The sequence below is a fragment of the Bos indicus x Bos taurus genome, chromosome 18 (genome assembly GCF_003369695.1).
Source record: "Bos indicus x Bos taurus breed Angus x Brahman F1 hybrid chromosome 18, Bos_hybrid_MaternalHap_v2.0, whole genome shotgun sequence".
Taxonomy (NCBI): Eukaryota; Metazoa; Chordata; class Mammalia; order Artiodactyla; family Bovidae; genus Bos; species Bos indicus x Bos taurus.
In genome coordinates, this window is record NC_040093.1 from 24,169,234 (window position 1) to 24,457,591 (window position 288,358).

The window sequence follows — 288,358 nt, forward strand, 5'->3', positions numbered from 1 at the left end:
GCTGTGATTGGATCCATGTCCACATCTCAATGCTGGGTGGAAGAGGGAAAGGAAAATCCTTCCCAAATATACGGACTGACCACAGGTAAGAGGTGGGCCCCACTTGAAAATGGATGCAATCTCTCCGAAAGAAAGCAGATGAATGCTGGATGGGTGGAAAACAGCAGACATCCCTGACAGATGCTTTTGTGAAATGAAACAGGATGCACAGGCAGTCAGAGGCTGAAATTAGACACCATCCAAAGTTTATCAGAGCAGACAGGAGGGCTCCAAGCATGCAGACTTCATTTGGTTGCTCCTGAAACAGAACAGACTGAGAGCTAACATTCTGAGAAGCTGCAGTGGCCTTCGGACTTTTGAATATGATATCCCCCACAACATCAAAGGAAATCTAGGGCCCCCCTCAGGTGGCCAGTGGTTCCCGTTGTTAAGTAAATTACAGACTACAGGGAAAGTAGAACACAGCCTCTTGTCTGATAGTAGCCACCATCTCACAGCAGAAAGAGCATTTCCACACCCCAGAATAAAGGGTGGCCCATTATAAGGAATGACGGTTGGTGATGGTCATCCTTTTTGTTCCCCAGGAAGCTGGCTCGGAGATAAGGGTTTTTGTGTAGAATGTTTACAAAGGAATCCTCTTGGACTCAAAGTCTGTGGGGAAAGGAAGAGGCGGGGTGGGCTGAGAGAGAAGCTGGGCTGTAGTGAAATTTTAACAAGGTCTCAGCCTAATTGCAGAAGCTTTGGAGCTGGAATAGCCTTCAGGGTTGTCTTGAGGTGGGGCCCCAGGGCAGGCTTTAATACACCTGCCAACGAGTCCTCACATGGAGCTGCTCCAGGAAACTAGGTATGACCTGGGCTGGGCAGCTCCTTCCAGGCAGGGGGATTCCTAAACAGGGCTTCTAATGAAAGACTATCAGCCAGCAACCCTCCCAGCAGGTAGGGGACGTCCTTCATTTCTAAAGGGGCTGCACCACACAACCTCTGGAATAACAACTGAACTCCAACTAACTGTGTACATAATGTTAAGTTTACACACACACACACACACACACACACACACACACACACACACCTGCCTTTATGTTTCTTCTTTTACTTAGGCCAAGGGGTTTGCCAGCGTTTGTTAACTCTTTGGGTTAACCTCTTGTCCTTTGGGAACCCACATTTCCCTCACCTCACTCTAGTTGGTTGGGTGCACCTGTCCCAAGCTCCTGTCACCCAAGCAGGGCTAGTTAGAGCATCCCCCCTCCTCCACCTGGCACCACCTCAGCCACAGAACAGACTCAGATGTAGGCATGTGACCAAATGTGCCAAGGAAAGTCACTTTCTGGGATACCTGGAGAAGAGGCTCTGTGAGCCTGGTGGGGGTCAGCCTGGAGTCATCCACGGCCACCTTGCCACCACACAAGGATCTCCCACCAGCAGTGAAGCAGAACAGAGATACGGAGACACAGAGTTTCTCTCTTCCCATTTTAGGATTGTTCTTGAAATATTTTTATTGTGGTGTAATTTACATATGGGAACATGCACAAGTCTTAATTGTGCAGCTCAGTGCAATTTTGCATAGTTATACACCTGTGAACCAGCACCCAGATTGAGACAGAGAACATTCCCTCTCCCCAGAAGGTTCCCTTGTGTCTCCTTCCACTCAGAACACTCCCAAGGATAACTGCTTTATTTGAACTTCATAGAAATAAAGCCGCTCTCACAAGGCAAGCACTATCTGTGCCTAGATTCTTCACTCACACCTTGTGCCACGAGGTCATTCATGCTGTGTGTTAGTTTCTTTTGTGTAGTATTTCCTTATATGAATCTATTCCACCTTATCTGCCTAATGGACATTTGGATTGTCTTTAGGCTTTGACTGTTACGATGAATAAAACTACCATGGACACTCCTGTATGTCTGGGCTGGTAGACATAAGCCTTCATTTCAGACCTAAAATTTCCTTGAGCAGATCATGCATTTGCTCAGCTTCTGTAAGTCTTGCCCAGGAATTTTGCAAAGGATTGTGCCAGGTTCTGACCCTCTAGCGACATGTGAGAATCCCTTTGGCTCCACACCCTGTACACCCTTGGTTCTGCTAGTAAAACATGGCTTAAGGATGATATTGCTTGAGTGCCTGGATCAACTTGTATTTGAAACTAAATGACCCCTGGATATTTTCAGTTAGGTGAGCCAGTACATCCCTTTTCCCCATCAAGCCAGATTGCATTGGGTTTCTATATCTTAAAATTGCAAGTGTCCTCATTAACCCAACTGATGAAATTTTTGATAGAGATTGGCCCAGTTCTGCTGTTTGAGACTCCCTGGTGCAGAGGAGAATGACTTTTTAGTGGAGTCAGAAAGAGATTCTCATGGGTGGGATGGTGGGAGATGGGGAATCTTGGGAAGGTCACCCCAGGTCTCCAGATATGTGGCTGTTTAAAGCACCAGAAGGCCTGAAAAACCAAATGGAAGCTTTTCATCAAGGCATATGTGGATGCTCCTCTGGGTAAGCAGACAGCAGTCTTGGTCGGGTGCCAGACATGCAAGGGAAGAAAGGATAAGCTGGTTTTCTGACAGGTGCTCTCTCTCCTGTCTGGTCTACCAGCAGGCTCCCCTGGAGGAATGTCTCCCAAGGCTTGTGGAGCAGGGCGTGGACAGGCTGCTGCAGTGGATTTGTCCCCACGGAGCCATGTACAGAACCTGGTGGGGCTCGTGCTGGTTGACATGGACGGGGTGAGAAAAGACAGCCCAGGAGACCACAGCAGACCTCTCCAGCCATGGGGGCCCAAGACAACCAGGAAGATAAGCAGTATTTGATTGACTCCATTGAGGGATTCAGGTCTCAGCTTGCAGCGGGCTGGGGCTCCGCTCCACCTTCTCCCATGGGACAGAAAACTGCCGTTGGCAGAGCACTTCCTTCCTCAGGTATCACCTTTGGGGATCCTCAAGGCAATCACGTGAGTCAAGCCAGGCAGGCATTGTGTTTCCCAGCTTATAGATGAGGAAACTGAGACTCAGAAAGAAAAAGTAAAGTCTTCTGAGTCAAAGTCCAGAACACCATCCTCCACCAGGTAAAACTGCTGTCTTTAGGGGACTAGACTCGCATGGCCGTCCTGTGCTGGGACTTTTAGACTAGTCACCAAGTAGGGGCCAGAGCCCTGGGTGAAGGGGAGATTCTTAGGGTTGTCAGAAGTGCTTTCTGGTGGCTCTGAAGACTGAAGATAAACCAGGTAGACCAAGGAGCTGGACTCATGAGCCCTGGGCAGGACCTGAGGTGTTGGGGAAAGCGAGGCTTCAGAGCAGACAGGTCAGCAGTGTCCACCCCCCTCCAAGGTCTGCTCCTTAAGAGACAGGGCAGGGTGTCCCCCAGGCCATGTGGAGGCCCCTTCCATAGTTGGGAGCTGACTGAAGATGCAAAGCATAGGAAGGTCCTGAGTCACTCAGGGGTGGTCTGACTCTGAGCTGAGGCTGGAGCTGCCTGGAAAGCTACAGCTGTGCTGGACACCCAGTGATTGACAGCTTGAGGATAGGAGCCCTGTAGGGGCAAAAGGAACCATTTGCTCAAAGATTCCCTGGATTCTCTGAAGGACTGGTGAAGGCAAGCAGGAAGGAGTGACAGTATTGGTGAGGAATGAAATCGCAGCGGCTGTGTGATGCTATAAATATTTGGTTTGAAACAGCAGAGACGTTTGAGATAAAAGTTAAATAGAAATAAAAGCAGTCAGATGTTTATTATATGTTGCCATAAAATTCAAGAGCAGCCTAAAAAGGCAGATCAAGATTTGTTTAACAAATAAGAGGGGGGAATGAAAGAGGTAGAAGTTTGATGGTGAAAGGATGTATTTGCTCTGATTTGGACAGTGATGGAAGCGAAGAGGGAGTGACTCAGCCCACAGACCCAGGGGATGGCTGTCGTCAGGTGGCTGAGAACCCAGTAGACTTCCCCCAAGTCTCATGGCCTTGCAGACACCAGCAAGTCCCCTGGTTCTCTGCATCCCCTGTCTGCTGGAGAGGGGCAGGCCCAGGGGAGAACAGGGAAGGATCAGCCAGGGCACAGACATCATGGAAGATAGCATACACAGGGGCTGGCAAGGAGGCGGTGACACTAACATAAGGAGTCTGATGGCACATTTTTAAAGTTTCTCTTTAAAGTTCCTCTTCCATGGCTGATCCTTCAAATTGACATCAGGTATAGGAATTGCAGAAAAATATAGCTGGAAGGGAACTTAGCTGACCCCACACTAGTCCAGAGGTGACAAAGTGTGTCTATAAACTCCAGGGAGTAAATATTTTCAGCTTTGTAGACCATTCTGCCTCTCTCACAACTACTCTGTCATTGTATGAAAGCAGCCATAGATAATCCATAAACGAAGGTGCATGGCTGTGCTCAATAAAGCTTTATTTACATAAACAGGTTGCAGGCTAGATCCAAAGTTTGAGCTGTAGTTTGCCAACCCCTGTTCCAATCTAATCTTTATTTTCTAGATAGGGAGACTGAAGTTCAGAAAAGCAAAAACACTTTTCCAAAGTCTCCCAGCCTACTCGTGATGGAGCTGGGAGACAAACGTAGGATTCTAGGCACTACGTCAGTATCACCTCCATTGCATCTGGGCAGCCTTGCCTCCAATGTCTTTAGCTAAACTTCAACCTTAATTCAAAATGGTACCTGGATAACAGGTTAAAGGTTGGAAAGGATGGAGTGGACACGTATATGAATTGACAGTGTTTGTCCATTTTTTACATTAAAATTGGAAGCTTCTTTCTTTCTGATCTGCTGTGTTGTTCTCTGCTGTAGTTTTGGTGAAAACCCATGCAAAAGGAAGCTCCTGATCATATTCTAAATGTGACAAAGAGGGTTGAGAGAATCTACGTTTGTGGTATAGTGATCAGGGAGGCCTGGCGTGCTGCGATTCATGGGGTCACAAAGAGTCGGGCACAACTGAGTGACTGAGCTGAACTGATCACAACATCATTTGCATTTTGGTGCCTGGCAACTTGCTGTGGGCCACAATCATGGTTTCCCTCCTGGAATCTGGTCACTGATTGGCGACTTTGGGGGAAATACTTCTAAAATAAATTATTAATACATAAAAGGAATTGTAGTGGGTTGACTTGCGCTCCCCTCCTCCAAATATATGTCTATAGCCCAGAATCTATGGATGTGACTTTGTTTGGGAAAAGGTATTTGCAGGTGTTAAGGATCTTGTGATAAAGTCATCTTAGAGTATCTAGATGGGCCTGGCTTAACATTGTACTCATTCATCACACATGTTTATGAAACCCATTTATCCCAGCTCTCTCTTGGGCCGGGAGGACAGAAATAGGTAAGAAACCTTAAGTCCACTGCCCTCAAGGAGCTTTTAGAAACAAAATTTTCAAAATCGATACTTTCATCTATTGCAGCAAATGTGATGAAAAAAGTGTAGCAGAATGTGGCAGGGGATGGGGCTTGGGGGCTAGGGACAGTGTTGTGGAGGAAGTAGAATGTACTATCGGAGAAGGCAATGTCACCCCACTCCAGTACTTTGCCTGGAAAGTCCCACGGACAGAGGAGCCTGGTAGGCTGCGGTCCATGGGGTCGCACACGACTGAGTGACTTCACTTTCATTTTTCACTTTCATGCATTGGAGAAGGAAATGGAAACCCACTCCAGTGTTCTTGCCTGGAGAATCCCAGGGACGGGGGAGCCTGGTGGCTGCCGTCTATGGGGTCACACAGAGTCGGACACAACTGAAGTGACTTAGCAGCAGCAGCAGCAGCAGCAGCAGCAGAATGTACTTTGCGGTCCACAGTTGAGGAAAGGACTGACTTGTGGGTTTTGGGATAAGGGATCCTCTGGGCAGATGCAAAGCAGGTGCAAAGCCTGGAAGATGAAAACTCTCGTTGGGTTCTAGGACCAGCAGGACACTGACAGTTGCAGCCCTGCGACCTGGACAGCAGGATGAGATGAGGCCAGAGTCAGAGAGCCAACCACAGCTGTGCAAACTGGCTGCATTCACCCAGAAAGAGAGAGCGAGATAGTCATACACTGGAAGGGTGAGGTGGGATGTAATGTGATCTGCTTTGCATCTGACCCTGACTGCTATGAGAGGCAGGAGACCCCAAGGCCAATAAGGACACTGTGGAAGCCACCAAATGAATGGGCTGGGTTAGGGTGGTGGCCATGATCTGGGAGAGAACGGATTTAGGATACACATTAGTGGGTTGCTTTTCATAAGCTCCTTCTGAGCAGGCCAGTTGGGACAATGTACCCCCTCCTTCCATCCCACATCTGCCAATGGCTGCACCTCTTATGATCCTTTGCCCTCCTCGAAAGGAAGGCAGTGGTTTTCCTCTCCTAACTGGGACACTCTTCCAGCCAGGAGCCATCCCCAGGAGACCTTTCCCTGGAGAGGTCGGGGCCCCGGCTCCAAAGCTGGCATCTCCCGTTGACACAACCTCCTTGGCCTTTCCTGCAAGGGCCGTCCCCTGGGTGTTTGTAGAATTCTGAACGTGAATGAAACAGATGTCTACACGTTTGGCAAATATTTATTAAGCACATATGTGACAGTGAAATGCTGAGCACCACAGAGCAATGGGGAGAGAATGGACCACCAAGCCCAGGTTCAAGTCCTGGGTTTGGTGCTAATTGTTGTTGAAGTATAGTCACTGAGTCATGTCCAACTCATTGAGACCCCATGGACTGTAGCCCCCGAAGCTTCTCTGTCCATGGCATTTCTCGGCAAGAATACTAGAGTTGGTTGCCATTTCCTACTCCAGAGGATCTTCAGACCCAGGGGCTGAACCCACATCTCCTGCATTGGTAGGCAGGTTTTTACCATTGCGCCATCAGGGAAGCCCTTTTGCAGCTAGCAGTAGTAGCAGTGGTATATGTTTGGGAAAATTGTTTGAACTTCTCCACCCTCAATGTCTTTATATACCAAATGGGCACAGAAATAACCAATTTACAACAAGGTCCTTGTAACAATTCAAGGTGGAAACACATATGATTGTACCAATTAGAAATAATAATAGCAGCTTAGGCAGCAGCTGCTATGGCCAGACTCTGGTCTCAGTGCTCTGGATATTTATTCATTTCGTTTTCACTGCTAGCCAAGGAGGTGGTGCTGAGTGATGAAGTTTCTTGTCCAGGATCACTGGGCCAGTACATGGCAGAGCTGGGGTTTGAGGCCTCTGGTGCTGGCACCTATGTTCCCAACCACTATGGCAGCTGCCTCTTAATCAAAGCATGCACTCAGAGCCCAGCAAATACTCTGAAATCTGAATCCAGGAGATTTTAGTGGGTGTACACTGAGCCAACAAAGAGGATCTTCTATCTTGGGAAATGTATCCTTGTGTACAATGAAGATAAGGCATGTCCCCCTGCATGATCTATACTTAAGCTGATAAACAGAGAGATAAACTTGCATGGAGGAGGACTTCCCTGGTGGTCCAATGGTTAAAACCCCATGCTTTCACTGTAGGTGGCATAAATTCTATTCCTGGTCTGGATCCAAGATCCCACTTGCAGCTTGGCATGGTGGGAAAAAAAAAGTGTTTGGATGCAGGTGGGGAGGAGAGAGAGAAGGGGAGAGAAGAAAGGAGCTGTAACCCCAACTTCCAACCAGGAGCTATTGGTGGCGGCCACGGGGTCTAGCTGAATGACAAAAGCCCTGGGCTGGATTCACCTTTTTGCTGTCTGCCTGGAGGATGCTTTGGAGCCCTGTGTTCTCTGAATGCTGCAGTGGTGAGCGTAAAGGAATCACAGAGCTGTCACCAAGAAATGTCTGTGGTCTGGGGTCAGGAAAGTGAAGAGAGGCCTGGGCCTTGAAGGGTGACTGACAGGAGACATGGCCAGGGATGGAGACTGGTGTTCAGGGCCTAGGGGGGCAGGGCAGAGGAGGACAGTATGGGTGGGGAGCCTGGGGGAGGGCAATGGGAGGGAGGGAGGGAGGGAGGGAGGCAGGGAGGAGAGCTGTGGGCACAGAGGTGGGCGCAGCTCTGGGAGGTGCAGCAGGAGAGGGGGCTGGCTGGAGAAGACCTTGATTGTGGGAGCAATCCCTGCACAGCCCACAGCCCCGTCCTCTAACAGCACTGCCCAGAGATGAGGCAGGCAGCCACGTGCTGTCCTGCAGCACACCTCGGGCGGGCGGGGCAGCTGCCATCCCATCAGAGGAATGTTAAAGACATACTTTGAACAGTCATTTTAGATTTCCTCTGCCATAGCACTGCTCAGAAACAGATGTGGGGACTTGTGTCTAATGATAAGGAACACCCCAGTCCAAATGTGTCACTGGCAAAGCTTGGATACCCTTCTTCGGCTGTTGGGTCACCCTGAGTGTGAGAAGTTTTCCATTTAATCAAAAGATGTTTTTGTCCATGTAGAAAACACCCATGACACAGCCCTGACATTTAAGCCAAAAACACCTTTTTTTCTTTGGTTGATGAATGGACTCAGACGAGGTGTTTCGATGCAAGCATCTATAAGAGATTGCTCATAAGTCAGACTTTTCAGGGAGCTTGTGCTGTTGGAGTGGATGCACACCCCTCTCTAGGCAGCTCTGAAGGACGCCAGGGTATATCCAGGTCAAGTTCAAGACCAGCCCTTGGCACCCTCCCAGCTGGAGGCTCTCCAGTTCCCTGCACGCTCATCACTGCTCACCTGCCTTTAATCAGAAGGCAGCCCCCTCCTCTCTTCCCCAGGCTCTCTGTACAGAAACATCCGAAATGAGACTCTAAATCCACAGGGCTGGCGAGGTTCACGGTCGCTAGATTCTCAGGCTGACCACGTCTCCATAGACCTCTTTGGAGCCACTGTGGACCGCAGACTGGCTTCTGCTCAGTTTGCAGGACCTCGCGGGGTCAGAACCTGCTTGCGGGGTCAGAGCCTGCTTGTTCAATCGAGGATGGTGGGGCAGCCTCGCTGGGTTCCCAGGAGGACAGAGGTGGAGTGGAGAACAGGAGGGCCCCAGGGAGAGTGCTTCGCTACTCGCTTCTTCTCTCAGCCCCAGCTGCTTTGGAAACAGGTTTGTTTCATGATCCTTGAACAGACAATTCTGCTCTTTCTTCAAGGGTACCAGCTGAAATTTGGGTGATGTCACTGGCTGCTTTGGAGAGCAATACTTTTAATTATTTCTCACAGGCTAAACAAAAAGACCATATTCTACTAACCAACAACCACAGCCTTAAACTCCAGCTCAAAGTCATGTCAGATTAAAGCCTACATGGAATTTAATAAAATTTGTTGGTAGTGAACTTTTTTATTGAGATATAATTGACAGATTACATTATAGTAGTTTCAGGTATATATTGATATTTATGCTTATTGGGAAATTATCACGATAAATCTAGTTAACATCCACCACCACACACAATTACAAATTTTTTTCTTGTGATGAGGACTTTTAAGATCCACTCTCTTAGTAGCTTTAAAACATGCAATAACCGTATTACTAACTATTGTAGCCATGCCTCACGTTCCATCCCCATTGACTCATTCAATTTATAACTGGAAATTTATAGTTTTGACCCTATTCACATATTTCGCCCGTCCCTAAAACCCTGCCTCTGGCAATCATCAATCCGTTGTCTGTACCTATGAACTCATTTGTTTGTTTGTTTGCTTGTTTGTTTGTTTTGGTTTTTAGATTCCTCATATAAGTGAGATCATACAGTATTTGTCTTTCTCCACTGGATTTGTTTACCTTGGCATGATACCTTCAAGCTCTATCCATGTTGTCACAAATAGCAAGATTCCACTCCCTTTTATAGCTGGAAAATACTCCAGTTTCTTTCTATCTATCTATCTATCATCTATTTACCACATTTGTTTTATCCATTAAAAGACCAGGTTGTTTCCACAACTTGGTTATTATAAGCAATGACGCAATGAACATGGGGGTGAAGTGAACGTCTTTATATAGCTCCTTCTTAAGCAAGAGCCGTCTCTTAGTGGTCAGCTATGACTTCCTCTGGCCAGTACCTCCCGCTCTGAGATCACTGGAGCTCCCCACCATCTGTATGCTGCCCACAGAAGCTGCTACATTAGCTGTACGTGATACACATTCCGGCATGGTTTATTGGGTCAGCAAGGGACATATGACCAAGCTGGGCTAATCACAAGCTTTCTTGAGAATCTTAGAAATAAAACAGAGAAAAAGAGGACAGTATTTACTTTCTAATAAAGTTTTGGGCTGTACAATTTGAACTTTAAGGACTGCTGGTTGTTTGTTTGCTTTAATCACAAGGAAAAATTAAGAGGCAAAGGTAGGGAGGAGGGCTGGGAAGAACACTGACAGAAGTGAGCAGTGCGAAGAGACAGAGGCTACTGGTAGTGTTTGAATCTCAGCTGGACTGTGCTGAATGGGTTCACTGAGATACTGAAATTCTTATGCAGCAACCCTCCTTTCTTACCTGCATCTCAGCTGGGTTTTTGTCACTTGTAGCCAAAATAGCTCTGATCCCTGAAAAGGATCAGTCAGATGGCCTGGCCACCTTGTCTTAAGCTGGGGTTTGCTCCTCCCCGACTCCCAGCTGCACACTGATTTCTGGAGCGTGTCAGAACCAGAGGGAGGAAAGTGGAACTCTCTGGGACCAGATACTTCAATGCCACAAGGTGTCTCTGGTATCACTTTTAAATAATGAGGCAGCTTTAAATGGAGCTCATGCTTCCTAGATGCTGTCTTAGCATTGTCCTTCTGCCAGGCAAAGTGTAAGCTAGAGGGGCCCCTAGCGCTGAGAGGCTTGGCCGAAGAGGCAGTGAGAGGTCCCAGCACAAGAAAGCCCATAAGACTTGGTCTTTAGTCATGTCTGACTCTTTGTGACTCTATGGACTGTAGCCCGCTCCTCTGTCCACAGGATTCTGCAGGCAAGAATACTGGATAATGGGTTGCCATGCACCTTCTCAAGGGAATCTTCCCAACCCAGGGATTGAACCTGAATCTCCTGTGGCTCCTGCATTGCAGGCAGATTCTTCACTGCTGAACCACAAGGGAAGCCCCAAGGAATGAGAGATACTTCTGCCTACTTTGAGGGTCCTGAACTTCGTGTGGTTTGTTGGAGTGTTTCCTGCACCTTAAACTATATAATGGAAAGGTATGTGAGAACAGGAAAAAGCTGCATGCTGTCCTGAAACTGCAGAACAGACAAGACTGCAATCCCCTATGAGAGGTCATCTCTTAGCCTCTCCCCATGTGGACCAGTGGTCTGGTCTCAGAGCCAGCTGGACTGTGCCTCCCAAATGCAGCAGCTCACAGTGCCTGCGTTCCATAAGCCCTCCCTGCAGTCCCTGACATAGCCATCGGTCCCGAGATTTGCATCAGTTCTCAAGTCACCGACTGGAAGAAAACAAAAGCCTCATTTGAAGTTTCTCCTGCCTGTTTGTCTTCGGAAGCTGTCCCCCAACGCCTCCATGAAGGCTGGCAGTTGAGTTGACTAGCCCCTGCCGGACAACTGTCAGGTTGGTTGAAGGATATTAGAGGGAAGTTGATCATGTGTCAACGCTCCTTGGCGCCCACTCACATCAGGGAAGTGATACAGCTGTCACTGTGGCCGGCGAGACGGCTGGCAGGACAGGCCACGTTCACCAGCCCAGACGTCCAATTAGATGCAAGGGCCCGACCCTCAGGTGTGCACGAGGCAGGGAATCAGGGCCGAGGAGGGCACCACTGTGACTGCCTCATGGCCCTCTGAGGTGCTGGGACAGCCTCCGAGCCTGCCACGAGTGCCGGATCCATCAGGGAAAGCCGTCTTTTCCGCATTCGCTCTTCCTTCCTCCTGGCTCCCTCTCTCCTTCCCTTCCCTCCCTCCCCTGCTGGATTATGTGAGGAAAACATCTGAAGAGTACCTAGAAATCACTTTGGCAGACAGTAGGAAGTATATGAGGTTTGATTAGACACTGAAATAAAAGCCAAACGACGGTAAAGAATTCTTTAGTGCTTTGTTTTAAACGCTTTCAAGAACACTAGTGTGTTTGATTAAGTAACATCATCAATTTGGAAACAGTGCTGAGTGTAATAATACGGGAGAGTGTTAAAAACACTGCTTTCTGATTGAGATGATGAGGTCTTTCTCTCAAAAAAAACACATAAAGGCGTGTGTTTTCTTTGATTCAGAAGCTGAGCTGTGTCTTCAGGGGCCTTGTGGAAATAACAGCATTTCCTCAGGAGGTGAGTCCACGATGGGGATGGGGGTTTCTCTGGAACTTACCTCTGAGGGCTCTTGCAAAGGCCCAGCTTTGTTCTCTAAGACCAGGTAGACTCGTGGATACGGCGTGCTGGGTAACCAGTGCTGAGGGACCTTCCTTTCTCTTTGTTGAGAGGACCCTTGAAATACACAGAAGGATGCATCATGCTTTGAGTTTGCTAAAGACTTTCTGGCCCCATAACTCCTTTTGCTCCTCACCAGCACCTTGTAGGGAGGTTGCTATCCCCACCTTTTCTAGGAAAGAGAATGAAGTCCCAAAGGTATGCTCCCTTTCCAAGTGTGTGCAGCCCGTGCGTGGTAGAGGCTGGACTTGAACTCAGAGCTCTTGATTCCCAGCTTACTCGGTTTGATTACATTAAGCGATATTAAAGAAGGGCTCTAGCTCCCACCCATTTCTTTGATTTTCTTGTAGCTGTACATCTGGGAGTAGGTAAAGTCCCCCAAAGTAATAGTCCCTACAGAACTCTCCCTGAGAGCCTGCCCTGGGACCTGGGGTAGGGATGGGGAAGAGGTTTTCCTAATCTAGTCCTTATAGATGCATATTGTGGGATCTTGTTTCAGGTTTTCCAGTAAGATACGCTGTCCTTTTGTTTGCGTACATGCTAAGTCGCTTCAATCATCTCCGACTCTTGCAACCCTATGGACTGTAGCTCACTAGGCTCCTCTGTTTATGGGATTCTCCAGGCAAGATTACTGGACTGGGTTGCCATTTCCTCCTCCAGGGGATCTTCCTGACCCAGGGATCGAACCCGTGTCTCTTACGTGTCCTGCACTGGCAGGCGGGTTCTTTACCACTCGTGCCACCTGGGAAGCCCGTTCTTTTGCTTAGGAAATTCTAAATCTCCACCACAATGCTGGACTATGCCTGTCCATTCTCAGCTGCACCAGGGCTTATCCTGGGGATTCTGCACTAACTATCCAAACACTGCTCTGTAAGAATGCAGTGCTTAGCATCAGTTTCTTCACGTTGCATGTTGCAAACCTATCATTTAGCTGGATTTACATTCCCATTAGATAATGACCAAGCCTTCAGCTTATGACTCTCCTGTATACACCCCTCTCCAGCCAAATGGGTCCTTCTTGCTTTGCTCTTTTTTTTTTTCCTCTAGGACTTTACTCCCCCAGCTATGCTCCCTGTTGTCCCATCTATGGCACCTTCCTCCAGGTGGAAGTCACCTCTTTCTTCTGAATTTCCATAACACTTAACTGCTGCTTCCCTTCTGGTAATTTCCACTTTTTTCTCTTAAGAGTCCCTGGAGGACAAATCCTGTTTTTGACTCTTAAAGGTGAATTACATCAACTTTTCGGTACCAAGTGCTACTTACTAGTAACCCATTAGGAAGGAAGGCCAATGTAGTTAAGAATTCACAAATGGGGATTGGGACTGTACTCGTGTCTGCCTCACCTACTGAGTCTGTCTGTGGATCTATGCACCCACCTCTATGTAGAGCCCTGATGTTTCTTTGACATTCCAGAGGGACACTCCATGACCAATCTCTTGAGTGGATCATAAGATTCAAAGGCTGCCAATCTTGCTTCTTTAATTTATAAATTGCATTAAAGTTTGCTTTATTATTAGTTTGCTGTTGGCCATTGCTCTACTCTACCTCATAATGATGAAAAGTGAAAGCGTTAGTGGTTCAGTTGTATCTGACTCTTTGTGACCCCGTGAACTGTAGCCCACCAGGCTCCTCTGTCCATGGGATTCTCCAGGCAAGAATACTGGAGTGGGTTGCCATGCCCTCTTACGGGGGATCTTCCCAATCCAAGGATCGGACCTGGATCTCCTGCACTGCAGGCAGATTCTTTACCGTCTGAGACACCAGAGAAGCATTGTATGGGAGTACACCTTTCCAGGAATAGCGATATTGACCTCCAAGTTAAGCATTTTTAAGTAAAAGACACGTTTGCATTGTGGCTTGAATGTGAATCATCCTTACCCCTAATACTAAAACCGATTTATACATTATCCCCAAACCGTTTTGCTTGTATAGTCATACTTCACAGGCGATGGTCTGCCAGTGAATTTGTTCTGTTTAAATGGCTTGCAACATATTATCAAGGTAAATGTAATAAAATTGCTGGGCTGGTGTTCAGTTTATGAAGCATTGTTTTATAAAATAAAACCAAGTGCATATATGCTCATATTCGTTGCTCGTAGAGTAAACAGTATGCAATTTATGTGCATTGCTAGCTATACTTGCTTATTTTGTGACTTTCCCATTGTTTGTTATCATCAGGTCTTTTCTTCAGAAAAATGGGAGTGGCTGGGGTGACTGTAAGGCTGAGTTTACATGGGGAACCATCAAAAAAATGTGAGAAACCTGATTTTGCATGGCTTCTCCTCCTGCTTGGCAGTGACCTCCTGGCCCCCTTAGCAAAGTGACTGGTGGAGCCATCGCCTCACCTCGGTGATCACTCCAAAGCTTCATCAGTTGGCAAATCTCAATGTCATGATCAGAAGCTGAGTGAATAGGCCATTTGCTCTAAGACCACCCACAATGTTAACATAAAAAGAGTCATAAATGTAACTTGCATTTATCTTGCACCTTTTCTTCCTGAGAATGTCCAGAAATGCTTTCATTTCTTTATCTCACTTCACCTCACTAAACCTCTATCTGGGAGATCAAATATGGAGTCTTCTGCATTTGTTGTGGCTTGTGCCTTTAAAAAGTCCTCCCCCAGCCACCCTCTGCCCCCTTTTTAGAGCCAGGACCCCCTAAGACAGGACAAACTTCCTGCTCTTGGACAGCTGGGCTCCCACCCTCACCAGGACCAGTACATGCAGTCCCTCTTAACACAGAAACGCAGGTGAAAATCAAGGGTGTGAATTCAAAAAAGAAAAAAAAAAAGATATTCTGTCTTGAAAACAAGAGCTCTTGGAAGAAAGAAAAAAAAATCCTAAGCATTAAGAATGCTTAATTGGCTTAATTTACTTGCTGTAACTCTAAAATATGCTTGTTCTGGCCTTGACACTGCTTCTTGATGTCCCGCCTGGACCCTGCATCAAACGCAGCTCGTAAACAGGGGGCTGTATTTTAAAGTGATGGCTTGAAAAATTAACTGTTCTCCTTTTGCCCTTTCAACTCCCAGATGGAAAATCCCACCCTGATTAGCCAATTGATTTACTCAAAATAAAAACATGAACTTCCACTCTTCTCGCCCCTGTTCTCAACTTTTGCAGAGGGGAGTGAGCAGGTAGACCCGGAACCCAGGATTCCCTTCTCCCCTTGGGGTGTCTAACTGGGTGAAGGAGGTGCTTTGCTGCCAGAGGGCAGCATCCTTTGGGATGCTCGATACTAAACCAGGAGAGCACCCTGGGGTTTCTGTAACAACTGGACCTGTGTGTCTGCTTTCCCCTCCTCCCAGGAGTTGTCGTTTAGTCTAGCAGATACCTGGGTCTGGGGAGCTGTGCTGAGCAGACAGGGGTATGCAGGTGGCTGGCAGCAGCTGAGAAATGAGGTGGAGGGGGGGACATCTAAATTCGCACCAGTGTTTAGGAGGTGAGTCAGGCTGTGAAGGACTAGGTATTTGATGGCTAAGGAGGTCCTTTGGTCTAAATGTTCTAGGCACCCTCCATGTTAGTACCTGGTTTATGAGCTCTGATGTTCTTTGTTCCACTGGGATCTAGAATTAATGCACTGATTTAAGAAGACAAACAAATGAAACCAAACCCTTGGCCTCAGAGGTGGTGGGAAGAGCCCAGAAGGGGCTGGAGCCCTGGTTCTTGTCAGTCTCAGCTGTCCGTGGACTTGTTCTGTGGCCTCTGATGGCACAGACCTGGCTGGGCTCCAGTGAGCTTGTCCTGTGAGATGGGGCGCTCGTCTGGTCCATCTCCCCTTCCTCCAGGCACCACCCCCGCACACACATCCTACCCCCACAGGATTGCTTGTCCCAGAAGCAAAAGGAGGACAGGCACCCCAACGAGACAGTGTTAGGGGAGCAGAGACACCAGGAAAACTCCTTTTCTCTTGCAGGGAGCCCTCTGCTCCTCCCTATTTTCCTGATGAGATAGTCATTGTCTTTGTTTTAAAAAGTGTGTGTATGTGCAATGTTATCATTTTTGTTTAAAATGTATATGTGAATAATGTTATATTATTTTTGGCTTGTACACAAATACACACAGCAGACAGCCCAGTGATGTGTGGGTGCATACACAATACACGCGTATTTCGGTTTTCTGTGATTTAGGCGTCAGGAGGCCTGATGGATCTGTCAGCTGGAAGATGTGGCCTCCTGAAAAGTGTGGGCTCCAACCCTTTTTGCTTCAGCAAAGGTGAGAGGGGAACGTTCAGGCAGGGCCAGCACAGAGTGAGGCTGTGAGGTGCCAGGGAACAAAGCTGAAGAAAGCCTGGCTGAGCCCCACGTCATGTCCCCCGAGGGTGAGGCCACTTTAGCTCCCACACTTGTGTGCCCTGTGCCTCTTCTAGTCCTGGCCCTGAGCTGGGGTGGGGGGATATGCATTCCCCAAGTCCGCAAAGAGGGCCCTGGGCTTCCCCTGCCCCTTAGCACCCTCTGTGGGATTGAAGATGTGAATCTCTTTGTCCTTACCTGGTGAATGTCTCCGGCTTCCCCCTGGCCCATGAGCTCCAGGAAGCCTGAGGTCAGATGCCTTCTGAGCCATACACACTGCGTAGCCCCACACAGACTTTCAAGAACAAAACAAGGTTGGACAAGATGCTGGAGAAGGCAAGGGGTCACCGGGTTGTCAGGGAGCATGGGTAGTTCATGGGGGCCAGAGGCTGCTTCTAAGGGGCTCTCTGAATAGCCTTATGCAAGAACAGTCAGAATGGGCCGTGTCCCAGGCCTGAGGTAGCAAAGCCAAGACCATGAGAGGACAGTGCGGGCGGGCCTGCTCCCCATCAAGGGTGGAGGGTAGAGAAGCTGAGTCACCCCACTGGCTGCAGGGCCGTTCAGGGCATCCAGAGTCCATGCCTGACTCTGAGGGCCCCCTGCCATCAGCACCCCCAAGGCACCCTGATTCATCACTGCTCTTCCATGAGCAGACATAATCATGCTGGCTTTTTAAAGCTCCAGATCCCCCCACCCGCCATCAACCGCTTGGACATGAAGAGCAAATGGCGTTCCCACAGCTCCCCACAAGCCAGCTGGTGTGTCCACTGCTTGCCTGACCGTTTGCCAGCCCTACGGCTTAGCCCGCACTGCTCCCCCTGACTCGTCTGCATTGTGTTTATTTTCTGGGTGGCAATAAATATTAGAATAAAATAAACCGAAGATGGCTGGCGAGGGCTCTGTTAGCTGTCTTCCTGGTTTCCACAGCAGCTGAGTGACAGCTCAGCCGGGGAATCGGCCATCTCTCCCCACCAAGTCAATTCAGCCTTGGGAAAGATGAACATCAGCCGACTCCTGGGCTGTGATGGTCGGTGCCAGTCAGTAAATCAGTCAGATTTTAATTACTAGACGGATGACAGGATGCAGTGACAGGTTGCCGTCCACGGGAGAGCATTTCTTCAAAGCCACTTTAAAAACCGAGAGCACTTCAAGAGGAAAAAGCCAAGTGAGCATGATGGGGCCGGCTCCTGCCGAGGGAGGGTCCCCCTCACATCCCTTCGCCCACCTCCCGCCTGGACATGGGGCAGAGCCAGGGAGCTGGCACTGACCTGTGCGGGGAAGTTTCCTTCCTCCACCCTCTCTCTTTTAAAGCTCCCCTTTCCCCTTCTTGCCTTTTCAGGCCTGTGAGTTTTAATAGGTTCCTACAGCTCTCTGCCTAAGCAGCTGTTCCGTGCCAAGAAAGCCACGACAGATTTGTAAAGTGGCAAACCCTGCTAATTAGTTAGATGAAGTTGCCTTTCTGACAGTGGCCCTGGCGTTGAAGAAGGCGACATACCTTAAAGTGACTGCACCGGGAGGCCTCTCCCACTGTTCTCGTGGAGCGCTTCCATCCTTATTACTGATTCCGTGATAATCACCCTTCCTGGGAAATCCCACCCTGAAGCTGTTCCTTCCAGGGCTGGATCCTGGCATAAAGTTTCCCGTCTGTTATGAATGGCCCTATAACATTCATATGACGTTCTTCTCTGGGGATGCTATGGCCCCAGCATCAGGGAGATGGCAGGAGAAGAATTCAGGATGTGTGTGCCCAGGCTGATGTGGGAGTTGGGCACTTTGTGGCAACTCTGGGGGCACTGGGACTGGCTGCCTCTGGGTGGCCTTGGGTCCTGCCTGCTTACAAAGCAACCTTTGACCTCCAGTGGACTGCAAGCTGCAGGAGGGCCTGGACCATTTCCTGGTGAACATGATGGAAATCATCCCTCCTGGAGGCTAGATGATGCTCTTATCTCTTCCTCTGCAGAAGCATACAAGACATCAAGGGACCATCTCCTAAAGCTTCCTCACCTTGTCAGTAAGAAAATAGACCTCAGAGGAGGGCAGGCACTCATCCAAGGTCACCGAATGAGGTGAGGCAGAACGATGGGCTCCCTGCTTCTTGTTTCACTAACTTCTGTCCAGTCCTGTTTTAGTCTTCCTTTACAGTTATGCTTCGTAACAAAAAACCCTCAAATCCCAAAGGTTTACAACAGCAAACGTGCATTTCTCACCCTGGGACCATAGGCTGTATGTGGTGACTTTGCTCCAGACTGCAGGTCAGATCTGGGTCTGCATCATGTGCCCCTCCTTCCAGGGCTCAGGTTGAAGGCCCAGTGACTTCCTAGGGCAAGTGTCTCTTACAGCAGATGGCAGGAAGGGGAGAGGGCAAGCCTAATGAGGCAAACACGTATGAAGCCTGTGGTCACATCATGTGCATTCCGCATTCACAGGCTAAAGCAATCACACGGCCAGGTCCAAAGACAATAAGCTGCCTACTCTCCTGGGAAGCATGGCAAAATCACACAAAAGTTGTAAATTTACAATCGCATCCCAGGGAGGGAAAAAGCATGAAAGGACCATCCAAGCTATCACATGTTTACCTTCCCCATCTGAAGTGAGTGAGCTTTCTAAAAGGCGTATTGGATAAAAAGACTTCTTTGGAAAAATTATCAGTAGCTCCCAGGATAATCTCTTAAATGACTTAGTTCAAGGCCCCATCAGTTGATGTCTGCTTGTATTTTTCAGCCTTGCCTAGCCATTCCCTGCGTGAGCATGTGTTTAGTCACTTCAGTCGTATCCGACTGTTTGTGACCTGATGGACTGCAGCCCTCCATGCTCTTCTGTCCATTGGATTCTCCAGGCAAGAATACCGACGTGGGCTGCCATGCCCTCCTCCAGGGGATCTCCCTGAACCAGGAATTGAACCTGCATCTCCTGCATTGCAGCTGGATTCTTTACCCACTGAGCCACCTGGGGGGCCCCAACTATTCCTGAATACCTCTTAAACGGTACCCAGTCTGACCCAGAAAGCCCTTGACCTCTTCACCAACTCAGAGATAGCCACAGCTGGCATTCCTTCTGGAAGTGGCACTAACAGAGGCCCACAGCATCCTGAGTGCCCAAGCCTGGGGGCCCGTGGACTGAACGAAATGCTTATCAGGACTCAGATGAGTTTGTTCTCAAACCTACTGCACCTGGTTTTCTTTCAATTGTCTTCACACAGTTTAATAAATTGTGCAAATTGATTAAATGAGAATGAGAAAAATAGATTTTTTTTTCCCTACAAAAATGAAGTTGAATGCTTTGGAGAGATTCAACAGCAATGGATTACTGATAAAAATTCCTGTTAGAGGGGTGACAATATTTGTTTGAGGAAAGAACTCGTGAAGATAGAGATTCTGTACCCTGGGAGCTGTGTTTGTGCTTCTCCACTTTACAGTCCGGGGAACTGGAGTGTCAGGAGGACAGATGGCCCAGAAGTTATCCCTCCTAGACTCTGTGTCAAAATATTGGAGCCTTCCATGGCTACATCCTTCTACACCAATGTGGTCCATCTTCTGTTCCAGCTCAGAGAGAGAATTGCTGGCCGCACTAGCAATGGAGAAGGGGACCCGTGGCATTAATGGGGAAGCCCAATAGATTCCATTCATTGCCCTCCAAGTGCTGTGCATGGGAGAGGCCCTACAGGACCCAGAAATGGTTAGTTCCACCTTGGCTGCAGGATGTGTTCACCTGGCCCATGACTTGCCTTTTCCCCTCCAGCGGTGGTCCTGGCTTACCTGGCCATCCCCAATCCATCCACCACAGATGGGCCCTGCTTCTGAGGATGCCTCTGCTACCCAGAAGGCAGGGCCAGAAATCACACCTCAGCCTTGGGGAGGTTCCTCTGTGATACACTGGGTAGGATGCCCATAGCCCTGCATTAGAACTGAGATGTGATAAACACCTTTTCTATCTCCTTTTCAGGGACACTACCCCACATCTGCAAAAGAATTCCTCCTCCCGGGGGAACCCAGAAATGCACTTGAACTCTGATTTGTTTTTAGCACTTTATACTCAGCTTCAAAAATAATCTAAACTTCTGTTGGCAGAACGTTGTAATGGAAATACAGTATTTTCCAAGGATTAAACAAAACAACCTAGAGTGAATGGAGGGGTCTCCCTGGTCTCCACACAATTGTAAATATAATTTTTCATGAAATAAGGTATAATACAAATGATTATTTATGCCTCTTTCCCCTATTCCAAGTAGAGAAAAACCTACCCAGTGTTTCTGCTTTTCTCATTTCCTAATTCCTAAAGTAATTTAACAAAAACAAACAAATAAACTGAAGGGGAATGGTAAAATAATCGGTAACTCTCGAAAGAGAACAGCAGTTTCTCAGCTTTTAGATGAATTCATTTTGTTCAATGCAGATGTGTTAAATCTATTCATATCCACATATTCAAGATGAGTTATTTTACTACATTGTTGTACTGTATAAAATGAGTTATTTTGGTGAATTAAATGCTGGGGTGTAATTTTCAAAGGAAACAGAGATTTGTAAATGTGGCACAATTTATGTCAGTGTTTCAATGTGATTATTAAATATTATAGGAAATACATCTCATAATCTTTACCTTTCTCCTTTTGTCTTTTTTCTATGTGTATTCAAGTGGCGGTGCAAATGGATGTGGCAACTCAAAAAGCGTCAAAGAAAAGGCAACCGCCGCCATTCACGTTATTATATTTCCCCTCAGAGGATGCGTATACCCTCTTTTGCTGATCATCGACAGAGGGTAACTCAAACAACTGAGTCAGCTCTAGCATCTCAGAGCCCTTTACAAACCACAGTGAGAATGGGCGAGGGAGGGAAGTGGTTAAGTCCCATGGAAAGAACAGTTCCCATGGAGTATTCAATTTGCCAACATGGTGACTCGGAGAAAGCTAAATTAGTTGATGAATGTATTCGATAGGGATTTATTGAGTGTTTCTTGACTTCTGAAAGGCTTTGCTTACGATTGAAAAATGAACTTCGAGATTCTGGGCCCAGGAAGGAAATATGTGGAGACATTTCTTCTCTGTAGGGTTCATGGCCAATGTCATTGTCCCAGCAAAAGCAACCTTTCCTGCTCAGCTCTGCAGAATCACAGCCCCTCCCAACCCAGCAGCCCAGAACACTATGACCAATTCATCTCAGTTGTCATGCATATTGAAATCTTTTTGCCTGCCCTAAGACCAATTGATGCTCACTCTCCAGTGCAAAGACAGCTTCTTACCTCCGGTCTTAGAAACCCTTCAGTTCCCACCCTGGCTTAGGACATGTGAGCTTCCTGCTGGGTCCATTGCTGAGTTAAGAAACAGCATCCCATCCTGCTTCTTGACACACAGACCGTGGCTGGTTCCCCTACCATCAAGGAAGAGCAAAACCACAAATACAGACCAATGAATGAAGGGAGCCCAAGCCCAAACTCTGTACCAGGAAGGAAGCTTTGGGTACTGCATGTCGGCTCCTGGGCTGTTTTCCCCTGGGACAGGGGACCTTGTCCATGAGTGAGAGAGTCCAAATACTGATGAGGTTTTTAAACCAAATATGCCTGGTGCTGTATAAATGTCTTCTCACATTTCAGGTCAGGAAAAATGCTTAAAATATTCCACTAAAAATATATGTATATATATTTTTAAAAGCCCTTGAGTTTCCTGTTTTCTTCTGCATTTGACTCCAGATTGAATGCAACAAGGAACAGAGGGCTAGAGTGAGAACAGAGGAGGTGAGAGAAGGAAGATCAGGGGAGAAAAGAGAACGTGTATTTATTCCCAAGAAAATTGCCCCTGACTCCCATGCCAAACAGACAAATGAAAATGAAACGTAGGAGGTAAGAGAGCAAAAGAGAAATTGGTACCCCAAATATAAAAATCTCCTTGGCAGAAAAGAGTGATCTGAGACCCAAAAGCTCTGAGTGCTGGCGGGAGTTCTCCCCTCTCCCTGGCCTCCGTCTTTATCCCTTATCCTTCTGTGGATTCAACAGGAAGCCGGAATCCAGGCCGCCTCAGAGAGTCCCTCTTTCCCCCACCATTTAAGTAGGAGCTTGAGTGATTTGGCGGCAGGATCTGGGAAGCTGCCTGCCAGATTCCACCTGCTAAAGGGACTTCCTCCAGCTGTTTGCGAGAGCTCCTCTCCTGCAAAGGTTTATCAGGGAAAAGAGAGCTAATAAAAAAACATGATGAATCAGGAGGCTGAGGAGAGCCGAGTAGCCGCTGCAATGAGTCTCCTCTCCCCTCTCCCCAGCCCCGGCGAGCCCACATTGGCTCTGCTCAGAGCTCACCTGGATGTGAGCTCAGGGAGGCTCCAGAAGCAGCAGGACGGGACTTGCACGCCCCCCACTCGGGTCATTCACGTGGACGGACTTGAGCCTCTGCTGTCTCCTCAGTCCTCTCGGGGAGCCGTGGGGGACTCCATGGGACAGCGACAGCAACACGAACAGTGTGGGCAACGTGGCTGCTTCTGTTGGCCGGGGTTGGCATAAGGTGGGTGGTGTGACTCTGGGATCAGATCCTCAGTAACTCTCCTTTCCCCTCCAGTGCATGAACCTCTCACCACCCGCTTCAATTTGGCCGTCCAGACCACTATTCCCAAGAGCGTGATTTTACAAGTGAAAGGCATGTATTTTTTATTTTATTGAAGTGCAGTTGATTTACAATGCTGTGTTAATTTCTTCTGTACAGCAAAGTGACTCAGTTACACATGTAGATATATTCTTTTTAAATTCTTTTCCATTACGGGATAGCACAGGGAAAGACATTTATTTTTATACCGCATGACTCCTCAAGTCAGGTTAACTGCCTCACTGGCTGCCCCATCCCCAGGCAGCATTGTATTCCAACACTGGAGGGGAAAGTGGTGTGTTAACTGATGGAGAGGCCTCTGTAGTCTCCAACAGGATGCCATTCCAAGGGATTTACAAGGATGATTTTGGTGTAAAGTGATTTTAACCTCTCCTGCTACCTTCAGACTGTACTTGGGTTCAGAAGCTTTGGAGGACACTCTCTGGCCCCTTGATCTGTCATAACACAAGACTGGGGCTCCAGGGCTTAGGCCCCAAGCCCACCCACTGATTTGTTTGCAAACGTGTAGTAGGCATTGACTATATGAGTCAGACTTGTGCCAGATATTATGCTCAAGATGATAAAAAGATAGACCTGCCCTCAAGATACTAGTATTCCGCTGACAGAGAAATAAAAGAAGATGAAGGTAAGAAGTAACTTCCCATTACATTAGTCCCCAAATCCAAGTCTTGCAACACATTCCCTTTAATAACCTCATCATAGCCTTGATTAATATGTACACTTTATAACAGACTCCACACTCTGCAAACCTAATTCCTGGGACTAGAGGCATCAGGGACCCAGTTCTGAATAATGGTATGTAAGAACTGGAAAGAAAAACCTCTGCTGTCTGCACAGCATATTGCCAAGACTCACTCATTTATTCATTCAACAATTGTTTGTATGCGCTCAGTCGCTCCATCGTGTCATGTCTGACTCTTTGTGACTCTGGACTGTAGCCCACCAGGCTCCTCTGTCCATGGGATTTTCCAGGCGAGAATATTGGAAGGGGTTGCCATTTCCTCCTCCAGGGGATCTTCCCGACCCAGGGATTGAACCTGTGTCTCCTGCATTGGCAGGCGGGTTCTTTACCACTGAACCTACTGAGCACTATTTGATCCAGTGCCGTGCTTGATCTGGGGGATGACAAGATGCAGATGGTCTATCCTGTCCTTAAAAGATTCAGATTCGGAGCAGGAGATAGACATAAAAATCATCATTAGGAAACAGTGTTTGGTGGCTTGCTAAGGGTCACACAGGAAAGAGGGATGGGAATACAGCCTGAGGGGTCGAGGGAGGCTTCCAGTGGGTTCCAGCCCTTCATACCAAATCCATGCAGAAATGTGAGGAAGGGAGATGTCTGCAGGGGGTGGGATGAAGGACATTTCAGCTAAAAATTGTGTAGGAAAATATATACAAGTAGAAGCTCACAGACAGAAGAAATGAATTTGCTTCAGCTAGAGGTGGGGAGGGCACTTGGGGATCAGGAGTGGATGCTAGTGCCCCAAGCAGACACCCTGGGTTTGTTCAGCGGCAGGATGTTGTCTCAGATCTCTTTGGCTCTGCACACTGGATAGTTTCACCCAGGTCAACCAACTCTCAGGAGAGCTCCTCCTGGCCCATCCCCACTTCTCCCAGAGACATTTGCGGTGTAAGTCATGTCTGAACAGAAGGCATTGCACCTGTCCTTTCCAAGGACCAAGGATGCGACACGTTTCCGAAGGAGGTGTGGGCTTCTCTCAAGCTGACTCCCAGGCTTCCACACTCACCTGCTTGTTTGTTTTGCTCTCCGTCTCCTTCTCTGAGCACATTTCCCTCGTCTGAAACACACCTCGAGGAGGGATTTTTGGAAAACAAGATGGAGCTTCCCATCACCCCATCCGTCAGTGCCCACCTTCCCTACAAGCCTGGGGCAGACTTCCTGGGCCTGCCCAGCCTTGCCCCCTCCACCTGTCTTGGCAGATTTTGAGATTTTCAAACACAAGTAAAACAGGTATCTCCCAAGACAGCTCCTACATATGTGGCAGGGATCTCTTTTTAATAAGGACTTTCAAAAGCAAACTTCTGCTTCTGTGCTTTGCAAAATGCTGCTCTATAAAAAGTTAGTGAGCCTCCTTGCAGCAAGGCTCGTTACCTCCCTGTGCAATCCGCTTCCTGTTAATTCCATGATTAAACATTTTGCCCCCATCTATACAAGACAGGAGACGAGAATGAAGCAATTCTGCAGGCAACTGTGGATATTCAGAAAGAGGATTTTTTTTTCTTTTCCTCTTCTTTCTCCTCACAAATAGGAGATTTAAAGTAATTAATGCCATTTAGTTTAATCTATAAATGTTTGAGGAAGCGATGCTATTTGTTTTAAGTACACTCTCAGTGAGAAAATGCAGAGTCCCCTCCAATTTCTGACTTCATGCTCAAGAGCTAATGAACTGAACTCTTCGTAAACATTGGCAAAAGATGCAAATGAACAGATAGAGACTCCAAATGCAGAGGGACACATGAGAAGGAGCTAATTTTACACAATTGACTCGGTAACCTTTTTGGATCAGTGGAATTAGAGACTGATTAATCAGCCATGATTAGCATTTATTGGAGCTTTTGACACTGGTGCATTGTTTGTTGCTGTGTGTGTTTTCTCTTTTTCTTTTTCTTCTTTTCTGCTTTTATTTTCCTCCTGTTTTGTCTCCTGGGGTTAACAGTTTCTAATCCATTTAGCTGCCAGTCTATCATCCTGGATAGGTCAGAGCTAGTCTTTATGGACTTTTAAAATTAATACTAGACAGTTCTCCTGTGACATGCCCTTGCTTCTTGCTGCCGCACTTGGCTGTTTAATTGTAGAGGTGGCCTCTTGTGGCCGCATGCTCCCAATGTTTAGCAAGGGTTGGAAATATGGATGTTAGGAGAAAAACTGGCAGATGGCTGACAAGGCATTTTTACTCATAACACACCAGTAAAACTTTAACTCAGAAGATTTAGTGCGAGAGCGTTCCAGCCAGCAAGCTGCAGCCATATGCAGATTTTTTTTTCAAACTTCTAAACTGATGGTTTTGCAAAGTGTGCATAAGCAGCCTTTATTGATTATGATGTTAAAAATTGAAAGCGTCAGTATCATTTAGCTCGAGACAGTTTTAAAGGAAAAATGAACATTCGTTTTCATTATGAACTACGAAAAGGCCAGGGGCTGGTGAGGTCCACATTCATTATTTCTTCAATTCCAGAGAGGAATTCTCTCAACTTGGTGTCTCTTCCAAAAAAAAAAAAATGTATGCACTTGAAGGATATGAATCAAACCACAGTTCACTTATTCAAGGTGAGGTTACAAGCAGCTCACAAGAGCGACTTGTTGGCTAATTTTTGGGGCACAGACCCTGGGCTGCTTCTTGGCACATTGGGGATCATATTTACATTGGGCTCAATGAGTATTGATCTTACCCAAAACTATGCTAAATAACTCTAAGGTCTGGCAGGAAACCACAAAAAGAGGGCAGGCCAGCTCACGGCCTCTGGCACCGACCCTAATTCATCCACAGACAAGGTCAGCTCACCTGGAGAAGCCAGTCAGCCTTAACCTCCAAGACATCTTTTCCCTTTTTGTCAAGGAGGAAGCTGTGTTTGGAGCTGGGCACACCAACAACTTGGAGATGCATCTCTCTGAGGACAGTTTCAGCACCAGGCAATGTAACATTCCAGACTCTCTTGGTCTAATGTTTAAAATGCTCAAAGTTATCTGTTTCTATTATAGCTTAATGGCTGAATTATTTGTTGCTTAACATGGGATACACTTTGCTATGTCAGAGAGCAAAATGACAATGATAATAAGAGAATAAGACTCATGGAAGCCAGACTCCTGTGCCCAAGCTATTGAGGGAAGGTCTACCTAAACATCTACCTAAGCACCACCCCCTTTCTACCCACAGATACTGGAGAAATCAGGGCCTGGGAGGAGGACTTGGAAGAAAAAGAAACTCCATGTTGCAGAGAGGATGAAAGAGGCTCAGAAACTTGACTAATGTGGGCGGAACGGTGCAGGAACCACTGTTCCCAGTGGAGACACTAACACGCAGCTTGATAAGATGCTCCTGAATTCTAATATTGTTCCAGCTCAGTCTTTGTGTTGGGAGCTGTGATGAGTTGTGTTACTTCATCTTTGCAGCCAGCTCAGTATCTCCATTTTGCAGATGGAACAATTTGTTTTTATGAGCACTGAGCTAATGGATGGCTTTTGGGCAAGTAACTTGTCCGAAGACTCCCAGTGAGGAAGGGGGAGAGATGGTCCCGAGTGCTGCCCTCCGTCTGGGAAGACGGCGTGGGGGACAGCCACACGGGGTGGCAGACATGCCTGTTTCTGTTACCAACCTCCCACGCACTCCTTAAAGGCACAAGCGTGCCTGCTTCTTTGTTCTCTCTCCTCAGGCCTGAGGTTAAAGGACTTGTCTTTGCCAGAGACACTGAAGATATAAGGTGTGTGGGTTTAGGTGTCATGTCGTCAGTCTGGAGGTCAGAGTTCTCTAAGTGCCGAGAGATTAAACAGAGGCCCTTTTCAGGATAAGCAGGGTCGCATCTGCTCTGAAGAAAAATGATGCTGGCTTATGAGTTTTCGGAAACCGCTGGATAAGTACTAAATATTTGGGTAATTGAAACAGAAAGAGTCATGGTAACGGCTGGAACAATTCTTTGCCTATCACAGGACAATTCCCTCCTGGGCAGCCATCTCAGGTAAATCCATTACTCCAAAGCTAGGGAGCATCGTAGGGACATTTTACAAGTTTAATTACCAGAGAGCTTAATAGAGAGTCCTCACCCAGTGCCCTGACGAGTGATGAAGTAACTGGGCCAGGATGGGTAGGATTTTCTTTTCTGTAGGATGGTCGGGACTATTTGATGCCTGGTGAGTGAGGGCTGCTGAGAAACTGGCTCCATTCCTGGCCAGGGGCACTAAGGCAGGACAAACATTTGCACAATCACCAAGGCAGAGCACTGAAATCTCTTGTAGAAAATTATTTTGGAGAGTAGAGAGGCTTATGTGTCCTGGTATGAGCAGCATTTTGTTTTACCTTCCTGGGTCCCTTGCAGCTCCGGTGGGGCCGGGTTTCTTACTGAAACATGATTCTAATGTCAACATCTGCCAGGGCTGAGCTAGTGGTATCAGGAGGCAAAAGTTTGACTTCTCTGGGCTCCAAACACTGAATTGTGACCATTCTCATTTATGTCCAGTTTGGGATCCAGAAAGGTCTCCAGCTTGAGGGCTGGCAGGAGAACCAGGAGGAACGAGAAGGACCATGCGGTATCAACATGTCCCTTAACTCCAAGACAGCTCCAGGCGACTCTAGAATGGGATGGCACAACTGTACTGGTCCAAAGTCTGCATTAACTAATGCTCATTGGATGGTGAATTATAACAGAAACTCTGTTAATGTGTGGGAGAGCCACATGAATATCAAACAAATTCATTATGATCAGTGCTATTACAGTGAATACCAAATGAGTTCATAATGATGGAACAATGAAAGTGTTACCGATAGATTTTATTTCTGTAACAAATCCTCCATGTAAAAGCCCCTCCTATAGTGTTAATTCTAATATAAGTTTGCATTTGAATATTAGCCTCATCAAGTAAATTATGTTTTTCAATAGCACACACAATAACACTCAGGGTAGCGTTTTGTTCTGTTTTGGCTTTCTTGTCATAGGGACAAGCCCCTCAACCCACAATTTCCAATCTGCCTATCGAGTTTGATGACTGCTCTAAAGGGGTCACATTTTCCTTGGAGTGTCCAATCATTAGAAATTCATTTAACATCTCATATAATAGCACTAATGCAATAGGACAGGATGAGTACAAAATTCATCTTGTGTTCATCTAGATGTGATATGTACTTCTGAAAGAGTTCCACTCTGATTCAGCTTGAGTGTAACCCTGGTTAATGGACACTTTTAAAAATAAAGCATTACTAGTAGATGACGGCTCCATTTCTCTTGATGGACATTGGAATTTTGTGGAGTCACAGTCATAATGTCAAAAGGGTTTTTCCTAGCTCAGTCTAAAGCCGTTCAGACTGGGGACACCAGGGCTCCTGTGGGCCCAGGCTTGGGAGGGAGATGCAATTGATCTGAAATGTGTTGACGGTATGAAGGGAAGCTGATGTGTATGGAGAGTTTGCTGTGCTCCTGATTCCACGCTAAATGCCCAGGTAGGCTATCACTCTGTCAGGCAGGTAGTCCCATTCATAGCCTGGTTCACAGCTATGAAGTTTCAGTAACTTGTCTGGTGTCTTGCAGGCAGCATACGACAGAGCCAAGAGTCAATCCTGTGGTCCTACCTGCTCTCCAGAGCTGCCTCTTAGAGCTGTAGCTTTCCTCCCAAAGCCCAGCCAAGTTTAGGCTCTCAATAAGTATTTGAATGAATGTACCTTTGAAAGATTCCCTCTTGGCCAAAGCAATGGGGAAATTCTGTAGAGAGTTAAGTAATATTTCAGGCTCAGGCTCGTGTATTGTATTAGCTATTGCCTGGGATTAAATATTGGAGTCTGGAAAACAACATGGTTTGTATTTCCCTGCAGCCTCCTGCATCCCAGCCTCCTGTGTCACTTGCTCACCCTCACTTACAGGTAAAGAAGAAACTCCAGTGCTCCAGAGCAGGGCACCAGGCGATCCTGCCAGACCTTTTGCACCGGGCCTCCCTTTCCACTAAGTGGTCAACACAGAAAACAACCCCAGTCATTTCCTGTTGTTTCTGGGAAAACACACCCAAATGCTTTATGAAAGACTGAGCATCTTCTCAGCAAAATCTTCATTAAAATGCACTTAGATCCCCTTCGATAGAAACATGCAGCATGTTTAGCCGCACCCTCAAAGCCTTCTGAATGGAGCACACATGCACGCACATGCATGCACACACACATGCATGCACACACATACACACCCATGCACACACACACACACACACACACACACCATCTTAAACTGCAACTCAAACTGGCTGATTCCCAGGCTTACAGTTAGTTCCCTATCAAGAATTAATGCAATATCATGCACACACCATTACTGAAAAATTCTACGCTGTTTTTTGCCAAGTGTTCCTATATAACAGTTTTATCACAAGTCTGACAGCCTCCATAAAAATTCCAGGCATTCTATATCAACAGCCCTCTTTGTACTAAGTTATTAAACATTAAATTTTTATTCGTCATTTGTATTCTGTTATGCAAAATAAGCTCCTTGATAAGATGTGTCTTCTTAATTGGGCCCTTGATGCTTCTTGGATCGGAGTTGTCAGATTAGCTGGAAGAAGAGGCGCTGCGTTGAGCCAGCTCGCTACCAGGAGACCAATAGCTTTGTAACAACGATATTAAGTTAGAGAGGCCAAATGGAGGGCAGCGCCAGGCTCAGGTGAGGGTTTGCATCTGTGCATGTCTTATGCTCAGGCACTTTTCTCCTGGCATCAGCAGGGCTGATGGAAATAGATTTGTTTGTTGTTTACAGCATGCAGCTGTGGGCAATGCTGCATGGGAGTTGTATAAGATTGAAGCAAATTTGTACTGAGACTAAAATATTGAGCTTTGCTCCCGTCAGCAGTCTCTGGAATCTTATTGTTGAAAACTTTATCTAGTTGTAACCTTCCCCAGGGTGATTTTCATTTGCAGCTGCCCTGTTCTGTCTCTCATCTCCTGTCCCCCACCGCCACCACGGCATTAGCGCTTAGCGGGAGCCAGCCAGGCCGGCCGGAGCGTGGCTCCTTCCTGACAGGGCCACATGCGAGGGCCTCTAACGGGGCGGCCATTTTCTCTGCCCGGCCCTGCTGCTGGCTTTTCGGCCCCGCCGGCCACCAGCCTCTGCTGCCACTCTGTTCATGGGCTCTGGGGACCGGGCTCGCAGGCTTCCCTGCCTGCCGTGGACAGCCCGAAACCCAGCAGATCTTTGAACGGGGGCAGAGCAGTGGATGGCGAATGATTTGTTTTGTTTGTGAGTCTATTAATGTACTTTTCCTGAGATACTTCTAATTTTACCACGTGAGGCCTGTTTCAGTTACCATAAGTTTCTGTTTGTGCTTAAACACCACTGAGAGGAAGGAAAAAAATGAAAAGAAAAAAACTTTCTGAGGACTCTGGGATAACATCAGTTACTCAGTGGGGATACATGTGTGGTTAGGATCGCTTGACCCAGTGGGGTAGCTGAATTGAATGAATTTGTCCTGATCCCTTTTGTGTCTTTCAAAAGTAGTGTGTATGTGTGTGTCTGTGTGTTTGTGTCACTGTGCCTGTGTGTTTGTGTCCGTGTGTCTGTGTGACTGTGTCTGTGTATCTTGTGTGTATATGTGTCTGGTCTGTGTGTGTGTGTGTCTGTCTGTGTATCTCTGTATCTATGTGTCTGTAGGTGTATCTATGTGTATCTTTGTCTATGTGCTTGTGTATCTATGTGTACGTGTATCTGTCTGTGTGCCTGTGTCTGTGTGTCTGTGTGTTTGTGTATGTGTGGGTATGTCTGTGTATCTGTGTGTCTGTGTGTGTGTCTGTGTATCCATGTGTCTGTGTGTGTGTGTTTCTGTGTATGTGTTTGTGTGTGCATTTGTGTCTATGTGTGTTAGTGTGTGTGTGTTTGTTTATCTACGTGTGTGTCTTTGTATCTGTGTGTCTGTGTACCTCTGTGTGTGTCTCAGTGTGTGTCTGTATATCTGTGTGTCTGTGTGTGTATGTGTGTTTGTTCCTGTGTATCTGCATGTACCTGTGTGTGTGCACCTGTGTGTGCCCGTGTGTCTGTGTATGTCTATCTATCTGTCTGTGTCTAGGGCTCTCAATGTGAGGAAAGACTTTGGGTTTTGGAGCACAGGATAAAACTCTCCAGTCTTTTGTGGCTGCTGACCATCATATTCACGATGCATTTGACTATTGGTATAAGGTTGGGGGAGGGGGCACGGTAAATCCTCTCTGACCTACTCCAAACCTCCTTGGCCTGACAAGAAAGAACCCCTCTGGGCCACATATGCCTCCTGGTTGCAGACCCTCAGCCATTTCTGCTTCCTCCCAGTAGACACAAACCCTCCAGGATGGAATAGGACGTGGGCCCCCAGGCCAGGGTCCCCTGGAGTGGATCTCCTCCCCAGGGAGGCTCCATCTTCTAGGTCATCCCATGCTGATGTGTCCATGGGGCCTGGAGCACTAGTGGGATTCTGATCTCTTCGACCAAGTGGCCTCACCTGGAGCACTTGGTCTGGTTTTCTGCTTTGGCAGTCCTTGGTTTTGGTCTCCTGGGGGGCCTTCTCTGGTGAACAGGGGTAGATCCACACTGTGGGGCCTAGGAATGTGTCTTTACTCTTGTCAGTTGGTGCATGGGGACTTAGAGAGTGACCATGCAAGAGGAGAGGTGGTTAGGCTGGAAAGATGTGCAGGTGTAGCCTTCACCTCTTTGAACAGAACTTCATCCCAATATCATTTTATCTGATGGAGTAACCAGTGGGTCACCATCAAAATCTCCAAGATAAGAACAGAATTATTAGTCATGCCAGTGTTTGCCATTATATAAGTCATGCTTCTCTGAGGCTTCAAGAGACAGAATTTCAATTCAAACTTGTTTGAACTGACAAATAAATAAAAACATATCCCTGCCAGTGTAATATCTAGGAGTGGGGGCTCCAGCTACAAGCATGCCTGAAGGCAGGTGCCCAATCATGTCATTAAAACCCTTTATCCAACTCTTGGATCTTTGTACCCCTGTGCTGATGTCATTCATAGGCAGGCTGTCTACAAGCAGTGCTGATATGACCAACAGCTTCTATTTAATCTGCCTAGAAATCCTAGTGGAAACAGCATACCTCATTCCTGAAAGCATCAACCAGAATCACAAGGCTAATTCCCATTGGCCCAATTAGATTAATGGTCCATCCTGAACCCACCACTATGAGTAGGGGATGGAGCACTCTCCAACGTGGCCGTTAACTAGACTTGCCCTGGTGACATTTTCAGTGTATACAAATATCAAAGCATTACGTTGGATGCCTGAAACTAATGCAATATCCTATGTCAAGTATATCTCAGAAATGTTTTTAAGTGGCCAGCACTGACTTGTGTGTCTGTCCTTAGAACTCAGGTGAACTGAGGGTAGGGAAGGACTGGGTCACCAACATAATGAGAAGGAGGGAGGAGGAGAAGCGTAGGAAGAAATGGCACTACCAGCTTTGGGGAAAGCTCTAGCCCTTCTGGCTGTGGTCCAAGCCTCCCTAGCCAAGCTGGCTATTGTGTTCAGACACTATGAGGCAGGCCCAGCACAGCACTTGCTGGCCCCTGAATGTGCTGTGTGCCTCCGGGTCCTTGTTTGTGCAGATCCATCTGTAAGTGATGTTTCTATGTTCATCATGATGTCACTCTCAGCCCAGTGTTTTCCACTGTCCACTGCAGATCTCCTTGACAATATCCTATTGACAATATCCCCTTGACAATATCCTATGTCGCCTGACATGGTGAGTGTGCAGACCAACAGTTCAGGGGCAAAGAGCTGAGTTCCAAACACCCAGGGCTGAGAGCTATAAGTTCACAGCAGAAGTGGAGGGGAGACAGAAGAAAATAGACTCATAAAATATCAAAATTCCAATTTAAAATCAAGTGCCTCCACTTTTAGCCTCTAGGATAATATAATAGGGTATAAGTAGTTTTAACTGTATAGCACTGGAAACTCTACGCAATATTCTGTAATGACATGTGTGGGAAAAGAATCTTAAAAAGAGCGGATATATCTATGTGTATAACTGATTCACTTTGCTGAATGGCAGAAACTAACACACCATTGTATCAACTGTACTCCAATGAAAATTAATTTAAAAAAAGATCTAAAAAGTTATATTATCTACAGCATTAAGGCCCCTAATCACCACTAAGGACAATGAGGTTTGATGGCCTGGTTTAGCCTCCAAACAGATCCAGATTCACTGGGGAAATGCTGAGGCCTCCCGCCCTCTTGTCTCCCTACACACAGGCTATGAGAATGATGAAAGACGGACATTATCTACATTCTAAATACATATAGGTTAATGAAAAGATCACTATTTTCTGGTAATCCATAATTCTCCTGAGATAAAGGACTCCTTCCTGGACAGTCAAGAGCCAATAGCCACTTGGACTAGAGTGGCCTTGGTTTCAGCTCCTGGCTGTGTTTTGACATTTCAAATTTGTAGAGGTCATGTGTGCAGCAGGAATGGCTGGCTAGAACACTGATGATAATATTCCTGGCAGGCTCAGGCGCTGGAAATTCCGGTTTCAAGATATCTCATTATCTGCAGGTGCCATAATGGGAAGCTGAAGGCAGAGCTGTCAATCACAGAGGAACATTTGGAAATGCAGCCGCCCCATAAAAGCTTTCCCTGACTTATCCCCTCTGCTCAACAAAGGGGGGAAGGAAGCTCAAAGACATGGTGTTGCAAGCAGCCCAGCAGCATCAAGCAAAACACCGGTGGGCTTGGCCATCTGATGTATATGGTGTCTGTGAACCACAGGCCATGGTAAGAGCCCCGCAGAGTGCCTGCTTTTCTCCAGAGCTGAGCCTCAGGAAGGCATCTCTACCTGCAGAGATGGTGCTGGGTCCGCTGCCTCCTGGACTTCAGAGTCTCACAGTAAGGCCACACTATGGGGGTATAGCCATACCCTGCCAACACACCTAGAGGCTGCTCAGGGATCTCTGCAGTAGCAAAAATGGGTCCTGGCGGAGCTTTGCGTGTGAGGGTCGGAGGCATGGGGAAACTTAGAAGATTTCATTATACACATGGCACTTTCCTTGTTGTAGGAATTTGCTTCACGCTTGGGTCTAGCCTTGAAAAAGTCTCAACAGTTCTCAAAACAAAATTGAATTTGTTGTGCTATGATGTGTTTACCAGTAAAACTTCCCTAAAAGTAAACATTCAAGAATGGATCTGATAAGTGAGGTTTAGTTAACAAGGTTTTACTAACTTCCATGTCACTGGCCTCTGCTGCTGGTGACTCCCAGGCACCCTAAGGACAAGACACAGAATGGAGGGGTTTTAGAGCTGGAGCTTCCTATAAGAATCCATGACCCAAAATGAATGAAGGAGCTTGTCTCACTTTTGCTCAGTGTTAAGAGAATGGCCACAGTGCAGACCCCTCCAGGAACAGATGGGAACTACACAGAGTGTAGTTGGGAGGGAGGGCAGGTGGGCCCCCTTCTAAAGCTGTAGCTTCTATTCAGCTCTGGCCAAACTTTGCCATGAAGAAATGGTTAACCAAGTCTTCTGGCTTTTGCAAAGAATTTGGAAATTCAAATTTTACTTTCTTATTTCCAATTCTGGCAACTGATTCAGATCAGATATTAAGAACAAAAAAAAAGAAAAGAAAATATTTTGGACCATTTACTGTGGTCCCATTTACAGCCTCATTAATCAGAACTAAAAGATAGTTTCCAGCAAATGATAGAAACTAGATAATCTCTATAATTGGTCAATAATTATATCTCCAACCCTTTATATTTTCCCTAAGAGGAAATATAAAGGAGAGACATCACTTTGCTGACAACGGTTCCTATAGTCAAAGCTATGGTTTTTTCAGTAGTTATGTATGGATGTGAGAGTTGGACCATAAAGAAGGCTGAGCACTGAAGAATTGATGCTTTTGAGTTGTGGTGCTGGAGAAGACACTTGAGAGCCCCTTGGATAGCAAGGAGATCAAACTAGTCAATCCTAAAGGAAATCAACCCTGAATATTCATTGGAAACAATGATGCTTAAACTGAATCTCCAATACTTTGGCCACCTGATGGGAAGAGCCGACTCATTGGAAAAGACCCTGATGCTGGGGAAGATTGAGGGCAGGAGGAGAAAGGGGAGACAAAGGATGAGATGGATGGATGGCATCATTGACTAAATGGACATGAGTTTGAGTAAGCTCTGAGAGATAATGAAGGACAGGGAAACTTGACATGCTGCAGTTAATGGAGTCACGAAGAGTTGGACACGACAGAGTGACTGAACCACAAAGAGGAAATAATTTCAGTTGTCGGAATGGCCCTCCTTTCATATCAGTTACATAATTTTCATCCTAATTGAATGAATCATTTATTCATTCAACAAAGAATTGTTGAGCTTTAGCTGTGTACCTTAGCCATAGTAGATGTTGCTAGAACAAAGATGGATAAATCCTCCCTTAAGGACCTCGGAGTCCAGTTGTCAAGACAGCATGGACATGGGAGGATATTTGATAGATGAAGTCTCTGTGCTGAAGGCCATGCCACAGGCCTGGTGGGGTGTGGTTGAGAACTGCCACTCGGGGAAGGTTCCTGCTACTTCTGTATGGTAGTGTAGATAGGAGGTAACCACCATGCAAAGTGCACAAGTGGTATTTGTTTATACAAACCATGATGTTCACGGAAGGTCACCTACCTTGTGTTTAAGAAAGAGTGACTGAGCTTCTGAAATGAGATCTTTAGCTTGGAAAAGATGAGGCTTTGGGAAGGCTAGGCGGGTGATGGAATGGGAGAGCTGACCACTTCTTCCTATGGGGCTGCCATGGTGTGATGATCAATTTTTATGTGCTTCTGGGCTAAGGGTTGCCTAGAAAAGTGGTCAAATATTATTTCTGGGTGTGCTTGTGAGGATGACTCTAGAAGAGATTAGCATTTGAAACAGCAGAGAGGGGAAAAGATCACCCTCAACAGTATGGGTAGGTATCATCCAAATCACTGAGGGTTCAGAAAAACAAAAAAGGCGGAGAAAGAGCCAGTCTGCTCCCTTTGCTGCAGCTGAGACATCCTTCTTCTGGCCTAGGACATGGATACCCATCTCTCAGGCTTTTAGTCTCAGACAAAGACTTACACCATTGGTCCCCTAATTCTTAGCCTTCAGACTAGAAATGAATTACATCTGGCTTTCCTGCCTCTCAAGGTTACAGATGGCAGACCAGGGGACTTCTTGGTCTTCATAACCATCTGAGCCAATTCCTAGAATAAATCTCTTTGTGTATACGTGTGTGGGTGTGTATTGGTCTGTGTGTAGCAGTATATGTGTGTTCATATATGCATGCATGCGTGTTAAGTCACTTCAGTCATGTCTGACTCTGTGAGACCCTGTAGACTGGAGCCTGCTAGGCTGCTATGTCCAGGGGATTCTCCAGGCAAGAATACTGGAGTGGGTAGACCATTCCCTCCTCCAGGGGATCTCCCTGAACCAAGGATTGAACCTGTGCCTCTTATGTCTCCTGAATTGGCAGGCAGGTTCTTTACCAGTAGAGCCACCTGGGAAGCCCATGTATATGTATATGTATATTTCTATTGTAAATGTATATGTATATACATGTTCTATTTCTCTGGAGAAGCCTGACTAATACACATGGAGAGAGGAATTAGTTTTACTCCATAAGGAGGACCGATAAATGGATACAGGCTCAAGATCAGGGATCAGGAGTAAGAATCCAGGGATCAAGACCTAGGGTCAGATCTCCAAGCCGCTTAACGTCTGTGTGATCTTCAGCAAGTTGTCTCCGAGCCCCAGTTTCCTCCTCTGTAAAATAACCCCTGCCTCACAGGCCTGTTGCTATAATTGAAAGAGATAATATTGTGGAGGGCTAAGCTCAGTAACCGGGATGTCCAAAGAACTCAGGAATGTTCTAGGCAAACAGAAAGTTCATCTTTATGTGAAGTCAAAATTTAACTGTCAGCGGTCTAAACAGGAAATGAGCCATCTCTGGAAGTAGTATGTTCTTCATTACAAGAAGTGATTAAGCAGACACTTGGTGGCTAATTGTCAGGAATCCCTTTCTTTATACGGGGTTTGAAGGATGTTTATATAACTGTAAGTTTCTTTTCAGTTCTGAGCCTCCAGATTGCTTAGCAAAGGACCAGGTACTGTATAGTCTGTGTGTGTGTGTGTGTGTGCACGCACGCATCTACATGTGCATTGACACATGAAATAATCAATGAGATTTCTAGCCATTATGAACATTTTTCAACCAATAAAGTAAAACAGTAAATGATTTAAATAATTTTAATTCACTTCAGTTTTAAATTTAAATATTATAGGTATTTGGTTGTCCTTGCTCCTCCCCCCAAAAGAAAACAGACATTGTGTCACATCCCCATGAGATCAAAAGAGAGGCAACAAGCAGCTGTGCAGGCTTAGTTAGAATCTCTTGGACACCTCAGCAGAGTTGGAGGACAGGTGCCATTCCCAAGGGAAGCAGCCTGATGGGAGAGGAGGACTTGTCTGGGGCTTCCTTGTTACTCTGTATAGAACAATTTTCCTATATGTCAGTCCCTGGAAACAACTTGCCTAGGAGCTAAATTGGATTGTCTCATGATAAGCTGTAAAGAACATAATTTTATTTTATTTTTTTAATTAAGAAAAGAGAGGAGGATGCAGGTCAGTTTTTGGTTCTCCCAGTCCCCACTTCTGGAGCCCATGACGTCACGGACTTCTCCTTCTCTTTTCTCTCCTCTTGAAGCCTCCTCTCCTACTTTGAGAAACTCACTGACACTTGTGGGTGATTGGTTACTGAGGGTGTCTGCAGAAGTGAAACTCTGAGGCCGAAGTCAATTCCAGTGGTTTAACTTCAGGTTGGCAGGGGCAGTATTTAGGAGAGCCCTCTAGGCTAGGGAAACAGAACAGGATACTCTCAAAGGCCCTTGAAATCTCCCCAGGCGGGCAGCTGTCTGGTTAGCTAACCTGTCAGGATTTGAGATCCCATGAGACCGATATAAGAAGAAACCACTTAATATCTTTTCACTCCATTGGTTGGGTTTTATTCTGAAGTTTCAAGAAATTGTCCTTTTACCTCAAACTATAATTTGGGCTTGGATTTATTAACTTTCACCCAAGAAGGGCTGTTCTAGAGATTTCTTAACCACTGACCTGGGTGAGAAGACCACTAGCCAAATCCATAGCCATCACACCCCATCTACCCGCTCTCAGTCTATCTTCTCCTCTGGTTACACCCTCACCTTCCTCCCCTAAACTTGCTTTTAGGACTGATCTGTTCTGCCCCCTTATATCTGAAACACACCCCATGCTAAAGAGAGTGTTTCCACTTTGATTTGAGGATCTTTGTTTCTTCCTTTTTGCCCCTTTAAAAAATGTAATAAAGTAAGTCAGAGTGGGCTCTGAGGATGCTTTGGGCCTAGCTGCATGTTGTTAGCAAGTTATATAATGTCTCTGAAGAGCAAATATGAAGATAACAGTAACTAGCCTGGAAGTCCATGCCGAAAATCTAGTTCGAAAAGGCCCACGATGTCATCAAAATGCAAATAATGAAAATCCCTCCTGTCCTTCCTGCTTGCCATTCATTTTTCCTTTCTCCCTTTCTTCCTTCTTTCAAAGAGGAATCAACAGAAGAAACCCCCATGCCAGCCAGAAATGAGGACCACATGATCATTTTGCACCATGACCCATGAAGGACCTGAACCACTGTCATTCCTTCCTAGGAATGTGAGGCATGCAGCAGCTGGAGCGACACAGTCCATCCTCATAAAACCTCAGCATCTCCCCCAACCCCCCCTTTTTCCTCCCTCCCCGCCTTCTCCCCCTTCTCCCCCTCCTCCCCAGGAGCAGCTGGGCCGCAAGCACATGACCAGGAGGGAACACCCTGCATTATGAGAGCCCCACTGTAGACACTGGCGCACATTTTACTTTTAAATGTTTAAACTGATTGATTCTTTCTGACAACATTTTCTTAAAGGCTTTTTTACCCTCCTAATGAGTTTGAGCCTTTTTGAAAGGCATGTGATTGACGGAGCCACAGACTGACAGCTTCAAGTTTCTCCAAACACTTGGGGTTTACAGCATCCTGTTTGCACCCAGGTGAGCAAGTGAGAGAAGGGAGGCAAGGATCCAGGACTTTCATTTCAGAATAGAGCCTCGACTGGCAACGTGCTTGAGGAGTAGAACCTTTTCCAGCTTACGTTGCCTGAATAATTGCTTCAGTTTTGTGATAAGTTCACAAACATTTCTTGAGTCTCCAGGATGTGCATGCTGGATAATGACAAGATGCAAAAGTACTGGTCTTTATCCTCCAGATGCTCAGTGTCACTAGGAAACTAAACAAGAGGACACCGGCAGCAGAGAATGGTCCTCCTGCAGGTGATGCCTGGGCTGGGACCAAACAAATACAGACTGTGAATGGGAGCTGAGCCCAGAGAGAACAAGATGAGGAGCGGACAGGGAAATGCACTTCCTCTCATCCATGTCTTTGGCTGGGTGGGTCCCTCAAACTCAAGTAGTGTAGCTCCTTCATGGTGACTTCTATTACAACTGTGTCAGGTCTGCGGAGGGATTCGGTAACCTCAGGACTCAAACATTACCAGGCTGGGGGATCAAGAAAGTCCTAGAAGGACATATTAAAATCCGTGGGACTTATCCTACAACCAGCGGAGAGTCAGTAAGCTCTTCCAAGGAAGAGGGTGGTATATGCCAGCCCATATTTAGAACACCATCTCTGTTGTAGTGTGGAGGGCCAATTGGAGAGGAGATAAACTAAAGGAAAGACTGCAGAAGGTCCCATGAGCATCCTGGCTGCTCTGTGAATTTGCTGTTTACTCCTCTTATCAACGAGGTCAGCAGCCAATGAGTTTGGTCATGACATGTCGACTCAAGTGTTGAAGGAGCACCCAAGAGAACACATCCCAAAGAAATTGGAATATAGCATTTAAGATCAGGGCTGAAGATGCTTCAGGGTCTATTAAATAATGAGGTGTGTCTGCATGTTTTGGGTTAAATCAGTTATTCAAAATGGAAATACACTAATTCACATCAAGCACACCCATTCAGACTGGTGTGTGATAACCTATGTTTAGACTCTAGACTCATAACACTCCACTCCCACCTCGGTCTTCCATTCAGTTGTTTGATCAAGCTGACCAGTCATTCATATCTGAGAAGGGTGATTCTTTGCTTGGGAGGTGACTGTCTGCAGCATATGGGTTTCCTATCTGCACTCCCCCGCCCCCAGAACACACAGGTATGGGGACCAAGGAGTTGTCCCAGCTCCAGTGGTTTGCAGGCAGCCTGTCAGGCACTGGATATGAACACACCCCCTCAATGAGAAGTCTGTGATATTCACCTATGGAAGGATCTTCTGCTTTCCCCATGTTTTCGGAGGACTTGTTTGATCAGATGTAATCAGACAGTCCAGTGTCAGTTTTTAATTAATGATATTTAATTATGCATTTTATTTACAGCAATGAAAATAAACAATAACCACACTCTGCCTTAGGTTAGCTCAGGTGACTGAATTGGTAATAAAAAATAAAAAGTAAAATGGGACTGGCCGTCACCTTGTCTGTAAGTCCTCCAGCAAATACCAAAGCCTTTTTGGAGTCAGCTCTGCTCACTCCTGCCACTCCCCAGGCGTCTCTTCCTTCCTGATTGTTAAAGGCTCCTGCCACCTTATCATGGTTTAAAATAGGATGGGGCGAACAGCATCCCCCGCTCCACACTTTGTGCCTTCATGGGATTTCACCCAGAAATACAAGCATTAAAAAAACAGAAAACAGGAAGGTGCCAAAGACCCCTTCCACTTCCCCAGCAGAAATCCGAAGCCAGAAGAAATGGGTGGGAAGGTCCCCACCAAAGTAACCTGATGGGAAAGTGGCCTTCAAAGGACCCCAAAGAAAACTCTGCCAAGATCCTGGGTAGGTCATAGCCTGTCTCCCAGGCAATACTTCAGAGAGTGACATGACGGAGCCAGTAAATTACAGATTCTTCCAGGAATGGTGCCAGAGAACTTGACATTTCACATTCAGTCACACATTGGCAGCTGTCACCGTGGGTAACAAAATGCAGGCACCACCTACAGCTCAATAGGTAGCCAGTCCCCCAGAATTTAGAAGCACCCATCTCCATCCCTGACAGCCCAGTGGCCAGGGATGTGACTCCAGATGCAATTCTGATGAAACATTACTGCATGCATATAACAGGAATAGTGTTCTCTGAATGTGTAAGTTGGGTTTAGCATAGAAACCAGAAACAGACGGCTTTGGACTGCCTAGGTTTGGCTTCAGATATTTTTGCATTCTTCTGTGTGAGTTTTCTTATTGCTAAAATAGGGCATTGTCATTGAGGATAATGTAGAAAATTCAGATGAAACAGACAAAGAAAAATTTGAAAACATCTATAACTGGTAACCCAAATATAATTACTATTTTTTGTTTTAAATCTTTTGATCTATATACATATAGATTAAATATACATGCATATTAAGAGATAATATAATATAATGAATAAATATACATTTGGACTGTAGCCCGCTAGGCTCCTCTGTCCATGGAATTTTTCAGGCAAGAATACTGGAGTGGGTTGCATGTCCTTCTCCAGGGGATTTTCCTGACCCAGGGATCAAACTCACATCTTCTGCATCTCCTGAATTGCAGGCAAATTCTTTATCCACTGAGCTATCCAGGAAGACCACAGTAAGAGATAATAGAGTAAATATATACAATGTAGTATAATATTTTATCGGAGAAGGCAATGGCACCCCACTCCAGTACTCTTGCCTGGAAAATCCCATGGACGGAGGAGCCTGGTAGGCTGCAGTCCATGGGGTTGCTAGGAGTCGGACACAACTGAGCGACTTCACTTTCACTTTTCACTTTCATGCATTGGAGAAGGAAATGGCAACCTACTCCAGTGTTCTTGCCTGGAGAATCCCAGGGACGGGGGAGCCTGGTGGGCTACCGTCTATGGGGTCGCACAGAGTCGTACACGACTGAAGTGACTTAGCATAGCATAGCATAGCGTAATATTTTATATGCACACGCACACATCTTCTCCCCTAAGTTTAATAACACCGTCAGAAGAAACACCATCAGTTCAGTTCAGTTCAGTCACTCATTTGTGTCTGACTCTTTGAGACCCCATGGACTGCAGCATGCCACGCTTCCCTGTCCATCACCATATCCCAGAGCTTGCTCAAACTCATGTCCACCGAGTTGGTGATGCCATCCAACCATCTCATCTGCTGTCGTCCCCTTCTCCTCCTGCCGTCAACCTTCCCATCATCAGGGTCTTTTCTAGTGAGTCAGTTCTTCACATCAAGTGGCCAAAGTATTGGAGTTTCAGCATCAGTCTTTCCAATAAATATTCCGGACTGATTTCCTTTAGGATTGACTGGTTTGATCTCCTTGCAGTCCAAGGGCCTCTCTTCTTCTTTTTTTTTTAATTTGTTTATCTTCTTTTACTTCTGGCTGCTCTAGATCTCTGTCATTGTGCATGGGCTTTCTCTATGGCGGTGTGCAGTCTTATTGTAGCGGCTTCTCTTGCTGCAGAGCACAGTCTCTAGGTGTATGAGCTTCAGTAGCTGTGGCACAGGGCCTTAGCTGCCCTGCAGCATATGCGATCTTCCCTGACCAGGGATCAAACCAGTGTCCCTTGCACTGCAAGGTGAATTCTTAACCACTGGACCACCATGAAAGCCCATATAGCTTCTTTATTTGGAAAGGGAGGTGCTATGTTAAATGTTTTGACTCAGAAATAAGACTTTCATTTATCCATTCCATTTCATTCTGGTTTGTTCTTTTAAATCACAAAGTTATCAAAATTTGACTGCTCTCTTTTTAAAAATTTTTCTTGGAGTATGGTTGATTTACAGTGTTGTTAGCCTCAGATGTACAGCAAAGCGGATCAGCTATCCGTATCCATATATATCTTGAATCTGTGCTTTCTTCAGGTTCAATTACTCTTGGCCATAAGGGGTAACACCCCACTTCATGGAGTGCTGCTTTTTCAAAACCCACATTGGTGATCTTGATTTTGATATCTTCAAACACTTTTATGATTGACAGTCTAACTTTGAAGCACATCAAAGAACATTAGGGCTCGGTCTGCATTTCCTATTCGATTAAACTTTTAAGTAAACTTCCCTCCTACCCTTTTCAGACGTGTATTCTTTAAATTCCTCACAGGCAGGTCTGGCTTAACCTCTTGTGGGGTCACTGCTCCTTTCTTCCGGGTCCGGGTGTGGACAAGGCTTTGTTTGTGCCCTCCAAGAGTCTCTTTTCCCAGTTCTGTAAAAGATCTGTAGTCAAATACCACCGGCCTTCAAAGTCGAATTTCCTGGGGCTTCTCAGTCCCTTTGGCGGATACCCAGGTTGGGGAACCTATTGTGGGCCCTAGAACTTTTGCAACAGTACGAGAACTTCTTTGGTATAATTGTTCTCCAGTGTGTGGGTCGTCTGCTTGGTGGTTCTATGGTGGGGCTAATGGTGACCTCCTCCAAGAGGATTTATGCCACATGTTGTGCTTCCCAGGCCTGCTGCAGCGCCCCTGTCCCCGTGGCAGACCACTGCTGACCCATGCCTCTGCATGAGACACTCAAACATTCGAAGGCAGGTCTGGCTCAGTCCCTGTGGGATCTCTGGGCCCTGGTGTGCACAAGGTTTCATTTGAGCACTTCAAGCATCTCTGGTAGGTATGGGGCTTGATTCTAAACATGATTTTGCCCCTCCTACCATCTTGCTGGGGCTTCTCCTTTGCCTTTGGATGTGGGGCATCTGTTTTTGGTGGGATCCAACATTCACCTGTCAATGGTTGTTCAGCAGCAAGTTGCAATTTTGGAGTTCTCACAGAAGATGAGCACACGTCCTTCTACTCTGCCATCTTGAACCACCTTTATGAATGAGCCTCTTGAGGAAAGTGAAAGAGGAAAGTGGAAAAGCTGGCTTAAAACTCAACATTCAAAAAACTAAGATCATGGCATCCAGTCCCATCACTTGATGGCAAATAGGTGGGGAAACAATGGAAACCATGACAGACTTTATTTTCTTGGGCTTCAAAATCACTGCAGGTGGTGACTGCAGCCATGAAATTAGAAGACACTTACTCCTTAAAAGAAAAGCCATGACCAACCTAGACAGCATATTAAAAAGCAGAGATATTCCTTTGTGGACAAAGGTCAGTCTAGTCAAAGCTATGGTTTTTCCAGTAGTCATGTATGGATGTGAGAGTTGGACCGTAAAGAAAGCTGAGTGCTGAAGAATTAATGCTTTTGAACTGTGGTGTTGGAGGAGACTCTTGGAGTCAGATAAGAGTGAGGAGTCCCTTGAACTGCAAGGAGATCAAACCAGTCAATCATAAAGGAGATCAGTCCTGAATATTCATTGGAAGGACTGATGCTGAAGCTGAAGCTCCAATACTTTGGCCACCTGATATGAAAAACTGATTCATTGGAAAAGACCCTGATGCTGGGAAAGATTGAAGGCAGGAGGAGAAGGGGATGACAGAGGATGAGATGGTTGGATGGCATCACTGACTCAATGGACATGAGTTTGAGCAAGCTCTGGGAGTTAGTGATGGACAGGGAAGCCTGGCGTGCTGCAGTCCATGGGATTGCAGAGAGTCAGACACAACTGAGTGACTGAACTGATCCTTTGAAGACAAGGGTGTTCTGTGCAAAGTCAGTTGGAAGCTTTTAGAATATAAATGTTTGGTACTAAAAGAAAGTCCTCCCTGAGTTAGACACCCAGATGTCTCCTAACTGTGAAATTCCTTCCTCTGTCTCTAAGGACCTGGGGCTTTCCACCACCTGTAATCGTTTCATCAGGCATGTGATGGTCAGTCTTCTTCGTCCACATTAAAACATTGGTTTCATTCTGATTCACGGCAGCACCTTTCTAAAGAAATTTTGAGAGAAAACCAGAGGTCCAACTCTAAGTTACTCTTCTCTCTTCATGATGTTCCAGTGCTAATGACTCAGCAGAGGTGAGATTTGGGCAAACAGGTACAGTTTTATCCAAGCTGAGTTTGCCTGTGCACACCTAATGACAACCACGTCTCAAGGGACTGACCAGATTTGCTCTCAGCACTGACTGTGAACAGTAGAAAGCCCATGTTTGAATCCTGGCTGACCACTCGCGGGTCTGAGACCTTTAGCTACTTTCGACACCAGTTTATGGAGACCCTGTGAAAAACAGTCAGGACAGTTTAGCCTTGAGCCTGGTGCCTCACAAAGAACCAGCAAGCACTTTCTCCAGCAGCAGCAATGGTTATTTTGTGGTGGACCTGCCCTGTGCTGGTCTTTGTTCCAAATGCTTTACCTGTATTAACTCATTAAATCCTCACTCCTATCTGACAAGGAAGGGGCTGATACTACCTACATTCCCAGAAGAGAGGACCAGGGCATGGTAGAGTTAAATAATTTACCCCATATTACATAGCTAGTAAGTAGTGAAGCCAGGATTTCACCAGCTGGTTTGGCTCTAGAGCCCTAAGTACTATGCATACTTTACCTATGTAGAATGTGTGCATTTACATAAATCTGCATTATATATGTGTATGTATTACGCACCCTCTTCCATCTCCCCATATCTCCACAAGTTCCTAAAGCACATTCTTTGTCACGGCAGCAGTGCAGCCTGCTGTATGCAAAGAGAGGATCATTCTTAGCTGCTTCTTTATTATTGAACATTGAACTCATTTGCAAGGTTTCGATATTATAAATCATGCTCTGGCAAAAGCTTAGTAGCTAAATTTTGACACACATCTATGGTTATTTTCTTAGAGCTAATTGTTAGATGGAATCGCTGGGTAGGGTGACCATCCTGTCTGGTCTGACTAGGACCAAGGGGTTTTCTGGGAAGTGGGACTTCCATTCCTAAACCAGGACAGTCTTGGACAAGTCAGGATGGCTGGGTCACATGACATTTCTACACCTGTTATTTGCTAAAATGTTCTGATGATTGTAACCCCTTAAACATAAGGTTGATATAAAATTAAGGGAGGAAAAGAAAAGGGTCTATCCAGATGACAGTTGGTATTACCACTGTGAGTTTGCATGGATTATATTCTGAAGGCATTGACTGGGGTGTGAGGAGGGGATGCAGTGAAAGTCACAGAGACCAGTGAATACAAAGAAGATTTTTACACAAAGAAACAGAGTCTCAGAAGAATCAGAACCAGAAGAGGGCAGGTTCTGGTTTCTGCTACTTCATGAAGCCAGAGCCGAGGTGGCCAAAATAGGGAAGCATGTCTGAGCTGATTTCAAGACTTGTGTCAATTTTTTAAGTAACTAAGTGTACTTACCCATGCTAGTCTCAATTTTTCATCAGTTCATTTCAGCAAATATTTACTGGATGCCTCCTCTATGCCTGGCACTTTGCTGGTTGCTGAAAGTAGAGAGGAAAATAAGTGTCTCTGAGAAGGTACTTTTCAGAGTCTGCGGTGCCTTCCTTGCCAGACATCCAGATCCTCATGCAATCTTCACTTATTCATTCATTAGGCAAATATTTTTCTGGTACCAGGTATATAACAGCCTTCATGGGATTTATAGCCTTCCTCTTTTCCCTGCTAAAAAACTTTTTAGAAGAAAATCTGCTTTCAGTTTTGGTGAAGAAACCCTTTCAAACCTAAGATCATATGCAACTATCTCAACTTAAAAGACTCCTTTCCTTGCTAAGACGTTTTCAAAGTCAAGGAGCAGGTAGGGAAGGCTTGGGGGGATGCGAGCCCTCCTATGCAAACTGGGACCCCACGCAAAGCTCAGCCCCTCTGCGGGAATAGCCAAACAGCCTCATGGTAAGAAAACACATGTCTGCTCCTTTCCAGGTCTAAGCAAGGGAGGGAGAATGCCAGATGCAGAGAGATGTCAAGGTTGCCAGGTCTGGGGAGCAGTGAGCAGCTAGTAAAGGGCCAGGCTCTGATTCCCCTCAGTGTTCTGCCCCATCAGCGCCCTCCCTAACAAATGCAGTCAAAGATCCTACCAACGACATGATTTTCAAAGTGCAAATTTCTGACCCCACAGTTGCAGGAGTTTTATTCTGTTAAAGGTAGTATTTATTGAACATCCATCAAGAACCTGATTGTTTGTTCCAGAAAAGCAATTGAACAGACACACCTGATTTCATTAAGATCTGCAAAATAAGTGTTAATATGTCAATTTCTAAAAAGTAGGGTTAAAGACCACTTCCCCTCACTTGGACTCCCACCATACAGCAATTGTGATTCAGTCTTAAGAGGCTGGCTCCGTTTTGCATATGGCCCTCCCAACTTCCCTCTTACCCTGAGACCAGGGGCCTCTAGCTGCCATCTTTCCTTTGGCCACCAGGAACCAGTCCGATGGTCCATCTCATCCTGGCTTCAAACAAGCAGAGCTCTTTCCTTCTTACAACTTGTCTACTGCATGACAGATTGCTTGAGGCTAGGGAGAGACTCAGGGAGACCTAGATTCTCCTATCTTCCTGGCATGGACTCTACCCTATTGAGGATATTGAGCATTCAGTCAGGTGAGTGCTCCATTACCGTCTATTACATAATCAAGAGTGGCTCACAGGATCTATATGCAGACACTCCCAGGAGAGTTGGGTGCACATTGCATCACACCCGTTGGCATTCTTAACACCCCCACACCTAGACTCCAAGGTTGCTATGAGCCCCACCTGTGCTGGGTGCTGAATGAGCCCTCTGCAGAGTGTTGCCCACATGTGCCTGCCCTCAGGCACATTTTGCGGTCAGAATGCCAAGGGTGGCAGCATCTTTCAAAGCCATAGCAGTTGCTGGAGACCTGAATCAAGATGTGGTGCTGAGAGCTCCTGACCTGCTTGGAGCAGAGAGGTAGTAACCATGCCCCTGCGGTCCAGTGTCAGCTGATAGGCTGTCCTGAGAAACCTGGAAATAATGTCAACCCATAATTATGGAAGGGCTTCCCAGGTGGCGCTAGTGGTAAAGAACCCGCCTGCCAACGCAGGAGAGGTAAGAGATGCAGGTTCGATCCCTGGGTCGGGAAGATCCCCTGGAAGAGGGCATGGCAACCCACTCCAGTATTCTTGCCTGGAGAATCCCATGGAGAGAGAAGCCTGGCAGGCTACAGTCCATAGGGTCACACAGAGTCAGACACGACCGAAGCAACTTAGCATGCAAGCGTGCATAATCATGGGCATTTGTTGAAAACTTCATATAGGCCACATTCTGTTTGGGATTGCATATCCACCCTAAGTGGTAGGAAGCAACAACATTCTATCCTGACAAGGCAGGGGGCCGAGGCTTGTGGAGGGGAAGTCACTTGATCAAGGTCTCGGGGCTAATCAGGGACAGATCTGGAATGCCAAACTGGGGGTGTGAACACTGTGGGATCCTGCCTTTTCTGAACTTCATGGGAGGCCCTCAAAGCCCAGCTAATGGCAGAGATCTCGAATCACTTAATTTTGTGTGTTTTAGAATGAACTATAAATGGCTGGCATTTGAAAATCAAAATCGACATCATCAGAAGTATAAAAATAATGAGGTGGGTGGGAACCGGCACACGGCGTGTATGAGCCATTTGTACAACGAAAGGAGGGGCCATTTAGAGCCAACAAAGAAATGGCTTTTCTCCAGTCGCAGATAAAAAGCCTTCTTCAGTGTTAGGGGAAGGCAGCGTTTAAGTAGTCACACTCACTGTAAGCTTCCTTTTGATTATGGCAAATAAGTTTTCCTTTAACGAGAGATTTTCTTATAAAAGGGAGGAAGGGTGAGCACAGTGAGCTCAGCATTCTGGAGCACAAGATCTTTTCAGGGAGCCCATCCCCAGCCCAGGGCCCGTCCTCAGCATCTGTACATCCTCCCTGTGTTTCATGGGGCCTTTTATGGAGCGGGGTCTCCCAGGCTGACCATCGAGGCAGCTTATTATCTCCCAGAAGCACATAATGTGTTGCAGCGACTGACTGCATTACGGCAAGCCCCTAAATTGTATTTGGACAAAGAATAATTGAACACTGGACAGAATAACAAATGCCCCGGTCAAGTTTGCTTCATGGGTTTATCGTGTTGTATTAACATGATAGAAATATGAATACTTAAATCTTATCTCAGGTATAGTTTATAACTGCATTAATCATTTACTGTATTATATATTTTTCATGTCAGTAAGATTGTGAGGAAAAGATTCAATTTTCACAGCACAGTCAGAGAGTGTGTTTTAGATAAGTAGGAGGCCAGGATTAAACCACTGCAACATGGCTTTCAATTGCAGACCCTATAAAGGGAAGGTTAGCATATATCAAGCAATATTAAGCAAGATCCTTCAGGCTTTGGGAAAATAAATCACCAAGGCATTCGATGCCATCACCATGTTTGCCTGAATCAGATAAACACTTACAGACTTTTTACTTATATGTGATCTATCCAACTGGGCTGGCAAAACTGCTGTTTATCCAGGCCTGATGCTCTGTACTATGCAGAGTGGATGCTGACTGCTGACTTCCTGGATCTGTCTAGGCAGTGGAGGCAATGACCTTTGTGGCTTAGCACCATCACTTGAGACATGCTCTCCTTTTTTAAAAATTAATTTATTCATTTATTTTATATTTTGGTTCTGCCATGCGGCATGTGGGACCTTAGTTCCCTGACCAGAGATGGAACCCGTACCCCCTTCCAAGACTCCATTGGAAGCATGGACCACCAGGGAAGTCCTGAGATGTACTCTCCTTTTTAAAGGCAGCTCTAGCAAGCCCTCTGGGGGCCCAGTGCCCCCAGAACCTTAGAATATGTTTTCTAAAATAGCTGGGAGGAGGGGAGACTGCCCCCTCCCAATGATAGATGATGAATGAGGCATTGCTTCCTACCTGGCTAAGTCCTCAAGAATCATGTCAGCATCATATTAAATCTCAACAGACATTCTTAAGGGAGGATGTACAGTTTTTTCAGATCACCAGCTTCAATCCACGCTGGTGAGAGGTTAAGATGGGAGAACTTTGTTTTTTTAATAAAAACTTTTTGAAATTTCAGTTCACCCCAGCTCCCCAGCAATGTCTTTCTGAAAAACATATCAGAGGTTTGTCATATTTACTTGTGTCCTTCACGCCCTTATGTTTGTCCAGCAAAGGGAAGCGGAGGTCATGACACGGAGTAACTTATTTCTCAAAGTTTAGGAGAAAATCAAAACAGCAGGCCATAGAATAGAAAGGTGAGATGCAAAGACACAAATCACTTCCCAGTCACAAAAATTGCCAAAAAATAGCAGCTTGCAGCTGTGCACAGCAGGGACAGAAAACATTAAACACATGTTAAATAACAAATAGGAGACTTAAATATAGCTAAAAATGGACCTTATTCTGAATAAATCATGCAAGCTGCATCTTAACCGTCCTGAGAAATGTAATGGATCATGTGAAATCTGCCAAATTTGTATTTAAAAAAAAAATCAATAGCGTGTGCTTCTGCTTTTAAAACGACATGCTGTTGGGTTCAGGGAAGATGTTCTGTGCTTCCATCGTCCCCCCTGCCCCCCACGCTCTCCCGCCGCCCATAAGACTACAGCTGGATTTAAGAAATTTCACTTTAGTTAAAGACAAGCAAGACATGCATTTGAATAAGTCTATTTTTTTTTTTTTTGGTGGATAAAAACTATTTAACATTCACTTTGCACTGCCTTAGCATTTCACAAAATTGTTCCCTCTTTCTTTTGAACATGTAAAGGAGTTGGCTCATCTATTCTGAACCGTTTTTTGAAAACCACAGAAGTTCATTTCTCTGATACTTCTCATCCATTTTTAGCCTCTACTAAGACATAGCCATTGCCACTCGGGCAACGAGGTTTTATCCTCTCTCCTTCACTATCTAGGGATGAGGGGGGCATTTGCCTTTTATGACAAGAAGGCCAAATAAATCTCCAGGCAGAGTATTCAAATCAATCCTGCTGGCAAGTCTCCTTCTCTTGAAATGTTTGCTGCCTCTATATTTCTGTCTTCATATTATTTTCAAGTCCTTTGGCTTGCCTTCAGCGTGGAGGGCCATATTCTGGTTTATCCACGTGTGTCTCTCCTTGGAGATCAGTGTACCTTTAATCACATGAGAGAGGCCTTTGATGAGGGACTTCTTAACTCTGCCTTAATTTTGTCACAATAGCACATTTTCAGCTCCAACTGCCACATACACACACACACACACTCACGTGCACATGCCTGGGTCTGTGTCTTGAAGGGAAGGTAGCCCATAGTCATGCACTTCCAGAGGCAGTGGAATTCCATTGCTATATGTATTTTTTGAGTCATCAATAATCAGTGGCCAGGAATGTAGTGTGAGGGCCGGGCTGTGCTGTGGAAGAGAGCATCACGACGAAGCAGGCACTCATCTGCCTGCCCCCCTGTGAACCAGGGACTGCCCGCGCTGACACCAGTCTTTGTGCCTGGCTCTTTCTCCCAGAGTTCTATTTTCATTCAGAATATTCATAATACTCTCTTAGCATGAACAGCAAACCCATGGCTTTGAGGGCAAAAATATATATGTGTGTAAAGAAGAGAAGCAGAGAGAAAAAAAAAAAATTAAGAAACAGGAAGCAAGCAGAGTGTTGCTGGGGAGCATGGAATGACATGATGAGAATACTCCCCGGCGACTCTGCCCCAAGCCGTCCTTTCTCAGCTCGTACGGGGAGTGTTTCCACCGAGCTGTGCTCAGACGGGGGCTCTCCGAAGTCAGTAATGCTCTGATGTACTGAGAAGTCATAAATATGGAATACAGCACCGCTGCTCTATTTCCTGTATTTCAAGGATATGGGTGGAATTACAGATGGTGGTATAAGTAGTGATGAAAAAAGGGAGAAAGAAATGTAAAATGGAAGGAAGAAAGGAATTCTGGTAAAAAAAAATAAAAGAAGGAAAAGAAACAAACAAAAGCAGAAAGAGGAAAGGCAGGGAACGGAAAATAAAGGAAGGATGGGAGAGACGGGGGAGGAAGAAAGAATTTGATGTTTAGCTTAGAACTCATGTAGCATCTAGTTGCCCCAGAAATTTTATTTCCAGGAGAGGAGCCAATGGACAAGTACCGTCTTCTCGTTGACAATAGGAGGGGGAGGAGATGGGTTTACTTAGGCAGTGATGGCCGCTGCTTAGAGAAAGGTCTGGTCCTCTACAGCTGTGGGAAATCAATCGGGTTTGCTCTTTTGCCCTCCCACCGTCGACCACAAAGAAAATTCCCAAGCTGCCAGTCACCCCTCAGTATTCCCCAAAGACAAATTATTTTTGAATTTTCCAGTGGGGAATTAACACAAAAGGAAGCAGCAGAAAACTATTATTTGCAAGGTTGGTGGCCCACCTCAGTGTGGCCCTATTTTGAGACCATCTTTTTTTAAAAAAAGGAAAAGGAGTGTTTTTGCAGCAGAAAGCCCCAAGCAAATCTTACTAGGTTAATAAAGTAACATCTAAAATGCCCCTTTATTAAGACTCTATTTCTGACCCCCTTCCCATTTGGAATTCTCACTAACGCGTGTATGCTCTCATTTAGTTTTAATGGTCCAGGAGATGTGGGGTTCATCTTTGGCTTTGCGTGCCTTTTTTAATTTGTTCCTTTCTCTTATAATATTCCTCCTCTAACTTGCCTGATGTGATTCATTTCTTTAAGATCTTGTTTTATTTTTAAGTCATCAATTACTCAAACTTCGTGGGCCTATCTATCCTCAGCCATCTGGACCCCATACCTTATTTTAAAGCATGTTCAAATAATGACAACCTTCTTTTCTCAATTAATTTATGGGCTGTGGGGACCATTTTTCATTTGTTATCATGCACTTCCATTTGATCTCGCCTATCTTTCTTCTGCATCTGCAACCATGGAGTATAAATCTTCCCCTCCAGCACTGTCATGGTGTCTAAGATATATAGGTATAACTCCCTATTAGTTCCACAAAACTGACCTTAATTTCTAAAAATGGTATCAGATGTGAATAAAGTTTGGTAAGATGATTTGTTTTGATTTACTTTGTACCACTTATCTTTGAGTTTTCTTCCTAGTTTTCTTTTATCTAATTTAGACAGTAGAGTCTTGCAAGCTGGGTTACAGTTTATCCATTACCTTTCTGCCAATGCTGCTCCTTAGAGAGATAGGGCTGGGAGATTTTAGGCTGTGGATAATAATAATGTGGCCCGTGGCATGCTTGAGGTTGGTTTGCGTTGTTTTCTATTTTATTCAAGCTGACCTCCAAGCTTCAATCTCTTTGCTATTTTGGAAATGTGAATATTTTCCTACGGCATGACTATATCAAGTTATTTGATATTGGATCTGAGACTTGCACAATAAAATTAAGCATGCAGATCCAAATATCTCTTCTCTTCTGATGCTCAGTTGACAAATAGGAGTATTGGAAAGACCCAAATCTCTCAGCAACCATTAGGGATGGCTGCTTTTGGAAGTCTGAGGGGCTGTGACTTATAAAGCAGAATCTGTGTGTGTGTGTGTGTGTGTGTGTGTGTTTTGTTTTACATAAACAGACTTCCGTCCAAACTAAGGAATGCTAATTAAGCAAAAACCACGGCCAGATGTTTATTAACACTTCTCAGGTTCATGGGATTTGGAGAGTGTGCAGTTTTCGTGGACTAATTTTAAAAGGGAAACACCTTTATTGGAATAATGGCCAATTATAATTGCCGACTTTGCCTATTCCTTTTTGCACCGGTGGAGCTGACGGGGGCGGTGATTACCTCTTGGTGGAGAGATGAAGTGTCTGGTGTCTCCTGGCGCAGATCGCCCCAGCAGCACCTCGACTTTGGGTGTGGCTTTTGAGCCACACAACAGGCACAGCATGGAGCCGTGAAGGAGCACGCAGACACAAAATGAACCCGGCAGTTTGTTATGCAGAGGGAGTTTTCATTTCTTTTTGCTTTTTTAATCACATTAAGACCTGGTGATCGCCTGCATGGGCACCTCTTGGTATGGGAACAATCGGAGGGAACCCTTTGCCAAACAGTGGAGCATCTCTGGAATGCCAGTGAGCAGGGAGACAGGACGAAGGGTTGTCAGGCCTCAGCATGGTGACTTCACTCGGGGCCCAGATTCAAACTGTGGAGTAATAAAACTGAATAGCACCATATAAAACTCTGCGTTTCATAAGACAAATATTGCTCTATGCATTCATGTCCCTTGCACTATGTTAACTGTAGGAAGAAATGGAAACAGTTTTAGTGACCCCCTGGGACCTATAAAGGCTATTTCTGAGTCTGAATCTTGCTGTTTAATTTAATCATTTATTATATTAATATTCAAATGGGCTGCATCTTATTAGCTACTGCAAAGATGTTAGTCTGTCTGAAATAAATACCTAATTATGCTTTTGAAGAGAGGGGTTCTAAAGACTTTGGTATGTTTGTGCTAATAGAACAGTTCATTTGCAGATTTTTCTGCAGAAATCAGCAGTTTGAAGCTTTTTTCTCCCTCTCTTTTAAGAAAATAAAAACAAGGATTACATATACACCAAGAGGTCTCAATAGCAGTTCCTGGTTCCATGCAGCCTGGAAATTAGGGGTTTTTGTTCTCTGTGTCGGGGCGAGGGTCCATCTTGGAATGACCAGCGCTCTCAGCTCAGTGATACATTTGTACAATTAACTGTTTTAATCAAATGACCATGACATTAAATATGTTCCTGTTCAAAGGAAAAAAAATACAGATATCCTCTAGAAAATTTGTATTTCGAGTTCAATATGCTTTTATTTTTTAACATGTTTCATTATTTTCTATCTGTGCTTCAGTCTCTTTCTCTCTCAGTTCCCAGTGTAAAATCAAAATCTTATGTAGGTCATTGATTTTTACATCCACAGACAATGGACACCAGCAACTTGCAGAAATCAGACGGTGCCATTTGGAGACACTGCGCAAAACCTGAAGCCACGCGCACCCTGGGGGAGGGGCGGGGAGCGCACACCCGCGGTGTCTCCTCGGGGTGTGTTTGAGGCCAGAGGCTGGCAGGATCCATACGGAGTCCATTTTCCTAATGCCGAGCATTAGCTTCATGAGGATGGATTATGCTGCTGGCGTAATATACACAAACGGTGATGATAAATTCTAAACTAAATGTATACACTGCATTTGGCGCAGTGGAGAAATTAGTGGTAAGTGCAAAAGTTACAGTCTCAGAAACTGGGAATTACACGTTACTATCTTTCTAAAGTAACTGCCTCTGAATTTGCAATCACTCTTTTTTTTATTTTCTAAGATTACTGAAATGGTATGTCTGCTAATATCCAATTATCTGCTTCACATTTTTTCCCCCCCAGATGAATATTAGAACCAAAGGTTAAAGGCCTGCGCGAGTGACCAGAGAACCCCTCCCTAGTCGGGGACAGTCTCGGTTCCCTCTCGCTGACCTCCATTTAACCTTTAAATTGACCTAGAACGAGTTTATTTTCCTTCTCCTCACATGGATGGCTGTCCCAGGAGAGGGGACCCCTCTTTTCCTGGGTGGATAATTACATTGTGGCTGAAATTTGCTTTCAACTGCACAGGGCTCAGTGTCATCCCCTGCTGTGTTGACAAGTCTCCTCCAGGTTCCTTTGCACACAGCCTGTGTTGTCACTGCCCCCAAACCACAGTTCCCCTTGTCCCCACCACCCATCCCTTCCTTTCTATCTGCATACCTGCTGCATATCCGGCCCTGGCCGGCTGGTGGCGCTGTGTATGCAATCCACTGCGAATCTCTGTTGGCCCCAAGGCTCTGCCCACAGGAAGCTTTCTTCTGGATGGTCACAATGGTTGAATTTTGATCTGGGGTGAACTTTATGCTCTGTCTTCCCTGTAAGGAGGCCAGGCTGCAGCCAGGTTGGTAGGAGGAGGGGTCAGGGAACAGGGCTTCGAGCTGCCAATCAATGGGCTCCATGCTCCACACCCCTCCACAAACCCAGAGAAAGCACCTGCCCCAGGTGAAAAAATTCACACTTAGGGATCTCTGGAGGCCACAGTGAAAGCTGAGGGACCACAGGGTCTGGGGCTGGAGACCTAAGTAGATGAGCACTGCTCTGAGACTGGTCTTTCTGCAACCCTCAGGCCAACACACCACATCATCTACATCAAAAAGCCCCAAGGGACATCCCCAGGAGCTGAGATGCCTAGTGGCGGCAAGTCTTTAAAGTTCTCTGTGGGATCCCCTGCATTTCCCATGGAGGCTTGCTAAGGCAAATAAATAATGGGGATCCAAGAACAAGAGGACCCAGGGGGCCCACTCCCCAGGCTGCCAGGGTAGGAGGAGGAGGAGGAGGGGTTGCTCCCTGTGTGCTGATGGCTGGGAGAGGAGGTGACAGGAACTCCCTTCCTGACCTCCCGATTTTCCTTCCTGGCTCAGAGAGGGGCAAAGTCCCAAACCCCAACACATCCCAAACAATGAATGAATGAGCAGGTGTCTGTGCGTGCCATGGCACTAACTGCCTTATCTCAGTAATGGGGTTAACTGGTGTAACTCCTCCTACACTAACTGCCTTATTTCAGTAATGGGGTTAACTGGTGTATCTCCTCCTACAGGTCCTTGGCCTCCCACCACATATGGTTTCCCTCATCCCAGACTCCCTGGATCCCCCAGTCTGAGGTAGCTCCTCTTCCAGCTCTCTATCTCATCACTTATAACACCTTAAATTCCTTGTTCATTTGTTTACTTGTTTGCTTCTTCTTCCCTGCACAGAATTGCAAACCCTTCAAAAAAGGGATCAGGACTGTTATGATTTCACAAAATAAAAGTGCAGGGCCCCTTGCTTAAAAATTAAGAATTTCAAGATGGTGGCATTAGAGTGTTAAATCAGTGAGGGACCCTTCTGAGTAGGAGTCCTGTATGACAATATAGGTCACAGGCCCTTGAAACTACCTTCGATGGGACACTGCCCAGCCCTGACTAGTTCACAGCTGGGCCCAGAACACTGCCTGGCACACGGCAGAAGCTCCATGCATACGGCATCACCAACCCCACCAGTGACACCCTTGCCTTCCTCATTAACTGACAGGACAGGCAGAGAAGCCTGGATTAAAGAATAAACTCATGGGATAGATGCTTCATGAGAGCAGAATTCAGGTCTCTCCCAACACCATTGGATCTCCCAAGTTGAGGCAGAGTGCATTCTATTAGATTCTAGCTGCATGAATGAATGAATCAATGAACAGGTGAGTGTCTACAGTACCCAAAGCACTGTGGGGCTCAGAGAAGGGAGAGGTTACTTCCACTGTGGGAGATGAGGCAGGACTCCTGAGTGGACTGGAGTGGGAGAGAGCGGGCATTCCAGAGAGGTGGGACCCCAGCTGTGCTCAGGGAGCAGAGGGAGCATCCTGGCGGGGAATGTGGTGGGGATGCCCTTGTGTTCCAAGCCAGCCCCTCCTTTCCTCTCCAGGCAGTGTTGAGGCTCCCTGGGAGGATTTCCCTCAATAGCAGTGTGAGGCAGGTTCAATCCAGGGGTGGAACCAGGTTGCTCTGATAAAGCCAGCAGACCAGATGCTGAGCTCCAGAAGCCTGCTGGGTGTGAATGGGTCCTTGGCCTCCTGGGAACCAACACCCAGCTGGGCACTATTGGAGGTTAGAGGCCCCAGATGCCCTGGCCTGTCTAGAAAGCTGGGTGTCTGAGGAGGGTGGTTAAGGGGAAGTAGGAGAGAAATGAGCTGGAGGTGAGGGCACCACTGGGGGCAAGTTGCAACATCTCTGACTTTCCCAGAGGCATTTGAAGATAGGAAGGCCCTGTGCACTCTGCATGAAGTCCTGGGTAGTAAAGCGAGACATTTCAAAACTAACCTTGTGGGTCCACTCATTCGCAGGAAGGACAGAAGCTTCAGAGTTCTAATTATGTTCTTAGGTATCCGAGGGGTGGGAGCAGGCTGTAGCTTTGATTTATTCTCGGGTTTATATTTGAAATAACATCTCTGAGGACGTGATCCTCTGTGAATGAGTCTGAGTCCCCAGGACATAGGGCCCCTTCAAAAGTCCCTCTCTGCCTATTCCCTGGACATCGTCTTCTACTTTTCTGGGGATTCTCATGTGGCAACAAGAGCTGAAGCCAGAGGGGGGCAGAGTTGGAACTCGGCAAGAGGAAGCTGATCATCCATGGCCCCAGGACTCTGTCTCATTGTCTGTAAGAGCCTGGGGCCTCAGTGTGCCATGCTGCCAGCTGAGCTTGGTAATAAGACCTCATCACTCATTTATTCACTACTCATGGGGGTGGGTGAGTTATGATGAAGCCTGCTTTCTGTGCAAGATCCTATGATGGCTCCAAAAAAAAGGAAATATAGTGACCTTACAACTGAGGCTTCCCTGGTGGCTCAGAGGGTGAAAACATCGGCCTGCAATGTGGGAGACCTGGGTTCTATCCCTGAATTGGGAAAATCCCCTGGAGAAGGCAATGGCAACCACTCCAGTATTCTTGCCTGGAAAATCCCATGGATGGAGGAGCCTGGTAGGCTACAGTCCATGGGGTTGCAAAGAGTTGGACACGACTGAGCATCTTCACTTTACAACTGAGGAGGCCACAGTGGACCGGGATGGGTGTCTCTTATAAGCACAGCAAGGAACAAGCAGCATAGGAGTGAGATGCTGATGGCAGGCTGCAGGGGTGGGGAGTGAGGCCTGGAGGTGGCAGTCAGGGAGAGCTTCCAGATGTGTCAGCTGAAAAGGCTTCTGAGATCCATGGATCCAGGTCCATGATGGGCTCTGTGTCCGAGCCAGAGGCATCTGTGCCTGGTTCCCCTGTCCTCCTGATCCAGTCCGGGGGTCCAGCATACCGTTTCCATATAAGTCCTTCTCCCCAAGGATGGGTCCCAGCAGCAAAGCACTGCCTTTGGGGGAAATATCAGACACTGGCAGAGCAAGTGATGAGATGGCTCATGTGGCGGGAGGGAGCCTGACAGAGGTGGGGCATCGAAAACGCTGCCCCCGGACCGAATGAGCCTTTGACCCAACAGAAATTAGTTCTGATTTCTCCCGGCTTCTGTGGCCAGATTCTTTACATTTAGGTTCATTACTGCAGCCTGTCTTTCTACTGACCGCCCCTCTCTTCTTCTGCAGACTAGATTAGATTCTCATCAAAAGTCGGGGGGTGGGGCAGAGCGTTTATGCAGATGAGTCTATGTTAGGGCACCCACGGTTAACCCGGTAATATACACTTCCATCACCCTCCGTGGAACCCTCCGAGGATCAATGTAAGGGTTTAACTACCACACAACGAAAAAACATATATTCCTGCTGCCTTGGAGCAGCCATCGGGAGGCTGTGTATATGTTTCCCTCATTATTTGGATGTGCCGTTTGAATGTTGTGATCAGTGATTCAGTGCACATGATTCATCAGGAAGACATTTGCTCGGCAGACATGTGAGGAGCTGTCTGCCTCTTCAATCTCACTGACAGGGCAAAAATGCTGATTTATAGTAAATCATTAAAATCTGCTTATTATGGCACGGCTTGTTCCTCTTCCCCACTTCAAGCCCGTAACTTGATCTGCATCGTGTCTCTTACAATTTTATACTACTAGCAAGCAGTTATTTAAACACGAGGGGAATGATCCTTAGTCTTTATTAGTGCATATGAAAGGATATTTTGTTTAAAGAAGACTAATTAAGAATTCAGACGATTTTCTCGCTCAGTATAAGGGGGCAAAAAATAAAGATTTAAAACGTCTAAGCGGAACAAAGAATGACTGTACTCAAACAATACTTAAAAATGATGATTTGGTACATATTTTAAATCATCATAAACTATCAGTTCACATGCTGCCAAAATTATTGGGAAAGCAGGGGCCGGGGGCTGGTGGCCTCGGAGTTTGAATTGGAGGGAGGCCATGTGGATCTCTCTAAAAATTAGTACCAGGAAGAGGATAATGGTATGACTGTGCCCAGCTCAAATATTGTGAGAACGGCTCCATTGCTTTAAAAATCATTTGGAAAGTTCCGCTCTATAAAAGGAGAGATTTAAGATTTGGTGGAAACATAACATGCGAATGTGTTGCTTGCTAGGTAAACAAAGAAATAACACAAAGAAGTCTATATTTCGTATGTGTTACTTACAGTAAAAAAAAAAAATTTAATTTGATGCCTGGGGACAAAAATCCTTGCCACTGAATTACAAAGAAGTGAATAAACTGACTCAAAATTAATCCATACAGATCTGTCCCCTTAATAAGACTAATTCCAGAGAACAAAGCAGAGCATAATGCATTTTAAATTAAGTTGGAAAATGCATAATTTATATTTGTTTTATTTCTTCATATTTTAACACAGGTGCGTTCCAGAATGCTAAGAACCAGAGAAGAAGGGCATGCTTCTGTCCGTGGCTTTATTTATTTATTTTTTTTCACTTTTTAAACTGAACTAATATTTCTCCCCTTGTTCAGGAAGTGAGAGCAGACAGAAGCAGACGGAAAACATGAACACAATGACAATGGAGAAAGTGAGTATATTTGGCTAAATTTAATTTTAAGAGCTCCTAATTCCTAATACAACATTCAGAAACAGAAAAAAAGGCTGTTGCATTAATCTGAATGAAAATCGTGTTTTCTTTTGTCTCCGTGTCAGTTTCAGGAGAACCTGGGGAGGGCAGGGGAGCTCAATTGAAGAAAGGACGAGGGGTCACCAATGGGAGGGGTCCATGGAAGCCCCTCTTTCTGCCCCACCTGCCCAGGAGGCTGTGGGGGGAGGGGAAGCATTGAAAAATGCCCAGAGAGATGGGCACAGTCCCTTGCGTCATTTTGGCTGTATCGAGGGGCAGCTTTCTCTTCTTTTCCAACCAGTATTCCCTTCTCTTCTGTATATCTGTGGGTCTTCCCAGGTGGGGCTAGTGGTAAAGGATCTACCTGCCAATGCAGAAGACACGAGAGACATGGGTTTGATCTCTGGGTCGGGAAGATCCCCTGGAGTAGGAAGTGGCAACTCACTCCAGTATTCTTGCCTGGAAAATTCCGTGGACAGAGGAACCTGGTGGGATACAGTCCATGGGGTTGCAAAAGAATTGGACACCACTGAGCACACACACTCTGTATAATCTACTCTACCCTCACTCCAACTGATCTCAATTTGGATCCCTCCCATTAGTCTGAGGGCATACAAAATTTATCAAGTGAGTTGCTTTAAGCTTAGTTTAACTCATTTTAGCTCTTTTTTACAATTATGGTTTTTGTTATTTTTTTTTTAAATTGCAAACTAGACAGACATGAATACTAAAATCAGATTTAACGCTTTACTATTATTCTTTAAAATCAATGGTTAAAAGAGACCTTTGCTAATGATTAAATTGTAAGGAAAATGTAGGTGAAAATAGAACAAATGCTGCTTAGTTACTGAGCACCTACCAGGTAGCTAGGTAAAAGCAGAACAGACATTTGTCACAGGGCGTGGCCATTTCCTTTTAGACAGGAAACCACCATGCAGGCTTTTTGTGAGTCTGGCTTTAGGGGCTTGACTCTGACTCCCTGGAACAGCTCAGTACTTCTTTGACTTATATCCAGAGAAGGACTGTCAGAGACAGTGACTTCTGCCTTGCTAAAGCTGCACGCCTTGCTTCTGGAAGGTTGAATGGCATACTACTTGAGATAGAATATTCCAACAGGATAAATTTAAGGTTTGGATATATGAGAAGAAGTGTTCATCATTCAGTCATGTCCAACTCTTTGAGACCCCATGTACTGTAACCTGCCAGGCTCCTCTGTCCATGGGATTCTTGAGGCAAGAATACTGGAATGGGTATCCATTCCCATCTTAAGGGGATCTTTCCAACCCAGAGATCAACACCATGTCTCCTGCATTGTAGGCAGTTTCTTTACTATCTGAACCATCAGGGAACGAGTATATGAGAGTGAATTACAAACTGGATGAATTTTTATTTATGTCAAATGTTGGTATTTGATAGATTACCAAATAATCTCCACAGACTCCTTGTCCAGAGGGGTCCCGTTCTCATGTGGCTGATGGAAGTGCCTCCCAGGGTCCTTAATATATTTGACTAACATGCCAAGTGTCCATGTCTGTTGAAACTTTCCTTCTTTCATCCATGGAAATTTTCAGGAATATTTCAAGAGAGGTGAGGGGAGTCAGGTATAACCCACGAATGTCCATTTCAACCTGAGGATGCCTCATGCATGCCTTCACTGTTTTAATTCTGATGACAGTTCTGAGATAGTTATCACAATTGTCCCCCACCAATATCATCTATTCTGTCTAGTCAAAGCTATGGTTTTTCCAGTAATCATGTATGGATGTGAGCATTGGACCATAAAGAAAGCTGAGTGCTGAAGAATTGATGCTTTTGAACTGCGGTGTTGGAGAAAGCTCTTGAGAGTCCCTTGGACTGTAAGGAGATCAAACCACCCTGTCCTAAAGGAAATCAGTCTTGAATATTCATCGGAAGGACTGATGCTGAAGCTGAAACTCCAATACTTTGGTCACCTGATATGAAGAAATTACTCATTAGAAAAGACCCTGATGCTGGGAAAAATTGAAGGCAGGAAGAGAAGGGGATGACAGAGGATGAGATGGTTGGATGACATCACCAACTCGATGGACACAAGTTTGAGCAAGCTCCAGGAGTTGGTGATGGACAGGGAAGCCCAGTGTGCTGCAGTCCATTGGGTCACAAAATTTGGACGTGACTGAGTGACTGAACTGAATATCATCTATAAGGAAGGGGCTTTTGGTAGCTACTGTATTAGGATTTGACCAAAACAGACCCCCAGACAAGGCATTGGGACATGATCCTAGGGAGGAAAAGAAGGGAAGGAGCCACACAAGGGAAGGAATCAAAAAAGGTGTTAAGGAAATGTTACCATCGGGACAGCTGGGAACATTGCTGTGGACCCACCTCAGAGAGGTACAGGAGAACCTGTTAGAAATACAAATCTTGCTCCCTTCTCCCCACCAAATCCATTAAATCAGAGTCTCTGGAGGGGGCCCAGGAATCTGAGTTTTAATGGGCTAACCTCTGACACACTGCACCTATGCTCTCTCCATCCCAGTACTTTTGGTCTGCTCTATGCAGGAGCCAGGCAGTGCCCCAGGCCAGAGCATAGCTCAGGCAAAGAGATACAGAAATCCACATGTCTGAATGGGAGGTGCAAACAGCACCCAACTTGTGGGTGGGCCTAGACAATATTGGGAGTGCTGACAAAGTCTCAAGAGGCAGGTCAGGTGGTCTGGTATTCCCATCTCTTTCAGAATTTTCCACACTTTATTGTGATCCACACAGTCAAAGGCTTTGGCATAGTCGATAAAGCAGAAACAGATGTTTTTCTGGAACTCTCTTGCTTTTTTGATGATCCAACGGAGTTGGCAATTTGATATCTGGTTCCTCTGCCTTTTCTAAAACCAGCTTGAAAGTCTGGAAGTTCACGGTTCACATATTGCTGAAGTCTGGCTTGGAGAATTTTGAGCATTACTTTACTAGTATGTGAGATGAGTGCAATTGTGCAGTAGTTTGAGCATTCTTTGGCATTGCCTTTCTTTGGGATTGTAATGAAAACTGACCTTTTCCAGTCCTGTGGCCACTGCTGAGTTTTCCAAGCAGGTCAGGAAGCAACAGTTAGAACTGGACATGGAACAACAGACTGGTTCCAAATAGGAAAAGGAGTACGTCAAGGCTGTATATTGTCACCCTGCTTATTTAACTTATATGCAGAGTACATCATGAGAAATGCTGGGCTGGAAGAAGCACAAGCTGGAATCAAGATTGCTGGGAGAAATATCAATAACCTCAGATATGCAGATGACACCACCCTTATGGCAGAAAGTGAAGAGGAACTAAAGAGCCTCTTGATGAAAGTGAAAGAGGAGAGTGAAAAAGTTGGCTTAAAGCTCAACATTCAGAAAACTAAGATCATGGCATCTGGTCCCATCACTTCATGGCAAATAGATGGGGAAACAGTGGAAACAGTGTCAGACTTTATTTTGGGGGGCTCCAAAATCACTGCAGATGGTGATTGCAGCCATGAAATTAAAAGATGCTTACTCCTTGGAAGGAAAGTTATGACCAACCTAGATAGCATATTCAAAAGCAGAGACATTACTCTGCCAACAAAGCTCCATCTAGTCAAGGCTATGGTTTTTCCAGTGGTCATGTATGGATGTGAGAGTTGGACTGTGAAGAAAGCTGAATGCTGAAGAATTGATGCTTTTGAACTGTGGTGTTGGAGAAGACTCTTGAGAGTCCCTTGGACTGCAAAGAGATCCAACCAGTCCATCCTAAAGGAGATCAGTCCTGGGTGTTCTTTGGAAGGAATGATGCTAAAGCTGAAACTCCAGTACTTTGGCCACCTCATGCAAAGAGTTGACTCATTGGAAAAGACCCTGATGCTGGGAAGGATTGGGGGAAGGAGGAAAAGGGGACGACAGAGGATGAGATGGCTGGATGGCATCACCGACTCGATGGACATGAGTTTGAGTGAACTCCAGGAGTTGGTGATGGACAGGGAGGCCTGGCGTGCTGCGATTCGTGGGGTTGCAAAGAGTTGGACATGACTGAGTGACTGAACTGAACTGAACTGAACTGACAAGGTCTGCTTCAGAACCCCTTGTCTAGGTTATGGTAACTGCCAAGTGGAGGTCTCTCCTCAATTCCCAGTTCTGGATACTTACCCCTGGATGTCCCATCCACACAACCCAAACTACTCTTGTTCTTCCCACTCCATTTTGTTCCTCATCACATCAGTAAGGTGCCACCCATCACTCCATTATTATAGCTCAGACCTCACCTTCTCAACCAGACCAGCCATCGAGTGCTGCCCATTTCATCACCTTCTTAATATCTGTTCGATCCTTTAATTTCTCTCCCTCTTCACCTTGACTTGGAGCCCTCATCACTTCTGTATGTTTCTCACTTGGCCTCCTTGCCACCATTCTGATGCACATTGATCCTTTTCCTTGCCTCCAAGATTTCCTTTAAGCTCACATCTGATCATGTGGCTCTCCTGCTGGAATCTCTTCCTGGCTCCCCTTGTGCAAGGATGAAGGCATTAACCTTGACCCGCTGGCAGCATCTAATGGTACCCACACTGAACCCGACAATTCCTGAGGAAGTCAGATTCCCTGACACTCCAGGCCTTCTTCCTCTGCCAGGCTCACCGTCCCCCACCCCGCCCCATCTCATGCTCACTTTCTTCCTCTGCCAGGCTCATCCCCCCCCTCCTCCATCTCACACTCACTTTCTTTCCTAGCATCTCATGTCCTGCTGTAGGGTGCCCTTCCTGTCACCCCTGCCCCCATCTTGGCAGGACTCAGACTCCTCTTGGGGTGTTCCAGAGAAATTTGTGGGGTATCCTCTCTTGCTAAGTCGCTTTAGTCGTGTCCAACTCTGTGTGACCCCATAGACGGCAGCCCACCAGGCTCCCATCCCTGGGATTCTCCAAGCAAGAACACTGGAGTGGGTTGCCATTTCCTTCTCCAATGCATGAAAGTGAAAAGTGAAAGTGAAGTCGATCAGTCGTGTCTGACTCTTAGCGACCCCATGGACTGCAGCCTACCAGGCTCCTCCGTCCTTGGGATTTTCCAGGCAAGGGTACTGGAGTGGGGTGCCATTGCCTTCTCCAGGGGTATCCTCTCTTAGCATATATCTAAATGGGATGTCATTCCCTGGCTACCTGTCTGCCTTCTACACTGGACTATAATCTCCCCTAAGGAACAGACCAAATCACACTGACTTTTCAATTGGCAGCACCAAGAACAGTGCAGGCATGTAGTAGGAACTCAATAATTCACTCAAATGAATGAATAAATGAGTGAATAAAATGTGGTTCAGTAAATATTCAACCAAAGTTAGTTTCTTCCTCCTTAAAGTCTCTGCTCTTGCCACATTAGGCAAATACCTAGTCTATCTTTGGGAAGTCTGGTTAATACTAGGCCATACTATACTGTGGGATGGTCTCTGGTCACAATACTCCATTTTGCCCTTCAATTTCTATCTCAACAGGCCTTTATGGTACACATTTGCATCTTAAATCTTGTTTCAATTTATTTCAAAGTTCATATTTCTCATACTTATTTCTGAGAAATAACTATTGTTTATCATGATTAAAATTAAATTTTGGCATTTCCCTTTGACTATGTCTGTTTATCAAGATGGTCTCCTCCCAGGTTCATGGAACGTAGGAACAAGTTGGGCATCTTTGCTCTGTGACTTCAGGGGAGCCACTGCTGCTGCTGCTGCTGCTGCTAAGTCACTTCAGTCATGTCTGACTCTGTGAGACCCCATAGATGGCAGCTCACCAGACTCCGCTGTCCCTGGATTCTCCAGGCAAGAACACTGGAATCGGTTGCCATTTCCTTCTCCAATGCATGAAAGTGGAAAGTGAAAGTGAAGTTGCTCAGTTGAGACCCCATGGACTACAGCCCACCAGGGTCCTCCATCCATGGGATTTTCCAGGCAAGAGTGCTGGAGTGGGGTGCCATTGCCTTCTCCCTAGACATCACTAATAACACCATTTCCTTCTCTGTTAAGGAAGTCATGAAATCTAGCTTGATGATGTCTTTAAGAGCAGACAAAGGAAGATGTACCCACTTATTGCATTGTAATATACATGACCAGTGACTGCCAATTGAAAAGTCTGCAATGCTTCTGCCTAGGCCAATATTGGCATATCTTCTCATTCTAAAAAGAAACACCTCCACAAAGATGTATCTAAATTAATGCAATGAACCCCAAGCTGCTTATTTCCACATTTCCAGTGAGTGGTTAGAGTCTGCATCTGAATTAAGCAAAGTTAATCAAAATAATCTATAAAAGACTCCTTTTTGTGTCTAGGTTAAAAAGTACTGAAGAGTTCTGGTTTCAGCTTCAATATGAAAAGCTCTTGGAAGCTATTGTTCCTGTCCTAACAATAGCAAAAGTTGGAGTAAAAACTAAAAATAAACAACTTTTCTTGGATCAGAGAAATGAAGCCATAAGACAGAGCCACTCTGAAGTCTTGAGAGACAGGTGCATCCAGAGAGATACAGCAACAGAAACCTGCTTAACTGCAGCTGAAGCCACTGGAGCTATAAACTGGTAAAAACCCTAAGTGACAACTTTGCTGGAGACTGAGGGTGGACTGATACGAGAGTGAGAAATATCTGAGGCTGAAGTCTTAGGGAGGCCACCACAGCTTTATGAGCTTTATCTCCAGGGACCCTGCCAGGTTCTCATGGTGAGTGGGAATAGAGAAAATCCCCTCATGGCTCTGGCAGTAGGAAGGGGGATCCTAATCCATGTGTAATACTCCCAAAGTCTTCTCCATATCAAAGGACTACTTTCCAGGAGAAAGTACTTGGCCAGAGCACAATTCTGAAACTTTTACTGCAGCTGAAGGAAGGGCATTTCTCTCCACTCAAGGCCCCACCAGCCTTGGACAGGCTTCAAGGAAATTTCTTGGGAATGCTACAACCAGAGAAGCAATTTAGGCAGCAGAGGAGAAAAACTATGCCACCCAAGAAATACTTGTGAAGGTCACAACACTGAGAAACACTGCAGTCCTGAGATTTTATCAGAAGATTATAGAATGATCCTCTTCCCCATACCCTACACCACCACCACCACCACGTACTAACACAGTTAACACAGTAACGGTGGATTACAGCTTTCTAAGCCGCAAGAGCAGACTCTATCTGAGGAGGATTACATAGGGAAGCCCAAAGTTGAGAAGGGAGACACAAACAAGAACACTGGAAGAATGTGAAGCTTCTGGTATTTACATCTAGAACAAACACTAACCACAGCCTAGGAGAAGGCAATGGCACCCCACTCCAGTACTCTTGCCTGGAAAATCCCATGGACGGAGGAGCCTGGTAGGCTGCAGTCCATGAGGTCGCTAAGAGTCGGACACGACTGAGCGACTTCACTTTCACTTTTCACTTTCATGCATTGGAGAAGGAAATGGCAACCCACTCCAGTGTTCTTGCCTGGAGAATCCCAGGGATGGGGGAGCCTGGTGGGCAGCCGTCTATGGGGTCGCACAGAGTCGGACATAACTAAAGCAACTGAGCAGCAGCAGCAGCAGCAGGTGCTAGCTAGAGAAACAAATTCTCACACTGAAGGCCAAGTTACATCAGCTTCTACTGCCCGTTACATGCCTGACTTTTAACAAATCATTGCAAGGCACACTAAAAAGCAAGATGAAACACAATCTGAAGAGACGAAACAAGATTTAGAAAGAGGCTCAGTTATGACACAGAGTTTGGAATTATCAGAAAAGGAATTTACAAGTATGAAGTCAGATCTAGTTATGTTTTCAAATACTTAGCACCATACTTCAATCCTTGTTTTTCTAATTTTAGAAAATTACTACTAGAATTAATGTCTTCATGTACACATTTAAAATAACAAAAAGGCACTAAAATAATATATAATCCAGAAAGCAGAAAATGAAAGAACTTGTGAGGCAAGAGTACATCATCAAGCAAGTTGACTGAATGAAGATCCTTTAATTCAGTAACCAAAAATTGACAGTAAAATTTCATTTATTTGTATTTTCTATTAAAGACAATATTTGTTTTCTTTGCTTAAAATCTCTACTTAAAAAACTAAAGCTTAAAATTTGATAAGCAAAGACCACCACTACAAAGATAGTTCCCATTCTATGCACTCTACAAGCATGGACCTACCTGTCTTTTGCTTGAGGGAGTAGTTCGACCACTGTGGGGATTACACTGGCTGTCAGCCCAAAGGTAAGAAATCTGTGTTTCCTGTGAAAATACAGAAAACTACTCTTTATCCTGGAGTCTTTCCTCCCCCTGCCAGACTGGCAGCCTTGTTTCCTCTGTATTTCTTGCTTCTGGCCTATTTGTCACCCTGTCAGGCATCCACAAGTTTATGAGTAAGTCCTTTCCATGTTTCAAGGAGTATTCCATTTCCATGGCATCTGAATCATTTCTGACCTCAGAAAATGAGAGTAGATTGTGATTGTGGGATGTCTTGGATTATGAGATGTCAGCTCGGCTCTGCGGCTTTTGTTTGAGGTTGGGACAAGAATCTCCCAGAACAGCCTGGGAAGGAAGAAGAGGTTGAGATAGGCAAAGTGACAGACTGATGCAGAGCTGCTCAGTGGGTGGGGGGAACCAGGATGTCTTCCCTCTACCCTCATTCTACACCTAGCTTATCTTCCCACAGCACCCAAAAGACCACCGTACCTCTTGGCTACATGCATGCAGAGGCACAGTTTCCCAGAAAGAGCTCTTTCAAGACTTCTCAATGAGCTCCCCATGCAGCATCGCATGGGCTCTGCCACACCTGTGGCCACATACTCTACATACCTACGGGTTGTTGTTGTTGTTCAGTCGCTAAGTTGTGTCCGACTCTTGTGACCGTACGCACTGAAGCCCACCAGCCTCCTTTCTCCATGGGATTTCCCAGGCAAGAATACTGGAGTGGATTGCCATTTCCTTCTCCAGGGGATCTTCCCAACCCAAGGATAGAATTCATGTGTCCTGCATTGGTAGGCAGATTCTTTACTGTTGAGCCACCAGGGAAGCCCAGTTCAGTTCAGTCACTCAGTCGTGTCTGACTCTTTGCGACCTCATGAATTGCAGCACGCCAGGCCTCCCTGTCCATCACCAGCTCCCGCAGCTCACTCAAACTCATGTCCATTGAGTCGGTGATGCCATCCAGCAACCTCATCCTCTGTTGTACCCTTCTCCTCCTGACCCCAATCCCTCCCAGCATCAGGGTCTTTTTCAATGAGTCAATTCTTCGCATGAGGTGGCCAAAGTACTGGAGTTTCAGCTTTAGCGTCAGTCCTTCCAAAGAACACCCAGGACTGATCTCCTTTAGGATGGACTGGTTGGATCTCCCTGCAGTCCAAGGGACTCTCAAGAGTCTTCTCCAACACCACAGTTCAAAAGCATCAGTTCTTCAGCATTCAGCTTTCTTCACAGTCCAACTCTCACATCCATACATGACTACTGGAAAAACCATAGACTTGACTAGACGGACATTTGTTGGCAAAGTAATGTCTCTGCTTTTGAATATGCTATCTAGGTTGGTCATAACTTTCCTTCCAAGGAGTAAGCATCTTTTAATTTCATGGCTGCAATCACCATCTGCAGTGATTTTGGAGCCCAAGCTAGGGCTAATTATGGCCTTTCAGATTTTCCCACAAGCCCTAATCCGTACAGCCAGCCAACCAGGCTGAAGAGGTCAGCAATGGTTTCTATAATCCTCCAACTTTCCCCACACTTCACCCTTCACTTCCCCTGATCCTCTACTATCCATATAACTTTTCATTTTTTCTTAATAACTATGGTAGTCCTGTTTTCCTCACTGAGCCCTGAAAGATACCATAGATTTCTGAATGTGTTTCACAATGTTATCCTCACTTTTTGTTATCAAACCCAACAAGGATGGCCAAGAATCTATGGGTCAATCTTCTATTTGAGTATGAGAATAAAAAATATAATGAAACTACCAGTGAAATATAATGAGCAGCATTTTAAATGAATTATAAATTATGACCAAACAGGATTTATTCCAGGAAATGCAAAGTGGTTTAACAGGTAAAGATTATATTAACATATTAATATAATTAATCATATTAATTAGCCATCTATTAATATGGTTAATTTTATTAATATGTTAATATAATCTTTACAAGTTAACCATTAGCCATTATTGAAAAATCAATGAAAATTCTGTTCATTATATTATGTGCAGTATCAGTAAATAAAATATTAATATTAGTGACATAGTAAATAGTAAAACAATGACATTAATAGATAAAAATAACAAATATATGATTGTCGTAGGCTGAATTCTAAGGTAATCCCCAATAAACTTGTATAATTCCTATACCCTGACAATGGGTGGGAATGGCAACTTGCTTTTAATCGATGGGAAGTGAGGAGCTTCCAGCAAGAAGGTAACTTGCTTCTAGTCAACAGATTATGGCAAAGATAAAGGGGTTTGGCAGGTGTAATTGGAATTCCTAATAAGTTGATGCTAAGTTAATCAAAAAAAATTATGCTGGGTGGACCTGACCTAATCAGGTAAGCCCTTTATAAAAGAAGAGACTCTTTCTCCCCACTCCCCACCCTTTTTTGCTGGCCCTGAAGAATGAACCTTCCTTTTTGTGAGACATGGCTCCCTGGAAAGGGACACATAACAAGGAACTGAAGGTGATCCCTAGGAGCTGAGAGTGGTCCCTGACCTGTGTCTAGGCTCCACCCTAAAGTTTAGAGCCAGGTCTGTTCACCTATCTCTCTTTCTCTTTGTAGTAGACGATTGCTCTGGAAGATGCTGTTCTTGTGATAATATCAGAAGTACAAGATGGAACATTCTCCACACATGTACATCTTGAACTTCTCATGCTTATTCAACCAGCATCCAGTTGGCCAAAGAAAGTCACAGGTCTGGGCCCAGTGACAAGGGGCAAGGAAACCTACTCTTCCTCTAGTTGGAGAAATTGCAAAGGTGTGAATACAAGACAAGCTGGAGAAATGGGAGGAGTGGTGCATCCCACCCAGATGGTGTTTACTGGAATTAACACTGATGAGCCTTCTTGCCTGGAAAATTCCATGGACAGGGAAAGCCTGGCAGGCTTCTGTCCATGCAGTCACAAAGAGTCAGATAGGACTGAGCATGCAGACGACAACAACAACAACTGATTTTAAGGGGGAAAAATAAAACAGAAATAAAGGTAATATCCTAACCAGGCAAAGATGATCTATCTTAAATTAACATTTAACATTTTCCCAAAAGGTAAAACCTTGGAAAAAATAAATCGCTAATCAGGTTTCATGGACTTTGGTGGTTTGTGAAAATCTATGGGGGCTGGGAGAATTTTGAAAGCTTAGACACTTGGAGTCTGGGTGTGGGTGCACATTTACTTTTATCTAGAGGACAGAATGCACATTTTTCAGCAGATTTTCAAAAGGGCCACGACCTTCCCCACACTCAAGAAAAATTAGGTAATTAAAAACCACTGCACTAGAAGCCTTCTCATTAAAATCAAGAACAATATCACTAATATTAGCCAGTAAAATAGCACATATGAGAGAAATAAGAGGGGAAACTAGGAGAACAGATGATACTATCATTATATGCCAATAATATGATTGTTCTGCTTATAAAATCTAAATTCCTTCATTTGCAAATGTAGGACTTTTTAAACATCAAAATGCATTTTTTAATAAACAGTGTATTCATTTAACATGGCAGTGTTTCTTCGATTTTCTTGAAGAATTGATATTTAAAACTTTGATCAATCTAAAAGGTGACGGTTTTTAAAAATCATGAAAATATAGTTTGAAAAAGATTAAGAAAGTTCAGAAAGGTGTCTAGTTACAAAATCAAAATACAAAAAAATCGGCTTTCTTGTATGCCAAAAATAGCCAAGTAGAAAATTAATGAAAACAAAAATCTATTCTGAGTAGCACTAAAATATATAATAACTAGAAAAATGTTATTAACCAGAACTATGAGAAACTTATATGAATAAAATGTTAATGATACAAAATATGTAAGTCTTTAATAAAATACATTGAGTCTTGATTAGGAAATATATTAGTTTTAAAATATTGTAAAGGTATCAGTTCTTCCTATATTCATCCATAGGGTTAATAAAGATCCAATAAAGATCCCAGCAAAGCTTTTTCTTAAATTTTAGATTATTTACTTATTGATATGGATGATGTGTGATAACTTGAAGCATTAATTGTAACATTAATTTGGAATGAAAAAAATAAGAACATTTTTAGAAAGAATGACTAATAAGGAAGAAATTGTTCTACTATATATTAAAATAAAAAACATTTCAAAGCACCATTATACTAGTACAAAGTAAAACAAACTAGATAATTCAGAAACTGGGCCCAAGATTATGCTACATGTTATGTATGAAATACCATACTTCCTGGACTCTAAGATGCATTATTGATTGTAAGACACATCATTTCTTTATGTACCAATAACAGGAAAAATACCCAAAGGTGAATCTAATAGGGGAACTCCTCTGACACTGAGGGCTACATCTTCTGTAAATGCCCACCAGAAGGAAAGAAAGAAACCCATTGTGCAGAATGGAACAAGAAAGAAATATTTGTGCATCTTAACCTTGGCACTGGGCAGAGGAGGAAAATATTCCTCCCCTGAGACTAAGACCTGGAGCCAATATCCATCTGATGATGCAGAATGAAGCCTAAGAGAACTCCAGGCTGCAACCTGAAGTGGTCTTGGCCCCATGGTGCCCCCAGGTAATATCAAGACCAGTGCAAACCTCTGGAAGAACCAGCCTTCGAGCTGAGTCAGCAAAGACCTCAGACACTAGTAACTGTAAGGTCCTCCAGGTATTGGTGATGCCAACATTGGGAAAATCGGCATTTTAGGAGCAGTAGGGTATGGTGCTGTGCTGTCGTTAGTCACTCAGTCATGTCTGATGCTTTGTGACCCCATGGACTGTACTGCACCAGGCTCCTCTGTCCATGGGGGTTTTAATGCCTATCAAATATCCCATGATGTCTGACTCTGTGATTCCATGAACTGTAACCCGCCAAGCTCCTCTGTCCATGGAATTCTCCAAGCAAGAATAGTAGTGTGGGTAGCCATGCCCTTCTCCAGGGAATCTTGTCAATCCAGGCAGATTCTCTACTGTCTGAACCACCAGGGAAGCCCTTTTCACTGTCAGGGTATAGTAATGGCTATCAAATGCACAAATTAAGAATCATACAATAGATGGTGAGAGAAACACTGCTGAGTAATGTTTAATTAACTGGGAAGTTAAACACCAGGTAGACTAAAGATAAAATGGAAAACACAAACTCTCAAAAGAACTAGAAGGAAACACAAACCTGAGGGTGGGAATTTGCTTTTCCAGTCATGGAAGGAAAGACGTGATGGAGCAGCATTGATCTGTTGGACTAAAACAAAATGTAAGATTTCTATCTATCAAAAATGAACAACAAAAAAAGACCTTGAATAAATTAACATCAAACAAAACTGAAAAAATATTTTCAAGTTTTATGGCAAAAAAAAGAGATAGTAACCTTATAACATCCTAACACTTCAATATGTACGAGAATTTTCTCCTTGGCAATTTTTATTCTGGTGAAAAGATTAGAAACAATTAAAAGGGGGCAAGTGAATAAATTATGACTCATCTATACTAGAAAACATGTTTTTGAAGAAAATTTATTGGCATAGGAAAATTCTGTTAAAATGTTAAGTGAAACAACGTAGGATATAAATTATAGCCAATGTAACTAAGGTACTTATATTTCTCTTTCTCTCACTCACTTTCTGGATACATAGAGGAAAAGCTTAAAACAAAATGCCTATCTGTTCATAGTGGGTGTCCTTGAGTGGTATTGTGGGTGATACTTTAGACTCTGCATTTTCTAAATTTTTCTCAGGCATTTAGCATATTAGGTTTCTACTGCTGCTGAACAAACTACTACAGACCTAGGGGCTTAAGTAACACATAATTATCTTATAGTTCTACAGGTCTGAAGGGGCTATGATCAAGGTCTGGACAGGGCTCTGCTCCTTCCAGAGGCTCTGAGGAAGCAACCTTTTCCTTGCCTTTGTCAGCTCCTAGTGACCCAGCGTTTCTTGGCTGTCTTGGCCCCTTCCTTCTTCTTCAGAGTTAGCCACAGAGGGTTGAATCCTTCTTACCCCCAAATCTCTTGGACTAGGCTGGAAAGTGCTCCACTTTTAAGGACTCATATGATTTGATGGGATCCACCCAGATAACCCAGGGTCATCTTCCATCTCAAGGTCATGCTTCTGCTAAGTCACTTCAGTCATGTCCGACTCTGTGCAATCCCATAGACAGCAGCCCACCAGGCTCCCCCATCCCTGGGATTCTCCAGGCAAGAACACTGGAGTGGGTTGCCATTTCTTTCTCCAATGCATGAATGTGAAAAGTGAAAGTGAAGTCACTCAGTCGTGTCTGACTCCTAGCGATCCCATGGACTGCAGCCTACCAGGCTCCTCCGTCCATGGGATTTTCCAGGCAAGAGTACTGGAGTGGGTCGCCATTAACCATACTCATACCTCTAATGTCTCCTTTGGCATGTTTTAGGTAACATGGTCACAGGCTCTGAGGATTAGGACATGGGCATCTATGGAAGCAGGTGGCATTATTCTGCTGAACACAGTTAAAGTTAATAATTTTAACATTGGAGGAATATGCACAAACATCTGATATAAAAGGAAGAAAAGATGTATGTGTTATCTTCATCACCATTATCATCTGAATTTGTATCACCTTTATCAAAGTCTCTAATGAAGCCTTTCAGAACACAGTTTATTTAAACCAGGAATCTGCAAACTATAGCCCATAGGACAAATCCAACCCACTATCCTGCTGGTACATAATGTTTTCTTGGAAAATAGCTAGTCCAATTTATTTGTTCATTGTCTGTATCTGTTGTGTGTGTTCAGGAGCGAGCCTGAATAATTCCAATAGAGACAATCTGAGCCACAGAGTCTAACATTTGCTACTTGATCCTTTACAATAAAAGCTTGCTGTCCTTTGCTTTAGATCATTGCTTCACAATCTCCATTACAACTGAATGTAGGCCCAGAGGATGCGTTTTGCCTTGGAGAAATGGAAAGGTCTTCAGGACTATCTGCCAGTCCCTCCTTTCACAGAACAGACTTTTGAGATGCAGACAGGTGAAGGGGGTCCCCAGGGCTCTTCCAAGGTCATGAACACCCTCCAGAAAGGCACTTGATTGAAACTTCCTGAGCCTCATCTACCACCTTCTGCTTTAGCATTTTCTTAGCAGGTGCTAAATCCCAGAAATGTACTGAAGTTGTATCAAATTAAAAATAAATAAGCAAATAAATAAAGACAAATCAGTTCAGTCACTCAGCTGTGTCCAATTCTTTGTGACCCAATGGACTGCAGCACACCAGGCCTCCCTGTCCAACACCAACTCCCAGAGCTTGCTCAAACTCACGTCCATTGAGTCAGTGATGCCATTCAACCATCTCATTGTCTGTCGTCCCCTTCTCCTCCTGCCTTCAATCCTTCCCAGCATCAGGGTCTTTTCCAATGAGTCAGTTCTTCACATCAGGTGGCCAATGTATTGGAGCTTCAGCATCTGTCCTTCCAATGAATATTCAGGACTAATTTCCTTCAGGATCGACTGATTTGAACTCCTTGCTGTCCAAGGGACTCTCAAGAGTCTCTCCAATACCACAGTTCAAAAGCATCAATTCTTCAGCACTCAGCTTTCTTTATAGTCCAACTTTCACATCCATACATGACTACTGGAAAAACCATAGGTTTGACTAGATGGACCTTCATCAGCAAAGTGATGTCTCTGGTTTTTAATATGCTGTCTAGGTTGGTCATGACTTTTCTTCCAAGGAGCAAGCATCTTTTAATTTCATGGCTGCAGTCACCATCTGCAGTGATTTTTGGAGACCAAAAAAATAAATTCTGCCACTGTTTCCACTATTTGCCCATATATTTGCCATGAAGTGATGGGATCAAATGCCATGATCTTAGTTTTCTGACTGTTGAGCTTTAAGCCAACTTTTTCACTCTCCTCTTTCACTTTCATCAAGAGGCTCTTTAGTTCTTCTTCACTTTCTGCCATAAGGATGGTGTCATCTGTATATCTGAGGTTATTAATATTTCTCCCGGCAATCTTGATTCTAGCTTGTGCTTCATCCAGCCCAGCATTTCTCATGATGTACTCTGCATATAAGTTAAATAATCAGGGTGACAATATGGGTGACGTACTCCTTTTCCTATTTGGAACCAGTCTGTTGTTCCACGTCCAGTTCTAACTGTTGCATCCTGACCTTCATACAGGTTTCTCAAAAGGCAGGTCAGGTGGTCTGGTATTCCCATCTCTTTCAGAATTTTCCACAGTTTATTGTGATCCACACAGTCAAAGGCTTTGGAATAGTCAATAAAGCAGAAATAGATGTCTTTCTGGAACTTCTTGCTTTTTCGATGATCCAGCAGACGTTGACAATTTGATCTCTGGTTCCTCTGCATTTTCTAAACCTAGCTTCAACATCTTGAAGTTCTTGGTTTACATACTGTTGAAGTCTAGCTTGGAGAATTTTGAGTGTTACTTTGCTAGCATGTGAGATGAGTGCAATTGTGTGGTGGTTTGAACATTCTTTGGCATTGCCTTTCCCTGGTAACTCAGCTGGTAAAGAATCCACCTACAATGCAGGAGATCTCAGTTCAATTCCTGGGTTGGGCAGATCCACTGGAGAAGGGATAGGCTATCCGCTCCAGTATTCTTGGGCTTCCTTAGTGGCTCAGATGGTAAAGAATCTGCCTGCAATGTGGGAGACGTGGGTTCGATCCTTGGGTTGGGAAGGTCCCCTGGAGGAGGGCATGGCAACCCACTCCAGTATTCAATAAAGACAAACAAAAATTACAGAATTTCTATGCACATGATAGGTATTGTGATGATTATTTTTATGTGTCAGTTTGGCTGGACTCCAGGTGCCCAGATATTTGATAAAACATTGTTTTGAGTGTTTCGTGAGGATGTTTTGGATGAAAGTAACATTTAAACTGGTAGACTGAACAAAGCAAATTGCTTTCCTCAATGATGGTGAAAGTGAAAGTATTAGTCACATAGTCATGTCGAACTCTTTGTGACCCTGTGGACTGTAGCCCACCAGAGTCCTCTGTCCATGGAATTTTTCAGGCAAGAATACTGGAGTGGGCTGCCATTTCTTCTCCAGGGGATCTTCCCAACCCAGGGATCAAACCCAGGTCTCCTCCATTACAGGCAGATTGTTTTAATGATCTGAGCCACCAGGGAAGCCCCCAGTGAGGTTTGGGACTCATCCAATCAGTTGAAGACCCACATAGGACAAAAAGACTGATTCTACCCCTAAGTAAGGGGAAATTCTTCCTATCTGACTACCTTTGAACTTGAACTTGATCAGCTCTTTCTGGGGCTTTGGCTTGCTGGCCTTTCAATGGGAGCTTACACTATTGACTCACCTGATTCTCAGGCCTTTGAACTCAGCCTTAAACTGTCAGCTTCTCTGGGTCTCCAGTTTACCAACTCACCCTGCAGATCTTGGAATTTGCCCATCACTTCCATAATCAAGTTAACCAGTGCCTTATGATACATGTCTCTCTCCCTGTCTCTCTCCATCTCTTCTTCTTTGAAGAAATAGAACTCTAGCTAATATACCTGTGACTGCATTATACCTGTGAATGGTCCTGATGCAAGGGTTTAATGTGGACCATGGTCCCTGTGGACCATTGGGGTTTGTGACACCAGATGGTAGTCATGCAGGGAGAAGAACACAGACAGACTTAGAGGCACAACTTAGAAGACCCACTTTTCTAGCCAGTCTGTGAGCTCCAACAGATGAGCATCATGACATGACATGAGTGTCCAGTTCATCAATCACTGAGCAGAGCACTGCATAGAGAAGGGCCTCAATCGTTATCTGCCCTTAGTTTCAGCAATCCTATTACTCCATTGTCCTCTTCTGAGCTGTGGCTCTAGTCAGAGGAGGTTTAATTAAATGCATATTTCAGTTTTATTATAAAAGTTATTAATAATAATTTTTAAAATACTAATTTTAAAAAAATACAAAGAAAACAAGACTTTTTTTTTTTTGAAAGTCGCTCAGTCGTGTCCGACTCTTTGCAACCCCATAGACTGTATCCATGGAATTCTCCAGGCCAGAATACTGGCGTGGGTAACCTTTCCCTTCTCATAGTTCCCTTCAGATGGACTCAGGGACACTGCACTCCTTCTGTCCACTTACCCGTGCGTGAGTGCTAAGTCGCTTCAGTTGTGTCTGACTCTTTGCGACCTCCATGGACTGTAGCCCACCAGGCTCCTCTGTTCATGGGATTCTTCAAACAAGAATACTGGAGTGGGTTACCATGCCCTTCTCCATGGTATCTTCCTGACCCAGGGATCAAACCTGTGTCTCCTGTAGCTCCTGCATTGCAGACAGATCCTTTACCACTGAGCCACTGGATCTCCCACATTGCAGGAGGATTTTTTACCAACTGAGCCACAAGGGAAGCCCAGTCCGCTTACCCACCCATCTGCTTATCCATTCAGTAACTCACACACCTAGTCCATCAACTCAACCACCCATCTTTCTACATTCATTTATCTAACCAGCCTGCCACTTATTAAATCACTAACTTTAAATCACTCCGTCTTTCCATCCATCCATCCCTCCATGCCTCCATTCATCTATCCCTCATCCATCCATCCTCTGTTTATCTATACACCTTCATCTATCACTTATCTGACTATCTACCTATCCATCCATTCCTCCTTTAATTCAACAAACTTATATTTTTAATTCTTGGTTCCAGGTTGAAATCCAGGGTAACAGAATGAATCAAGCTCAACTCCTGCTATGGAGGGACTCACAATCCAATGGAAGAGTTGGCCACGTAAAGAGTCAATTACATTAGAGGTGCTCAAAATAGTAGAAGGTTCTCAATAAAATATTTGTAGACTAAATGATTAAACAATGCTAGCGAGGAAGTAGCAAAGGAATGCCTTGAGTGTTCAGAGATGGCAGCTACTGATGTGGCCCAAAAGGACAGGAAGAACTTCACAGAGGAAGGGGCAATTTGAGCTGGTATTTGAGCTGGTTTTTAATTAATCAGAAATGAATCAGATAAGGAAGTGGAGGAGAGTGTCAGCCCATGGAGAAGGAATAGCTGTATACAAAAGGAAGAGGTATGAAAAATTGTCATCTTTCTAGTAAATGGAAATCTATGGCATTATGTATTATTTCAAATAGGAGGGCTTTTGTGTGTATATTGTTACACTCACTTAGGTACAGATGGGTTGTTTCCAAAATTTCATTATTAAAAGCATTAATGGATGTCATTGTGCCCATATATTTGCACCCTTTAGCAATTATCTCCTTAGAATAAATTCCTAAATGTACGGATTGCTGGCTCGAAGATGTGTTTCTTTAATAAAAACAAAAAGTTGACCTCAGTCGACAAACTCCAGAAAAGAATACCAATTTGCAAGAGAATCTCAATTTTCTCACATTTCCTGCTATTTTGGGGTTTTACCAACTTTTTACTCCTTTACAATATGATGAGCGAAAAAGCATGAGTCATTTTTACTTTTATTAACACTTTTGATTACTAATGGAAAGAACACCCAGTGATATGTATTGGCAATTTATACATTTTATTTTTTCATTTGTCTCTTTGTATTTACTACTGGATTTTTGACTGAATATTTTCTTCCTTTTGGTTTATAAGCTTATTTTTTTTTTGGCAAATTAGGGTTATTAACTTTTTCTCAGTAACGTGTGTGGCAACTTTATCTTTGTCACTTTTTACAAAGTGTACTTTGTCACTTTTATTTGTGTGTTTTTTCAGATCATAAATTAGGTTCACTTTTATGCAATCAAATCTATCAAATTTTTGTTTACTCAAGTTTCTGGCTTTCTTGGAAAGTCTAAATGGGCTTACCCTGCCGCATTATAGATTAGTCACCCTTATTTCTTTTTTGGTTTCTGTTGAAAGAAGTAAACTCAAGATGCAACTTAATCACCATCGGTTGACCAATTGAGCCATATCCTCGATAATCTCTCCTCCAGTGTTTTGAGACGCCCCTTTATAATGTACTAAATTCCTCCACGCACTTGGAACTGTCTCAGTACTATTTTCTCCATGATTCTCAAGCTTTGGTGTATGTGGTGTACCTTGCTTTCAATACAACCCTCTCCTCAGGGATCTTGAACCTGTGACCTCAAATCCAGAGATGCACATTTCTAACAAGCCCCCCAGATGATTCTGTTTGGACCATTCTCAACCACTAGATGCTCATTAGAATCACCTCAAGAAGCACTTACAAACTGGGAAGCCCAGGTCACACCCCATCTAGAACAATAACATCAGCATCTCTTGGGCAGGAGGTGAGAGCTGGACATCTGTTTCTTTTTTCCTAAACTTCAAAATGGTTCCAGTGAACAGATAAAATCACTATATTTGCTTATGAAATACATCCTTGTACTAGTGTGACCCTATTTTAGTTACTGTAGCTTTATTGTGTATTTTGTTAGTGAGAGAGCAAGCTTCCCATCACTTTTTTTTGTTTGTTCCATCATTATATTATTACATGTTTGACTAATTCTATAATCATAATTGCAGATCTTTATTTTTATACATTTGATTGATTTCAAAATCATCATTGTAGCCTTTATGTTTATTCTTGCAAATAGCACTTACAACTATCTTATCGGTTTCCAAAAAATAAAATCTTGTTTGGATTACACTGAATTTATACATTGAAGTATAGCTTTCTGGCTTAAGCAGCTTTCCTAAACTCCTTCAGCTTCAGCATCTGTTAATTGGTGGTTTAGTCACTAAGTCGTGTTTGACTCTTGTGGACCCATGGACTGTAGCCCACCAGACTTCTCTGTTCATGGGATTTCCAAGGCAGGAATACTGGAGTGGGTTGACATTTCCTTCTCCAATCTATTAATTATGGAATATTAATATTAGGTACTTAGCCCCAACCTTAGATTGGTCATTGCCCCTGGGCCACAGTGAGCTGCCAGGAAGCCACAGTGAGCTGCCAGGAAGAGACCCTACTTTTGGGGAGAGATTCTGTACCCTCCTCAGCCCATATGACATTACCTTGGAGAAGGCATGTGCTGAAATTCTCTAGTTTGATAGGAGGGAAATTTAGTCTGGAAACAACGCTCCCTCCATCACAGAAGTAGGCACTTGTGGTAGAGGTTGGCTGAGCCTAGAGTGAAAACTGGGGAGTTTTGGAAGCTTCCAAATGAACCCTTATTTGGGAATGTACATTTACATAAAGGACCTTACAACAGAAAGAAGGCAGTAATATACCATGTAGATAGATGATAGATAAACAGATAGGTAGATAGATAATTTGTATGATATAATGACTGCACACACCAGAGTGGATTTGTGCTGGAGGAAATCTCCTCAGCCATGTTCTCAGGCTCTGACTTGCGGCTCATCTGTTCCAGTCTCCCTCAGGGAGCAGGTGAGCTGGGCTGCGGATCAGAGCATACTTGGCACTCGTGCCTGCACTTTGAGCAGAGAGGTGTGCTCCTCCCAGGATAGATCCCAACCTCCTCACCAACCTCTCTCACCTGCTTTTTCCCTTGATCCCTCAGTAGAGAAAGCAGACAAAGAATACACCCATTCTGTGAAGCCCACTTTGATATTTGCCCCACAACCCTTTTCCTGAGCCAGGCACTTGCTGGGACTTTCTACTTTTCTGGGTTACCTGAGAGCTTGAAGTTTTTCCTAGATGTAATGTCCTGAGACATCGGGACTGATCTTGAATGTGGATGACAGGTGACCCAGAAATAAAGAATCTACCTGCCAATGCTAGAGACGCAAGAGACATAGGTTTGAACCCTGGGTTGGGAAGATTTCCTGGAGTAGGAAATGGCACCCCACTCCAGTATTCTTGCCTGAGAAATCCCATGGATGGAGGAGCCTGGTGGACTACAGTGCATGGGGTTGCAAAGAGTCAGACACGACTGAGCGACTTAGCACGCCACACACACATGCATGAGTCACTATCAGCTTCCTTGGCTCTTCACTACTAGCCTAAGAAGCCCAAACCACACCCCAGACTTTGGGAGTCCTTGGGTTTTTTTCCAAGAGGGGATATGATCTGGACTGAGCTGAAAGCAGACAGCAGTGGAGGCTGGGACAGAGCTGGGCAAAGCTGGAGGTGGGAAGGAGGATGATGCAGTGGGGAAGCCTGCGAGGACAAGGGCATTGATCCAGGTAAGTGATCTTGAGGTCTGGGTGAGGAGGGACAGCAGTGCAGAGATGGAGGCAGAGGCTGACCCTTCCCTCAGCTCAGCTGTGCCCATACCCCTGTTGCTCTGCACCCCTTCGCACTCTGTACCCCACGTCAGAACAGTGAGAACGGGGGCTTTGATCACCCATCAGACTAGGTCTTACGTCCTGGCCACACTGCGTGCTCTCCTCAGGGCACCCAGGTCTTCTTTGTTGCTCCTACTATATAAGTTTGCAAACCTCAGTGCATGTCTGTCAGCCTCTAGTCCGTGCATGTATTCCTGGGTAACATCCTTGGATGCTTTCAGGGGCCAGGCAGTGAGTCTTGATGAGCTGGGAAGCGAGTGTTCTGAGGAAGAGGCTCGGCTGCTCATGGTCCAGTCACTAGGAAGCTGAGGCCACGTGATAAGGACTCAGATTCATAAAATAGCAACAGCAAAACACTTAAGAAAAGCTTAGGTGTTATGTGAGATCTTCTGATTTTTAAGTTTTGTCTCATGCTTTTGGTTTCTTTTTTTTTTTTAAGTGAGGATGTACGTACACACACACACACACACACACATTTTCACAGCAGGTGCAACTCTGCTCCAGAAGGATCCCTTGAGGACTCCTCAGTTCAGGGCCTGCAGACTCCAGTGCAAAAGTACTGAGGCCTGGCCTGGCCTGGCCTTTCCCTAGTGTGCCTGAAGAGCAGCCATCACATTGCTTCAAGGGTCAGGGAAGTAGGCTGGGCATCAGTTTCAGTCCAGTCATCCTTCCTGGCCTGTGTCACTCCTCCTGGCTCAACCCCAGCACTCTCTCTCCAGATCGCTGTCCTTCCTATGCAACCCACACCCCCGCCACCAACCTTGAAGGGACCAACCCTTGCCTTTGCAAATGATTGGTAGGAACTGCTGTCCTCTGTTCTCTTTCTAGGGGCAGTTGTCACACAGAAGGAAGGTGTAATGATTCATCCTCTTGGGAGCACAGCAAGACTCAGCCATCCAGGGATTTCTCTATCAGACAAGACAGTCTTAAAGTCACTTCTGTCCTCTACTGGGGTGAGCCAGGCCCTGGTTCTGCGTGAACTGCCTGGGAAACCACCATCCCATCCCATCCCACCCATGCTCTGTGGCCCCCAAGGCTGCGACTTGGGGAGTCCTATTAGGAGGCCCACTGTGGCTGTGCAGCTAAACCACGTTCTCTCCCACAGCTGTATCATCAGTGTCCTAATGCTTTGCCCAGAAGCCCTATAATGGGTTCAGCACTCAGTCAGTAGCCAATCTGCTCATGGCTCCAAGAAGCACCCTTCTCAAGAGAACTGCCCTCAGAGTTGCCTGGCCTGGAGTTTCTGGAGCTGCATACTTTTTTGGGTGGGTAGGAGTGGGAGATGGGCTGTCTCCAGTCAGCCACCGACATTGCAGGTATAAAGCCTGTGTCAGCTCCTGTATAACAAGGTCCGGGTGCTTTCTCTCTGTTGCACTGAGTGGGATTCCCTGAGTTTTACCCTAAAGCCATTTCATCAGAGCCCAAAGCCAGGGGTGGGAAGTCATGGGGTCAGAGCAGGACAACTCTGGAGAGCTGAGGAGCCCGAGTTACCCTAGAGCTTCCTGTGTGCTCAAGCTGAGTCCAGGTTCTTAGCTAAAACCAGATCTTTGCCTGATTATGTCCCCTTCCCTAAGCTGTGTTCCTCATCCCTCACTGGTCCCCGCCGAGAGCACTTCCCCAGGAAGTCATTAGCACCAGAATCCCCACCTCAGCATCTGCTTCCAGGAAACCTGACCTAACACAACGAGTAGAGCTTATGGTTCCATCCTTCTCTGACCTCTGCATTTCCTGGTTCAGGACTTGAACTTATGTCTTCATAAACCTGACTACTCAGATAACCCAGGCAGACTTTGACTACTCCCTAGTGATGCCGGGGAGTCGGGGTGGAAAATGAGTTCTTTTCTCTGGCTGATTACGGGGCATCTTGTCTGGGCATCCATACTGTGAGCAGAGAGTCTGAATACATGAGCAGCGCTGCTCTGTTCAGGGATCTGACCCCATGACTTCCCACCCCTGGCTTTGGGCTCTGATGAAATGGTTTTAGGGCAAAGCTCAGGGAATTCCACCTAGTGCAGCAGAGAGAAAGCACCTGGAGCTTGTTCTATAGGAGATGGCACAAGCTGGGCATCTCTGCAGGCTCAGAAGGTTTATGGAAAATCCCCAGTTTGAGGATGTTTACAAAAGTTGTGGTCCAGATGAGCCATCATGTTCCCCCCCAAGAGGGCTCCTGGGGTCTCCAAGGAAGCCAGGCTGCTGGGCTGTAGCAGCTATAAGCAGTGACATTCTAGACCCCACCAAGGAGCCTGATGAAAAGAGTGGTGGTTGACCAACCTGGGTCAAGGGTAATTTTAAGATAATGAATGAGTCTTCTTCTGCATTCACATCCAGCCTTAACTACAAAATCATTTTTTTCTGCAGGCTCCAAGGACTGGCCTTAAGAGTTTTTCTCTGCACAGTTGACTTGACAGCCTTATTTCATTTTGTGGTAACTTGTTGAAGTCAAAGAGGCTCTGAGAAACACAAAACTCTAGACTTAATGATGAGGAAAATGTCAGACCAAGAGGATATACCCACACACACATGCATCTTTTTTTTTTTTTAATACACCTTTGTTTTTGTATTGAGAAGAAGCAGGTCACCTTGGCAAGGACGCTCCAGAATCTCTCCAAGAGAATGGACTGCTTTTTTTATGAGCATGTTTCTTTGGCTATTCCAATTTGCATATTTGAAAAAACTGAAAAAGCAATTAATTCAAATCGAAATAACTTCCATGCTCAGAATTATGTTTATGGTCTTCCAGCAGACAAATTTATGGGGACGTCTGGAGACCAGGCCTCTGACACAGAATAAGCATCAATCTCTCTTGGAGACTGGTCGCAGGTTTATTTCTCAAACTTGTGCAGAATGAAGGAGCAAATCTAGAGTGTTTAAGACTTGATGATAATCACACACTTTAACACATTTAAATCATGCTGTTGCAGGAGGCAGCAACCTTGGCTTTTCTTAGAGTTCTAAGCAGGGCTGTTCCCAGAGGACAATCTTTCTTCAGAGAAAATAAGACACTGAGTTGGTTACAATCCCAAGGAGGATTTCTGCACTGGAAGGATTTTTTTTTTAAATACAATTTACACAGAAGGGGCTGACTGCCAACGTGATAATTGAGAAACACCTGGTGAAAATGTCTATTAATTGACAATGGTTTTCTCCTCCCCAGTCCTCCTCCCTCAGAAAGAAAAAAAAAAGTATGCAAGAAAAAAATGTTTTTTAAGGCAAAGAAAGAGACAAAAAAAAAAAAAAGAGCAATAAAGTGAGCTTGAGATGAGACATACAATGTTTAAGGCCCAAAGGAAATGAGGTGGGAGGTTGATGGGAAATACGGCCCTGTTAGACTAACAGGAGTCGTTCTCATGATAGCACCCCCACTCCGAGAATGACTTCTTTGGTGAAAGAGGAAAAGGCGAGAGAGTTCCAGAAGCACCACTTTTAAAACCAATGTTCTGAATTTATGATAGCCTTTCTAGGCAAACTTGAGACTCCAGAAAACGGATGGTGGTTCTTCCTGGAAGAAGAGATGAGTAAGCATCCTTAATCCCAAATTCCACTTTGGTCACCAGTGTGAAAGTCCCCAGGGGCCTGTGGCCACTTCCCAACAGCTGCCCAGATGCATTGTTTTCACAGCGACTCCTAGGAATGCAGGCCCCTTCGCTGAGCACTTTGCCAATGATAACCTGAGTGCATCGTGTCCAGTGCAGATTGGAACAGGGGGTGGCTTTCAGCAGGTGGAATTTCTGTATTATAGCTGCTATAGTAAAAGATGTACGTGTGATATCAGCATGAACTCACTCCTGGAAAAGATAAATAAATAGTACGTGAACTTCATTCCTCAAAAGAAACTACTTAGAGTACCAGATTTGTGACTTTTTAATGTATCACTCCAATAGCTAGCTTAATGTCATGTAGCTAGTTGATTCTCAAAAAATATTTAGAAGATGAAAGAGACGCATGGAAAATAATCAACTCTCTTTGTAAAAAAAAAATTTTCCTTCCTTACATAATTCTGGTTAAAGTCTTAGAGTTGAGATTATAGAACTCTCTGACCTTGGAAATCCATGTCCCCTCTGGCTCTCATTTTCCCTACTCCAATGGATGGGAAGGATTTCCAGCCCGAGTATCTAGGGAAGCTTAGGGGTTCCTCAGAGGCATGTCAGCTCAAGAGGAAGGCACTTGCATAGACCTGCCTCCGCTACCCGTGTCCTGACTTAACTAGTATATCTATCTGCTTTATTATGATGATTATTACTAGTCTTAGGACAAGCCTACCTTTCACATTTATATTCTGCTCACTTCCCTGTACTCATTTTATTTTTTGACTGAATATTTGGATGATAGTCAAAAAGGGACTCAGGAATACTTGGCACTAATATTGATGAAGCGAGATCACCCAGTACCTAGTCTACCCCTCCCCACAAAGATGGCTGGCAGACGAGCCAGCCAGTGTTCGTCGCTTAGTTGCTCAGTCATGTCTCTTTGCAACTCCATGGGCTGTAGCCCTCCAGGCTCCTCTGTCCATGGGATTTGCCAAGCAAGAATACTGGACTGGGTTGCTATTTCCTACTCCAGGGGATCTTCCTAACCCAGGGATCAAACCCACGTCTCCTGCATCTTCTGCATTGGCAGGCAAATTCTTTACAACTGTGCCATTTGGGAAGCCTGAGGAGGCCAATAGGAGCCTCTTAACAGGGATGGAAAATGAAAGAAAATTGCAATTTCTCTGCCTGTTCCATCCATCCGCTGCTAAAACCTACTTCCCTCTCTTCAGGCTTCCTTCCCTGTTTCTGATGTTTAATGCTCAGGCCCCACTGCTCTCTCTACTCATCCTTCTCATTCTCTAGCTTTATTTATTTATTCTCTAGCTTTATCTATTTATTCTCTAGCTTTATCTAATTCTGCTTTCTCATTCAATATTTAATCTTCCTCTCACTTATTTTGGCCCCTCTCTTGAAAACCATTCATTACTTCATTACTCATTGAAAGTCTTTTTTCCATCTTATTATTTTAATCTTATATACTTATATTTTAATCTTATATACTTATTATTTAATCTTATATACTGAGTATAATTTAGATACAATAAAATTCACCAATTCCTAGTGCATAGTTTGAACATTTTGACAAATACATATGATTGAAACTACCATCACGATCAAGATGTAGAATATTTCCATCATTCTAAAAAGTTTTCTCAGGCTTCTTTACAATAAGTGTCTTTTACCAATCTGGCCCCAGAAAGTAATCACTTCAACCAGTTTTCTTTTTTTTCTGGAATCACAATATAAACAGAAATATATAATATGCAGTTTTATATGGCTAACTTAGCTCATTTGGCATAATACTTTTGAGATTCCTCCATATTGTTGGATAATCCCTGTTTTATCCTGGGTAATATCCCTTCATATGGACATACCACTGTTTTTTACTCACCGGTGGATGAGCACTTGGGTTGTTCTCAGTTTGGAGCTATTATGAATAAAGCTGTTATGAATATACATGAAAAAGCCTTTGTGTGGACATATATGTTAATTTATTTTATTTAAATAAATTTGTTTATTTTATATTTAATTTATTTTAATTTAATTTATTCTTCTAATACCTAGAAGAATTTCTCAGGTATTAGAAACTGTTTGCCAGTATAAGAAACTGGCAAACTGTTTTCTCGAAGTAGCTGTGTCATTTTGCATTGTCAACAGTAATGTAGGAGAATTCTATTAACTCCAGATCTTAGTCAACACTTGGTATTTACAAGTTTTTAAAAATTTTATTGATTTATCTTTAATAACTAATTTTAATTGGAGGATAATTAATTTACAATATTGTGATGGGTCAACATTTTTTTTTTTAATTTTAGCCATTCTATAGGCATGCTGTCGTATCTTATTGTGTTTTGAATAGCATTTCTCCAGATGGTAGAATGGTGCTTGCCAGGGATTAGAAGTGAGGGATATGAAGAGATACTGGTCAAAGGGCAAAACCTTCAGTTATAAGATGAATAAGTTCTGGAGATCTAAGGTACAGTGTGGTGGCTGTAGTTAATAATACTATTTTATATAAGTAAAATTTTCTCAGAGAGTAGGTCTGAGGAGTTCTCACCATATACACTCTACTTAAGATGATACACGTGTTAATTAGCTTGATTAAAGTACACACATATATATCAAACCATTAAATTATATATTTTAAGAATATTATTTATAATTGTGCATTAATAAATAGCATTATTTATACATTTATAAATAAAATTCTGTATAATTATACCTTAATAAAGCTGGAGAAATAAATTGCATTTTTCTAATGACTAAAAAGGTCAAATAATTTGCATGTGATTGTTTGCTGTTTGTGCATCTTCTTTGCTAAATATCCTTGAGCTCAGGCATAAAGGACCTTCCTATATGACTAAAAACTAAAACTGGGAAGGGACAAGAGAGAAACCTGAATTTACCCACTGCTTGCTTAGCAAGCACAAAAGTCAAACAACAGTAATCTACCACTGGAGAAGTGAAAGCATGGAAAGAAACCTCTGTGGTGTAAGTGAGCAAAGATAGCTGAAAATTTGAAGGTGAAGGAGTAGTAATTCTAAGAAATAGCTTCTGGCCCCTCAGCCTTACCCGAGTGTAAAACTATAACAGCTCATTGCTAATGGAAATTTAACACTATGGTGTACTGAGAGTAAATCATGGAAGCAATAAAACCTAAGCCCAACTCAGTATCTACCGGTCAACATACAATCTCAGTATTTAATGAAAAATGACAAGACATGCAAGAAAGCAATACAACTTACTCTCTCAATTAAAAAAAAAAGTCTAAAACAAAAACACAATTCATGGCCAGATTAATAAATGACTCTAACATTGAAATCATCAAACAACAATTTAAACATAAAACTGTAACTAATAATTAAATGATCTAATAGAAAAGATAAACTTCATGCATGATCAGGTGAGGAAATTTAGCAAAAAGAAGACATTTATAAGAAAAAGTCTAATGAATATGTTGGACTGTTTTAAAGTGTGTAATGTGAGAGATGAATAATTCCTTCAGTGATCCCATCAGTAGATTCAAAACAGCAGGGGAAAGAGAATTAGTGAACTTGAAGATTGTTCAATGGAATTATGACAGTTGAAGCACAAAGAGAAAAAAAAAACATGAAAAATAACACAGGGCGAAGCATTCAAGAGCTGTGTTGTTTAGTCACTCAGTCATGTCTGACTCCATGGACAGTAGTGCACCAAGCTTCCCTGTCCTTCACTATCTCCCAGAGTTTGCTCAAACTCATCTCCACTGAGTCCACGATGCTCTCTAACCATCTCACTCCTTGTCGCCCCCTCCTCCTCTTGCCCTCAATCTTTCCCAGCATCAGGGTCTTTTTCCAATGAGTCAGTTCTTGTGACCAATGTATTGGAGCTCCAGCTTCAGTATCAGTCCTTCCACTGAATATTCAGAGTTGATTTCCTTTAGGATTGACTAGTTTGATCTCCTTGCTGTCCAAGGGACTCTCAAGAGTCTTCTCCATCACCATAATTTGAAAGCATCAATTCTTCGATGCTCAGCCTTCTTTATGGTCCAGCTCTCACATCCATACATGACTACTGGAAAAACAATCGCTTTGACTATGCAGACCTTTGTGGGCAAAGTGATGTCTCTGGTTTTTAATATGCTGTCTGGGTTTGTCAGAGCTTTCCTTCCAAAGAGCAAGCATCTTTTAATTTCATGGCCACAGTCACCACCCTCAGTGATTTTGGAGCCCAAGAAAGTAAAATATGTCACTGTTTCCACTTCTTCCCCTTCTGTTGGCCATGAAGTGATGGGACTGGATGCTATGATCTTAGTTTTTTGAATGTCAAGCTTTAAGCCAGCTTTTTAATTCTCCTCTTTCACCCTCATCAAGAATCTCCTTAGTTTCTCTTCATGTTCTGCCATTAGAATGGTACCATCTGCTTATCTGAGATTGTTGATATTTCTCTCAGCAATCTTGATTTCAGCTTGTGAGTCAACCAGCTTGGTATTTCATATGATGTATTCTGCATATAAGTTAAATAAGCAGCATGACAATATGTAGCTCTGACATACTCTTTTCCCAATTTCAAACCAGTAGGTTTTTTCATGTCCGGTTCTAACTGTTGCTCCTTGAACCACATCCAGGTTTCTCAAGAGACCAAACAAGGAAGTCTTGAATTCCTACCTCTTGAAGAATTTTCCACAGTTTGTTGTGTTCCACACACAGTCCAAAGCTTTAGCATGCTCAGTGAGGCAGAAGTAGACTTTTTTCTGGAGTTCCCTTGCTTTCTCTATGATCCAACAATTGTTGGCATTTTGACCTTTGGTTCCTCTGCCTTTTCAAAACCCAGCTTGTATATCTGAAAGTTCTCAGTTCATGTAACACTGAAGCCCAGCTTGAAGGATTTTGAGCATTACCTTCTAGCATGTGAAATGAGCCCAATTGTGTGGTAGTTTGAACATTCTTGGGCATTTCCCTTCTTTGGGAGCTGTGGGGCAATATCAAATCAAATACATACATACATACACACACACACACACACACACACACACACACACATATATATATGTATGTAAATGGACTTCCAGAGAGTGAAGAGAGAATGGGACACAGAAAATTTTTAGAGAGAGAATGATTAAGATTCTTTAAAAATATACACCAAGTGATATACACCAAATCAAAGATCTAAGAATCTCAGAGAACACAAATCAAGATAAATTCCAAAAGGAAGAACAAAAATGCCCTCTGTATATCATTGTGAAACTGCAGGAAAAAGTGAAAAAGAGAAAATGTTGAAGGCCATAAGGAAAAATAGAAATTTACTAAAGCAGTATTCTTGTCAATAACTATGGAAGCCAGAAGGCAGTAGAATGCCATCTTTAAAATACTGGAGAAAACACTATTAACTCACAATTCTATATCCAGCTAGGATAACTTACCAAAATTAGAGTGAAACAAAGGATTTTTAGGGGGAAAAATGAGATAATTCACTGTTTATCAACTGGAGCTACAAGAAATACTAAAATCCTACAGGCAGAAGGAGTATAATATCAGACTGAAATTTCAGTCTACATAAAGAAATGAAGCTCTCTAGAAACAGCAAAAAAAAAATTAAAATGTCATTTTCCTTATTTTTAATCACTCTAAAATATACCTGACTGAGTTGGAACTTAACATAAAAAGGAAACTATTAATAACAATTAGCACAAAAGAAGGGAGGGAGGAATTGTAAGGATACTAATGTAAACTTCTTACTTTATACATGAAGCAGAATAAAATAATTTGAGTGTGATTAACTAAAGATAATCCCAGGGACTGGGGAGCCTGGTGGGCTGCCGTCTATGGGGTTGCACAGAGTTGGACACGACTGAAGCAACTTAGCAGCAGCAGCAACAGCAGCAGCAGCAATTAAAGATATTGAAACCATAGAGAAACCACTAGAAAATTTAACAATAGTGGAGTTATAAAAGTACCCAGTCTGGACTTCCCTTGTGGTCCAGTGGTTAAGAATTCTCCTGCCAATGCAGAGGACATGGCTTTGATACCTGGTCTGGGAAGATTCCACATGCCATGGGGCAATCAACCCCACTCATCACAACTACAGCATCCTGCACACTCTAGAACCTGTGCACCAAAACTACTCAGCCCGTGTGCCACAACAGCTGAAGGGGTGCACCCTAGAGCCTGTGTCCTCCAACAAGAGCAGCCACCACAATGAGAAAGCTGTACACTGCAACTACAGAGTATCCCCCACTTGCTGCAACTAGAGAAAGCCTGTGTACAGCAATGAAGGCTCAGCACAGCCGTGCATGAAGCTATCGCTTCAGTCGTGTCCAACTCTTTTCGACCCTCTGGACTGTAGCCTGCCAGGCTCCTCTGTCCATGGGGATTCCCCAGGCAAGAATACAGGAGTGGGTTACCATGTCCTCCTTCAGGGATCTTCCCAACGCAGGGGCTGAACCTGTGTTTCCTGTAGCTCCTCCTTTGCAGGTGGATTCTTTACCACTGAACCACTGGGGAAGTCCTAGCCCAGCCATAAATAAATAAATATCTTTTTAAAAAGTATTCAATCTATAAGTACCCATAATGAGGTAAAAAGGATAAAATAGCAGATGAAACAGAAAGAGTACAACTTGGAAAATGAGACACTTAAATCCAACAATATCTGTAACTGCATTAAATATAATTTATCTTAATTCCCCCATTTAAGTGGCAAAAAAATTATCAGATTAGGTAAAAAGCAAGATGTTGTCTTCAAGAAATCTGCTTTAAGTATAAAGATTATAGATAGGTTAAAAACAAATGGATAGAAAAAAAATTCAATATGCCTATACTAATTCTAAGAAAAGTAGAGTGGAGAAGGAAATGGCAACCCACTCCAGTGTTCTTGCCTGGAGAGTCCCAGCGACGGGGGAGCCTGGTGGGCTGCCGTCTATGGGGTCGCACAGAGTTGGACATGACTGAAGCGACTTAGCAGCAGCAGCAGCAGAATGGTTATATTAATGAACTTTAAATCAAAAAATATTGTGAGTGATAAAGGAAGACATTACAAAGTGGTAAAGGAAGACATTACAAAATTCTTGGAGAATTTACCAAGAAGACATAGCAATTCTGAATGTCTATGTACGTAATGACAGAGCTTCGAAATAGACAATGGAGAAGCAAAAACTAGACATGTACATACATGACAAATTGACTTTTTTACAATGGTACTGAGATGATTCGATGGAAAGAAGAAGAATATTCTCCAAGATGATAGTCTTTCAAGAGAAACACTACAACAATTGGATATCTATATGGAAAAAACAAAATAAACAAAAAATGTAACCCTTTTCTCACACCACACACTCAAAATAGATCATTTATCTAAATGTAAGAGGTAAAACTAAGCCTAGAAAAAAATATGAGTAAAAAGCTTTGTAACTTCAAATTATGTAAAGTTTTATTAGATATGATGCAAAAATCATAAAATAAAGACTGAAAGAGGGTAAATTCGATTTAATCAAGATTACAATATATTGCTCTTACACGAAGACATAGTTAAGAATGTGGGGGGAAAAGAAGATGAATTCCTGGTGAGCCTGTGCTTCAACAGTTCATCCTAAAATCTACACCAGAGTTTTTCACAACTAAGAATATTGGCCATACAAAAAATATGTTGTGTGTGTATAATAAAATGTGGTTACATGAGGTACAAACTGGAAAATCATAACTATCAGCTGTATGCATAAACATTTTTTTCTTATGTTCAGCTTTAATTAAACCAAAACTTTAGGGACTTTAGTCATTCACTGGCAGAAAACATTTACAAAACATATTTTTATCCTAAATATATAAAAAACTCTTATTAGTGAATATTAAGTAAAGCAAATATATTGTAAAAGGATACAAGATGCTTTGAAAAAGATGTTTTACTAACAGAGGATATGCACATGGCAAGTAAGTACATGAAAAGGCAATAACCTCACATGTTAATAACCTCACATTGTATTTCTTCACATGTCTTTGAAGAAATGCAATTTAAAATCACAGAGATATTACTGCACTCATTAGAATGGCTGAAATTAAAAGGCATGGAATTACTGAATTCCAAAGACGTGGAAAGACTGTAACCATCATGCATTGGCAGTAGGGATGCAGAAAGGTATACCCATGTTGGAAAAAAAATGCTGTTTCTTATTATGCTAAACATATATCTACTATATAAACCTACCACTCATCTTCTATGTATTTTTGCAAGAGAAAGAAAAACATATGTATACACAAAATTCCTATAACCATATATATTGTTATAGCACTTTTTTTCATAATAGCCCCAAGTGGAAACAACAAAAACGTCTATCAGCTGGTGAATAAATAAACAAATTGTGTTTGATTTACACCATGGAACACTACTCAGTAATGAAAAAGGATAAGCTACTGATAAATGCAATAATATGGGTAAATTTCAAAAACGTTATGCCAAGCAAAAGAAGCTAGACATAAAGATTGTACACTATGTAATTTTATTTATATGATATTTTATATAATCAAACCTATAGGTAGAGAAAACTGATGAGTGGTTGCCAGGGACTGGAGAAGGCTGACTGAAAAAGGCAGGAAAAATTGGGGGATTGAATAAAAATGTTCTATATCTTGATTGTACAGTGATTACCCAGCTGTACACATAATGTGTTACAATGAACTGTACACTTAAAAATGATGACTTTCATTGAATGTGAATTACACCTCAATAAAAATCAAAAGGAAAATATATGTAAATGTAAAAGCCAGTGAGTTTCAATAACAATTTATATAACAACATAACAGTTGTGATCAATATTTTTCAGTGCAGTCCTGAAATGACTATATGAAACAATTCCTTAGTTCAACTTTCCAGTTCCCCAAATATGTCATAGTACATGACAGGTGTTAGACATCTGTTGAATTCGTCCTGAATATTCACTGGAAGGACTGATGCTGAAGCTGAAGCTCCAATACTTTGACCACCTGATGTGAAGAACTGACTCACTGAAAAAGACCCTGATGCTGGGTAAGATTGAAGGTGGAGAAGGGGATGACAGAGGATGAGATGGTTGGATGGCATCACCAACTTGATGGACATGAGTTTGAGCAAGCTCTGGGAGATGGTGATGGACAGGGAAGCCTGTGTGCTGCCGTCCATGGGGTCACAAAGAGTCAGACACGACTGACCGATTGAACTGAACTGAACTGAGACATCCGTTGAATGAATAAATGAATGAATGAATGAATAATCACTAAATAAAAAGGGAAACCAAGACTATGAAAACACACAGAATTTGTGCTACATAATAGTACCCACCATGAGGCATCCACATTAATAGAGGTGATGATGACTTAGGTTATTGCATTTAAATCACTACAGAAGTATGTGGATGAGCAGTCAGGCTCCATGCAGTTCTGATGGCTGTCTTTCTTGTTGTCATAGAAAGAATCAGCTTGGAGATTCACTGATAGATAAGGCGTACTTTTCATATTGCTGTTCTACTTCATTACTTTTTATTATCTTGTTTTTTACTTTTTTAGAATTTATTTTTTCTGTTATTTGTTATGTCTTTTGCTTGCTTGTTTGTTTTAATGTAAGATTTTTTGTTTTGTCTTTTTAAAATACATTTATGGCTATAGTTTTCGTCTGAGTTCTACTTTGGTCATGTTCACCATTTTGAAGTGTAGAGTATTTATTGGTGTTCATTTATAACTTGTTCATGATTTGGGGTCTGTTTTCTTTAAATCAAGAATTGAAAAAAATTTCTTTCAGGTGAATCATTGCTTCTCCTCCCTCCTGATCACCATTCTGCATTCTTGTTCTCTTTTGATATTAATTTCTCAATTTTTTTATGGCCAGAGAAAAATGGCTTTAAAGATTTATGCTTTTTGTAACTTACATTAAAAATTTTATTTAATACATTGCACAACTCTGTAAGTATTCCTTGAGTGCTAAAAATTGGGGGATGAGGAAGAGTATGTTAATTCATGACTAAGGCATGTTATTTGTGTTAATCACACTCTCCGTATCCTTGCGTATTTTGGTTGATTTGATCTGTATTTGGTTGACTTGATCTGTATTGTAGTTTGAGCAAGCTCCGGGAGTTGGTGATGGACAGGAAAGCCTGGCGTGTTTCAGTCAATGGGGTCGCAGAGTCAGACATGACTGAGCAACTGAACTGAACTTATCTGTATTTCTCAGAAAGTTGTGTTAAAGTCTCTATCTGTAATCAAGGATTTGTCCATTTCTCATTTGTTTAAATACCAGTTTGACTGCATCTGTTTTCTGTTTAATATCCTTAGCTAAATTTCTTTATTTTGTGAATATCTACCTCATGCACTTCTTCCGACCCCTTACTTTCAGACTTTCTGTTCTATTTCGTGAAGTTCTATCTCTGAGGACACCTACATACTGCATCTTATTTGATAACTAAATCTGGGAACTCTGTCTTCTGATAGATCAGTTGAATCTGCCAGGAAACAAAAAAAAGACAGTAACCTGCACCATGTTTATTGGGGGAGTGCAGGTCAAGATAAAAGTGTCATACGCAGGAAAAGGCAAGGACAAACTTTCTCTAGCAAAACAGATCTGCCCCATATGGAAGCAGAGGGGAAGCAAGAAGAACACAGGGAAAAGAGTCTGACTCAGTCCACAACCTGAAATTTCCAACCTGGTTAATACGAGACTGCAGCCCAAGCTGCCCCTAACAGGGCTCAGTGTTCTGTAGAAGTGGTTTGTGTGAGTATCCTTGGCAATTTCCCAGGGCTAGGTCAGCCTTGGGGGGAATGTGGTGGTGGATTTGGAGAGGGCAAGAGGGGTTAGTCAGCCATTATGTTCCTCATTACAGGAACTCTGAGCAAGTCCCATAACATTGTTATTTAAATGCTTTGATTAATTCCTCTCATCTTATTTTATGTTTTCCAATTTTTGTTTGTATTTCTTTCTTGCATTCTATTGGATTAACTTTTCCTTATTCAGTTTCATCACAAAGGTGATTTAGAAGATAGACATTTATGTTATTCACCCGGACATATTGTTTGACGCATGTAATTAAAAAAAATTATGATTGGAGCATAGTTGATTTACAATGTCGTGTTAGTTTCAGGTATACAGCAAAGTGAATCAGTTATACATGTACATGTATCTACTCTTTTTAGATTCTTCTCCCATATAGGTCATTACAGAGTAGTGAGTAGAGTTATCTCTACTCAGCAGTGTGATACAGCTGGTCCTTATTAGCTATCTATTTTATACTTCAGTTCAGTTCAATTCAGTCGCTCAGTCGTGTCCTACTCTTTGTGACTCCATGGACTGCAGCAGGCCAGGCTTCCCTGTCCATCACCAACACCCAGAGCTTATTCAAACTCATGCCCATTGACTCGGTGATGCAATCCAACCATCTCAGCCTCTGTCATCGCCTTCTCCTCCTGTCTTCAATCTTTCCCAGCATCAGGGTCTTTTCAGTTCTTTGCATCAGGTGGCCAAGGAGTCAGTTCTTTGCATCAGGTGGCCAAAGTATTGGAGTTTCAGCTTCAACATCAGTCCTTCCAATTAATATTCGGGACTGTTATCCTTTAGGATGGCCTGGTTGGATCTCCTTGCAGTCCAAGGGACTCTCAAGAGTCTTCTCCAACACCACAGTTCAAAAGCATCAATTCTTTGGCACTCAGCTTTCTTTATGGTCCAACTCTCACATCCATACATGACTACTGGAAAAACCATAGGTTTGACTAGATGGACCTTTGTTGGCAAAATGATGTCTCTAGTTTTTTATATGCTGTCTAATTTGGTCATAACTCTTCTTCCAAGGAACAAGCATCTTTCAGTTTCATGGCTGCAGTCACCATCTGCAGTGATTTTGGAGCCCCCCAAAATAAAATCTGTCACTGTTTTAGTACTGTGTGTATGTCAGTTCCCATCTCCAAAATTATCCCTCCCCACTCTTACCCCCAGGCTTCCCAGATAACAGGAAGTGGTAAAAACAAACAAACAAACAAATCCTGCCTGCCAATGCAGGAGACATAAGAGATGTGGGTTCAATCCCTGGGTCAGGAAGATCCCCTGGAGGAGAGCATGGCAACCCACTCCAGTTATCTTGCCTGGGGAATTCCCATGAACAGAGGAGCTCAATGGGCTACAGTCCTTAGGACTGCAAAGAGTCGGATATGACTGAAGTGACTTAGCACGCACACATGCACAACCCCAAGAAACCACACGTTTGTCTTGTAGATCTATGACTCTACTTCTGTTTTGTAAATAGGCTCATTTGCACCCTTTTAAAAATATTCTACATATATTTAATATCATATGATATTTGTCTTTCTTTGACTTACTTTTGAAAAACAGATTATCACAATAATGCATGAATCTGGCTGAAGAATCAAATGGTTCAGAAGCCCCTACTCTTGTAAACAAGAAGTTCAGCTCCTATACTTCCAAATCCCAGCCTGTCTTTCCAGAAGTAAACCCTTTAATCTCTTTAAATCTTCTTATTTCTACTTCTAGAAATTTAATTCACCATTTTGACTTGTTAGCTATAGATATTGTCTAATAACGTTTTGCCGTGTTTTAATGATGCTTTTGTGCAATTACATGACATCTAATAATATCTCTATCCTTCAAAAAATATTTTTCACTTTTATTAATTTCTTTATTGTTCATCTCTGAGTTTGTAGCAAGTGTGTATGTAACACTATGTGCTATACACTATTCTAAGTATTTTAGATAGATTCATTCATTTAACCTGGTTATGATTGATACCCTCATTTTACAGATGGGGCTGGAGAAGGCAGTGGCACCCCACTCCAGTACTCTTGCCTGGAAACTCCCATGGACAGAGGAGCCTGGTGGGCTACAGTCCATGGGGTTGCGAAGAGTCAGACATGACTGAAGCGACTTAGCTTTCACTTTTCACTTTCAAGCATTGGAGAAGGAAATGGCAACCCACTCCAGCATTCTTGCCTGGAGAATCCCAAGGATGGAGGAGAACCTGGTAGGCTGCCGTCTACGGGGTTGCACAGAGTCGGACACGACTGAAGTGACTTAGCAGCAGTAGCACAGATGGGGCAACTGAAGTACAGAAAGATTATGTAATGTGTCCAAGATCACACAACTAATAAATGACAGAGATGGGATTCAAACCTGGAGACACCCTGCTCTTAGCCACTGTTCTATCTTGTCTCTATTTCTTAGTTAATCAATGATAGGTTCAATCTCTGAATTAAATCTTTTGAATTTTAACTTTTAAAGTGAAGATATTTCCACCTCCCAACCTCTTTCAAATGAACTTTTACTTTTATTTGGCCAAGATTTATAATATTTGCAGTATAATCAAAGTTGGATCTTCTGTGTTTCATTTATGGGGAGAGTCTGCAAGTCAAAGGCTAATAAATGATGCTGATTTTATTATGATTATATGAATATTTCTGACAAAAGAACAAAGTAACAGGATACATTTCTTTCACCAGGAGACCAACCTCTTGACCACAAAGCCACTTGAAGAAAAATGTACTCAAAGTCAAGTTTAAGTTCATTCTTAAAAATCTAACATCACCAGTTGTCTTCAGCAAGCCCCCCCACCCCCCCACCCCCACCCCATTGCTTACTCCATAGTGTCTGACACTTTGCGCCCCCAGGGACTATAGCCCGCCAGGCTCCTCTGTCCATGGGATTTCCCAGGCAAGAATATCGGAGTGGGCTGCCATTTCCTCCTCCAGGGGACCTTCCCCACCCAGGGACAGAACTCACTTCTCTTGAGTCTCCTGCATCAGAAGATGGGTTCTTTACCACCTGGGAAGTTCTAATCATTCTACACAATCCTCCAACTGTCCTTTTATTCTGGAGTCACCTTCCCACCCTGGTCTGGACTTACTGGTCTCTGTGCTTGGTGCTTGCAAGGATTCTGAAATAGGACATCATTATTTCTCAGTTTTGAGACACTGTTTTCTGGATCCCATATTTTTCTCTTTTTTGCTTCTTGGTTTACTCTGTTTTGCTAGAGTCATCAAATAATTCCCAAGGAAAAAGTGTGTTTGAGGTAAGTTTCCAGGTCTGTGCAGTCTGAAAATATCTTTATTCTTCCCTTTCACTTATCTCATAGCTTGCTTGGCTATACACTTCCAATTTGAAAGTCAATTCCCAAGTCACCCTAAGAACTTTGAAGGTTTTTTTCCATTTTTATTTCTAGTGTCCAGTAGAGAGAGTTAGACACGTGATGCCCGGTTAATGCTTCCTCCTTTGTAGAGGATGTCTTATTTCTGTGAATATACTGATATGGAAAATGAAATGATATTTTCATTTATTGTGGAGTACTTCAAACTGAAGATTCTGTTGTGGGAAATCTATTATATTTTCAATATGATTTTTTCCCTCTGTTTTCTCAGTTCTCTATTTCTGGAATTCTTATTTGTCTAAAGGCATGATTTCAGGTTGAATCCACTATGCCTATCGTTTCTTTTCTTTTCTTCTTTCTTTCCTTTCCTTTTCGAAATTAATTTAGAGTAAAACTGATGTTTGTGCACATTTCCAAAAAATTTGACGCATACATCAGATCAGATCAGATCAGTCGCTCAATCATGTCCGACTCTTTGCGACCCCATGAATCGCAGCACGCCAGGCCTCCCTGTCCATCACCAACTCCCAGAGTTCACTCAGATTCACGTCCATTGAGTCAGTGATGCCATCCAGCCATCTCATCCTCTGTCATCCCCTTCTCCTCCTGCCTCCAATCCCTCCCAGCATCAGAGTCCTTTCCAGTGAGTCAACTCTTCGCATGAGGTGGCCAAAGTACTGGAGTTTCAGCTTTAGCATCATTCCTTCCAAAGAAATCCCAGGGCTGATCTCCTAGATTCATACAATAACTCCCACTTGTAATAGAAGAATTCCATCACACAAAACCCTCCCTTGTTGTTATCTCTTAATAGTCACATCCACTCCCCACATCCTAATCCCTGACTACTGCGATTTCTTCTCCATCACTATCGTTTTGACTTCTCAAGAATATCATTTAAAAGGAATCATATAATATGTAACCTTTGATTTTTTTACTCAGCATAATGCCTTTGAAAGCCATACACATTTTTACATGAATTAATAGTTTATTCTTGTTTATTGCTGAAGAGTATTTCACTGCATGGAGGTACTTCTATTTGTTTATCCACTTACACTTTGGATAGCATTTGACTTGTTTCCAGCTTTTAGCAATTATGAACAAAAGTTGCTATAAACATCTATTTATAGGTATATCAGATGACAACATTTTCATTGTTCCCTCACAATAATGTTAGTTGATTGGATATAGATTTCTAGGTTTAAAATTACTTTCTTACAGTCTCTGGACCTTGCTCCACTGAAAATTTATCTGCAAATTTTCTGATTATTTGGGTTCTCCTGGGCAACAGTATAAAGAGGATTCTACTGAACGCAGTTCCCTCCTGCCTCAACAACCTAATCCATGCTACCAGCCTCTCCTAACCACAGACCTTCTGGAATCTACAGGACTTGGCTTAGTGGCATGAGTCTTTGGAAACTAATGGCCCTTGCAGGGAGCATAGGTGGTGAATAAGTGACCCAAGAGCAGTGATGCAGCTCAGGAGCAGGGTAGGAGTGCAATGTGACCTGGGGAGAGTTGTCTAGGGACATTCTTGAAGGTCAAGGAGTAAAATGAAGGGGTAAACTGAGGCTTTCCTGATCCTGGTGCTCAACATCCTGTGTTGGGACATCAATGAGCAAGAGATATCTCCAGGTGCCTTAATAGCAGGTGACAATTGCCTTTACTTTTCAGGCTCTTGGGGCCAGGAACTACCACATTTTTTTCATCATCCATACAACCCCTGCTGTTCAGGAAAAAAAAAAAAATAGCAGCTGTAGCTAACTGAACTACATAAATCCAGAAAGAATAATATTCTAATTAAAAGAGCCCAGAGACCTTAATGAGAAGGATCAGGAAGAACTCTTAGTATGCAAACCTAGTTAAAAAAAAAATACTGCTGGAGGAGGCTGTGAATATCTGGATAAAAAAAGAAGCATAAGATGTAAGAAAATTAATTTTCATAATAAAATAAAGTGAAAAAATGGTAAATAAATCAAATGAAAGATTTATCACTGTTAAGATTAAATTAATACTGTCACAAGTCAAGAGCAAGAGATACTTGAAAGAACAGAAAAATATGCAAAAAGATTATGAACTTGATAGAATAGGTAAAAGGATTAAGGGATAAATCCTAGAGATCTAACATGTGAGTGACAGAAATTATGGGAAAAGAAGCAGCTGATATACAAGAGATATTATTAAACTTTAACAAATGTATACATTCCATGAATTGAGAAAAGTCTGCAGATTTAAAGTGCTTAAACAAATTGAAATAAATTAATGAAGAAACACATATACACACAAACACATGTCTAGACCCACTTGGTGAAATTCTTGAATTTTACAGAAAAATTGAAATTGTACTTGCTTCCAAGTAAACAGCACAAGTTAACAACATCAGACTTTTCATCTGCCCTACTAAATGCTGGAAGACAATAGAATTGTTTCTATAGATGAATAAAGAAAGACCTATAATGAGAAATTTCTATGCCTGGTGACATAGCACAAATCTAGTAGTGTGAAATAAATGTGCTAAAAAAGTTAGAAAGTATATCACCCAAATATCCTATCTGAGCAGAATACTTGTAAAATGACTTTAATGAAAAAAATAAAGATGAGGGAAGATGAAGATAAAAAGAAAATGCAGTGAACAATAAACCTGGCTAATATATAGATATCAAATATTCAACATAAATGCATGCATATACATAGAAAGTTTAATTATTATTTTTATAAAGACACAGAATAAAAGGAACACTGTAGCTAAACCATTTAAATAAAATCTACAAGTGAGAGTGATAGGGAGAGAAGAGGGAGGAAAAAATATCAAAGTTCACATACTAAATAAAAGGAAGGCTTGGGAATAGTTGGGGTAAGTGAAATTATTTTATGCCTCTCATTGAGAAATTCTGAGATGGGGTAATTAAGGCTTCATGAGGGAAGAACATAGGAAATAAATGGTAACTAACTTTTGAATTTGGAAGGAAAGTTATGACCAACCTAGATAGCATATTCAAAAGCAGAGACATTGCCAAACAAAGGTTCGTCTAGTCAAGGCTATGGTTTTTCCTGTGGTCATGGATGGATGTGAGAGTTGGACTGTGAAGAAGGCTGAGCACAGAAGAATTGATGCTTTTGAAGTGTGGTGTTGGAGAAGACTCTTGAGAGTCCCTTGGACTGCGAGGAGATCCAACCAGTCCATTCTGAAGGAGATCAGCCCTGGGATTTCTTTGGAAGGAATGATGCTAAAGCTAAAACTCCAGTACTTTGGCCACCTCATTCGAAGGCTTGACTCATTGGAAAAGACTCTGATGCTGGGAGGGATTGGGAGGCAGGAGGAGAAGGGGACGACAGAGGATGAGATGGCTGGATGGCATCACTGACTCGATGGACATGAGTCTGAGTGAACTCTGGGAGTTGATGATAGACAGGGAGGCCTGGCATGCTGCAGTTCATGAGGTCGCAAAGAGTCAGACACGACTGAGCAACTGATCTGATCTGAACTTTTGAATAATGGTGAAGTAATATATATTTGAATCAAAGAGCAGGGGAAGGGAAGTTAGCAATAAGTGTAAAAGAAAAGTGCAATAGATCTTTATAGCAGAGGCAAAAGTGGAATGAATAGCAACATGATCAAACTGGTAAAATAAAGAAAAGGAAAAAGAACACTGCAGTGTGCAACAGGCATAAACAGAAAGTTAGATAGAGGAAGCTAAATTTATTCATGACTCCTCTAAATGTAAACAGCTGCACTCCAGCAGTTGCTGGAGTAGCTGGAATGGTCAGCAACTCTCAGGATTAACAAACAAAATCTGACAGTCTGCTTGTTAAGTCATACTTAAAAAAGTAATAAAAGCTGAACAAAAGGATAGTGCTTGAACTCAATATGTTTAAAATATCATTTTCCCTCAAATTGATCTTGTGGATTTTAACAAGCTGATTTGAAAGTGTATGGAAAAATAGAATGCTGAGTATAGCCAAGGCACTCTTGAAAAGGAAGAACATGGTGAGAAGACTCAATGTATTTATCCATCTGTGGCCAGCATCACGTTAGTTTTATAACAAGTGTTTGATATCCAGATGAACACAATAGAATGGGAAAATCCACAAGCAGAGATATTACTATAGAGCAATGGGGGAAGACATCTACATTTAAGTAAATGATTCTAGAAACATATAGTATTTTTATGGAAATGAAAATTGGAATTAGATCCCTACCTCACACCATTCACAAAAGTCAACTTTGGATGTATTATGAAGCTAAATATGAAAAGCAAAACTTATAAAACTTTTAGAAAATTTATTAATAATATGGGAGCATATGTTTAAGACCTTTGGTATTGGAAAATGCTTCTTAAACAGGCACAAAATGTACTAAAGACAAAGAAAAGAGATTGGTATACCATATCAGAATTAGAAAATTGAATATACCATATACAGCTTAGAAGTCACAAAGTGGGAGATTGTATTTGTAACACACAAAACTAGCAAATTATTTCTATACAGAATATGTGAAGAACTTTTTTCATAGATAGATAGATGACAACCCAACAGAAAATAAACAGAATAATTGAACGAAATTTTGTAGAAAAATTAACCTCCTCTGCTCCTTCCATGAGTCCTTATTAACACTTTACCAGGATGTTTTCTTCCCAATAGAAGGCATTTCTCAGATTCAGCTGAGAGGTGTGTAGAGTAGGGGATAGGTGTTGAAGAGGAAATTTCTTGGTGGCTGCTCTAAATGGCATCTTCTAATTCAGTTCCCATAATACATTCTTTGCAACTGGCCTCTTCTGAGAAATGGGTCATAATTTTCCATTCATCTGGTGAGTTCAGTTCAGTTCAGTTCAGTTGCTCAGTTATGTCTGACTCTTTGCAACCCCATGGACTGCAGCACACAAGGCTTCCCCGTCCATCACCAACTCCTGAAGCTTGCTCAAACTCATGTCCATTGAGTCGGTGATGCCATCCTCTGCTGTCCCCTTCTCCTCCTGCCTTCAATCTTTCCCAGCATCAGGGTCTTTTCCAAGGAGTCAGTTCTTTGCATCAGTGGGCCAAAGTGTTGGAGTTTCAGCTTTAGCACCAGTCCTTCTAATGAATATTCAGGACTGATTTCCTTTAGGATTGACTGGTTGGATCTCCTTGCAGTCCAAGGGACTCTCAAGAGTCTTCTCCAACACCACAGTTGAAAAGCATAATTTCTTCGGCACTCAGCTTTCTTTATAGTCCAACTCTCACATCCATACATGACTATTGGAAAAACCATAACCTTGACTAGACGGACCTTTGTTGGCAAAGTAATGTCTCTGATTTTTAATATGCTGTCTAGGTTGGTCCATTAGAAAAAAAAAAATCTAGGTTAGTCAGGGTTTCCCCTGTGGCTCTGAGGTTAAAGCGTTTGCCTGCAATGCAGGAGTCCTGGGTTTGATCCCTGGATCGGGAAGATCCCCTGGAGAAGGAAATGGCAACCCACTCCAGTATTCTTGCCTGGAGAATCCCATGGATGGAGAAGCCTGGTGGGCTACAGTCCACAGGATCACAAAGAGTCAGACAAGACTTTCACTTGCACTTTCTAGGTTGGTCATAGCTTTTCTTCCAAGGAGCAAGCGTGTTTTAATTTCATGGCTCCAGTCACCATCTGCAGTGATTTTGGAGCCCAAGAAAATAAAGTCTGTCACTGTCTCCATTATTTCCCCGTCTATTTCCCATGAAGTGATGGGACTAGATGACATGGTCTTAGTTTTCCGAATGTTGAGTTTTAAGCCAACTTTTTCACTCTCCTCTTTCACTTTCATCAAGAGGCTCTTTAGTTCTTCTTTGCTTTCTGCCATAAGGGTGGTGTCATTTGCATATCTGAGGTTATTGATATTTCTCCCAGTAATCTTGATTCCAGCTTGTGTTTCATCCAGCCCAGCATTTCACAGGATATACTCTACATATAAGTTAAATAAGCAGGGTGACAATACACAGCCTTGATGTACTCCTTTCCCTATCTGGAACCAGTCTGTTGTTCCATGTCCAGTTCTTCCAGTTCTAACGGTTGCTTCTTGACCTGCATATAGATTTCTCAGGAGGCAGGTAAAGTGATCTGGTATTCCCACCTCTTTAAGAATTTTAGTTTGTTGTGAGCCACATAGTCAAAGGCCTTCGTGCAATCAATAAAGCAGAAGTCGATGTTCTTCTGGAACTCTCTTGTTTTTACGATGCAAGATTTAGGTACAAAACTTAGGTGCAAAACTTTTGATGCAAAACTTTGAGGGAAAGTACCAGAATATTGACTTCAGCTCTAGATCCAAGCTATTTACCCCAATAATTTAGCTGTTATCTAGTTTTCACATTGAAACGTTCATCTGATTCTCAATTGACTCAAAACTTACAGGCAAGAAGGGTATGATGCAGTTCTCCCTGCATAGTCCAAGAGTGCCCTAAAGCATGCTATGGCTAGTGAACCTGGGCACCCGTGATGCCTGAAATGCACACCCAAGTTGTTCCCAGTTCCACGCAGTTGTCACCTTCCATTATCTCCAGAACTGTATAGAAACAGGTCCCTTTAGCAAAACTTTCTTTGGAAATAAGTGAAGAGAGGAGAAATGTCCATGAAAGGTGGTGGGAAAGAGGGCAGCACAAGAGGTGCCTGGGATGATGGGGGAAGACGCAATGGGAAGGGCTGACTACAGCCACAGCCATGAGAAGAGTCCAGGTGCCTCTCTCCCATCTAGAAATCCACAGGAAGGCATTGACCTGACTTCTTGTGGAAAACTGGATACCTTAGAAAAATTTTGTTTTAGTTAAAGGAAACATAACTTTAGAAAGTCAAAAGACTTGGAGCATCTAGGATGCATGTTAAAAAAAATACATTATATCAAATTAAATAAAAAATAACTAATCAAAATTATCCATGTGATGTGTTATGTCATTGGAAAACAGTAAAATAATAAAGAAGATAAACATTAAAATTATTTAAATGAGTGAATGAATTAATGCTATGCACAGAAGTACCAAAAAAGAAAAAAAAAAAAAACAAATCAGCATATCAAAAGGGTAAATGTGGCTTTTAGTGTTACTCATGGAGAAGAACTCAAGAAGCCACTGGAAACATGAGTGATGGTGGCTGCTGTGGAGGGATTGATTGCCAGAATGGTGTAGGCCATTACAATCATTGGATATGAGGGGAGCCAAAGATGTATATCCTGTAATACATATGACAGTCTCCAGCCAGGTAGTCTCACAGTACTAGGAATACTCTTGGTGAAAAGTACAGTTTGGGTGTTTATTTCCTACTTGTCTATATTTGTCAACTTATTTGCACAAATCTATTCCCTTTATTAGCAAACATTAAAATGCACCTATTATATAATTCAAAAATGCAAAAAAAAAAAAAAAAGAATAAACTACAGATGAAGCAAAGATAAAAAGAATCACCTATATTCTTATTGCCAAAAGATAACACTTCCCAGGTGGCGCTTGTTGTAAAGACTCTACCTGCCAATGCAGGAGCACAGGAGATACAGTTTCAATCCCTGGGTCAGGAAGATTCCCTCAAGTAGGAAATGGCACCCCACTCCAGTATTCTTGCCTGGAAAATTTCATGGGCAGAGGAGCCTGATGGGCTATAGTCCGTGGGGTCACAAAATCAGACATGACTGAACGACTGAGCACATTCACTAGTATGTACTCAGTCACTGAGCACATATGCAGTGTGCTCAAGGAGTACTCAATAATTGTGCTCAATAATGCTAGCTTGGCTAGTATTATTTTAGAATTTGTGATAGGTGAATTAAGGGTCCAGTTCCTCTCTCCTTCCTATCTCCTCTCTCCTTGCGCTCTGCCATGTGACTTCGGAATTCTTTTCAGGGATCAGAATGCATTTCTCTACCCCTTGTGACCAGCTTTGGCCAAAGCCCAAGATAGAAGTGGTGGCCGGTCCATTCTGAGCGAGGCCTCAGGAGGCCTGACATACTTTGGCCTCTGCCTCCATCATGGAAACAAGCCTGGGCTCTTCTGATAGAGGAAGAGAAGTATGTGGAGGAGAGGAAGTTATCCCAGTACTCCTGTTCCAGGGAACGTAAGGCTGAAAGGGGTGCTTTGTAACTGTTTCCCAAAAACTGAAAGGTTGTGGGGATAACCTATAGGAGAGAGTTTATGATAGCCCATCACAAAATCAATAGAAAGGAGACTTCTTGGAAATGGGCTTCCGGTCAGGAAGAAGAGTTCCCAGAGTCAGCTTCTTCCCAAGCCTCTTTGTGGTTTGTCTAGGTTCCTGCTTATTGTCCTGGGGTATGCAGTGAGGGGCATCCAGCCTCTGTTCTTCTGGAGCCAGCAGTCTGCAATCTATGCCCATATCCAAGTATCTGAAACCACATGGAGAGGAGAATCTTACATATGGTTGAGCAGAAGCTTAGGGGGTGCCTGCCATAGCCTTGACATGGTAGCTTTGCATATTATGATGTAACTTTGTAACAAATAAGAGAAAAATGTCTTTAGGAAGAGCTCCTTTTCCTGATCTGTACATGAGTGACACCTAGACTGGCAGTGGGCACAGTAATAGTTTTGGCCAATGGTGCTATTTGCTCCCATGAGCTGAAGCCTCAGTCCAGACACATCAAAAGATGACTGATCTTAGCATGACTGAGTCCTTTATGCATGGTCTGATGTGGTAGCCATTAGCTAAGTCCCTTCAGTCGTGTCCAACTCTTTGTGACCCTATGGACCATAGCCCACCAGAGGACTGTAGATCCTCTGTCTATGGGATTCTCCAGGCAAGAATACTGGAGTGGGTTGCTGTGCCCTACTCCAGGGCATCTTCCTGACCCAGGGATTGAACCTACCCTTCTTACATCTCCTGCATTGGCAAGCAGGTTCTTTACCACTAGCGCCACTTGGATATTATAATTAAAATTGAAATTAAAAAAATTTAAATACAAGAAAAACTCAGTTCTTCAGTCCCATTGACCATATTTCAAGTACTCAATAACCACATGGGGTTTGAAGCAGCACCATCCTATAATCAAAGGAACAGTGCAAAGACATAATTGACCATTTCTATCATGGCAGAAAGTTCTACTGGACAGTGTTGCTGATAAATAGCCAGGCAAGACCCCCTTCCTGCCTGAATGCAAGGAGATGAACTGGAGGGGCCCCTGCTGCTCTGGGCTCTGAAGCAACAAAAGCAAGGGAACGCCCTCTCCAATGTGGTGCCCCAGGCAGAAACAGATGCCCAGAAAGCTCCTCACACCCAAGTGCCTTCACCTACATTATTTCACACAAGCACTCCACTGGGCTCTGCTGTTATTGCATGTCACCTACCTAAATCCAGAGCGAATGTCTTGCTATTCGGGAAAATTACACGAGTGAGAGCCCCAGATGCATGTGCAAGGCTTTTGTGAAGTGAAATCCAGTCTTAGTACATTGCCTTTAATCCAAATGCATTTTGAAAACAGTGGTTTCAATTGTTGCAAACTACAGAACACATGGAGAATCCCTGGAGAAACAGATGTTAGATCTTCTGATAGCAGTAAAACATCCCCCCGCTCCAAAATCTTGTAAATATGAGCAAACTTGACTAATAGAGTATTTGGCAGTTAAAGAGATAGGAATGCACGGTGGATGTCATTTGGTTTTATAAAAAGTGGCATGAGTGTCATTAAAAAAGAAATATTCTTTTAAATGTCTGTTATTTAGTTTTAAAATGAAAAATATTGAATAGTTAAACTTTATTAAGTGTAAAATTGGTTTTCAGACTGCTCTGGAGTGTTAGCAACCAGGAAGCAAAACTTGAAAAGTCATTGGAAGCAGCTGCTATTTAAACAACAACAACAACAACAACAATTCAAAAAGCTAATTTTCAGGATCAAGTCCAAGGTGAAGCCTCTGGGTCAATAGAAAAGGCTGTTGTGGGTTTAGGTCTCGCATCCCAGGAAACTCTACAAACATATCTACATATATACACTATAAATAAATATATATATATATATACATACATGCTGCTGCTAAGTCACTTCAGTCGTGTCCGACTCTGTGCAACCCCATAGACGGCAGCCCACCAGGCTCCTCCATCCCTGGGATTCTCCAGGCAAGAACACTGGAGTGGGTTGCCATTTCCTTCTCCAATGCGTGAAAGTGAAAAATGAAAGTGAAGTTGCTCAGTCGTGTCTGACTCTTAATGACACCATGGACTGCAGCCCACCAGGCTCCTCAGTCCATGGGATTTTCCAGGCAAGAGTGCTGGAGTGGGGTGCCATTGCCTTCTCCATATACATATATACATATGCACAAATAGAAGTGTCTATATATATAAACTTTGAAAATGTAAGAAAGTTGAGAGACTTGAGTTTTAATTCAGAAACTTACAGGACAAAGCATTCATTTCTACTAGACTCAAGAGTAAATGTCTGTAAACAAGGGTTCACAACTGGACTGAAAGTGATACAATCATTTTAACGTCCTTCTCTTTGGTCTCCACCTGTATGTACCTGCACTCACTGCACTTAGTAAATCAATGTCAAAATGGAGACTGAATGAGATCCAACTTATGGTATAGAACCTCCAGATCTTTATGGGCCTTGGGCTTCCCTGGTGGCTCAGATGGTAAAGAATCTTGCCTGTAATGTAAGAGACCTGGGTTCAATCCCTTGATTTGTAAGATCTCCTGGAGGAGGGCATGGCAACCCACTCCAGGATTCTGGTCTGGAGAATCCCCATGGACAGAACAGCCTGGTGGGCTACAGCCCATGGGGTTGCAAAGAGTCAGACATGACTGAGCGACTAAGCACAGCAGCACAGCTGCCTTTGCTCATCTGAGGGGATAGGTTCAGACTCCGTTGTCATCCTTGACACTTTCCAATATGAAGGTCCCTTATCCCTAAGCCCTGGGTCCCTGGAGGACAGGGCTGTATGTTGTTTTTCTTTGGCTCCTTACCACGCCGTGTGCTACCCTCCTGCAGTAGACTCCATCAGAATCCGTGAATGAATGAATGAGCCAACAAATGAATGAATGAAGGGATTGTGGGTATAAGCACATTTTTCCTAGGCTACAGGGCCCGGACATGGGAGCTCTTATTCAGTCAGCTTGGAGGATTTTCTTATGAGACACTGAAGTTATTTACCTTTGGTCCTTTAAAGTGCTTTTTAAAATGATCCTACGCAAGATCTTTGCCAAGCTGAAGGTGTGATCAAGCGATTACTGTGCATCCAGGCTTCATCTTGTCCCCTAGCATGGATGCAGTGCCTGTACCTGTGGCGGGAACTTCATGGACTGACATTAACTCTGCCTAGAGGATTTAAGGATAAAGCCGATGCTTAGTAGCCTTGTCAACCAATAAACATTTGTCAAAGTATTTTTATTGATCATCTGCCATGTGCAAAGGGTGTGTTTTCTCCAGATTGCTCATTCAGATAGAAGTTGAATTGTCCAAAATCTAAAAAACCAGGATGATCAAAGAGAAGCTGGCTATTCCACCCCCGCCCCCCCGTCCCGCCCCGGGAGCACAGAATAAATGGCCTACCAACTTATTATTTAGCTACTTTCACATTTTAATGAATAGTTATAGTAATAATTACCAAATGTCTATATTAATGAAAAACAAGTCAGCACTTTATAAACACTGGATTGCACCATTATCAACGCATGTGCCGGTTTTCTGTAAATACAGAAATTTGATATTTGTCACTGAAACTATTCACTGCAATTGAAAGGAAATGAATAATGGACGGTAATGCCCCTTGTTCATGAAAATTCTGCAAAAACAAAACATCTGCCAGTGATTCCTCTCATGAATGCGGCCACTGAAGGTTCATACACAATTGTGCTCCACATTTCCTTCTAATGACTGTGAACTTAATCCAGGCCACCCAGAGCCCAGGGAAAAAGCACTTTCCTGTTTCTTGTGCCTAGTTCTGGGCAGAAGAGCTGGAGTCCAGGAGATTGCGGTGACTTGAATGGGGGCCGAGCCCACTAGTGTGTGGGGCTGCCCAGAGGTAGGGCTGCTGCCCCATCTTTTTTTGGGAGAAGCACAACTGCTGGTTTCTGCTACTCGCCTGCCATCTCCCACCCCCAGACTCCACTCTGTTCATCTGGGCAAATGCTGGTGTCTGCTTGGAAGCTGGAGCTAGTATAGAACCCCTGCCCAGACTCCCTTGGGCCCACCCAGGAGGCCAGCCATAGACTGTTCCATCCAACCCACAGCTTCCCACCTGAAGATGTTCTAGGGGCCTAGGAATCCTTGGGGAGGAAGGACTGGAAGAGCTGGAAGTTTACAACCCCAGGAGTTCCCCCTCACCAGTGAACTGGAGGATACACATCCCAGCTGCTCACCTCTTGGTGGGACCATCCTTGGGGTACTCCAGAGGTATTCACGGAGCCCCAGTGTCACTGAGCCTCAGCTGCCCATGCACTAGCCTTCACTGGCAAGGTTTTTGGCTTTTCTGTCTCACTTTTGCCCACCCTTGCTCTGCTTCCTGGGGTCATCTCTTAACTATACCACTTGTCCCCAGAGATTCCTCTTGTCTGGGCATCTGTTTCAGGGGAACCTGAAGCCAAGTCACCTTTACCTTGATTAATGCCAGCATGTGACTGGGAATATGATGTTTCTGCTCTGTTCCCACTGTCCCACCAAAAAAGTATTTTGTGCTATGTAAGCCCCAAGCCCCAACGGGAGCTTCCCAGGTGGCACTAAGGGTAAAGAACCTGCCTGCCAATGCAGGAGATGCAAGAGATGCAGGGTTTGATTCCTGGGTCTGGAAGATCCCCTGAAGGAGGAAGTGGTAACCCACTCCAGTATTCTTGCCTGGAGAATCCCATGGACAGAGGAGCCTGGAGGGCTATAGTCCATAGGGTCTCCAAGAACTGGACATGATTAAACTGACTCAGCACATAGCAAGCCCCCAGGAATGGAAGCCCAGCCTTTCTTATCGTCTATCCCATTCCCTGGGACCCCCACAACAATGCCTAACACATGGGATGTGCCCACCTCTATGCTGATCTGGCTGGGGACTCCTGGGAGGCCCCACCCGTGATTACTGGCCACATAGGTGGTTGCTCTGGGATCCTGCATGGCCCTCACCATGGTGGGTGCCCCAGGACACAGAGAAGTCTAACATCCATTCCTCAGAATAAACAGCAAGCCCCCTGGAGACGTTTTTACTAACTGTGATGATTAAAACAAAAAACAGAGAAAAAGGAAGTCTGTCCTTGTTTATGAAATTTCCCCCCAAAATTGTTCCTTGCATTATTTGTAGTGTGCCTCAAAAGAGGCAGGTCTGGAAATAACTTGCTGACCAAGACTCTATTTTATTTTAAAAAGTACTTATTTATTCATTTGGTTGCACCGAGCCTTAGTTGCAGCATGTGGGATCTAGTTCCTCAATCAGGAATCAAACCCAGGTCCCTTGCACTGGGAGCGTAGAGTCTTAGCTGGACCACTAGGAAAGGCCCCAAATCCTGTTTTAGGGTCAGCAGCCCTGATGGGTGGTCCTAAGGCCACCTTTCCCACTCAACACTGCACACATTCCCTCCTTCCCTTTCCTCTCCTTCCATTTGTCTTTCTGCCTTTCCTTCTTTCTTTCTTTCTCCACTGCAGTCTCCTTTCTTCAGAACGTCTTTCTGACTTTCCTCTTCCAACACCAGAAACTATGGTTGCCTAGTGGCCTGGATTATCCAGAGCTTTGGAGACCATCTACCTGTGTCTTGGAATCAATGCCATTTTAACCCTAATAAAGAAGGGGAAAATCCCCCAAGTGTTTGCTGTGCCTCTTGTGTGATTCCACATGGTTATTCCTCAGGAGAAAGGAAGAGGTAGCCAGAGTGCGTCTAGTCCCTAAGGGCATAAAGGCAGGGGGACCTGGCAGGACTTCCCTTGGACTGATTCTGAAGACAGGTCAGTTTTCTTCTGGGCAAGGCAGAGCCCAGTTAGGAGAATCTGTCCGCCTCCTCTTTTTCCTGCTTCTCCTCTTCCTCTGCCTTTCTTAACAGGGTCACGGCCCCGCGCGGTAGCAGGTCGAGTCCAAATGAGCATGAGCCTGGTGGGAGAGTGCCGAGAAAAAGGAGAACCTCATTTCAGATTCGCTAAACATCTTAAACCCTGTCAGGGGGTTGAGGAAGCCCGGGCTGTACTTTGCCAAGCACATTTCCCCTTAATTTTCATACCCAAGTGTATTCTGAAGGAAATGAAATCCACATGTTTCTGATCATTTATACTTAAATCATCAAAATATTGCCTTTTAGGGGCTTTGTGTGTCAGGAAACCCATTGAACCTTTTTCACAGCAGTGCTCACTGCCTCCTGGAAAGATAAACAGGAAGTGGTGATCTGTAGAGGGCAGTGGTGCTGACCCCAGGACGGGCCTCCGGAGTGGGCCTGGGTGGGGCCTCCGGGTGAGGGATGGGGAGGCTCGCACCGCCCAACATCTGGGCTCCATCCCTGGCCTGTGTCACTGGCTTGATCTGGGACATTGGACACAGCCCGGTTAATCAAGGGTCCCAGTTTCCACTGAGTCAAAGGGGACTATTAGAGAACTATTTGATTCAGGCAATAACTGGGAGGGAAAACTTGAGGACTGAAAGAAACTTAGTGGAATGGCCCCCAAACACAATGTGTAAAACTAATTTAGACCCTGCTTCAAACTATCTTTTGTCTGACTGTACTTCATTGGATATATATGTCAAGTGATATATAAGGCAAGTGTCTCTTTTCTGCATGTATGTCTGTGTGTGTGTATGTGTGTGCACACACACTAAATCTGACAATATTAAGAAATTGTCATTAATTTATTTTTAAATATTTTGGCTATATATATTTAAAAGATTGCTTATTTTTTAGAAACACATGCTGAACTGTTTTCCAATAATTTGATATCTTGGTGTCTGGGAGTTGCGTAAGAATAATTGGCATGGGGAAAGGAGGTGGTGGGTGGGTGGATTGGGAATGAAATAAGACTGAATATGAATTTGATAGTCTTGGAGCTGGTTGAGGAGTGTCTGGGTCTTCAGTATGTTCTTCTCTTTACTTTTGTATATGGCTTTACCTTTTTAAGATTCTTTTTTTTAATTTATTTTATTTTTAAACTTTAAAATATTGTATTAGTTTTGCCAAATATCGAAATGAATCCGCCTTTTTAAGATTCTTAACATGAAAAACTAAAAGTAAAATCTAAGCTTTTCTGATAACAGGATGCTACAGTGGGGAAATATCTTGAGCATAGGAGATCACAAATCCCAGTATATAAAGTCCAGAATTGCTTATTGATAAATCATAAACCCCAATAAAGTCAGATGCAATTTATTTTGCTGAACTACATGAGATGGCAATTTTTGCAGGTTAAAAAATGTCGGTTATTGGCAACTTCAAATAGTCCCACCTCAGTAGCTTATATCAGCCCCCATTACTGAGTTTTCCAGCTTCGGGGGCTCTGTGTTTAATGTGAGAAACATAGCACCAGCCTGCAGGAACTTAGGGTGAGGAGACAGTGAACTAAGATTCTCAGACTAACTGGATGGAGTAGCACCAGAAGTGCACAAACAGAGGCTGTAATAATGGAAAATCATTTTCTGTCTGAAGATGGTACCCAGAGAGTGGGTCTGGAAAGATGGGTTAGGTTTCCATGGAGATGAGATAGAGGTACTCCCAAAGGGATGGCCTTTATGAGCAAAGTCACAAAGGAAGGCAAGTCTAAAGGGTATTCAGTGCTCAACAAATGATGAGTGAATTAATTATTTAATACATAAATGGATCTTAGACTTTATGGAAAGACCTTGAGAAGACTCTTGATCCAGTTTTAGAACCTATTAGGTGAGTGACCTTGAATGCGTTTCTTAAGTCTCTAAGTCTCAGTTTTCTCACCCAGAAAATGCCTCACATGATGCTTAATAGGAGTTAAATAAAGTGAAGTGAATAGGCTTTCCTATGGTAGGTGTAGAAATGCCAAGACCAGGAACAGATCCAATGCTGAAAGTCGACTGAGAACTTGAGATGAGTTCAAGTTCAAGCTAAAAAGATATTGTGGAGCTATGTTGTATCAAAATCAGACTCAGGGTACAGGGAAACTTTTTTGACTCTTCAATATTTAACAATTTTTGTTTTGTTTTGTTTTTGTAAAAGTGCGTGGGTGTCTCTTTAGAAATGAGTTCTACCCCCATACCTGTAGTCTGATGGGCTGTACACTAAGGAGTCTCAGTTCGACTGGGCAAGCAGCAGGCATGTGTCTGAAGTGAGACCAACTAGACACTGCCCCAAAGAGGCTGTGTAACCTTAGGAAAGTCACTTGACCTCTCTGGGCATCAGTCCTCTGCCTTCTATTTTGGAGATAATGAATCCTATCTGCATCTTTCACAGAGCTGCCAGCAGATATACTGAGAAAGGATACAGGCAAACCTTTGTTCTGTAAAAGCACATCCCAAGGATGTCAAAAGTGGCTTCCAGGAACAGGATGTCGAGAAGGATCCTGAGGCTGCATCTGGGTTCATCAAGAAAGAAGGCTTCTGATTGACTAGTGATGTCTGCTCGGGGCATAGAAGCACAGAGGAGTGACTCACTTGTTCATATACTTGGTATTTCTTCTGTGTCCTCTCAGTTGTTTGTATAAAAGACAGATACTTTACTTCCCTATAGGAAGTCAAATTCCTTCAGGGAAAGATTTCTTGCCTCCAGAACTCATGCAGTGGTGCATAGGTTGTTGAATTGGTTTAAATGGAGCATCTGCTCAGTGGCATGTTTTGCAAAAAAATGGAAAGTTCATCTTTATTTGGCAGCAAAGAGTCGCCTTGTGCATCCAATAACTTAACTAGTTCTGAGGACTGTTGTGAGGATTAAATCAGTTAGTGAGAAAGTAGTGCTTAAAATAGGGCCCCACCCAGAGCAAGAACTAAATAAATATCAGATGTAACAAGATTGTATTGTGTTTGAGACATTGTTCTTGCAGCTGCCTGGGTGTCTCTTCCAAGATCCTATGGAACATAAAATATTAAGCTCCAGATCAGACTCTCCTGTGGTTTTACACAGGGTGTGTATGTACTGAGACGCTTCAGTTGTGCCTGACTCTTTGCAACCCTATGGATTGTAACCTGCCAGGCTCCTCTGTCCATGGGATTCTCCCATGGACAAGAATATTGGAGTGGGTTGCCATGCCCTCCTCCAGGAGATCTTTCTTACCCAGGGATCAAAACTGGGTCTCTTGAGTCTCCTGCATTGGCAGGTGGTTTCTTTATCACTAGAACCACCTGGGAAGCCCTTTACACAGGGTAGTTTATGCCCATTTCCTGAAGTCCTGAGAAGTAGAGACTCTGTCTAAAGTTTTATCAAAGAATCTCTACTTTTTCCTCTAAGATACTGAGTAAATCTGCAGAAATCCCTGCATGTGTGGACTCTATTCTTCTTTCAAAACTAGTACACAAGGGAAAAGTGTAACTTGGAGAAGGAAATTCCTTAAAAACATCCCGGAGTGTTCCTATCTTGTATATCTGAAGCACGGCCCAGGCCAAACTGGATCTTATTGGACCACTGGTCTCTGCAGGTTAAACTTTAGAGAACCATGGGAAGGATGGGCTTGCGGGAGGCCCAAGGGGCAGGCTGGTACTGAGAACTTTTGGGCAAACCTTCAGCTCAGTTATCTGATCATGTAGCCAACTGAACTGTAGAATGCTGTCCAGGCCCAGGGCTAAGCTGAGGGCGTCCCTCCTTGAAAGGGAAGCATGGATGCCTACAGGTTGACGGTTGACCCAGGAATGCACAAATGGCCTTAGCCTGGAGAGGACACCAGGCAGAGTGGCAGGGACTGTTCATACCCCTGACTCTCTGGGACCCCACCTGGTCCTTGATAGTTTTCTTGTGAACATTTGACCCAAGAAAGGGCTTACCCCTTGAAGGCTGGGTCACCAACTCCCAGCAAAGATACTCACCTTGGGTGTAGTGGGGACCCTCATGCCACCCCTGAGAAAACAGACCCAAGAGAAGGAAGGGCTTGCCCATAGCACATGGGACTACGTGGCAGAGTGAAGGAAAGGAGAAGGCCTCACTTACGGGGTCCTGTGATCAGTGGTCATTGGTGGCACTTAGAAGCCCTCTGCAGGACCGGCCTCCCCACGGGAGCCAAGTTAATGAAGTGGACAGCCTTAGAGAACCACCTCACCTTTCTTCTAGCAGATTCTGGTGTCTCCAAAGCAGCAAGCTAGAACGTGTGGACACTTCTCATTTATTAAAGCAAGTAGCTCACAGTGTTTTCATCTTCCCCCCAGATGATCCTGGCTATGCCCACATTGAGAGAGGGGGCCTTTTGGCTCCATCTCACACCCTCCTGTCAACCCAGTCTCTTTCCTTGTCCAATCAGCCCAAAGCCCATCCCAAACAACACCCTTACTTCAGATGGGCCCCTTGATAACATGAATTGTATAAACTGAAATTCCAGTCCTGCTGGTATCTGTGCCCTGCTTATGTGGCCCAACCTCTTACCAGCGAGCATCCTCAGGTCTCATCTGATGGGAGAGACTTGGGACCACTCTTCAGATCCCAGCTGGAGAGTATGACCCAGACACCTTCATTCTCACCCAATACAACCAGAAGCTGATCATTTCATCCACAGAAAATCTGCCAGCTAATGGTGGCTTGAGCCTATTTGTCCTCTGGTCCCACAACAAGCCTTACCAGATACCCAACTGTCTGGCATGAGGTTGGGAGGCATGACACATGACACCCTGGTGGTGCCTTAGAGTCCTTTTAGTTTTTATAACAGTCTATTGAGCTAGAGTTCACTATGCCTACTTATGGATAGGTTAACTGAGTCTCAGATATGTTCAGACATTTGACCAAGCTATCAATTGCACTGAGTAAGTGGAAGAGCCTGGGACTCTGCCAGCCCTCTCCCCACTGCCTGGGTGTTTTCACCCCTTCCCCTGTGGAGGTGAGACAGGAGCTGGCAATCTGAGAGGATGGGGAGGGAACAGCATTAATGGGAGTAGGAAGGTGGAGGCTTCCAAATGGTCCTTTATAATATTCTAGGCTTTGCCTTTGATACCATTTTGAGGTCCAAAGAAAGCTAGAACCCTTCTCTTTTCCTCACCCAAAATGATACACTTTTCCATTGGCCCTATATTTCAAAAAATAAACAGTGAGAGTGACAGAGAAGAAAACAAAGGGAGAGCCAGACCGAGGAGGGCAGAATCCTCCATCTGAGCTTATTTTGAGACATTCGGTTGTGTAATTGGTTACACATTAGGTTCTGTAATGAGCAGACCCAAAGAGTCTGCTTTCTAGACAATGTCTGTCTCATGGCTTCAGTTCAACAATTTTAACATAAACCATGGACTGCTTTAATCTATTAACTATTTCTTTTCTGTTTTTTGCTTTTTCAATCTGGGATGGCAAAGCCCAACCCAACCCAACCCACATTCCAGCTTCAGCCAAAACTGCCACTTTGGTTGTTGATCAGTACTGTCAGTATACTATTGTGCCTCCCAAGGGCTCAGAAAGTCGGTGAAGGTCACAGCACAGGCAACCCCAAGAGGCCTCAGCTCTGGCCTGGTTTGCAGGGAGAGAACGGTCCTGTAGGTATATGCCTGCCTTTCTACCCCAGTGACACCCACGAGAATAGGGCTTCCATCTTAGAGTTGGTTGCATTCTAAATGTTCAACTCATAGGCATCAACCCTAAATATCCACTGAAGGACTGAGGCTGACCTGAAGCTCCAGTACTTTGGCCACCTGATGAGAAGAGCCAACTCACTGGAAAAAACCTGATGCTGGGGAAGATTGAGGGCAAGGGGAGAAGAGGCGACAGAGGATGAGATGGCTGGATGGCATCACTGACTCAGTGGACGTAAGTTTGAGCAAACTCCTGGAGATAGTGAAAGACAGGGAAGCCTGGCCTGCTGCAGTTCATAAGGTCACAAAGAATTATACATGACTGACAACACAACCACTTTAAGAATTGACATGCATAAGGTGAAGGGCTTCCAAGAACAAGATGTAGTTATAGAACAACAGAAAAAAAACACCCCTCGTTGTTTACAGCCTTCTGATATTTTAAAAACAAACTGATAATCCGAAGAGAAGTGAGGGTTTTATGTCAGATCTCTGTGCTATGAGACTAGATAACCCTCAATTTTCCAGACTGTCATAGCTGACTTTATCCTGTTAGGTGAAACAGATACATTCAAATAATCCTGCTCATGGAGTATTACTCAGCCATTAAAAAGAATACATTTGAATCAGTTCTAATGAGGTGGATGAAACTGGAGCCTATTATACAGAGTGAAGTAAGCCAGAAAGAAAAACACCAATACAGTATACTAACACATATATATGGAATTTAGAAAGATGGTAACAATAACCCTGTATACGAGACAGCAAAAGAGACACTGATGTATATATAGAACAGTCTTTTGGACTCTGTGGGAGAGGGAGAGGGTGGGATGATTTGGGAGAATGGCATTGAAACATGTATAATATCATATATGAAATAAGTTTCCAGTCCAGGTTCGATGCACGATACTGGATGCTTGGGGCTGGTGCACTGGGACGACCCAGAGGAATGGTATGGGGAGGGAGGAGGGAGGAGGGTTCAGGATGGGGAACACATGTATACCTGGGGCAGATTCATTTTGATATATGGCAAAACCAATACAATATTGTAAAGTTAAATAAATAAAATTTAAAAAAAACAACAACAAATAACCCTGCTCATTGGGAGCACCAATGTCCTTGCACTTCCCATTGGTCCCTTACTCTTTTCGCCTTGAGCTGAGGTCCACGGTGGGCATTGTGCTGGGGTCCCTTGGGCAGCCACCCTCTCTTTTCTCTCTGCAGTGACTTCCAAGTCATAGGTATTTGACTGGTATCAGCTGATTACATAAATGAATGAATGCATCAACCATAGGGTGGGGCCTGGGGACGGTCGACCCAGTTTTTAGTTCTGTTTTGTATCCAAACCCATAGTTAACTGTGATGGGATTTTACAAATTATGATATAGTTTTTGACAATTGCATTGTATAAAATTGTATGACAAGTCATGCCTTGGTCTGCTTTCAACTTCAGGACCCTGGGAGAGAGGACTTGGACTTGGCTGTTATCTTTACTCTGATCATCAGGAAAATTCCCAGTGCCTAAGTGTGGTCCTGAGGACAATTTAAGAAACTCTGAGCTCTGCACATTTGCTCATTCCAAGTGTCCAAAGTGGTGATGACAGTACCTTTATCAGTTGCACTTCTGATGTGGCTACAGCCTGTGTGGAGGGTGTTCCCTCTAAGAGACTCAGTACCAGGATGAGAGACAACACCCGCCCCCCCATACCTGAAACTGACACAATACTGCAAATCAACTACACTTCAATTAAAAAAAAGGAGAAAGTCCAAACCAAGACTTCTCATCAGGTTCAACATAATGATGATGATTTGCAAGGTGTGAATTAAAATTTGAAATCCATATTAGATTTTAATTAAATCATCTGAGAATTATATGCTATAGAATCACAGAGAATTCATAGACATATTTTTCCCTTTCATTGCCTTGGTTTTCTCATCTTTAGAAGCTGAAAAATGGTCACTTCTCAACTACTAGAATTTGGGGGAGAGTTAATAGAATCGCCCACTGTTGTACAGATAATGGTGCCACACGTGGAGTGGAGCCACAGGATGCTTTGCAGGTCCAGTACATTCCCCCAAGCCAGTGCTCCACAGATCAGGGAGCAGTGATTCCAAGGAACAGTCCCTCTCTCTTCTCCAAGGTAGACATCAGAGCAATTGCAAGTAAGGGTTTGGGAGGAATGAGCTGAAAAACGCTAGTCATTCTATCACTCTGGCAGACAAGATACCAGTGACAGCCACCCCCTGTGGTCCCCAATCCACCCACAGCTCAGATGGTTGGTGAGGGGAGGGGAGGGGGAGAAGAATGCAGACCTGGCAGAGTGAGATGGCTCAGGGAGCAGTGCCAGGGCTCGAGGACTGACAGGGCATGGTGCCCTGCTGTGGGTCCTGGGCATCAGATCCACAGTGCAGCATTTCGTTACACTCCCTTGGCTGCTCGATCATTAGCTTGTCCCTTTGGTATTTTCTAGACCTTTTCAAATTTTCATTTTGAAACAGAGACAAAACTTTTGATTACTATTTGAGTGAAAGAGACCAGCTTTCCCATTATTTTTTGAACCTGAATTAAAAACAACAAATGATCTTGAGGACAACTCTCCCCCATACCCCCTCCCCAACACATATGTGGAAATTCAAGAATCTTGGGATTATCATGAAATCTGGAGTTTTTCAAATTTCAGCAATAGAATTCATCTAAAAAAGAAAATCATATGTCAAACCCGATATGCAGAACAGCTAAAAGTGAGACTGTTCTGATGAAAGCAGGGACAGAGGCTGAATGTCCAGCCCCTCGCCACTGCCTCATTCCCCCAGAAGTGTCCTCTGCATCTCTGAGGTCCTCTGGCAACGTTCTTTCTTAGATCTCTCTCTCTTTCCTCCATCCTCATGGCTGGATGTGAAAATTTTCAAAATGCTAAAGACATAATGTAGAAGGAGCCTGAATTCCTGAGTAACGACCTGGAAGAAACTTCCCACGAGAGCTATCTAACTCAAACTGGATTTTGAGCAAGAAATGAACTTTGGTTAGTGTTTGTCTTCTCACCTAGGCAGCAAGTCCCCTGAAAGCAGGGACCTTGTCTATGATGGGTAGGGCTTTTAGTAGTCAGGATAATTCGTGCTAGCTTCTGTAACAAACAACGCCCCTCCCCCCAAGTCTTTGGCTAAACACAGTAAGGGAAGCATCCCCTTCTGCTACGTCCCCATCACACAGAGCCACTGTTTCTCACATGGAGGATTGCAAAGGTCTCCTGACTAGTGTTCTCAGCACTGAAGCAACGTGGTCCCTTGAAGCCTGGAGTGAGTCCACTGGCACCCGCCAGAGCCCTCCATAGCTCTCCTCTTATGCAGGGGAAAATCCTATATGGCTCTGTTCCCTGACTTGCAGACACCTCTCACTCACTCAGCTTCCACACTACTGTCCTTTTGCTCTTTCTGAAATAAGTGAAAAGAACCCTGTCTCAATGCCTTTGTACTTTCTTAAGAGACCTGGGTTCAGTCCCTGGGTCAGGAAGATCCCCTGGAGAAGGCAATGGCTACCCACTCCTGGGTACTCTTACTTGGAGAACAGAAGTCCATGGGATCACAAATAGTCACTCATGTAACTGGGCAACCAACACTAATCTTCCTCCTAGAACATTCCTTCCCCAGATACTGTCATAGAGAACACTCTTGGTGCATCCCAGTCTCCACTGCAGTGTCCCTTGTCAGAAAGGTCTGCACTGAGCCCTGTATACAGGAGCCCTCTCTTTCTCAGCCCTCCTGTCCTCCTCCTGCTGTGATGTTTCCCCGTCTCCACTCTTCACTCCATCACAAGCTCCATGAGAGCAGAGACCTGTGTGTTCATCTGCAGGGCAGGAATAGAGACACAGACATAGAAAACAGACATGTGGACATGGAGGGGCAGGGGTGGGATGAACTGGGAGATTAAGACTCACATATATACACAACCATGTGTAAAATAGATGGCTAGTGGCAAACTGCTGTACAGCACAGGGTGCCCTGCTCGGTGCTCTGTGATGACCTAGAGGGGTGGGATTGCAGGGAGGGCTTGGAGAGAGGTCCAAAGGGGAGGGGATAAGTATTTATATATAGCTGATTCACATCATTGTACAGCAGAAGCTAACATGACATTGTAAAGAAAATATATGCCATTAAAAAAAAAAGCATGTGCTGAATGAAAAAAAAATCAAATGAGGAATATATAATCATAAAGACATAGAAGCTCTTAAAGACAGAATTGTGGTATAAGACAGCCCGACCCAGGGGGAGGGTATGGGGAGGGAGGAGGGAGGAGGGTTCAGGATGGGGAACACAGGTATACCTGTGGCGGATTCATTTCGATGTTTGGCAAAACTAATACAATATTGTAAAGTTTAAAAATAAAATAAAATTTAAAAAAAAGAAAAAAAACAAAAGAAAAAGATTATTTACAAAAAAATAAAAAAAATAAAACCTATCTTGTAGTGGGGGTCAGAGGAAGCTTCACTGGGGTATCTGAGCCTGTGGCCACCATTTAGACTTTGACAAATGGCTCTAAAGCTCTCTAAGACCTCAGGGTGTGCGGGACTCTTGTGAGGCTTGAACTTGGTAGAGGGGATAGAATCTGGACCAGCTTTGCCTCCAACTGGCCGAGTTTGCACAGCATAGCGGCACTGTTTTCCTGGCCTTTATAAAGGAGTAATTCTTTCCTCATGTGAAAAAGATAACTGTTAAGACAAGGGTTTACTGCAGAGCTCCTGGTGTCCTCAAGATGAGAAGTCTTCTCACCCAGTTCCCCTGCAGAACCCACACCCAAGGGAGGCAACTTCTTTTGCTCCGTGAGTCTCCATCCCTTTCCTAGTTGAGTTTGAGAAACCAGGAGGGGACCTTGGAATAGATGAGTTGGGCCCATCTGATTTTCTGCCTTGGGACTATAAAGTCAAAAACATGAAAATTGCTGAGTATATGGACTTCCCTGGTGGCTCAGATGGTAAAGAGTATGCCTGTGATGCAGGAGACCCAGGTTCAATCCCTGGGTTGGGAAGATCTCCTGGAGAAGGAAATGGCAACCCACTCCAGTGGGTTTCCCATTCTTGCCAGGGAAATCTGATGGACAGAGAAGCCTGGCAGGCTACGGTCCATGGGGTTGCAAGAGTCGGACACAACTGAGTGGCTAACACTCTACTGTAAAATGGTTCAGAGGGAGAATTCCGAGGTGGAAGAACTTTTAAGGCAATTTTTGCTGCTAATTATAATTGAAATCAGTGTCTTCAGCGGGGTATGTATGGGTTCCCAAAGGATCTGGAGAGACTGAGGGAGGTCATGTGGGGAAGGGGAAGAGGCACCACGTGAGTTCTCTGCCATCTGGGCCAAAAGGGAAGTCAAGGGAACACTTGTGGGTGACCACAGCACCAGGGTCTACCTGAGGCTGGCCTGCATGTGCACGCACAACCTCCTGCTGCCTCAACCCCACACTGAGGAGTAAAACTTGTGCCAGTGAGTAAACAGTCATGCGTCTTGGCCCTCCTGCAGGGAGGTCTGGGGAAAGCTTGGGAGACTCCCTGGGTATGGTATCACGAGGAAGAACCTGAGGATGAATGGCTGTGTTAAATGTAAACTTACACCCTGGAGAAGACCTCTGTCCTCTTGGTCAATGTCATGATCTACCTGCCTTGGCAAGAGCCATACCCGGGAGGTGCAGTGTTCTCTGTTCAGGCCCTGGGTGAGCTGACCTGGAAGACAGTTACGTGGGTTCCTTTCTCACTGGGGAATTGAGCCCTGCAAGGAGGCAGGACGTGGGGCCAAAAGGAAAGAACGAAGATTCCTGCAGTGGTGGATCCCAGAGGGCGAGCTGGGGTCCCAAAGGTAGAGTGTGATGAAGGAAAAAATGAGAACATAGGTTGGGACAGGGGGCAACCATTCAATGACTGTGATGATGATGCTAATAATTTTAAATGATTAACACATTTTGTTTTGATTCCTGGCCTCATGGCTCCAAAGTTTGTTCTCTTATCTCTACATGGTATTGCTCTCCGTATAGAGAATAATATAAGGAGACAATAAAAAAGAGGAGAAAATAAAATATAAGGAGAAAAAAGAAACAGGAAGCAGATATGCAGAAAATAAAAATCATGCTAGTTCTAGCTAATCTTTATTGAGTACTCATCACATGGCAGGCCGTCTTATAAGTAATCCTCTCAACAATCCTAGCATTATTATCAAAGAAAGAAAAAAGAAGTGGGGAAGAAAAGGAGGGAGAGAGGGTGGGAGGAACGAAGGACTTACTCATGGTTACACAACTAATAAATAGAAAACTCAAAATTCAAAGCAGGCAGTCTGCCCCCTTAAGGGTGTTCTCAGCAGTATGAAATCATCAGCCAGTGTCTTGCTCCTTCGCGCCTTGTTCTCTGCAGCACAGCCTGGCGCTGTGCATCTGCCTTGGACCTTGGGGCCTACCTCCACAGACTCCTCCTGCCGAAAGCCATGGGCCCCCTTGCTCCCAGCTCTGTGGCTCCTGATTTTGTCTTTTCTGGACTTTATTCTGACACCTCTCAAATATCAGATGTGAATTTGCAGCTCCAGGCTCAAAAACCAGAAGTAGCTCATTTCTCAATATTACTGTAATCAAAGATATTAGGCCCTTAATTCTTGATCACTTCATTCAATAGAAATGCACCATTTCAGGCTTTTTTTTTAAGTTTTTTTTTTCTTTAATTTGGCCACACCATGCAGCATGCAGGGATCTTCATTCCCCGACAAGCGACAGAACCCTTGGCCCTTGCATTGGAAGAATGGGGTCTTGACTGCTGGACCACCAGGGAAGTCCCCATTTTAAGCATTTTTATGCAACTCTTTGCTACTTATCCCACCTCTTCATGGTCAGACAAACCTCTGAAATGTTATGCAAAGCAAAGCATCCCAGAAAGGGGCCTTCTTTCTTTCCTCAGTAACAGTTACCCCCAGTTGCCCATGATCCTAACAGATCCATGATCCGTTGCCAAGCCTGGGGACCATAAGGACTTGGCTGTATCCCCACCAGGTGCCCCATGAAGTCATCCTCTTCAAGGTCTTATCAGCTTCAGGCACTGCCAACAAGCAAGGGAGTCATGCTGGCCACTTGAGGACCACCAAGTTCTGTTCTCTTTCCAGACTGAGGGATACTCTTCCTCTCCCTAGCTGCTTTCCAGGGTCTTCACCTACCCTAAGGAACCTCCTTTCTGGGCACAGTCCTCATGACTTGAGCTTGCATAAAACAAAGGAAGAGGGATTACCCACAGCTTTAAACCTGCATGTATACCCGAAAAGGAAAATACAAGGTGCTTAGTTTGCTTTTGGAAGTGAAGTGCAGTGGGGAGAGAAAAGTGAAAAGAACAGAATTTAGTTCCCATCCCAATTGGAGGCCCAGTAAGCCTCTGTTTCTGGTGCATTGGATGGGGTTCTGTTCATTGAGAACAAAACATCAAGGAAGTATGGTTTCGAGGAATCTCCTCTTTCTTCTCTAGACCCTTCCTCCCACCTCCTCCTTTGGGATCTCTAAGACATATCATGGCCTAATGCTGCCCCTGCCATTCAGCTGACCTGTGCATTCACCCGTCACCTTCTACCAGCACAATTGAGTGTTGCAGAAGAGTAGCCACAGGGATCAATGACACATTTAATTCAATGGTTTGTCTGGTCTGGGGTGCTTCCCAGGTGGCTCAGTGGTAAAGAATCTGCCTGCCACTTCAGGAGCCACAGGGGATGCAGGTTCAATCCTTCAGTTGGGAAGATTCTCTGGAAAAGAAAATGGCAACCCATACCAGTATTCTTACCTGGAGAATCCCATGGGCAGAGGAGTCTCCTAGGCTTCAGTCCACAGGGTTGCAAAGAGTCGGATATGATTGAAGCGATTTAGCATGCAGGCACGTTTGGCCTGGGGCACCTGGAAGGAAGAACAGGTTGGGTGTCAGACTCCTTTTTGCTTCTTCAGATTACATCAGAGCATTGTTTCTGTCTGTCTTGGAGGGTGGGGACCTACAGAATTCTCTTTTCATCCAAAGCAGTGGAAAGGAACCTTTCTGGCTCAAGTGTGACTGGAGATCTGCCTGGAATCTCTTGTGGTGTGGAGGCACCATGACCTGGCTGGTCTCGGGGCTCCTGGCATCCTGCCTGCCCTGGATGGACTGTGCAACCCTAAATAACCCCGCTCAGCACCATCTGACACAGAGAGCATTTCCCTGATGAGTTACCCATACACGGATAATCCAATACATCTTTGTCTTACTACCTGTAGTTGAAGAGCCCTGCAAAGCATCCCAGGTAACAGCACAGATTATATCAAGATCCAGAATCATTGGGGGGATGGATAGCTCAGCACAGCCCTCTGGGGCCTCACTGACATACCCAGGCAGTTCTCATGGCCAGGCTGAGGCTTTGGGGGACATGCTGATCCCCAATTCCAGTACCCAGGTGAGCTGCAAGGCAATGGCAGAGCATCAAGGTGGTGGGAAGAAGAGAAATGAGAAAATAAATCAGCTTCCTTCACTGCAGTGAAAGACCTCGCTTCCCCCAAATTCTCCTGTCTCAGAAAAGGGCAGAATGAGGGTCTACCCCACGTATGCCCCAGCCCCCGGATAGCAGGGGACGCTTCGTCCCCCTTCCTGACAGAGTGCTATCACAAACCGAGAACCAGATGGCTGCCTTTATATTTCTTTTTTTTTTCTTTCTTCTTCTCCTTTTTTTTTTTTTACTGCAATACTAAAGCCACCATAAAAAAGCAAAGTTGAACAGACAGAGCTAATAATATAATCATTCAAAACACCTGCAAACGGTGCAGATGGGCAATTTCTGTCTGCAGAATCATCGGTGAAAGACCGCCTCCCCATATGGGCAGCTCCAGAAGCTCAGCGTTGCCCAGGCTCTGTCCCTTACCTTAAGAAAACCTGCACAGAGCATATGCATGCTTTTTATAGTTGAGCTGAAGGATCGGTGGCTGATTATTTATGTCCTTCTGGTATGTCTTGGAGCCGGGCAACCTGCGAAGGGTCTGTCCACTACGGCGCCCCAGGTGTAGAGGGGCCCCCGGGGAGGCCAGGAACCCGGGGTGCAGCCACGCATTCTGCCTGGCCACAAACAATGGCTATTGTCTGAGAATGGATCCATCGCCATCCATGGCCACCATCTACCTGCTTCCTTGAAATAAACAATCCTCAAAAGCCAACAGCCCTGTTTTCCATTTCTCACTGAAAGCACAAACTGTGAATCTGTAGAGAAAGAAACGTTTTACAATGCAAAGCTTCGTTTTGTTCTCTGTTGGAGCAGGTTCCTCAGTCTGCCGCTCCCAGTCTCTTGCAATGGAACTCATTTCCCAGGAATAAACTGAAACATTGGGAGCCTGTGAAGAAGGCAGGCCACCCTTCAACCAGGAGGTCACCATTCAACCTTAGCGATCAGCCCCTCCCCCAGCCCCACCTCTTTGGCAGGAAAGATTTTCCCAAGGCAGCAGAGGCACGGCTGGCTGGTCTCCCCACTTGGACCTGTGCATGGAGCGTGGGGGCCTCTCTCACTGCTCCTCTCGACACTGAGTCGGTCCTGCGCTTCACAGTGCACAGATCCCTGTTGAGGAGTATGGACGGATGGGTGGGCGGACCAGAGTAAAGGCGAAGCTTGCACAGAGCCTGTCTTCTTTCAGGCAAGCTGAGCAGTGGCTGATTGATCTTGAGTGTCAGGCACTGTGCTGGGCATACATGGGACCGAGCAATGGAAGAGGTTGGGTCTCCATCCTCAGAGAGTTCACAGGTCATGTTGGCGGGGGGCATGTTCAAATGATATAAGATAGAAAGGATCCCCTGTGCATGGAATTCTCCAGGCAAGAATACTGGAGAGGGTAACCACTCCCTTCTCCAGGGGATCTTCCCGACACAGGGATTGAATCTGGGTCTCCTGCACTGCAGGCAGATTCTTTACTGTCTGAGCCACCAAGGAAGTCCATATGAGACAAAACCAGTACCCAAAGAGAAGGCCACACACCATCACTGGAGGGTTTAGAGGAAGGAGAGTTTACAACCAGAATCTAGTTGAGAAAGTCAGAGGCTTTCTGAAAGAGGCAACATAGGAATTTTTTCTTCCTAAATAGGTGTGAATCCATTCAATTCTCTCCATTATCACTTCCACCATCAAAGTCTAAAGTGTCATTGTCCTCATCTCTTCTGGAGGCTATTCACATCAGTTCTTCTTTCCTTCTCCCCCAGTCCGCTCTGCAGGCATTTTAGACCGTAACCTAAGCATGTCAGTCCCATCCTGGGCTGAATATTTTAAAATACTTTCTTGTTACTCAAATCAAATAAGTATTCAAATCCTCATTATGAAGAATTATTTATGATGCTTTGGGCAGTGAGTGATAGAGTAACAGAATCAGCTCAAAATGACTCAAACAACAAGAGCATTTATGATCTTCCATCAAGAACTGGTTAACTTCGTGGTCCAGTAACATCATCAAGGATGTAGCATCCTTCCAGCTTTCCTGGCATCCTCTACACTGGCTTTTCTCTGGGGGATGGTCCCCCAGGGCCCAAGATGTCTGAAGGAAGGCACTCAGAGTATCACATTCACACACAGCAGTGCCCAAAGTCAGAGGACAGAATATCCCTTTTCCTTGTCCTTTATAAATTCCAGGAAAGATTTCTGAAAGCCTGTCCACCCACTCCTGCCTCTCTACTAGCAGATTCCACTCCCATTGGCCAGAATTGTGTCACCTGTCAGCCCTAAAACCAATCAAGGTAAGAAGAATGGTGTTCCATTGGTTACACTAATGAAGGTTCATCTCCTGGAGTTGAGGGTGACTCTTACCTCAATGAAATTAAGGTTTTATTAGCAAGAATGAAGGGACATTAGGGGAATGTGACATTTCAGCAGTCAGCCACCAATGTCTGTCTGCCACATGTGCTTCCAGGACCCAGCAGGTATGGCCCTTTGAGTACTCCAGCTTCATTCTGGGCCACCCTCCCCATACATTGCTGTGGTCCACAAGCCTTCCTACCCTACACACTGAGGTACAGATGATCCTTGCTATTGGCCTGGAGGAAGTACCCCAGCCCATGGAATCATTACCACTGAGCATACCTATTCCTCGAGGGTTGGTAGAGCTTTGTAAAACCATGTAGGCACATTTGCTAGCTGTATGTATGTATGTATGCATGCATGAATGCTCAGTTGTTCAGTCGTGTCTGACTCTTCATGACCCCATGGTCTATATAGCCTACTAGGCTCCTCTGTCCATGGGATTCTCCAGGCACGAATACTGGAGTGGGTTGCTGTCTCCTCCTCCAGGGGATCTTCTTCCCAACCCAGGAATCAAACACTAGTCTCCTGTGTCTCCTGCCTTGGCAGGCAGATTCTTAACCACTGAGCCTCCTGGGAAGGCCAGTATGTATGTGTGTGTACATATGTGTGTGCGTAGATATTAAACCATTTTCCTTTTCTTTTGTTCAGTCCGTTTTTAAGATATTTTACTGACGTATAAATTATATATTGTGACATGCAGGTTCTAAGTATACAATTTGATGGATTTTGACAAATGCATACACCCGCATAACCCACATCCCCATGAAGATATAGAATATTTTCATCACTCTAGAAAAATCCCTCATGTAAATCCCCCCCTAAAGAGCTAATGCTCCTCACTCTCTTCCCAGACAGTAACTGCTATCATTTCCTTCATCACAAGCTAGTTTTGCCTCTTGTAGAACATCATTTTAAAAAAATCACAGAGTATGCATTATTTTGTGTCTGGCTTCTTTCACTCAAAATAATTTTTGTTGAGATTTATCTGTGTTACTGGTTTATCAGTGGTTCATTCTTTATCTTGCTAGGTAAAGTTGCACTGTATGAATACAGATAATTTGTTTATCCATTTCTCTCTTGATAGATACATATGTTATCTCAGTTTGGGGCTGTTCTAGGTACTTCTGGTGTACAACTGCTATAAACATTGGTGTACAACTCTTTGAATAATTACTTCAAAGTATAATTGCTTAGTCCTGTGATAGGCCCAGGATTAACTTTATACAAAAAAATGCCAAAGAGTTTTCTAAAGTAGTTTTAGCATTTTGCATTCCACCACCAATATAAGAGAGTTCTTTTGTTCCACATCCTCGCCAGCATCTGATGTTTTGGGAATTTTAATTTTAGCCATTCTGCTGCGTATGAAATGATATTTTATTGTTGTATTGATTTGCATTTCATCAGAGATACTAATATTGAGCACTTTTCATGTGACTATTGGCAACCGTGTCTTCCTATTTGAAGTGTCTGTTTAAATCTTTTGCCTTTTTTTTAAATTAAGCTGTCTTCTTATATAATGATAGTTAGCTATTTGTGCATTCCTCACACAAGTCCTTTGACAGATATCTGTCTATCTATATCTATCTATTTATAGACACAGATATAAATATATAGTAAAGATTTTCTCCCCATCTTGAGTCAGTTTTCAGAAGTCTTTTTCTAAAGAAATATTTTTTGTCTGTTTTCAAATTTAGAGCTGTGAAATTTCCCAGTATTTTCTATTTTTTTTACATCTCTACAATATCTGTAGTTGTGGCTCCTTTTTCAGGCCTAAAATTATTTGTACTTGATCTTTTTTTGCCTTGCTCAGTCTTGCCAGAGGTTTGTCTATTTTTATAATCTTTTTTTAAAAAACAGAAAAGATCTGATTATTTTTATCACTTCTTTGTTTTCTGTTTCATTAATCTTTTCTCTTACCTTTATTGCTTCTTTTTCTATATTCTTTTATTTACTCTACATTTTTTTTTAAACATTTTCTGTATGTTCCAGAATTCTTTCTCTACCACAAGTTTTTAAGAGTATATATTTTGCTCTGGCTTAGTATGTAGCATTTTCATTTTTGTTCAACTTTAAATATTGTCAAATTTCCATTTTTACTTTTTTTGACTCATGATTTATTTAGAAACATATATTTTTCCCCTAAAACTGTGGGGGTTTTTTAACTTATATTTGTTACTAATTTTTAAACTGGTTCCTTTATAGTCAGAGAATGTTGCGTCTATGATATTTAACACTTTGGCATCTTCTGAGACAAACTTCATGAACTGGAATATTGTCATTTGGGTTAGTATTTCACATACGCTTGAAAATAATGTGTTCTATTTTTGTTGGTTTTTAGGGCTGTCTGTATATATGACCATGAACGTATCATACTAGCTTTGTTTAAATGCTCTACAACCTTAATGTTTTTTGTTGCTTTCTTTGCAATTATTGGGATTGCATCAAATAGCTTACTATGATTATATATTTATCAACGCTTTATAAGTAATATTTTGCTTATTTATTTTATATTGTTTAGAGCAGTGTCTAGGATATGGCAGATGCCCAGCCATGGAAGACCTTAGGGACCTTTGGCCCATGGGAGGTTGAATTTGAGGACAAGCCCTCTTGCTGGAGGTGAGTCAGCTGGTACCAGCTGGATCAGTACACGGGCAACCAAGGAGGAACCTCTGTGATCAGTGGTTATATCAGCTTTCTGGTCTCTCCACACCATTTGCATTTAAATATACACTCAGCCTTGTGTTAATATGATTGATGGTTCTCTGGCTAGCTCAATGCCTGTTACATAATAGGTTTAAGTATAAATATATATGTATATATACATATATATAAATTTAAGTCTCTATATAGACAGAGAATAGAGAAGGAAGAATAAATGGATTAATGGATCTTAAGGCAGAAGATGGTGCCTGTAGGCAAAGAGAACACTGACTTTGATTGCAACCGGGAGCTCGGTCATTTGGGCTTGCTCAATGTCACCTGTGCATCTGACAGCATCTCTCTCTCTCTCTCTCTTTTGTTTTTTTCTTTTTGGGGATAGGGAGTGGGGAGATATCTTCTCTTATCTGTCCACACAGTTTTCATGCAACTTTCCTCATCTCTTCCCTCTAGGAATGAACACAGAATCTAGTCCTGTTCAGTCAGACCACAGTCCCCCTAGGGTTGCTGTTGCAGGAAGGGCAGATGACCTGAACTAGGCCAACGTAACTTAACACTTGCCTTTTGTTGGAGCTAAGGAGGAAGACATTTTTCCAGTTGGAGTTGATAGACTTGGAGCACGTAATTCTGGACTTTCCAGGGGACAGCACAGGAGGACATCCTGCCTAAGAGTGAAGCCCATGGGCAAGGAGGAGAACAGAGAGGAGGACACTTTGGGTCCTAGTGACTTTGTTGATGACTCTGCCTGAGGGCATCCCTGGAACTTCCCAGTGAAATGAACCAACAGATTCCCTTTCCTTTGAGGTGAGTCTGAGTTATGATTCTGTTTATGAAAGAGCCTTGATGAGGGATCTTTCACAAGACTAGCTCCCCAGGGTCATAGAGCACACAGGGATCTCTTTTCTTAAAGGCTGAAAGGCCTGTACCCCCACATGTATCCATCCCTACCTCAGCTGCAGGGACACAGCGCTTGGCTTGTTTTAGTTAAAAACTTTCCCGTTATTCCTAAACATGGCCCCAGACTCACACCTGCCAACTACAGAAGTGTAACCCAGACACATTTGTATTTCCTTGGTCAAGTCTACAAAACCCTATGGGGCCCCCATTCTACTTGCAACCCAAGGTGAAATGCAAATGCAGAGGAGTGGGGAGGGGGATTGGATAATAAATGGTTCCCTTATCCAGAGATTCAAAGTTTGTTGCAAAGTATGATAATCTAAACTACTGAAGCCACACTATATTTTAATTCCTTTAACAGCCAGTTGATTAAGGAGGACCCAGAGCCAGGTAAGTCTTCCCTGCTGGCTCAGATGATAAAGAATCTGCCTGCAATGTGGGACACCTGGGTTCAATCCCTGAGTCGGGAAGAACCCCTGGAGAAGAGAATGGCTGCCCACTCCAGTATTCTTGCCTGAAGAATTCCATGGACAGAGGAGCCTGGTGGGCTACAGTCCATGGTGTTGCAAAAGAGTCAGACACAACTTAGCAACTGACTACACCAGAGAGGACCACTGAATAAAAGCAGTTCACTCCCTTGCTGCTGCTGCTGCTGCTGCTGCTGCTGCTGCTGCTAAGTTGCTTCCGTCGTGTCCGACTCTGTGCGACCCCATAGATGGCAGCCCACCAGGCTCCTCTCTCCCTGGGATTCTCCAGGCAAGAATACTGGAGTGGGTTGCCATTTCCTTCTCCAATGCATGGCATGCATGCTAAGTCACTTCAGTCTTGTCCGACTCTGTGCCACCCTATGGACAGCAGCCCACCAGGCTCCTCTGTCCACAGGCTTCTCTAGGCAAGAATACTGGAGTGGGTTGCCATTTCCTTCTTCATAGCGGATGGTATATCCCCTCAGCACTTCCAGTTCCCAAACATGAATAGGGCTTTCACTGTCAGCCCTGTGCCTCTGTCTGCAGACCCTCACTGACCACAGGAGCATGGCAACCCCTCAGTCAGGCCTGATGTACTGGGCAATGTATGTTCTTGCTGTGTCTCAAAGGACAAGAGATAGCTGATGATAAACACTCCAGCTTCCTTGACCTTCATATGGGACCACACTGAGGTGTTTCCACAGCTTTCTGGAGTCCCCAGTTGCCCACTGACATATCTTACACATCGACATACTCTACATTGGTTTCTTCCCTTCCCAATTTCACTTCCTCTTTCCCATACTGTTCTTCCCAGGCTCATCTCCCAAATAAGTGACCTGCACTTAAATTCTTGTTTCAGGGTTTGCTTTGGGGGAAACTCAACCTGCTTTCATGATTTAATCACTAAGTTGTGTCCTACTCTTGCAACCCACGGACTGTAGCTTGCCAGGCTCCTCCGTCCATGGGATTTCGCAGGCAATAATACTGGAGTGGCTTGCCATTTCCTTCTCCAGGAGATCTTCTTGACTTAGGGATTGCATCTGCACCTCTTGTGTCACCTGCATTGGCAGATGGATTCCTTACCACTAAACCACCAGAGAAAGCCCTTTTGGCAACACCCAATTCATTTGCTTGATCCAACCAGTCCATTCTAAAGGAGATCAGCCCTGGGTGTTCTTTGGAAGGAATGATGCTAAAGCTGAAACTCCAGTACTTTGGCCACCTCATGAGAAGAGTTGACTCATTGGAAAAGACTCTGATGCTGGGAGGGATTGGGGGCAAGAGGAAAAGGGGATGACAGAGGATGAGATGGCTGGATGGCGTCACTGACTCGATGGACATGAGTTTGAGTGAACTCCGGGAGTTGGTGATGGACAGGGAGGCCAGGTGTGCTGCGATTCATGGGGTCGCAAAGAGTCGGACATGACTGAGCGACTGAACTGAATTGAACTGAACCCATTTTTTTAGCAGTGTACTTTCTGACCCCGGGACTATCTCTCCTTTGGTTCCTTGGAAAGTGTGGCATGGTTCTCACATTCATGAATAGCTTCTGCTCCTCTCTACCCTACTACTTGTTCCTTGGCTGCCTTGGATCATCAGAGAAAACAGAAATATGAAAACACCAGTACATGGTCCCCACAACAAAAGCAGGTCATTTAGACTCCTCTTCCATATCTGCCCCACCACAGACAAATATTAGCTGTTAGGATCTTTGACATTTATTCCTTTTTCTTACTAACTTTTAAATTACAAAAGTGCCAGTACATTATGTAAAATTAACAAATACATGTAAGCAAAGGAAGAAAGATTTTTAGAAAATCAGCAATATTAAAATTTATGGTGGGAGGAGGAATATATATTCTGCCTTTAGATAAAGATAAGAAAAAAGAAGACAAGACTCTCTTGCCACTTCACAACATATTCTACTCAAGTCAGCCAGGAAAATTAGACAAAAAAAGAAAAGAAAAGCACCAAGATTCGAAAGGAGGAAGCACAAATTGTTCTATTGGTATAAAGAAACAATGAAGGAATACACCCACAAAAACACACAAATACACTTATCAGACTGATAAATGAGTTCAGCAAAGTTGTAGGATATAAGATCAATATACAAAACCAATTTAATTTCTATACACTGACAATAAACAATCTGAAAATGAAATTAAGAAAATGAGTTCATTTTCAATAACATTAGAAATAATAAATTGCTTATAAATAAACTAAACCAAAAGGTACAAAATTTGTATATGTAAAGTACAAAACATTGTGGAAAATTTAGAGAAACTATAAATAAAGGCAAAGATATCCCATGGTCATGGATAAGAATTCAGTCGGTCAGCTCACTCCCTCAGTTGTGTCCGACTGTTTGCGACCCCCATGAATCGCAGCACGCCAGGCCTCCCTGTTCAACACCAACTCCGGAGTTTACCCAAACTCATGTCCGTCAACTCGGTGATGCCATCCAGCCATCTCATCCTCTGTTGTCCCCTTTTCCTCCTGCCCCCAATCCCTCCCAGCATCAGAGTCTTTTCCAATGAGTCAACTCTTCGCATGAGGTGGCCAAAGTATTGGAGTTTCAGCTTCAGCATCAGTCCTTCCAATGAACACCCAGGACTGATCTCCTTTAGGATGGACTGGTTGGATCTCCTTGCAGTCCAAGGGACTTGCAAGAGTCTTCTCCAACACCACAGTTCAAAAGCATCAATTCTTCAGTGCTCAGCTTTCTTTATAGTCCAACTCTCACATCCATACATGACCACTGGAAAAACCATAGCCTTGACTAGACAGACCTTTGTTGGCAAAGTAATGTCTCTGCTTTTTTTGAATATGCTGTCTAGGTTGGTTATAACTTTCCTTCCAAGGAGTAAGCATCTTTTAATTTCATGGCTGCAATCACCATCTGCAGTGATTTTGGAGCCCCCCAAAATAGAGTCTGACACTGTTTCCACTGTTTCCCCATCTATTTCCCAAGAAGTGATGGGACCAGATGCCATGATCTTCATTTTCTGAATGTTGAGTTTTAAGCCAATTTTTTCACTCTCCTCTTTCACTTTCATCAAGCTGCTTTTTAGTTCCTCTTCACTTTTTGCCATAAGGGTGATGTCATCTGCATATCTGAGGTTATTGATATTTCTCCTGGCAATCTTGATTCCAGCTTGTGCTTCTTCCAGGCCAGCATTTCTCATGATGTACTCTGCATATAAGTTAAATAAGCAGGGTGACAATATACAGCCTTGACGTATCCTTTTTCTATTTGGAACCAGTCTGTTGTTCCATGTCCAGTTCTAACTGCTGCTTCCTGATCTGCATGTAGGTTCCTGAAGAGGCAGGTCAGGTGGTCTGGTATTCCCATCTCTTTCAGAATTTTCCACAGTTTATTGTGATCCACACAGTCAAAGGCTTTGGCATAGTCAATAAAGCAGAAATAGATGTTTTTCTGGAACTCTCTTAATTTTTCAGTGATCCAGTGGATGTTGGCAATTTGATCTCTGGTTCCTCTGCCTTTTCTAATGTGTATACCTGAAATTTAAAAATGTTAAAAATTATTTTAAAAAAATAATAATAAATATGAAAATATAAAACTTGAACAAAAAAAAAAAAAAAAAGAAATGAACTCCAACCATTAAATACCCTTATGGTATTCTTAAGAATTTAAAAAAAAAAAAAAAACCAGCTTGAACATCTGGAAGTTCATGGTTCACGTATTGCTGAAGCCTGGCTTGGAGAATTTTGAGCATTACTTTACTAGTGTGTGAGATGAGTGCAATTGTGTGGTAGTTTGAGCATTCTTTGGCATTGCCTTTCTTTGGGATTGGAATGAAAACTGACCTTTTCCAGTCCTGTGGCCACTGCTGAGTTTTCCAAATTTGCTGGCATATTGAGTGCAGCGCTTTCAGGGCATCATCTTTCAGGATTTGAAATCGCTCAACTGGAATTCCATCACCTCCACTAGCTTTGTTCGTAGTGATGCTTTCTAAGGCCCACTTGACTTCACATTCCAGGATGTCTGGCTCTAGATGAGTGATCACACCATCGTGTTTATCTGGGTCATGAAGATCTTTTTTGTACAGTTCTTCTATGTATTCTTGCCACCTTAATATCGTCTGCTTCTGTTAGATCCATACCATTTCTGTCCTTTATTGAGCCCATCTTTGCATGAAATGTTCCCTTGGTATCTCTAATTTTCTTGAAGAGATCTGTAGTCTTTCCCATTCTGTTGTTTTCCTCTATTTCTTTGCATTGATCACTGAGGAAGACTTAATACTGTCCAAATTGGTCTTCAGATTCAATATAATCCCTTGCAAAATCCAGTCACATTTTTGTAGAAATTTCAGAAATTTATGATAGAGAATAGCCAAAACAATCTTAGAAAAGAACTCACATATCTCATACCTTACTACAAGGCTACCTATTTCATAACTTATTATGCAGCATGGTAATCAAGAGAGCGTGGTAGTGACGTAAGGGATAGAGACCACAGTCCAATAAATAAATCCTGTGTATATATGCAACGATTCCATACAGTCTTGGCAAGGGTGCCAAGACATTCAATAGAGAAAGATTTGTCTTTTCAACATATGGTGCTAGGACAACTGTATATCCACATGTGGAAGAAAGAAGTTGTATCCCTACCTCACACTTACACATAAAAATTAACTCAACATTGGTAATACATTTAAATGTAAAAGTTAAATCTATAAAGTTCTTCAGAGAAAACATGCAAAAATGTTTGTGATTTGTATTAGGAAATGCTCTCAGATACAACACATAAAGCATGCAGCCTAAGTCACTCGGTCATGTCTGACTCTTTGTGACCCCATGGACTGTAGGCTGCCAGACTCCTCTGTCCCTAGGATTCTCCAGTCAAGAATACTAGGAATGAGTTGCCATGCCCTCCTCCAAGGGACCTTCTCACCCAAGGGATCGAGCTCCGGACTCCTGCCTTGCAGGCAGATTCTTTACTATCTGAGTCACCGAGGAAACAGGGACAAAAGACAAAAATAAATAAATGAATTAGATTTTGTCAAAGTAAAAATTTCTGTGTTACAAATTATATAATCAAGAAAGTGAAAAGGTAACACACAGAATAAGGGAAAATATTTGAAAATCATATATCTCATAAGGCACTTATATCAAGAATATCTAGGGAAGCCCAAAAGAATTCATGCAACCTAATAACAAACTAAATAATAAAAAGATGAATAGCCCAATTAAAAATTGGCCACATAATCCAAATAGACAATTTGCTAAAGAAGATATACAAAGCCCGATAAGTTCATATGAAGATGTTCAACATCATTAGACTTTAAGGATCTACAAACCAAAACTCTAAGAAACCACTTTACATATACCACAATGAATGTATTTAAAAAGACAGACAATATCAAGTGTTGATGAGAATGTGAAGAAATTGAAACCCTCGTGCATTTCTGGTGTGAATGTAAAACTGTGCAGCCATTTTACAAAATAGTTGGAAAGTCCTCAAAAAGTTAAACATGGAATTATCATGTGACCCCACAATTTCACTCCTAGGTATATACCCAATATGTAAAAGTAGAGCTCTAACACAATCTTGTATACAAATCAACATTCATAGCAGCATTATTCATAATAGCTACAAAAAGGAAACAATCCACACCTATCAAATGATGAATAAAAAAGTAACTGTGGTATATACAAAAAATGTATTATTATAATCCAGCAATAAAAAGGAATATATTACTTGATACATGCTGCAACATGGCCAAACCTCGGCTGAACTAACTGAAAGAAGTCAGTCCCCAAAGGCCACATCTTCATTCCACTGATACAGAATGTCCATAACAGGCAAAACAATAGGAACAAATGTAAGTTAGTGGTTCGTGTTCCCAGGACTTGTAGGGAAGTGTAATAGGGAGCAACAGTATTGCAGGATTTCTTTTTGGGGTGAAGAAAGTGTTCTAAAATTAGATTGTGATGATAAGTATCAGTTCAGTTCAGTCGCTCAGTCATGTCTGACTCTGCAACCCCATGGATTGCAGCATGTCAGGCTTCCTTGTCCATCACCAACTCCTGGAGCATTCTCAAACTCAAGTCCATCAAGTCAGTGATGCCATCCAACCACCTCATCCTCTGTCATCCCTTTCTCCTCATGCCCTCAATCTTTCCCAATATCAGGGTCTATTACAATGAGGGGAATAGTTCTTTGCATCAGGTGGACAAAATATTGGAGCTTCAGCTTCAACATCAGTCTTTCCAATGAGTATTCAGGACTGATTTCCTTTAGGATTGCCTGGTTTGATCTCCTTGAAGTACAAGGAACTTTCAAGAGTCTCTTTCAATACCTCAGTTCAAAAGCATCAATTCTTTGGCACTCAGTTTTCTTTATGGTCCAATTCTCACATCCATACATGACTACTGGAAAAACCATAGGTTTGACTAGATGGACCCTTGTTGGCAAAGTAATGTCTCTGCTTTTTAATATGCTAAGTTTGTCATAACTTCTCTTCCGAAGAGTAAGCATCTTTTAATTTCATGGCTGCAGTCACCATCTGCAGTAATTTTGGAGCTCCCCAAAATAAAGTCTCTCACTGTTTCACCATCTATTTGCCATGAAGTGATGGGACCAGATGCCATGATCTTCATTTTTCGAATGCTGAGTTTTAAGCCAGCTCTTTCATTTTCCTCTTTCACTTTCATCAAGAGGCTCTTTAGTTCCTCCTCACTTTCTGCCATAAGGATGGTATCATCTGTGTATCTGAGGTTATTGGTATTTCTCCCAGCAATCTTGATTCCAGCTTGTGTTTCATCCAGGCTGACATTCCATACAATGTATTCTGCATATAGATTAAATAAGCAGGGTGACAATATACAGCCTTGATGTACTCCTTTCCCAATTTGGAACCAGTCCATTGTTCCATGTCTGGTTGCTTCTTGACCTGCAGATTTCTCAGGAGGCAAGGAAGGTAGTCTGGTATTCCCATCTCTTTAAGAATTGTCCAGTTTGTTGTGACCCACACAGTCAAAGACTTTAGTATAGTCAATGAAGCAGAAGTAGATATTTTTCTGGAATTCTCTTGCTTTTTCTATGATCCAACGGATGTTGGCAATTTGATCTCTGGTTCCTCTGCATTTTCTAAATCCAGCTTGAACATTTAGAATTTCCCTCCTACTATCTTGTTGAGGTTTTTCCTTTGCCCTTGGATGTGAGGTATCTTTCTTCAGTGGGATCCAACATTCTCCTGTCTATGGTTGTTCAGCGGCGAGTTGCAATTTTGGAGCTCTCGCAGGAGATGAGTGCACGTCCTTCTACTCCACCATCTTTTCATCTTTGATGAAAATGTACAAACTGTTCACTTCTACAGGTTGTAATGTACAACCCTGTAAATGTACTAAAATCTGAATTGCACAACTTAATTGTAGGAAATGTGTGATATGTGAACTTTATCTCAATAGAGCTGGTTTTAATAATTCCCACTTCCCAGAGAAAATCACTACTGATATATTTAGAAAGGGAAATGTTCAAGATACAAACATGTATATAAACAAAAATAAGTCATACTGTACATAACTATTTGTAAAATTCTTTCTTTGGAGTAGTATTACATAACCATTTGTGTCATGAAATTTTTTTTTATAATTCATTTTTAAGATATGCATTAATTTTATATGTGTATTTTATACTTTGTCTAAATAATCTTGGCTAAATGTTTGTTTCTTCTAATGTGTTGCTATTGTAAACAATACTGTACCAAGTAACTTTTGAGCTAACTGGGTCAATGAGGAGGCATATTTTGATGACATAAAATACAAATTCCCTTGAAGAATGCATCGGTTTTTTCTTCCAAAGGCAGTTCAAAGGAGTGTCCATTTTCCCACACTGACTACAATTGATGTTAATCATTTAAAAAGTTTTGCCAATTTTATTTGGGTTATTCTTTCTGATGAAGAGTAATTATCCATACACTCCAAGTTGAGTCTGCATAATGCAAAGAAGCAAAAGAAAGATATATTGGGTATGTGGTGGAGAGAAACTTGTTGAGATATTTTTCAGGAATTTGACTTACTGATCCCGTACACTTACTGGCCCTGGTCAGAGAATCCAAAGGGAAGAAGTCCACATTCCCACCACATTTCAAGGCTGCCAATATACATGGTCTTACCTGACCAGGTTGAACCATCTGCCCTCAAACCTCGTGCATTATGTCTTGATGATCTAGGAACAAGGATGCTTGAATTTTTCTGCACATATGGTACTGCCTCCAGGCTCATGTGTTTCTGAAGTGTGGGGGCCATGAACCATTCTTTGATTCATAAACCTAACCAAATAGTACTTGGCATAGAAATTTACACATAAAAATAAAATTTTCTGAATGCTAGATAGTAGCATTGGAAACTGGAACAGGAAAAGGGCATTAGAGGGGAAAGTGATGAAATCCAAATAAAGTTTGGATTAGTTAATAATAATTCATCAATGTTTCAACAAGTCTACCATAATTATGCAAAATATCAACATTAAGGGAAACTGTCTAAAAGGACTCTTTGCAACTTTTCTGTAAATCCAAAATTATTTCAAATTTTTGAGAAAAAACTTCAAAAGTAAAAAATAAAAACAATAAATAAGTCTTTCATCCATAAATGTCAACCATTAATTCACGAGGGCATGACAACCCACTCCAGTGTTCTTGCCTGGAGAATCCCCACGGACAGGGGAAACTGTAACATGGAGGGTTACAGTCCATGGGGTCGCAGAGAATTGGACATGAATGAGCGACAAAACACATTCACCTATCAAGTGAGGTCAGCTAATTCTAAAACTAAAGAAGGACAGTTGGCAGGACAACCTGCCAGAAGGGTGCAACATATTCCCATCAGTAACAGGATCACTTAGACATATGCAATTTAAAAGTTTCCACCTTGACCCTGTAACTGAACTATACATTTTAGAGGTTAGAGAAAACATGGTATAGTTTATTTAGAATTCCTGCGTTAGTTCAGTATGTTCATTTTATTGACAGGAAAATGGAACTCACAGAGAGAACAGAATTGTCTTCATTCTTTTTCCGATCATTATTTTTAAGTGACCTTAAAGAGGTATTAACTCACCACGTTTATGCCAGTGTTTTTCTTCCAACTTAAGTGTTGACACTTTAGAGTCCGAAGGACCCAGGGGACTTCTTGCATGCTTTTTGGCTCTTTTCTCCTGGGTAGGCCCATTCAGAAGGAGGCTTGGTCCTACCACCTCTCGTTCATCTAACAAGGCCACTCCGAGTAACTCTTGGAGAGATTGTTTCCTAATTGGAGATTACAGCTTTTAACAATGTTTTCTGAAAGAGAACGAAGAGGGTCTTTGAGGCTCTTCAGTGGCTTCCTGCCATGCAGTTGTGTTATTGCTAAGTATCCTTCTGCCCTCTCAAAGTCTTCTGAATTTTTCTAAAAAGCAACAATAATTTGAATAATTACAAAACGGAAAATATTTTTTTCTGTGTATTCTGTTTTCCTCCAAGCAAGAGCTGTGCTTTCATCTGATACATAAAAGCGCAATGGTTCTCTGATGAACTAAGACACATGGAATATCTAATTAACATTAAAATATTGTCTCTCATCATTAGCTTCATTCGCACTGAAAGTGTCAGTTCTCGAGAAAGCAGTGCAGAGGCGGTGACCTAATCTCACTTAAAAAAAGAGAAAAAAACCCGGCAAATTAAAGTAAAAAGGACAATGTGTTTTACTTATAGGACAGTGGCTTGCTAAGCCCACTGCCTGGGGATGGCTTCCCTGCCTCAAGGCCCTGACCACTTTCTGACACTCAACCCCATCTTAAATGTGTCCACTACCATCCCTGTGTGTTTCTATCATCTCTGGATCTCTACAGAAGGGCCTGACAATCAGGGTGTCTGGGGCTGTTACCTGAAGCTATTTAACTCCAGCCAGTGGCAGAGAAGCTGAGGACCTCATTAGGACAAAAGCAATCCAGCTGCTATGCTCACCTTCACGGAGCCTGAAAAAGCAGTCCCAGGTGAGCTAACAGGACTCACAGAAGACTAAATAAACTGGTTTTAACAGCCTTCCAGAAATGGATTAGAATGTCTCAGTGAATGTTTTATCACCAAGAGAGGTGCAAAAGAGTCTGGAATGGAGTCCCATAATAAGAAAGAATATATTTAAGATTTTGGAACTCCAAGGGGCCAGGAGATGTTGCATTCTCCATGACCACATGATTCCCATGGATGCCAGCCTGCTGAGTGGCATCCATGTTCTTCCTGTGTGTCCCTCTGTTGTGCTGAAAAACCAATAATGTTCTATTTAAATTGCCTCTTTTTGGTCCTCAAGCTGACCACAGACACATTAGCAGACCCAACTAAAATCCACTAAGCAAAACCATGCAACAGATCCCTACACTCATGAAAAATTACAAATAGTTGGGTTTTTTAAAGGACTTAATTTTGGAGTGGTCATGCCTCAAAAGCAAACGGATAAAGAAATCAGTACCTAAGATTGGGGCTATACTGAAATAAAACCCTGAAAATAGGTAGCATCAGCTTCAGGACTCGGTAGAGAGTAAGGCTGGAAAAGCAGCAATGAAACCCTTAACACAAGCAGGAAAATGACAACTTATGTTGTTAATGGTCCAGAAATTGTTAAAAACTGATTCCTGTGGCAACATGGGGAATAAAAATTAACTTGATTTTGACATTGAAAATATTATTTGCAGCAAGAGTTTTGAAAGTGTTGACTAATTACTATACAACTAATTACTATACAACTAATCTAGTTGTATATAGTAAAATAGTAAAAGAGATAAGAGTCAAACACTAGCCACTTTGCAATCAGAACATAGACAGAGTATAGAAAGGCAAGAACTTGCAGAATTAGAAAAATAAATTTTTTTTTTTTCTCTCTCTAGACCCTCCAGTTGGGTAAAGATTCAAAATAAAATGAGAAGGTTCTAGTTCTGGGTTAGGTGAAGGAAGCACATCCCATCTTATTTCTTCCACTGACTGCAAGTGTAAAATCTATTAAAAAATGCACAAAACAGCTCTTTCATGACTTTGAAAGTAAACAGTATTATGCATACTGGGAAAAAGACTAGCATTCAAAATATCATCAAATGGGTGAATGATACCAAAAAAAAAGTCCAATTTTTGTGACACTGGAGTTCCAGAAGAAGAAGAGAAACAGGTAAAAGCTGAAAAGATATTCATAGAAATAATGCCTGAAAAGCTCCTACATTTGACGACAAACATAACCTATAGATTCAAAAAGCTAAGCAAATTCCAAATAGGGTAAACCCAAAGAAATTCATGTGGAAAAATCTGAAAGAGATGGGAATACCAGACCACCTGACCTGCCTCTTGAGAAACCTATATGCAGGTCAGGAAGCAACAGTTAGAACTGGACATGGAACAATAGACTGGTTCCAAATAGGCAAAGGAGTACATCAAGGCTGTATATTGTCACCCTGCTTATTTTTGTTGTTGTTGTTGTTTCTTTTTTTTATTATTTTTAAACTTTACATAATTGTATTAGTTTTGCCAAATATCAAAATGAATCCGCCACAGGTATACATGTGTTCCCCATCCTGAACCCTCCTCCCTCCTCCCTCCCCATACCATCCCTCTGGGTCGTCCCAGTGCACTAGCCCCAAGCATCCAGTATCGTGCATCGAACCTGGACTGGCAACTCATTTCTTACATGATATTTTACATGTTTCAATGTCATTCTCCCAAATCTTCCCACCCTCTCCCTCTCCCACAGAGTCCATAAGACTGTTCTATACATCAGTGTCTCTTTTGCTGTCTCATACACCGGGTTATTGTTACTATCTTTCTAAATTCCATATATATGCGTTAGTATACTGTATTGATGTTTTTCCTTCTGGCTTATTTCACTCTGTATAATAGGCTCCAGTTTCATCCACCTCATTAGAACTGATTCAAATGTATTCTTTTTAACTTCTATGCAGAGTACATCATGAGAAACGCTGGGCTGGAAGAAGCACAAGCTGGAATCAAGATTGCCGGGAGAAATATCAATAACCTCAGATATGCAGATGACACCACCCTTATGGCAGAAAGTGAAGAGGAACTAAAAAGCCTCTTGATGAAAGTGAAAGAGGAGAGTGAAAAAATTGGCTTAAAACTCAACATTCAGAAAACGAAGATCATGGCATCTGGTCCCATTACTTCATGGGAAATAGATGGGGAAATAGTGGAAACAGTGGCTGACTTTATTTTGGGGGGCTCCAAAATCACTGCAGATGGTGATTGCAGCCATGAAATTAAAAGATGCTTACTCCTTGGAAGGAAAGTTCTGACCAACCTAACAGCATGTTCAAAAGCAGAGACAATACTTTGCCAGCAAAGGTTCGTCTAGTCAAGGCTATGGTTTTTCCAGTCGTCATGGATGGATGTGAGAGTTGGACTGTGAAGAAAGCTGAGCACTGAAGAATTGATGCTTTTGAACTGCGGTGTTGGAGAAGACTCTTGAGAGTCCCTTGGACTGCAAGGAGATCCAACCAGTCCATCCTAAAGGAGATCAGTCCTGGGTGTTCATTGGAAGGACTGATGCTGAAGCTGAAACTCCAATACTTTGGCCACCTCATGCGAAGAGTTGACTCATTGGAAAAGACTCCGATGCTGGGAGGGATTGGGGGCAGGAGGAGAAGGGGATGACAGAGGATAGGATGGCTGGATGGCATCACTGACTCGATGGACGTGAGTTTGGGTGAACTCCAGGAGTTGGTGATGAACAGGGAGGCTTGGCATGCTGCGATTCATGGGGTCGCAAAGAGTTGGACACAACTGAGCGACTGAACTGAAAGAAATTCATGCCAAGATACATTATAATCAACCCTCTGAAAATTAAAAACAGCACAAAAATGTTGAAACCAGTTAGAGGAAAAACAATGCATTACTTATAGAGGAAAAGTGCTTCCCTAGTGGCTCAGATGATAAAGAATCTACCTGCAATGCAGGAGACTTGGGTTCAATCCCTGGGTCAGAAAGAACCCCCTGGAGAAGGAAATGGTAACCCACTCCAGTATTCTTGACTAGAGAATTCCATGGACAGAATTCATGGGGTCACAGAAGTCAGACACAACTGAGCAATTAATACAGCAATAGGAGAAAAAGTCTCAAATGATAACAACTTATTATCAGAAACCTTAAAGGCCAGAAGGAAATGGCACAATATTTTTCAAGAACTGAAATAAAATATTTGTTAAACCAGACTTCTAAATCCAGCAAGAATATCTTTTAGGAATTCAGAGAGAATAAAACATTCCCAAATAAAGGAAAAGTAAGAGAATGTGTTGCTAGCAAACTTATTCTGAAAGAATGGCTAAGGAAGTTCTCTAAAAAGAAAGGCGATAACAAAAGAAAGAAATTTGAAATATCAGGAAGGAAGAAAAAAGATGATAAGGGCAAAAATATAGGTCAACACAAAATTTACACCTCTGTGTTCTCTGAATAATGCTTTATCATTGAAGAAAAGAATACAGTCTAATGTGATTTTCAATATATGTAGAGAGAACATGTAAGATAATTTTATTATAAAAGGATAGGGTAAAGAGATGTAAAAGGAGGTAGAATTTCTGGAATCCATTTGAAATGGTAAAGTGTAGTCATCAGTAGACTTGGATATGTGTGTAACCAAACACAACTACTAAAAAGACTGATCAAAGATACACTCAACAAAAGAGTGACCAGTAGTACGGAGGAGTAGGAAGACCCGGGGCTTACCTCCTCCAATGGGCACTCCAAAACTATAACTATTTACAAAGGAATTATTGACCAGAAGGACTGGAAGACTAGCAAAAAAAGATATACAACTAAGATATAAAGAGGGCAACACAGCAAGATGGGTAGGAGGGGTGGCGATGCGGTGCATTCAAGACCCACACCCCTAAGTGGGTGATCCACAAACAGAAGGAAGTGATAATAATTATGGTAATTACAGACGTTCTTCTCAAGAAGCAAGGAGTCCAAGCCCTGCATAAGCGTCCTCAGCTTAGGGGTCCTGAAGTGGAAAGACAAGCCCCCAGAACAACTGGCTTTGAAGGCCAGTGGGACTTACTTTCAGGAAAGCCAGAAGAAGACCATGGGAAATAGTGGGACCTGGCCTTATTCACTACAAGTCCCAGAACACCATACACCAGTGTACTGGCACTAGGCCCAGGAGCCCCTGGGCCCTGCAACCAGAAACTCTGGGCCCAAATCCACCCATCAGGAGGCAGGCACCAGCCCCAGGATGCTGTGTGCCCCGTTCCATATATCAGTGGGCACCAGTACCACCACAGCCTCTCAGCCTGCCATGTCAGGATACAGCCCACCTACAAAAAGGGCAGCACCAACCCCAAAGATCACCCAGCCTCTCCCATGAGCAGACCAACACCAGCCCTGGCACACCTTGAGCCCCTCGTCCAGCTGCCCCAGGATTTGGCCCCATACACTGGTGAGCTGACACCAGCTCCACTAGGACTCCCAAAACCCTGTAGCCAGAGGCCGCATGTCCTGCTTCTATCTACCAGCAGTTATCAGCTCTGGGATCCCCCAGGACCCCAACCTCACCAACCAGCAGGCCAATACCCATTCTAAAACTCTAGACCCCTCAGAAATCTGACCTGGGACCCAGACCCACTGACCAGTAGGCCAATACCAGCTTTAAAACAACTCAGACTCCACAGACAGTCCTGTAAAAAAAACAGGCTCTGCCCACGAGCAAGTTAACGCCACATCTGGGATGCCCAGCCCTGCAACCATCTACCTTAAAAGGTAGCTCCACCCACAAGTAGGCCAGCACAAGTTCTGAGGTTCCTTGAGTTCTACAGCAAGCTGCTTCATGACCCCACCTTGCCCACCAGCAGTCAGAAACCTCCACAGAAGGCAGACCTGGAAACAAGCCAGACTGGAGGTCACCTATAGTAGAAAGTCCACTACAACAGAAGGACCCATGCAGCTTACGTGGGAAGACCCCCTAGCACATGTAGCTCTGGTGATCAAAGAGGAGTGTGCTTCTGGGACATATAGGGCATCTTCTAAAGGTCACTTCTCCAAGGTCGAGAAACATAATCAACACACCAAATATATAGAAATAAAAACAGCAAATTAGAAGAATATATTCCAAATGAAGGAACATGACAAAGTCCCCCCAAAATGAATTAAGTAAAAGTTGAGATAAGTGATCTATCCAGTAAAGAATTCAAGATAATGATCATAAAGATGTTCAAAAACTCAGGAGAAGAATGGATGAACAAGATAAGTTAGAAGCTTTGAACTAAGAGAAAATATAAAGAACCAAACAGAGATGAAAATTACAATAACTAAAACAAACGAACAAAAACACTCTGGAAGAAATCAGCACTAGAGTAGATAATACAGAGAAATGCATCAGTGAGCTGAAAGATAGCATAGTGGAAACCACTGAAACAGCAAAAAATAATAATAAAAAGAAATGAGAGATTAAGACACCTCAGTAGCAACATCAAGTATATTAACATTCACATTAGAGGAGTCCCAGAAAGAGAAGAGAAGGCAATGGCACCCACTCCAGTACTCTTGTCTGGAAAATCCCATGGGCAGAGGAGCCTGGTGGGCTGCAGTCCATGAGGTCGCTAAGAGTTGGACATGACTGAGCGACTTCACTTTCACTTTTCACTTTCATGCATTGGAGAAGGGGATGGCAACCCACTCCAGAGTTCTTGCCTGGAGAATCCCAGGGATGGGGGAGCCTGGTGGGCTGCCATCTATGGGGTCGCACAGAGTTGGACACGACGGAAGTGACTTAGCAGCAGCAGCAGAAGGAGAAGAGAGAGAGAGAAGGGGTCACAGAACATATCTGAATACATAAGAACTGAAAACTTCCCCAACCTGGAAAGGAAATAGATATCCAGATCCAGGAAACATAGGGAGTCTCAACCAGAATCAAGTCATAGAGAGCCACACCAAAAAACATTATAATTAAAGCAGCAAAAATTAAAGATAAAGAGAAAATATTAAAAAGCCTCCAGAGAAACAGGCTTTCAAGAAGCTACATACAAGGGAACTCTCATGAGTCTATTAGCTGATTTTTCAGCAGAAACTTTGCAGGCCAGAAGAGAGTGGCATGATGATGAAAGGGAGAAACCTACAAAAATAGTATACCCAGTAAGATTTTCATTTAGATTTGATGGAGAGATCAAAAGACACATGTATACCAATGTTGCTGCTGAGTCACTTCAGTCGTGTCCGACTCTGTGCGACCCCATAGATGGCAGCCCACCAGGCTCCCCCATCCCTGGGATTCTCCAGGCAAGAACACTGGAGTGAGTTGCCATTTCCTTCTCCAATGCATGAAAGTGAAAAGTCAAAGTGAAGTCACTCAGTTGTGTCTGACCCTCAGCGACCCCATGGATTGCAGCCTACCAGGCTCCTCCATCCATGGGATTTTCCAGGCAAGAGTACTGGAGTGGGGTGCCATTGCCTTCTCCGTATACCAATGTTGACTGTAGCTTTATTTGCAATAGCTAGGACATGGAAGCAACTTAGATGCCCATTGCCAAATGAATGGATAAAGAAGTTGTGGCACATATATACAGTGGAATATTACTCAGTCATAAAAATGAATGCATTTGAGTCAGTTCTAATGAGGTAAATGAACCTTGAGTCTATTATATAAAATTAGTCAGAAAGAGAAAAACAAATGTATATTAATGTATATATATGGACTCTAAAAAGATGGTACTGACAAGCCTATCTGCATGGTAGCAATGGAGACACAGATATAGAGAACAGACTTGTGGGCACAGTGGGGGGAGGAGAGGGAGGGATGAATTGAAACATATACATTATAATATGTAAAATAGATACCCAGTGAAAATTTGGCTGTATGATGCAGGGAGCTCAAATCTGGTGCTCTGTAACAATCTAGAGGGGTGGGATGGGTAGGAAGTGGGAGGGAGGTTCAAGAGAGGGGAACATATGTATACCTACGGCTGATTCATGTTTATGTATAGCAGAAACTAACACAATATTGTAAAGCAACTCTCCTTCAATTAAAAACAAAAATTTAAAAATGTTTTGTAAACAAATACTAAAAGAGTTCACCACTATCAAACCAGCTTTACAAGAAATGTTAAAGGGATTTCTCTAAGTAAAAAGGAGAAGTACACAACTGGAAATATAAGAATAATAAAAGACAAAAGTCTCATTGGTAAATATAAATGTACAGTAAAGACTGTAAATTAACCATATATGAAGTTATTAGAAAGGTTAAAAGACAGAAGTAGTAAAATCATCTATATCAGCAATAAGTTGTTAAAGAATACATGAAAACATGTAAAATAGGAAATTGATAACAGTAAACTGTTATCGAGGGAGGAGGAGGGTTGAGTAAAAATGCAGAGTTGTTACAATGCATTTAACCTTAAGAGAGAGCAGAAGTCAATGAAACCAGAAAGCAAAAAGAAGTCAAGACTGACACTACAGAAATATAAAGGATCATAAAAGATTAATTACTACAAACAATTCAGTTCAGTTCAGTTATATGCCAATAAAATAGCCTAGAAAAAAACGTTTGCATGTATGTGTGTTAAGTCATGTCCAACTCTTTGTGAGTCTATGGACTGTAACCTGTCAGGTTCCTCTGTGCATGGGATTTTCTAGGCAAGAATACTGGAGGGAGTTGCCATTTCTTCCTCCAGGGATCCTCCTGATCCAAGGATCAAACCCATGTCTCCTGAATTTCCTGTATTGCAGGAGGATTCTTTACCACTGAGCCAATGGGAAAGACCTAGAAAAAAATGTTTGAATTCATAGAAAAGTACAATCTCTCAAGACTGAACCACAAAGAAATAAAAAAAAAAAAAAAGTGAAGAGATGATTTATCAGTAACAAAATTGAATTAGTAATGACAACAACAACAAAACCTCCCCCAAACAAAAGTCCAGGACCAGATGGCTTCACAGTTGAATTTTACCAAACATTTAGAGAAGAGTTGACACCTATTTTTCTTAAACTATTCCAAAATATGCAGAGGAAGGAATGCTTCCAAATTCATCCTATGAAGCCAGCATCACCCTGATACTAAAGCCAAACAAAGATATCACACACAAAAAAAGAAAATTAAAGGCCAATATCACTGAAGAATATAGATGCAAAAATCCTCAACAAAATACTAGCAAACTGAATTGAGCAATGTATTAAAAGGATTATAAATCAGGATTAAGTGGGATTTATCCCAAGAATGCAAGAATGGTCTAGTATCACAAATCAATCAATATGATATACCTTATTAACACATAGAAGAAGAAAAATCACATGATCACCTCAAAAGACTATATATAACAAGTCTGCAGCTAACACTGTACTCACCTATGAAAAGGTGAAATTATTTATTCTATATTAGGAGCAAGGCATGGATGACCATCCTTGCCACTTTCATTCAACATAGAATTGAAGTTCCCAACCATAATAATCAAACAAGAAAAATAAATTCTTGATTCTTGAAAGAAAAGAATCAACACTGTCACAGTTTGCAGATGACATGACATACATAAAAAATCCTAAAGATGCCACACACACACAAACTACTAGAACTCATCAATGAAACCAGTAAAGTTTCAGGACACAAATTCAATAAACAGAAATACATTGCATTTCTATACACTAAGAAATACCACAAAGAGAATTTAAGGAAACAATCCCATTTAACATCACATCAAAATGAATAAAATACCTAGAAACAAATTTAATTAAGGAGGCAAAAGATCTGTATATAGAAATCTATAAGGCACTGATAAAATAAATTGAAGTTGACACACACAGATGGAAAGATATACCATGTTCATGAACTGGAAGAATTAACATCTACTTCTGCTTCATTGCAGAATCTGCCTGAAATGCAGGAGACCACAGGTTCGATTTTTGGGTTGGAAAGATCATCTGGAGAAGGAAATGGCAACCCACTCCAGTATTGTCACCTGGAGAATCCCAGGAACAGAGGAGCCTGGTAAGCTACAGTCCATTGGGTAACAAGAGTCAGACACGACTTAGCGACTAAATCATCTGCTTCATTGACTACACTCAAGTCTTTGACTGTGTGGATCATTAACAAACTGGAAAATTCTTAAAGAGATGGGAATACAAGACCACTTGACCTGCCTCCCGAGAAATCTGTATGCAGGTCAAGAAGCAACAGTTAGAACTGGATGTGAAACAACGGACTGGTTCCAAATTGGGAAAGGAGTATGTTAAGGCTGTATATTGTCACCCTGTTTATTTAACTTATATGCAGAGTACCTCATACTAAATGCTGGGCTGGATGAAGCACAAGCTGCACTCAAGACTGCCAGGAGAAATATAAATAACCTCAGATACGCAAATGACACCATCCTTATGGCAGAAAGTGAAGAGGAACTAAACAGCCTCTTGCTGAAAGTGAAAGAGGATAGTGAAAAAGCTGGCTTAAACTCCTCATTCTAAAAACTAAGATCATGGCATCCAGTCCCATCACTTCATGGCAAATAGATGGGAAAACAATGGAAACAGTGACAGACTTTATCTTCTTGGGCTCAAAAATCACTGCAGATGGTTACTGCAGCCATGAAATTAAAAGATGCTTGCTCCTTGGAAGAAAAGCTATGACCAACCTATACAGAATACTGAAAAGCAGAGACGTTATTTTACTGACAAAGGCTCGTTTAGTCAAAGCTATGGTTGTTCCAGTAGTCATGTACGGATGTGAGAGTTGGACCATAAAGAAAGCTGAGCACCAAAGAATCAATGCTTTTGAACTGTGGTGTTGGAAAAGCCTTGTTAGAGTCCCTTGGACTGCAAGGAGATCCAACCCGTCAATCCTAAAGGAAATCAGTCCTGAATATTCATTGGAAGGACTGATGCTGAAGCTAAAGCTCCAATACTCTGATCACCTGATGTGAAGAACTGACTCATTGGAAAAGACCCCAATGCTGGGAAAGATTGAGGGCAGGAGGAAAAGGGGACAACAGAGGATGAGATGGTTGGATGGCATCACTGACTTGATGGACAAGAATTTGAGCAAGCTCTGAGAGTTGGTGATGGACAGGGAAGCCTGGCATGCTGCATTCCCAGGGGATCACAAAGAGTTGTACACAACTGAGCTACTGAACTGAACTGAATATTGTTAAAATTACCATATTATCCAAGGCATTATACAGATTCAGTGCAATTCCTATCAAAATGCTAATGGAATTTATCACAAAACTGGAAAAAATAATTCTAAAATTTGTATGGAAATACAAATACCCCAAAGAGCTAAAAAAAAGTCTTGAGAAAGAACAAAGCTGGAGGTATTACACTTCTTGATTTCAAATTATCAAAGCCACAGTAGCATAAAGAGTATGATACTGTCACCAAAACAGACACAGAGATCAATGAAATAGAATAGAGCCATCAGAAATCAACCCACATTTATATGAGCAATTAATCTATGACAAGGAAGTAAGAATATACAGTGAAGATAAGACAGTCTCTTCAAGATGGCTTTTGCTATTCAGGGTCTTTTGTGTTTTAATGCAGAGCATAAAATTTTTCGTTCTAGTTCTGTGAAAAATTCTAAGCTGGAGAAAACAGTTTTCCTGACTTCAGACTATACTACAAACCTGCAGTAATCCATAAGTATGGTACTGAAACAAAAACAGGAATATAGATTAATGGAATAGAATAGAAAGTTCAGAGATAAACCCACACTCATAGGGGCACCTAATCTATGACAAAGGAGGCAAGAATACAGAATGGAGAAGATGGTATCTTCAATAAGTGGTGCTGGGAAAACTGGACAACTATATGTAAAAGAATGAAATTATATTATCTATCACCATATACAAAAACAAACTCAAAATGGATTGAAGACCTAAATGTAAGGTTGAACACTATGAAATCCTTAAAGGAAAATATAGACAGGACACTCTTTGACATAATTCATAACAAGATCTTTTCCAACTCAACTCCTAGAGTAATGAAAATACAAGAAAAAATGAATAAATGGGATCTGATTAAACTTAAAAGCTTTTGCATAGCAGAGGAAACTATAAACAAAATGAAAAGACAATGCTCAGAATGGAAGAAATATTAGCAAATGAAACAACTGACAAAGTATTAATCTGCAAAACATAGAAACAGTTCATACAGCTCAATTAAAAAACAAAAAACTAACCAACAAAGCCCAAACAACCCAATCAAAGAATGGGTTCAGTTCAGTTCAGTTGCTCGGTCATGTCTGACTGCGACCCCATGAATTGCAGCACGCCAAGCCTCTCTGTCCATCACCAACTCCCGGAGTTCACTCAAACTCACATCCATCAAGTCGGTGATGCCATCCAGCCATCTCATCCTCTGTTGTCCCTTTCTCCTCCCAGCTTCAGTCTTTTCCAATGAGTTAACTCTTTGCATGAGGTGGCCAAAGTACTGGAGTTTCAGCTTTAGCATCATTCCTTCCAAAGAACATCCAGGACTGATCTCCTTTAGGATGGACTGGTTGGATCTCCTTGCAGTCCAAAGGACTCTCAAGAGTCTTCTCCAACACCACAGTTCAAAAACATCAATTCTTCAGTGCTCAGCTTTCTTCCCAGTCCAACTCTCACATCCATACATGACTACTGGAAAAACCACAGCCTTGACTGGATAGACCTTTGTTGGCAAAGTAATGTCTCTGCTTTTCAGCGTGCTATCTAGGTAGGTCATAACTTTCCTTCCAAGGAGTAAGCATCTTTTAATTTCATGGCTGCAGTCACCATCTGCAGTGATTTTGGAGCCCAAAAAATTAAAGTCTGACACTGTTTCCACTGTTTCCCCATCTATTTCCCATGAAGTGATGGGACCAGATGCCATGATCTTCATTTTCTCAATGTTGAGCTTTAAGCCAACTTTTTCACTCTCCTCTTTCACTTTCATCAAGAGGCTTTTTAGTTCGTCTTCACTTTCTGCCATAACGGTGGTGTCATCTGCATATCTGAGGTTATTAATATTTCTCCTGGCAATCTTGATTCCAGCTTGTGCTTCTTCCAGCCCAGCGTTTCTCATGACGTACTCTGTATATAAGTTAAATAAGCAGGGTGACAATATACAGCTTTTCCTATTTGGAACCAGTCTGTTGTTCCATGTCCAGTTCTAACTGCTGCTTCCTGACCTGCATATAGGTTTCTCAAGAGGCAGGTCAGGTGGTCTGGTATTCCCATCTCTTTCAGAATTTTCCACAGTTTATTGTGATCCACACAGTCAAAGGCTTTGGCATAGTCAATAAAACAGAAATAGATGTTTTTCTGGAACTCTCTTGCTTTTTTGATGATCCAGCGGATGTTGGCCTAGACATTTCTCCAAAGACATAAAAATGTATTAGAGAAATAGAAATCAAAACTATAATGAGGTATCATCTCACACCAGTCAGAATGGCCATCAGCAACGAATCTACAAACAATAAATGCTGGAGGGGGTGTGGACAAATGGAAAACCTTCTTTGCTATTGGTAAGAATGTAAATTGGTATAGTCACTATGGAGAATAGTATGGAGGTTCCTTAATAAACTAAAATTAGAGCTATCATGTGGCCCGGAAATCCCACTCCCAGGCATACATCCAGAGAAAAACCATAATTTAAAAGGATGCATGCACACTGGTGTTCATTGCAGCACCATTTACAATAGCTAGATCATGGAGGCAGCCTAAATTACAATCCACAGATGAACAGATAAAGAAGATGCAGTGCATATTATACAATGGAATATTATTCAGCCATAAAAATGAATGAAATAGAGGCATTTGCAGAGAAGTGGATGAACCTAGATATTATCATACAGAGTGAAGTAAGTCAAAAGAGAAATCAAATATCATATAATGCCACTTATATATGAAATCTAGAAAAATGGTAGAGATGAACTTATTTGCAAAAGCCATATATGACAAACCCACAGCAACCATTATCCCCAATTGCAAAAAAAAAAAAAAAAAAAGCATTTACTCTAAAATCAGGAAAACCAGGGTGCCCACTCTCACCACCACTATTCAACATAGTCTTAGAGATCCTAGCCACAGCAATCCGAGAAGAAAAAGAAATACAAAGCACAAAGATTGGAAAAGAAGAAGTAACACTCTTACTGTTTGCCAGTGATAAGATCCTCTACATAGAAAACCCTAAAGATGTCACCAGAAAACTACTAGAGCTAATCAATGAATATAGTAAAGTCACACGATATAAAATTGATACACAGAAATCCCTCATATCTCTATATGATAACAATGAAAAATCAAAAATAGAAATTAAGGGGAAAAAAATCCCATTCACCATTACAGTGAAAAGAATAAAATACTTAGGAATAAATTTATCTAAAGAAACAAAAGACTCCTATACATAAAACCATAAAACACTGATGAAAGAAATCAAAGATGACACAAGTATGCCATGTTCTTGGATTGGAAGAATCAATATAGTGAAAACGAGTATACTATCCAAAGCAATCTATAGATTCAATGCAATCCCTATCAAACTACCAGCAGTAGTTTTCACAGAACTAGAACAAAAAATTTCACAATTCATATGGAAACACAAAAGACCCCAAATAGCCAAAGCAATCTTGAGAGAGAAGAATGGAACTGGAGGAATCAATCTTCCTGACTACAGCCTATATTACAAGGCTGCAGTCATCAAGACAGTATGATACTGGCACAAAGACAGAAATACAGATCAAAGGGACAAAATAGAAAGTCCAGAGATAAATGCACACACCTATAAACAGTTTATATTTGACAATGAAGGCAAAGCCATACAATGGAGAAAAGATGGTCTCTTCAACAAGTGGTGCTAAGAAAACTGGTCAACTACATATAAAAGAATGAAACTAGAACACTTTTTTATACCATCCACAAAAACAAACTCAAAATGGATTAAGTACCTAAATAGACCAAAAACTATGAAACATAGGCAGAACATTCTCCAAAATAAGTCACAACAAGATCCTTTATGACCTACCTCCCAGAGTAATGGAAATATATATATGTATGTATGACCTAATTAAACTCCAAAGCTTTTGTACAACAAAGGAAACTATAAGGAAGGTTAAAAGACAGCACTCAGAATGATAAAAGATAATAGCAAAGGAAACAACTGACAAAGAATTAATCTCCAAAATATATAAGCAGCTCAGTACCAGAAAAATGAACAACCCAGTAGAAAAGTAGGTAAAAGACCTAAACAGACATTTCTCCAAAGAAGACATACAGATGGCTAGTAAACACATGAAAAGATACTCAAGTCACTCATTATTTAGTTCAGTCTCTCAGTCATGTCCAACTCTTTGCCACCCCACGGACGCCAGGTTTCCCTGTCCATCACAAACTCCTGGGGTTTGCTCAAACTCATGTCATCAACTTGGTGATGCCATCCAACCATCTCATCCTCTGTCATCCCCTTCTCCTCCTGCCTTCAATCTTTCCCAGCATCAGGGTCTTTTCCAATGAGTCAGTTCTTTGCATCAGGTGGCCAAAGTATTGGAGTTTCAGCTTCAGAATCAATCTTTCCAATGAGTATTCAGGACTGATTTCCTTTAGGATTGACTGATTTGATCTCCTTGCAGTCCAAGGGACTCTCACAAGACTTCTCCAACACGACAGCGCAAAAGTGTCAATTCTTCAAGGGTCAGATTTCTTTATGGTCCAACTCTCACATCCATACATGATGACTGGAAAATCCATAGCTTTGACTAGACAAACTTTTGTTGGTAATGTCTATGCTTTTTAATATGTTGTCTAGGTTGGTCAAAGCTTTTCTTTCAAGGAGCAAGCATCTTTTAATTTCATGGCTGCAGACACCATCTGAAGTGATTTTGGAGCCCAAGAAAATAAAGTCTGTCACTCTCTCTCGTTTCCCCCATCTATTTGCCGTGAAGTGATGGGACCAGATACCATGATCTTCATTTTCTGAATATTGAGTTTTAAGCCAACTTTTTCACTCTCCTCTTTACTTTTATCAAGAGGCTCTTTAGTGCTTCTTTGCTTTCTGACATAAGGGTGGTGTCATCTGCATATATGAGGTTATTGTTATTTTCTCCCAGCAATCTTGATTCCAGCTTGTGCTTCACCCAGCCTAGCATTTCGCATGATGTACTCTGCATGTATAAAGCCTTAATGTACTCCTTTCCCAATTTGGAACCAGTCTGTTATTCCATGTCCGGTTCTAACTGTTGCTTCTTGACCTGAATATAGATTTCTCAGGAGGCAGATAAGGTGGTCTTGTATTCCCATCTCTTGAAGAATTTTCCAGTTTGTTGTGATCCACAGTATTATTAACTTAATTACAGATTTTGTCCAAATTTCACAGAATTTTATGCTAGTGTCCATTATTTGTTTTTACATCTTATTCAAGATTCCACATTATGGTTGGTTACATTAAGCAACTTTCACTTGCATCCAACATATTCTGATAAATTCTCTTATCATTTTTATTCTGTTACAAGTATTTTCTAATTTTCCTTGTTATCACTTCTTAGATAAACCAGTTCATCATTTAAAAGCATACATTTAATTTTCAAATACATGGGTTTTTTAAAGTATCTTTGGTATTAATTCTCATTTGATATTAACTTCTCATTTAAATGCTTTCTTTTCTGTAATCACCCTCTGTGCTTTTCAGTCTTTTACCTTTATTAAGGCTTTCAGTGGGTAAGTCAAAGATCTCTTTTGGTAAATGTCACATTGCACTTGAAAATATGTGGGTTATTTTCAAATATCTTTTGATATGGATTTCTAGCATAATTCCACAGTGATAAGAGAACACACTCTATGATTTCAATGCCTTTAGACCATGAAATTTTACACCTTGTTTTATGTCCCTGGATGTATTCCGGTGTCTCCTGCTTTATAGTCTATGGGAACTTGAATAGAATTTGTTCCCTGTGGTTGTGTGAAAATTGTATAAATCTTAGCTATGTTCAATTGGTTCATAGTGCTTTCAGGTCTACTATATCCTTCTACCCTTCTGTCTATTAATTCTATTAATTTCTGAGAATTGGATAATGAAACTCCATCTAAAAATCTTTATTTACTTAAAAAATAACTGTAATATATAGTGAAACTATATGTATCTTTGTTCTAAAGAGATACTTTTGGTAACTAAATAGAGTTGTTGAAATTGAAAATTACAAAACTGAAAAATAAAATTTACTGCTGCTGCTACTGCTGCTAAGTCGCTTCAGTTGTATCCGACTCTGTGTGACCCCATAGACAGCAGCCCACCAGGCTCCCCCGTCCCTGGGATTCTCTAGGCAAGAACACAGGAGTGGGTTGCCATTTCCTTCTCCAAGGCATGAAAGTGAAAAGTCAAAGTGAAGTTGCTCAGTCGTGTCTGACTCTTAGCGACCCCATGGACTGCAGCCTACCTGGAAACCCAATGGTATACTTGAGCAGGCAGGATAAAGATTCAGTAAACTTAAAGGTAGCCCAGTTGAGATTATCCAATCTAAAGAACTGAAAAAAAAGAATGAAGAAATATGAACAGAGCATAAGAGACCTGTGAGACAACACCCAAATACCAATGTATACATAATAATGGTTCAAAATGGGAGAAGAGAAAGAGTGAGAGAAAGGAGAATAATAAATATTTGATGGCAAAAATATTCCTGCTGCTGCTGCTAAGTCACTTCAGTCGTGTCTGACTCTGTGTGACCCCATAGACGGCAGCCCACCAGGCTCCCCCGTCGCTGGGATTCTCTAGGCAAGAACACTGGAGTGGGTTGCCATTTCCTTCTCCAATGCGTGAAAGTGAAAAGTGAAAGTGAAGTCGCTCAGTCGTGTCTGACACTCAGCGACCCCATGGACTGCAGCCCACCAGACTCCTCCGTCCATGGGATTCTCCAAGCACGAGTACTGGAGTGGGGTGCCATCGACTTCTCCAAAAAATATTCCTAAATTTGATTAAAATTTTAACCTACACATCTAAGAAGCTTAACAAACTCCAAGTGGAATAAACTTATATATCCACACAAAAATCGTAATTGAATCATTGAAGGTCAAAGACAAAGAGAATCCTGAAAGCAGAAGAGAAGCAATTCATTATGTACAATGAATCCTCAAAAAGATTAACAGCAGATTTCATATCAGAAGCCACAAAGTCCAGGAGGCACTGGGCTGGCATTTTCAAAATATGAAGGAAAAAAAACCTGTTAACCAAGAATTTTATATATATATGTATATATATATATATATAAAATTCTTGGTTAACATATATATAATATTATTATCCTTTGAAAATGAAAGAGAAATTAAGATAGAGAATATCTCCTGTAGACTTGCCTATAAGATATACTTCAAGGGAGTCTTTTAGGCTGAAGTGAAATGACTTTCGACAGTATATTGAATATATATGAGCAATTAAAAGTAACTACATCCATAAAAGGGGCTTCCTAGCTGGCGCAGCAGTAAAGAATCTGCCTGCCAATGCAGGAGACTCAAGAGATGCAGGTTTAATCCCTAGATTCATAAGATACCTTGGAGTAGGAAATGCCAACCCTCTTCAGTATTCTTGCCTGGAAAATTCCATTGATAGACAAGCCTGTCCGGTTGCAAAGAGTTGGACATGACTAAGCAAATGAGCACATACACACACATCTGAAAAAACCAATAACTGTGTATATGTGTGTGTGTGTATAATATATCCATAAATACAAATTACAACATAAATATGTTTGTGTGTAAATTTTTTTCTCTTTCTTAAAAGACGACCACATACAGCAATAATTACAAATATATGTGGTGTTTACACAATGTATAAACATGTAATTTAGGACATTAACAGCATAAAAGAGTAAGGTAATAGAGTTGTATTACAGCAATGCAGCATCCAGTCCCATCACCTCATGGCAAATAGATGGGAAAACAATGGAAACAGTGAAAGACTTTATTGTCTTGGGCTCTAAAATCACTGCAGATGGTGACTGCAGCCACGAAATTAAAAGATGCTTGCTCCTTGGAAGAAAAGCTATGACCAAACTAGACAGCATATTAAAAAGCAGAGACATTAGTTTACCAACAAAGGTTTGTCTAGTCAAAGCTATGGTTTTTCCCATAGTCATGTGTGAATGTGAGAGTTGGATTATATAGAAAACTGAGCACTGAAGAATTGATGCTTTTGAACTGTGGTGTTGGAGAAGACTCTTGAGAGTCCCTTGGACTGCAAGGAGATCAAATCAGTCGATCCTAAAGAAAATCAGTCCTGTGTATTCATTGGAAGGACCGATGCTGATGTTGAAGCTCCAATAATTTGGCCTCCTGATGCAAAGAGCTGACTTATTGGAAAAGAACCTGATGCTGGGAAAGATTAAGGCAGGAAAAGAAGGGAATGACAGAGGATGAGATGGTTGGATGGCATCACCAACTCAATGGACATGAGTTTGAGAAAGCTCCAGGAGATGGTGAAGGACAGGGAAACCTGGTGTGCTGCAGTCCATGAGGTTACAAAGAGTTGGACACGTCTGAGTGACTGGAAAACAACAGCACCAACAATGTTTGCACACTGGTGAAATTAATTGGTATTAATCCAAAGAAGAATTTTATTAAGATGTTAATGGCCATCCCCAAGGAAACAACTAAGAAAATAATTTAAAAACATACAAAGAAATGACAAAAATTAAAAAATGGTACAAAAGAAAATACGTAACACAAAATGAGATAGCAATGTCAGAATTAAGAAACCCATACAAGACATATGAAAACAAACAGCAAAATGAGAGATGTAAATCCTATTGTACCAATAATTACCTTAAATGTAAATAGATTAATTTTTAAATTTAAAGGTGGAGATAGGGAGAATAAATTTTTAAAAACATAACCAAACTATGTCCTACCTATATAGTGAGAGTGATAGTGAAGTCACTCAGTTGTGTCCGACTCTTTGTGACCCCATGGACAGTAGCCAACCAGGCTTCTCCATCCATGGGATTTTCCAGACAAGAATACTAGATAAAAGACTGTTTATTACCAAAGACAAAAAAATAAACCATGCTGTAAACCACAACTCTTATACAAAAACTGACTAAACTTTAATCATAAATTTAAGCATAAAATTATAAAACATTTCAAAGAAAACATGAGAAAATCTTCAGGACAAAGGGATGGGTGAACATGTTCTTAGAAATGATGTCTAAGCATGATTCATCAAAATAAAAAAATCGATAATTTAGGCTTTAACAACATTCAAAATGTTTACTTTGTGAAAGATCCTGTTAAGAAGATGGGGAAAAAAAAAACCACATCTTAGGAAAAATATTTTCAGATCACATATTTAACAGACTTCATATGTAGTTATATATAAAGAACTTTCAAGATTCATTAAATAAACAAATAAAAAACATTAAAGAAACAAATAACTCAGTTAGGAAATGGTTAAAAGACAGAAACTTCACTGAAGAAGATATATAGATGTCATGTAAGCCAATAAAAGTATGTTCTCACTAGTCATTGGGGAAATGCAAGTTAAAATTAAGACGAACACCTATTTGATTGTCTAAGAACACTAAGTATTCCCAAGGATGGAAAGCAACTGGAACTTTCATACATTGATAGTAGGAATGCAAAACTGTATAAGCATGAAGCAAAAGTGTACTTTCTTATAAATGCAAGCATACCTTTCCCTATGACTCAGCAATTCCACTCATAGGTATTTACCCTAGAAAAGTTAAAAAACAAACAGAAACCCTACATCTACATGAAGATATATGCAGTTGTTACAGTTCAGTTGAGTTCAGTTCAATCACTCAGTCACGTCAGACTCTTTGCAACCCCACGGACTACAGCACACCAGGCCTCCCTGTCCATCACCAACTCCCGGAGCTTACTCAAACTCATGTCCATTGAGTTGGTGATGACATCCAACCACCTCATCCTCTGTCATCCCCTTCTCCTCCTGCCATCAATCTTTCCCAGCATCAGGGTCTTTTCGAATGAGTCAGTTCTTTGCATCAGGTGGCCAAAGTATTGGAGCTTCAGCTTCAGCATCAGTCCTTCCAATGAGTATTCAGGACAGATTTCCTTTAGGATTGACTCGCTGGATCCCCTTGAAGTCCAAGAGACTCTCAAGAGTCTTCATCGACACCGCAGTTCAAAAGCATCAATTCTTCAGTGCTCAGTTTTCTATATAATCCAACTCTCACATCCACACATGACTACGGGAAAAACCATAGCTTTGACTAGACAAACCTTTGTTGGTAAAGTAATGTCTCTGATTTTTAATATGCTGTCTAGGTTGGTCATAGCTTTTCTTTCAAGGAGCAAGAATTTTTTAGTTTCACGGCTGCAGTCACAATCTGCAGTGATTTTGGAGTCCAAGAAAATAAAGTCTGTCACTGTTTCCATTGTTTCCCTGTCTATTTGCCATGAAGTAATGGGACCGGATACCATGATGTTAGTTTTTTTGAATATTGAGTTTTAAGCCAACTCTTTCACTCTTCTCTTTCACTTTCATCAAGAGGCTCTTTAGTTCTTTTGCACTTTTTGCCATAAGGGTGGTGACATCTGCATATCTGAGGTTACTGATATTTCTCCTGGAAATCTTGATTCCAGCTTGTGTTTCATCAAGTCCAGGATTTTGCATGCTGTACTCTGCATATAAGTTAAATAAGCAGGGTGACAATATACAGCCTTGACATACTCCTTTCCCAATTGGAACCAGTCTGTTTTTCCATGTCTGGTTCCAACTGTTGCTTTTTGACCTGCACACAGATTTCTCAGAAGGCAGGTCAGGTGGTCTGGTATCCCCATCTCTTTAAGAATTTTCCATAGTTTGTTGTGAACCACACAGTCAAAGGCTTTGGTGTAGTCAATATAGCAAATGTATGTTTTTCTGGAACACTCTTGCTTCTTCGATGATCCAATGGATATTGCCAATTTGATCTCTGGTTCCTCTGTCTTTTCTAAATCAAATTTGAACACCTGGAAATTCTAGTTCATGTACTGTTGAAGCCTAGCTTTGTGAATGTTGAGCATTACTTTACTAGCATGTGAGATGAGTGCAATTGTTTGGTAGTTAGACCGTTTTTTGGCATTGCCTTTCTTTGGGATTGGAATGAAAACTGACCTTTCCAGTCCTGTGGCCACTGCTGAGTTTTCCAAATTTGCTGGCATATTGAGTGCAACACTTTCACAGCATCATCTTTCAGGATTTGAAATAGCTCAGCTGGAATTCCATCACCTCCACTAGCTTTGTTCGTAGTGATGCTTCCTAAGGCCTGCTTGAGTTCATATTCCAGGATGTCTGGCTCTAGGTGAGTGATCACACCATCGTGGTTATCTGGGTCATGAAGATGTTTTCTGTATAGTTCTTCTGTGTATTCCTGCCATCTCTTCTTAATATCTTCTGCTTCTGTTAGGTCTATACCATTTCTGTCCTTTATTGTGTCCATCTTTGCATGACATGTTCCCTTGGTATCTCTAATTTTCTTGAAGAGATCTCTCAATCTGTTCAGTTCAGTAGCTCAGTATGTCAGACTCTTTGAGACCCCATGACCTGCAGCACACCAGGCTTCCCAGCCCATCACCAACTCCCGGAGCCTACTCAAATTCTTTTCCATCGCGTCAGTGATGCCATCCAACCATCTCATCCTCTGTTGTCCCCTTCTCCTGTCTTCAATTTTTCCCAGCATCAGGGTATTATCCAATGAGTCAGTTTGTCACATCTGGTGGCCAAAGTATTGGAGTTTCAGCTTCAGCATCAGTCCTTCCCATGAATATTCAGGACTGATTTCCTTTAGGATAGACTGGTTGGATCTCCTTGTAGTCCAAGGAACTCTCAAGAATCTTCTCCGACATCACAGTTCAAAAGCATCAATTCTTTGGCACTTAGCTTTTTTTATAGTTCAATGCTCACATCCATACATGACTACTGACAAAACCATAGCTTTGACTAGAGATCTGTAGTCTTTCCCATTGTATTTTTTCCCTCTATTTATTTCCATTGATCACTGAGGAAGGCTGTTTAGAAATTTTGTGTTCATAATTATCCCAAACTGGAAAGAACTCAAATATCTTTCAGTAGGTGAATGGTTACATAAACTGGGTTCATTCATACCCTGGAATACTATTAAATAGTAATAGCGAATGCATCATTTATAGGAGCAGTATACTGAACTCGTTATGTTGAGTAAGTCTAGAGTCAAAAACTTGCATTCTGTATGGGGTTCCATTTGTGTGGCATTCTTAAAAGTTCAATATATAGTGATGGAAACAGATCAGAGGTTCTCAGAGGTTAGGAGTGGGGAAAGTGTGACTCTAAAGGGACAGCACAGAGGAGTTTCTAGGGTGATGGGATGGTTATCTGTATTCTCAGTAATGATGATTATGCAAATCTATCCATATATTATGACTCAAAGGACCGTGCATACAATAAAAGTCATTTTTGTTGTATACTAATTTTAAAAATGAATAAAATGAGCCATAAGTACAAAGATAAAATCAAGAATGTTAAATTTGTATAGACTTTCTCAACTGGGCTAAAGGGAAGCTTAAGAATATAAAAGCGAAACTCTAAACTAGAAGTGACTTCAAAAAGTGAGGTCTGTCTAGAAGTTATTTTAGTTGTGGCTTTCAATGCAAGGAATAAATAATAGTACATAGAAAACACACAAAGTTTTAAAGCCAATTGAATTGGCAAATGCTATTCCTGTGTAATAAAAAGACTGAGATTTCTTTTTAAATTTTAAAGACTCCTGTGCCTCCAACTTCTTAATGTCAAGAAGAAGGCTAAGAAAGCAACTTGCTGCCAAGGCAGACAACTTAACTTAGAAACAACCAAAGAGGATGACCACCCAGAGCCAAACATCCTGGAGTGTGAAGTCACATCAGCCTCAGGAAACATTACTATGAACAAAGCTAGTGGAAGTGGTAGAATTCCAGTTGAGCTATTTCAAATCCTAAAAGTTGATGCTGTTAAAGTGTTGTGCTCAACATGCTAGCAAATTTGGAAGACTCAGCAGTGGCCACAGGACTAGAAAAGGTCAGTTTTCATTCCAATCCCAAAGAAGGGCAAATGCCAAAAAATATTCAAATTACCACACAATTGCGTGTATTTCACATGCTAGGAAGTTAATGCTCAAAATTTTTCAAGCTAAGCTTCAACAGTATGTGAACTGAGAACTTCTAGATGTACAAGCAGGATTTAGAAGAGGCAGAGGAACCAGAGATCAACTTGTCTACATCCATTGAATCATAGAAAAAGGGAGTTCCAGAAAAACTGTTTCATTGACTATGCTAAAGCTTTTGACTGTATGGGTCACAACAAACCATGGGAAATTCTTCAAGAGATGGGAATACCAGACCACCTGACCTGCCTCCTAAGAAACCTGTATAAAGGTCAAGCAGCAACAGTTATAACTGGATGTGAAACAATGGACTGGTTCCAAATTGGGAAAGCAGTATGTTAAGGCTGTATATTGTCACCCTGTTTATTTAACATATATGCAGAGTACATCATGTGAAATGTTGGGTTGGATGAAGCTCAAGCAGGAATCAAGATTGCTGGGAGATAAATGAATAAACTCAGATATGCAGATGATACTACCTTAATGGCAAAAAGTGAAGAGGAACTAAAGAACCTTTTGATGAAGGTGAAAGAAGAGAGTGAAACAACTGGCTTAAAACACAACATTCAGAAAGTGAGGATCATGGCCCATCAGTTCAGTTTGGTTCAGTTCAGTCGCTCAGTCATGTCTGACTCTTTGCGACCCCATGAATCACAGCACGCCAGGCCTCCCTGTCCATCACCAACTCCCGGAGTTCACTGAGACTCACGTCCATCGAGTCAGTGATACCATCCAGCCATCTCATCCTCTGTCTTCCCCTTCTCCTCCTGTCCCCAATCCCTCCAAGCATCAGAGTCTTTTCCAATGAGTCAACTCTTCGCATGAGGTGGCCAAAGTACTGGAGTTTCAGCTTTAGCATCATTCCTTCCAAAGAAATCCCAGGGCTGATCTCCTTCAGAATGGACTGGTTGGATCTCCTTGCAGTCCAAGGGACTCTCAAGAGTCTTCTCCAATACCACAGTTCAAAAGCATCAATTCTTCGGTGCTCAGCTTTCTTCATGGCCCATCACTTCATGGCAAATAAATGGGGAAAAATGGAAACAGTGACAGATTTCATTTTCTTGGGCTCCAAAATCACTGTGGATGGTGATTGCAGCCATGAAATTAAAAAATGCTAGCTCTTTGGAAGAAAAGCTATGACCAACCTAGACAGCATATTAAAAACAGAGACAGCACTTTGCTGACAAAGGTCTGTATAGTCAAAGCTATCTTTTTTCCAGTAGTCATGTACAGATGTGAGAGTTGTACTGTAAAGAATGATGAGCACTGAAGAATTGATGCTTTCCAACTGTGGTGCTGGAAGACTTTTGAGAGTCCTTTGAACAGCAAGGAGATCAAACCAGGCAATCCTAAAGGAAATCAACCCTGAGTATTCACTGGAAGGAGTAATGCTGAAGCTGAAACTCTAATACTTTGGCCACCTGATGCAAAGAGCTGACTCATTGGAAAAATCTTGATGCTGGGAAAGATTGAGGGCAGGAGGACAAGGGCACAACAGACCATGAGATGGTTGGATGGCATCACTGAATTAATGGAAGTGAGTTTGAGCAAACTCCAGGAGACAGTGAAGGACAGGAAAGCCTGGCATGCTGCAGTCCATGGGGTTGCAAAGAGTTGGACATGACAAAATGGCTGGACAACAACAAAAGAGGATGACAGAAAAGGAAGAATTCTCAAACAGTTAAGCCAAGACTTTTAAAAACCAATGGGTGGAGCAGCCACTCCAAGGGAGTAGAAACATTGCTCCATCAAGTAACACATCCAACCATTTACCCAATGGAATTTCAGAACTCCTGTTGACCAAAACCTGCCACACACCTCCCATTCTTGTCACTTTTGAATGAGTGTTCTTTGTGGTTTTACTGTTTATTTCAACATTATATGTACAGTGAGTGAGGACTAAAGATTTGGCTTTTAGTTCATTGGTCTCAGGATCAACAGGATTTGAGTCTGGAGCTGAATGGATCACAGTTGTTAGACTTGAAGCATGATATTACCACTGGAATTGGGATGTAGGGATCTCATAGGGGTGTGATGTATTTTGTATGAAGGAAAAATGTGAGTAATTGTGGACAGAGGCTTGACTGTGGTAGGTTTATTACAAAAGTAGCCCAAATCACCCAAATTCTTTACCTGTCGGTGTTCATGAGCTTTGCAATATGACTTCATAGGTCATCCCATGAAGAACTAGACTATTGTTCCTCCCCTCTGGGCTGCCCCTGTGACTCGCTTTTGGCCTAGAAATTGCTGAAGAATTGAGGCTGTGTCAGCTGTAAGTCTAGGCCCTAAAATCCTCTTGTACCTCTCCAGTCCCTTTTGAACTCTGTAACCACCGGACTGGCTCCAGTTAGCCTGCCGGAAAAGGAGAGACTACATGCAGCAGAGAAAAGTTCTTCCAGCTGAGGCTAGGAGCAGTTAGCATAGCTGATCCACCAGCTGACCACAGAAGCATGAGTTTCTCTGGCTGAAGTTAGCTGGTCTGGCCCAGATAAACAAAACTGCCTAGCGCACCTATATACTCAAAAGAGATTTTTTAAAATTAGGTTGTTATTTTCATCCTTTAATAGGCTTAAAATGAATGATTCATTATGTAGCAATAGCTGATCCAGAAGATTCTTGGTCATTTTATTAAAACCCAGCTCATCTCAAAACCCAGGATCTGGAAATGCGTTTCTTCTGATGCACCACCGTGACATTGTTTTGAGACCTTGCATGTCTCTGGTCCCTCTGTTTCCTGGGATCCCCAGAAGCTCAGGACCAAGAATTGTACTCAAAAGCCTTAGTTTTCTTCAGTCAGGAGTATTCTAGGAAATTCCCCTTCTTTTCCATTCTCCATCCTTCTTTCCTATTTCCTGTTCTTCTGGATGCTTTTTTTGTGTGTGTGTATTGGAGTGTGCTTTATTGTATCTGTGTTTGTTAAAGCCAAAAATGTTATCTCTATCAAGGGGGACTAGGGGTCATTCGCAGAATCCCTGGCCTAAGTTCATCCTTTAGTCATTAAGAGCATTAATGATATAGACTTAGTGAGGTGGCACCACCGCTAAATATCAAACAAATGGAGGCAACTCCACCTTCACGGCACAGCCAAGACTCAGGAGTAAAACATAAAAGCAATTCCCAGTTGCATTGCTGATGCTGTTTGTGATGCTGATTGTCTCACTGTGTCTCTGTGCACACTGTTCGCTGAACCCATGGTAGGCAAGGTGTGAGCTAAGAGGCTGGAGGGAAATGTGAGGAGCCACAGGAACTGCAGACACGTTTATCCTCTCCTGGCTGGCATGGCAGCCATAATACAGCCTCTCTTCTGGCAGATGCAGCAGCCATAGCAGCGGCTATAACATAACCATAAAGTAGCCATGACGTAACCATAACATAACCTTATATGACATAACCATGATGCTGCTCCAGTGTAGCCCTGGTGCAGCAACAGCCAGGGCTTGCACAGTGAAGCTCATACAGATGTACCACACAGTAGCCCGTGACCAAGCAAGCACCTTGGGATGTGCATGCACAGTGCTACATGTGATCTCACCTGTTACATAACCGTGCAAAGTCATTGTCCACAGAACATGGGGCAGGAGGGCATGAGAGTGTGGGGTGAGAGAACCTGGTTGGTGCCATATTGTTAATTTCCCCACACCAGTTCTCTGGGGAAGTATGGAACCATAGAGCTATTGAATGCAAACAGACATGTTCTGTGACTCCCGTGTGTTTGCCAGAAATTGAAGACAAAATTCTAGGATTCTACACTCTCTCCTTTGAGATGGGGACAGGATGAGGGAAATCAATGCCTCTAAGTGGACAGCATATACCACTACCTCTTCTCTCTTTTCCTTTCAGACCCTTCTGCAAACAAAGCAAAACTCTAACTCACCTCAGCCAACGATGTTAGGCACAAACCCTAAGATAGGTCAGATAGACCTTCTGAGGGATGTTATAGTCAACAAGACAAGATCTTTACCCTCAAATACCTTAAAGACTCACAAACTATGAAAGTAGGGGCAAGTGTGAAACAATAAAGACTGCTGAAAGGAAGAATGCTTGGTCCATAGACTCCCCACTCAGATTTACATGCATAAAGTGAGTACCAGAGCAGGGCAGCAACCTGCCAAAATGAAACAAGTGGGTAAAGTTGGAGTCAATCTAGCATCCTGAACTTGCAACCCCAAATCCTTTTCCTACTACATCGGGATCCATCCAAATGACCACAAGTTTCCTAAGTGGTGATGATGACAACAATGGTAATGATGATCTATTTGGATCAAGGTGTGTCTGGTACTGCTTCATAATTCTCAGTTGCTTCAGAGCTAACATGTTCTATAACTCCCCATGGTTAAAGGAGCTCATTATTCATTTTGCCTAAAGAGAAGAGAGAACTAGATATGGAGCACCTCCTAAGGCACTGCGCTGAGTTTTCTATGAGCAGCACAGGGTCCTGAAAGACTAGATTTCTGTCATCTTTAACTCATCTTATCATGACGAAATAGTGGCCAGAGCAGACCACCCTGAGGTTCCCACCTTACTTTTGCAACTGCTGCTGAAACTTCCATACTTTCTATTTTGAGGCTGGATTCTCAGTCTGAAGAATTGATTTGTGTAATTAGGCAAGCGATTTTTGTAGGAAGATTTTGCATGAATTTGCAATATAATTTTCTTTTTCTGTAACTGTTAATTGAAATCATTTATCAGGTTTTTAAGCTGAAGAAAAGTTAACTTTGAAAAAAAGGTGTGAACTGCTCATTTTTTATGCTATCTCGACATTGTCTTTGATGCACACATTAATTCCTTATTTACAATTAAGGCTGCTGGCTTGTTCAGTGTGGGTAAGAAATGGCCTGTCTTAACCCTTAGCAGGAGGGTATTTTCAGACCCAAGAACTGCTGATAGTTGTCTTTACTCTTCATTCTCATGTCATCACCCTCAGGAAGTCTGGAGCGAAAATTACCATAAAATGATTAAATAAGAATATTGGTCCACAAACATAAGTGTTTAATAAATACAACTTTTTTTTTTTTTTGTAATTCCATTTTCATCTATTCTGAGCAATCATTCTGTCACAGTTGGAGAAATTTAACTTCAGCAAAGGTAAGGGCTACTCCAACCCGTGTCCTACCAGTTGCTTCTAGGTGTTAAAGCTTATGTAGTGCCCGGGTGCTTAATACATCAATGTTGTTTGACCACACTGCCATTTACCAGGTTGCCCATTCTCAAGTCTAATCTGAGTCATTGGTCCATTCCACGCACTCCGAGATGTCTCACATCCCCAGACCCAGAACAATTCACCCAGCAATTTCCTTGCTGTCTTTGAACACACCGGAATTGAAATGCTTCCTTCTTATGCATTTCCCTGTTATCTGGAAAATCCACTAAATTACCCAAAGCATTTCTGTCTCCACTGAGCTTCCTGCTTTCCTGGTCTCTTCCCAGGGAAATGTGCAAGCCACCATGGTTTTAGAGTTCCTACAAACTTGTCTGGGTTGTTTTTCCACTCTCTGGGGCTCAGCCTAGGATACAGGTCACAGTAATCCCTGCAGGGAACATGGATTTCTCCAACTCTCTCCCCTCACTCCAGCCTGAAATCCTTTACTAGACTTGGGAGGAGATGCTCAGTCATAATGTTTTCTTTTAAAATATTGTCTGTACCTAGAGTCCTGCAATTTTTCCAAAGGCATTGAAATTTTTCCAAGGCTATTGAAATTCTGAAGAAAGAGATGCCTTTTCCTCCTCCGCTTTTGGGAACTTATCCTTTCTTGAAAGCAGGAGAAAATAAAAAGCCTAGTTCTCTGAATGAGGGCCGGGCAAAGATGGTGCTTGGTGATGGGGGCAGTAGGGCAGGGGAGGGGGTCGTAAGTCGTATTCCAACTCCTCTAGTAAAAACCTCAGAATCACTAGGTCAAGGAAAAAGCCCCCCTCTCCAGCAACTAATCCCACATTCCCAAACCTTAGCGGGGGGCCCTTGCTCTCAGAGCCTCTCTCATCCAGGAATCTGCACTCTGTGTCTGCTGCAGCTGGCTGGGCACTCTTCGCGTTCCACGCAGTCCCTTTCCCTACACCAAGAGTGGGAAACAGTCTCAGAAGCACAAGAGGAAGAAGAAACAGTGAGTTCTCCCTGTGATATGATCACAGGGTGCCTGTAATTTATTCCCAATGAACTTTGCTCAGCTATGATTAATTAATAGACCACCAGGAGATGGAAAACCAGGGAAGGACGCAGGTTCACAATTATTTTCAACTTCATGGTTTACCATTACATGGGTTTACCAGAGTTTTATCCAATTGTTGAACATTTCTGCTGTTTCCAAATGTTTTCTATTATAAACAACACCAATTTAGAGAAAAGAGAAATTATATAGGTCAGGAACTTGGATCTATACGAAGAAAGGAAGAGTGTTAGAGAAGGAATAAATGAAGGTAACATTTTAAAAATGTATTTTCTTATTCTTAACTGAGCTAATATATAATTAGTTTTTCAAAATAATAATACTGGTGATATATTGGGGGATTACAACTTATAGATAAGGGAAATGAATGGCAATAATATTGCATAGGATAGGAGGGAGGAACTGAGGATACTTATATAGTAGTTATACTTATCATGGAGTTGTATAAAGTTATTTGAAAATAGACTTAGATTAATTGTAAATGTATAAATATATTGTAAACTCTAGTGCAACTACTAAAAAAAATGTTTGATTGATATGCTAAGAGAAGAGACAGTGAAATCATATAAAATGCTCAATTAAAACCAGAGAGAGCAGACAGAGTGGAAGGAGAAAAAAAGAAACAAAGAATAAGGTTAAGAATTTTAAAATTACAATTATGGTAGTTATTACTCCAACTACATCAATAATCACTGTACATGTGAATGGTTTAAATATACCAATTAAAAGATGGAAAATGTTGGAATGGATAAAAACAAACACCAATACAGTATACTAACGCATATATATGGAATTTAGAAAGATGGTAGCAATAACCCTGTATACGAGACAGCAAAAGAGACACTGATGTATAGAACAGTCTTATGGACTCTGTGGGAGAGGGAGAGGGTGGGAAGATTTGGGAGAATGGCATTGAAGCATGTATAATATCATGTATGAAACGAGTCGCCAGTCCAGGTTTGATGCACGATACTGGATGCTTGGGGCTGGTGCACTGGGACAACCCAGAGGGATGGTATGGGGAGGGAGGAGGGAGGAGGGTTCAGGATGGGGAACACATGTATACCTGTGGTGGATTCATTTCGATATTTGGCAAAACTAACACAATATTGTAAAGTTTAAAAATAAAATAAAATTTTAAAAAATGCAACCGTATGCTGTCTACAAAAAAATCCAGTTTCAATAAAAAAGACACAAATAGATTAAAAGTAAAGGGATAGAGAAAGAAATATATCTAACACTAATGAAAATCGAATCACCATATTAATTGCAGACCAAACAGACTTCAAAGCCAGGAAAATTATCAGACATAAAGATGGGGCATTACGTAAAGATCGAAGGATAAATTCTTAAAGAAAACATGGCAATATTTAACGTGAGTCAAATACAGGTGGCAAAAATGATAAAATGATAAATAAATCCACTGTTATAGACTTCAACACCCCAGCATCAGTAATTGACAGACTCAGCAGGCAGAAAATCAGTCAAACTGAATAGAACCATCAATCAACTGGATCTAATTGACGTTTATAGACTACTTCATCCAACAATAGTAGAATACATAGTCTTCTCAAGTTCCTATGGGACATTTGCCAAGATATACCACATTCTGGAACATATCATACCTTTAACAAATTTAAAAGAATAGAAATCATACAATGTCTGCTCTCAAACCACAATGAAATTAAGCTGTAAATCAATAACAGAAAGATAGCTGGAAAATCCCCAAATATCTGGAAATGGAACAGTACTTTTCTACATGACACATGAGTCCAAGAAATGTTAAAAGAAATTAAAAAATAGTTTGAGCTAGGCGAAAATGAAAATGCAACTTATCAACCTTTGTGAAATGCAGTAAAAGCAGTACTTAGAGGAAAATTTATAGGATTGAATGCATGTATTAATAAAGAAGAATGACTTAAAATCAATGATCTGAGCTTCCACCTTAGGAAACTAGGGAAAAAAAGAGAAAATTAAATCCAAAGCAAGTATAATAAGTGAAATAATAACAATTAGAACAGAAACAAGTGAAATTTAAAATGAGACACCAATAGAGAAAAATCAACAGCTTGTCTTTGAAAAGATCAATTAAATTGTAAACCTTTAGCCAGGCCAACCAAGAAAAAAAGAGAGAACACATGAATTGCTAATATCAAAAATGAAAAGGGGTCTACACTACTTATTCTATGGATATTAAAGGCATAATACAGGAATACTATGAACAACTCTTCCCCCATAAATTTGATGCCCTAGATGAAGTGAACCAATTCCTTGAAAGAAAAATCTATTAAAACTCAGACATGGATATAGCCAATATGAATAGGTCTATATTCATTAAAGAAATTGAATCAATAATTAACAACCTTTCCAAAAAGATCACCAGTTCAGAGGTGAAGTTGATCAAGCATTTAAGAAAGAGCTTCTATCACCTCTGTAAACAACACTAGAAAGACTTTCTTTGCAGCTGAATATTTGTCCATGTATAATAATTTTCTTAAGATAAATTCTTGGATAGAAATAGCTAGATTAAAATATTATCTATGTGTATAGATCATAAAATATTAACTATATATATAGATAATATTTTGGTATATATTTCCAAATTGCTCTATGAAGTTTGATACCAATTTATTTTTCTGCCAACTTGCTAACTTTAGAACTGATTTTTTTGTCTTTGCTACTTTTTTAGGTGAAAAATATGGACACATAAATATTTTAACTGCATTTTTGGCCAAATAAATGTAAAATTTATTTTAGTGTATTTTTAGCCATTTTTTCAGTTCTAAATAATCTTTTAATGTACATTAGTATTATTTTAATAGTAGCATTGTATAATGCTTAGATTTGTCAACTGCTGTTTTAAGTACTTTATGTATGCTTACTAACTTACTCCTCCAGAAACCCCAAAGGTAATGATATTATTTCCATTTTACAGATAAGAAAATTGGGGCACAAAAAGGTTAAATTGCCTAAGGCCATGTAAAGTTGAATTTTAAGTATGTCACATGGCAGAATCTGTATTCTTAAATATTTTAAAACTTATTTTTAATTAGAGGATAATTACTTTACACTGTTGCATTCTTAAATATTACAGTAGTTGATCTTCATGGGCTCCTTGTTTTTAGAATGTACACACACCCACACACACATATACACACACACAAACACACAGAGGTACACATGCAAGCGAGCACGTGAGTTTCCAAGCAAACCACCAAAGGCAGACACCACAAATGAGTTAATATGTGGAACTGATACAGCAAATATAATTTCAACTTACTGTAGTTAAAACAAAAACAAACTGGATAAAATATTATATATTTTAGAATTAACATCCCACCCATTTGCCAGGTTTGCTTCTAATACTTCTATGATTTCATTATTTACATTTAAATGTTTTACCTACATGAAACTTTATTTGATTATTGGTATGAATTATTGATTATGATTAGATAAAAAAATTATCTTTTTTAAAAAAAGTTGGCCATTGTTCTAACACACTGAATGAGCCATTTATCTTTTATCCACAGATTTAAATTCCATATTACATCAACCTGGTCATGCTTCTGAAAGTTTTCTTCTGATCCATTGGTTTGTCATAGCATATCAAACCACACTGATTTTATTATTGTAGATATATAATGTATAAATGCAAGACTTCCTGAATGTAAATTTTTTCTTGACTTTTTAACTTACTGTTTCTTTTATAGACCTTAAAGTCATTTTGTTGAATTTCTTTTAAAAATTCGCATAATTTATTCCAATCACCTTTCCTGTTATTTTTAACCATTGCATAGTTGTTTTAGCATTTAGGGAAAAATAATCTAATTAACTGTAAATTATAATAATTTTATTTTCTTTCCCCAAATTTACACTGGTCATGTATTTTTAGAATTTTTGCAATGTCTAGAACTTTCAAAGAAAAAGTAGCTTAAAATATTAGTATATACACAGATGTATACAATATGTGCATATACACAATATATTCTACCTCTTTACTTATTCTAATTCCTTTAAATTCTGGTCTTAACTGACTCCACTTTTTCTGTGACTCTTTTATTGCTTTATTTCTAAAGTCTTTGAGTTAAAGTTCAATTCATCAAAATTTTTGTCAAAAATGAAAATATGCAATGTTTAAAATTTTTATCTCAAACTGATCATTTTTAATATTTGATATATAGATTTTTCATTGTTATTTTTACATGAATATAAATTAAATTTTAACTCTTTTAAGTTAATATTTAAGAGAGTATAATTTAATTTTTTGACAATTGTTATTTTTACTAAATGTTATTAGTTATTCCTTTATATTTTGGTTAAGTATGAAACATAAACTTCTAATTTTTAAGCATGTATTAGTGTTTTTTGTTGATTAATAAGATTAACTTTTAATAAACATTATATGGGTGCCAGAATATAAGGCATATTCTCTAAAAAGTGATGTTTATTATTCAGAATTTCTCACTTATTTTTCCTATTGATCTTACAAAGATAAAATCAATTTTAAAAAATCATTATAATTGTGTTCGTCCCAATTTTCTTTGTATTTCTAAAGACATTGTCACTTGGGTAAAATTCCTTCCATCTACTGCCGTTAATGTATTACCTTCTGTTTGGGTGATAGTGTGAGTTTTGCCTTTTCCCCATTTGTCTCCATCAGTACTTGGGCAGAATATCTGTGTGTATGTGTATGTGTATGTGTCGTGTATGTGTATGTGTCGTGTATGTGTGATGAGTGTGGAGGTGGAGCGAAATCAAAGTCTTCTAGCCAGATGCTCTTTTGAACAGGAAGTGACCTTCCTTAGATCTGCTGTCTCTCCATCCTTCATTTTGCCATCAGTCAAACATGGTAGAGACCTCAGTGAGGCGGAGTAAAGAAAAGTGATGGAGCCTAAGCTGTTATCTCAGCTTGCAAAGGCTGGTTATGGCATCAGCAGGCTAGGCTTTATTTCCAGTTCCTTCTTGATTTTATTGTTCAGTCACTCAGTCGTGTCCAACTCTGCAACCCCATGGACTACAGTACCCCAGGCTTCCCTGTCCCTCACTATCTCCCAGAGTTTGCTCAAACTCATGTCCTTGTGTCAGTGATGCCATCCAACCACCTCATCCTCAGTCACCCCTTTCTCCTCCTGCCTCAATCTTTCCCAGCATCAGGGTCTTTTCCAGTGAGTTGGCTCTTTGCATCAGGTGGCCTAAGTATTAAAGCTTCAGCTTCTGCATCTGTCCTTCCAATGAATATTCAGGGTAGATTTCCTTTAAGAGCAACTGGTTCGATCTTCTTCCTCACGAAAGGACTCTCAAGAGTCTTCTCCAGCACCACAGTGTGAAAGCATCAATTCTTCAGCGTTCAGCCTTTTTTATGGTCCAACTCTTACATCCATACATGACTACCGGAAAAACCATAGGTTTGACTAGCTGGTCCATATTCCTCTGGCTCTGCGATTGCCAGAGATGTTCAAAATGGCCATACCTCCAGGAATGACTTTCATGTATTTAGATGTATGTTAAGGGCAATTTTAGAAAATCACTAAAACAGGTGCATTTCAGTGGTAACTGTGCCCTGCCACCTGGAAAAGAGATCATGAAAATCAAAGTCAGACTCACAGAAAGCTAGCCGTCCAGTGGGCAGGACACTCAATGTGACATCCTGTTTTCTAAAAATTCAGTAATCCGTTACAGAGAAATTAAGACTGCTTTATTCTGTCTCTCCCGTGGCTGGTGCTGTGATCAAAAGGCTATCAAAAAGGAAATACAAAACTCAGTCAAAAGTTGCAGATCAGTATTACTCTTTTGGCACCCTCTCCAGTAAATCCCATGTGCACCACTTCCACGGCACCGTCCCACTCTCTGAAGCTTAGCCCTTTATTTTATCCTGATATTTTATGATCAGGGATTCTTAAGGTTGATAAGGGTAGTAAGAAATCCTTAGATTCTAGTCAAGTCCCTATCTGGAATTTGAACTCCCTTGGTTTCACACCATCCAAAGCATCCTTCATTTTCTTCTCCCATCTATTTGCACATATACAATCTCAGGACTTACCTCTGAACTGTTTCTCATGCTCTTTGCACCCCTAGCTAGATGGTACGTGTTCCACTCCTTTGTCTAGTTGAATCCACTCATCAAGGCTTAATTCAAGTTATACCTTCACAAAGAATTTTTTGACCTGTAATTGATCCTTCTATTTTTTTACACCCTTAGTTGATCTACGTGTAATAATACTCAGTATTCTCAAAATTGATTCTCACTGTTAAATAAACTAATAAGCTACTTGGGGCTTGTGGTAACCTATTCTCCCATGACCTAGTCTAGCACAATTGTTCAGTAAAGTCTTCGGAAATTGAGTTCCTTTTCTTGGCCCCCAAAAAGGAACTGGCATCACTCTAGTTTGGTTCTGAAAAGAGAAACGTAATTCCTCACATTTGAGTAAAAGTTCAACCCAAAAGATGGCTCATATGAGTGTGGTTTCTGATTCACATCTACGCTCATCTGCCATGGTGAGAGCCTCCTCCTCACCCACTCCCAGCAATGAGGTGTTTATTTGGACTTTTTGGCCCGTGTACCATTTTCGGAGACTAGAATGCTCTTTCAGGCACATGCACACAGAGAGAGAGGTGATGTCTCCCTTCTCAGGATCATGTAAGATATGGTCTGCTCTGATTTCATATCCAAATTCCATCTATTTTAATGTGAAGTAATTACACCATATCAAGTTTCTTCCTGCAGCACCACACATCTTACTCTCCACTGTCTAGCGCCTCTTGTCATCTGTAAAGGGGGCTAGGAACAGAGTGAGCTGTGTATGAAAGAACAAATGCACAAATGCGTCAAGCCCCCAAACACCCCACCCTCCAACACCGCCAGTCACCCCACCCCGTCTCCTCTCAGAACCTCCTAATGTTAAGGACTTGGGAGTACAACACAAAACACCACCACTTTACAATCCAGTAACGCAGTCTCAGATCTGGAGAGTGAGAAGGTTTTTGTCTGCCATCAGTTCAGAGAAGTATTTTAGACATGACTCTAGCCTTGGCCAAATGGAGTTCTACTGAATCACTCTCCACATTTGTGAGTTGGGGTGGGGGTGGGGAAGCTGAAGATGTAATAAAGGTGCAAGGTTTGGTTGCATGAATTCTGCAAAATCACATATCATTTTTGGAATTCTTAAAATGTGTGTGTTGTAAATCTTGATGCAAATACTTTCTCGCTAGGAGGAGACAGAACAAGAAAAAAAAGAGATGTTTTGGGAAAGCCTGGTGAAGCGGCAGATGGCCTATAAGCTCCTTGAGGGCAGATGCTAATCCACACCCACACTGAAGGACCCAGTGACCTTCAGAGCATTCATATAGTACTAATCTGAACTTGCTAGATTGGGCTGAACTGAATGATCAAATGAAAAGATGCAGCTGAAATTGGATTCTCCTGACCTGTCGGCAAGAATTAGGGTCATCCAGAATTCATTAAGCAAGGTTAGATATAGAGTTTCCTTTCATACAAAGGTCAAATTCAGAAATTCCTTAACAGTGGTCTATTTCACATCCCTGGCTGCATCTGCATCCCGCTCCTCCAAGACCAATGCTATAGCCTATTCATTGTTTTACCGTATCTACATGCTGTAAGGACATCTTTTGCTGAGAAACCTCCCACCTACAAATAAGAACTTGTCATTTGGAGGAAGCTGAGTAGCTTCTGCAGCTTCTAGAACATGGGCTGCTGAACATCAGAGCTGGAAGGACTTTTTGAGATCATTGACAAAACAGAAAGTTGAGGTCTGAAATACCCAAGGGATCTTTGAGCATAAGCAATAGAAATAAACTGACCTAATTAAACACTAAAGAAAAGATATCAAGCAGCTTCCAGAAGCTATGGGATAAGGAACCTGGAGTCTAAGGCTGAGCAGCAAGATGGGAGCCAAAACAGGGACCACTTAGCCCCAGGATCCACTCCTGCTGGAGTGAACATCACCTACATCTATTAACTTAGTCCCAAGTCCATGTCCAGGAAGAAAAATTGTGTTTGATCGAGCTTAGGTCACATACTTGACCTTCATCCCTGAAAGGACAAGAAAATAAAGATTCTGGTGCAAAGGCCTCAAGGATCTTTTGCTCAGGATCAGGATCAGTCCCTCAGTCGTGTCCGACTCTTTGCGACCCCATGACTTGCAGCACGCCAGGCCTCCCTGTCCATCACCAACTCCCGGAGTTCACTCAGACTCACGTCTATCGAGTCAGTGATGCCATCCAGCCATCTCATCCTCTGTTGTCCCCTTCTCCTCTTGCCCCCAATCCCTCCCAGCATCAGAGTCTTTTCCAATGAGTCAAGCCTTCGAATGAGGTGGCCAAAGTACTGGAGTTTCAGCTTTAGCATCATTTCTTCCAAAGAGATCCCAGGGCTGATCTCCTTCAGAATGGACTGGTTGGATCTCCTTGCAGTCCAAGGGACTCTCAAGAGTCTTCTCCAACACCACAGTTCAAAAGCATCAATTCTTCGGTGCTCAGCTTTCTTTTGCTACTTCTCTGTAAAAGAGGAATAAATCTGGATTCTCTGTATCCCTCAAATGACATATAATCAGAGACAGAACATTTCTCCCAAGGGTTCTGTCACAGGTCCAATCCTACCTAACACTTAAAGGAATCTTCATATGAGTACACTATTTTTAAATGTTATAAATTAAGTTATAAACTATTAAATAAAACATGTTATATCCTCCTACCTGGATAAATATAGCTTTATAACAGCCTGTCAGACCAGATTTGAGTTTAGAATTCCCAAATGCCTTGGAATTCTGTCTTCACAAGTAGCTGTTGTTCAGTTGCTTAAGTAGTGTCTGACTCTTTGCTAACCCATGGACTACAACATACCAGGCCCTGTCCTTCACTATCTTCCACAGTTTGCTCAAATTCATGTCCATTGAGTTGATGATACCATCCAACCATCTCATCCTCAGTCATCCCCTTCTCCTCCTGCCCGCAATCTTTCCCAGCCTCAGGGACTTTTTCAATGAGTTAACTCTTCATAACAGGTAGCCAAAGTATTGGAGCTTCAGCACCAATTCTTCCAATGAACGTTTAGGGTTGACTTCCTCTAAGATAGATCAGTTTGATCCCCTTGCAGTCCAAGGGACTCTCAAGAGTCTTCTTCAGCACCACAGTTTGAAAGCATCAATTCATCAGTGCTAAGTCTTCTTTATGGTCCAACTCATGTATGTACATGACTATTGGAAAAAACATAGCTTTGACTATATAGACTTTTGTTGGCAAAGTGATGTCTCTGCTTTTTAATATGTTGTCTAGTTTTGTCATGGAGAAGGCAATGGCACCCACTCCAGTACTCTTGCCTGGAAAATCCCATGGACGCAGGAGCCTGGTAGGCTGCAGTCCATGGGGTCGCTAAGAGTCGGACATGACTGAGCGACTTCACTTTCACTGTTCACTTTCATGCATTGGAGAAGGAAATGGCAACCCACTCCAGTGTTCTTGCCTGGAGAATCCCAGGGACGGGGAGCCTGGTGGGCTGCCGTCTATGGGGTCGCACAGAGTCGGACACGACTCAGGCGACTTAGCAGCAGCAGCAGCAGCAGCTTTGTCATAACTTCTCTTCCAAAGAGCAAACATCTTTTAATTTTATAGCTGCAACCACTGTCCTCAGTGACTTCAGAGCCTCAGAAAATAAAGTCTGTCACTTTCCATTTTTTCCCCATCTATTTGCCATGAAGTGATGGGACTGGATGCCATGATCTTAGTTTTTTGAACGTTGAGTTTTAAGCCAGCTTTTTCACTCTCCTCCTTCATTTTCAAGAGGCTCTTTAGTTCCTCCTCACTTTCTGTCATTAGGATGGTATCATCTGCATATATGGATTATTGATACGTCTCCTGGCAATCTTGATTCCAGCTTGTGCTTCATCCGGCCTGGCATTTCACATGATGTATTCTGCATATAAATTAAACAAGCAGGGTGACAGTATACTGCCTTAATGTACTCCTTTCCCAATTTTGGTTCTAGTCTGGTTCTAGCTATTGCTTCTTGACCCGCATACAGGTTTCTCAGGAGGCAGGTAAGGTGATCTGACATTCCCATCTCTTTAAGAATATAAGATCACACAGTTTGTTGTGATCCACACAGTCAATGGCTTTAATGCAGTTAATGAAGAAGAAGCAGATATTTATACAAATAGAATACACTCATTTCTACCCTACCACCACAGAAGCCCCTTCCCAGCTTACAGATCACTTCCTTTCCAACTCTGCTCTCTCCTGCATCCTAAGGCCCTCCCATTCACACAAGTGAACACCCAGCCTACACGCCAGGCTGTCTATTCTACTCACAAACAGCAGACCATGGCCCTAACTCCAACTGGGGTTTGCAGTCTGCGCTTGAGAGCTGGGACCCAAGGAAAAGGTAAATGCAAACTTGGCCTTTCAGCATCATTTGGGCAGGAGGTCAGTATTGCTAGTGTGGTCCAGAGGATGAGGCGTGGGCTTCAGCCACATGTCTTTGTCTTGTGGGGAGGGGCACAGCCAATGAGGTACAAGGTTGGGACTCTTCTTGTTTGTAACTAAGGGAAGAGCTGCACTGTTAGTTGAGTGGGAGGAGAGTGGAGGCTAAAAAGAAAGAAAAAAAGGCACTTATTCCTCCGCAGGCCCAGTAAAGGGAGGGCCTTTGCTCAAGATCACACAGCAAGCTAGTGTGTAATCAAGCAGAACTAGAACCAGGCCTTAAGTCACACGTCTCACCACTTCAGCTCCAGTGCTAGGTAACAGATCTGAAAAATCTAAGATGCCTAAATTCTCCTTTAGGAAGTTCATACCCAAGTTCCTATATAGCTTCAAGTCACACAATGGTAAAGAATATGCCTGCCAATGTAGGAAATGCAGGTTCAATCCCTAGGTCAGGAAGATCCCTTGGAGGAGGAAATGGTAACCCACTCCAGTATGCTGGCCTGGAAAATCCCATGGACAGAGAAGCTGGGTGGGCTATACAGCCCATGGGATTGCAAAGAGTTGGATATGACTGAAGTAACTGAGCACACACACAAGCACTCGGCAAGCCTAAGAATGGAAGTCTTGACCTCATCTGAATATAAAGTAGCTATGTTGTATCTTGTAGGGCTGGACAGGCAAACGATTGCTGTGAGGGATGGAGACCAACCACTGAGTGAACAAGTAGCCTCAGGGATGTGATAGCTCAGCTACCATGGCCTGGCTGTGAGGCTGGTGAAATGTCAGGGGACCTGAGTTCTGGTCTTGGCTCTGCCATTTGCTTGTGCTTATAAATATACCATTACATTTCCCGGGGTGCCTACAGTCTCCTCATTTGTATAATAAGTGAAGGAAAAGAAAAAAAAAAACAAAAACTGTTGGATCACAGGAGCAGAAGTCCAAGGGTGTTGGTTTCAGCTATAGTTGGATTCAGGGGCTCAAAAGAAGTCCTAAGGACAAACCCACTCAGTAAATGCTCAGTTTTCATGAAGTGAATATGCCTGGCTAGGAGCATGACGGTGGATACTGGCCAAACTAGCCTATCTTTGCTGCCCCATGACAATGGTTTCTCTGAAAATGAGGAGGAATGTGAAGCTGAAAACAGTGAATGCAAATCCAGAGTTGTCAAGTTTAAAGCTGCAGAAGCTGGTGAAAGCTTGGCCTTCCTGCCTCCCATGGGGGAACACTCCTTAACTCAGCCCCATTCTTTCCCTTTCTCAGACCATCTATCCATCTCCAGTGAGGGCAAGCTCCAAAAAGGAACAGATAGAACAGTCAAAATGCTCTCTCCAAACACCTGGGTCCTCTCCAGAGAAGGACTGGTGTCTCTTTGAGAGGTGGCTTGGGGGAGGAGGGTGACCCAGTGAAGCAAGATTTAGACTTGTGCCATTCCAGTGCCAGCCCTGCCACTTCCTGGTGGGGTGACTTAAACACGTTGCTTTCTTTCCTATCTGCCTCAGTTTCCTTGCCTGTAAAATGGGGCTAAGTTTAATACCTGCCACTATTAGGGTTATTGTGATGATGAAATAATATCCGTAAAGTGTTTCAAACAACTTCCTGGAGGTAGTGAGCACTATCTATCTAAGAGTTGGCTAAAGTTGGGGTGGGGGGCGGAAATGCTACTAGGAGATGAAGGAAGAACTAACACAAATCACAGAACTCCTTCCCCTGTCACCCTTCCTTCTGAGTGTGAGAGGACCTCCTCACCCTCCTCTCTTGTCCTAAGCCACACCTACTGTCCCGTCACCATTCTCCCCTGAGCCCTTCTGAATTTCCACACAGTGCAGATCCCAGACAGAGCAGAGGCACCCTGGAAGGAAGGGCCACAGGGCAGGGGGGTGTGCTGTGATCTGTCTACGCTCTTGAGAGGGAAAGCCACCCCTTCCGCTCCTCACAGCTTCCTTCCTCACTCTGCCCAACTCCAAGCCCTCAGAGGCTCCCTATATTGACTGGATCCCAGGGAAGCCAGTTTGAACTTGATTTCAAGCCCTACCCACAGGCCAAGAGCTGCTCCCAAACAGTCTCCCACCTGTCTTATATCTGTAGCCCCTTCCCTCCAATGACCCCTCCCTTTGTCCCAACAAAATGGACATAGAACCCTCCACATCAACCATGGGCTCTTCCCCATTGAAAGCCCTCCCTGCCCACTCCTGCCTCAAGGCTCTGTCACTCTCCATGTCCTCCAGGAATGCACCTTCTGCCTCTTCTGCCATCTTCCAGCTCACTCACTGTCCCATTAGCTCCTCGACCTGATGCCTGTGGCCTCAGTGGCCTCCTCACTCCTCCCATGTCGGAGCCCACCTCCCCCTGCCACCCTGAGACAGGGACCCTGCCTTGGTCCCAGTGTCCAGACCAGTGGGCAGTGCTAACACAGCCTGCTCACTCCCAAGGTCCCTGCCTTATGTCCCTCGCCACACGTCTGGCCCCTTTACTGTTCCAGGTCCCCCCGGAGCACTCAGCATTGTTCTTAGGGTCCCTCCTCACCTGGCACTTTCTGATTTATGGATACAATCCCATGTCCTCTAGTTTAGTATCAGTTCATTGCTGACCTCAGTCCTCCTACTTCTCCCCTCTGGGCCATGGCAAGATTCATCCCAGCTGCCTTTCCTGGTGGTTTGGGAGAGTGTTCATCAATGATTTCCTGTGATGTGGAATCTTTTGCAGCAGATTTATCCTCCTCTGTCTGAGGAACAAGTTTTCCCAAGCCAGGGAATTGACGGGCAGGCAGAGGCTACTGTGATGTCAGAGCGAGGGCAGCATCTCTGCTCCCTGTTTCTTTGATCATCCCTGAGCTCTTCATTCCCTCTTTCTTATTCTCCACCCCTGTTTTCATTTTCTCTTGCTTTCTGGTCCCCGTTGTCTCCTTCTTCTCCATTCATTTTCCCCCGTTGCTTGGAGAAAACTTATTACAAACCAACTTTGTCGGACAACTTTTGTAAACGGTGCCCAACATTTATCACATTTGTGTTCAATATTTTTCTTACATATAAAGACCTGACAGCCTGCTCTTCTATGATAGATGTACTTATTTCTTCTAAACTATCACTAACCAAGCATATCATTTTTATACAGTGAGTGTATATTCAATTTTCTACAGTTTTGACTACTAAACAGGCTTACCAGTGAGCAAATGACAAATATATTGCAGTATTAGTGAGGGCTGGCTTAAATCCACATAAGACTGTGGAGTCAGTCTTCGTTCCTGTTTTCCATGGCTGAGAAGATGAGGAGAACGAAGGGTGGGCTCACTGGTTGGGGGCCTTTTCATGTGCCCAGCCCAAGGATCTGGCCAGCTAGCCTCCTCTCTTCTCCATAAGCTGGCCAGCTTCCAGGTTCTGTGGTTAAGGTCTGGGTCAGAGCATTCCCTCTCTCTAGGTTTGTATTCTGCAAAAATATGCTAAAGCCTTTGCTATTTTATGTCCTACTAACAACCTTTATTACTCCAAGGACCCTAGCAAAACAGCCCTTAATGTGTCAGCTCATCTGGGGCTGTGAGGCGTGTGGACCCCTGGGCAGGAAGCTCTTACTGTATCCTGTAGTTGAGAGGCAGGTGTGATTTCCATTCATCCTCTCTCCCTCTCCCTCTTTCTCTCACTCGTTCACAAGTTGAGCTCCTACTGTGTGCCCTGCTAAGTGCTTCGTGAACAGACCTGCCCTACCCCTCAAGAATCATCAAGTCTAAAAGCAAAGTCAGAGAGAACCATTTTAGGAGATTGAGCTACAGGGGGATGTCCATGGTCAGAGAACTAAGACAGTTGTGAGAAACAAAGCTCAGAAAAGAGGCAAACCCTTGAAATGGACTTGGCATTGGTTCTGGGGCTCTTCTGGGGTTGAAGCGCAATAATGGATCTGTTGCAATTCAGCCACAGAGATGATGTACGAGGCTTTTCTACTGACATTGAATCAGGTCACTGGGCCCATTGGATGCGATACAATGTCAATGAAACTGTTATGTGTTATTGATGTCAGTCACGGAATAGATAAAAACATTACAAAAATAGCTTTTGTAGCCATTTACATTTTTTTTTTCATAAATGGCAAAAGGCATCAGTCCCTACCTGCCAGGAAAAAAAAAAAAAAATAGTGAGGCAGCAAAGGATTGGCTTTCACACCAGTGACTGTGAAACCTCAGGAGGTCAGAAAGGGGGCACCACCACCCCCATGACAAGTGACTGCAGAACAAAAGCCATGAGGTTGCACAGCCCTCACCGTCCAAGGAAGGAAGGAGAAAGGTGGCAGCTGACTCAGTTGAGTGGGCTCAGTGTGTTCCTTCTTTCACCTGACAGACACCCATTGAGACCCTACTGTGTGCTAGAGATGAGACTTGGAAATAACCCGCCCTGTCCTGATTGCACTCATAGCCTAATCCACTCTCAGGGTTCTCATTTGGAAAATGAGGATCATATCTCCCCTCAGAATTGTAAGAAGAGAATGGGATGTGCAGCTGGCACTCAGTCGGAATTCTTACTCCCTTGATATGCTTTCATTTTGGAGGCACTACATTAGGACAATGTGGGTGAGACCAGTGCAGCTGAGCCAGGATCATGCCAAAAGCTCAGAGACGTGTTGTCGTATGGTGTCCTGGTTGGCCATCCCTCGGTGAAGGGCAGGCAATAGCAGTTTCATTGTACATAGAAACACTCTCAAGTGATTTGGCCAAAGCCATAAAAAAAGTAATGGCCACAGTCTGGTGCTGTCCAAGTCTGCTGGGGTCTCATGGATGTGCCCTTCACTACTTTCTGCTGCTGTCACGTGGCAAGAGAGGGGATGTCCCTTGGGCTCCAACAGTTCAGTATTCAAGGAGTCCTGGAGCTTAGATTCAAGTTAGCCAAGACTTGAATCTCCTGACTGACAGCCCAGTGCTCCTCCTCCAGGATCACATGGCTTCCCTCATCATCCACAGCACAATCCATACCCCCACATCTCCACCCAAAGGTCTGCCTAACTCAGAGCTAAGAAGAGGTCTTAAACCAGACTCCAAAATGTGTAGGACACTCAGCCTAGATTTCCCAGAATGGCTCCACCTGGCGTCTATGTGTCTGGCAGAGTGAGGGGCCTGAGAGTTTAGATAAGAATCAGCTTACTTTTTATGTTAATTCCTATTTTCTAGAGCTAGCAGAGGCAGAGAAACGAAAGCATGGGAGCCAGCCATCAACCAGGCTGAGGCCCATCAAAGCCTTTCCATAATAAAGCCAAGATGGCCAGGTAGCCTCAAGTGCAGTGATGCTCTCTGAGCTATCCAGCCATTGATTTCATAGGCTGGCTCTGGACAAAGGCACAACCTTTGGCACCCCCCCTACCCATGAGGCTGTTGGCCCCAACTGGGCCCAGTCTGTGCTCTCAGCTTACAACAGGAACTTCAACTCACACACAGGACATTTTTGCCATTACTCAGCTGTTGAACTAGGCCCCTTGATCCCAGAACCACCACCCCATGTAATTAAGAACTGAGTGACAATTATCATCTGAAAGGAACCCAAGATATGGGGCGAGCCTGCTACAGGAAATATACAAAGAGAGAAAACTAACAGGAAATTAAGGGGAAAATAATGAATCAATAATAAAATAGCATCTTTTATAAGGGTAAAAATTGCCCAGACCCTGAGATACTTTACAAATAAAACCGTTGAATCTCTTCTGACACATTTTTCTACATATGGAAGAATTGTTGCATAAGAGATTCTGAGTAAAAGTATTAATTTCTATTAAATGGTGCATTTAAAATCTGTAGTAAAAGCAGCTTAGAATAGACACACATTTTATTGGTAGCCATGGACGTTAGTGCTGGCCATTTTAATGTTTCTCTTTGTGCTGGGGTGTAATCTGCTATCACTGTACACTCACCTCCACAGTCAACCCCTAGGGCTTGCCACTGACTATTCTGCAGCTTCTGGCCCCTGAGTCTGAACTGAGCCAGAACTTGACCTCTGTCAGATCTTCTATTCACATCCTATGTTTTATTTCTAGGTCATTGTATACTTTTCCGCTCATCAAAAGGCTACCAACACAAAAGGCTACCAGCAAAACAGTTAACTACTGTTTCAGACTATGGATTCTACAATGAGACTGTCTGAATGGGTCTTGTGCATAACTCTGAATAGCTGAACCATTTTAGAAAAGATACATAACCTTTATGTAATTTTTCATCTGTAAAATGTCAACAATAACACAATTTACCTCATAGCATTGGTATAAGACTAAATACATTAATAAATGTGAAGATCTAGAATCATGTGGATTATACAGTATTCAATAAATGTTATATATTATTGTGTGTGTGTGTGTATGTGTTTAAGCACCCAGATAGAGAGGATTTGGAATGTATAGCAGTAAAGCAAGCCCTGGGGTCTATTATGTTAGCTATTCCTGGCTGCCTTCTGCCTTGGCAGAAGGTGATAGGCACCTCACCACTGCTCAGCTCTAAATCTCAGAGAAGCCTCCCTAAAATGATCATAAAACTGCTGCTTCTCCTATTTTACACTCATCACTAAGGGAGCCAGCTGTCCAGCTCCAGGTCATAGACCAAAAACTGTTCACTGTCAGTGCAGTGCTACAGATTCAGTGTGCAAAGGAAATTTGAGGAGGAAGATTCCACTGGAATTGACCACTATATCCATCCTTGTCAATTGTTCAGTTTGGTTTGGGGACAACAGGGTCTCACCAGCTCAATCGTTCCTAAGTAGCCATGGGGTAAAAACCCAGGATTTAGCTTTAAAGGCAGATAGATGTGGGTCTGAATTCCAGGAGATCTACTTATATTAAGTGTGGCTTTGGGAAGTTATCTGATGTCTTTGACCATCTCATTTGCAAAATAGAGGTGACAATTGAAATAAATATCAATGTGGTCATGTATATTATTCAGTATGGTACCTAGCACAGGAAAGAGAGGAGACTGCGTTTTATTGCTTGAGAAAACAAGATGAAAGGAAACTAACAAATAAGACAGTAGAAACAGATCCCTATGGCTCCAAATAATGAAAATGGAAGACCCAGCCTTTAAAATAATTTTGCGAAATAATTATAACTTCTACATACAAAGAGAAAAATATAAGATCTGAAATTTTTACAGAGTAGAATTCTGAAAAATTGTTATAGCAGAATAAAAAAGGATATTATAGAACAATAAATGCAACTGAAATTAAGAACCTGTTATGTAAGTTTTTCAACAAATTGCAATCTGCTAAGAAAAAGTTAGTATAATGGAGGATGTATCAAACGAAATATACAAAAATATGACCTATGGTATCCTATCTTATAATGATAGGAAAAAAAAATAGAAAGGAAATAAGAGCCAAAGATGATCCCATGAGAAGTCTAACATACATTTAATTGGAATTACAAAAGGAGAGGTGAAAGAGAATGATGCAGAGAAATTTGAAGAAGCAGTGCTTGAGAATTTTCTAAAACTGATGAAAGATATCAAGTACAGAGTCAAGAAGCTGAACAAATGTCAAAGAGAATTTTAAAAAAGAGAGAAACACATAATTATGCTACAATAATAAAGCTAAAGAATAAACAAGAAAAAATCCTTTATAAAACAGTTAAAGCAAGAGATTGTTGTCAGAAAAACCATAATAAGATTGAAAACTTACTCCTAAATAGAAAATAAAGAGTGAGAAAAAAATAAAATAATACTTTTTTTTTATGCTGAAAGAAATTGTATGTTAAACAAGAATTCTATGCCCCTCAAAGTATCCTTCAAGAATAAAAATGAAATGCATTAAAAACATACATTCCCCCTCAACCCCCCCAGGAGAATTCTGCTGGTAATGTTGGAGTAGCTCCTATTGCACCAATTTTCTCATCAATAAAGGGAGAATAAAAATAAGAACTAAAAATAAGAACAGAGGCTAAAAGATCTGTGTAACAATACAAAATGATCTAACATACATATAATTGGAATACAAAAGTGAGGAGAGTCAGAATGTGACAAAAATATATATGAGGAAATAATGTCCCCAGTCTTTCTGAATTTGGTGAAAGATTTGAGGACTTGAAAACTCAGCAAACTTCAAGTAAAAGCAATACAAAGAAAATTTCACCTAGACCCACCATATGCAACCTACTGAAACTATAAAATAAAGAAGAAACCTTGAAAGCAGCTAGAGTGCATTACATTAAAGGGGGCAACAACTTTAGCGACTACTGACATCGTCAGGAGCACTGGGAATCAGAAGACAGTGGAATGGCATCTCTAAAGGACTGAAAGAACTAAAAAGTTATCAATACAAAATTCTTTATCCAGTGAAAAAGGTAAAACAAAGACATTTTCAGATAAATTAAAACTAATAAAATGCATTTCTAGTAGACAAGAGAAACTTGAGAAGAAATTTTCAAGTAAAGAATATGAGATTGAAATTTAGATTTTCAGAAAGGAATGAAGGGTCCCATTACTGGTAAACATGTAGGAAATGGAAGATACTCATTTTAATTGAAAAACCATATATATAGTTCAAATATCATATATGGCAAGCATAGTCTATAGGACAGAGTGGGGAACAGAGCATGAGAAACAATTCTAACTTTCAATTTACTGTGAAAAATTAAAGATGAATGTTTCCATCTCTTAATCAAATAGTAAAAAAAAATCACATTGGTATAACTAATAATCTAATAAACATAGAAAAACCCATAAAATATGTTTACCTAAATCAAGAGAAGATAAGAAAAGAAGACCAAAAAATAAAAATCAAAAAGGAAAACACAAAAACAAATAGTGAATAGAAGATACAAATTTTATAATTACATAATTTATATAAATTATAATTAATTTTAATTAATGTATAATTATTTTAATTAAATTATAGTACTCTTGCCTGGAAAATCCCATGGGCGGAGGAGACTACCTGGTAGGATGCAGTCCATGGGGTCATGAAGAGTTGGACACGACCAAGTGACTTCACTTTCACTTTTCACTTTCATGCATTGGAGAAGGAAATGGCAACCTTCTCCAGTATTCTTGCCTGGAGAATCCCAGGGACGGGGGAGCCTAGTGGGCTGCCGTCTATGGGGTCACACAGAGTTGGACACAACTGAAGCGACTTAGCAGCAGCAGCAGCAACTATACAATTAAAATTATGTAATTTATAATTCATCTGTTAAATAATTAGATTAAGTATAAAGGACTAAGCACTCCAATTAAAAGAGATCATCAGAATGAATTTTTTAAAAAACAGCATCAAATGATATGTTATCTATAACAAACACACATTAAATATAAAGACACAGAAAAATTGAAAGTTAAAAAGGTGGGAAAATATATAGTATACAAATACTTAAAAATAATGAAAGTACTCGAAAAAAGGATAAGGATATGTCAAAATAATACTAAAATAAGCTTACAGGGGTTCTCATGCTCCACAAACAGAGCAATTTAGCATAAAAATTATGATGGAGCTGGATTATATTACCAAGAATTAAAAATAAAAATTCATAGTAATGTTCTTCTGTGAAGAATAAATCTTAAACAAATGATCAAGTTAGAAAAGCACAATTAGAAAAAACAATGTAATCACTATTTTAGATAAGATAATTGATGGGATCACTGAACCATAACTGGTTCAATGCACTATAACCATAACTGAAATTTCTCGGGAGAGCAGGCAGATTTTAGACACTGTAGCAGAATGAAAGGCTCTGTTGGACTTTGGGAGCTGCTTATGTCCTGAAGGTGAAACTCTCACTACTGGGATTAGTTGCACTTCCCTGGTAGTTCAGTTGGTAAAGAATCCGCCTGCAATGCAGGAGACCCCGATGAGTTCCTGGGTCGGGAAGATCCATTTGAGAAGGGATGGACTACGGGCTCTAGAATTCTTGGCCTCCCCTTGTGGCTCAGCTGGTAAAGAATTCACCTGTAATGTTGGAGACCTGAGTTCGATCCCTGGGTTGGGAAGATCCCCTGGAGAAGGGAAAGGCTACCCACTCCAGTGTTCTAGCCTAGAGAATTCCATGGATTGTATAGTCCATGGGGTCACAAAGAGTCGGACACTGAATGACTTTCACTTTCTTTTCATCCTTGAAAGATTCCAGAGAGCTAACTTGTGTCTTCCACCCTGTGAGGTTCCAGTGAGAACACAGTCATCAAAAAGGAAACAGGCCCCCGCCACTCACCAAATCATCTACCATCGTAATCTTGCACTTTACAGCCCCCAAAACTGTGAGAAATAAATGTTTGCTGTTTATAAGCCACCCAGTTTATGGTATTTTTGTTATAGTGGTTTAAATCGACTAAGACAAAAGTCTAAAGCAAATCAACCAAAATTCATTTCAGGAAACGATTTAGTAATTACAAAAGGAAACATAGTAATATTACAGTGGAGGAATCTGGTGAAAAAAGTTAATACAAAACAGTTAAAAATGCATACCATAATCCCTGGGGCAAATAGCAAAGCGATCAAAGAGGTATAGCCAAAAATCCAACAAAGTAATATAACAAATTGACACCAGGTGCCTACTGACATGACGCACTGAAAATAACAAAGTTACTGCTGTAGAAGTCCAGCCCAAAACACATAACCTAAACCTGATCATTATAAAACATCCAACAAATTGAGGGACATTTTGAAAAACAATTTTCCTGTTTCTCTTCAAAAATACCAATGTCATGAAAGACAGTAAAGAATAGCAAATGTTCCAGGTTAAAATAAACTGAAACCCAGCTAAATTCTAGATGGTAGTCCTGGATTAGATACTGGACTGAAGAAGAACATTATGGGGACAGAAGGTAAAATGAAATTTTAGGCTATAATTAAATATTGGTATCATATCAATGCTAAGTTTCCTGACTTTTATGGGACACTTATGTAATAAAATAACCTTTTTTCAAGGAAATACACTCTTGCAAATATGGCAAACTGCTAACAATTTGTGAGTCTGAGGAAAGAAACTCCATTGCATTATTCTTAAGTATCCTGAAAGTTTGAAATTATCATAATCATTCAAAAAAGATAAAAATAATACATTATACTGAGTGGTACTTAGGATTTCAAAGATGGCTTAATATTAGAAAATCATTAACATAATTAATAACATTAATAGAGCACGTGATTATCTCCTTAAATGCTAGAGAGGTCTTCAACAAAAGCCAAAATTCATTCTTCATGAAAACACTCAATAGAATCAGAATTTATGGATACTTTTTTAATGATAAAATATTTATACTTCAGTCTAAAATGTGGAATTTCATCTCATGGATAAACAATAGGAGTATTTCTACTAAGGTTCAGAAGAAAACAGCAATCTCATCATCTTCACTACAGCTACTGTTTAATACTTAAAAAAATCTTGTCTGATTTGATTGGTTAATACTTTCAGAGCTATAAGAAGCATGAGGACTGGAAAAAAGTAAAAGTTACTCTACGTGTATATGGTATAACAACTCACCTGGAAACCCCCAGTAAGTCAATACCAAGATCTACATACACACAGAGAGATACACAAATACACAAAATTCAGGAAGGCATAAGGATCTAAAATTAGTGTAAAATTTGCCTATATATATATACAAATAGCAACCAATTTGATGTAAAGATAAAAACTCTGTTAAAAGATAAATTCATATAAATAAATGCAATAATGAATGTACAAGACTTACATGAAAAAAACTTAGAAACACTTTGAAAGACTGAAAAGTATACCTGAACAGAGGGAAATACAAATTTGTTCTTGTACAGAAAAAAAAATAGCATCATAAAGATGTTATCTTGCCAAGTTAGTATATAAATTTATAATAATGACAATAAAATTCCAATACTCACCCCCCTTGCCAGGATCTGAACAAGGTTTTTAGCATTTACATGGGATAATATATGATAAAAGTAGGGGGGAAAATGCCCACTTTTAAGTGTGATGCAGCCCAAGTGTTAGGAGTTTTTCCTAAAGTAATAGAAAGTAATATCACCTTGACTGCTCATCCATATAAGACTATTTAAATAAACTTTGGTATATCTACACATTAGGATGTTTGGCTTTAAGAAAGAATAAGCCTTCCAGTTCAAGATGGCAGAATAGAAGGACGTGCACTTAGCTCCTCCTGCAAGAGCAACAAAATCACAACTAGTTGTTGAACAACCATCAATAGGAGGACACTGGAACCCACCAAAAAAAGATAGCCTATGTCCAAAGATAAAGAAAAAGTTGTAGCGAGATGGTAGGAGGGGCACAATCACGATAAAATCAAATCCCATACCCTCCAAATGGGTGACCCACAAACTGGAGAACAATAATACCAAAGAAATTCTCCCACTGTTGTGAGGTTCAGAACCCACCTCAGGCTTCCCAGCCTGGGGACCCAACCAAAGGACTGGGAATCCCCAGGGAATCTGACCTTGAAGGCCAGTGGGGTTTGATTACAAGACTTCCACAGGACTGGGGGAAACAGAGACTCCAGTCTTGGAGGGCACAAACAAAACCTTGCAAGCAATAAGACTCAGAGGAAAGGAGCAGTGACTCCACAGGAGACTGAACCAAAGTTACCTGCTGGTGTTGGACGGTGTTCTGTGGAGGCATGGGTCAGGAGGAGTTCAGCACAGGGACAGTGGCACTGGCAGCAGCAGTCTGGGAATGTCTCCCTTGATGTAATCTCTCTTGGAGGTCACCATTAACCCAACCATAGAGGTACAGGTCACCTCAGGCCATAAAAATACCAGGGAAGAGGTCCAACTTCACTCATCAGCAGATAATTGGGTTAAAGTTTTACTGAGCTACTGAGCAAGTTCCTGCCCACCAAAGCAAGACCCAGCTTTCCCCACCACCAGTCCCTCCCATCAGGAAACTTGCATAAGCCTCTTCACCTCATCCATCAGAGGGCAGACAAAAGAAGCAAGAAGACGCGCAGTCTCAGCGGCTAAAACAAAACCACATTACAGCTAGTTATTTAATCAGCAAGCAAAAGCAGAAAGTTACATCCCAAATGAAGAGACAAGATAAAATCCCAGAAAGATAACTAAATGAAGTGGAGATAGGCAAACTTTCAGAAAAAGAATTCAGAATAATGATAGTGAAGATGATCCAGGATCTCAGGAAACGAATAGAGACAGAGACTGAGAAGATGCAAAAACAGTTTACAGAAGACCTAGAAGAACTAAAGAACAAACAAACAGAGATGAATACACTAGAAGTAATCAGTATCAGAATAACTGAGGCAGAAGAATGGATAAATGACCTGGAGGACAGAATGGTGGAAATCACTGCCACAGAACAAAACATAGAAAACAAGAATGAAAAAAAAAAATGAAGACAGCCTAAGAGACCTCTGGGACAACATTGAATGTACCAACATTCACATTAAAGGGGTCCCAGCAGGCAAAGAGACAGAGTAAGGACCTGAGAAAATATTTGAAGAGATAATAGCTGGAAACCTCCCAAACATGAGAAAGAAGATAGTCAACCAAGCTCAGGAATCACAGAGAGTCCCAGGAAGGATAAACCCAAGGAGGAACACATATTAATCACACTGACAAAAATTAGAGACTGAGATAAAATATTGAAAGCAACAAGGGAAAAATGATAAATAAAATACAAGGGAACTCCCGTCAGGCTATCAGCTGATTTCTCAACAGAAACTCTGCAAGCCAGAAGGGAATGGCATGATATATTTAAAGTGATGAAAGGGAAGAATCTATAACCAAGAATACTGTACCCAGCAAGACTCTCCTTCAGATTTGATGGAGAAATCAAAAGCTTTCCAGACAAGAAAAAGTTAAGAGAAGTCAGCTCCACCAAAACAGCTTTACAACAAATGCTTAAGAAACTTCTCTAGACGGAAAACACAGGAGAAGGAAAAGACTTACCTACAGAAAATAAACCCAAAGTTTATTTTGAAAATAAATTTTTCGTAATAAAATTAAGAAAATGGTAATAGGATCATACATATTGATGATTACCTTAAATGTAAATGGATTAAATGCACCAACCAAAGGACATAGACTGGCCAGGTGGATGAAACTTGTACATGTATGTACTTCCACTTACCACATAATGCTGCTTGACTGCAGCCCCCCTCAAATTGTATGTGACTATTTTATATTGTTAAGTTAATCATGTTCCCATTATGGCTTGCAAGTATAACCATCTTTTATTTTTTGTCTGGCTATTGATTGTGAAAACTGATAAACATCTTTTGCTATGGTGATTTTGTAACTATTACTCACTTAATACCATTGTATCACGATTGGTTAACTGGAAAATAATAGCATTATATATCATCAAAACCACCATTCAAACAGGAAAACCTGTAATCACTTTTTAAAATCCAAATGCATATCAGAATTATCTTGGAATACTTTGATAAATGCAAATGCCCAGGTATTACTTCCTTTTATTGCCAGAGCTCCTGATAAGTTTCTAATGAACAGCCATGTTTAAAAACAACTGGACTATATGTGGATCTTTTACTTTTATCTAGTTTATTTCATTTTTTTATTTCTTATTCAGTGCTCCCATTTCATTCATGTTTTCCTATTTTTCCATCTCTTCTTTTTTGTTCTGATATTCTTTCTCAAGTCTTTATCAAGCATAGTAGAAAAGCTTTTATATACATACATAAATAATATGCATAATATATATATTTTAGAATACTTATGAATTTTTCCTAACTAAAATACTTATGATATTTTTATTTCACTTGTTTGACTTAGTATGAATAGAATGCTAGATTTCCAATTTAAAAAAAATAGGCATGCATCAAAGAATAATACTTTACTGTATAGCACACAGAATTATAATCAATATCTTATAATAATCTATAATGGAAAATAATTTCAAAAATAATATATATGTATATATATAACTGAATCACAATAAAACATAATTCTACTTTCTGAAATTTAGTAACATTCAACTTTTTGCCAGTTTTTCTAAATGTCCTTTGAACATCTAATAACAGTGTATCAGATAACAAAATTTAAAATATATTTATGTAGGATATAAGATTAGTAAAAATTAATATAAATATAAATCTATTTTATTTAAATTATTAATAGCATCATTCAAGATGCTCCTATTCTTATTTTTTCTGCACTTGATAAAATATTCTCAGAGAAAAATTAATATGTCTCATTATGACTATACATTTTTTCTTTTCCCTTATATTTCTTCTGTTTTTGCTTTATGCATCTTTGTTTCTTTGTTATTAGGTGTCTGATGGTTTATGATGTCTATCTTCTTTGTGAAGTGTGCCTTTTATCTTCAAAACTATTCATCTTTGTTTGATTTAGGCATACACACTGAGGAAACCAGAATTGAAAGAGACACATGTACCCAAATGTTCATCTCAGCACTGTTTATAATAGCCAGGACATGGAAGCAACGTAGATGTCCATCAGCAGATGAATGGATAAGAAAGCTGTAGTATATATACACAATGGAATGTTACTCAGCCATTAAAAAGAATACACTTGAATCAGTTCTAATGAGGTGGATGAAACTGGAGCCTATTAAACACAGTGAAATAAGCCAGAAAGAAAAACACCAATACAGTATCAGTTCAGTTCAGTCGCTCAGTCATGTCCGACTTTTTGCGACCCCATGAATCGCAGCACGCCAGGCCTCCCTGTCCATCACCAACTCCCGGAGTTCACTCAGACTCACGTCCATCGAGTGAGTGATGCCATCCAGCAATCTCATCCTCTGTTGTCCCTTTCTCTTCCTGCCCCCAATCCCTCCCAGCATCAGAGTCTTTTCCAATGAGTCAACACTTTGCATGAGGTGGCCAAAGTACTGGAGTTTCAGCTTTAGCATCATTCCTTCCAAAGAAATCCTGGGGTTAATCTCCTTCAGAATGGACTGGTTGGATCTCCTTGCAGTCCAAGGGACTCTCAAGAGTCTTCTCCAGCACCACAGTTCAAAAGCATCAATTCTTCGGCACTCAGCTTTCTTCACAGTCCAACTCTCACATCCATACATGACCACAGGGAAAACCATAGCCTTGACTAGACGAACCTTTGTTGGCAAAGTAATGTCTCTGCTTTTGAATATGCTACTAACGCATATATATGGAATTTAGAAAGATGTATGTGACAACCCTGTATGCGAGACAGCAAAAGAGACATAGATGTATAGAACAGTCTTTTGGACTCTGTGGGAGAGGGAAGGGGGTACTCTGTGGGGGAATGGTGTTAAAACATGTATAATACCATACTCACAGGAAACTAGTCAATCTAATCACACTAGGACCACAGCCTTGTCTAACTCAATGAAACTAAGCCATGCCCGTGGGGCAACCCAAGACAGGCGGGTCATGGTGGAGAGATCTGACAGAATGTGGTCCACTGGAGAAGGGAATGTCAAACCACTTCAGTATTCTTGCCTTGAGAACCCCATGAACAGTATGAAAAGGCAAAATGATAGGATACTGAAAGAGGAACTCCCCAGATCAGTAGGTGCCCAATATGCTACTGGAGATCAATGGAGAAATCACTCCAGAAAGAATGAAGGGATGGAGCCAAAGCAAAAAGAATACCCAGCTGTGGATGTGACTGGTGATAGAAGCAAGGTCCGATGCTGTAAAGAGCCATATTGCATAGGAACCTGGAATGTCAGGTCCATGAATCAAGGCAAATTGGAAGTGGTCAAACAAGAGATGGCAAGAGTGAATGTCGACATTCTAGGAATCAGCGAACTCAAATGGACTGGAATGGGTGAATTTAACTCAGATGACCATTGTATCTACTACTGCAGACAGGAATCATTGTATCTACTGCTGCAGACAGGAATCCCTCAGAAGAAATGGAGTAGCCATCATGGTCAACAAAAGAGTCTGTAATGCAGTACTTGGATGCAATCTCAAAAAAGACAGAATGATCTCTGTTTGTTTCCAAGGCAAACCATTCAATATCACAGTAATCCAAGTCTATGCCCCAACCAGTAATGCTGAAGAAGCTGAAGTTGAACGGTTCTATGAAGACCTACAAGACCTTTTAGAACTAACACCCAAAAAAGACGTCCTTTTCATTATAGGGGACTGGAATGCAAAAGTAGGAAGTCAAGAAACACCTGAAGTAACAGGCAAATTTGGCCTTGGAATATGGAATGAAGCAAGGCAAAGACTAATAAAATTTTGCCAAGAAAATGCACTGGTCATAGCAAACACCCTCTTCCAACAACACAAGAGAAGACTCTACACATGGACATCACCAGATGGTCAACACCAAAATCAGGTTGATTATGTTCTTTGCAGCTAAAGATGGAGAAGCTCTATACAGTCAACAAAAACAAGACCGGGAGCTGACTGTGGCTCAGATCATGAACTCCTTATTACCAAATTCAGACTAAAATTGAAGAAAGTAGGGAAAACCACTAGACCATTCAGGTATGACCTAAATCAAATCCCTTAAGATTATACAGTGGAAGTGAGAAATAGATTCAAGGGCCTAGATCTGATAGATAGAGTGCCTGATGAACTATGGAATGAGGTACATGACGTTATACAGGAGACAGGGATCAAGACCATCCCCATGGAAAAAAAAATGTAAAAAAGCAAAATGGCTGTCTGGGGAGGCCTTATAAATAGCTGTGAAAAGAAGAGAAGTGAAAAGCAAAGGAGAAAAGGAAAGATATAAGCATCTGAATGCAGAGTTCCAAAGAATAGCAAGAAGAGAAAAGAAAGCCTTCCTCAGCGATCAATGCAAAGAAATAGAGGAAAACAACAGAATGGGAAAGACTAGAGATCTCTTCAAGAAAATTACAGATACCAAGGGAACATTTCATGCAAAGATGGGCTTGATAAAGGACAGAAATGGTATGGACCTAACAAAAGCAGAAGATATTAAGAAGAGGTGGCAAGAATACACAGAAGAACTGTACAAAAAAAGATCTTCACGACCCAGATAATCATGATGATGTGATCACTGACCTAGAGCCAGACCTCCTGGAATGTGAAGTCAAGTGGGCCTTAGAAAGCATCACTACGAACAAAGCTAGTAGAGCTGATGGAATTCCAGTTGAGCTATTTCAAATCCTGAAAGATGATGCTATGAAAGTGCTGCACTCAATATTCCAGCAAATTTGGAAAACTCAGCAGTGGCCACAGGACTGGAAAAGGTCTGTTTTCATTCCAATCCCAAAGAAAGGCAATGCCAAAGAATTCTCAAACTACTGCACAATTGCACTCATCTCACAGGCTAGTTAAGTAATGCTCAAAATTCTCCAAGCCAGGCTTCAGCAATACGTAAACCATGAAATTCCTGATGTTCAAGCTGATTTTATAAAAGGCAGAGGAACCAGAGATCAAATTGCCAACATCCACTGAATCATGGAAAAAGCAAGAGAGCTCCAGAAAAACATCTATTTCTGCTTTATTGACTATGCCAAAGCCTTTGACTGTGTGGATCACAATAAACTGTGGAAAATTCTGAAAGAGATGGGAACACCAGACCACCTGATCCGCCTCTTGAGAAATCTGTATGCAGGTCAGGAAGCAACAGTTAGAACTGGACATGGAACAACAGACTGGTTCTAAATAGGAAAAGGAGTTCGTCAAGGCTGTATATTGTCACCCTGCTTATTTAACTTATATGCAGAGTACATCATGAGAAATGCTGGACTGGAAGAAACACAAGCTGGAAACAAGATTGCCAGGAGAAATATCAATAACCTCAGATATGCAGATGACACCACCCTTATGGCAGAAAGTGAAGAGGAAGTCAAAAGCCTTTTGATGAAAGTGAAAGTGGAGAGTGAAAAAGTTGGCTTAAAGCTCAACATTCAGAAAACGAAGATCATGGCATCCAGTCCCATCACTTCATGGGAAATAGATGGGGAAACAGTGGAAACAGTGTCAGACTTTATTTTTTTGGGCTCCAAAATCACTGCAGATGGTGACTGCAGCCATGAAATTAAAAGACACTTACTCCTTGGAAGGAAAGTTATGACCAACCTGGAGATAGCATATTCAAAGCAGAGACATTACTTTGCCCAAAAAGGTCCTTCTAGTCAAGGCTATGGTTTTCCTGTGGTCATGTATGGATGTGAGAGTTGGACTGTGAAGAAGGCTGAGTGCCGAAGAATTGATGCTTTTGAACTGTGGTGTTAGAGAAGACCCTTGAGAGTCCCTTGGACTGCAAGGAGATCCAACCAGTCCATTCTGAAGGAGATCAGCCCTGGGATTTCTTTGGAAGGAATGATGCTAAAGCTGAAACTCCAGTACTTTGGCCATCTCGTGCGAAGAGTTGACTCACTGGAAAAGACTCTGATGCTGGGAGGGATTGGGGGCAAGAGGAGAAGGGGACATCAGAGGATGAGATGGCTGGATGGCATCACTGACTCGATGGACATGAGTCTCAGTGAACTCTGGGAGTTGGTGATGGACAGGGAGGCCTGGCGTGCTGCGATTCATGGGGTCGCAAAAAGTCGGACATGACTGAGCGACTGAACTGATCTGACTGAATATCATATAAGAAATGAATCACCGGTCCAGGTTCGATGCAGGATACAGGAATTTGGGGCTGGTGCACTGGGATGACCCAGAGGGATGGTATGGGGAGGAAGGTGGGAGGGGGGACATGTACACCCGTGGCAGATGCATGTTGATGCATGGCAAATCCAATACAATATTGTAAAGTAAAAAAAATAATAAGAAGAATTAAAAAATAAATAAAATAAAATTTTTAAAAATGAAAGAAAATATAGTGATATTGTGATATTTCTCTGAATGTTTTATTAAGTGCAAGGAATAAGACATATAGAGAATATGATATCTTTTATTTTTAAAAGATTGTGAAATAATATGTATATGTTAATTTAGTAATGATATGTAAATGAATATAATAACATGCATGTATATGCATACTTACATATATACTCATTTTTGCAGCAAGAAGTACAGAATGATATACCAAAAACTAATGAAAAATTTTCCTCTGGAAATGAGTAGGAGTGGGATGGGGTAATATTCATGCAAGTGAGACTTCCCTGAGAATATCTTTTAACATAGATTTGAATTTTGAAACTTAGTTTTGAATTTTGAACAACAGCTTTGAATATTGAAGCACATTTTTGTATTTTGTAAATATTTTATGTATGCAAAATAAAATAGTATCAAAAGGATACAATCAAATGTGAAAACATACATTTGTGGTTTTGTTGTTGTTCAATTGCTAAGTCATGACTGACTCTTTTGTGACCCCATGGACTGTAGGCTGCCAAGCGCCTCTGTCCATGGGATTTCCCAGGCAAGAATACTAGAATGGGCTGCCACCCTTCCGCAGGGGATTGTCCTGACCCAGGGATCAAACCCGAATCTCGTGCATTGGCAGGAGGATTCTTTACCATTTAGTCACCAGAGAAGCCTGCAAATACATATACACAGAAATAAATTAACTAAACTGTAACTTAAATTGATAATATTGATAACATAACCATGAAAAGAAAAATGTTAAGCAACTTTTGAACACAGTACTCTAATCATCCATTCCTATAGAGATGTAATTTAAATATATATATATTTAAGTTTTTTTTTTTCCAAAGGAATGTCAGCCTTTATTTAGGAGGTTTGTAGGTGGTGGTGGTTTTAGTGTATAATCTGAAAGCATTTTGTGCATTACAAAATTAGGAAATTGTACAAATACGTTTTTGCAAACGGGTTTTCTTTGTGGGAGGAGGGAAATGTAAGTGGGAAATCAATGTTCTACTGAACTGGAGCTTACCAGTATGACTTAGAGTTTTGAGAAAAAATATGTATATATCCTGACTATTTCCCCTGAAAGGAGTTAGAAGCAATAGCAACCAGTTAGTGAAGAGCACACCTACAGCCCAGATTTTGGTTTCTAGGTACCATTTCCCACTAAAGGAAACCAGGGATGCTTTGAAAATTGTTAATCACAGATCTGGACAGAGAAAGTACAATGTGATCTTGGAATTTCTTTCTTTTCCAAACAGCAAGATAGTGTTCAATACTCTTCCTCTCAGTAGAAGGCCAATGAATCAATATAGAGGGATTCTAAAATTAGAAAATCATTTGCAATCTCCAGTGCAATAAGTGAGAGAGGCAAAGTCATCATAGGATGCTAAATATCTGGGTAAAGGCTGCTAGGGATGGTGATATGTCACAGTCCCAAAGAAGAATACATCTTACTGATTACAAAGGGAGATATGCATTTGTTTCTTATAGCCTACTTCTACCAAAGAAAAACCTTTACATGAAAGATACCTGGAAGTCACCACCTTCACTAAGTGACCTTCACTAGTAGGACAGCCTGACACTACGTGCCTTGTGATATGTGACAATAAGTACATATGGCTCACATGTAATATCCTTGACAAAATATTGAATCTGCATCAAATCATGGAGAAATAATCAGAAAAATCCAGCATGAGCGATGCTCTACCAGACATATGGCCTGATTCTTCTAAAATGACACTGTCGTGAAAGACCGAAAGAAATAACAATAATTTTAAAAATAAATAAACAGAATTCTAGACTGAAAAAGACTGAAGAGACAAAATAACCAGATGAATCATTATAAAAGGATGCAACCATCTTGGGGGCAACTATGGAAATTTGATAATAATAGTGTAGTGAAAGTTACTCAGTCGTGTCTGACTCTTTGCGACCCCATGGACTATACAATCCATGGAATTCTCCAGGCCAGAATACTGGAGTGGTAGCCTTTCCCTTCTCCAGAGGATCTTCCCAACCCAGGGATCGAACCCAGGTCTCCTGCACTGCAGGTGGATTCTTTACCAACTGAGCTGCAAGGCAAGCCCATGGAAATTTGAATATTAGCTCTATTTTAGATATCATTAAATCATTATTAATCTCTTACATGTGATAATGGTACTGTGTTTGTGATACAAGAATGCTTTCTTTTATTCTTGGGGAGCAGAGTTTTCTCTATGTAGACATTGATAAATATACTAATATCAGAAAAGCAAAAACAAAATGCAATAAAGACATTTTCAGACAAACAAAAGCTGGGAGAACTCACTAGCAGATCTGCATTATAAGAAATAGAAAAGGAAATTGTTTAGGTAGAAGGAAAAGGATTCCAGATGGAAGGTCAGAGATGCAGGAAGGAAAGACGAGTGCTGGGGCAAAGCTAAATGAAGAACTGGCTACGTCAGACAACAACAAAGATATTTCGTGGCATTTAAAATGTAGAGAGAATGCCCAACCAACAGTAAATGAGCTGAAGCTGGACAAAGGAAGTAAGGTATTCTATTGCATTTTCTAGAAAGCAGATAGAGTTTCCAAACTGACATTGGGTTTTGATAAGTCAAGGATGAAAGCTGTCATCACTGGGGCAAGGTTTCTCAACCTTAGCCTGTGTCATTTGGGATCGTATGTTCTTAGCTGTGGGAGACTGTTCTGCATACTGCAGACTGTTCATCAATGATTCTGACTTCTACTAACTAGAATTAGCAATCTGTGATCATTAATTTTATGTGTCAAAGTGATTGGATCATGGGATTCCCAGATATCTGGTTGAGCATCATTTCTAGGTATGTCTGCGAGAGTGTTTCCAAAGATATGTGTATTTGAATTGGTAGAGTAAAGTAGATTGTTGTCCCCAGGATGGGTGGGGCAATGAGTAGACCGATAATCTTAACATGGAGGAAAGAAAGATGTGCTCTCTCTTCCTGACTGATGGAGCTGGGGTACTCATCTCTGCCTGCCCTTTTCACTCCTGGTCCTGAGGCCTTCAAACTACACCACCGGCTTTCCTAGGTCTCTAGCTTGTAGACGGCAGATGGTGGGACTTCTTAGCCTCCACAATTGCATGAGCCAATGTCTTATCATAAATTTCCATACATATATATATATATATAGGCATACTTTGTTTTATTGTGCTTCACTTTATTGTTCTTCACAGGTATTCTCTGTTTTACAAACTGAAGGTTTGTGGCAAACTTGTGTTGCCAGATGATGGTTAGCACTTATTAGAAATAAAGTAATTTTCAGTCAAGGTATGTAGAAATTTTTTTAGACATAGTACAATCACACATTTAATATAGTACAGTATAGAGTAAACATAGCTTACACTGGGAAACAAAAAAAATGTATGACTCACTTTATTGCAGTGGTCTGAAAGCAAGCCTGTAATCTCTCTGAGGTAAGCTTGGAGATGTGTGTATATATATATATATATATATATATATATATATATGTGTGTGTGTGTGTGTGGGTGTGTGGGTGTGTGTTTGTATTTCTATAGATAGATAGATATAGGAACGTATACACACACACACACATATATATATATGAAAGTTAAGTCACTCAGTCGTGTCTCTTTGTGACCCCATGGACTGTAGGATACCAGGTTCCTCTGTCTGTGGGATTTTCCAGGCAAGGGTACTGGAGTGGGTTGCCATTTCCTTCTCCAGAATATATATATATATACATATCTGTATATATTATATCCTATTACTTCTATTTGTCTAGAGAATCCTGACCAGGACAAAATACTCTCCCCAAACTCTCCTGCCATAATTGTGACACCCAAACTTGCCTCCAGACATGGCCAAGCTTCCCTTATGGTGAGAGGAATCTCTCTAGTTGAAAACCACTGCACTAGGGTATGTAAAAAATAATAGTAAATGAGTATATAACTTCCAAAGTAACAGAGGAAAGAAACATTGGGAGCAGTAATCCAAAGATAAAAAAAGGAGCATAAGGTGGGTAAGACTAATCAAAAGCACCCGGTTGAAATGGTAGATTTAAATCCAAATATGACATGATAAAAGTAAACCATAAATGAATGAACTGCTCCAATTAAAATACAAAGATTGCCAGATGAAATATCATGGCGGGGGCGGTGCACTGAATGCAGTAATGCCCTGAGGTGCACAGCAGCCCTGGTCATGAGACAAGTATGAAAACGGAGCTAGAATCCCAGCATTCTCCATCACTGCTCGGCTGTGGGACCATTGGGAAGGACACTTAAGTCTCGATGCCTTTATCAGAGAATGAGGGATTTGAATTAGACCAGTGGTTCTCTCCAGCATCAGAACTCCACAGGCATCAGAATCCTCAGGTGAGTTTTGTGGGAAAAAAAAAAATCACATTTCTTTCCTTTCCCAGAAGAACTAAATGAGATTTTGAGGTGGTGTCACTTGGGTTGGGAGACCCAGGTGTTCGTATTTTGAGAACAAAAGAAACACCAATACAGTATACTAACGTACATATATGCAATTTAGAAAGATGGTAACAATAACCCTGTATGCGAGACAGCAAAAGAGACACAGATGAGACACAGATGTATAGAACAGTCTTTTGGACTCTGTGGGAGAGGGTGGTATTATTTGGGAGAATGGCATTGAAACATGTATAATATCATATAAGAAACAATGTTCAGGTTCGATGCAGGATACAGGATGCTCGGGGCTGGTGCACTGGGATGACCCAGAGGGATGGTATGGGGAGGAAGGTGGGAGGGGGATTCAGGATGGGGGACACATGTACACCCGTGGCGGATTCATGTTGATGTATGGCAAAACCAATACAATATTGTAAAGTAATTAGCCTTCAATTAAAATAAATTAATTAATAATTTTTTTTTTTTTTAAAGGATAGGTTTAACGAGGAAGAGGGGTGGAGGAAGGGAATCTTCCCAGCTTAAGTTGTGTAAGTATCTGTGAATGGTTTAGGGTGTGGTTTGTCGCTGGAAACAGGGAGATAGAGTAGGTAGTTTCTTTTTGTTTCCAGCACCATTGCATTTGCTAAGTCAGAAACCCATCCAAACCCTGTAGCTTATGGAGATGGTCCATCCATATTTGCTTGAGGGCCTAAGAAGGTGAAGTTTCTTTTTCCAGTTCCCCGAGGGCTGGCTGAGCTATTTCAAATCCTAAAAGATGATGCTGTGAAAGTGCTGCACTCAATATGCCAGCAAATTTGGAAAACTCAGCAGTGGCCACAGGACTGGAAAAGGTCAGTTTTCATTCCAATCCCAAAGAAAGGCAATGCCAAAGAATGCTCAAACTACCGCACAATTGCACTCATCTCACACACTAGCAAAGTAATGCTTGAAATTCTCCAGGCCAGGCTTTAACAGTACCTGAACCATGAACTTTCACATGTTCAAGCTGGATTTAGAAAAGGCAGAGGAACCAGAGATCAAATTGCCAACATCCGCTGGATCATTTAAAAAGCAAGAGAGTTCCAGAAAAACATCTACTTCTGCTTTATTGACTATGCCAAAGCCTTTGACAGTGTGGATCACAACAAACTGTTGAAAATTCTGAAAGAGATGGGAATATCAGACCACCTGACCTGTCTCCTGAGAATCTGTATGCAGATCAGGAAGCAACAGTGAGAACTGGACATGGAACAACAGACTGGTTCCAAATCAGGAAAGGAGTACATCAAGGCTGTATATTGACATCCTGCTTATAAAATTTATATGCAGAATACATCATGAGAAATGCCAGGCTGGATGAAGCAAAAGCTGAAATCAAGATTGCTGGGAGAAATATCAATAACCTCAGATATGCAGATGACACCACCCTTATGGCAGAAAGCAAAGAAGAGATAAAGAGCCTCTTGATGAAAGTGAAAGAGGAGAGTGAAAAAGTTGGCTTAAAACTCAACATTCAGAAAACTAAGATCATGACATCTGGTCCCATCACTTCATGGCAAATAGATGGGGAAACAATGGAAACAGCAACAGACTTTATTTCCTCAGGCTCCAAAATCACTGCAGATGGTAACTGCAGCCATGAAATTAAAAGATGCTTGCTCCTTGGAAGAAAAGCTATGACCAACCTAGACAGCATATTAAAAAGCAGAGACTTTGCCAACAAGGGTCCATCTTGTCAAAGCTATGGTTTTTCCAGTAGTCATGTATGGATGTGAGAGTTGGACTATAAAGAAAGCTAAGCACTGAAGAATTGATGCTTTTGAACTGTGGTGTTGGAGAAGATGCTTGAGAGTCCTTTGGATAGCAAGGAGATCCAACCAGTCAATCCTAAAGTAAATCAGTCCTGAATATTCATTGGAAGGACTGATGCTGAAGCTGAAACTCCAATACTTTGGCCACCTGATGTGAAGAACTGACTCATTGGAAAAGACCCTGATGCTGGGAAAAATTAAAGGCGGGAGGAAAGGGGACGACAGAGGATGAGATGGTTGGATGGCATCACCGATTCGATGGACATGAGTTTGAGTAAGCTCCAGGAGTTGGTGATGGACTGGATGGCCTGGCGTGCTGCAGTCCATGGGGTCACAAAGAGTCAGACACAACTGAGTGACTGAATTGAACTGAACTGAGGGCTGGTTAAAAGCAGCAGAAAGATGCTGGTTAGAACAGAGGACATAGACTCAAAGGGTGTATTATGTTTCTATTGCTGCTGTAACAAACACATTCAATGCCTGTAACAAATACATTCAGTGGCTTAAAGAAAATAAATTTATGATTTTACAGTTCTATAGACCTGATACAGATTTTACCAGACTAAATTCATAGTGTTGAGAGGGCTACCTTTCTTTTTGGAGGCTCTAGGGCAGTGGTCCCCAAACTTTTTGGTACTGGGGGCCAGTTAGTTTTGTGGAAGACAATTTTTCCATGGGCCAAGTGGGGGTGAATGGTTCTGAGATGATTCAAGCACATTGCATGTATTGTGCACTTTATTTCTATTATTATTAAATCAGCTCCACCTCAGATCAGCAGGCATTAGGTCCTGGAGGTTGGAGACCCCTGCTCTAGGGGATGGACAATATGCTTCACTGCCTTCTCCGGCTTCAAGAATGGGCAAGAATGGTGGCCGAGGCCTTCTCATGTCTCATCTCTGGCACTTCTTTTATTGTCGTCTCTTTTTCTGACCCGCCTAGGAAACATGCTGTTCTTTTAAGAACTCATGATTATACCATATACACCTGGACAATTCAAGCTAATTTCCCATCATAAAATCTATAGTCTTAATCATCATTGCAAAGTGTCTTTGCCGTGTAAAATAACATATTCTTAAATTCTAGAGATTAGGGTGTGAATGCCTTTGGAGGCCTGTTATTTCACTCACCACCAAGGATGACTAAGGAAAGTCTTAGAGGTCTCCAACACAGAATCCCGCTGATAGTCCTGTCTTTGTTTTTCCATTTCACTGCTCAGATTCCAAAATCTCAGCTAAGAGAACTTCCTTAGCTGAGCCCTGATGGCATGCCCACCTTGATTAACCACCCCAAGACTGCAAACAGGGGAACAATGGTCATCCCCCTCCTCCCCCTTCTGCTTTGTAAAAAAGGGGATAGGATGGTGGATAGGTAAACAAAAGAAAACACCAATCACTACACTAGGCTGTGTCCCTGTCCCTGGGATGGAGATTCACTTGACCAGCAGGGAGGAACACCCAGGAATTAGGACTAAGTAACCAGACCAAAATGGTCATGGAGCCTGAATGCAGGATTGGGCACACATCTTTAGTTCTTTCTAGAAACAGAGGAGAGTGTGTTAGTCACATACCTGTAAAGAAATTTTTAATCTTCAATGTATATTATTACGGTAAGGTGTAACAATTACCTATGGTACACAAAAGCTTATAGGATATCATTATCCTTAATTAATGGGTAAATGCATGGCTTTTATTCAATGAAACTGATTTATTGTCTTAATTTTCAGATGTTCTGCCTCACGTTTCCACCGAAACCATCGTGTGCCCATAGTAACCAGCAGACACCATGCATATGTGGTCCCCTTTATGACCTGCGCCTAATTAGTTTTTTATTGTCATCTTCCAACTCATGCTTAAACTGTACAAACAGGGGCAGCATGACTCCCAATACCGATTAATAAGCCTCCAGCCCCAGTCCTGCAATAAACAGGGAGTATTTATGGCACGAGATGGGCATCTGGTGCCCGCTTCTCCTTGCGGTCCTCCGGGGCGGGGTGGGGGAGCGGTGGTGGAGAGTGGGACTCAGAGCGGGCGGCGCTGATGAAGACCCAGCTAGCCCCCGCCCCCCGTCCTGACTGCATCTCCCCTACCTGTCCTTCACTGCCTCTATTAGGCTCGGCTAGTTAAGTGAAAGGGAGAGAAAGGAGCTGAAAGCTGGTGGGTGTTGGAGCTTCGAAGTCCATAGTTTCCGGCTAATTGCTGGTCCTAACAGGCACAATTAACTGCTACAAGCCCTTTGAGATGGCCCAGGGCCTTTCTCAGGTAGCAGCCATCACCAGATAAAGGCTGAAATGTGCTGCTCTTAGAGAGACACTTGCAGACAGGAGTGTCACAGCCTGCCAATTACAGTCTCCCTGTACACAGTCACTTCCCAGAGAGACGAAGAACCCAGAGGAAGACCCAGCGTTAAAGAGATATGGCAAGGGCTGTTCTCAGCCCCAGGAGCTGAACAGCAGCCCTAGTGGGCTTGGAGTTGGGTGAGGGAGGTGCTTTGCAGATTAAGCCCTTATTGTTGAGTCCATCAGAAACTCCATTTCGTGGACATTTGCTATTTGCATTTTGCTCCATCTCCAAACTTCCTGACAAAAGCACCATCCTGCACCCTCCTCCCCCTGTTTTTCTTGGAGAGGGGCAAACAGACAAAAATTAGACACTTCCCTGAAAGATAAAGGCAGGTCGATGCTGGGGAAAGAGTGCTTAATTAGGAGTCAAGATTCCCCTCCCTCCCCTCCCAATTTAAACAGCTACACAGAGTCACATCCTTTACAGAGGATTAGGTAAGATGAAAATCCCATCTCAAGCGTTATTTTGGCTACATATAATATAAATCAGCTGTAAAGCACAGTATATGTGGATTTCTGAAGATAACACTATTCAGTAATTTCTATGTGGTAACTCCAATGCAATTGTAAAATATATAATAAAGAGTACACATTAAAAGCAGAGACATTACTTTGCCAACAAAAGTCCGTCTAGTCAAGGCTGTGGTTTTTCCAGTGGTCATGTATGGATGTGAGAGTTGGACTGTGAAGAAAGCTGAGCGCCGAAGAATTGATGCTTTTGAACTGTGGTATTGGAGAAGACTCTTGAGAGTCCCTTGGACTGCAAGGAGATCCAACCAGTCCATTCTGAAGGAGATCAGCACTGGGATTTCTTTGGAGGGAATGATACTAAAGCTGAAACTCCAGTACTTTGGCCACCTCATACGAAGAGTTGACTCATTGGAAAAGACTCTGATGCTGGGAGGGATTGGGGGCAGGAGGAGAAGGGGACGACAGAGGATGAGATGGCTGGATGGCATCACTGACTCGATGGACGTGAGTCTGAGTGAACTCTGGGAGTTGGTGATGGACAGGGAGGCCTGGCATGCTGCGATTCATGGGGTCACAAAGAGTCGGACACGACTGAGTGACTGAACTGAACTGACTGACACATTAAAATATAACTTTTATTTTGTCTCATCAAACAAAAGGAAATAATTAATCATGTTTTTGTTCCAATCCCAAAGAAAGGCAATGCCAAAGAATGCTCAAACCATAGCACAATTGCACTCATCTCACACACTAGCAAAGTAATGCTCAAAATTCTCCAAGCCAGGCTTCAACAGTATGTGAACCGTGAACTTCCAGATGTTCAAGCTGGATTTAGAAAAGACAGAGGAATCAGAGATTAAATTGCCAACATCTGCTGGATCATTGAAAAGAGAGAGTTCCCCAAAAAATCTGCTTTATTGACTACGCCAAAGCCTTTGACTGTGTGTATCACAACAAACTGTTGAAAATTCTTAAAGAGATGGGGTACCAGACCACCTGACCTGCCTTCTGAGAATCTGTATGCAGGTCAGGAAGCAACAGTGAGAACTGGACATGGAACAACGGACTGGTTCCAAACTGTATATTGTTACCCTACTTATTTAACTTATATGCAGAGTACATCATGAGAAATGCCAGGCTGGATGAAGTACAAGCTGGAATCAAGATTGCCGGGAGAAATATCAATAACCTCAGATATGCAGATGACACCACCTTTATGGCAGAAAGCAAATAACTAAAGAGCCTCTTCAGTTCAATTCAGTTCAGTCACTCAGTCATGTCAGACTTTTGTGACCCCACGGACTGCAGCACGCCAGGCCTCCCTGTCCATCACCAACTCCCAGAGTTTACCCAAAATCATGTCCATTGAGTCAGTGATGCCATCCAACCATCTTGTCCTCTGTCATCCCCTTCTCCTCCTGCCTTCAATCTTGCTTTGGCTCCATCTCTTCATTCTTTCTGGAGTTATTTCTCCACTGATCTCCAGTAGCATATTGGGCACCTACCGACCTGGGGAATTCATCTTTCAGTGTCCTATCTTTTTGACTTTGCATACTGTTCATGGGGTTCTCAAAGCAAGAATACTGAAGTGATTTGCCATTCCCTTCTCTGGTGGACCACATTTTGTCAGAACTGTCCATAATGACCTATCCATTTTGGGTGGCCCTACACAGTATGACTCATAGTTTCATTGAGTTAGACAAGGCTGTGGTCCAGGTGATTAGATTGGTTAGTTTTCTGTGATTGTGGTTTCAGTCTGTCTACTCTCTGATGCCCTCTCTCAGCACCTACAATCTTACTGGGGTTTCTCTGACCTTGGATGTGGGGTATCTCCTCTCAGCCACTCCAGCACTGCACAGCCACCGCTCTTGATGAAATAAAAAGAGCCTCTTGATGAAAGTGAAAGAAGGGAGTGAAAAAGTTGGCTTAAAACTCAACATTCAGAAAACTGAATGTTGAAAAGATCATGACAACTGGTCCCATCACTTCATGGCAAATAGGTGGAGAAACAATATAAACAGTGTCAGACTTTATTTTTTGGGGCTCCAAAATCACTGCAGATGGTGACTGCAGCCATGAAATTGAAAGACACTTGCTCTGTGGAAGAAAAGTTATGACCAACCTAGACAGCATATTATAAGGCAGAGACATTACTTTGCCAACAAAGGTCAATCTAGTCAAAGCTATGGTTTCTCCAGTAGTCATGTATGGATGTGAGAGTTGGACTATAAAGAAAGCTGAGCACTGAAGAATTAATGCTTTTGAACTGTGGTGTTCGAGAAGACTCTTGAGAGTCCCTTGGACTTCGAGGGGACCCAACCAGTCAATCCTAAAGGAGATCATTCCTGAATATTCATTGGAAGGACTGATGCTAAAGCTGAAACTCCAATACTTTGGCTACCTGATGCAAAGAACTGACTCATTGGAAAAGACCCTGATGCTGGGAAAGATTGAAGGCAGGAGGAGAAGGGGACGACAGAGGATGAGATGGTTGGATGGCATCACTGACTCAATGGACATGAGTCTGAGCAAGCTCCAGGAATTGGTGATGGACAGGGAGGCCTGGCGTGCTGCAGTCCATGGGGTCACAAAAAGCCTGACACGACTGAGCGGCTGAACTGAACTGAATGATGTCCAGAGTTGAATTTTTGTACTTTAAACTGCATGATGCAACTTTGCTGTGTGATGTTAGGAACACGTCACATCTCCTCCAGTACTCACTTTCCTCATCAGCAAAGTATAGAGTTAGACAAGCTGGCCTGGGATGTCACTGCCAGGGCGGATGTTCTTGGACAACACACTCCCCTAGGGTACCACCTCTAGCAGCACCAGAAGGCAAGGTTGGTACTCACTCTTCCAACCTAGACCCTGAAGTCATGTGGTGGGGACAGTGTCCGTTGCCGGCTGCTGGTGTAATGCATCTGTACTTGCTGCACACTCTGTCTACAATCAATGGGGGCCATGCACCAGCCATGGATGAAGGAACAAGAGTCTGATAGAAGTCTGGATCATGGGACATCTCCATGGCCTGAAATATGTGACAGTGTGGGACCACTTAGCAGGCAACTGAGCACTTTCAGATGACCATTTTGGAAAGGGATCAGTGCCCTTAACTCAAGCCTTCTGTCTTTTTCCTTCCACAGGCAGATCTGTGTCAAACTCTACTTGAGAACGCTCCTTTTCCAGATGGTTCTGTAAAGTTCTGAGAAATGGTGAGCCACTGGTATTCAGAGAAGGCCCACAGAGGGAGGCTGCTGGGGTGGGAAATGAGCATCAGACCCCACGGGCAATTGGGAAACCTGGGATCTGTTCCCTTCTCTGCATTTCCTGGTGCTGTGACATTGAGCAAGTGTCTTAAACTTTCTGGGCCTCTTTTCCCTGATTTTACAAGTGAGGGATTCACGCTTCATGACATTTTTGATTCTTTCTAGCTTTGATGTTTGAAGATTCTAAGTGGTCCTACTTGGTCTCTTGCAAGTTATTATTGCTCTTTCTAACTATGACAGTGGGGATGCCCCAGAAGGAAGATGAGAGAAGGGAAGGATGGTGGGAAGGAGGCAGACATTCATACCCTATTGTGAGATAGTATAACAGAATTACTGTACAGTACACAAGAAACTTACTCAACATTGTGAATCAACTAAATTCCAATATAAAATAAAGATTGAATTAAAAAAAAAAAAGAGGAAAAAGGAAAAAAATGGATTACCAAATATAAGACATAAAACCAAAAATTTCTGGGAAGAAAATAGATAAAAATTGTGACCTTGGGCTAGGCAAAAATTTCTTCAGTTCAGTTCAGTCTCTCAGTCGTGTCCGACTCTTTGTGACCCCATGAATCGCAGCATGCCAGGCCTCCCTGTCCATCACAAACTCCCAGAGTTCACTCAGACTCACATCCATCGAGTCAGTGATGCCGTTCTGCCGTCTCATCCTCTGTCGTCCCCTTCTCCTCCTGCCCCCAATCCCTCCCAGCATCAGAGTCTTTTCCAATGAGTCAACCCTTTGCATGAGGTGGCCAAAGTACTGGAGTTTCAGCTTCAGCATCATTCCCTCCAAAGAAATCCCAGGGCTGATCTCCTTGGGACTCTCAAGAGTCTTCTCCAATACCACAGTTCAAAAGCATCAATTCTTCAGCACTCAGCTTTCTTCACAGTCCAACTCTCACATCCATACATGACCACTGGAAAAACCATAGCCTTGACTAGACGGACCTTTGTTGGCAAAGTAATGTCTCTGCTTTTGAATATGCTATCTAGGTTGGTCATAACTTTCCTTCCAAGGAGTAAGCGTATTTTAATTTCATGGATGCAGTCACCATCTGCAGTGATTTTGGAGCCCAAAAAAATAAAGTCTGACACTGTTTCCACTGTTTCCCCATCTATTTCCCATAAAGTGATGGGACCGGATGCCATGATCTTAGTTTTCTGAATGTTGAGCTTTAAGCCAACTTTTTCACTCTCCTCTTTCATCAAGCAGCTTTTTAGTTCCTCTTCACTTTCTGCCATAAGGGTGGTGTCATCTGCATATCTGAGGTTATTGATATTTCTCCTGGCAATCTTGATTCCAGCTTGGCACAAAAGGTATAAACCGAAAAAGAAAAACAAAAAGTAAGCTTCATCAGAATTAAAAATGTTTTCATTGGAGAAAACCATTAATAAAATAAAAAGGCAAGAATATATAAATAATCCTTATAACTTAAAAATCAAAAAAACATAAAACCTGGCTGAAATATGGTCAAAAGGTTTCAACAAATGCTTCAACAAAGAGAATTCAAAGAAGGCAAATGCATGTATGAAAAAATGTTTAATATCATTGGTTATTCAGGGAATGTAAATTTAAAAAGAGATGTGTACCCATTAAAATAACTAATATACAAAAACTGATAATATCAAGTGTTAGTAAAGACTTGGGACAATCATAAGTCTCACGTAGTGAAGGTGAGAAAGCGAAATGGTTTAGCCATTTGGAAAACAACTTGGCAGTTTCTTATAAAATTAAATACCTATGTACCTTATGACCCAGAAATTCCACTCCTAGATATTTATTTCCTAAGAGAAATGAAACATATGCCCATGTGAAGACATGTATGCAAGCTTTCTTAGTAGCTTTATTCGTAATAGCCTAACACTGGAAATAACTCAAATATCCACCAATCTGCAAGTGGATAAACAAACTGTGGCATATCCATACAATGGAATAGTTCTTAGCAATGAGTAAAAAAGAAAGAAGTACTGATACTTATTACCACTTGGATAAGCCCAAAAGCATTATGCTGCATGAAAGTCAGGCAGAAAACAATACATTCTGTCTGATTTCATTTATTTGAAATTCTATAGCAACAGAAAGCAGACCAATAGTTGTGTAGGGCTCATAGTCAGGTACACAAGAGGATTTGGGGGTGATGGAAATTTTTGAAGTCTTGATTCTGTGGCCATTGTGTTACTATAAACCTGTGCAAAACTTATAAAACTGTACACTTTAAGTTGTTAAATTTTATGGAATATCTCAAGCATCAAAAATGTGCATTGAGAGTGACAAAAATATGCACTTACTTGGGTGCCAGACACTGGATATGTCATGGTGGGGTGTTGGGTTTCTTACTAGGATCACCTTGAAGTAGCCTTGAGGGACAGAATGCCTGAATTCTAGGTCTGACAGTGTCACAAGCAGGGATGCTGGGGTATCCCCCACCCCCCAACCCCAATGGATTCCTCTCCAAAAGGCCACCTCCATTGGATTCAAAGCTCTTCCATGAAACTTTGTAGGGAAGGTGAGACTCTGAGGAGTTGGGGTGTTCAGAGACAAGATAGCCTGGAAGACAGCTTGACCATTGCCCTTAACTGGTCAGTCGCTTGGGGATGGGAGGAGGGGGACAGCTGGCTGATGGAGCTGGCTCTGGCACAGTATTCCATGAAGCGGCCACGTCTCTCTTGGGGACAAGGGCATCAATAAAGAATTTGTCCTCTGCTTGTCCATGCACTCATATTAACTCACCAAAATAATTTCAGGAAATCAAGTGCCCAGAATGCCTGAGTAATTTGTTGTGGAAATTGAAGGAAGGGTGTACATTGAGCACGTGGGTCACAGCAATGCAAACCAGAAGAGCTGTCTGACAAGGCAGGAGAAAACCCGGGGGAGGTGACTCTCCGTAGTCATCACCCCTGGGCCCCATGATTGTGCCTTGCACACCACTGCGCACAAGCAGCCTAGAGGGTGACCCCAGGTGGGCATCATTCCGAGGGAAGAGGCTCCTAGAAGCAGAAGGGACCAGGAGGACAAGTGCGCTCTCCATCTCTCTAGGGCTGACAGGTCCCCTTTCAGCTTCCATCTGCTCCCTCCACTAAAGGATTTTCTCTCCTTCCATAGCCATGGGGTAGAAGAGGGTTGGGCCACCCTCTAGATGTTCTCAGCACTTCAGGACCACCAGTCCCCCAGAACCTCAGATCCAGGTTACAAACTCAGGGGAAAGACTGACCCAGTAGAATTAGGTACATGCCTCTGGTCCAAACCACTGGGCCCTGGGCCTCAATTGCCTAACAGAGCCCTCAGGGCATGGAAAGCTGATGGGTAGTAGGATTTCCATGTGGTCTCTCTACGGGATCTGGTGAAATTCTTAAAGTTCTGCAACAGTGGAATTCTGTGCCTCTCTGTGCATCTCTGATCTCCAGAGGGGACTGGTTTTGTCTGCTAATGCTCTAAGGACTTCAGAGGGTATGCTTGGTAGGAAGGAGCTGCCGCTGGAGGGCAAGGTTGCCGAGCGCAGTCATCCAGGCCTGAAGTTATTTTCAGAATCCCTTTCTCTTTCATATTCCAGTGGAGATTCCTGGCAGGGAGCTAACCCCTTCCAGTGTCTCCCAGCAGGCCTCCTCACCACCTCGCAATGTGCAGATCTCTCCTTCCAAAGGGGGCTGCTAACACAGTGCTCCAGCTGAGAAGGGCATGGAAGTGACAACCATGACAGATTGTGGGTGGAATTTTTGTTCCTTTCCCTCAATCTTCAGCTGAGCAGAGCACTGGGGAAAGCAAACAACCACTTGTTTTCAGATCTTCACTGTTCTCCTCCATAAAATGTGCATAATCGCCTGGTCTGCCAACCTCAGAACACAGAGAAGATCAATATGAAAACTCAAGATGAACAGCCATCAAAATCATGACATGTTCCTTGATGCTGGGTCTCAGAACTAGACTTCAGGGGGCTGGGGTTTGGGACAAACACCTGACTCATCCTCATCTTTCTCCAAAAAGACAGAGAAAAGCTTCCCGAACCTCTCAGAGTAGCTGAGGACACAGAAAAAGCAGAGTTTTCTCCTGGCCAAGGTATGAGTTTCCAGATGAGTGTCTGTGTGTATATAAATGCATACACATATAGGAGTGTGGGGCTCTTCCTGTGCAACTTTGGGGCAAATTTAGCAAAATGCAGATCCTTTGACAACAAGCAGCAGGGCTTATGGTGGTAGAGGTGCTCAGGTTTCATTGTTCATCCATCCCCAGAGCCAGGGAGATGTGTGGTTTTGGCCACTGAGGGTGGAGCAAGAGGGGCAGGAAGGACAGTGTTGGTGTCAGTAGGCCATGAACATTTACAATTCAATTCAGGACCAGCTACATAATTTGCAGAGTCCAATGCAAAATGAAAACAGAACACTTCGTTTAAAGATTATTAAGAATTTCACAATGGCAACAGGAGTACCATAAACCAAGTATGGGGCCCTAGTGAGCACGGAGTCCAGGGAAGACTACAGGTCACATGATTGTGATGGTGGCCTGGATTATAGCTCGTCAATTTATACCCAGTCTGCAAGAACTTCACCTTCAGCCCTTTCCCTAGCCCTGTGACCACAGGCACGCCTGCCTCTGTTTCGGGCCCTGTCTCTGGGCCAAGTCACCATGGCCTCCCTCTTGGCACCCAGCTCTGTGTCTTACACTCAGGATGGATACTTTAACTGCTGGTTGAATTGGCCTGAGATATTTAACATTTGGTTAAATGCTGGAATTGTTCATCTGATGAAATTGCCACATTTGTTTTTATGTCCTGATTCCTCAGCAAATGTGTGCACTGCTCATCAAGAGCTGCAGCCTGGAAGGTGTGCGCTTCCCTCCCACAGCAGGTATTCATTCGCATCCACCCATCATCTGGCATGGCTTGGCTGAGGGGAAACTTGAATAAGACACCAGGGTAGGAAGACACCCTTGTAGGTTAAAGTCAGAGAACCGTGCGAAAGTTCTGCTTTGAGGTGTGACCGAGCTGTCCTGCGACAAACAGCCCTCCACAGTGGCCCGGGAGGACCTGAAAGCCTGAACTCCTGCTCTTAGGGTTTAGTGGACCCAAGCCAGTGCTGCCCAGCACCCAGACTGCAGATGACGTAAGGACGAGGACCAGGGTCAGCTGGCAGCTGTGTCCCGAGGCAGAGCTACATAACGTCAGATCAGGGCACCCCCTCCAACAGCCAGCCTGTTCAAAGGAGGAAAGGATACCAAGGAAGGCCCTTCTGGGCTGAGAGGGCAGCTGGGTTGGGTCACTGGTTTGCTGACTTAGCCTTCCTCCTCGCCCTGCTCTTTGTCATGGCAGACACTTACTGCTAGACTCTGCTCCGAAAAACCCACAGGGATGATCACACATACTGGTCACAACAACTCTATGAGATACACACTACTTCCCTACCTTTTTGTAAGAAAAGCATCAGAAGCAGAAAAGTGGTGGAGCCTGATTTTGAACATGGTATTGGGAGAGCAAGCTTGCTTTATTATATTACCCTCCACCCACTTCCAGCCCAGGGAGCACTTTTAAAAATACAAATGGCTAGGCTCTTTGTCCAGAGATTCTGATCAATTTGGCCCCACAGGCATGTGCATGATTTGAAACTTCCCCAGGCGACTCTGAGCCCCAGACTAGAGGGTTAATGTTGAGAGTCATAGGGCCAGAGGGGTTCCAAGGTCCCTCCTAGCCCCAGGACCCCCTGATGCTCTGATGCTACCTTTTGTACAAAGGATGCTTTGCTCGTGCTTTGTAGGGCGGCTCAAATTTCACTTCCCTCTCCTAGTCTCAGAGCCAGATCTAATCACAGGGCCATTTTCCCCTGTCTTTTGTGCCTTACAAAGAATAAAATTAGCCAAATGGATAAAAGCTCATTGTAGGCATATGTAGAGCATTTCAAAGTCTATTTATCAAAAGACTGACCACTGCATTTATACCATGGAAGCTCCAAGTGCACAATGACTCTGTCATTTAATTTTGAGGACAAAAAAAAAAAATCAACAAGAGATGCAAAGTCATAGCCAGCAACTGGAGAGATTTTGTGCTGGACATGGTTTCTCTTTGCAAAGACAGCCAAGTCCCATGCCATCCTCCTTAGGGTGCTCCTCCCACCCCCAAATTTTTTTGTTTTTTAGTCTCTAAATCATGTCCGATTCTTTGCAACTCCATGGACTATAGCCCACTAGTTTCCTCTGTCATGGGATTTTCCAGGCAAGAATACTGGAGTGGGTTGCCATTTCCTTCTCCAGGGGATATTTCCAACCTAAGGATCAAGCCCTTGTTTCCTGCAATGACAGGCGGATTCTTTACCTCTGAGTCACCGGGGAAGCCCCACCCTCATCCCCAGGTATCTGATCGTTAAAGGAAGGAATAGGAACAGCTTAGCTATGTTGCATGTTGCCTTGTCTCCCAGCACCCCGGCTCCTCATTCTCACTAAGCCGTGTCACTTGATCTAAGCCTAGGATATGCCCCTCCCCACCAGATGCCATTCCCCACTGGTCACCACTCTGCTATCATAACGCCTCATACCAATGTGTGGTCAGAATGTATAATGGAGTCAGTAGTGGTGGGTCCAGAGCTACTGGAAGGCATTTTTCTTAAGAACATGAATTTGTTCAATCCTTCAGTTAACAAATGCTTATTGAGCACCTACTTCTCCTTATGCTCTGCGGGTTTTCACCACTAAATTGTGTTTTGCACTAGTGTTTCCAATGGCTCAGTAACACACTAGGCTCCATAATGTCCATGTGAAGTTTTCATCTTCGTTCACACAGGCAGCCGTGTCACAGTATGCCCCCTCTCTGCACTATCTGCTTACCCAATGCTGCAGGGCAACTCCTGCATCTGTCAGAGCACCTCCATCCTGATGGACATTGGCTGGTTCATGGAGAAACAGAGCCAGTGCCGCTCAGTTGTACCCTGGAGAGGGTACAGCCAGGACTGTCTGTCTGACACTCGTCTCCTGACTGCTGCTTTGCCAGTGCCTCAGACACTTGGCCAGACACCTCACAACCCACTCGACTTTGAGGACACACACATTCAGAAGTGGATTTCTTTGAAAGGGGATATTAAAAACAGGGATGTCCATACATATCCATATCCATTCATGCCCTTCCCTTAAATCAATCTTCCCATTTTCCCGATATGGAAATTTACACACTGAAGCACACAGATATACTAGGTGAGTATGGCATACAGTACCTTTCCTCCCCCAAAGCCAGCTCAACAAGTCTTCACATTAAATCTGGAAGTAGGACTGAGTGCTGGCTGTATGCCAAGAAGTGAAGCACATACAAGGAACGTGTGAGACATGATTTCTGCCTCGTGGCAGCCCATAAGCTCTGCTCAGACTTGAGAGACGGCCGGCCATGGCAGCCAGAAGCCCCATCCCCCACTGCTTCCAGGAAATAGCCCAGCACAGAAAACCCTCCACCCAGCCCTGAAGGATCCTTCCTCTCTCAAACTGCAGCCAACCCAGGGTTGCCAAATGTACCTCAAGACCAGTTAGTCTCTCCAGCTTCCCAGACCCCACCTTGATCAGCCTTTGCGAATCAGAGACTGTCTCAGTAGCTCCCCTTTTCGCTTCATAATGTATATGCTTCTTTCTAATGTTTCCTTGAACCCCTGTCCAGGAAAGTGACCAGAGAGACTCCTTTGCTGTATGGTTATGAATCAACGGATGGTTCATTTTGTATTAGACTTCATTTTGTCTTTGTCAGCTAACTTATCAATGACACAACCAGAGCAGCAGTCCAGATGAAATCAGGTCCCAGATGTATTCAGAGATGGGCAGGAGAAGATGGGCTGAGGGGTCCATAGTGATTTCTCGGAGGAAGTCTGGCGTGAAGGAGGCCTTGCCATAGGAGCTGGGTAGACCAGCAGGGAAGGCAGTGAACAAAAGGATGACCTAGAAGGAATAGGTGTTTTTGTGGAAAAGAGCCATGGACAGAGGTGGGTGAGGACAGTCCTGAATCCCTTCCCTTGGGTGTATGCTTCAGAAATATAAATCCCAAATCAAGAAAATTCACAAGCAAATGTTTAGGATGTTGAGAGGAAGGCCAAGTGTTTAGGTAACGTCATGAAAGTCCATATATTCAACACTTCTGGTGTGATCTAAACAAGGCTGTGACATTTAAACTTTGCCCATCTTCAGTCAGTGATAATAGGTGCTGGGCAATATCATGCCATGGACATGCTTTACTCTCTGGAATATTTTCTGAATGTCCTGTCTTTGAATTATTAAGAAGATGCTTGCGTGTATCTTATGTTGCTTTATTGTAAGTGATATACATTCAGTCAATCAGTTAATGCATATTAAGTCCTCACCATGTGCTAAGCACTGCTCTAGGCCTGGAAATAGAGCATGGAGGAAAAAAAGAAAAGGAGCCTGCTCACATAGAACTGACATTCTAGTTGGGGGGACTGACATCTTCTCATCGCTGATGCTCTCCAGCTTTCTCGAATCTTCCAGTGCCTCTGGCAGACTGTTGCAACTCTAGCTGGTTCTTGGTCAAGAGCTTCTGGGACATCATATGCACAAGTCCACAAAATGGCACATCACAGACCTGTTCCTCCCAAGAGAGAGTCCAGGCCTGTGGATGTGGCCGTAGATGGGGGCCTCTACCAAAAAGAATGGGTACAGTGGTCTAGGAAGCAAAGCTCGGAGATGAGTCAGGCAAGTGATTCACACTGCAGTCCAAGGACTTGTGAGCTGAAAGAAAGATTCAGAGAAGACCACTTGAGACACTGGACCGAGGCTGCAGTCCATCCACTCCCTCACAAACGTTAGTGAGTATTGCTGTATGACAAATGCTGTACTGAGTACTGCGCCCCGGGAAAGCGAGAGGAAGAAAGACAGAGGAAGTCCTTCACCGTCTTACATCCAGTGATGGAGACAATTTAGCAAGCGGTCCCATGAAAGAGTGATGCATGCCACAGAGAGAAAGAAACAGAGCTCCAGAAACATTCTATCAGTTCAGTTCAGCCGCTCAGTCGTGTCCCACTCTTTGCGACCCCATGAATCGCAGCACGCCAGGCCTCCCTGTCCATCACCAACTCCCAGAGTTCACTCAGACTCACGTCCATCAAGTCAGTGATGCCATCCAGCCATCTCATCCTCTGTCATCCCCTTCTCCTCCTGCCCCCAATCCCTCCCAGCATCAGAGTCTTTTCCAGTGAGTCAACTCTTCGCATGAGGTGGCCAAAGTACTGGAGTTTCAGCTTTAGCATCAGTCCTTCCAAAGAAATCTCAGGGCTGATCTCCTTCAGAATGGACTGGTTGGATCTCCTTGCAGGGACACCTAAACTGATCTGAGTGAGAAAGGTTTGGTGAGGCTCTGGACAAAGAACAGATTTTTAAATCCAGGTCTGAAGAGTGAGGAGGAATGAGCAAAGTGGAGCACGCACAGAGGCAACTCACACACCTTGTACAGTAAGTCCCCTACATACGAACAGGTTCTGTTCTGAGAGTGTGTTCCTAAGTCCAATTTGTTCATAAGTCCAACAAAGTTAGCCTAGGTACCCAACCAACACAGCTCTATAGTACTGTACAGCAATAAGTTTATAATCTTTTTCACACCAATAATACATACAAAAAACAAACACAAAAAATTAACATTTTTATGGTACAGTACCTTGAAAAGTACAGTAATACAGGACAACAGCTGGCATATAGGGGCTGGCAGGCATATTCCCATTTTTGAAAGTTTGCATGTAGGGGACTTACCAAATGTTTGAGTGTCTGCAAGAAACTCCTTGTAACCATCAGAGTTCTTAATTACAAACACTAGAAACCATCTTTAGATAACTTCAGATGAGGAGGAGTTTTTTGGAAGAATATTAGATGCTGTTCAAAGGACGGGAGGGCTTCAGAATCAGGCAGGAGCCCAAGGAAGCTGGACCTCCTAGACTGTAGTCAAGCTTATCCCAGAGGAAAGATTCATTAGGACATTATTGCTGAAGTCCCATCACTGGGCACTTGTCTGGACGATCTGAGTTACGTGAACTCAAGTGTGTGTTAGTCGCTCAGTCATGTCCTACTCTTTGTGACCCCATGAACTGTAGCATTCCAGGCTCCTCTGTCCATAGAATTTTCCAGGCATGGATACTGGAGTGGGTTGTCATTTCCTTCTCCAGGGGATCTTCCCGACCCAGGGGTCAAATCTGGGTCTCCTGCATTGCAGGCAGATGAGCTACTAGGGAAGCCCACATCAACTCATGAAAGATGCCAAAGAGCAGAGAAGGGGAGTATCTACATCCCTTTGGGTGCAGATTCCCTCTGGGGATTTCCCCTAATCAAAGTAAACTATTCAGATGCTGGGCGACCAACACATGACAAATACCCACAAAAACTTTATGTGGTTGAAGCAGAGAGCAAAAAAGAAAAGAAAAAGAAAGAAAGAAATGGAGAATTCCCATTGGCAATTAGCAGACACCAGTAGGCCCAAAAGTCTGAAACTGGGTTAGGGAGTTGGACCTTTATCCTCAGAGCAATAGAAACCCATTCATGGTTGTTTAGTGGGGATGGGAGTGGTGGCGGTGGCAGTGACAGGCACATGGAGACATCGCTCCCTGTTGGAGTGTGGGGATGGATGGAGGGTGAATGGCTGGAGGCCAGAGAGCACTTGGTAAGAAATCGCGGAAATGAGGTGGGGGAGAAGAGTAGTGGTCTGGGTCAGAGCTGGAGACAAGCCAGCTTGTCTGGGATCTGATGGGTTTCTAGGAAATAGGATCAGGGTGAGGGAGGGACAAATGCTTAAGAATGAGCCCTAGGCCGTTGGTTTGGGCTACAGGGTGCTCAGTGATACACCTCATAGATGCAGGGGCTCCTAGGGAGCTCCAGCTCAGGGATGATGGAGAGAGGCAGAGCTAAACGTCTGTGAGGCATCTGAACGTCCTTTCTCAGTGGGGCTCAGGAGAGAGGACTTGGCTGGAGAGGGCAAGCAGGGGTCAGCAGGCCAGAAATGGTGAGGCCAGACTCCCAAAGACATCACTTTTTTCCTTAAGAGGTACTAAGGAGGACTTGCCCCAGGGTAGGGTGTGAAGGCTAATGGAGTCATATTAGAAAAGACAAACAGATTACCAGGGTCAAGGGTGAATAGAGGTGAGAGGTCATGTGTGGAAACCCATCCTTTGGATCTAGTGGCAGGAAGAGCATGGTGTAAGCAACTTCAGTGCAGAGAAACAGAATGATTTTCTCTGTGTATTTAGGAGGAAGAAATCACAGGGGTGAAGACAAGAGTTGGAGGTGGCTGTGAGGGTGAGAAAGAATTTCTTCCTAAATATGAGAGACTTGAGCACTTGCAAATATCAGCAGAAAGGAAGCAGGGAGAACCTACACTTGTTTAAGGCTTATGATGAGCCAGCTACTATTATGAGTGTTTTCTATGTACTGATTCTTTCAATCTTCAAAACAAGCACATTAGATGGAAACTTGTATCATCTTTTTGCAGATGGTGACACCAGGCACGGAGAGCCCAGGTACAATCCTTAAAGTCACCAGGCCAGGTAGTCTGGCTCTGAGATAGAGCATTTCAACACCAACCAGAAATCAGCTCACAAGGAAGAGAGATGTCTGAAATGAAGCAGAGAATGAAGATTCTCAGGGTCTCAGAGGAGGCAGATTCCCCCCGCCCCCCTCCTCCCACACACACACACAACTGGATGGATCAGCTTGGACGGAGGGGCCCTTCTCTCTCCTGACACAGAAGGAAAGAGAAGAGGATGGGGTTTGATGTGAGTGGAGTGCCGGGTGTGCTGACATTCTGGGGTGCGCTTCAGCTGGTGGCTTTTGTTTTGTCTCTAAAGTAAGAGGCATGATCATTGGCTGAGAAGGAGGGGCAAGATGAGGAGGAGGTTCAAGGATTTGAGGAGGATGAGGTCCAGGAACCTTGTCAACCAGCAAAATCTAGGAGATGGTGGGCAATTTAGAGGCTCTGGTCTGGCTGGCTGAATACGCCCTGAAGCTGACAGCTCAGACTTCCCCCTCCCCTCGCTTGTCACTTCCATCAACAGACTGCCTCATCCTTGATCCTTCAGTAGGCCTGGCACCAGAGAACAGCTTCAGTTCAGAAGCACCGTCCCAGGAGGCAGTTCAGAGACCATGGTTTTGCAGATCTGGGGCTGGGAGTGTGGGAAGGACACAGGAGGAGTTTACCAGGGAAGGGCTGGCTGGGAATTGTACCTGATACACTTTCCTTCCTCTAGAGTGAGGCCCCACCCAACGGATGGATGATAGAAGATGAATTTCCCTTTGGTTTGTTTCCACTATTCCATTTTATGAGACTCTTGGTCACTGAGGGAGCCTAACATCATTATCACTGTTACTTTCTGGGCACCTCTTCAATCCTAGGATCTGCCTTCTGGTTACAGCACCAGAGAGACTGGTGTCGAAGCATCAGCCATCACCAGTGTCTTTCTGGGGCCCTGTCCTGGTGGTCCATGCTGCTGGAGGCCCACATCTCACTGGTGCTGCCCTAATGCATTCCACACATCCTTCAGCTCGTCTTGCTATTTTTGAAAACCAAAGAAGGAGATCAGGGGCGTTAAGGAGTCTGTGTGGAGCTGGGCCAACCCAGCTGTATTTTGGAGTTTTTGCCTGCTTAAGAAATATTTTTCATTGTTTTGAGTTTGATGAGAATGTGTTTTCCCATTAATTTTTAAACCAAAATTGGATCCATATGTTTTCTGATTCATGTCTGTTTCACTCATCTTCCTGCTTCAACAGAGCATTTGATGTCCAAGAAACCTCTTTATATGCACCCTTTCCTGCAGACTGATGAGAAAGGATGAGGAATTGAGGAAATTCTAATGACCATGAAATCCTGGAGTTCTTTTCGAATTGTAATCACAAATTGAAATGGTCACCTCAGGTTTTCCCAGAAAACAGCTCTTTCCAGGGCTAAGTGTCTCTGGGACCCTTTTCTTTTAGGGGAAAATTGTTATATAGGCTCCCACCTTGAGCACCCCTAAAGTCAGAGGTCAAACCTGTGGGGCTTGAAGGTATCCACTGTGTTTTCTCAGTGAGCTGGAATGGAGGGAATAGTTCTGGCTCATGTTCTGCCCAGTGGCCACGGCAGAGTGGACCTCCCAAGTTGACACTGGACTTTGGTCTACATTTCCCTGAGACCTTTGTAATACCAGGGCAGGTCTGTTGTTCTGAGCCCTGAGATAGGCCCAGAGAGGTAGAATCCTGCCTCCGTCGGAAGGTCTCCAGTCCCAGCGACACCCAGGCTCATGGAAACAAGGTATAGCCTTCCCCATCAGGCCTGTCAGAAACCTGTCAGATGGCCCCACAGATTACATGAGCCTCAGGTGTTTTTTCCTTAAATGTACCTCCATCGCAGCTTTGTTGCAGGAAAAGAAACATCCTTTTTAAAAATTTAAAAACCACGCAGAGTAGACTTTGAACATTGCTGTGAGTATCCTCAAACCTCTGTTTTTGTTTTATTTCTGTCTTGATCTTCTGAGAACCTTAATTTCTCTATCTATAAAGTTTGAATAATAATATTTAGCTCAATATTGTAGAAAGGATTGATTTTGTTTAACACTCTTAAGCTGTAAAATGCTTCGGGCAGTTGTATAATAATCATCTCTTGCCTCTTAACCCGCTCCGGAGGACCCACAACTGGAGAAATGGACTAGTTCCCACTCCCTACCCGTCAACACACACATACACGCACACACACACACATGAACACTCACGCAGCAGAGTATGAGCTTTCCAGGATCTCGAAGTGACAGCAAGGTTTCCAAGCAGGAGGAGTCAGTTCCAGGATTTCCCTCAGCACCCTCTCTTCCCTTCTCCATGGGCGTCAGTCTCTCCATTTGGTTGTTTGAATTTGGTAGTGGTCCAAGCAGAGACGTTTAATTCTCAAGACTGTCTGCATCTTCCCCGTTGGTGTGATGTTTAAGTGCCTTGTTGATATTCACTTGATAGCCTCTAGAACGAAAGAATTTGGTTCAAAGGGGCAAAAGACCTTATGGTTTTACATAAGCCCTGCAGGTTTCCAACTGCCAACAGCCACAAAACCAGATCAAGGATTCAAGGTGCAGAAAAGTCCTTGAGAAGAAGCAAACCAGCCTCACATATGGTTGGTCTCTCTTTCCCTTTCTCTCTGTCTTTGCCAGGAAGAAGTGTAGGACCAATTTATGCACAAATTGGTCACATTTTCACACATAACTCCAATTATCTAAAAGGGGTTTAACATTATATTTATATTGATAAGCTTAACAATGTTGAACTGCGACTCTCAGCTGATCTGTTACGATTCACATCCAAAGAGACCAGAAGGAATAATTGGAAACCCTCCAGCATCTCAAGAAATAGAGGCAGCCTTGAAAAAGATGAAAACTGCTGCACAAGGTCTCGGTTTTGCTGAAATTACCACATAAATTCCAAATGAAGGATGGCCAAGAATATTCCAGCAATTACAAATTCCTCTCCCAAAGACATAGAGAAGCTACCAGGTTAGAGAGAGTGAAGATGTGAACTATCATCAAAGTCTCCAATGGAAAAATAAAATTAATGCATAGCAACAAGATAGGCTCAGCACTCGGTAAGGCACTTGATAGAAAAAATTTGAATGTTCTACAATTTCTTAGCAAAAATAATGAAGTTCTAGGTTGGGATTTTAACGACAAACAGTTCTGATATCTTGCACTTCTGATACACCTGTCATTGCCACAATCTTCACCACTAACAATAAGGTTAATTAGATTAAGCTATTTTACCCTTTCACAAATTATCTTTGGTGAACTGCAGTGGCTCTGGTTCTCCCACTGTTGTCCCATGCTTCAGCTGAGTGCTGGCTGGCAGTATGGAATGAGGACAGGGTTTAAAACAGCCTATGTACCTGGTCTATGCCTCTGACGCTGGCTGTAACTCCATTGTGAAAAACAGCCAAATGGATTGGCAGGTTTTGATCATATGCGTCAGTAATGCAGATTACTGTGGTTAAATATACGGCCAAGTTGGTCAATTGTACGCAGTTTGCTAAAGTTCTCCCCACTGAAGTTGCGTTGTTTGCTCCCACAGAGGGAGACCTAGAAACAGGACCTGAGGATACCTCCAGCGGCATTTCAACATCCAGCAAAGATTGACTGTGTCCATCTGGACGTAAGCTTTCAGCCTTCGTGTTCATGAGCATGTCATCCAGTTGCCACTCTTCAGGTCGCCAGTGGCCCTGAGGGAGTCAGAGAGGTCAATCTATGCATGAGGTTTCCAAGGAAGCCAGGACCAGAGATTCACAAAAGAGAAGGCAGACAACACAGTTCACTCCGCCCTTCCGAAAAAAAACCAAATGCACATTAAGTCAGACAGAGAAAGACAAATGCCATATGATATAACTTACATGTGCAATCAAAAAAAAAATGATACAAATGAACTTATTTACGAAACAGAAATAGACTCTCAGATGTGGAAAACAGACTTATGGTTACCAAAAAGGAAGAGCGGAGGATAAATTAGGAGTTTTAAATTAACAGATACAAATTGCTATATATTAAATAGATAACCATCAAGGACCTACTATATAGCACAGGGAACTATATGCAATGTCTTATAATAACCTATAATGAAAAAGAACCTGAAAAGAATATATATGTTCACATATATTCAAATATATATTTAACTGAATGGCAAATAGATGGGAAAACAGTGGAAACAGTGGCTGATTTTATTTTTCTGGGCTCCAAAATCACTGCAGATGGTGATTGCAGCCAGGAAATTAAAAGACGCTTACTCTTTGGAAGGAAAGTTATGACCAACCTAGACAGCATATAAAAAGCAAAGACATTACTTTGTCAACAAAGGTCCGTCTAGTCAAGACTATGGTTTTTCCAGTGGTCATGTATGGATGTAAGAGTTGGACTATAAAGAAAGCTGAGTGCTGAAGAATTGATGCTTTTGAACTGTGGTGTTGGAGAAGACTCTTGAGAGTCCCTTGGATCCTCTCCAAGGATCTCCAAGAGATCCAGCCAGTCTATCCTGAAGGAGATCAGTCCTGGGTGTTCATTGGGAGGACTGATGTTGAAGCTGAAGCTCCAACACTTTGGCCACCTGATGCGAAAAGCTGACTCATTGGAAAAGGCCCTGATGCTGGGAAAGATTAAGGGCAGGTGGAGAAGGGGACGACAGAGGATGAGATGGTTGGATGGCATCACCAACTCAATGGACATGGGTTTGGGTAAACTCCAGGAGTTGGTGATGGACAGGGAGGCCTGGCATGCTGCGGTTCATTGGGTCGCAAAGAGTCAGACACGACTGAACTGAACTGAACTGAACTGAATCACTTTGCTGTATACCTGAAACTATCACAACATTGTAAATCAATTTTATTTCAATTAAAAAAATATATATATATATACATTTGTTATCTACATATATTATATAGACATTTAATAAAAAGGGGAGATTTGGGTTTTACCCGTTTAATTTTTTGACTTGCATTTCCCAGGTGGTTAAAATGGGAAGACCCCATCTGAGTTGGTATGGTTAGCCATGCTAGCCACATTGGCCCATAAGTCGTCAACTCTCCTTCGAAAGCCCAGTCCCCAGAGTCATCTGGGAGGTGGGAGAAGGTGCCACTTTAAGAGGTAACATGGCTGTCTGAGGAGAACTCCAGGGAGCCTTGAACTTGGAGATAGGTAGGGGTGGTGGAAGGAGGTGAGGGCTGGTCAGGGTGTTCCTTCTCCCCATGACTGCTCCTAGGAACAGAGGCTGAGAGAAGCTGAGGTCATCAGGGGGGCCAAAGGGCACGATGCCCGCTGTGTGTGCTGCTCTCCAAGGTACTGAGGCAGGGCCCAGCTTGACAGGACCAGGATGCATGCTCATCACAAGAGCCTTCAGTTGCCTGTTACAACTCTCATTAAATCATTTTGTGATTTCCCATGAAATGTCTGTGTCTTCCACAAACTGAACTCCCAGAAACCAGGGACTACTTCTGTCATGGTCTCTGCTAGACCTTGAACTTAGCATATTTCCCCAGGGTACAAAAAGCAAGAATCGAAAATTCCATACACTTTGCCAATCCTTTCCTTCACAAGGAAGTTTGTCATTCCAGGGAAATAAATGGCATTTTCAGAGGGCAGAGAAAGTCATGGGCAGACAGGGCATCTGACCACTGTGTTCAGCACACCTGCTGAAAGAGACTATAGATGTAGCGACAGGAGGATGAGTGAGCAGACCAGGGTCCTGTGCCCAGGGACAGTCGAGATGTGGAACAGACAAACACACGAGACATGAATGAGTAAATGAATGGGGCAGATTTTGAGTGTCATTAAATCCTACAAACCAGGGTAAAGTATAGAGTAACCGGGGCTTGGGGCCAGTAATACAAAAGATCCTCCAAGAAGGTGAAATTTGTGCTGAGAACTGAGTTGACAGAAAGAAGGAAGACTGAGACTTCCACAGTTTGGACTTTTGCCTCTGTAAGAAAAGCATTCGTATGAAAGTGACGGTTGAGAATGAGAAATCATAATACATTACTGGGGACTTGGAGGTTTGGGCCCTTCTAAGGACTTTTGGGGCTTCCCATGTGGCACTAGTAGTAAAGAATCTGTCACTACAGGAAACTTAAGAGACATGGGTTTGATCCCTGGGTCAGGAAGATCCCCTGGAGAAGGGGATGGGCTACCCACTCCAGTATTCTTGCCTGAAAAATCCCATGGACAGAGGAGCCTGGAGGGCTGCAGTCCAGAGGGTCGCAAAGAGTCAGACACCAGTGAAGCGAATTAGCATGCACAAAGGCTTTTTAGGTGCTCCCTGAAATGACTCCTAATTCCTAGCTGGCCTCCCCTCCCCACCATCTCCACCTCCCCTGGTGCTCATGGGCCCTAAGAGTGAGGGGTGCCCAAGTTTAAGGAGCATGAGCTGCCAGGAGCTTCTCCCCTGGATGCCCCACATGACAGACTGCAGGAAGGGCAATATGAGCTCTGGGATGCACGCGTGCGCCGAGCACGTGGGTAGGAGATGGAGAGGAGGTAAAACCGTGATCAGGGGCCAGAGAGTGGGCATCACAGGGCAGGTGGTGCTCACTGTGTCTCAGGTGTGAAACACCAAAGAGGCAGGTGCCCAGCAGCCACACCCAAGCGGGAATGCAGGTAGATCCGATCCGGGAGCACCTGTCGCCACCTGACTCAGAACTCACCCAGTGCCAGCGCGGGGAAGTGAGTCAGGCAGTGCAATCTGTGGTTCCTCGCACGAAACACGCTGCCATTCGCACACCGGCCCTTAATTCTATTCCTCCTCCTATTTTCCTTGCAAATGTATGTTTTGTGCGGCGTTATCCGTCACCCGGGCGCTGTCAATGAGATGTGTCACTCCTCTGTGTGTGCGTTCTGATAAAATGGCCTTAATGCATATGCAAATCCGTCTTCTCGGGAAGGAAGTGTGTGGAAACACTCACATTTGGCTGGAAGTCTTATACTGTGAAAATACCGAAGAAGCATATGCGTTAATTTTACCTTAAATTGCAGACAGAAGCCACCCACCCTGTCCTTGTCACACAGAACGGATCGGATTTGAGGCCTCAAATATACCATGAGATCCGCGTCAAGTTAGATGGAGGAAAGTGAGGTAGGTCCAGGAAGGCCAGACAAGGGACCTCAACTCCCCCTGCCCTCCCTTCCTCCCTTCTTTCTTTCCTTTTGCCCCTCCACCTCCTCCTCCTTACTTGACCTTCTCCTCCTCCTCCTTCTTCATTTTCTTCTCCCAGGTAACTCTTCTTAATTCAGAGTTGTATCATAGAGAACTACAGTCCTCTCTGTATTTTTTTCCAGACAAAAAGTGAGCATTAGAGCAAGACTGAAATGATCCTCAATGTGAATCTACAGTCACGTGCCAGATAAAAACCATCACATAGCAGGTAAAAGCAATAAAAAACGATGGTGCACCAGTCATGTCAAAGGCCAGGTCCGGAGATTCCAAGTTTCCATTTGGCTTTGGGTTTCTCTGCTGTTTTAAGGTCCTACTAGGATCACACCTTGGGAGACTGAATAGTGAGTAATACAGAGCTAAAGCATGTGGGTGGAAGAGAGCCATGATTTCAGGGTTAACTAAGAGCCATGAATTAACGCAGAATTAAGGGTTTCCTGGGAAGGGGAATGTTTGAACTTCAGCCTTCAAGCGTCTACAGATAAAAAAGAAAGTGAGAGGCCTCTGCAAGACAAATCTTCATATCTTGCCCAGGAGCTGAGTCACTCTTTCCTAAGACACATCTCACAAGAAAAAAGTAACCCAAGACCCCTAGTTCATTTTAAATCTTGACTAATGAATCCTCATTATAACCCTGTGAAATAGACACTCCACAGTATTGGTGGGGAAAGTAATGCTCAGAGAAGTAATATGTCCAAGGCCACCCAGCCTCTCAGTGATGGGCAGGGATTTGAATCTGAAGATTCTAGCTCTAGAGTCTTTGCCTGAAGTACTGAATGGCCTGCAAAGAGAGGAGTGGAGAGAAGACATGGCCTTTTCCAAGAACAACAGAAGTTTCCAACTGGCTAGACGTGAAGAGAAGAGATGAGTGAAGAGACGTAAAGCTGGAGAGCCAGTTGAGGTTGAGGAAAGGAGCCGTGGCAAGAGCCTAAACTTGAGATGGGGCAATGAGGAAGCAAGGATTTCCCCCAATATGGTGCAAGGATGGTTATATTAGGAGGATTGTTCTGGTTGTGAGATGCGTGGCATCTCCGAGGGTATGCTCGGAGCCTAGGCAGGGTCTCATCTACGGCCGAGGCGGGGGCAGAGGGAACAGAGTGGGTGCTAAACAATGAACAGATTAGAGCCGTGCTTTTAATAATACAGTGTTATGATGATCAACAGCCCATTTTCCATGCAGTTTACTTTTCAAAACCCCCTTTTATGTGATTTGCTTCACTTGAGTTTCCTGATAAAGCTAGGAGAGCAGCATCCTGACTCCTGTCCCACTGCTCATACACATGAAGCAGCCAGCAGCCGAATTCAGCCAGAGCAGGCCACATGAGCCCGGCATGGAATGACCTCCACTCTGAAGGGTCTGAGCAGACCCAGATCTCTACCATCACCCGTGGGCGACGCTGCTTGAGTTCAATGCTGTCACTCTTTGCAAGAGGCTGTTTGGAGAAACCTTCCAGGACCAACTTTCCAGAAGCTCTAAATCACACACCAGGACAATTTCAAAACTTTAAACATATTGGCACGTTTGATCACTATGATAATCCTACACCAAAAGTCTTGTTCTTGCTCCCATTTTATAGAAAAGGGAACAGTGGCTCAGAGAAGTTAGGAAACTTGCCTGAGATTACACAGTGAGTGAGACTACAGCCTATAAAAGAAACAGCTGCCTAGGAGAACCCCAGCAGGCCAGGCTTTTAAAGAACCCTTTACAGAGCAATTGTTTCTTGGAAATATTGGAAGATAAAGGGATCAGTGCAAGCTAGGGCATCACACTGATTTGCTCATAATAGATATCATAGGTATTAAGTGCAGTTTATCCTGAGTGTAATTAGCAGACGCTTTTCAAATGTGATGATAATTGCAGTCCATTGTTTCTACAGTAATTTACAGAAATAAGGAAACTCTACTGTTGCTCATTCCTGGAAGAGAAGGGAGAGAGCTCCTGCTCAAGAATCAACTGATGTTTGTGGCCAAATAATGCAACAGTCACTGGTCATGGTTACCAATGGACCCTCACACCTGCAGAAATGACCACTTGCACTAATATTCTCAAGATAAAATATGATTTGCCTATTTGGTTGGGACTCAAAATCAAGGGTAAGAAGACTAGCATACCTGCTGTCATTTTGGCTACAAGATGTTTATTGTTTTAAAATCTCTGCAGATAGCCACCTCTGATCTCCTGGTTAGAACTGGAAAGTGCCTTTCTCTGATGTGTCTAACTAATGATGCTCTAAGAACAATTTGGTCACCACTGGCCGAGCATCAGCTGGACTGCAGAGGCATCAGGCATCCCCACCCCCCTCCTCCAAGTAGTACTTCCTGCTGAAGACCTAGATCTCACAATAAGCAAATGTCTCTTCTGGCCAGTCCCAACTTCAGGGCATCTGGTATCACGCTGGTACCTTTCAATGTCATGATATTAGAACTGTTTTGCTGATCCTACACTACACGTATCACCCAAGCTCGCATCATTTGTTTGCTCATGAGCCCAAGGACACGGCCTTGGGAGGAACCTTTCACTTCTCAATCCCAAACCTGCAGGTGACGGCAGAGGGGTTTTGCCCCTGCGGTGATTTTTGTTTATTTACAACATCATGCTATTTACCTCTCCTAGCTTTTTACCTCCAATCATCCTCTTGAGTAATTACATTTCTTAAGGCAGAGCTGTCTTTTGACATCTATCAAAACAAAGAGGGAGAAGGCTGCTAATAGAAATCCTTTTGTCAAAGCCAATCTCTACAGGGACAGGGAGGCTCCTGCATGTGACTTCTGCTGTCAGAAACTGAATGATCTCGGGGTGTCAAGAACATTCTGTCAATGGCTGAGGCCAGCCCAGCAACATCTAAGGCAAAGGTGAGATTTATGTCAGAATGAAAAGACTGGGGCTTATGAAGTCCAGGTCAAATTAGGTTAGGCCATTTGACAGTGTCTTACCCTTCAGGAAGACCGCATAAGTTCTAGCTGTCCCGGTGTCTGAAATATCCCTAGCAGAAGAGACAGCTGGGACACCACCCAAGGCTGGCCCTCCCGGGCCTCTGCCAGGACTTGACATTGCGCTCTGAGGCAGCTCTTGCTGGGGAGCTCTTGCTGAGTGCTTTTTATCCCACTGGGCTCTGGAAGCAGAGCTTCCATAAATTCACACGTACACATCGCCTGCTTCCCCACCCCCACCCTGGCAACACTGGGCAAATTTCAAAAGACACTAAATTTGATAACTAACACTTATTACTCATTGCCCTCTCCACATATTCTTGGCAGAGGTTAGAAACTGACATTTGCAGCTGAAAATAATGCATTGTCAAATAGGAAAACTGCAGGCTATAATTTTTAACACTTGTATCTGTTATTTTAAACATGAAACATTGCATCAGTTTGACATTAATTTATATAATGGGGACCGAAAAGGATAATGCAATCTTAGTGACCACCTCCATTTAATTAACTGACAGTGAGAGCCACTAACCAAACCTATGGAATTACCACACACAAAAACAAAGGCTGTTTGTACACCTTCCGTCATGCATTATTGAAATGCACCATGTCATTAGGGAAAATAATCAGGATGCTAGTGTGAAGCCAGCCACTGATAAATGCAGACACAAAACTTTTATGAAAGTTTGTAAATACAGTATTGTATGGAAATTCTGATGCATATTGGCTTTCCTGAGCATCGTAAAGTGTTTTATTATGAAAAAATTGGATAAGATACTTATCTTTTAAATTGGAGTTTAATATTTTATTAGTGCCAGGCACATAATTCTCATCAAATGGCAGGAAACTCTTTTTTGTATGGATATAAATGTCTAGAGTTTAATATTTCAAAGATAAGTACCTACCGCTGCATCTATCACACAGCAGCTTAATGGAATTTACTTTTTCTTAAATATTTATACTGTATATGTGTTTGCTAGTCAAGTGATTATAGAACTCTAAGGTGGAGGGCAAGGCTGGTCATGTTATTAAGAAGACAAGCTGCCCATGCATTCTACTTTTCTGTATGTCATTAACCTGGACGGGGAGAGAAATAATTAAGTGATTCAGAACTAGGGGCTGAAGAGGGGAAACAAGAAAGAGCTGCTCCTCAAAACCAAAGAGCCAGAAAGTTTCTTTGATTTAACCTGAGTTTACAGACAACTTCTCAGAAGAAATTAAGTTTAACTAATTAGAGCAAAATGAGGGGGAGAGAAAGGCATTTGGCTTGAAAAGGGAAATTGCATTGTGTTCTCAACATCTTTCTCCCTCTGCCCCCTTGCCTCCACCGGGCAAGCTTCTTCCCAGGGACTGAGGGTGCAGCCACTGCTCCCCACTCCTCAGCCCTGCAAACTCTTTCATCGGGCCTGAGAAATGCTTTCTGATCCATGCTGATACAATTACCTAGCCTTTATTGGCAATTTAGACCTGCTTTTAGGGACATTTTAGAGCAAATGATGTTTTCTTGATATTTTTAAAAAAGCAGTGCTATTCGCTATACCTTTGGGATAAGGTAGAAACCAAGTTAGAGGCTCATTAGAGGCTGATTGCTACAATGCGGTTTTTTTGTTTTGTTTTGCTTTTGTTGATGTTGTCGGGAACCGAGCTATCCAAACTGCAGGCGTGGGCCGGGTGACTCTCTGCTCTCCCTCAAAAAGTATTTTTTATTTTCTGTTTTTGGGTGAAATGCGAACCAGGATTTACTGCTTCTGTACTTAGAAAGGTCTTAAAAATCCTCCCATTAGTAGAAAAGATATGAAAATGGGCTCAATAAATTTTCTCATCTGCACATATGCCAGGGAGAGGTAGGGGGCTGGTTCCTTTAGCAGGTGGATGTCCAGTTTATAAGACACATGCTTCCCTCTCTGATGGCGTTCAGGCCCATATTAACCAGGGAGCGGTTATATTGACAGTAAATAAAACCAGCTGTCCTGAAGGGCTTTCTGACAGGGATTTAAATAGAGTGACATTGAAAGCCACACAATGGAATTAGTGAGGTCACAGAAGCCCACAACGTTTCCTGTCCACCCAGTGAGCTGCCAAACCAGACACGCCCAGCGAGATTTAATTCAGACACCACTTTGGCAAAACCACATCCCCAAAGCGGGCCAGCTCCTGCCCTGGGGTCTGCAGCAAGAGAGGGCAGTGGGAAGACGGTGTGTGGCCATCAGCAAGGGGAGCCTGGGCTCACGCTCTGTCTCCCAGAGACCCGGAGTCCCAACTGCAGGTCTGGCTGTCAGTTCCTGTCCCTGCTCCCTCTGGCTGCAGAAAGCACAGGTCCATACCCGGTCGGGGAACTAAGATCCTGCAAGCCAAAAATAAATAAATAAATAAAATAAAATTCTCTTCAATGAGACTGCATCAGCAAGAGAGAACTCAGCTGTGAGAAATAAAGCCTGTTTATTTAAAACATATTCTTTCAAGAAAATGGTGTTTCCTAGATCCCCATGGGCACAGGACTGTGCCAAGTGCATATTTTCTGCACTGGGACAGGGTTGACTTCAGCCTCCCGGGGCTCATCCCACATGCTCAGCTGAATCTGGGCTCCTTGTCTGCTCTGGGATCTGGGCCCGGCCAGCCTTCAGACCTCACTCTGATGTTCCTCCCCATCCTGTGTCCAGTGCACTGGCCACGCCACTTCTAGCCCCTGTCCTTGCTTTTCCTCTGCCTGAAATGCCCTCCCGTGTGGGCGCAGTGGCTCCTCCATCACTTCGTCGCCATTGGTTTTTGCAGTTGTGCTGGGTCTTTTTTGCTGTGTGCAGGCTTTCTCTAGTTGTGGCAAGTGGGGGCTGCTCTCTAGTTGCTGTCTGCTAGCTTCTCATTGCAGTGGCTTCTCGCTGCAGAGCACAAGCTCTAGCATGGGCTCAGTAGTTGAGGCTCAGGGTCTTAGTTGCTCCACAGAGCCTTGTACCTGCAGGCCTGTTAAATGAGGTCAATGTAGCTCAAAGCCACCGGAAGTGTGCAAATCGGCCAGCAGGGGGCACTGAGGAGGCATGCATGTGCCCAATGGAGCCAGTCGCTTCCAGGGTGTCAAATCTCTCCACAATGTAAGTGTATGGATTGATGCCTGCAGTGTTCTCCATCATAGGCTGGAACTCCAGAGAAGGCTGCCAGGTAACTTTCGCCAGCAGTAAGCTCAGACCACCTGGGGAAGTTCTGGCCCTCACACCACGGCAGGTCCCAAGTCAACAGTGTGACTGGGGTTCCAGAAAGCCAAGCTCATTCAGATCCAGCTGTCATATCCGAGTGGACCAGGGAACCCCAACCCAGACCTCAGGGCTGAGGATGACTCTCCAGGCACCAGATCCCGGGACCAGCCGGAGAGTAAGGGATGCGGAAGCAGATTACACAGTTGGGATATGTAGGAGCAGGGTCAGGTCTGAAGGGCCCACACAGCTTCAAGAGTGTCCCATTGTGGGTGGCCAGGACCTGCATGCGTCCTACCAGGACCCTCAGGTGAAGCCCTAGGGCCTGGCTCGTGGGCACGCCCTGGACAGCAGAGAGTGCAGTCGGGCATGTGTGCCTGCCAGGGGTGAGGAGATGTAAATGCAGGGCCTGCACTGCCCAGTAAATGCCCCGGCCTGGAACTCAAGAAGTGTGGCAGTTCTGTCCCTGGTGCTAGGAGGCTGGGTTAGGTGGTGACAGCAATCTCAGGGAATGTCCTTGTCTAGAGAAAACAGGTCAACCCATGTAGGTCTTGGGACAGTGCAAATTGTCTCCCAGGTTTCAAGGGCAGGGCACTGGTGTTATTCTTAGCTGTCCCCAGAGTTCGGAGCTCCTGCCCCCGTAGCAGAAGTACTGAGTGCTTGTTCACTGGAATATATCTATCACTCTCTTTAATGGTGAGGAGAGAACAGAATCCAGGGCTCTGCAGATAAGAGCAATTAAGGGGGAGACAAGCCCCCCAGGAAGAAACACTGTTGTTTTTAGAGAAGTTTTCAAACATGCAATTCTGCAGAAAGTACATCCTTCTTCCTCTTTTCATTTCTAGGACACAGTCTGAAAAGACAATGATACTTTGTATATGTGTGGGGTGTGAGGATACAGTTCGCTTCTTGTGTGTCTAAATCCTCACAGTCCTCAAATGGCCTTTCCCATATGAGAATTCTCTCTCATCAACATGGCTCCCTGCATTTCCGTAAAAAAAAAAAAAAACATAAATAAATAAAGTAAAAAAGTATAAAGATGGTGCAACGAGACCTCTGGGTCAGGCAAAGCCTGCAGAGCTTGAGCCGGCTACCAGACAAATACAAGGGAGTGATTATTACAGGCCACACTGCCTCCCGCTTAGCATGAGGGAATCATTTGGGGAGAAAGATTCAGTTTCATAAAAATGATTTCCAAGAGCTGTTTTGTGAGTAGTAGAATGTTGGGTATCTTTTTCTTTCTTTCTTTTTTTTTTTTTTTTCCACTTTCACCAAAATGAATAAAAACTTTATGTTCAGTGCGGTACTTAGGTATTGGTTTTGTTAATTTCTTAAAACAAATTGGCTCCCCAGTAAATCCCAGACTTGGACAGCCACATTAAGCTAGCAGTGGGGAGGCAATCTGAGCATGATTATCCTGCAAGAGAATTCCCAGAATTTCATCCAAACTGTGATTTGTTCTGTTATAAAAGGCCTATAAAACCCAGTATAGAAATTCCTGCAGGAAACTCGAGTGTTTAAATATCTGCAATTACTCTCTCATGATTAAAGAAAAAGATGAAGGACAGGACATCAGCACCCAGCAGAAAGTTCGAGGTGTGGCCTGAGCCATAAATCACAGAGGGGGCGGGGGGACCTTGAGGCTAATTCACAAATCAGCTCAGGGCTCCAAGATGCTCTGTATGGACTTGGCCGGGAGGGATAAGAGCCTGGGCCGGGAGGTACATGACATGCCTTACACCTAGGTTCATGGAAAATCACCTTGAAACTTCTAGTAAAGGGAGCCCCTGGTAGCCTGGAACCCCTGTGATGGCAAGGCTCAGTAGGTTCAGTTGTCATTTCAGCTTTCTGCAGAAGCAGTGCTTCAGGACTGCCGAGAACATAAGCTTTCCTGCCTCACAATTACCTTATTCACAGAAGCCCACACCACATCTCCCAGACTCTGGCCCTCCTTTCCAACTCCTGGGTTGGTTCTGTCAGGCCTTGTATATGACACTTCTGAGCTGGCTTGAACAATTTCCTTTTCCTAAAGCTCCATCTTCTAAATGGTGATCTTTAACCCCATTCCCTACAATGACGTCTCAGGGTAACACCCAGCGGTCCCATGTTACAGATGAGGAAGCTGAGGTCCAGTCTGGCATAGAGACCAGCCCTGGAAGGAAAGCCCACCGTCCTGATTCCTCACCTCCATCACACGCAGGAAACCATCCGTCATCTCTAGAGTTCTAGCCAGGCTGCAGGGCACCTTCATCCCAGCTGGACTTTCTTCCCCCCTGCAACACACCAGCTGTCAACCCCCAGCTGTCCTAAGCCTCTCTGGCTTGCTGCTTGGCAGGCAGGTGCTTCGGATAGCAAATGCATCTGCAAGGACCCCTAAGAGCTTTGGGTTCGTAGAGGAGTGGTGGATCAGCCAGTGGCTGACATCATCTCCAGGTTAAAGGAGCAGCCCCAAACCCTGAGCGATGACCTTGTCTCATCACCTCTCCAGTCAGTGCCAGTGAAGTTGCTCAGTCGTGTCTGACTCTTTGTGATTCCATGGACTGTAGCCTACCAGGCTCCTCCATCCATGGAATTTTCCAGGCAAAAGTACTGGAGTGGGTTGCCATTTCCTTCTCCAGGTCTCCAGTCAAAGAAGCCTGAAATTGCCAGTATCAGAGTGCTCTCCATCTCCATTGGCAGTGTACTTTCCGACACACTTGTAACTCATCTCCAAGATTAAACTAGAGCTTTTGCTGATAACATGTGTGGTGCCAAGCTCCTGGGGGCAGGAGCTGTCAGTTCCCCTCTCCATCTCCTCCCAGCCCAGTGCCCAGCACAGAGCAGGCACTCATGGGTATATTGTGAGCGGATGGTTGAATGGCCTTAAAGGACATTCTGTGGAGTTTGCACATCACCCTGGAGACCATATGTTGAATGTCTTGGTTAATTCACTCCCCTTCCTTCTCACTGGTCTTTAGAGAAGTAGATCAGGGTTGCCTGTGAGGCTTTTCTCCCTCTGGGAGCAGCAGCCTGACTTCTCAGGCAGCCAATGAAGGGTGCCCATTACCGAGCTGACCTCAGAGGGGCTAGGATGATATTGGCACCTGGTCTCCAATACAGGCCAGCTGGAACCAGCACTTTGGGGCATTCTTTCTCAATCTCTCTCTCTCTTTCTCTTTGAATTCTACTACCTCCCTCCCTTCTTTCCTCTTTCTCTTTCTACCACCCCGCTCAGAACTGGGAACAATGTACTGACAAGTCAAAGTGGAGGATAAGGAAGACCGTGGAAACACACGTAGCTCAGGTTCTTGTAAGCCCCAGAACATCCGTGTAGGTCAGAGATGACAAATGGCAGAGCCTCGGAGGTGTGTAATCCATTTATTGATTTCTAGCTGTTCCTCCCTCTCGTTCTGCGGGCCTCTAGGGAGAGAGAGGCACAGATTCTTAGGGCTGAAATTGTGCAGGAAGGACACGGGTTTCCTACTGGCCAGATATCTGAAGCTGCTCAGCGAAAATATGGAGCCCATTATAGGGAAACATGGTTCGTGTTTCCAATGGAGACAAATAACCCCACTCCCACTCTTGGGCTGGGTCTCTGTGTCGCTGCTGCTGCTGCTGAATCGCTTCAGTTGTGTCCGACTCTGTGCGACCCCAGAGACGGCAGCCCACCAGGCTCCCCCGTCCCTGGGATTCTCCAGGCAAGAACACTGGAGTGGGTTACCATTTCCTTCTCCAATGCGTGAAAGTGAAAAGTGAAAGTGAAGTCACTCAGTCGTGTCTGACTCTTAGCGACCCCATGGACTGCAGCCCACCAGGCTCCTCCATCGATGGGATTTTCCAGGCAAGAGGACTGGAGTGGGGTGCCATTGCCTTCTCTGCTCTGTGTCACTAGAAAGGCCAAGAGCAGGGGGCAGCCCTTCTTCCTAACCACGTGGTGCAGTCCATGAGGGTCATGGACTGATAAGAATAAAGGGAATAATACTATTTAACAAGGACTGAAGATATGCTATATGGTGGGGACTCTTTCAACTCACATTTGCTAACTTCTTAAACCCCCGCAGCTCCTATGCAAAGCAGAGTCTGTGTTTCTCATCCCAGATCTGAACTAACCTGCAGGCCATGGGACCCCTCTAAGCTTCAACTTTTTCAGCTATAAAATAGAGATAATTGCGTAGCCCTCCATTTGGCCTAAGTAAAAAAAGAAAACTTCTTTATATGTATATAACTTCTCAGGACATTCATTCTTTCCAGAAATATCTCCACTAAGGATCTGGAAAAATTAGTCCCAGGAATGAAGATGAAAGAGAATGGAAATTGGGGATTCTAAATTTTTTTTTCATATAGGCCATAAAGTAAATGTTTTAGGCTTTGTGGGTCTCTGTAGCAACCCTTCAAGTCTGCAGATTGAGAGCATCCAGAGACAGTATGTGAAGGAATGACTACGCCCCCATAACACTTTATGTTTTTATTTTTATTGAAGTATAGCTGCTTTACAATGTTAATTCCTGTTATACAGCAAAGTGATTCAGTTACACATGCATATATGTATATATGTGTGTGTGTGTGTATATGTATATATATTCTTTTAAAAATATCTTTCCATTATGGTTTATCATAGGAATTTTTTTTTTTTTTAATTTTCAATGTTGTATTAATTTATGCTGTACCAGAAACAGGTCAGGCCAGCCATGGGCTGGATTTGGCCCCCAGGCCATGGTTTGCCAAATTCTGAAGAAGTCTGCAAAGTATCCTCTCCCATTGCGTCCAGGGCACGTCTACCATAAAGTGAAAGAGTCATCAAAGGTGGTTCTGAGATGTAGAAATCAAATACTATCCTCTCCATTCTTCTCCCTTTTTATTTTAAGGATGAATGAACTAAATAAGGTGACACTAATCAAAAATGTCTGAAGTCTGAAGATCTCTAATTCACATAGTGAATGAGCCTGGGGTTTTCATCTTAAACATGGAGAGTTCATGAACGTAAGTCTCTGGCATGGTTTACCGGATTATAATTGACAAAAGAAACAGTAAAAATAGATTAATGCTAACATGAGTGATCAATTTCCCCCTGAAGTACCACGCAGGATTACTTTGCACATTTACTTCATTTCTACGGCTTCCTTCTGACAGTCTCGAATCCTCTGCAGCAGGCTCTAGGATTCCTTGTACTACATTGGGGTGATGGTACCATGTTTCAAAGTTATTCAGAACCTGATTGGCCGTGTTCCTGAAATACATTTTCCTAACCTCAAGATAAAGATCCATGCATCTCTTTACCCTTTAAACAAAAAAGCTATTGTAATGGCATGTAGTCTGAGGCATGGTCTGAATACCAAAACCTGTGCATGCACTGCTAAACTGTTTAAGTATGGAAGAAGTAGTGTCTAATAGCATCAGGAAATTGAAATTTAAAAATTTTTCTCACTCACTTATTTGATGAGAACTGGGTATGCTGACAGGTGAAGCAGAAAGCCATTTTTCAAGTTAAATGCCAAGTGGTTATATAGCATAATATTCAGTCAAAATTAACCACCTCACTGCTGCACTGACACCCAGCGTATTTAATGCCAACGGTTCCTGCAAAGAAAACGGCAGACCTTTGGGATTGCCTTCAGAAGGGGAAAGGAACTGTTACTAATACTTCAATTATTCAGTAGGCGCCCCGACTCTCTGAGTGGGAAAAATGGACTGGCAGCCACACTGACTCTCTCAAATACCACGTGGAGCTGGAATCACTGCCTTCCAGGCCCCTCTGGGTCTGCCAAACCAAACTCCAGAAATTTCTGGATTTATATGTGCCTCCGGCAGACTCTCTACTGGCAAACCCTTTCAAAAAAAAGCAAGTAGACATCTGCCTGCACGCACTGGCACCAGGGATGTAGGGGAGACTGGTTTTCTGAGCTAGTTTCCTTGTGCCTGTAAAGTAAGATCCCCCAGCCTCCAGGAAATCAGAGATCTACATACCGGAGCACTGTGGGTGCAGAGCCCTGGGCACAGGCAGCAGGGAGGCATCTCAGGCAGGAGCTTGGGAATCCCCATCTGCGGGCAGGCAGAACGACAAAAACAGCCTCTTGTTGGAAATTCTAGACACTTTTTTCCTGGACAATTTTATCAACGAACATGCCCTGATGCCCCGGCTAATGCCCCAGGAAGTGCATCCCTCAGATTCCAACCACAGGAAGAAACAGGCTGTGGGATCCAGTCGAAGCTTCCAGAGGGGCCTCTTCTTCCTTCCCACAAAGGTAAGGACACCTGTCTATAAAGTGCAATGTCCAGGGTGCCTCCTGAGTGTCCTGGGACCTGCCAGGAACAAGAGGATAGCCAGACTAGACCCAGGTCCATTAGGCATCGATCAAAGTTATCCTGCCAGAAGGATGATCTCAAAATGTTTCATCTCTCCAGCTTTCCAGTCCCTCCACAGTGTTTTATTGACCTCTTAGAACCACTCTGGGAGATAAGAAGAGATTACCAGGGTCCCCTTATACCCCAAAAAGGGATACTGGTCGGCCCAAGTCATGGCATTTACTGGTGGACAGACCAAGCCTAGTATCTTGATCTCTTGGTTCCAAGTCTTATGGGCCTTCTTTAAAAAGTAACTGATATTAAAAATATTTTTTAAATGAAAACAAATTAAAGAAAAACTTTTCCTGTCAATGTTTATTTTTGCCAACTTGGATAATACAGAAAAATAAATTTTAAAAAGCCACTGCTTCTAATTCTACCACCTACCAACTGGCAGTAATGTATAGGTCTCTTTCTCTTGGTCTTTTTTCTGTGTATAACTCTGTGTGTGTGTGTGTAAGGATTTATTTGGGGGGGCATTCTTTTTCACTGAGTTAAAAGTTACATATATTGTATGATAATAAAGTTACTCACAGATAGTTTGAAAATCCAGAATATATCATAATTTAGCCAGTTCATTAGCATAGACTATTTAGGATTTTAATTTTGTTGTTACTAAAAGAAAGAAAGAAAGTGAAGTCACTCAGTCATGTCTGACTCTTTGTGACCCCATGGACTGTAGCCTACCAGGCTCCTCTGTCCATGGGATTTTCTAGGAAAGAGTACTGGAGTGGCTTGCCATTTCCTTCTCCAGGGAGTCTTCCCAACCCAGGGATCAAACCCAGGTGTCCCACATTGCAGGCAGATGCTTTACCTTTTGAGCCACCAGGGAAGTCCTTTGTTTGTTATTGTCATTATTACTATTCTGAGTGTCTCTGTGCATATTCCTGTATCAGTCATTCTGACCATTTTCTTTGGGGCAAAATTCTAGATGGGAAATTACTTGCCTACCTCACTTCCCTGAACTACCTTCCTGGGCCTACACCAGGTTCTTCTCCAAATAACTCAAGCCTGTCTCCTTGGCCTCTTTTAGAGGGAGCCAGTCCTGACTCAGGACTCTTTTGAGCCACACCAGGGCTTCCCAACCTCAACCCTGGCACTACTGAGACTCAGGGCCATAGAATTCTTTGTCGTGGGGGCTGTTCTGGCCACTGCAAGGTGTTCAGAAGCATCCCTGGCCTCTACCCACTAGATGCCAGTAGCACCCTCTCATTCATGGCAATGGAAAACGCTTCCAGAAATTACCAAAGGTCTCCGGAGGGCAGAACTCCCCTTGGGTGAGAACTGCTGAGCTAGACCTTGGTCTGGCAACACAACCAGATGGAGCAGTTAGCAACTGCGTGAGGGAAGGAGAATCTAACTCCAAGAATGTCAAAGTGTTAGTTGCTCAGCCGTGTCCAACTCCTCAACCTCATGGACTGTAGCCCGCCAGGCTCTTCTGTTCATGGAATTCTCCAGGCAACAATATTGGAGTGAGTCACCACTCCCTTCCCAGAGGATCTTCCTGACCCAGGGATCAAACCCGGGTCTCCTGCACTTCAGGCAGATTCTTTACCACCTGAAAGTGAAAGTGAATGTAGTCGCTCAGTTGTGTCCGACTCTTTGCAACCCCATGAACTGTAGCCTACCAGGCTCCATGAGCTATGACTAATTATTCCCAAATCAAGCCCTGTGTATTAAATGTTCAGTTCAGTTCAGTAGCTCAGAAGTATCAACTCTTTGCCACCCCATGGACTGCAGCACACCAGGCTTCCCTGTCCATCACCAATTCCCAGAGTTTGCTCAGACTCATGTCCATTGAGTCAGTGATACCATCCAAACATCTCACCCTCTGTCATCCCCTTCTCCTCCTACCTTCAGTCTTTCCTAGCAACAGGGTCTTTTCCAATGAGTCAGTTCTTCATATCAAGTGGCCAAAAGTATTGTAACTTCAGCTTCAACATTAGTCCTTCCAATGAATATTCAGGACTGATTTCTTTTAGGATTGACTCATTTGATCTCCTTGCAGTCCAAGTGAATCTCAAGAGTCTTCTCCAACACCAGAGTTCAAAAGCATCAACTCTTTGGTGCTCAGCTTTCTTTATGGTCTAACTCTCAAATCCATACATGACTACTGGAAAAACTGTAGCTTTGACTAGATAGATCTTTGTCAGCAAAGCAATGTCTCTGTTTTTTAATATGCTGTCTAGGTTGGTCATAGCTTTTCTTCCAAGGAGCAAGTGTGTTTTAATTTCATAGCTCCAGTCACCATCTACAGTGATTTTTGAGCCTAAAAAATAAAGTCTGTCCCTGTTTCCTTTGTTTCTCCATCTATTTGCCATTAAGTGATGGGACCAGATGCCACAATCTTAGCTTTCTGAATGTTGAGCTTTAAGCCAGCTTTTTCACTTTCCTCTTTCACTTTCATCAAGAGGCTCTTTAGTTCCTCTTCACTTTCTGCCATTAGGGTGATGTCATCTGCATATCTGAGGATATTTATATTTCTCCTGGCAATCTTGATTCCAGCTTGTGCTTCATTCAGCCCAGCATTTCCCATCATGTACTCTGCAAATAAGTTAAATAAATAGGATGACAATATACAGCCGTCTTTTCCCAATTTGGAACCAGTCCCTTGTTTCATGTCCAGTTCTAACTGTTGTTGACCTGCATATAAATTTCTCAGGAGGCAGGTCAGGTGGTCTGGTATTCCCATCTCTTTCAGAATTTTCTACAGTTTGTTTTGATCCACACAGTCAAAGGCTTTAGCATAGTCAATGAAGCTGAAATAGATGTTTTTCTGGAACTCTCTTGCTTTTTCTATGATCCAATGGATGTTGGCAATTTGATCTCTGGTTCCTCCGCATTTTCTAAATCCAGCTTGAACATCTGGAAGTTCTTGGTTACATACTGTTAAAGCCTGGCTTGGAAAATTTCAAGCATTACTTTGCTAGTGTGTGAGATGAGAGCAATTGTGCAGCAGTTTGAACATTCTTTGGCATTGCCTTTCTTTGGGATTGGAATGAAAATTGACCTTCTCCAGTCCTGTGGCCCCTGCTGAGTTTTCCAAATTTGCTGGCATATTGAGTGCAGCACTTTCACAGCACCATCTTTTAGAATTTGAAAAAGCTCAGATGGAATTCTATCACCTCCACTAGCTTTGTTCATAGTAATGCTTTCTGAGGCCCACATGACTTTGCACTCCAGGATAGCTGGCTCTAGGTGAGTGATCACACCATCATGGTTATCTGGGTCATTAAGATCTTTTTTGTATAGTTCTTCTGTGTATTCTTGCCAACTTATCTTAATATTGTCTGCTTATGTTAGGTCTATACCATTTCTGTCCTTAACTGTGCCCATCTTTGAAAGAAATGTTCCCTTGGTATCTGTAATTTTCTTGAAGAGATCTCTAGTCTTTCCCATTCTATTGTTTTCCTCTGTTTCTTTGTATTGTTCACTTAGGAAGATTTTTTTTTTTTTTAATCTCTCATTGCTGTTCTTTGGAACTCTGCATTCAGATGGATACATCTTTTCTCCTTTGCCTTTAGCTTCTCTTCTTTCTCAGCTGTTTGTAAGGCCTTCTAAGACAACCATTTTGCCTTTTTGCATTTCTTGTTCATGTAGGTCTACATATATACCGACAAGTCATCCCTCACACTGGAGGAGGGCATGGCAACCCCCTCCAGTATTCTTCCCTGTAGAATCCCCATGGACAGAGGAACCTGGCAGGCTATAGCCCATGGGGTCGCAAAAAGTCAGACATAACTGAATGACTAAGCACAGCACACAGCATCCCTCTACAAAATTAACTTCCTTCTTATTCCCACAGCATTGTACCCACACTTGCACACTGCTGGGTGATGACTTGATGATACCATTGTTACTTTTTTACTTATTGTTTCCCTCCTTTCCTAGACCTCTGAGTCTCAGGGGTACAGTGTTTCTTATCCATTTTTTTTTGTCTTTGATATAGAACAGTGTTAGTACAGAGTAGCTTACATTGAATGTATGAATGAATGAATCTAAAATGAGACCAAGACACACACGCACTCACATATGCACACCTATAGCCCATGTGTGTGTCCACATGCACGCTGTGTGTGCATACACATGCATGGGCTGCCACCAATAAATGCATCTTTTGTTTTTGACTACACTCTGATTTCAGATGGCAAAATTTCTCTATGGAGGCATTAAAAATTTCCTCAATCTGGATCGAATAACATTTGGGGAGTCAGGAGCAATGTATTTTCCAGTGAGGTAGGACCCCTACTTTTAAATAAGGGTACTTAGGGTTGTCAGAAGAGAAGGAAACTTTCTCTATTGCCTTAAGAGACAATTTACTGCATCATTAACACATGTCGTTTAATGGAAAGTCCTGTTATTTTTGGAGAAAGAAATGCATATTCCATACTAAATATAATAACAACATAAACCTTTAATAAATAATTGTAACAGTTTATAAATATTTAAATAGTAAATCTAAAAGTCCTGAGGGACTATAGAAGGCAAGCAGGAAAGATCTGACTTGTAAAGCACTAAAAATAGGCTCTGACACATTTGCGTTTAGATTTTTTTTGTATTTTTGCAGGCAAGAGAATATATAATGGGGCCTTTTTGCAAAAACAATGGTTAGAGCAAAGTGATCGTCCTAGTAAAGAAACTGTTGAGGATGAAATGTATCAAAAGGCTTAACCAAGCAGAGAAAAGCCCCCAACCTTCCACGGTGTGTCTCTCACTTCAGCTATAGACATCTAAAATATTCACACTCAGCACCGGGTTAAGCAGAGACAATCCATGTCAGAGCAGACAGTTGGACCTGCAGAAGATGCCAGGGAAGTCCCACTACTCGTTTCTGAGAACAACTCTATGCCAAGTTGGGTAGTGTTTCAAGGGGATCTTGCCACTGGTATGCACAAGCTTTTATAATCCAAGATCTGGTATTAATAATATCCCTTTGATTACCGATGACAAAATGGAGATCCAGAGAGGTTAAGAAAGGCCACCACAGGCCACCTTCTATTGAGCAATGGAATTGGGATTTGAATCTAGGTTTGCCAGGCTGGATGCACTTCCTGATATGGAAGTGCATGGTTTTCCCCAGACTCACCCCAGTGTAGAGAAGCCACACCTCATTTGTCCTACTCAGCAGGAACAAGTTTCATTACTTTATCTAACTAGGCGCAATAGTGGCCAACATCATTTCAGCCATGCCGTTTTCATTTTAAGTCAATCCCGTGTATCTCCTAATCCTTGCCAAGGAAACATAAGTAGGCGTCTCTCAAGGAGGGTTGTACTTTGGGGACAATGTCCTTCCTCCCAAGAGAGAGATTTCTCCTTGTTTCTCTGGTTATCACATGTGTAGTTGCAGCAAACACCTTGTAAATATAAGGGGAAGCAGCCTTAGGGCAAAGCAGCTCTGAGAATAGGAGGAAAGAGAGGTGGGAACAACTCAGGCCATTGGTAATGATTGAGGCCATCTCCTGGGCACACCCTAGCTCCGAACATGACATAATATATTACTTTATTATTTAAGACAGCCGGAGTCAGGATTGTCTGTTACTTGCAGCCAGAAGCATTCTAACAGATCAAGGGAAACACACAAGGGAACAGTTATGGTGTGGCGTTCAAGTAGGCCTGCAGAAACGGTGGTTGATTGGACCGCAGTCCACAGGGGGTCAACTTCAGCCAAGGGGCAGCTCCTGATTGCCTCCCCAGCTTCCAGGTTAAACTGCTTGTTTTTATTTGAAAATTCCCTCCTTTCCACATGAGGATTTCCCCTCCCTCATTCTGTATCAGATGGGTAGCTGGGAAATGACCAGTCTCCTGATGGGAGGCGGTCCTGGTGGGAGGCACTGACCACCGGTAGGACAAGCTGTAAAGCCCAGCCCCCTAGCCATCATGCTGGTTCAAGAATGATCTTGGGTTCTATTTCAGGCCAATGAGATATGAAAAGAGGTTTTCTTAGAACTCCCATAAAAGGAAGTTTCTCGTTGTTCTAAAACAAAGTCCTTCTCTCCTCTCTCTTTTTCCCTGGGTTTGGTCAAGAAAACAATCAAAGAAACCTGGGATTCGCTGGCAGCCACCTTTCTCACAAAGGAGGGTGGTAGCCACACGATGAAGTGGGGGCCGTAAGCAGCAGAGTAGAGAGGGAGAAAGGAAAGCATTGCATTGGCCTTACAGTCCTTCCCACATTTAGAATTCCCTGTTACCTGAACCAATAAATCCCTTTTATGGTTCTTACCAGTTTGAGTTAGAGTGCCTATTACTTGGAAACAAAGGCATTGTAGCTGGTTCACATACATCTATCTGCCCGGCTTTCTAACAGAAATTCCAAGGCAGGCATTCAGGGGTTTGCTCCCAGAGACTGGAGCCAGATGTGTCCAGCCCTCACTGGTGAGTGGACCAGCGGCTGCTGGGTTTCGGCAGCCTCCATACAAAGCTGGAGGAGAGAGCACCGGCGGTACATGTTGGAAGCTGGTACATACTGGAGTGCATAACGTGGCACATGGTGGAGAAGGGGTGGAGAACCAGCACAAGGGGGTCAAAGAAAATCTTTCCAGACTCGGAGTCTATTCGCTCAATCCACTGAACTCTGGGCAGCCCCTCAGAACAAGCCCTTTCTGGGCCTTGAGGATATGTCTGTCCAGACTTGCAAGTGAATGAAACAGCAGAAAGGAGCAGATACCCCACCCCAAGACACCATCTAAGTCTTCTGATTCTTGGGCCCAAACAGCATCCCTACTAAGACAAGGCGTCAGAAGACTTGGTCTTTCAATCATTGTTTAAACAGTTAACAGCTATTTACGCTATTTTCCTGAGAATGAAATAAAAGCTTCCCCATGAGGGCCAGCTACACCCTGTATCTTTCTGGGCCCGAGATGGTATCTCCCTCTCTTATCCAAGCATCTCCCTCATTTTCCTAAGCCCCACGGCATCAGCCATTAGACTCTGCTCCTTTTCATTATCACAGAAGTTAAAATCGTACATGACAACGCATCTCCTCTGTCGGAACCCGAGGCACGGGTGGATTGTGAAGAAGTGGCAGATAGAGCTCTCTTGTTTAAGGTGGAATTGGCAGGGCTCCTTCCCACTCCCCCAAATCTTCTGCTCTTGGGATATTCTTGCCTCAAATTCACCGCTCCTGAGCCCGGAGGGGCTGGGTTTCCTCCTTCTGCTCACTGTCGTTGGAGTGTGAGCTGGCACTGAGCGTTCTGTCCTAGGGTGCTCTCGCCTGCGGAGTGCTGAGCGCGGCAAAGCCCCAGGCTGGGTAGCAGGGCTAATGCTAGTCGAGGGCTCCATATCTGGGGCCATTTTAGAAGTTCATGGTGGGCACCTGCTCTATCATTAAACTCCAATCTTATCCCAGGTTTCATTTACTAAAATATCATTTTCCTTATGAAATTTCAATAGCTCCCAGCTACCTGAATGACGCTGGAGTCTGATCACATGACATTTAGAGGCTTTCACTGTCTTTCTGTAGCCCCTGGTTCTACTTCGTTCCCCACTCCTTCTGATTACAACTCACATCAGTGCAGAAATGCACCAGCTCGAGGCCTTGTGCAATTCTGTCTGGATGCCTTTCTCAGGCCTCCTCACTGCTATCCAATCAGCCTGGCGGGAGTCCTGCATCCTGCATGGCATCTCCATGACCACCTGGCACCCCCTGAGTCTCCCTCTAGGATCTCCCCAAGCACCTGCCAACTGTTAGTGTTGCCCACCAGCGTTCTTGACCTCCTTAATAAGTGGAAATTGATAAAAGGCCAGACAAGAAATCCAGGCAAGGTTGTACTGGGGCCTCTGCTGTTAGCAAAGGGGAGCAAGAATTGGTAACAGGTTCCCCTGCTTGCTCTGGAAGTAGGCTGAGGGCAAGCTGGTTCCTCACACGATGTGAGATTAGGGGCAGGTCCGGCAGTAGGGCTGGAGGGGTGGCTTAGGTGGTTTGCCTACCACTTTGGTGGGCTGTGTGCAGGGCACATGCACAGTACCCTGCTTTTGCTCCTCGCTCTTTAGAAGCAGCAGTTGAGTTTTTGGTCTTTTTGTATCTTGTTTGAAATGGCACCCCACTCCAGTATTGCCTGGAAAATCCCATGGACGGAAGAGCCTGGTAGGCTACAGTCCATGTGGTCGCAAAGAGTCGGACACAACTGAGCTACTTCACTTTCACTTCACTTTCCCTAATTTGCCCCAACTCCACATGCAGTTAGTTACTTTTAGTCCCTTATTGTTTCTTTGTGTTTTGTTGCTCCAGGACAGGTTGCTCTAGGTACAAGCTCTGCAGCAAAGAATCCCAGGTTTCAGGCTGTCTCATTAGCACCCACTGCTGGGTGTGGCCACTTATGTACATGTGGGTCTGCCTTCTTTCCCCATCTAGACCTCATGCTCCACCAATAGAGGGACCAGAGTGCTTCTTCTCACCTGCAGCACTTACTACAGACATCTCCATGAAGGGTGGAGTCCTGAGAGAGGCCCTGACCATGCTGCCATCACCCTAAGGTAAGCCGGGCACGCACAGGTAGCAATCTTATCCCAGTGCCTTCCAAGACCATGACTCACTTCACCTGGTCCAGAAGGTCCCAGGGCAAGCCCACAACTGCCAACATGAGCTGTAAGAGGTAATGAAAGGGCAGACAGCCCACTGAGCCTCAGCAAATCAGAAAAACCATTGTCTCTTGGATCCAGAAAGGGCCTTAGGAGTTCTCTAACTTCAGCCCTTCATTTTATAGACAGAGAAACTAAGTACCAGAGGAATGCGATTTCCCCAAAGTCACCAAGCTAATTAATGGAAGAGTCTAGACCAGAATCCAGGTCTCCTGACCCTGGCAGATGGTTCGTTCTCTTGCCATGCCTCCTTTGATTAATAATCAGTTTCAGACTAGTTCTGCCCAATTAAGAGTTTTTCAAAACGGATTCTTCAAGTTTTTCGTAGGTATGACATGACAACAGGGTACTGTGGTCAGATAAATGGGAAAAATGATGAACCAAAAATTAAATTGATTTATCGATTCAGAACATTTCAGAGCTTTTAGTGTGTTAATCCATGAGAGTAGTATTGTGAGTAGCATTTCCCAAATTTAATTGATTATGGAATTCTTTCTCATCTATTGTCCAGCAAAATATCTTGAGACACAAGTGTCCTGGGGCACATAACTAGGGAAGTGGGGGCCAATTGACATTTCAGTGAATGAAGGCTCATCATTTCCCCTTTGAAAGCCCAACACCGTGTGGCTATAAGCCTCTGCACGCCAGGACATAAGAACCCAGCACCACCAGGAAGCAGCTGGGCTTGTCAGCTTGGAGAGTTTTAGGCTTTCATTCCTTGAGAGTGTCTGGAGAGTGGGATTAGGGAGTGTATGTATGGGGGTTGTTTTCTGTTTTGTGAAATTTTAAGTGAAAATTTAATTTTAAAAAGTTAATATTTAAATCTCAAAAAGCATCCATTTCTAATTACCTCTAATGTGCAGCAGCCAAAGAGCTGTTGAACACATGGGTGTGTGTCTCACCAGTTCAAAGACAGGCCCCTTCTAAGACTCCTAACTGGTCCCTCCAGAGCCGTTGGATTCAGAATGGCACAGAGGGGACCTCAGTTGTACAACGGACCCATCAGATAAACTCCCCAGCTGGCTGTGGCACAAGTTATCTCAAGAAAAGGCATTATCATTATGCATCTTACCACACATTTCCAATTGAGTTATCACAAGGGTATTACAAAAAAAATCATAGGAGTTGGCAGTAACTCAGTAAATAAAATCACCATTTTAATTGCTCCAGTGTAACAGGTCGATCATTATCAAGAAAGGTTTTGATATATTTTTTAATTAAATGGTGACTCTGTTGATCGATTTCTCTGATAATCGAGCAATCCTCTCCACTCCCCCCACCCTCCAAAACAGTTTGCTTCATGAATAAGATGGTTACTTGGTGGCGGAAACATGGGGACCTAATTAGCCAGCTGTGCATCCTCAGGCAAGTGACTTCCCCTCTCTGCACCTCGGGTCCCCAGTCTGCAAAGAGTAGAGAAGGAACAAGGATGCTCAAAGCCACTCCTCACTCTGGAAAGCTCCGGGAATGCATGATGTTATTTCACTGGACAATATTTTGCAGCAATAGGAAGTGGGACTTCCGTTATTCATTTCCAAGAGATAGACAAACATCAAGGCTCAACATGTGCTGTCTTTAGTTGCTCAGTCGTGTCCGACTCTTTAAAACCCACTGGACTGTAGCCCACCAGGCTCCTCTGTCCATGGGATTTTTTTCAGACAAGAATCCTGAAGCAAGTTACCATTTCTTCTCCAGGGGATCTTCCCAACCCAGGGATGGAAGCCACGTCTCCTGTATCTCCTGCGCTGCAGATGAATTCTTTACCTGCTGAGTCATTAGGCCAGCATATATCCCTCTAAAAGATCCCACTGTCTGCCCTCTCCACCTCCAGTAGTAGGGGGGTACTCCCTAAATTAAGCCTGTTTATGGCTTACAGAGTGAGAATGGTGGTTTCTGCTTTACACTTAAAACCCAACCTTCCCTCCTTGTGTGTGTGCTGAACCTGAACATCTAAGGGTCATAAAAAGCCCCCTTCCCCTATCTCAGCCGCACTCCATGTGATCCCTCTTCTTTGAAGGCAGCACAGGGGCTGAACCTGCAGGCAGTGTAGTAGGGGTGGGGGAGGGAGAGCTGGCTGACACCGAGCTCCACTGGGTTCTAGCCAAGTGACTTAGACAGGTTGCTTGGCCCCATTTTATAAGTGAGAACATTAAGGTACCAAGAGGTTAACAGTAGTTGCTGCCTTCTGGGCGCAGTGGGAGTGGATGGTTACCACACACGTAGAGTGCTCAGAGTGGGGCTTGGCATGTGGTGAGCACCCATCACATTTCAGCCCTAGTTACCACCAGCTTGATTCCACGTCACAGTGACTTCCATAAAATCATCCATTTAAACCAGTGAATTCATGAAATAGTGGCTTTAGTAATGCTCTGGGTGGTCCCGTGACCACGCGGTCTTGCTTCCCCACCCAGTGGTCTCCCTCGCCCAGCTCACAGTCCGCCTCTCGCTGGCATAGGTTCCCTCTGAAGATTATGCCCTTCCCAGATGAGGGCCCTCAGCGGTGACCAGTCAATGTGAGGATGCAAAGGTCCAGCCTCGTCCTCAATTTGGAAAAGCTCTGTGGTCCCTCCTAACCACAAAGCAAGTGCCTGTTGGGACCACCTGGGCTCTCAGTGGTGAGGCATTGAGGTCAGCCTCCCTTCTGCCCACCCCTGCCCTGTACAGGGGTCTCTCCCAATAACCCTTCTGCCTATAACTCTCCACCTGCGCCTTCCCAGGGACTCAGCCCTCCCCAGAGAGGCTCACCTGTGAAGACTTTCCTCGTGGTGCTCTTCCAGAATGCTAGCTGGAGGACAAAGGGCTTCTCAACCTAGGACTAGCACCCCAGGAGAAAGGAAACGCCAGAGGCTGCTGAACACGTCAAAGGACCAAGCAGCAGAAGGCCCGAGCCCAGGGCCTGGCATGGTGCCAGGTGGGGGGAGGGGGCTGAATTTTACCCCACCTACTGGGAGGAGGCATTCATTCCTGACTCCCCCAGAGGCCTGGAACCTGGAGGAACAGGACCTGCTCCACCTCCCTGGGGCCTTGGGCAAGGTCTCTGGGGTCTTCCAACCTCTGCAGATTCCCGTGCACCCACCACCCCACCCTCCCTGCCATTTCCAGGCCCCGTTTACTACCAAGATATAATCCTACTCTGTCCACATCACAGGGATGCAGAAGCACTTTGATCTCTCCTGGGTCCCTGGTGGCTCTTGTTCAGTCACTCAGTCATGTCCGACTCTTTGCGACCCCATGCACTGCAACTCACCAGGCTTCCATCCTTCACCATCTCCCAGAGCCTGCTCAAACTCATGTCCATTGAGTCAGTGATGCCATACAACCATTTCATCCTCTATCATCCCCTTCTTCTCTTGCCCTCAATCTTTCCCAGTTCCAAACTGGGGAAGGAGTACGTCAAGGCCGTATATTGTCACCCTGCTTATTTAACTTATATGCAGAGTTCATCATGCAAAATTCTGAGCTGGATGAAGCACAAGCTGTACTCAAGGAGAAATATCAATAACCTCAGATATGCAGATGACACCACCCTTATGGCAGAAAGCAAAGAGGAACTAAAGAGCTTTTTGATGAAAGTGAAAAACCTGGCTTAACACTCAACATTTGAAAAACGAAGATTATGGCATCTGGTCCCATCACTTCATGGCAAATAGACAGTGCAAAAGTGGAAACAGGTCCCTGGGGAGAGGGCTAAACCTAGAGGTGGCAGGGACACATGGAAGGGGAGGGAAACCAGAGGTGGTCCTAAGGCTGGGCCATAGGGTGCAGAGTGAGGTGTCTCCCAGCTGCCTTTGTGGAGGCAGCCTCCATTTAAATTATCCACTTTGTTCTCAGCCCTTTGGAAACTCGAAGAGCTGTCTAGAAAACTGAAGAGGGAAGTAGTCATAACTCTAATGGGGGAAAGAGGATCTGCAGAAAAATGATCTCAGAGAAACATTGTGGCAGCCGGGGTGCTGCCGAAAGATTTGACTTCAGACAGGCACTCAACTAGCAGCGCAGCAGCTGGTAGCAAGGTCCCTGCACATGGGAGCCTTTCTGCCTCTTTTCCATCCCCCACGTTCTTCCTCCTCTCGGTAGACAAGTTGTGTAAAAAAGAAAGAAAAAGGGGTGGATCCCTCTAGATTAGGTTTTTTACTTTAGCAAAACTTACCTTTGAGATCTTTAACAGTCTACCCACCAGACACCAGTGGCAACTCCCCACCAGCTATGCCAACCAAAAATTTCTCCAGATGTTGCCAAATATCTCTGGAGGGCAAAATCCCACCTTCCCCCCACAAAGAACTACTGGTCTAAATGTGTCACACTGGGCGGGGATAAGAGAAGGGTCTTTTGTTTTTATCTAATAATTTATAATCTATGGAGTAGTTTCCCCTAACTCTTCTCACCTTTTCCACATGACCAGTATTATGATCTGATTTCCATGTCCCTCAAATCCATATGGGGCTTCCCCGGTTGCTCAGCAGAAAAGAATCTGCCTGCAATGCAGGGGATGCAGGAGATCTGGGTTCGATCCCTGGGTGGGGAAGATTCCCTGAAGGAGGACATGGCAACCCACTCCAGTATTCCTGCCAGGAATATCCCATGGACAGAGGAGCCTGGCAGACTATGGTCCGTGAGGTCACAAAAGAGTTGTACACGACAGAAGCAACCAAGCACATAAATCATATGCTGAAGACTTAACTCCTAGTACCTCAGAATGTGATTATATTTGGGTTTTTAAAGAGGTAGTTGGGACTGCCCTGGTGGTCTAGTGGTTGGGAATCCACCTGCCAGTGTGGGGGACCTGGGTTCCATCCCTGATCTGGGAAGATCCCACATGTTGGGGAGCAATTAAGCCTGGGAGCCACAAGTACTGAGCCCACAAGCCCTAGAGCTGCACTCTACAATAAGAGCAGCCACTGCAATAAGAAACCCATGCACCACAACTAAAGCGCAGCCCCCATTCACCACAACTTCAGAAAGCCCACACAACAACGAAGACCCAGTGCAGCCAAAAATTTAAAACATAAACAAACAAAAAAGAGGTAATTAAGTTACAGCAAGGCCTTTAGGGTGAACCCTGATTCAATATGAGTGGTGTTCTTATAAGACAAAGCAATTAGGACACAGATGCACAAAGAGGGAAAACCATGGGAAGATACAAGGAGCAGCCAAGGAAAGGCCTCAGGAGAAACCAACCCCGCTGACACCCTCATCTCAGACTTCTGGCCTCCAGAGCTGTGAGACAATAAATGCCTCTCGTGGAGGCTACCTGGTTTATGGCACATTGTCATGGCAGCTGGAGCCAACTAACACACTCTTCCATGAGCCTGGCAAGGCAGAATTCCCATCTCAGAGGGAGTAAAGAACGCCTTGCCCAGAGGCACTGAGCCATCCCCAGGGTGGGAGTACATATAGGAAACATGGCTCCTACCAAATAGCCTCTTAAGATTTGTCAACCTGTATTTAATAAGCCACATAGGATTTTCTACTGAGAGAAACTGTAGGCTTCTCTCTATGATCAATACAAAGGAAGCAATACCAGCTCTGAACGTAGCATTTTCATTTATTTGGAATTGTCTCATTTCATTTTCTGTTTTCTGTTTTGTTTTATGTTTTTTATTGGTCATAAACCTGAATTCTATTAGCCGTTCTCTCACACTACTGAAGATAAAGGAAACTTGCATGCACGCTAAGTCGTGTCCGACTCTTTGCGACCCCATGGACGCCCCTCTGTAGCCCACCAGGCTTTTTTGTCCACAGAATTCTCCAGGCAAGAATACTGGAGCAGGTAGCCATTCCCTTCTACAGGGGATCTTTCTGACTCAGGAATCAAACCCAGGTCACCTGCAGGCAGATTCTTTACTGTCTGAACCCCCAGGAATCCCTGGGAGCCTAATACAAGTTTGTAAATTTAGGTAAAAAAAAAAAAAAACCCACTTGTCTTTGGTAAATAGAGGCTGCCATGTATTGCTTAGTTGATTATTTCAGTGGCTATACCCGCCCCCCCACTTCAGGTGACCTGGTCTGAGAACTGAGGATGTGGGACTCTGCGCATGCATCATAAAAGCACAAACAAGGATGCCTTACAATGACAGGGCTTGCAAGACACTCTGTTTTAAGGACTTCCTCAGGCAGGAATGGGACAAACCTCCATTTGGCCACGCAGATAAAGAGTTGAGGCCTTGGGTAACTAGATTCCTTCCAGAAATATTCCTTCCAGAGCATTAATAAGAGGTGGCCCAGTAGCTGCCTGACTGCTCCTCCCTTCGTCTTGTTCTGCTTCTATGACCCAGTGAGGTCACTTCCTATATGTAGATTTCATCTTAAAGCTCCTCAAACTGGCGCACCAGTCTCTTCCATGGGAAAGTCCTGAGCTCCTGCAAAGACCACAGACCACCCCTCCTCTCACCCTTCTCTCATATGGTCTTTGTAAAAGGACTTAGGAAAAATCCTCCAGAATTAAAAATCACTAAAATTTAACCTAACTCAGATTTTCTAGCAACATGATATTTTTTGCATATGTAATAGTTTTCAGGTTCTGTTGCTTGGACTTTAAAAAAAAAAAAAAAAGGCTAACAATAATAGGCACATGAACTATCTTTAAATTTTACGGTATATGAAAAAAAAAACAGAAAGTATCATAGATTTGTATAATTTTTTTTCCAAGAAAAGATGTATTGTGCTGGCACTAGCAGTAAGATGAAGAAAAACCATGAAATTTTTCATGGTATTATATGAAAATTGTCAAACTGCTGGGCTATCCTCCTTGCCTATGAGCCAGCCTCAAACACAGTATTTATACGCAAATTTTTCAGTGTCTTTGGACAGTAGCTTGAGCCTTGTGCAGTTGTAAAGTCCCACAAAAGAGTATTTACTTTATCTTGTCAGAAAATGTAGTCATAAAAGAATCATAAATGCCCTGTGTTTATCAGGCTGGCTCTGCATACTGGTTGTCACTGGAGACACAGCTTGTTTTTTTCTTTCTCTCTCTCTCCCGCTAGAGAAAATGAAATGTCCATTGCTCTCTTCAACAAAAATACCAAGGACCCTATGACATCAGGGAGAGCCTGTCTTCCCATTTGTACTATGGTAGTGATAAACAATGTTTTATGCCCCATAATTAAGGTACAGGTAATGAGCAATTGCGTAGATCATGAATTAATTATATTTAAAACAGAGGCCATTACAATCAATATTCACCACATTTCAACTGCATTCAGGAATTAATCTAATTAAAACTTTCAATTGGCAGTGATCTGTTTATGCCATCTTTGTGAAGAATCACAATTAACAGCTGTCTTTGATAACTACACTTTATGTACACACACACACACACACACACACACCCCATGGATTGGGGGTGTGAGGCTGTCATCTCTGCTCAGGCGGATTGATCAAGACCAACTTGAAGCAGAGTGATTCCTCGTTCTCCCAGGCCAGTTGCACTGGAGAACCGCTTCGATATCTTTATAGTGGGTGCTGGAGCCTGGTCTTTCTGCTTTCAAGCCTCAGAGCAATTGTTTCAAAGTGAGGTTGGAGGAATGGCCATGGTTCCTCCACCCAGCATTGGCTTTATGAAGGACTACTGTTTCCCCCCTCTAATCCATGTTGTCAGTGTGGGGCTGAAACTCCTCTCCCCACCAGGCTGGGCCCAGGTCTCAGTCCTGACCAGTCACATTACTGTGTTTTGCTGGCCACAGCAACTGGTTTGGACATAGGCTTTTGAGCTTATTAGAGTGTAAGAGCTGCATAACTGTGTTGTGACTTTTGAGATTGAAGTTCTCTTGGTTTCCAAAGAACTTAAACCCAGTGGGATGGAGATCTAGAGTTTTTGTTAACCACTGTGCCCGGCAGGGCTGAACTGGAAGAAAGAGCCAGTCCTGGTGACGTCATGTATACCTGAAATCCAGGTGTGTCTGAAGCATCTCATTCTGGAGCTTCCCCTTATATAATCCAATCAGAAAATTCTTTATTTTATGTAAGCCTTTCTGTGGGTCTTTGGTCACTTGTACATGTACCTTATAAACCAATTCCCATGCTTGGCTGACATTATTTCATTGGTTATTTTGCTAAGTCACCTCAAACAAACAAAAGTTTTGGCCAGTCTAAGGAGCTAAGGGTAACAGAAGGGTGATGGTTGGGGAGTTGGGGGGGAAGGGAGAGAAGAAGATGAATCTCACTTTAGAATGAAACATCTAGAGGTCAATATCTGCTTTCTTTAAGTATTCAAAATACATTGTCAGCTCATGGCAAGTACCCTTCTGAAAATATTGACATTATTTAAAATCTGGCCTGGGGTTTGGGGTCCCTCCTTCCCATTCTTCACCTATTCCTAATAACAAAGGACAACATGAGTCAGCAGCAGTCTTTAGACCTCCCCCACTCACCTTGAAAATAAGTGCCTCTTTCTAATTGGTTTTGTGGGTAAGAAAGATGTTTCCCCAAAATATCACTGAATATTTTCAATGGTATAGAGAGTATCTTAAGCAAACTGAACTCTTTTCTTAGACCTATTTTGGGTATAACAACTTGCTATTTACAAAAGGCTTTTAGATCCATAAGGCTTTTAGATCCATAAGGCTTTTAGATCCATTATCTTGTTTGATCCTCACATCAAGAGCCATGGCATTCATCCATTAAACCATCCATCAGTTTATCAGAAGTACCAGTTCTCTGAGCAGATAGTCACTGGGGCTTACTAAGCAGTAGGTCTGAGTTTAGACACAAAGTTGTGTTGAGATCCAAGAGAGATGGATCCCCTATTCCATTTTTTGAGGACACTGCTTCAAGAGATTTGGCTAAAATCAATGGCTTAGATGCTAGTTCACAACTTTTAACTTCATTTGAAAAGGAAAGTAGAAGTACACTCCATTACAATCCATCCCACAAGTACACCAATCGCTCCTTTCTCTATCCAAAAACACACTGTGAACTGAAGCAATTCTACCTTGAAGCTGATGCAGCTTGAATTCAGGGCTGCTTCCCTGCACAGGGTCCTGCCATGCTCTGAATGTGATTATATATGGTCCTGTGTTTTTGAAGACTTTAAAGGTTTTTAACCACAATTGGGTGAGAACACTGTCTCTTTCTACCTTAACATCTCCTCCACCATAAGTCCACTTGGGTAGGTTAGAGTTGGAGTGGCCGTGGGCATTTCAGGATCTGGCTAAGGGGAAATTGAGTGTAGTTACATTCATCTGGGATTTGGATGGATGTATGACTTCTCTGATGGCTCATACAGTAAAGAATCTGCCTGCAATGCAGGAGATCTGGGTTCAACCTCTGGGTTGGGAAAATCCCTTAGAGAAGGGAATGGCAGTATTATTGCCCACTCCAGTGGACTCTACTCCAGTATTCTTGCCTGGAGAATCCCACTCGCAGCAGAGTGTGGCAGGCTACAGTCCACGGAGTCATGAAGAGTTGGACATGACGGAATGATTAACACTTTCACTTTCATGGATGTATAATCATTTTTGTATATGGTTGTGTGCCTGTCATGCTGATGACTTGTAGGAATGACCCAAGGAATATATCTTCTGTCCTCTACCCCAATCTACCCCATGTCAGCCATGGAACTGCAGGACCAGATCTCTGTTGAGATGTGCATGATCCCATGATACCTACACAAGAAACATGTGGACTGTGGAGGATTAACAAGGTTTGGGGTCTATGGAGCTGAAGTTCTTCTCTGGAAATTCTTCCAATCACCAGACATGTAAAACTGTTATTGTAAGATTAATTATTATGGATGCCTAGTCAAAAAGTCTTCTCCTGTCAGGGATATATTTAACAGAAACTATACTATTATAAACACACCATACTTCCTTTTCCTTTTTGATGAAGCATAAGAAAAACAAAATGTATGAGAATCCTTATGTTTGTAAGGCATGAATCTGCAGGATCATGTCATTCAGCAAATCCATCTGAGTGTGAATGTACATGCTTTATGCACGCTAGAAGATCTTTCTATTTCCACTATAAAAGGTGACATTATAAAAATGTTGATCAAAGAGAACATAGACAAAAAAAAAATGGTGGGAAAAAATGAACTAGAAGATTGTGTCAGAATGTTAATTAATAAAATACACTATTTTTCTGAAATATTTGTGATATTTGTCAGCTTTTTATTTATTATTTTTTTTTTACTTTACAATATTGTATTGGTTTTGCCATACATTGACATGAGTCCGCCACGGTGTACACGTGTTCCCCATCCTGAACCCCCCTCCTACCTCCCTCCCCATGCCATCCCTCTGGGTCATCCCAGTGCACCAGCCCCAAGCATCCTGTATCATGCATCGAACCTGGACTGGCGATTTGTTTCACATATGATAATATGCATGTTTCAATGCCATTCTCCCAAATCATCCCACCCTCGCCCTCTCCCACAGGGTCCAGAAGACTGTTCTATATATCTGTGCTCTTTTGCTGTCTCGCATACAGGGTTATCGTTACCATCTTTCTAAATTCCATAAATATGTGTTAGTATACTGTATTGGTGTTTTTCTTTCTGGCTTCCTTCACTCTGTACAATAGGCTCCAGTTTCATCTACCTCATTAGAACTGATTCAAATGCATTATTTTTAATGGCTGAGTAATACTCCATTGTGTATATGTACCACAGCTTTCTTATCCATTCATCTGCTGATGGACAACTAGGTTGCTTCCATGTCCTGGCTATTATAAACAGTGCTGCAATGAATATTGGGGTACACGTGTCTCTTTCAATTCTGGTTTCCTCAGTGTGTATGGATTTTTTATGATTTATTTTCTCCTCTGTAAGTAGTTATTTCCAACCCGATTTTTGTAGGCAAAATGTATTCTTAAAGAGAGCCTTTAAAATAGTATAATCTTGTATAAAATCTGGAACCATGGCCAATGGAACACCACTCCCCACCTTGAATTCTAGTGACAACTAGAATTGAGTGACAATAATTGAGAAGGTACGACTTACAGCAAAAAAGAAAAAAATAAAGAAAAACAAACAAAAAACAGGGAAGGATAGAATTAAGAAGTGTCAGGTAGAAAAGTGTAGCTAAGTAACACAGGGGCATTAAGAGAAACACATATATATCTATGTCCACATCTATCTACATAGCAGATCTGGATACCTTAGCAGTTCATTAGAGGATCAAGAGGGGGTGGTAGGTGGTCCACACTGGATGGCCTGCTCTCCCCTCTTCCTTTTCTGGAAGCTCCTTCTCTTCTCACGCCATATGAGAAGACAGACTACCTAACCTTCCTTCCCACTCCCAATCCAGGCCAATTAGCTCCTTTCCTGAAAATTTGGAATTGGGACTAAGAGATCCTAGCCTCCTTCTGATTGGTCTCTTGTGCAAAGAAAATATAAATTCAGGAGCTGTGGGAGGCTATTTTCTCCCATGTGGATTGGGGAGCAAAAAAAGCAAGCAAGCTGTTCACGAAGAGAGGAGGAAACAGATGAGGGATAAGGGGAATGAGGAGATACTCCTGAGAGCATCTTGTCCCAGTTCCCATCATTCTTTTTTTAATCTATAGTTCACATATCATATAAAATATACCCTTTTAAAGTGTGCAGTTCAGGGATTCTTAGTATTAATACATTTAAAATTAACAATCACCACCAATTTCAGAATATTTCCATCATCCTGAAAAGCAAATTCACACCGATCAGCAATCACCCACCCTCCATCCCCTCTTCTTCGTCCAGACCTTAGCAATCACTCACCTACTCTGTGTCTCCATAGATTTGCCTACTCTGGACATTTCACTTAAATGGAGTCACATAATGTGAAGTATTTTGTGACTGGCTTCTTTCACTTAACACACTGATTTCAAGGTCCATCCCTGTTGTAGCATCATCAGCCCTTCCTTCCTTGTGTGGATATAATATAGTGTACCCCTTCGAGTTTCCTATTCAGTAGATCACATTGTGAGGGCTGAAAATACCTTTTCCCTTTGTTTCCTAGCAAGACCTACATGTCCTTCTAATCCTGTGTAAGTTTTACTTTCCGCTTAAGTCCACAGGAATCAACCTTGGTTTCTTCCATTAGTCCTAATACAGGACAAATTGCCTGATAATAATTCCTGAAAGAGGTGGAGCCTTGAGCAGGACCAGGAATGAGAGCAAAGATTTGATAGCAGGAACAAAAGGGGCTGAAAGTGGAGAGGAAAGCCACCCAGGGCAGTAGGGATAAAACTAGAAAAAATATGGGGCCTGTTTCCAAGCATGGATGGAGAGCAGTATGGCTAGGGTAGAAGAAGCCTGAGGATACGCAATAAATGTGCAGAGACAGGATGGTGCCCCAGTAAGGAATTACTAGACCGACTAAGGTTAAAAGATACTTCTGTGTATCCCTGCCTGTCTACAGGTGGCATTTTTGTGGCAACACAAAATGTGTTGGCTTTGAGAATAACTGCCTTCAAAGGTCTCCTCTCCATCCATAAACTCCATCCAGCCAGTTGCTTCTCAAAGACCTCAAACTAGGGACAGAATATAGGCCAATTCCACTCCTAGTTATGCCATCAGTTTCCCCACTTCTTGAGGTGGGGCCAGCGAGGCATCCTCACAGTTGACCCACAGCACATAAGATAAAAAAAAATCTGAACAAGGGGTTGAGGCCTCTCTAGTAATTAATAACTGAGTGACTCTTAAAAAATAATCCTTAAAATAACCCCAGATATGCAGATGATGCCACTCTGAGGACTGAAAATGAAGAGAAACTAAAAAGCATCTTGATGAGGGTGAAAGTGAGTGAAAAAACTGGCTTGAATGTCAATATTAAAAATACTAAAATCGTGGCATCCGCTCCCATCATTTCAAATAGAAAGGGGAAAAAGGGCAAGTAGTGACAGACTTTGTTTTCTTGGGCTCTGAAATCACTGAGGACCATGACTGCAGCAATGAAATTTAAAAAATGCTTGCTCCTTGGAAGAAAAGCTATGACAGCATATTAATAAGCAAAGACATCACTTTGCCAGCAAAGGTCCATATAGTCAAAGCTATGGTTTTTCCAGTAGTCATGTACCATAAAGAAGGCTGAGCACCAAAGAATTGATGCTTTTGAATTGTGGTGCTGGAGAAGACTCTTGAGAGCCCCTTGGACTACAAGGGGATCAAACCGGTCACTCCTAAAGGAAATAAACCCTGAATGTTCATAGGAAGGACTGACGCTGAAGCTGAAGCTTTAATACTTTAGCCACCTGATGCAAAGAGCCAACTCATTGGAAAAGTCCTTGTTGCTGGGAAAGATTGAAGGCAAAAGAAGAGGGTGGCAGAGGATGAGATGGCTAGAGAGCATTACCCACTCAATGGACATGAATCTGAGCAAACTCCAGGAGACAGTGAAGGACAGGAGAGCCTGGCGTGCTGCCATCCATAGGATCACAGAGTCAGACACAACTTAGTGACTGAACAACATCAATGACTCAAAAATTGCTTGATCTCCAAGTCTTGACCTATTTTTGCTGTTGTTGTTTATTTGTGGCTAGAACATATCTTGTTGGGTTGGTGGAGGGGATCAAAGATGTGAGTTGTTTATCAAAGGATTGGCAGAATCTACTGTATTATTTCTATGTACAATTCCATTCATCTATTGACCACAAACATCCATTGAAAACCTACAAGCAAGGCAGAGTTGTAATTCACTGACCAAAAAATAAAAAAAAATTCAACTCTGCATTTACTGACCAAATAGCAAATTGTTTCTACAAGTCTATCCACGTAATGGACTATATTCTAAAAAGGAGAAATTATTAATGATGCATATAGGCCTTCCTCCTCCCATCCACCCCACTTCATCAGCCACCGTGCACCCATGGCCCTTGAAGACTCACAGATGTGTCCATCTACACTCCTTGGTGAGCCAGCTTCATTAGTGAGCACGGTCTTGGTCTCTAGAAGGCACCTTGGCGAGTAGGCAGGCCCGGCTGCTTTACCCTCAGCCTGGCCCTGTGATTTCACTCTTTGCTTGATGTGCAAATGAAAAAGGCAGGTTAGAAGAACCCAAAGTAATTGAGCGGATTCGCACCACGACGTGTGGTGTTGCCCACAGCTACACCTTGCAATCACCCCATTCATATTTTAGGTTCTGACACCAGAGTTTGCAGTCTTTTGCAATTCTCTGCTCCATGTCAGCAGCTCACTGTACAGTTGAATATCAGTCCTATTTAAATCTGCGGGAAAATAGCTGCAGGTTACATAACCTTTCGTGTCGTACCACTGTGTACATACACAAATAATTGGGGCTCTTGACCCTGTCTGGGCCCATACAACTGTAAGTACAAACTTGACATTTTGATACTGCTGCTAGCCTTTCTCGTTGTTATTTTCTGTTTCAATAATCCATTGCAGGTAGAAAAATGAAAGAAGGAAGCATGAATGATTAATGCTGTCAAGCTAAAATAATGTATTTAGAAAAATCTATAAATCTGTTATTTGTGGCATTTTAAAACTGAACACGACACTCCTCGGTGCCGCCGCCTGTTTCCCGGCAGATGAATGGGAGTCCTTTGCAGGCACGGGGCGGCCAGGCGGCCTTTGGAGTCCGGGCTGAGCTGGGCTGCGGCCTTCTTGGGACTGGCACAGTGGGAAACTCGGCTTTTTCCCATCACCGAGGTCAGGAGCAGAGACCCACAGGAGTCTTTGCTGTGTGCTGCCAGTTTTGTATTTCACGCCAGGGTGAGGGGGTGAGACGGCTTTGCCTCTCAAATGTTCCTGGTTTGCCACCCCCAGCGGCTGCAGCCCACAGGCCCCAGGCAGCCAGCTGTCTCTTGCTCCAACCCAATCTCTATTGGATTTAGTTCAAGCTCAGGCTGAAAGTTGATCAAGTTAGGCTCCTAGGAGGCTCAGCGCCGCTCCAGGCAGTCTGCTGAATGCTGATCCCAGCACACATCTCCACGATTACCAGAAGCCCCGAGTTGTAAGGACCCAGACTCCGGGGTAGATGGCAACCCCGGGGCTCTCACCCAGAGGTCCCCAGTTCTCAGAGGGCAAACACTGCTCCCACCCATGGCACGGTTCTCAAACTCTGTCCTCTCCACTCTGGCCAGAGAAGCTCTAGTTAGGAGAGTGTAAGGTCTGCAAAAACCATGAAAATGGCTGGAAATCAAACTGCCAATGATACTTTGGCAGCCCCATTGATCTCATCAACATGTTAGATTTGCTCAGAGAGATGCTCAAATGTCTGCACACAAGAACATTAGCAATTTATGTCAATGATCTGATTATCTGCAAGTTCAGAACTATTTAGCACCTGGTCAGAGTGGTCATATGTGCCACCTTAAATGACACTGGGGACAGCCTGGGCAGGTAAGTTAGGAGTGTCGCTGCCCTGGCCAAGGTGGGGGAGCAGCAGAGATAGGGGGTGCTGGGAGAGGTGAGGGGTCTCCTGGGAGCATCGCTGTGCGGGCAGAGTGTGGGAGCTTTGGGAATGGGCCCCACACATGGAGAGAGGAGGGTTGGGACTCTGCTGGCCCTAGAGCCCTGGCAGGTAGAGCCAGCTCACCTGTTCTGCTTGGCCGATTCTGTCAATTTCTGCCAATTTCTATCCAATGGCTGCAAGTTTGGTCTTAAAGCAATATAGCAGAAGAGACAGCAGGCACCCAGGATGCTGAGGTGGTAGACACTTCAGGTCACAGGAAGAAGCATACCAATGACCACCCTTTAGAGGCACTGCACACATACAATATTGAGATCGCCTCAGCAGATGCTGGAAACCACTCTGATGTCCATGAACAACTGCCTGACATCCTGCTCGTGGACAGGTGGAAACCCAGGCTGGAGGCCTTGAGAACACAAGCAAGGGGACTGGCTCCTGCTCCTGCTTACCTGTAACAGGATCTTCATTTGTCTTGCTCGTCTGCCACTCAGAGCTCCTTGAGGATGTGGCATCTGTGCCCAGTACCATGACTGGCAAACAGAGACTAAGGTCCTGTGAGTCCTCCCTGGGTCGTGTGGAAAGATTTCACCTGAAACGCATCCTTCTGGTTGCCTGGCCTGTTTCTGCCAGAAACCAGTTCTGGCAGAATTCATGTAGCACCAGGTCTCTCTCGACACCATCATATATATGCATCTGGCCAGAGGAGAAATGGATTTTAATCCAGTTTGTGTTCCTGCATTAGCAGAGCCCATGGATGCCCAGTCTGCTGGAGGATGCTAGCTCCACTCAGGTGCTGGGCCTCAGTAATTTAAAATTAACTCAACTCTTTCAGCATTAAAAGTAATGGCTCTGTCACAACCCGAGTGCGGGATGCCTAATTTAGGGTTTTACATGCTAATTCTGAATAAATGGATGTGTCGTGAGAAGGAAGGTTCTCTTTCTAAGTGCATGAAGGCAGCCCATGAATTAGGGGAGACCATTAAAGTTACATCTTAGTGTCTCAGGCTCCATGATTGCCAGACCCAGAGCAGTCGTGGAAGCCTGTCCACCGAGCGCCTCCAGGGCATAGACTTCAGCCTCCCTATTGAAATGATAGACAAATGCTTTCTTCCTGGCAGTCTCTGACTTTGGGGTTCAGATTCCCCTCCTTGAGATGGGCTGGAAGCCCAGCGTGTCTTCCAGGTCACCCACGTTGTGATGGCCAGTCTGCAAGGAGACATTGCTGGGTCCCAAAGGCATCAGGCTGCGGGCACTCGGACAGCGGAAGAAACTGGCTCTTCTCTGTCCACTTTCCCTCCAGGGTCTGCACGTCAGAGAGGAATGCAGGACGGCTTGGCATACAAGCAGAGTTACCTGCCTCAGTGTATGACTCCATGAGTTTCCTGGGTTCACCAAGGTGACTGGGCGGAGACCACCTCATGCGCCCACCTCATGCAGTGCTCCCCGTGTCCCATCGCCCTAAGGCTTCTGAGTCTGGGACTATCTCTGGTCCACAGGATCCCTGAAGAAGCTAGGATGGAGTGTTGGTTTCCAGCTCCCAGACTCACCTGCACCATTCATTCTGGCCTGTTTGGGACAGAGAGACTTGGATGTAAAGGTCTCATGCACTCTGGCTTCTCTGTAGGAACACACAGAGGCCAGTAGCCTTGTTCTGAAGCTTGAATAGCGTGTGCTCTGAGACCCCAATCCATGACTGTAGTCCCTGGTGTGTGTGTGGCGGGGGGGTCAGGCCAAGATGAGGTGGTGGTGGTGGTCAGCCTGGGCCTGACATGCAGCCTCAGTTAAGCTCCATTCTCCCCACTGCCCCTCTGCAGGCATTAGTCACGGCCCAGCCCTCAGTGCCTTTCCTGATGAAATACAGGGAGAGAACCCAGGAGGGGAGAGACTGTTTGTTAGGGTTTTGACACTTAGTAAAATGAAACCATGAATTTATTTCCCTGCTCTAGTAAACCTAATGGGCTTCCCTGGTGGTTCAGATGGTAAAGAATCTTCCTGCAATGCAGGAGACCCAGGTTCAATCACTGGGTCAGGAAGTTCCCCTGGAGAAGGAAATGGCCACCCACTCCAGTACTCTTGCCTGGAGAATCCCATGGACAGAGGAGCCTGGTGGGGTACATCCATGTCGCAAAGAGTCAGACACGACTGAGCAACTAACAACAGTAAACATAATAGTTTCCACGTGTTCTCCATGGATAAATCAGGTCCGCAGGCTCCAGCACACTGGTGGACCACTCATTTCCTGAAGCCGTATCAGTGAGGCTTATGCGGTTTCCGGGACCAGTTGTGGCGCGGCCCATTTCTTTCCGCTGACCTGCTCATCACACAGTCCTGACCTGGCACAGGGCAATGCCCACAGATAGAGGGCCTGTGGAGAGACCTGTCCCAGTTGCTTGATCTTCCTGCAGGAACTGGATCATCATTTGGAAGGTCATGAGACCTTGGCAGGTGTGGAAAGCAGAGTGTGAAGCCCCAGCACATGGGACCCTGCGCAAATCACAGGGCAGGTGCAGCTTTAAGGGATCCCTCTGCATCCTCGCTGTTGCTGGGAAGGCTGAGCTACTCTGTAAAGCCCCAATGTCTGAGTCCAAGGGGCTGTTTCCACTTTTAAATGTAGAAAGTAAAGGAGTCCCGCCGTGTTCCCCAGGTTCTAGCCTTTTCTATGTATTTGCTTTAAGATGAAAAAGAGGAATCAGTGTTCAGAGCCTTTTTCACTCCCACAGATATCCCACAGATAAATCAGGTCTGCCGGCTCCAGCACACTAGTGGCATGTTGGTCCCAACTAGACTCAGAGATCCTCTTTAACTTCTCAGATTTGCCCCAACCAACATGTTTCCCACCTCTTTCCCCCAAAGTATTGAGCATGGTGAGGATCAGAGCCTTTGGAGAAGCTCCCTTCCCCGACGGGAGCTGGTCTGACCCCTCCATCACTACCACTCCTGGGGACCCCGGTGCTGGCGTCTGTCTTGGGCTCCTCACCGTGGGGCCTCTGAGGATGCTCCTGTGTCCTTCTTGATACTGTGAACCCTCCGGGGGGGCCAGGACCCTACCCAAACCTTTTATGTCACCACAAGAACTCTGCATGGTGCCTGCCCACTACAGCTGCTCAACGCCCTTTATCTAACTGAATTCCTGTCTAAATCAGTTCCAACATCACTTGGTTCCCAGGATGAGATGTACAAAGTTTGTTTTCATTTCCATGGGAAGAACAAACCTTGAAATAAATGCTCTGTCAATATTTCCTCAACTTTTATCTCTCAAAGGAGGTGAAAACTTAAATGTCTTTAGAGAAGACTGTTCCATCTTTTTGGTGAATCCACATGAACAGCCCCACAGGGTGTGAATGAAAAGCACTTACTCTCCCAATGTGCCCTGAATTCAGGAACCAGGGTTTGGATGGGGGAAGCAAATTGACATTCGAGATGGATCCAGCACTGGATCTCACACGGAGATGTACTTTGTGGGGGGAGGGGGCAGTGGGAGGTGGGGAATAGCTCTTATAGTTCTGGATTTAGAAAGCAGGGTACCTGCAAATGGTGGTATGTTGGGGATAAGCAGTCACTCTGGGTCATAATTGAGTGCATAATTCCACTTGCAGGAAGGAGACAGCCATAGAGACTCCCTGTGACCAGTTAGAGGGAGTACAGATCATCCTGTTCTATGCTATTGATGCCTCAATGTGGGAAGGTTCAGTTCAGTTCAGTTGCTCAGTCATGTCCGACTCTTTGCGACCCCATGAATTGCAGCACACCAGGCCTCCCTGTCCATCACCAACTCCCGGAGTTCACTCAGACTCACGCCCATCAAGTCAGTGATGCCATCCAGCCATCTCATCCTCTGTCATCCCCTTCTCCTCCTGCCCACAATCCCTCCCAGCATCAGAGTCTTTTCTAATGAGTCAACTCTTCGCATGAGGTGGCCAAAGTACTGGAGTTTCAGCTTTAGCTTCATTCCTTCCAAAGAAATCCCAGGGCTGATCTCCTTTAGGATGGACTGGTTGGATCTCCTTGCAGTCCAAGGGACACTCAAGAGTCTTCTCCAACACCACAGTTCAAAAGCATCAATTCTTTGGCACTCAGCTTTCTTCACAGTCCAACTCTCACATCCATACATGACTACAGGAAAAACCATAGCCTTGACTAGATGAACCTTTGTTGGCAAAGTAATGTCTCTGCTTTTGAATATGCTTTCCTTCCAAGGAATAAGCATCTTTTAATTTTGTGACTGCAGTCACTACCTGCAGTGATTTTGGAGCCCCCAAAAATAAAGTCTGACATTGTTTCCACTGCAGGTCAGGAAGCAACAGTTAGAACTGGAAATGGAACAACAGATTGGTTTCAAATAGGAAAAGGACTATGTCAAGGCTGCTTATTTAACTTATATACAGAATACATCATGAGAAATGCTGGGCTGGAAGAAGCACAAGCTGGAATCAAGATTGCCGGAAGAAATATCAATAACCTCAGATATGCAGATGACACCACCCTTATGGCAGAAAGTGAAGACGAACTAAAAAGCCTCTTGATAAAAGTGAAAGAGGAGACTGAAAAAGTTGGCTTAAAGCTCAACATTCAGAAAACGAAGATCATGGCATCTGGTCCCACCACTTCATGGGAAATAGATGGGGAAAGAGTGGAAACAGTGGGAAGGTTAGTTCAAACAATTCCAAGGATTCTGCTGTTCTCCTCCAACTCATCTCCCAGTGACCATAATCAAGGAGGGTGGAGGTGGGACACTTTCTCCTGAAATAATTGGACTCATCGACTGTCAATCATCAGAGCAGAGGGAATCAAGGAAGAATAACTAACAAGACTGGCCTCAGGCTAGGGACTGTTTCCTTCTCCAGGGCTCTTCCCAGGCTGGATTGGTTCCAAGGCAATGGAGACATGTGTGTGGACTCTGTCTTTCCAAGGATAGGTCGGCCTCTTGCACATGGAGGCTCGCTGGCAAGAAGTTAATTGCTGTACGGGGCCCTGAGCCCACCTCATGAGGCTGGCCTGGGCCTGTGGGCTATGTGGGTAGCCTCATCTAGACCGAGCCTTCAGTAAAGTCTTTCCAGGGTCGTAGCCTGACCTCAGCTGTGTTAGAGATAACCAATAAAAGGGCCCACTCCATGTTCCTGCCTGGTGGCCAGCACAGAGTCAGCCCTGGGAGGGAGGTGGTCTCTGAGCTTCCAGTGGATTCAGTGGGCAGAGTAGACATCAGCCTGGGGGGCCAAGCAACAAGAGCAGTGAGCACTACAGAGAGGGGGTACAGCAACCCACCAGAGATGCTGGCACCCTGGGAGCTCACTAAGACAAACAAGGGAGATGTGAGATAGGGACTGGAATCAAGTGTAAACTTGTATGGGCTTGGAACACAAGCAAACAAAACCCGGAAGTAGATACTGCCTCCGTGAGACTTCCGAGTGAAACTGCCGGGGCATAATGATTACCCAGATTGTGGCCCCGGTAGCTACCCCTGTGAGGCCAGAACCCTCTTTCAACATTGACCTGAGTTTTAACAGATTCAGGGTGCCGGGCCTGCCCCAAAGATAAAGGCCTTCTCTCCAATGTTGCACATTCTCAGGAGCTTCCCAGAAAAGCTACCTGCACGCTGCCCGCCACTTCCCGCCGCCCCAGCGCATGCGGTTGATCACTATCGTGCCACAAGGCTCCTGCACGCACGCCACGCTCTGCACCCACCTAATCCCTGAAACTAGATCCCACGCCCTCACTCAGTATCAGCGCCCTTCTCCTCACTCTCACGTGGCCCCACGTGCATCCGTCTGCCGGACGTGTTTTGCCGGCTCCTGCCGGGAGGATGAAGTTCTGTGCCTTACTTTTCAAGATCAACACGGCAAGTTCCAAGTGATGTGTATGGTTAAAAAAAAAAAAAAAAAATCTCTGCCCTCTGTGCAAAGAATAAAGACCATTATGTGCTTGAGAGAGCTGCGCTCAGCCCGCTATTTGTTGTTTGTTGACTGCTATCAAATACAATAAACTGAAATAAATCTCTGGGAACAGAAAAATTAAGGGACTGAAATGTGCTATTGTTTTGATTCTATCCTGGACTCATAAAATGGTACTTTTCTTCCCTTCCCGAGTGGTCAGATAAATAAATTAACTACAAAGTCTGAAAGAAAAACACACCCATGGCAAAGTGCTCTTCGGGGCCATAGACTCTGTTCTTCCTTCCCTCCCCTTCCCTCACCAGGAGCTTCTGGTTTCTCTGCAGGTCCCTGAGATGAGGTTCATAGAAAGCGGCTGGTGGTCTCCCCAGAGAGGTAGCCCATGCCCTTGGCTCTGGGAGTTCTCCCTGCCCTGGGTTCTCCTCTGGCCAGGTTCAGTCTCATTTCCCACAAAGGCAGGGTTTCACTGCTCTGCCCAGACCCCTGCAGCTGTCATTTGGGGAGGTCTGCCCTGGGAGACTAGAGCCTTGCCATGTTGTTCCCTGTGAGTATGAAATGCCCAGGAATTTTCTCACTGTCTAAAACAGGGTGAGGGAGTGCATCACCCTTAACCCAAAGCTGAAAGGTGGAAAAATTCTTTGCTAGGATTGAAAGATCTTACTCTTAACTAACCCTCCAGGGTGGCCTCTGGGATCAAGCATGCCCACCCTCAGTGAGACTTGGCAGGGCACTCCACTGTGCCCAGCCTCTTCCTCCTCCCTATTGTTTCTCTTCCTGCCTTCCCAGTTCCGCTGGAAGCACTGCCTTACCAAATCCACGCACACAAATCTTGGGCTCAGGACCTGCTTCTGAAAACCCTTCCTAAGCAGTTCTCCAAGGAAGCAGTGAAAAGAGAGGCTGGGGTGGGGTGGGGGTGCAAGATACACTCCCCCTGCCTCAACCAGAGCAGCTCTGCCAAAATCCATCTTACTTTATGGGATTGCTTGTGGAATCCTTCCTTAAAGATTGCACTGATTAGGATAATTTTCCAAAACCACTGACCAGGGATGTTATAAAAGCCACATCACTGGTGTGAGCTAAGCACCAGCCTTACTTTAGGTCAAGGGTGAACTTTCTCTATGATGTTCCATTAAAAGAGAGGGCTCCAGATTAAGCCCCCACCCCACTTTACCCATCCCACAGCTCTTTTGTGGAATCACATGTATGCTGTGCTGTGCTTATTTGCTCAGTCATGTCCAACTCTTTGCAACCCCATGGACTGTACCCACCAGGCTTCTCTGTCCATGGGGATTCTCCAGGCAAGAATACTGGAGTGGGTTGCCCTGCCTCCTCCATGGGATCTTCCCAACCCAGGGACTGAACCCAGGTCTCCCACATTGCAGCTGGATTCTTTACTGTGGAATGACATACTCTCCCCTATACATGCAACAAGTAGAGGGATGCTGATGGAAAGCAGGTACAGCACCAGGTTTCCCAAAGCCATCCAGGTAAACATATCCCAGAGCCAGGAATTAAAGGTATTTGTTGTTATGTTCTGTGCTTTGTTCTGTTTTCATTTTGATTCTTCCAGTTGTCCAATAGATTAAGTCAAACACACACACTCACACACACTTAACCAAAACCAATATTCATTCTCAAGGCAGTGCCATCTAAACTATAAAGAAGAAAAAATTTCCCAACTGCTCCATCATTTATTTACACAGAAACTTTCCTACAGTGAAGTTAGCAACTCACAACACCTTGAATGGTACTTCTGGTCCCTCCCTTCATCTTTCTGTTCCCATTCTGGGCCCCACTGGCCTTCCTGCCAGAAATAAGACAAAGATACATTGCTGAGCCACACTCCCTATGGCAGGCATTACTGGGCAGCAGAACTCCAGTCTCTCCAGCCCCCTTTTTCCTTTCTTCTCTCACTATGAATTTCAAGGCTCCTTGCACAGAGGGTGCCTGGGAGGCCCAGTTCTGACCAGTGAGTTATGAGGGAGGTCTCCTGGCGAACGTCTGAGAATGACACTGTGCTCCTGATAAAAACGACAGGTACAAAAGGAGAGCGTGCCAGTGGGTCCTTCCTCCTTCTTCCTGCTTTGAACACAGATTTCATGCCTAGAGCTGCAATGGCAATTGTGTCATCATGAAGCAAAAGCACTTATGAAAATCCCATAAGTTAAAGGTGAGAGAATGGAAAGATGGAAAAATCCTGCAACCTTGATTACATTGCTGAGCTGACTGCCAACCTCCAGACTTCTTAACAATAAATGTCCTTGATGTTCAAGCACAGTTAATCTGGTTCTCTGTTACTTAGAGTGAAAAGCTTTCTCAACTGATAGACACCTCTTAACGGCCTCTCTCTTAGCCATGCAAAGGCCCAACAGAAGCTTTGAAATGACTCCCCATAAATACTCCTTTAAACTAGCCAAGAGCCCTCCCTACCTCTGTCCAGAGTCAGGTAAAGACAAACACAGCCCCTTCTCTGCATATCCTGTCTCCTTAACTAAGCCCCTTAACAGGAAGATTGCATTTTTTTATGTTCTTTTGTCTCCTCAATAACACCTAAACTATATCCTATACACAGAGAAGATGTTTCAAAAATTCCTGGTGAATTGTGCTGAGCCAAGCATTTGTTAGTTATTCTTCTAAACAATTGAAGTTGGCTTCCATTTAGCTTTTTTTTTTTTTTTTCCTATGAACATGTCTCATTTCTCTATTATCTGAAACCCTCTTAGGGCAGAGTCTGTGTCTATTTATTTTATCTGGCTTTGAATGACAAGCAGGGAGACTATTCTCAGCATGTGACTGCTGAATATGGGAGGCTTGACTTGGGGGAGTGTGTTGAATACAATGATTGACTTTCCAATGCCAAGTCCACCTCTGGTGACAAGTCTGAGTCAATCCTGGTCATTATATCCTGCTCACCAGTGACCGGCTCAGGAGGCAGCATCAGACCCCACCCCTGTCAGTGAGATCTGAATGGAAACCTGCAGGGCCCTCTAGGAAGGTGTTCTCATTCCTATGAGGAAGGCACAGGGAGAGATGGGCCCATCCTTCTTCCTCTTCCTGCTGTGTCTGATGTGACCGCTACAGCCATCTTGCGACCCAAGGGGCCTAGGCTTGTAATGAAGTGACTCCTGGGGGTGGCAGAGTGTAGAGATGGAAAGAACCAATGTTCTTGACTCGAAGACATTATTATACTATGAATGGAGGGTCCCACCCCACCACCAGCAGCTCTGGACTCTGTTTCATAAAATAATGAATTTCTACATTTTAAAGCCAGTGTGAGTCAAAATTTTCTGCTACTTAAAGCTCAATACATCTTAAATGATAATTTAATGGTGAGGCACTATCTCTTCATATTAGCTGGCAGAGAAGGCAATGGCACCCCACTCCAGTACTCTTGCCTGGAAAAATCCCATGGATGGAGGAGCCTGGTAGGCTGCAGTCCATGGGGTCGCTGAGGGTCGGACACGACTGAGCAACTTCACTTTCACTTTTCACTTTCATGCATTGGAGAAGGAAATGGCAACCCACTCCAGTGTTCTTGCCTGGAGAATCCCAGGGACGGGGCATCCTGGTGAGATGCTGTCTATGGGGTCGCACAGAGTCGGACACGACTGAAGTGACTCAGCTCAGCAGCAGTAGAAATCCCTGGCACTAGCCCTTTCTCAGGTCTCCAAGAAGTCAGACAGCTTTACTGACAAAGAAAATAATTTATATGGTCAGGATGCTGAGATGTGTGGGATGAGTCTGGGTCCTCAGCTGGCCAGGCCTCTCTCTGCCCAAATTCAGATTTTCTCAGGATCTGCTTGTCATTTAAGTTAATCTGCCCATTAACTTCTTGATTTGCATCTGAAAACCTCTGATGACTCACAGCAGAAAACGAAACCACCAAGGGAATTTAGGGTTTCTCCCAAACCCCAACTATTATGCTTGCTGATACCTCTGCCCTAGATACAGGAGAAGACTCTCAAGAGTCCCTTGGACTACAAAGAGATCAAACCAGTCAATCCTAAAGGAAATCAACCCTGAATATTTATTGGAAGGACTGAGACTGAAGCTGAAGTTCCAATACTTTGGCCACCTGATGCAAAGAGCTGAATCATTGGAAAAGACCCTGATGCTGGGAAAGATTGAGGGCAGGAGGAGAAGGGGGTGACAGAAGATGAGATGGTTGGATGGCATCACCAACTCAATGAACATGAGTTTGAGCAAGCTCTGGGAGATGGTGAAGGACAGGGAAGCCTGGTGTGCTATGGTTCATAGGGTTGCAAACAGCTGGACATGACTGAGTGACTGGACAACAACAACCAGCCTAGATGAGCCCCAGGGCAAGGGAAGCATAGGATGAGTCCAAATGAATGGAATCCTAGTATGGACCCAGAAAGTCTAGGAATGAACTGTCATGGCCCTTGACCCTGCCTACCATGTAACTGAACAGTTGTTAATAACAGTGCTTTGCTGAGGACAGAAGCCCTGATGAACTCCAAAGGACACCCCACAGGTCAAAGGGAAAGTCCCCAGATTTGACAGACAGAACTCTGGTTTACCATCTGAAGATCTGTGCTCCTTTCTACCTTGATCACTTTGTGTACGCTTGGGCCAAAGGCTTATAAGTCTCAATTTTTTCATTGGTAAACGAGGCAGTTATTTCTCATCATCTTCCAGAACTTTCCTGTGGTTAATGTTTTCTACAGTCATAAGTATTTCTGAGTCAATTAATAACCTTCCATCAGGGTGTGTGGTAGCTTAACAAAGCCTGGCCAGTGAGAAGCCTGTCTGCCTCCCCACACACGACTCTTTTAATAAAAATGTCACCCCAATGGTGTTTTCAGGGCTCACTTGCACAGTCAAACTGGGCTAGAGGGAGGAGATGGAGTAAAAGTGTGGACTTCACCCTTCCATTGATTTCCAATCAACACCACCTCCTGTAATAGATGTTGAGATTCAGCTATGCCTGGCTGGCTAACAAAATCTTGGTCTAACACACAAAGAGCAGTACGAGGCAAGGGGGAGGGGGAATAACATTTTGGGTAGAAATGGTAGAAAAATTTTCAGCTCTGGAGGACTTTTAAATTGACTCATATCTTGAAAGCTATGTTATTTTATATCCACGCTGAAAGGGTAATATCAAACTTATGAAATATTTACTAACTTGGCTGCATAAACAACAAATCACCTCTTTTCCATTAAATATTTTTGTGAAAGATATTTTAGTAAAATACTGCAGCTTGCAATTTAATTACAATGAGTAATTAAAACTTAGAGCATAATCATTTTTGGCAAAAAGTCAGTTTTTGTTAAAATTTTAAGATAGAAAAAAGATGCATATTATGATCATAATACTGTTAGTAATTAAGATAAATGCATCAATTATTAAAGATGCAAACATGTCAAGCAAGCATAACTAATTATTTGAGCATGTTAACAGTTGTTTAATGTTAACAAGCAGTGAATTATTAAAGACCCCATGTGTCACATTCTGGACTGCATAAAATATAATGTTCTGGAACGTTTTATGATTTTCAGGTTTTCCTTAGATCTTCTCCATCGGATTAGTCATAAAGTTAAGATAACTTGCCTTTAAAATGTATTTCTAAAATAATTAGCTGTAATCAGGCTAGGAGAGGCCACCGTTCTGAGATGGTGCAGCAGAGAAAAATGCAGCAGATTCAGAGAGAAACTGTAAACCCAGTGCTGTGTCTGCAGGGAAGACTTATGAAGTTGGGGGAAATGTTTCCTACTAAAGGTCCAGCACTGGGGGAGAAGTCAGAAAATGTGGTGTCGGTGCAAAAAAGCCGGGGGGAAGGCATGGCTCACAGGGAGCTTTATGTTCACGTCGCAGCTGTATATTTCTTCTTTTTTCTATTTAGAGATACACCTTCTTGCAAACAGCACTTCACGCAATCATATAATCAAGATGCCAATTAAGACACTTGTATAAATCACATGCAAAGCAATGCTTGGATTATTTTTGACTGTCAAACCGCAAATCAGCGCCGGCAACATTCTCACTGGAATTCAACCAGTCCTGGGCACTGCCTCCCCCCAGACACGAAACAGGGCCCTCAGGGAACCCATCTGTTTGCGGGCCTGGAGAATCAGTTGGGAAACATCTTATTGGGGTCCCTGAGCCCCAACATTTGGCACTCACTTGGCCCCTCACCCTCCATACTCAGTGCTTCCAAATGGGGAAAAGGGAGCCTCTGGGGCCTGAATAAACCTCACGGGAGCTGGATGTGGATGGAGGCTGGGAGGAGCAGAAATAGGTGGTGGGGGAGGCTCCTAGACCTGCCCCTGCCTTGGGCCACAGAGGTGGCCAGGGTGTGCCCACCTCTTGAGCCATCAGAGCTGCCTTCCATAATCCTGTCTTTTTCTCATGCGGAGACTGCCACCTTCCCAATGCCACAGCCATGTCTACAGCAGCCCACTCAACTCCTGCTGAGCCCTCTGCCAGGCTCGAGGTGTCAACAGTGTCAGGCAGACACCCTGCTCATAATCTATCCCAGTGAAAGAGGAAAAGCCAAACACAGGAGAAACTCGAAGGCAAGGTCTGATCCTCTCACTAAATAAGAATCTTCTAAGGATGTCCACCTATTCATCCTTCTACACATCAAACCAACCTTCATCTCAACACTTACTGCATATTGGCTGTTCTTCACACCATTCCAGGTATAGGAGTGGGACAGCTTCCTGGGAAGATAATGTTATGTTTACTGTTTATTTTGGGGGAGAGGGGAGCTCAGACCCTGCAGCATGCAGGATCTTAGTTTCCTGACCAGGAATCGAGCCCACACCCCCCTACCATGGAAACATGGAGTCTCAACCATGGACTGCCAGGGAAGCCCCAGGAATATCTTTTTGTCTTAATGAAAAGAAAGTGAAAGCTAGTCACTCAGTCATGTCCGACTCTTTGTGACCCCATGGACTGTAGCCCGCCAGGCTCCTCTGTCCATGGAATTCTCCAGGCAAGAATACTGGAGTGGGTTGCCGCTTCCTTCTTCCTTTGTCTTAGTATTTATTTTTATTTATTTGGCTGAGCTGGGTCTTACTTGTGGCATGCAGGATCTTTGAACTCTTAGTTGTAGCATGTGGGATCTGGTTCCCTGAGCAGGGATTGAACTCGGACCCCCTGCAATGGGAGCACAGAGTCTTAGCCACTGGACCACCAAGGAAGTCCATGTGTTTACTCTTGAGACTCCATGGTGAGAGCCGTAAGCTCAGTTAAAAACTATTACAAATTTCATGGGAATGGGAGCTTGTAGCTCAGGGGGAGCCGGGGTAGAAAACTGTTGGTCAGAGAAATCTGGGAGGTGAAGCAGAAGGAACAGCAGGTATCCTCCCCTTTCCTTCATCCTGGACGGAGTGCTGAGTTAGCTTTGCAGGGGTTCAGCATCCATGCCGACAGCCTTTCACCCCGTCACGAGCAGGAGGGGCCTCTCTTCCAGAAGGGCCTCCTTTACCTCCATCACATCAGCTGCTCTCAGAAAGGCCTTCAGCCACAGCACTCTCCACTACCTCGTTTCCAGCCAGGCTACCCGACTGTTGTGTACTGCATAGACCCACAGCCTGCAGTTCCCCAGCCCTGGCTCCCCACACAGGTGCAAGTCTGGGAACAACACTAGCAATTTCATATTCATAATGTTTTATTCTTCTTATTGTTGTTGTTCAGTCACCCAGTCATATCTGGCTCTTTGCAACCCCATGGACTGCAGCATTCCAGGCCTCCCTGTCCCTCACCATCTCCCAGAGTTTGCCCAAATCCACATTCATTGCATCAGTGATGCCATCCAGCCGTCTCATCCTCTGACACCCTCTTCTCCTTCTGCCCTCAATCTTTCCCAGCATCAGGGACTGGGAAAGAACAGATAACCTTTCAGATGACCACAATACTGGAGCCTCAGCTTCAGCATCAGTCCTTCCAGTGAATATTCAGGATTGATCTCTCTTAATATTGACTGGTTTGATTTACTTGCCGTCCAAGGGATTCAGGAGTCTTTGCAGGAGTCTTCTTAAAAGCCCCCAAACTGTTCAAGCTTTAGGTCCTCCAAACCTGCATTTTCTTCCAAGCCAGTCAGGATAGGCAGGGGTCTGATTCCCACTTTACTTTGTTCCTCCCTCCCATTCAATGTCCCTGGTCATGGCACAGGCAGGCCATAGGAAGCATCACAGAATGATGTCAGAGTGCCCCAGCCCGTTCCTCTCCCATATCATCATGCAGGCATGCTAGGATCAGGCCTTGTGGGAACTAGAATTGCCTCCTTTCTGGACCAAGGAACGCTAATGGCAGGAAGTAAATCCTGCTTTCCAGAAGGCCCTGTTCAGAGTGGAACTACTATCTGCTCCTCTCCCATGGCCCAGATTTGGGAAACAAAGAGCCTTAGCCAGAGCTGGGAAAGAGAATTCTTAAATGGACATGGGTGGGCCAGGCTGAGCCTAAACCGAGATTGGCTGGCAGAGCTTGAGTCTTCCCTCAAACCCCAACAGGGCTCTGCAATTACCCATGTGGTCTCCACATAGGTAAAGAGGCCAAGAAGAAAACATTATGGACCTCAGTCCCTGAGGTCAGAGATTGGCAACAACAGGTGTTGAGGCTTCCACCGGCACCAGGATGACACCAGGGATGAGCCATGTGAAAGGATGGATATGTTTCTCATGTTTTATGAGAACCAGGTGACTCTGGCTGAAGGAAATGCAGAACCACCAGGCACCTCCCTGCTTGGCAGATCTGCAAGGACCACAGTGCTCAGTGGGAAAGGAAGATCAGAGCGTGCTGCCCTTCTTGGGAGGGAAGGCAGAGCAGCAGTTGCAGACATGCCTGACAATGGGAAGCCCATGCAAGACGCTCCTGCGGACACCCGTGGCTCTTACACTGGCACCCTGATGCTGCAGCTGGCCCCACAGTTCTCTCCACATCCTGGGCACATGGTCGCCAAGTTGTCTAGGCCAACGGAACATGAGATGAAGGGAAATGTCTGAAGCACAGTTTTGAGGGCTGCAGTGGAGGTGACAAGACCTCATCTGATGGTGGAACTACAAGGTGGACGGAGCCTGGGTCCCCCCGTGGAAGACGCTTCCTAACACCTAGACTCCCTAGACGTCTCTACACATGAAAAAGAAGCGTCTTTTGTGTCGATGTCACTACATTTTGGGATCTGTTTGTAACTGAATTTTAGTCTGCCCTAATATAGCAAGTCAGAAAGTGTATGTATTAATGTCATTGGGATATGATGATGGAAATTGTGTTAGGCTTTCCTTGGAAAATACAATGCCCAAGAGAGGTTCCTTTGCATGTATCATGTCATCCAGTCAAGAGGGGCCACATGTAAGGCAGGTATCACGTGTCACTTCATTCCCACCCTAAGATAATTCTCACTGATGTCTCTTTGTAGTGAAGATTTTATTCCTTCTTTCAGCAGCTGCTGGTGGCAGCTCTAGGTAAAAAGCAAACCCGAACTTAGTTAAAGGAAGCTCCAGCAAAGCTGGCAATTCTCCACTATTGTTTTTATGAACCATTTAGAAAAGCCAGAGTAAGCTCCTTACTGGAGTTTGTGGCCACATGAAACATTGAGAATGTGCTCCTTCTTGGGCAGGACAGAAAGGCCCTAGGAGCCTCGCGCAGAGTTCTAAATCCTGGAGCTCCAGTGTTCCAGATCCTGAAATTGTGGGTCTCCCATCTCAAGCTTGAGCACTCGCGGCTGAATTAGAGTGTACCGCTGGCGCGGCGCCAAACGCATTCCTTCATGTGTCAGCCCTGAATCTCTTCATATGTTAGGGTGAGCTGCGTGTACACTAGTCTCTTCACTTCCAAGGCAGTTTCACCATCTGTTTCTATTATGGGAGTTTATGGCACAGAATACCTCAGACACCAGAGCCTCCATTTTTTTCCTGGCGTGCAGTGAAAGCACTTTATTGAACAGAATGATTAAAAGGTAGGGGCCTCCTTAATTTTTCCCCATTTTTCTTGGCACATTATGGAATTCAGAAGGATTTTTACAGTTCATTTTATGAAGATGAAAGGTGATTTGAAAGAAAATTAAGAAATTATCGGGGAATGTAAATGTGGCTGCAATTCAGCTTTTAAAAATCCTTTAATCTCATCATGATTAACTGGATTTTTCATATTGTTTCTGAACTACAGATCTTTAAGAAGACAAAATTGAAGCATATTTTAAAATTTGCAAATAATTCTGGAGTTTGATATCACAGGGGCTCCTGCATCTCTGTATTTTAAAGCCAAAGTAAGACAGCTATACTATGAAGTTTGGAGTCAAAGGGTTTTTAGGTACATTCTGCATCACATACATAGATGATCAAACTATATAGCTTTGAAGGAAAAACAGGAAAGAGTTGAAATCCCACGTAAAAATCTCATATCTCAGAGTCTGCTTTGAGCCTGAAATATGTCTGCCG